Raw genomic sequence first — 259,947 nt, 5'->3', positions numbered from 1 at the left:
CCAACAGTCAGTAGCGTAAAAACAGGCAGATAGGTCCCCACCACCAAGGACACGAGAAGCAGTTGCCATGATGGCCGCTCAGCGCTCAGGGCTTTATCTCCACCTCTTGGAGCAGGGCCTCAGTAGCTTCCTCCTTCTGGGGTGCAGACTTTTTGTTCTGAGTGCTTTTTTCTCCCCCTTTAGCTCACCAGTTCCTGGAGATAGAGTTTGTCTGTCTGTCCATCTGTTTACCTGGGCACCTGTCATGTGCTGGGCCCCCGCCAGGCTTGAGGGCTGTGCTGGCCCTCACCTGCCCGGAGGATGGGCAGGACTCCAGGGTGTGTCCAGAGCTCCTTGGAGGCAGGGGTACATGCCTGCAAGTGCAGGATCTATTGGTCAAGCAGGACCTGGGTTCAAATCCTACTTCCAAAAACTTAGTAATAATGATCCAAGTAACCCAATTTTTAAAATGGGCAAAGGATCTGAATAGATATTTCTCCAAGGAAGACATTTAAACAGCCAACAAGCACATGAAAGACCCTCAACCTCATCAGCCATCAGAGATATGCAAATTCAAACCACAAGGGGTACCACCTTACACCCACTAGGATGGCTAGAATCAGAAAGACAGATAATAATATGTGCTGGTGAGGATGTAAAGAAACCGTGCCCTTATCTACTGCTGGTGGGGATGTAAAATGATGCAGTCATATTGGAGAACAGTCTGGCAGTTCCTCAAAAGGTTAACATGGAGTTACCCTATGACCCAGCAATTGCACTCTGAGGTATCTACCCAGGAGAATTAAAAACACATGTCCACACAAAAAATTACACAAACGGGGCTTCCCTGGTGGCGCAGTGGTTAAGAATCCGTCTGCCAATGCAGGGGACAAGGGTTCGAGCCCTGGTCCGGGAAGATCCCACATGCTGCAGAGCAACTAAGCCCGTGTGCCACAACTACTAAAGCCTGTGCTCTAGAGCTTGTGAGCCACAACTGCTGAGCCCACGTGCCACAACTACTGAAGCCTGTGCACCTAGAGCCCGTGCTCCGCAACAAGAGAAGCCACTGCAATGAGAAGCCCACGCATCACAACAAAGAGTAGCCCCCGCTCGCCGCAACTAGAGAAAGCCCGAGCGCAGCAACAAAGCCCCAACGCAGCCAAAAATAAATAAATTAATTAATTTTTAAAAATTACACAAATGTTAATAGCAAGCATTATTCATAATAGCCAAAAGGTAGAAATAATCTAAATGCCTTTTGACTGGTGAATTAATAAATATAATGTGGAATATTATTTAGCCATAAAAATGAATGACGCTACAACATGGGTGAAACTTGAAGACATACTGGGTGAAAGAAGCCAGTCGCAAAGACCACGTGGATGAATCCTTTTGTATGAGTTGTCCAGAACAGGCAAGTCTATGGAGGAGGTTTGGGGAAGTGGGGAGTGACAGCTAATGGGTAGGGGTTTTCTGGGAAGGGACTATGATAATACTAGAAAACCGTGATGGTTGCGTGACTCTGACTACATTAAAAGCCATTGAATTGGACACTAAATGGGTGAATTGTATGCTATGTGAATTATAGCTCCATAAAGCTGCTATAAAAAATTAGGAAATACACATAAGCAGAAGAAAAAAGAAAAATATTGTTAAGGTCCGTAATCCTATCACCGAGAGACAACCACTGTTACGTTTTTTTTTTTTTTTTGGTGCCAAAACCCGGGATTGAACCAGGGACACTGTTACGTTTTAATGATACTCTCCCAAATTATACTCTGTTGTCCTATGTGCTGCTTTTTCATTTAATAATATATTGTAAACGTCTTTCCATGTCAATAAATATACCTCTACACGAAAACAAATTCTACTTCCACCACTCGCTGGCTGTGGGCCTTGGGGAAGCAACCTCACCACTTGGAGCCTTGGTCTCTCCATCTGTAAGGTGGGTTAACTAAGGACCCTCTGTGGAGGAAGCTGTGGGGAGGAAGGAAGGAGACCGCACGCCTCTGGCACCTGGTATAGCCCCTGGCCCGAGGAAGACACTCTGGAAGCGGAAGCCCTGTCATGATTACATTTGTGCCAGCCTGGAGTGCTCCAACCAGGGGGCAGCTCATTTCTGTGTGTTCTGTAACTTTTCGCACATACCATGACTCAAAACATCCATACTTTGGGACTCCCCTGGTGGTCCATTGGGTACGACTCCATGCTCCCAATGCAGGGGGACCTGGGTTCAATCCCTGGTCAGGGAACTAGATCCCACATGCCGCAACCAAGAAGTCTGCATGCTGCAAATTAGAAGTCTGCATGCCACAACTTAGAAGTCTGCATGCCGCAAGTGCCGCAACGAAGATCTCACATGCCACAACTAAGATCTGCCTCAGCCGAAAACAAGAAAACAAAAAGAAATCCGTACTTTAAAAGTAGGGGGGGGGGGCTTCCCTGGTGGTGCAGTGGTTGGGAGTCCGCCTGCCGATGCGGGGGTCACGGGTTCGTGCCCTGGTCCGGGGGAATCCCACATGCCGCGGAGCGGCTGGGCCCGTGAGCCATGGCCGCCGGGCCTGTGCGTCCGGAGCCTGTGCTCCGCGGCGGGAGGGGCCGCGGCGGTGGGAGGCCCGCATACCAGAAAAAAAAAAAAAAAAAAAAAAAAGTAGGGGGGGGCGCTTCCCTGGTGGTGCAGTGGTTGAGAGTCCGCCTGCCGATGCAGGGGACACGGGTTCGTGCCCCGGTCTGGGAGGATCCCACGTGCCGCGGGGCGGCTGAGCCCGTGAGCCATGGCCGCTGAGCATGCGCGTCCAGAGCCTGTGCTCCGCAATGGGAGAGGCCACAGCGGTGAGAGGCCCGCTTACCACAAAAAAAAAAAAAAAAAAAAAAGAAAGTGGGGGGGGCAGGTCAGGGTCAGACCCTGGGAGAGCCCTGGAGGTTGGAGAATGGAGAAAATCACCCTTCGGAGCACCTACTGTGTGCCTGGCCCTGGCTCGTGGTGTCTCCTTTAATCCTCGCAATGACTGTTGTCCACCCCGTACGACAGAGAGGGAAATCCAGGCTTGGGGAGGGGCAGCCACTTAACCTTTTCAAACAGCTGAGGGTGGATCTGGGGGTCATTTCCAGGCTGGCTGGTTGAAAGCCTGTGTTCTTGCTGCTTCTTTGACCTCTGATGAAGGGATGTCTTTGAAAAGGCTGAGTTGTTTGAATGAGGGAGTGTTATTACTCCCCAGACCTGGAGGGGGGCATGCAGATGGGGAAGTCGCTGCTGCAAGACGTAAATCACAAGGATGTGCTGGTGTGTGCCTACTGTGCGCTGAGGCCTCCGCTGGGCCGTGGGGACACGGTGGGGCCTTGAATACAGTGTCTGCTGGAATGCGCAGGCTGGCAGGGTGGGTGGCAGGGTGGGAGCCAGGGTGGGCCGGGGCCCCAGGTCTGGGTAGGGGTTTGGGGCACAGGCTTTGGAGCCAGACAGTTGAGGTTGGAATCCCCCCTCTGCTGGTGACTTGGGCGGCTTCCTCACTGTGTGAACTTGGTTTCCCTGTCTGTATTAGGTGGGTGGAAGAATTAGATATGTCAGAGAACCTTGAGTCACTCAGCCGCCTCCTGACATGGAACGAGCTTTGGTACCACCAAAGCAAAGGTGTGTCAGGTGGATGGATGCTGGGAGCCCAGGAGGAGTGGCCGGGAGAGGGGCTGCTGCCCGGCCCAGCCTTTTCACACTGCTCTCAGGCCCACACGAAGGGTGAGAGACAGTTGCCCACTGCTTCTGTACTCATTTCCCAGGAGAGGAGAGGAAGCAGGGACACCTCCACCGAGAAGTCTGGCCCCATCTCCCCAGCCAGGCCTGGTCCCTCTTGTCCCCCAGTCCTGGGCAGCTGCTCTGCACCTCTGGAACGTGGATCCCAAACCACCTGGCGTGGGGTCTCTGTATTCCTCCCCTGCCTCCTGTCCCCCTCCTTTTGGTCACCCTCTGCACCACCCCAGGCCGGCCACCAAGTGGGACTCCACCTCTCTGAGCCTTATTCCTTCTCGAGGGCACTGGGGTCAGCAGAGGGCTCTGGAGTGTTATTCTGACTCCCCACTTACTCACTGTGGCCCCCTGAGAAAGTTACTCGGCTTCCCCAGCCTCAGTCTCCTTATCTGCAAAGTGGGGACGACAACGGCCCCTCAGAGACTTGAGAATTAACTGAGAAAAAACACATAAAGAGCCCAGAACCATGCTTGGGCCATAGCAAGTGTTCAACGTATGTTGGCCACGGTTACCGTGATCGTGGCCTTTTAGGGCTGTCACAAAGTGCAGGGGGTCCTGCCCCAGAGGCCCCATCCCCAAATGCCGGGTCTCTGGCCTCACATACAGCCAGGCGTGATGGTTCTTTGGGTTCTTTTTTTTTTTTTTTGCGGTACACGGGCCTCTCACTGTTGCGGCCTCTCCCGTTGCAGAGCACAGGCTCCGGACGCACAGGCTCAGCAGCCATGGCTCACGGGCCCAGCCGCTCCACGGCACGTGGGATCTTCCCGGACCGGGGCACAAACCCGTGTCCCCTGTATCGGCAGGCGGACTCTCAACCACTGCGCCACCAGGGAAGCCTTCTCTGGGTTCTTACCTTGGCCTCTGCCCCTCCTCTATGAGGCCATCAGCTTGGGCACCCTGCTTTGTACACCCCACCCCCCACCCGCTGACGCAGTGCGTGCTGATGTCTGTTGAACAAATTGCACAGAAGCCCAAATGTGTGAGAAGGCCACAAGGCTCCACCTTTTGCAGGAAAATGCCAATTCACTCATTCATGCATTCATTCAACTAATACCTGATGAACACCTACTATTCTAGGCTCTGGGGATACGGCAGCCAACAAGACAGACGAAACTCCTGTCCTGGTAGAACTGACGCTCTAGTGGGAGAGACAGACCCCAGAGAAAATGAACAGTGACATATGGAGAATGTCACTTGGTGATACAGACTCTGAGGAAACTCATACAACAGGTAGGGGGAGGGGGGCCCGGGGGGTTGTCATGTGAGACAGCGCAACCAGGGAAGGCCCCACGGAGAAGGTGACATTTGAGCAAAGATTCAAAGGAGGTGACGTTATCATTTGTTCATCCGTCCACTCATTGGTATTCACTCGTTTGTTCGTTCGTTCGTTCATTCCTCCAGGCAGTCAGCCAGCATGAGCAAACATTGCCTTGGGCCTGTTCGGTGGCCTTGACAGGGCGTGGGGACGTGGGCTCACTCCGAGCAGCTTACAGACGTTTTCGCCCAGCAGTGGGGTCCGACCCACCCTGTAAGAGCCATCGTGGTCTGCCAGGGACTAAGGGATCCTCAGGACACAGGACTTTCAGGGCTAAACTGGAAAGTCCTGGGCAAACCAGCACAAGCGGTCACCCTCACAGAGGCTGCCCTCGTCCCAAGAGGCTGAGGAAAGGCCAGCAAAGGCTTCTGCTTCTCTGAAGATGTGGAAGGAGAGGCCATGTGTCCATGCCAGGTAAGCGAGGAGGGCAGAGGCTCCAAGAGCCAAATGCCACAGAGTGTGGGGTGCAGGCTGGCGTGGCGACCAGGCTGCCTCCCGGGGATCAGTGATGATGAGGCCGGAAGGGACGGTGAGGCCTTGGGCGTCCGCGAAGGGGCTGCACTGACTGCGGGCAGTCGGCCTCCAAACAGGTGGGCAGCTCGGCTTCGGCCTTTTAGGAAGAGCAATGCTTCGCTGTGCAAGGCTCTGCGCTGGGGCAGAGGATAGAGAGGGGAGCAATGCCGTGGCCGCGTTCCTTCTTTCCTTCATTCCAGTGGCCACTGAGCAACTTCCCATCCCCAGCTGAGATGTCTGCACTAGATCAGCAAGACCAGGCAAGGGAGGGAAGAAGCAAATAGTGAAGAATCTAAGTGAAGGGCATGTGGGTGTTCCTCTTATTGTTTCTTGTACGTTTAGACACTTTCAAAATAAAGTGTTGGGGGGAATAAATACAAATAAATCTGGGCCCCAAATGAAGCATCTGTGGGGGTGGAGATAAAGCAGGTCCTTCCCTCTAGCAGCTCAGGGTCCACTGAGGGATCTGGGTGCGTTAACCCCGCCTTCAATGGCATGGGTGCTCCGCGTGTGCCAGCTCCTCGGAGGAAGGAGCCTGGGAGGCAGGCTTGGGAGGCTGGGGATGTTTCACCAGAGGGAGAGGGAAAGGGAAGGCAGGCAGAGGAACGGCAGGGGCAGAAGCACGGAGGCTGATGTACAGGGATGTTGGGGAACAGTGGTCTGTGCGGCTCAGTGGAGGGTTCCTGGTGGGCCGGGAGGTACGGTTCAGAGGAGGCTGGAAAGGGAAGTCGTGGCCTCAGAGAGCTTGTCTCCTAGAATCAGTCTCTGAAAATAAAAGTGAGTCTGGCCCTCTGTTGCAAAATCAGAGAACACAGGAAATTATTTTTGAAAAGGAAATACAACCCCTAGGTTAGCCCATCACCAGAAATAACCACTGTGAAGCATTCGATACGTTTCTTCCTAATATCTTCCCACATGTATGTGTGTGTGTATATATGTATATGTGTGTGTGTATATATATATATGTATATATATATACATCCTAATTTAAAGTAATAAAATAGTTTGCAGCTTGCTGTTTGTTTTTTGTTGTTGTTTTGGTTTTTTATAAATTTATTTATTTTTGGCTGCGTTGGGTCTTCATTGTTGCGCGAGGGCTTACTCTAGTTGCAGTGAGTGGGGGCTACTCTTTGTTGCAGTGTGTGGGCTTCTCATTGCGGTGGCTTCTCTTGTTGCGGAGCACGGGCTCTAGGCGTGTGGGCTTCAGTCATTGTGGCACGCGGGCTCAGTAGTTGTGGTGCACAGGCTTATTTGCTCTGCAGCATGTGTGGGATCTTCCCGGACCAGGAATTGAACCTGTGTCCCCTACATTGGCAGGCGGATTCTTAACCACTGCGCCACCAGGGAAGCCCCAGCTTGCTGTTTTTTGCTTAAAATTACATCAGACTCATTTTCCAGTGCCATTAAATAATCTCTGAAAACCTGACTTCTAAGCCCTTCAGAGGACTCCAGCCAGTGGTGGACTCCGGCTAGGAGGCGATTTCTCAGGGCTGGATACTGAGGCTGTTTCCACTTGTTTGCTGTAAGAAAGAACACCGTGATAAACAGCCTCCATACGTACATAATTCCGTGTCCACATTGCTGATTATTTTGTTTTTTCCTGATGAATTCTTAGACATGAGATTCTTGGAAGCCCCGCTGGGAGCAGAGCTGGCTGGATAACCAGGAGAGGGGGTGGGTTTCCCAGAGCTACTTGTCCCCACCAGAGGACAGCCTGGGGCCCAGCTGGAAGGAACACCTTGCACTTTATGAATGCCTTATGCTCTCTCCTACCTCCCAGCCACTTTGTCCAAGCTGTTACAGCCCCCCAACCCCCAACTCTCTCTCCCCGCTTCCCTGTCTTGCTAACTCTTCATTTTTCCAGACGCCGGCATAACCTTCTCCAGGAAGCTCTTCCAGAGCCTGGACTGGGAGCCCCCATGCCCACCCGCTCTGCAGCTGTGCCTGGGCTACCTCCATCAGAGCTGCTATGTCACTGGGTTACGAGTGCCGTTTCTTTGTCTGGTTTTCTTTGTCCCCTGAGGACAAGGCCCAGGCTGGTTTCATCTTTGAATTTCCAGCACTAGGGGTTGAGCTGGCTCATTTCAGTTTCACTAAATGTTTGTTGAGCAAAGGAGTGATGGGTCAGATAAGTGAATGAACAAATGAAACAAAGTCTGTAGGGGAAGGCTGAAGCTCACTGGGCTCTGGACGAGCATCCAGTCCAGGGGGACAGAGGGAGGTGCAGAGCAGGGCCCCCGAGCCCAGAGTGGGGAGCTGGAGGCAAGACTCCTGCGAAAGGAGGCTGGGACCAGGGGCCCGGGCAGTGCAGTGCAGGGATGGAGGGGCTAGCTGGGGGGACCATTCAGAGTAGTCAGAGGCAGGGGGCACCAATAGGTCATGCGGGTAAGAATATTCCAGAAGAGGGCAAAGTTTCATGGATTCTGGAGCCTACCTGGGTTCAAATCCTGACCCTTCTGCTTATGAGCTGTGTGACTTCAAGCCAGTGACTTAACTTCTCTGTGCCTCAGTTTTTCCGACTATAAAATGAGAATAATAAATGTTAGCACTTCATTCATTCATTTGCTTTTTTTTTTTTTTTCCACTTAACAAACACTGTTGAGTGCCTGTTCTGGGCCCAGGACTGGAGGCTGAGAGGGAGCTGACCACCACGGTCACATGTGCAGCAAGCCCTGTAGCTGAGATCAAACCCAGGCTTGTCGGCCACAGATTCTGTGCGTGGTGCCCTGCAGTCTACCCCTCGGGGCCATTGTGAGGACCGGGTGAGGTGCTGGCACGATGAAGCACTTACTAAGCAGGCGCTGCTATCATGGTCCTCCTATGGTGCCGTCATTGCCAAGTGGACTCTACTTGCAGTGTCAGGCGTGCGCTGACCACCCACAAGGTCGTGGAGAAGGTCCCTACCCTTCCCAGCCTCACTTTCCCTTAGGGCAACCAACCACCCTGGTTGCGCTGGGAATGAGGGTTTTCCCGGGATGTGGGACTCTCAGGACTAAAACTGAGACAGCCCCCAGGCAAGCAGGGATGGGTGGTCACCCTCGTTTCTTCATCTGTAACAAAGGGAACGGTATGCCTCCCAGGGCTGTTGTGCAGAACAGAAGTAAGCACGCAGGGAAGGCACGAAACCATGGGGCCAGAATTCTAGACTTGTTACATATAAAGAATTCTGTATGCCATGGAAATCCATGCATGAAAGAGGATGAGCCGGCTCGCATGAACTGCCATGAAGAAGCTCTAAGATACATATTTTAGGTGAACAAGGCAAGGTACAAAATGCTTTGTGCGGTGTGCTTCTGTTAGTATTGGCGTGGGGGGCGGTCTAAATAAACACATCGACTCCTGCATCCATGGATTCTCCCGGGAGGGAGCCCGGGAGCTGGGAGAAAGGATAGGGGAAACACTTGCTTGTCACTATGTATCCTTTTGCATTGTTGGAATTATTTTAACTCTTTGTTTTCATTATCTGGCCAAAACAACTCCCCAGCTCTGTGTGTCAAAAACCAAAGAACAAAAAAATGCACCCTGAACAAAAGTAAAAGGCCAAAGTTACAGAGTAGGAAAAGCACCTAGTTCAGGGCCCAGCACCAGATTTGCTCCAAGAATGGCCTTCTCCCCGCTCCCACCCATGACCTCATCAACCTGCGGGCTGAGTGTTCAGGGGGCACAGGTGGGCTGCTGCCTTCTCTAATGCAGTGTTCGTCAGGTTCAGGTGCAAACACAGTCTGGGCAGACAGCTTCAGGCTCTGCACGGCATCCCGCGTGCAGGTCTGGGGGCTCCTGGGGTCCCTCGCCCACTTCTCTGCCCTCATGTCTGAGGTCGCCCTCTGCCAGGTTCTGGGGGCTGCCCAGCCTCGAGGGGAGGAGGTGGGCCCATCTCACAGAGTAAGTGGTTCCAGTTTCCTTTACCTCCAGACCAGGGGGCCTGCATGTGCCGCTGCCGCTGCCAAAGCCAGTTCTCTCTGCCTCTGGCCTCCGGGAGAAGGAGCCACAGCTGGTTTAGGAAGAGGCTCCAGGTGCAGCCTGAGACGACCCAGCAGGCCTGACCCCCACAGACCTGCCTCCCACGAGCCCCTGACCCAGCCCTGCCTCGAGCGCCCAGCCACGTGGCCAGGCTCCTTCTGAATTTTTAGCATCACATACATATTTTAGGAAAATATTCTCATTGTAATATCTCAAACATTAATAAAATGTAGCCAATAAAACCCAAGTAATTTCCCTGCACTTCCCAAGTCCCATTTTCCTGAAACATTACTGTCAATTGGTAGGCATCCTTTCGAAAGTTTTACTCTCCTGTATATATATCTATACCTCTAATAACTGTATCTAAATCTTTTTTTTTTTTTGGCTGCATTGGGTCTTTGTTGCTGTGCACGGCCTTTCTCTAGTTGTGGCGAGCGGGGGCTACTCTTCGTTGTGGTGTGCAGGCTTCTCATTGCAGTGGCTTCTCTTGTTGTGGAGCACAGGCTCTAGGGGTGCGGGCTTCAGTAGTTGTGGCACATGGGCTCTGTAGTTGTGGCTCACAGGCTGTAGAGCACAGGCTCAGTAGTTGTGGGGCACCAGCTTAGTTGCTCCGCAGCAAGTGGGATCTTCCTGGACCAGGGCTTGAACCCATGTCCCCTGCGTTGGCAGGCGGATTCTTAACCACTGCACCACCAGGAAAGCCCTGTATCTGTATCCTGATTTATATCTATACCTATATCTCCTATACCATTATCTATATCCATATCTGTATCATCTATAACTATTGACTTAGATGTGTCTGTAGTGTTTGTGTGCTTCTCACATAAATGGTAACATTCTGTATGTTTTCTTCTGCAAGTTGCCTTATTTTTACTGAACGTGTTCTGGACATTGTTTGTGCCAGTACATGTACAGCCACCTCCCTCTTTTTAACAGCTGCACACGCAGTATTCCATGATGTGAGCTGGCCCATCATTTCTTTGTCCGGTCCCCTGCTGATGGACATTGAAATCGTTTTGCTTCCACAAACAGCCCTGGCCTCATTGTGCACTCGAGCGATTTCGCGGGGATAGGTACCTGGCTAGCCCCTGGCACCACTGAAGGGCTGGGTAGAATGTGGGCCAGCTACTCACAAACTGTGCTCTGGGAAGTCTGAGCTGAGCCACACTCCAACCCAAGTGTGTAGACCGCCTGTGTCCATCCGTGCTCATCACCAGCACCGCACTGTCTAGTGGGTCACGTTTTTGCATCAGGCCACCTCTCCTGGCATAATCCTTCCTCCTTAAGCCTCCAATCACTCCCCTGGGGTGGCTTTGAAACCTGGGCCACAGAGAACTCTTCAGCCGTCTTGGCTTACCCTGCTGGTGAGTAGCCTGCTGCCTGGGGTGATTACAGGGAGAAGGGGGGGGAACCCCACATCCCCAGATTTCTCCCCCTTCTAAAGTCCACCCCTCCTGAAATTCCTCCATGAAGGGGGAGGTTTGGTGAAGGCCCTGCCCCCTTTGGGAGTCCTTTTACCTGAGGCTTCCCACCACATGGGCAGCGTGGGGCAAAGAAAGGCGGGCACCGGAGGTGGAAAGCACAGGGGCACCAAAGAAACAGAACCATCCTAAGGGCCTATTCCTCATAAAGTGCCTCCTGCATGCCTTGTGCCACCCCCAGCCTGAGGCACACACCCTGCGGTGGGTGCTATCACTGTCCCCACCCTGCAAGTGAGGAGGCGGAGGCCTGGAGGGTGGAGGAGTCAGGATTTGAACTCAGGCCTCTACAGCCCCAGAGCCCAGGCCCTGAACCCACAAGGAGCTAAAATGTGTGTAGGAGGTGGTGCTGACTCCCCAGAGAGTCTGAGATCAATGAAGGGCGAAGGACAGAGAAGGGGTGTGTGTGTGTGTGTGTGTGTGTGTGTGTGTGTGTGTGTGTGTGTGTGTGTGTGTGTTTGAGGAGGGAGCATTTGGAGAGACCGGTGGGGTTGGGGAGGAAGGGAAGGGCCTTCCAGGTGGGTGGAAGGGCCTGAACGAAAGCCCGAGGTTGGCGTGAACCTGGCATTTTTGTTTGTTTGTTGTTTTTATTTTTCTTTCTTGTAAAAGTTTTAAATTTTTATTTTGGCCACACCACGAGGCTTGTGGGATCTTAGTTCCCCAACCAGGGATCGAATCCCGGCTCCCAGCAGTGAGAGTGCTGAGTCCTAACCCCTGGACCGCCAGGGAATTCCCAACCTGGCATGTTGATGGTGGAAAAGCCTGGTCTGGGTCATGGTGCCACGTGCAGAGCTGGCAGCTGTGGGAGACCAGGCCTGCCCTGTGGGCTGTGGATGCCAGGCCAGGGATTGGCTTGCAACTCATCACCACCCTCATTATCAACTGCAGCCAATGACATCTGCGTTACTAAAACAGCTGCTGGCTCTCTGGCCTTCCAAACACGCGAGCATACTCTCCCAACAACTCCAGGAGATGGACACCATGATGTCTATTTTACAGATTAGGAAACTGTCTAGTCTGGAAGCCCCATGAGGGCGGGGTAAGGGCCACTGACTCACCCCTGTAGGCCTGTACCCAGCACTGGGTCTCTGCTATAGGAGGAATGGATGGGAGGAAAGAAAGAAGGAAGGAAGTTGGATGGATGAATGGATGGATAATGGATGGATGGATGGGTGGATGGATGGATGGATGGATGGATGGATATCTTTGAGCCTCCATTTTTTAGTCTCTAAAATGGAGATAATACTAGCGCCTCACCACAGAGTCACGCTGAGGATGAAGTGAGAAAAGCCGGACAGAGACCTGGTGTAGAGGGATAAGAACAATAATAACAATCGTGGCGAGTGTATCTTGCAGGCTTCTCACATACGGCACTGGACGTGCGCCGTCACTGTCGCTTGCACTATTGAGATGCCTGCAGATGGCGGGGGCTGGCTGGGGCTGGCCCCTCCTCATCCTTCCTGATCCAAGTCGCTTTAACCCAGTGACCTGCGAGTCCCCAGGGCTGACGTTAGCTGCAGGGCTGGCCCAGAACTGTCTCTCCTGAAGTTGCATCTGGAGTTCTTTCTCCCACATTCCAGGTGAAAACCCCACATGCTATGTGAACAGCTGGACCCAATAGGACTCTGGGGATAATGGGACTTACCCACCCAGTCTGGGCTACTCCAAAATCTGGAAAACAGCAGGTTCTTTGGATCTGGGCCTGGCCAGAGCCTCAGTTTCCCCATCTGTAAGATAGAAATGGTCACAGTCAGATTGGGTGATTCCTAAGGGCATTTCTGTTTGTCTTGGCCACCCTGCCTTCTGGCTTCTAGTCTCAGGAAACATGCTGTTAGAGGGAGTGGAGCCTGGCCTGGCCTGGCCTCTGCTTCCTGCCAGCCTCTGTCTCAGGAGGCGGGTGAGGGGACCCCTGGACCAGGGGATCAGCTGTGAGTTCAAGTTCTGCTCCTGGACACTTTCTAGCCGTAGCCCCGAGTTACGTGTGCAAGTTTCCCGCCACTTAGCGGGTACTTGACATCATGACCCGTCTCCCCCCGGTCCCTGCCGGGGCAAGTCAGCTCACTTCTCTGAGCCTCAGTTTCCTCACGTCTGCGGTGCTGTTTCTCCCTGGAGCCAAGCACCAGGACTGTTTGAAGATAGTGTAAGATGCTGGATGGGAAAGAGCTTTGCAGTTGGAAAACCTTGGCCCACTGGGAAGATTTATTGCTGTGACTGTAAGTGTGAGGTCCGAAGGCCATCAGGACCGGATGGTCCCTACCCAGAAGGCTATGCTGAAGCCCAGGCCACTCTCCCTCCATCACCGATGGAAGAGAAGACAGCCTTCTCCCGAGGCCCTGACATCTGGGGGCATGCTGGGGCTGGGCTCTCTTTCAGCATTTTCCCTTTTATTTTCGCACGTTCATCCCATGCAGGGCCCTGGTCAGCGCCTAGATGACTGAGGTCTGGGGAGGGGACACAAGTAGTGGGAGAGGCGTGCCCTCCCTCTTTCTCAGCCCCACGTCCTGTCTGTTCTTCCCTTTCCCCTCTAACCTGCTGTCCCAGGGGGCCTTGCCTTACCCACAGCCCTTGCCCCTGCCAGCTTCCCCACCTCCCTCATGCCCCCTCCATTTCCACCTTGGCCCCCAGGGATCTTTAGAAATCAAGGATCCTAGCAGGGTACCTCCTGCTGAGTGCCCTTCAGATGCCCTCCACGAAGGCGTGGGCTGTGCAGAGCCCCAAGGGGCGGCAGGGGCCAGAGGAGAGAAAAGAGTGGCCCTGTGCCCTGCGGCCTGCTGACCCCTGGACTACAGGAGCGGCCTCCCACTGCTCCTGGCCCCACGTCCTGCCTGGGGTGCACCCCACACTCCTACCCCCCAGAGGCTGTCCCAGGCTCGGCCTGCCTGCTCCCTCGCCCCTCGGCTGGACCCACCCCTTCCCTCAGTGCTGCATCTCCTCACTCACTCCGGTCCACGTGAGGGGCCCCTTTCTCATGGCCCCCCACGGAGTGAGCTCCTGTGTCACAGCTGTGCGTCTCTCTAAGGGGGTCATGAGCCCTGGAAGGCAGAGGCAGGCCTGCTTCGTGGCTGGGGCTCTGGGCCCCATATGGTGCCCGGCACGGACAAAGGCTCCTGAGATGCTCGTCAGACGCCCAGACAAATGGACATCGCCCGCTGCCCCCTGCGTGGCCATCCCGGGGCACTTGGGAGAGTGTGTGACCTCCAGCTCAGCCAGGCTGAGCTATATTTAGACACCAGGGCCAGGGCGAGCTTCTGGGTCTGAGGAGGTGGTGGGGCCCACGGTGGGGCCCCAGGGGGACCTCCTCGTCCAGGGCGACAGTCCTTGTGTGACAGGCCCGAGCCCAGACCAGGCACTGTGGCCTCCCACTCCCCCAAAAAAGGCCGAGGAAAGACTCCGTTTGAACAAAAGAGCCTCTCTGGCAGGTTTTGTGCACGGCGTGTACGTTGATATCTAGAAAAAATAAGTTCGGGGCTGGCTGGCCAGCTCCAGCACGGGGCTGGGGTGGGGGGCCGGGGCGGAAGCGCAGTTGGCCGGCCCCGCGGGAGCCCGACTGCCCGCTGCCCGCGCTCCCTGCGTGGCTCTCCTCCGCTCCGTACCTCGGGCGGGCGCCGTGCCAGGGATGGGTGCGGCCACCCGGCAGCCAGTGAGGAGGGGCTGCCCTGGCCCCGGCTGCTCGCTACCCTGCTCTCCGGGGCGGGCAGGAGGCAGGATGGATGTTCGCAATAATTACCCAGCTGCAGCTTCCCCAGAGCTGCCGCCATAGCAACGGTGCCGGGCGCCCCAGCCAAGCGGCCGAGTGGCAGGAGGGGGTGCTGGCGCTCTGGGCAGGTCTGGGAGGGGGTGGCACGAGACCCGGGTGCAGCCCCACTGGCTCCCTTTGTCAGCTCCTTCGCCCACCCGCCCCCCTCCCCGGAGGCCAGGGGGAGGGGGCTTTGTCTGGGCACCGGCAGGCTGGCACGGCCCGGGGGAGGCTCCCCCAGATGCCCCCTTGGGGCGAGCAGGTTTCAGGAGGGCTGGGGGTGCTCGGGGTCCCCGTGGCTCAGGGCTCAACTCGGGACTGCTGCTGCCACCTGGGTGCCCACAGCACACCCCAGGACCCCTGGGTCTCACCACCCATAGTGGGATCCCTGGGCATTCCTAGGGAAGGGTGTTTACGACCCATTCACTTGCCCTGCTGGGGTCCTGGTGGAGCCAGGCCCGGAGCAGCCTTGGTCAAGACTGGCTTTGTGGGGAGTTTGCTGTGGGAAAGGCCTTGAACCTGGGGCCGTGTTTGGGGACTCCCAGAATCCTGCCCTCATGGCACCCATTCCCCTCCACTCTGTAGTAGAGGCTCTGTCATTCTCCCTCCTGTGAACATTCAGTCTGATGAAGGGGACTGTGTTTATTTCCATTTTATTGGTGGGGAAACGGAGGCCAGAGAGGTTATGTGACCTAAGGTCACACAACTAAAAATGTGGAGCCTCAACCCACTTCAGTCTTGCAACTGCCCTGCCATTGCTGTGGTGTTCATTGTAGCTATTCTCTGTCTCCCTGTCACCTGGCAGTGTTGCCCAGAGGTTAGCTAAGAGTACAGGCTCTGTGGCCCGGGTTGAGGATGTGAGTCCACCTCTCCTAGCCTCTGTTTTCCCCTCTGTAAAATGGGAGTATAATTGAACCTCCCCTTATGGGGCTGTTGTTCAGATTAAAGAAAACAGTGAGTGGAAAGTGCACGGCCTGGCACATGGGCAGCATTAGCTGTTGTTATAGTTGGAAATATGATTATTTTTATTATTGTCGTTACAACATAAGGAGGCGGACCTAGATGCTCACCGAGGCCTCTGTTGGCTCCAGCCTCCCTGGGCTCTCCAGGTGGCTTTCTGAAGACGTGACCTCTCATTAAGGCTCCAGTCGGGACAGTGAGCTGGGACATGGGGAGCTCACAGCCCGGCGAGGAGGCGGTGTTAATCGCCTAATCCCACAAGTGTGTCTGGGGTGTGGGTTGTGATGGTGAGGAAGGAGACAAACCCGGGCTGAGATGGAGCCAGTGGTGGGTGGGCTGAGATCCCAGTTACACAGAGTGATCAGGGAGGGCCACTCCAGGGGGCCAGCCTGGAAAGGTCAGGAGAAGGACGTTCTAGAATGTGGCCTTGCTTGAGGAGCCAAAGGGAGCCAGTTCCCTCTGGAGCACAGAAGGACAGGGAGACTGAGGTGGCCTGGGGTTGGATCTCAGGGCTTCGTGGGCCATGGAGGAGAGTTTCTGGACGTGATTCTAAAAGCTGTGGAAAGTTAGCAAGTGGCTTTAGGTAGAAAAAGAGGTCAAAAGACATTTGTTGGATGAATGAGTGAATGAATAAATGATTGAATGAATGGAAGTTTTATTCTGCAGTGCCCAACCACAGAGCCCCTCTCCCCCGACCTTTCCCTCCTTCCTCTCTCCACCCCCTCCCCCATCACACCATCCCTCCCTGACTGGTTCAATTCAGTCATTTGTCAGCTGCTGCCCTGGGAGCCCACAGTCATATGGTGGAGGATCAACAAGTAAATAGAAAAATTCCAGATCAGCTGTTTGGCCAGTACAGAAGAGTGTCCTGAGGAAGGAGAGTTGACACAGTTCAGGGCACTGCCTGAGAGGGGCATTGAAGCATCAATAGGAGTTCACCGGGCTGTCAAGGCAGAGAACATAGCAGTTGCACAGGATCAGAGATAGGAAACAGTATAATACGGTGGGGGATTGTTTTTTCATTGTTTTTTTAGGGCCAGTGATAAATAAGGATAGCTAGCTTTATTGAGCACTTGACTGTATGCCCAGCCCAGTGCTACAGGTGGGAGCTCATTGGAATCACGCAATTTAAACACTGCTCCCTTTGCAGCAAAGGCCTGTTTCACTTTCATGAATGAGGAATCAAGATTCAGATAAGTTAAATCACTTGCTCAAGGTCACACAGCAACCACAGAGCCCGTGCTCTCAAACGCCCAGAGGTGGAGTTGGATAGACAGTTCGAGTTGGGCCACGAAAGTCCTGAAGTCCAAGCTAAGGTGACAGGACCCACTCCTGGGTCTTCTGGAGAGCCCTAGTAGGGTTTTGAGTGGGAGAGGGGGAGGGTCAGGGCTGTGTTTGAGAGAGAAGACTCCGTGGCCTCTGTGGAGTGTAGATGGAGTGGCTGTGACCGGCTGCAAGGATACTGCAACAGTCCACGTGAAGGATAAGGAGGCCTTGACTCCATGGGAGTGCCTGGGGAAGGAGAGGAAGGAATGCCTTTGAGGGGGACCGAAAGACAGATGTGAGGTTGGGGGAGCAGAGAGAGGCCACTGGCGTGGAGGCTTGGATCACGATTTGAGTTCAAGTCTGATGAGTCTAACAGGAAGCTGATGCTCTTTCCTCCCCCTGCAGCCAGTTATTTTTATTTATTTATTTATTACTTTACATTTATTTTTTTCTTGGCTGCGCCACGCAGCTTATGAGATCTTAGTTCCCCGAACAGGGCTCAAACCCAGGCCCTGGGCAATGGAAGTTCAGAGTTCTAACCACTGGACCACCAGGGAATTCCCTATTTCACTGATATGTTAAAGACTTGTCATTTTCTCCCTCATGAGATTATAGGCATATTTTTTAAAAAGGTAGCTGGGACAAGGCAATTCTTAACCCAAAATGATGCTGGCTGGTGGTGGATTTCAGGCATGGTGGCACCTCTGTGAGTTTTCCCCAGAATATTCAAAGTCCCTGACAAGCCAAGGGCAGAAGGCATCACTCTTGCTGGCAGTGTGTGTGTGCATGTAGGAGGTGGCACTTGTGAGGACGTCTGGGCTGGGCTGGGGGGTCAGGCTGCCCTGGATCCATTCCAGAAGTTGCTGGGGCTGCAGAAATTGGAGAAGCTTCTGGAAGCCTGGCAGTGGCGTTCCTGACCTCCCTTCTTGGGCTTCCCAAGGCCAGGCCAGTGGACTGAGGCTCCCAGCCTGCCTACCCGTTGCTCTGGGGATATTGTAGCTGGCTCGAGCTGCAGGTGCTGTGTCACCTGAGCCCAGGTCATGGCTGCCCCAGGGGGAGGAGGGAGCTGTGTTCACACAACTGGCTGGCCAGCTCACCTCCTCACTACCATGGAGGAACCGTGGGCTTCCCTGAACCTGGGATGAAGGTGTGGCTTTGTCAACCCCTGACCGCCCCACCGCCAAGCCCCTTCCAGGCATCAGCTGCCAGCAGAATTGGGATTTGGAATCTGACATTCCCAGGTTTAATCCTGGCTTTGCTTCTTAACACAGCTGGCCACCATTTTCTCTGAGCCTCAGTTTACACACCTGCAAATTGCGGGGGAGGTTATAGGAGGGAATGAGGTAATGGGTGTGAGGCCAGCCCAGCTCCTGCACAGAGTAGGCAGGCAGTGTGAGCTCCTGTCTCCCCTCCCCTTCCCTTTCAGTGCAACTGGGAGAGGAGATGGGCCAAAAAACCAAAATAAAATCGCTAGAAGCCTGATGAATCTGTGAATGATTGCTTGTAAGATGCTCTGCTTGAGCCGGATGTGCTGTCAGCTTGACGTCCAGATGGGCACCCCAGAGCTGGGCACGCCTGGCCAGACGTGGATCACAGATGGTGAAAGCACAGGAGGCCAAACCCAGGTCTCCAGAGCCAGAGCCCAGACTGTGGTAGGACAGGCGATGGCGGCGGCAGGGGCTCCATCGGCCTCCAGACCCTCCCTTCCTCACGGTGGGCCTCAGCTGCCCGGGTGAGTCTCTACCGGTGGCGGGTGCACCGCTGATCTTGGTGTTAAGTGTTGCCAGCCTTCGGGAGCTCTTCTCCATCTGTGACCTTGTCCCTCTATGACAAAGCAGACAGCTGAGGCCTGGGAATGGACACCAGCTTCTGTCTACACGGCCAAGTCCTCTCCAGCACACCCCAGGAGCCTCAAAAGATGGGACAGTCCCTTCTGGCCTCAGCACTCTGGGATTTTCCGCCTGGCCGACTCCCTCCTTGAGTGCTCTGCTCCATCCTACACATTTACTGTTCTCTCTGCCTACATGCTCTTCCCCCAGATCCCCGTGGGGCAAACTCCTACACTTCCCTGAAGCCTCTGCTTTAATGCCCCCTTCCTCAGACGAGCCATCGCTGATCGTCTAAAGGCACCTCCCTTCTCACTTGTTACCCCCCGGCTTTGCTTTAGTTTTCCTCCTGGCCCTTATATTATACATATTTCAGGTCACGTCTAATCGTCTGCCTCCCCACATCCTCCCCCCAGCCTACCCTGAGAACATGAGCTCCACAAAGGAGGGGGCTTTGTCTTGTTCCTGGCTGAATCCTGGGGCCGGGGGCCTGGCCCAGAGAAGGCACCCGATATCATCGTTCAATGAATGAACAAGTGAACGAATTCATCATTCAGCAAACATTTATGAGCACTTACTGTAGGCAAGATCTACTGTTGGTACGGGGCCTGGGAACCAAACCCCGCACACCCAGGCCTTGAGGAGGAATTCACCAGGCAGGTGATCCAAGGACACAGAGCAGAGAGTGGAAGGGAGATAGCAAGGAACCCAGCAGACCTCGATTCCCCCCTGAGCCCATCCTTCGTTTCCTAGCTGTGTGGTTTGGGGCTCAGCGCTAGCCCTCTCTGAGCCCTACAGTCCTCATCTGTAAAGTGGTGCTAAATATACCCACGGAGGGGCCTCAGCATCCTCCGCCTCTCCCTCCCCACTGCCACCCTGGGGCACTATAATCCATTATCCACACGGTAGCCAGAGGGGCCTTTTTCTTTCTTTTGCTTTTTCTTTTGCTTCCAAAAATGTATTTACCTATTTTTTGAATAGGTAACAAATTTACACAACTCAGAATTCAAAAGGTGCAAGAGAAAATAAAGAAAAAAGTATCCCTCCCACCCAGTCCCAGCCTGGCAGAACTCCTCCCCAGAGGCAAGCACTGTTTCCTCCTATTTTCATCTATCATGCTAGAGATAATTTTATGCATATAGAAGCCAATGCATACCTTTATCTCCTTTTTTTAAAGCAGACAGTAGCATACCATGCACGTGGTTCTGCCCGTGCTTTTTTCACTTGACAGTCTAGTCTGAAGAATTTTCAGGGGGTCTTTTTAAAACATGCACTATAGCTGGTCCTTCCCTTGCAAACCAGCCCTCTGGTGGGTCCCCAGAATAAAACCCAAACTTCTACAGGGTCCTCCATGATCTGGCCCCTGCAGGCATCTCTGACCTCACCTCCCACCTCTCTCCACCCAGCTCCCTCCACTCCAGGTACGATGGCCTCCTCTATGCTCCTCTAGTACAGCAGCAAAGGCCCCCACCCCAGGGCCTTTGCACTTGCTGTTCCCTCTGCCTTGTTATTCCAGAAATCCTCTCAGCTCCCTCTTTTTCAGATCTCCACTCAACTATCACCTGCCCAGAGAGGATCTCCCTGATTCTCCTAACTCAAGTATCTACCCTCCCACCCAGCCTGTCCCTTTATTGTCTTTTTTTTTTTAAGATTTTTTTTTTATGTGGACCATTTCTAAAATCTTTATTGAATTTGTTACAATATTGCTTCTGGGGTTTTTAAAAAATGTTTTTTGGGGGGTTTGTTTTGGCCCCGAGGCATGTGGGATCTTAGCTCCCCGACCAGGGATCAAACCCGCACCCCCTGCACTGGAAGGTGAAGTCTTAGCTACTGGACTGCCAGGGAAGTCCCTTTATTTTTCTTGATAGTATTGATTACCATATGTGACTCTTCCACCAGACGGAGCTCCATGGAAGCGAGCACTGGGTCTGCCTTGGTCACACTCCATCCCAACACCCGGATTTTAACAAGTACTCCATAAATACTTGTTGAAGCAAATAAACAGATCCCCAGTTTACAGATGAGGAAACTGAAGCACAGAAGAGGGGAATCGCTTGCCCAAAGTCAGGGTGGGGTCGTTGCAATTCAACCACTGCAACCAGGGTTCTCATCCGACCCCAGTCCTCCATTTCCTAGCTGTGTGGTCTGGGGCTGTGCTCTTGCCCTCTCTGAGCCCCAAGGTCCTCACCTCGCATCCTGGGGACTGTGAGGAGGATGGGATGGGTGTTATGGTGCTTTCTTGGGGAACAGAGCTTCACTCACACACCACAGTGGGTCACTGTGTCACTGCCCTTTGCCTTCCACCAGAGGCCCCACCTGGCTGGCCCACTATGGCCATCTAATGAGATAAGAGGGTGCCCGCCATTAACAGTAGTTTTAAACAACAGTCCCAAGGAAATGTTTTTTAAATCCCACATCGTGCTGGGGAATAGCTCTGAATTATTAACTATCTGTCAGCCCTGCAATATTTCTTGACAGAGTTTATTGCGACACATACAATTTTCCTCCTGGTAATTTATGAAAAGCATATTCTCTTCTTCAGGAAATCACACCCCTTTCTCCTGAGCACTGCCTCCCCCGACCCCAGGTGGAATGTCTACTGGGTAAATTCACCAAACTTTATCATAAAGAGTGTCTGCTTGCTTGCCTGATATTAGAGGACATTTCCCGGGGAGACACTGCAAGTGTGTTTTCCAAAATGCCCAGCCCAGGGCTTGTCAAGAATTCAGTAAAACACCATCAATTAAGATGAATTAATCATTGGATGATTTTTGCTCGCATCCCCCAGCAATGCCCCTCTCCCTCAGCCCCACAATGTGACACCTGGTGACATACCTGCTTCACATCCAGGTGGTCATGGGTTCGAGCCCCAGTGGAATCCTGTTTCCTGGGATCCAGCTACTCTGGTCTCCCTCTGCATTGCCCACCCTGTCCCAGGCCTTGGCTGTCGAGGGCACAGATGGAGTTAAATGAACCCAGGTTTAGAGTCAGAGGCCCTAGTTCTAGTCTTGCTGGTGCCACAGACTTCGCTGAGTGACCTTGGGTAAGTCACCAAACCTCTCTGATCCAGTTTTTCCCTTCCTGATCCAGTTTTCTCATCCATAAAAGAGGGTGTGATGATCCAAACTCAGGCATCTGCTCATCAAATGCATAGAGTGCCCTGGGCTGGGCACCGGGGATCCAAGCTGGTGCCCACCTTCGTAGAATTCATTGCAAGTGGGGAGTCAGACCAGCTAAACCCACAAAGGAACTAAAGAAACGTCAGATGTTGGTAAGATCTATGAGGAAGATTAAGCTGGGACTGGGCTGGGAAATGGAAGTGGGTTATTTTCAGGGACAGAGGTGGGATGGGGGGACGGTACAGATCTGGTAGGGCAGTGGTTTTTGTTTCCCTGCCCCCATCAGGGAAGATTTTGCCCCCCGGAGACAGTGTCTGGAGAGTTTTGTTTGTCATAACTGGGGGTGGGGTGCTGCTGGCATCCATCAGGCAGGTCCCAGAGCTGCTGCTGCCACCATCCTGCAGGGCACGGGACAGCCCCGCAGCAGGGGCTCACAGCCCTGAATGTCACTAGTGCAGTGGCGGGGAGGACCTGCTCTAGGGGCTCAGGGCTGTCACGAAGCCTCTGGCTTTTACTCCAAGTGATCCGGAAGCCACAGGAGGGCTGTAAGCAGAGGGGTGCCTGTGCAAGGACCACTAGGCAGCCTCCCAAACCCGTACTTACTACTGTGAGCCAACAGGGCAGAGCAGGGCCTGCCCTCACTGAGCAAATATTCCACTCCAGGGGGAGAAAGGGACGAAGGCCACGCCTCTGCTCAGAGCCCTCGAAAGGCTCCTCTCGCCTCCCTTGGGACAAGCTTCAGGGTTCACACGCCTGCTGGACCCCTCTGCCTTCTCTGGCTCCACTCTCTCCCATGTCCTTTGGACATGCGTTCTGGCCTCCCGTCGGGTCTTTGCAATGCTCTTTCCTCCGCCTGGAGGCCCACAGCCTGCCCCCTGCCATCTTCATGACTCTTCCCAAATGTCACCTCCTAACTGAGGCTTCCAGCCCCCAACCACCCTGTCTAAACAGCCATCACCTCATCCTTTACCTTCTACTCGGCTTCCATCTGTCTATCCATCACCTTCCCATTCATCCATCCTTCCATCTGTTCATTCACTCATTGAACAAACACTCAGTGAGCCCCAACTATGTGCCAGACCCTGTCCTGGGTGCAGGTGAGCCAGTAGGGAACGAGACAGGTGGGGCTCTGGCCTGTACAGGTCCACGTCGCTGGGAGAACAGATGCTGTTAGTCAGACAAGCACGAGCTTGCGGCGGCAAGAAGAGCTATAAGATAGAGGTCTGGGAGTGCCTGGTACGGGCTGGGGATCAGGGCGGGCTTCTATTAGGAGGCGGCCACTGAACTGAGATCTGAGGGAGAGCGGAGGTAAGTGGGTACGGGGGGTGCACTGGTTACAGGGGGTGGTGGGGTGGTGGAGGAAGAGTATCCCCAGCCTGTGAGGTGGGCGGGAGAAGGGTGCATGCGAGGAGAGCAGTCAGTGTGAAGGCACACGGAGAGATCAGGGTGGGGTGGGGCCGTGGGGGGCAGGAGGTGAGGCCCAGTGGTAACTGGGGGCGCGATTATGTGAGGCCTGTGGACGAGGGTAAGGAGGACGGCAGCGGGGTGGGGGGAGATTTGAGGCAGGAGGCAGTGGGGGCTAATTTACATGCTCACCCCTTCTTCTCTTGGAGAATGATCTGAAGGGGGTGGGGAGGCAGCGCGGAGCCCAGTGAGAAGGCTGTTATGGTGTCTGGGCTTAAGAGCGTAGTGGCCTCAGCCAGAAGGTAGCTGGGGGGATGGAGAGGAAGTCAGAGGTAAGATAGGTGGCCCTGAGGGTGGAGTGGATGTGAGGCTAAGAGCAAGGGAGGAGTCTAGGACTCACTCCCACCCCCACCCCAGTCGTCCCTTACCCAAGCGGAGCCAGGCAGTGCCCTCACTGAGCACTAGGGGTCCACTGGCCCAGAGGTCCCCCTCTCAATCCATCCATCCATCCATAGATCCAGCTTCCCAACCAATCTCCCATCATCCAGGCAGCCATCTTTCAATTCTGCCGTTCTCAGCACCTACCGTGTATCGGACTGAGTATTGAGACCCAGGGAGCGGAAGGCCCAGGATTCAGCCAGTGTCACTGGGTATCCAGAAGTCCGGTTTCGGTTAGAGGACCTTAGGAAGGCTGGAAGGGGCCAGAGAGGTCACAGAGGCCAGATGCTATTGTTCTAGGGACACTGAGGCCCAGAGAAGCTCAGGTCCCCAGGCAAGTTTACATGGCCAGGAAGCAGGAGGGTCACGCTTGGTACCAGAGTCCCTCCCGCCCTCCATGCCTCCCACTGCAGCCCTGTCTGCAGGTCTCCTGGAAGCCCTGCCTGGGACCTGTCAAGCCCCCAGGAGGCCCTGCAGCTGGGAGGGGAGCAGCCTTCTGGGGCCCACAGGCCCCTCCTTGCAGACCTCCTTGGCCCACCGCGCATCCACCCCCATGGCTGCAGGACAGGCCTGGCTGGGAAAATGCGTCTGGTGCTGCCCAGAGGGCCCCTGGGATGCTGATTCATGGCTCACAGGAGCTGCCTGTTAAATAAGAGCGTGGCTGTGGCCGGTGCCTGTCTCTTTAAGGCAGGCTTGGGCCTCCCTGCCCAGCCAGCGTTCCCTGAGGAACAGGAACTGGGTAGGTCTGGTGCAGAACTAGCGACTCCAACCTGTTAAGGCAGCCTGGGGCGGGGCTGCAGGTTCCTGGGCAGGGCAGGGAGGAACTGGCACAGAGGGGCTCTCTCCTTTCCAGGACCACACCCCCCAGGAAGGGAAGGAGCCTGGATCCCAGACCAGGCAGCTGGACTCAAAGCCTGGATCTGTGGCACCTGAGCTTGGGTCTGTGGAGGTCCTGAGGGAGGGTCACCAATCGTCCAGGTTGCCTGAGTCTGAGGAAGGCAAACCAGGACCAGTTGGTAGCTCTACTGTATGCACTCCAAGATCAAAGCCATCCCCATCCTGACAGCTCCCTAGGGTGTGACGTTCCTGGGTCCCAGGGGCTGCCCCTCTTGAGACATAGCTGTGTCTCTTCGGGCAGGGCCCCTAATCTCGTGAACTTCGGTAACCTGAGGGCAGGGCCACTGCCCTGCCCACCTCAGGCCAATGGGAGCATCCAGATTGCCAGAGTGACTCTGAGCCTTCATTTGAATCAACCTCTGTGCACTGGGCTCAGATATCCTCAGGGACCTCTAGACAGGCCGACGTGGGGAAGGGGATCATTGCTTCACCCAGCCCAGGACCTGGCGCATTAAATGTGCTCCACACGGGATTTCCCTGGTGGCGCAGTGGTTGAGGGTCTGCCTGCCAGTGCGGGGGGACACGGGTTCTGGCTCTGGTGCGGGAGGATCCCATATGCCGCAGAGCAACTAACCCTGTGCGCCACAACTGCTGAGCCTGTGCTCTGGAGCCCGCGAGCCACAACTGCTGAAGCCTGCGCGCCTGGAGCCCGTGCTCCGCAACGAGAGAAGCCACCGCAATGAGAAGCACGCGCACGGCAACGAAGAGTGGCCCCAGCTCTCCGCAACTGGAGAGGGGCCACGCGCAGCAGTGGGAACCCAATGCAGCCGAAAATAAATAAATAAGTAAATAATAAGTTAATTAAAAAAAAAAAAAAAGATGTGCTCCGCACTTGTTGAATGAACGAATGTAAGCGTGAATGAATGAGCAGAAAGTTAACTGTGTGTCTGTGCCTCCTGTGTGCACAGAGCTGGTGAAACAGAAGTAGACCCATCTCTGACACCGAGGAGGTCATCCTCAGAGGGAAGGGAGACAGAAGAGGAGTCGGTGCCCAGAGTGGCCCCGTTCTGAGCTTCGGGTTTATACTACCTACCAGGGGAACTTGGGAAGATCTCTTTACTGCTCCATGACTCAATACTCCTCATCCAAAAACAGCATTAGAAACACCTTCTGCATAGGTTGTTGAAAGAAGTAAATGAGCTGATGCTCGTAGAGCTTGGCACCTGCACAACGTCTGTTATTATTATTGCAATTGTTATGTGAGGGAAGCAGAAGCGGGGAGAGGAGAGAAGTCGCTGGGAGGAGGGGGCAGTGGCTTGGGGAGAGCCAGGAACCTGTAAGGGTGGCCTTGGGGAAGGTGCCAGGCTCCATCTCCCACCCACTTCCCGCTGTTGCAGAGGGAACTCTCAGGCCTCTGGGGTCTGCCAGTGGGTCTGCACAGAGCTTTCCGGAAGCTGAGAGGGGCGGTGGGGTGGGAAATGACCCTCCCTGGTGCAAGCCCCTCCCCCCTGCCCATAACTCAGCGGGGCAGGGGTTGGATCCAAAGACAAATCGTGATTGGCCACAGCGCTGAGCCGCATCCAGCCCTTCCGTGGGACCACACTTTGCAGGTTAGAATCCATATCCATGGCCGCTTGAGTGAGGTTCACCAGCGGCCTGGTGAGCCAGAGCGGGGCAGCCATTTCCTGCCCCAGAGCCACCTCTGCCCTGCCCAGGCCCACGTAGAGCTCCTTCAGCTCTGCCACCACGGGCCGATGAGGACACTGAGGCTCAGGGGGCCAGTGGGCCACCTGCATTGCCCAGAGAGTGGGCAGAGCAGACAGGCCGGGCCTGAGGCCACCAGTCTCCACTTGCCACATCCTGGGCTCCATGGGACCCACGGGGACAGGGACAGATGACAGGGCTTCTCCCCCCGGGGGAGGACACAGAGGCACTGGGACACCCTCAGAGCCTACCCCCTGTCCCAGCCAGCCCACTGCCCTCAGGCTCCAGTGCCCAAGGCTGCAGTGTCTGCCCTGTTCCAGGCTTCCCAGGAGCCCTGTGGCCAGGCCCATTCATTGTGCAAAAGTCAAGTTGGCTCTGGCTGACTCCCCTCCACCTGGCCCAGGACGTGAAACCTGGGGACAAGGCCCACAGTGAACTGGCCAGGCAAAGGGCCTGTGGCCTCCACTGCACTGGGTGGGCAGGGGTCCTGAGCCACTTCTGGGCACCCGCTCACTTGCTCAGCAGCATTTGCCATAATTATCCAGCCATCCCCTTCAAGTGTACGGCAACCATAGCAACAGACAGATGTTCTGTCCCAGCCACGGTCCACAGCGAGCCATGAGCCAAGCACAAAATTTAACCCCTTGCAGCTCAGGCAGGCAAGGGCAAGACTGGACTGGGGGCCCAGAAGCCCCAGGCCAGGCACCCAAACTCTCTGGGCCTGGTCAGATGGGACTAGGTGACTCCTGAGGACCTATTTACCTCTGACACTCACTCTTCCCTGTTTGCTCCCTTCCCTGCTTTCTACCCACTTCTTCCTTCTCCCCAGAACTAAAAGATAGTAGCGAGGGGTAGAGGTCCTACCTGAAAGGCTGGAGTGGGACTGGCTGAATCCTCAGTGCTAGTTATGACTAAGGCAGAAGAGTGCCTGACACAGAGTCAGGTGGGCTGAGTTGGGCCATTGCCTTGGGTCCGCTTCTGCTTTGCTGTGTGACCTTTGGCAAGTGACTCACCTTCTCTGAACCTCAATTGCTGCCTCTGTACAATGAGGGGGGTAGACTCTCATGCCCTCATTCCACAAATATTTATTGATCATCTAATGTGAACCAGGCCCTGGGGAAGGCCCTAAGGAGACTCCAGGGAACAAGATACATGAGAAGATCACATCCCAATGTGGGGATGGGGGACACTGACAATAAACAGCATATGGGATGACTGTCATTTTTGTTGTCATGAAAGACCTCAAAATGTTCTCTGATGGAGAGTAAGAGGTGGTGGGGCTGACCTGCTTTGGACAGGTGGTCAGGGAAGGCCTCTGAGGAGGGGACGTTGAGGCCTGAGGCTGAGCTGGAACCAGCCAGGCAGCACTGTGGGAGGAGAGTCCCTGGCAGAGAGACAGGCAAGGGCAGAAGCATGGCCCGCCACAGCCTGGGAGCAGCAAGGAAGCCCAGTGGCCCATAGGGCATGAACACAGGGCCCAGGAGAGGGGAAGAAGTTGGAGTCCCAGCTGCAGGCAGGCCACAGCGCATCGCGGGCCCACCTGCCCTAGGAAGGTTCGGGGCGGGGTGGGCAGGGGCCACCTGCCTGAGTTTTGCACAGTCTCCAAGCTCCTGGCTGTGATGTCTCCTGCCCCAGCCAGTCAGCTTGAACTCCAGCAAATAGAGCCTTCCCTGAGTGGCGATGGTTTGGCTGGCGGCGGGGGCAGGGGACAACAGCAGCTCCCCAGTGGGCCCCTTGCTCACTCACTCACTTGCTGGGCTTTGCCCCAGAGGCTGCTGGGCTGAGCCAATACCTGGAGGCTCCTGAGCCAGCAGGGCCCCACCTGGGTTAGCTATTAATGAGCAGAGCGTAGGTGAGTGCCAGAGAGCCACAGGGAGGGGCCCCACCTGATGAGGCGAGGCCCGGTCTCTGGCCTCACATCCCACCAGCAGGCCCACCTCTCCCCCTTCCTTGTTTTGTGGCCTTGGACAAGTCGTTTAGCTTCCCTGAGCCGCATGGACCCTCTTGGAAAAGCGTTAGGAAGACTCTTCCTGCCCCCCACCCCAGCTCTCCTCTGGTTCACTCAACTCCAGCCTCCCTTGCTGTTCTGTAACACCCTGCCTCAGGGCCTTGCAATTTACTGCTTCCTCAGGCTCAGTCTTTACGACCTTGAGTCTCTGCTCAACGCGGCTTCCTCCGTGAGGCCTCCTAGACCACCCAGTCAGGAGAGAGCCACTCCACACCTCTGTACCCGTCCTGTGCTTTATGTGTTCATGGTCCTTCTAGACTGCATTCCTTTATTCAGCACACAGCTCCTCTGTGCCTGGCACTGTCCTAGGTGCTGGGGACAAGCAGAGAACAGAACAGACACCCCCTGCCGGCTTTTCCGCAGGAGATACATACGCTAAGACAAAGAAAGCAGGAGGGGGTGTGGGACTCGGGGGGGGGGGGACTGTGGTCGTGGGGGAGAGCTCACAAAGAGTTGCATTGGAGCAGGAGGCTCCGAAGAAGCAGAGGAAGAGTTCGGGGCTCTGTGGGGAAGGGGTCCGGGGCGGAGGCCCTCAGGAGGCACTTTTGCCTCCCTCTCTAGAATGTGCCTCCAGAGGGAGAGGACAAGGAGTGTCTTGGCTATTGCTCCATTCTGGGCAGCCAGCACATGGTAGGTACTTAAGAAAAGCTGGCACTGCTGTCACGGTGGGTGGTGGGAGGATTATGGACCGCGCGGGGCCTCTTGTCCAGGGCTGCACACCGAGGCCTTCAGGACACCCGCCGTCCCGGGGTCCCGGGTGTGTGAGGGAGCTGGGACCACCCCACAGGAGGAGCCTCCCGAGGGCGCAGCAGGGGAGGAGGGCACAGCGGCGGTGGCTGGGCCAGCCTTCAGGGGACTCCGGCGCCAGGCAGGGAATCGGCATGTCATCCTGCGGGCCAAGGGCAGTCGTTGGAGGGCTTGGGCGCGCGGATGACACGATTGGATCCAGGCTTTTAACAACTCTTCCGGCGTCCACTGTGGAGAACGGAGTGGATCTCAGCGGGGCCAGGGGATGGACGGGAGGCAGTGTGAAGACGGAAAGGGCCCTGGGAGAGCAGGATGCCCTGAGTAGCCCCGCACAGCTGGGGGCGGGAGGGGGCCGCGTTCATCCCAGGCTCAGTGAGCTCTCACCCAGCGTCCCTACAGCGCCGTCCCCACGAAGCCCCCCACTGCCGGCCAGACCCTGCTCTAGGCGGGGGGGGGGGGGGGGAGGCGCGGGACAGAAAGCCCCGCCCTCCTGGGAGAGACCAACAATAAACATGAAAAGCAAGTAAACTGTATGGTATGTGAGATCGGTGTAAGTGCTAAGGGGAAAGAAGGAAGTGGTGAGGGGACGAGGGGTGGCAGTGGCAGGTTGAACTTGTGGATAGGGCACCTGGGAAGGCCTCCCTAGGAGGAGCCTTCTGCACACGTGCTGCTGGGGGAACATTCCAGAAAGCCAGCTCCCTGAGGCAGGAGCTGGAGCAGGGTGAACCTGGGGAGGGGAGGCAGGAGGGAGGGGGCCGTAGGGTGGGGAGCATGCAGGGTTTCGGAAGTCTTTATCAGGACTAGGCCTTCTCTGAGTGAGGGGCCACTGCAGGGTGGAGCACAGGAGGCTGCGTCCGAGTCCACCGGGGATAGGGTCCCTCCGGCTGCCATGTGGAGAACAGACTACAGGCAGCAGGGGCCGCAGCCAGGAGAGCAGGAGGCCGCTGTGGTGAAGATCCAGGAGGGAGATGATGGAGGCTGGTCCGGGGAGGCTGACAAGTGCTGGAAACTGAGATGGATTTAGAAGTTAGGGCAGCAGGACTTGCGGATGCATCTCATGTGGGACGTGAGAGAGAGTCAGAGAGAGGAAATGCAGGATGGCAGCTAGTGTTTTGGCCTGGGCCGTGGGAAGGACGGAGTTGCCCTTCATTGGGATGAGGAAGGTTGAGGGTGGAACAGATCGATGTGCAGGTATCAGGAGGTCAGATTGGAATAAGGTAAAGCGGGGAAGTGGGAGGCACTGCGGAGGAGGAAGGCGGATGCTGGCCTTGGAGCTCAGGGGAGAGTCCAGGTTGGCAAGAGCAGTGCGGGGGACCCTCAGGGAAGCCTTCTCTAAAATCCACCAAGGAGGAAGGCAGATGGAGAGAGACAGAGGACTGGGGACCGAGCCTGGGGCCCCTAACCTTGAGAGGTGAGGGCGAGATGGAGGAAGAAGCAGAAGAGAGGCTGAGAAGGGGCAGCCAGGAAGTCAGAGGAAACCAGAACGTTCTGACAGCCAGTAAAGAAGGCATTGAAGAGGCAGGGAGAGTTACTGCGTCAAGGCTGCTGTGGGACCAGAAGGACAAGGGCTAGAGATGGCACTGGTTTAGCCCTGTGGCGGTCCTTGGTGCCCTGGGGGGGGTGTGGTGGTGGTGTGAAAACCCAAGGGGAGCGTGTTCAAGGGAGGAGTGGGGACAGCGAGGATAGACACGCTTTCAGGGAGCTCCCGTGCAGGGCGGGAGAGAAGCCGGGCAGCAGGCGGGGGGATGTGGGCTCAGAGAAACAAATCAGCCGTTTGTACATTGTTCAGGTTGATCCGGTAGAGAGGGAAAGGCTGAGGAGTTCTAACAGGAGGGGACAGTGGCTGGAGCAATGTCTCAGGGAGGACGGAGGGGAGGGGCCACTGAATCATCCCCATGAGCCTAGGAGGTGAGCCACGTTAGCATTTCCACTTCGTAGATGTGGAAACCGCAGCCCAGAGAGGTTGGTGCTCCGGCCCCAGGTCACACAGCTGGGCAGTGATGGCGAATCTCCGCAACTCTGCCATCCCCTTCACGGGCCTAGGCTGTTTTGCTAGTTGACAGATGAGGCCCAGAGAGGTTCAGTTCCTTGGCTCAGTTCCAGGGCCCAGGTTAGGAGTTTGACTTGACGGGATGCCGGGGGAGAGGCAGAGTTGGGGGTCAGGAGTGACCCCTGTTCTCAGTGGTTCCCTAGGGCCTTCAGGAACCACTTCCTGGGCTGGGAACTAGGAGAGGAGCGGCTTTGCAGAAGACGTTGAGCTCAGTCTGGGACGTGCATGAGTCTTCCTCTGTGTAAAATGGGGCCAGTCATGGGGTTGACCTCACTGGGTCCTTCTGAGTCTCAAATGAGTTGATGTAGTAAAGCCCTTAGAACAGGGCGCAGCATCCAGGAAATGCCATGTGGGCCTCATTATTCTGAGTCTGCCTGGTCGGATGCACAGTGGGGCTTCCAACTGTGCAGCCGTAGCTGGCTCATGGGTGAGGCTGGCAGGAGGGATGGGCTGACGGGAAACTTAGGACCACACAGACCCTTTAGGGTCCTTCCTGGAGGAGCCTCAGCTCTGAGTTTAGTCCCTGGGTTTGAAGGCCCAGCCTTCAAGGGACCCCAAGAGCCCTTTAGAAGCTCCAAGAGTGGGGCCTCTGGGGGATGGTCCTGGGAAAGGTCCTTCCCTTCTAGAAGCCTGAGGTCTTCATCTGTAGAAAGGGTGTCTGAGTCTCACTTTGTGCAGACATGGTGATTGTAAGACATGCTAAGTGAGTCCCAGGACCGAGAGTTAGAGGAGGACTGGACACCCTACCTGCTCTGCCCTGATTTGCTGTGTCACCTTGAACAAGTAGCCTGACTTCTCTGGGCTTTATCTGTAAAACCTGGGTGATGTGAGGGCCTCTGCAAAGACTGTTGACTCTATTGTTATTTAGCGATTCCTGATTTCAGTAGGTGGCAAGTCCTCAGCTATACCTGGGGCTTTTTTCAGCTTCAAAGGCTTGCTTATCACTGGATCAGGATGGGGACAGGAGCAAGCAGAGAGCAGGGCCACCTCGGTCTGAAGGGTCCCACCCTGGGGCAGCCCTGTCCCCAGGCACATTCTGAGGTGCCTGGGTGGCATCTTGGGTGGCCCGTGTTTCTTTGATTTGGGACAAAGGAACCGTGGCTCCCGTTTTCCAATTGTCCCCATTTTACAACATGAGCCAGTTGGCTCAGAGGAAACAGCTCACCTACTTACCTCTTGCTGCAGCTCCAGGCCAGCCCTGAGGAGCTGGCTATCAGGATGCAGACATCAGACCCTCAAGGGCACACAGCAGCATCTGCCCTTCGTTCCCCCATTCAGCCCCACTTTGTGGCATCTCCCATGTGTCGGACCCTATCCTGGGCGCTAGAGACATTGAGAGGACACAGATGAGGTCCCGGCCTCCTCTAGTGGAAAAGACACATGCGAAGAGAAACAAAGAGAAGTTAAGAGGGACTAGGACACCTGGGACAAGAGATGCATTCTGACCTAAGGTCCTGGGGAGGCTTCCTGGAGGAGGAGTCACCAGAGATGGATCTGGAACACCAGTACGGTAGTAACTATTACCATCTCTTGAGCAACAGCCTCAGGCTTCAGGGTGTGGTCTCATCTCACCTTCCCAGTCCCCAGTGAGGTAGGTCCTTCCCTTAGTCCCATTTTACAGATGAGAACACTGAGGGTCAGAGAACTAGAATGACACGTCCAGGGTCCCATGGCTTGTGAGAGGGGCCTGAGCCCATTCCCAAGACCCACTCTCCCCAGGCTGAGGAGGCAGGGGAAGACCCCCCCCAAGCTTGACAGCCTCAACCCAGGAGGCCCAGGTCTTCCTCTGGCCGAGTGTCCCCAGCACCCGGTTTCACTTCCCAAAACTCAGACCTATTTTGGATCCTGCTGACTTCCTTTCTCAGCCATGGCTGTTCAGGCTCTGAGGACTGGGCAACCGTAGAATGGACCTGGTGCCCCGGGCCTTTCCCAATGCCCCTCTTACACCACCACCCTGGAGCTTTCTCCCTGCCCGGCTGCCGTGGCCCCTCGGGGAGGGCACTGACCGCAGGGGGCTGGTAGGAGCTGCGGCCCTGCAGCCTCCTCCCCAAGAGCTAGCTCAGCGGTCCTGTTCCCAGCCCACACTCAGCCTGAGCTGGTCAGGGTGGGAGGTTTGGGCAGGGTCCAAGTCCCAGCTCCACTGTGTCCTGGCCTTGTGACCCCCAGCAAACTGTTTCCCTCCCTGGACCTCGGTTTCCTTCTCTGTGACAGGACACTAAGGCAGCCTCCCCTCCCACCCAGAGTTAGAACTACATGAGAGTGAATCAGGTTTAACAGCTCTGCACAGACGCCGTTCTTGGCACTGGTGAGCCAAAGAGTCTTGCCCTCAGGAAGCTGAAATCCTACTGTGGGTGAGAGGGGTGCCAAGGGAGCTGAGAAAAAGCAATGCAAATAGGGCGATTGAATAGTATATTAGAAAATGATGCAAATTGTGGAGAAAATGAAGCTGACAAACGACGTGTGTGTGTGTGTGTGTGTGTGTGTGTGTGTGTGTGTGTGTGTGTGATGGGAGAAGGGCTTTGCCATTTTAAGTCAGGTGGTCACGGGAGGCCTCCTGGGAACGTGACATCTGATGACTTGAAGGAGGTGAGGCAGCCGGCCCTGCAGACATCTGGGAAGGGCATTGCAGGCAAAGGGCACAGCACATGCAAATGCCTTGAGGTACGAATACAAACATGGCAAGCATGGAGTTGCTGCCACAGAGACTGGGGGACAGAGACTGGGGACAGAGGTCCAGACAGGGACAGGGAGGCCGCAGCTTGAGGGCATCAAAGGCCAAGTTAGGACTTCACTCTGAGAGAGGTGGGAGCCACAAGATGCTTTGGAGCAGCGGAGGGACGTGATCTGATTTGTGTTGGAGCTGCCTGATGGAAGGGACACCACGGGGCTGGGAGAGGCTGGTGCAACTATCCCCCGGGGGACGGGAGAGCAGCAAGCAGCGCGGTGATGAGAAGTGCTCAGATTCCGGTTATATTTTGAAGGTGGAGCCAAAGGGATTTGCTGACGGATCAGGTGTAGCGGGTGAGAGAAAGGAGGGGCAGGATGATTCCTAGGTTTGGGGGAAGAATGGAGTTTGTGTTTACTGAGATGGGAAGACAGTGGAGGGACAGATCTGGGGGTGGAAATCAGGGGCTCGGGCTTGGACGCGTGCTGCTAGGATGCCCTCAGCCCTCTGAGCGGTGAGGCTGAGTCGGCAGGCCGGCAGGCAGGTCTGGAGGGCAGGGGAGAGGAGCAGGCCGGGCTCGGTGTCAGCCCCACTCCCGGGTCTCCTGTTCCCATCCCGCCCTCCTGCAGGCCGGTCAGTCCCTGGCCACCAGATGGGTTTCTAAAGCACCAAAGCCAGGAGGTGGACAGACCTTTCCAATTCAATGACTTCTCACTGCTCTGACCAGAGACCATACTCCTTGCCCGGCCTGGCCCCAGCCCACCTCTCCAGCCTCATCTCTCTTCAGCCTGCTGGCCTTAGTTCATACTTTGTGTCAACCTCAGGGCCTTTGTACTTGCTCTGCTAGCTTCTGGTCTGTTCCTTACCTGCCTGATGGCCCTGGATGTGGCTTATCCTTTATCTGGGCCTCTGTTTCTCCATCTGTGAAAGGGGAAGCTTGAACTCCTTGAGCCCTAAAGACAGTCCTTACATTTCCACGTTTTGAGGGCTTTGGGAGCCATGGAGAAGCTGCCCTTCTTTGATCTGTTCATGCCTCGTCAGACCTTGGGAAGATGCTTCATGCTCCCCATCCCTTCAGGCTTACCTGTCTTCCAGGGTCTGTCATGGGCACTGACTGCTGGAGGTGGGGAGACATGGTCGCTGGGCTCACGTCCCTGGAGGAGAGTAAAGATTTGGACAGAAGTGTGTGGCTTAGGACACGCCGTTTCCCCTCTCTGAGCCTTGGTTTCCTCACCTGGAGAATGGGGCTCATGATTGTCGAGAGGTCTGGCCACAGTGGGTAGGGTGTCTGGCGCACTCCTCATCCAACAAGCACTCATAGCACCTGCCTGGGGCTGGGCTGGGTGCCCAATGGTGGGTATGAGAGACTTAGCCCTGCCCTCACAGAGCTTGCCCAGCAGGCACTTGGCAAATGGCGTGTTTACCAAGCAGGGCCCATGGAGGATCCCACCCCAGGGGGGATGGGGGCTCTAGCTGCAGCTTCCGCCAGCCCCCAACTGCCCAGGTCTCCTAAGCGTGCGACGCCCGACCAGGACCTCCTCTAGGACCCCACTCCCTTGGCCAACACATCTCTCTTCATCCTTTGACCTCTGGACATGAGCCCCGCTTCCACGGGTCACAAACTGTGGGACTTGGACAGGTGACTTGCCTGGACCTTGGTTTTCACATCTATAAAATGGGATAATGACAGAGCCTGCTTCTTGGGGTGGTTTTGAGGATTCAGTGGGTTGTAAAGTACCGGAGGGCTCAAAAAAGGTCGCTATGATGATTGAAACCCTTCTGGTACATTTTATCCTGCGGACCTGGGGGCGAGAAGCAGGCTGATACCAGTCCCTTGGTACCCAGAGAGAATGAATCACTTCCTCCTGCTTCTGGCCAGGTCAGCTCTGCAGCTCACGTGTATTAGACGTTGTCCCAGACCACTTCCTGCTCTCAGTGCTTTGTTCTATTTATGTATTAACCCAGATTTCCTCCATTTTACACATGAGGAAACTGAGGCACAGAGAGGTAAAGTGACCCAAGCAAGGTCATTCACAGTTGGTGAGTGGTAGAGCCGGCATTCAAACCCAGGCAGCCTGGTTCTCCCCCAAAGCCTTAGGGGGCTTTTTGCCAGCACTGTCTACTCCCAGAGACTGTCGTGTGGTGTTATCAGTCACCTGAAGCCTCCGGGTCATCCCGGGGTCAAGCCCACGGATCTTCTTCCTCAGACCTGCAGGAGAAAGTTCTCCAAATTCAAGAACCACAGATTCCCATGCCTACCTTGCTGCTGCCTGGCCAGGAAAACCTTGGGCCATCCCTTCCCCTTTCATGCCTCAGTTTCCACCTCTGTCAAAAAGAGACTAGAAAACCCTTCCAGCTTTGTTAATCCTGGGATCCTACCCCAACCCTGTCATGTATTTGCTAGGTGACCTCCCTCAAGCCAACTTGCCTTTGGGGCTGCTTTCCTTGTCTGAAAAATGGAGCTGATGCTTCATATCTGCCTTTCCCGAGGTCTCAGGTCAGCTGGGAGAGCCTCACAGGAAAGCCTGGGTGTGGATGTGAGGGGCTCCCCATATGCCCCCAGCCCATCTTCTGCAGGTAGGGCCTGTCAGCAGCTTAGCTCCTGACCAAAAATGGGGAGGCCGTCCATCCATTCATTCAATAGCTATGCATTGAGCATCTATTCTGTGCTGGGCACCCGGACATGGTGGGGACCGAGATCCAACCAGTCCCTGTCCTCATAGAATTCACAGTCTGGGGAAGGACAGATATCAATAAAGAAACCAGGGCTTCCCTGGTGGCGCAGTGGTTGAGAATCCGCCTGCCGATGCAGGAGACACGGGTTCGTGCCCTGGTCCGGGAAGATCCCACATGCCGCGGAGCAACTAAGCCCGTGAGCCATGGCCGCTAGGCCTGCGCGTCCGGAGCCTGTGCTCCGCAACGGGAGAGGCCACAACAGTGAGAGGCCCTCATACCGCAAAAAAAAAAAAATAAATAAAGAAACCACATAAACGTGAGATGCACAGGTGGTTAGGTGTTACAAAGAAGGGGTGCAGGGGAGCCCCCCATGAGAGTGAATTGTGGAGGAGGATCTTAGGGAGGGAGGGGTTTTCAGGAAGTGATGATTGAGCTGAGAGCTGTAAAGATGAGTTGGAGTTAATTAGGTGAATTTGTGGCAAGAGGCACTCGGCTTGGGGGGAGAGAAACGTCCAGGGTCATATGGCTTGTGAGAGGGGCCTGAGACCATTCCCGAGGCCCTGGCAAATTCAAGGAAGCATAGGAAGGTCAGTGTATCTGAAACCTCCTGTAATGGCTGGTGGGAGACAAGGGAGCAGGGGGTCAGACCTCACTGGGTCAGTCGTGGGTTTCACAGTTTCAGGAGAGAAGTGGTCTTGGAAACCATCCAAACTCCTGGTACAGATGGGGAAATCGAGACTCAGTTGGGTAAGGGACATGGCAAGGTAAAATCAATTTGGGGCAGACCCAGGGTTAGAATCCAGGCTTTTTGACATCTCCCCAGGGCTCTTTCTGCATGTGGAGAGCGGCCCAAGAGAAGTGAGAGGAAACCAAACGTTAACTTAGCACCTACTATGTGACCCAGAGTCCTGTGCATGCACACACAGGCACACACACACTTCACCACTGGGTCCCTGGGCCTATTGCCAGGGTCATGGCCCTGGGAATTCCTTCCAAAAAAGAGAAGAAGAGGAACCTATGGAGGTCATTTGATCCAGCCCCACCAGGCACTGCCCTCAACGCATTATTCCACTGTCTTATTTGAAGACACGGAGGCATGGTGAATAGAAATTCTAATCCCCATTTTGTAGATGAGCAAACCGAGGGAAGGAGAAAATGAGACACTGACCTAAAGTCCCACAGTAATCATCAGTCAAAGGTGCCTTGGCTCCTAGTTTAGTGCACTTTCCAAGGTCATGCATAGCTCAAGTTTGAGCCATCTGGAAGGGAGGAAGTTCTTCCCGCTGTCTAACTGAAATCTCTCCTGTTTTACTATGTCAGTTTCCCCTTGTTTGGGTGGCTGAAGATGTGGAAAAGCACTGTGATCCTTCTCATGATCCTTGACTATCATCTCGGGAGGACTGAACTGGGGTAGGAGACTCAGGGACAGTCCCTGGCCACCATGAATCTGAATCCAGTGTGCTGGTTTGCTGGAGGAGGATAGGTAGGCAGATCCATATGCCATAGGGGCCTTTCCTCTAAGGGAAGCTTCTGGGAAACCTCTGGAAAGAATTCCTGGGGAAGAAGTCCTTCTGGATCACCCCCAAGGACACACACTCTCCTTAGGATGTGGCTGCCCAGGGGCTGAGCTCACAGCCAGCGACCAGCAGAACTCAAGGCCTCAGATCCACCCCCGTGGCCAGAGGCAGCCTTGCATTTCCTCCATACACACGCCTGTTCAACTTGCTTGTCAGAAACCAGTCAACAAAATCCAATTTATAGAGCCAGTATGAAATGGGGGAAAATTCCTCTAAACAAAAAATGCCTCTTTTCAAATCAGGAAGGAGGCAGTCCTGACAGCTGGGCATCCAGACGAGCAGGCCCCTGCTGAGACCCAGATTTGAACCCTGTGGAAGTAAGCCCAGCCCGGACCTAGCATTTAGTTGGCATCTCTCCCCAGAAAGACCCACATCCCCCCAAAGATGTCAGGGCTCAGTGTGCCCAGTATTTCCTGAGAAAGCTAAGGCCATAGAGATGCTGGCAGTGATTTGTTGAGGGCCTACTGTGTGCTGGGTGCTGTACTATGTGCTCCTCCATGGAGTTGAACCCTCACAGCAACATCATGAGGTAAGGTGCCTTCTCACCTTACAGGTGAGAAAATTGAAACTCAGAGAGGTTAAGACATTTGGCCAAGGCCACACAGCTGGCAAAAGGGGGTGCAAGGCTCAGAGCCCTTGCTTTTAACATTTTGCTACAGAGGAGACTTGTGCCTAGAAGGGGCCTGAGGTGTAGGGGGGAGAACACTGGGTGAGGCAGGGCAGGGGCCTGGACCCCAGGCCTGGTTCTGCTGTCAACTGCCTGAATGAATCCTTGTCCCTCTCTGGGTCTCAATTTCCCCACTCCTGAAATGGAGCAAGCTGGTGCACAGGTTTACAGTGCCCATTCACAAATTAAAGGCACTGAGAAGTCCTGAAGTTAAAAAAAAAAAAAAAGTGAGTGGTTGACTTGAAGAGTTGACCAGCAAAAATAGTTACTTAATGGTTCACAAGGCCTCAAGGAGTATGACTTTGCTTCAGCCCCCTGTTAGTAAGTTAGTTAGTTGACAGCTATTAACGGGCCCTTTGGGAGATAAGAAGTGAATAAGACATGTCCCTATCTTTGAGGAGCTCCTCATCTGGGGAGAAGGTAGCCAAATAGATGATAATAAGCAAATTATGTGGTCATTGACCTGAACGAGACCAGCTGGGGAGCTTGAGGTGCCCGGGGTGGCAGGGAGAGACGTCTCACCCTGCCTGGGGCATTCAAGGAAAATATGGCAGATAGGGTGACAGTCAAATGGGGTTTTGAAAGGTGAGTAGGAGTTCGCCAGAAAGAATAGTGAGGGCAGGGGGTTTAAGGAAGTCCCAGTGAGGGGAGCAGCATCTATAAATTATAGTCACATAAAGGGTGTGTTGTTCAGAGGAATGGAGAGCTCAGTGTGGCTGGCACAGAGAGGGATAGACCAGAACAGGATGGTGAAAGGCCTTGAATGCTGAGCTGAGGACTTCGACTTTATTCTGGGGAATGACAGAGGTCATAATTAAGAGAAGAGACCCTTTGGGTCTGAGTGGAGGGGAAGACATACAGACCAGGAGTCCAGTGAGGAGGTTGGTATAGCTGTCTGGGCCAGACCAGCGGAGGCCCAAACTGCATTGCACAGATGGTACATCTGACAAGGATCTTTGGGTTGCAAGAAATCCAGCACAAAGATACCTAAGTGAAAATAAAAAGGGCCTCCAGGCACGACTGAATCAAGGGGCTCAAATAACTTTGTCAGAAATCTGGCCACCATCACAGTGGTCAAGGGGATGGGATGTTTGCGATGGCCAGGGTTCAGGTCTGTCCTGTTCCAGCTACACGCTCTAAAGAAGGGGAAGGGGCAACTTCTCAAAGGCATTTCAGATTACCAGGAGAAGAATGTTGCTAGGCAGGTGAAAGCAACAGCCGACCACCGTGGATGGCGAGTGCTTGTGGCTTTTACTGGGATGAGCCCTTGCCCAGCCCGGGTCTCTGAGGCTGAGGCATATAAGTGAGGCTTGGTGTGGTCAGGGCAGGCTTCGTGGAGGAAACAGGTCTAGGAGTGAGGCCTGAGCAGTGGGTAGGATGCAGGAGTTGGGATCTGGGAGAACAGAGGTATGGAGGTGAGAGCAAGCAGGTTGTGTTTCAGAGCCAGTGAGCATGCCAGGCCCAGAGGGCTGGTGGAGGGAGTGGAGGCAGGTGAGGCTGGAATTAGATGTGAGAGGCCCTTGAATGCCAGTCCTCCTCTGGCCTAACTGGCCAGCCTCTTAGAATATACAGGTCAGGGGGAAATGGTGGCTTCATCACTCAGCAACACCCCCCCGCCCTGCCACCCACCCACTCCCCATGGCCCACCCAGGGAGGCCCAGAGCTGGCCAGGCATTCAAAGCCCCCCCCTGCCCCCCCGCATGCTTACTGCCCCCTACTGGGCCCCTCTGCTCTCCCAGGTGGGCCTGCGCGCCACACACACACAAAACCCACCTTCAAACCTTTGCTCTGGCTCTTTCCCTGCCCTAAGATATACCTCCCTTTGGTGTTTCCACACATCCTCTGAAAGGCAGTTAAAGGCCTTGGTCTCCAGGAAGATTCAGTGGAATGGGTCTCTGCTCACTTTGACCTTGAAGTGCTCCTTATTTAGGGTATTTACATGCCCCTTAGGCCAGACAGCCTGATGGGGGCAGGGTGGCGGTGGCGGTAACATATGAGTGGGCTTTGGAGCCAGTCAGATCTGGGTTCAGACTGCCACTCACTAGCCATGTGACCTTGAGCACATCATCTGATGTCTCCTTGGTGACATTTTCTGACCTATAGAATATGAACAAGGCCTATTCATATGAGGCTTAAATGTGGTTATATGTACAAAGTTCCTGGCACACAGTAGGCCCACATGCAGCTGTCACTATTTCTGTAGGTGTTCAAATGATGAATTATGTCTCTCTCACCCTCTGTCAGCTCTGGTCAGCAAGGAACTCACCTGGTTTTTTCCCAGTCCCCCAGCGCCTGGCACATAGTAGGGGATTTGTAAGGGCTGACCTATCAGTTTTCCTGGGCTGTGCAGACCCACCCGCTCCTCCTGGGTGAGACTGGGGGTAGGCCCCGATGGCCCCACACCTGCTCCCTGAGGCTGACCCGGCAAGCTGCTAGGTGCCAGCATCCAGCATCAATAAATTACTGGCGAGTTCAGGTGACGGGACAGATCCAGTGTCAGCTGCCTCTCTGTCCTACAGGAAGGCTCAGGCCCTGGGTATCCCCCTCTGTGAGCCTCCCCAACTAAGGGCTCCATCAGAATAGCAGAGTTGCCCACAGGGCACCTACTGTGTGCCAGGCCCCATCTGGGCATTTTGCACCACATTGATGTCCCACAATGATGCTGCAAAGTAGATACTAGCTCCATTTTACAGATGAGGAAACTGAGGCTCAATGAAGGGAAGTGATTTGCAGTAGACAAAATTAATAACAGAAAGAAAACCCTCCTTCCTTTTCAATTCAACATAAATCTTTGTGGATATCATTGCAACTTTTAGTTATAATGCATGTGCATGCAAACACACACACACACACACACACACACACACGGGTTTCTTCATTCACTCATTTATTCAACAAATATGTATTGAACACCTACTATGTGCCAGGGTGTTCTCAGTGTTGGAGATACTACAGTCAACAAGACAAAATCCCCGCCTTTTTGACACATTGCAGTGCATGAGATGAACAGAAACAAGAAACAAATAAATACACATTATAACAGAAGGTGGTGCTGAGTCTATGAAGATGAATAAAGTAGGGCAGGAGATAGAGACACGGGATTATTTTTGAAAGGGTGATCAAGGAGGGCTCGGCTGGGGCAGTGACATTTGAAGGAAACCCTTATCTCTTTACTCTTTAGTTTTGGGAAAGGGAGATGCTGGACTCAAGGGCTTCCTAAACTCTGCGGGAAGGTGGGTTGATGTTTCCCACTCGGCTGTGGTTCCATGGCCAGGGCCACTGTAGGCGTGGAGACATTTTTCTCCTTCCCCTTGTCTTCGCCCTGAGTGCCTCCATCCAGGGAGCTCTTAAGGCAGGGTTTCTCAGAAGATGCTCATCTGAGCCCCCTTCATGTGTTCTCATGGCAGCTTTTTATCTTCTAATTCTCAACACATTTGTCATGATCTTTTCAAAGTCAGCTGGTCCCTGAGTGTCATGAGGGCTGGGGCCAGGTCCATCTTGTTTATGGCTGTGATCCCGACACCAGGCACAGCATCTGACACACAGAGGCCACTCAAACAGCCGCCAGAATGAATGGCAGATGGACACGGTGATACCTGGAGCTAACATTTATTGAGTGCTTATTCTCACAACAGCACTGTGAGTTAGGTATAATTATTATCCCCATTTTATCGTTTATGAAAACTGAGGCTTCGAGAAATCAAGGCACCCATGGCAGGTCACTCAATGGCAGAGCCTTCTAAGGAGTAGCACATAAATGCTCACAAACTGATTGATTACGGGGGAGGCAGAGCAGTGTGGTGGGAAATGCTGTAGTTGTCAGTCTGAGATGCGCATTTTGAGAACGAAACCATTCATTCATTCCTTCGTTCACTCATTTATTTAATAATTATTAAACCTCAGCCCGTGTGCTGGGCACTGGTGGGTACAGGTAACCAGACAATCATGATATTGTGTGGTCAAAGCCAGGATGGGGAAAGCCCAGGGGTCTGTGAGCAGCCGTGGAAGCCCCTGAACCACACTGTGTGAGGTGGACCTGAAGCAGCAGGTCACGGAGGCCGAGCAGACCACAGGGGGAGATGCTTGTGGGGCGGGGGGGTGGGGGTGGGGGTGGGGGAACGGCTGCATAGTCCTCGATGGAAGTGGCACAAGTGCCTGACTGTGGAAACCACCCTCCCCCAGCTGCCCCAAGGCTCCGGGACCTCTCTGCCTCCTCCCAGCCTTTGGTGGACGGGCCTCCGTGGGGGCCTGAGTCACTCTACCCCACCCCAGGCCTGGAACTCTGCCCCACCCCAGGCTGGGTCGGGGCCACCTCACCTCCGAGTTGCAGGCATTCCCATTCGTCTGGGCCCAGGGTCAGAGCTCAGTGATCTGGGCCAAACCAGTCAAAGGCCAGGTGCCCCGCTCTGCTAGCCCTGAGCCTCTTCCCTTCTGTGGGACTCAGTTTACCCATCTGTAAAGGGCAGAGTTTAGACGGTATGATTTCTACAGACCCTTTCTCACTTAACCTCCTGTGACCCAGTACATTACTGTCAGTATTGGAAGTGGACATGAGCCCTGGTGGTCTGGACTCCTTGTGGACAACTGGACTCCCAGCCTCCCCTGGACATCTGGATTAAGGGTAAAAAAAAAATCCAGGGATCCAATAACCCACGATTAATGGAGCAGCCTACTTTGTTCTTTTGGCAGCTGTCTGGAATGAGAAGAAAGGAGGAGCAGTTTCCCTCTAGGACCATGATTGTCCATCCACTGCCCTGCTCTTGCCCACTAGCTGGGCATTGTGAGCAACTTACCTTCCACCTAGCATGCTCTGGGGCAGGAGCCTTGCTAAAGGATGCCATTGACACGAACAAGCCAGAGGTGCAGGGAACTGCTTCCGCAGAAGTGGAGATGGGTTGCAGCAGGCCATTCTCATCCTTGACTCAGCCCCCTCCAATCTTTTCCTAGCACCCCTTGGAGCAAGAGGCTGAGATGTGCCTGGGGTACAGTGAACTGACACATGGGAGGAGAAATCAAGGCCCCTGACCCTCCAAGCCCCTAGATCACAGACCCCTGGGCTACTCTAGCTGCCCTCCAGTCCTCTCTACTCCTCAATCTCTCCCCTGTTTAAAACTCACCAAAGGCCTCCCAGCACATCTAGACTGAAATCCAAGGTTTCTCCCATGGTCTCCTGCCCTCTAAGCCCTCCTCACTTACTGCACTCTAGCCACACTGGCCTCCTTCCAACTTCTGGAAAATACCAATCTCTTTCCCACCTCAGGGCCTTTACACATGCTGTTCCCTCTGCCTGGAATGCTCTTCCCTCAGAACATAGCATGGCTGGCTCCTTGTCACTTACATCGCTGCTCAAATCTACCTTCTCAGAGGAGACTTTCCTGATCCCCCTAAGAACAGCAGTCACTCTTGTCCATTATTTGCTATCGCAGCTCCCTATTTCCATCATGGCCCTTTCCCTAAGCTGTAATTATTGATAGTTGGTTTGTTCAATGGCCCTCTTCCCCACCCATCGGTAAGCTCTAAGAGGGCAAGGATCTTGGGGATCCCATGGCTATATTCCAAGCACCTAGTGTATAATGGCTTCTCAAGAAGTGTTTGTTGATGGAATGAAACACAAAAAGTATTAACAAAGTTCATCTTCCTCCTTGAATATTTTGCAACTTCTATGGAGGTGAAAATGGCATTTATTGGGTACCTGTTAAATATGCCAGCCTCTCTCACATACATTATTCTGCTGAACCTTTACAGTCTGTCCATTATACAGATGATGAAGTTGGGGTTCAGTGACCTGTCAGAGGTCACCCAGCAAAGGGTGGGTTGATGGGTTCATTTAGTTGGGAAGCAGTCAACTGGGATCTCTGGGCATGAAGAATGCCATGGCAAATGGTAGTCAGGATTCAACCTCAAGTCTGTTTGACTCTACACGAAGCCTACATTCTTTTTTTTTTTTAAACTTTTTATTTTCTATTGGAGTATAGCCGATTAACACTGTTGTGATAGTTTCAGGTGCACAGCTAAGGGACTCAGCCATACATATACATGTATCCATTCTCCCCCAAACTCCCCTCCCATCCAGGCTGCCACATAACACTGAGCAGAGTTCCCTGTGCTCTACAGTAGGTCCTTGTCGAAGCCTACATTCTTTTCATCGTACTACACCTTCTGTCACACTAGAACTCAGCTCAAGATTAACAACAGATTTTTAGGTTCTGGAAGGCAGGCAAAGACCCAGATTGCATGGAGGGGTGGTCTGGCTAAGTGGTTATTGGTGTGTCTTGGAACTGGATAGAGACCCGGGCTCAAACGGGGGGGCCCCACCACCTAGGCACCAGGGCACCCTTGCTGAAAGTAATCATTAGCGTTGCTAGGCTAGAGCACCTTTGTTCTCAGGAAGAAAGTCAACTGTGGGGTTATGTGTCAAGGGCTGTATTGGAAAAGTCAGGGAGCGGGCTTCTAAATCATGCAGAAGCCCCTCCTCCCCCACCCCCAGGGGAGGGGGCTGTATGGCCTTTCGGTAGTGCCTTGCCCTCTCTGAGCCCCAGGGGTCATCTCTGAAAAATGGGCATGGCAGCATGGAACCAAATAGAGCTCTTAGGAAGATAAAGAGGAAAAATGAGTGTGGAGTTGTTGGTATATATAAAGTAACATAGAAATGTAAATTATCTAAAAATAAATCTATGTGAAATGCAGAGAGAGGTTGGGACTTGGAAGACCTCTGGGGTTCTTTTGGCAGTTATAGGCACCTACTGTGTGCCAGGTGCTGTGCTAGGGCCTGGGGTATAGGGATGAGTCAGACACGAACCCTGAGCATCTGGAGCTCCCAGTCTATGGGGGGACGTGAGCCAGCCACATACAGTGTGGGTATCCCTCCCAGCGGGATGTCAGGAGGAGTCTTCACGTGTGATGCGGTAGCAGGAGCCAGACCGACCTGACCCAGAACCCTCCTGTCCTCCCTGCGTGACCTTGACCAGGTCAGGCCACCTCTCCAAGCCCCAGGCCTTCATCTGTAAAATGGGCCAGTCTCCTTTGCTGCTCAGAGTTGCCAGGACCTGGCACTCTGTAGGTACCAGGGTGGGGCACCTTAGAATGAGGGTAGCCAGTAGTTCCTGGGCAAAAAAATGGTCCTGCTCTGGGCAAGATCTGGGACTCAGGCGTGGGTGGTGACTTGCTTGCAGGAGTGGCCTGGGGACATTGAGGGTGGAAGAGAAGCATCAGGAAGAGAAGCTCAGCAATTTCTCAAACCTGTTAAGCAAAGAAGGGCAGCTATCCCGGGGAATTGGCCTGTGCCTTTATTTATGTTAGTAATCTCATTAAGGGGAAGGGGACTGGCTCTACCCAAGGTCAGTCCTGCCCAGGGAGGAGGGGGATGGCATATCCACTTGAGTTTACTCAGCCAGTGATTCTAGGCCAAGGTGCACCCAGGAAGGCAGGGTGTCTCGGGATGAATTTGTGGGTGTGTTGAGCGTTGCTCCAAGCCTCGGTGGGGCTGGCCTGAGTGAGGCCACCGATCAATGTTGACGACTTCTCCGGGGCCTGGCGCTGTCCCAGAGCAGTGGCGTTAGCAGAACCGAGACCGGCCAAACTTCGGGGAATTCAGGTGAGGCGAGATGGGAGGAAGTTTGGGGGCCTCCGAAGGGCGGCGCTTTGGGGTTCCCCAGGGGAACACTGCTCCTCTGGCGCCGGGCTCGCACCGGAGAGGTCAGGCCAGTCGCCGAGAGGAAGGGAAGGGGCCCTGCCCTGTACCACCAGCGCCAGGCAAAAATCGGGCGGGGCCGCCCGGGACGCCTGCGGCCGGCCGGGCGGGGTCTGCGCCCTACTCCCTGCGAGGCCGCCGGGTCCGGGCTGAGAGCGGCCTGCGAGGCTCGGGGCCAGGCCCGGCCAGAGGGAACTCGGTCCCTGGGCTGGGCACTGCGCGTCTGCGGCTCTTGCCCTACCGGCGGCTGCGGGAGCGGCGGCCCCCGCGCCCCCAGGGGCCGGGCCAGGGCGGGGGCTGGGCCCCGCGGGCGGGCGCGGGAAGGGGGGCGGCGGCGAAGGCTGCGACGCTCTAACAGGTGGGATCCCGCGGCGTGGTGGAGGCGGGCGCGGGAGGAGGAGGAGGAGGAGGAAGAGCAGCGGCAGCCGGAGCCTGAGCAGGAGCAGGATGAGCCGCGCGAGCTGACAGCCGCCGCCGCCGCCGCCCGCGCCCAGGCTCGGTCTCGCTCTCCGCGCCCGGGGCCGCTCCCCGCCTCCCGCCTCCCCCGGCCGCCCGCGGGGCGGCCCGCCCCCTCTGCACCTCCGGGCCCGGAGCTGCCTCCATCGCTCCTGCATCCCGGCCGGGGGGGAGGAGGAGGCGGAGCAGGAGGCGAGCCGGAGCCGCCGCCGCCAACGCCGCCGCCGCCGCCGCCGCCGCCCGAGCAGGACAGAGCGCGCCGCAGCCCCGCGCGTCCGGCCGCCGCCCGTGCCCATCAAGCAGCCGCGCCGGAGCTACACCGCGGGACAGCCCGGGCCGCGGCGCACCCCGGCTCGGCCCAGCCCAGCCCAGTCCCGGCACCGGGCGGCCCGGCGGCCGGCCCGCCCCCGAGGGCGCCGGGCGCGCCGGGAGGATGCCGAAACCGACGCTGCTGCTGCGCGGGGGCTGGGAGCGCGAGCGCAGCCCCGGGGACTCGGAGCTGGGCCGCCAGTTCCGGGACTGGTGCCTGCGCACCTACGGCGACTCGGCCAAAACCAAGACGGTGACACGCAGCAAATACCAGCGGATCGCCGAGGTCCTGCAGGGCGGCGGCGGGACCGGCGCGGGCAGCGGCCCGGCAGCCGGCGAGAAAGGCAAGTTCCAGTTCTGGGTGCGCTCCAAGGGCTTCCGCCTGGGCAGCGGCCGGGAACCCAAGATGGGCCAAGTGGTGTATGTGCCGGTCAAGACGGGCTCGGTGAGTGCGCGCGCGGCGGCCGCGGGCCGGTCCCGCTGCGGGGCTCGGGGCGGGCGGGGGCGGGGTGGGGGTGTGAATGTGTGTCCGAACGTGTGTCCCTGAGGTTGTCCCTGGGTCTGGCCCGCCCGAGGCGCACGCGTCCCTGTTCACCCGCCAGCCCCAGCCAGACCGGGCAGCGCTCCGGGTTCGGGGCGTCCCTGCCCCCCTCTGCGCTGCTGCCCGGGCCGTGCCGGGCGGGCTGTCCCGGGCTGCTCACCCCAGCATGTTCCGTTCTCCCGTCCCCTCCCCCCGCCAGCAGGCGGCTGCTCAGAAGCCCGAGCCTCCCCCCGCCCGCCCCGGGGCTGCCTGTCCCGGGCGCCTCGCGCTCCCGCCCCCGGGCCGGCTGGGCGGTGTGGTGTGTGTGTGTGTATGTCTGTGTGTGTGTGTGTGTGTGTGTGTGTGTGTGTGTGTGCGTGCGTGTGTGTGTGTGTGTGGAGGGTGGTGCCGCGAGGGCGGGGGGGCAGGGGCAGCCACGGGACGGGGAGTCAGCTCGGCTTCCCAGCGCCAGGGGAGGGGGCCCGCCCGGGCACTGTCTACCCGACCCCACCCGGGGCTGGCCCGGGGAGGGGCAGCCCGAGCCGCAGCCTGGCGCAGGAGCAGCCTCCCGCGGGTGGGTGGGGCGCCCCCTCAGCCCCCCGGGCCCCTCGCTCCCCCCTCCCTGGGACGGGGGCGGCCTGACCTATCCATCCCCTCCCCTCCCCCGTCCCCGGGGCCGGCCCGGTCCGGGCGGGGTGGCGTGGGGGAGGGGACGGGGAACCGCAGCCGCCGACAGGGAGGAGGCGGGCGGCCGGGCGGGGGCGTCCCCTCCGGCCCGGGGCGCCCTGGAGAGGGCGTGCGGCGTGGGCCCCGCGGCTCCCCCGCCGGGACCTCATTGTTCTGCAGCGGGTGGGGGCTGGGGGGGCGGCTGCTCCCGGGGTGCTGCTGAGCTTTGAACTTTCCGTCGCAGAGACCCTCCTCCATTAGTGCGTTCAGCCCCTGGCCCGGCCGGGCCAGGCCAGCCTCCCTCCCTGCCCCCCTCGTTCCCTCCCCGGCCTCGCCCGGCCCGAGCGAGCGAGCGAGCGGGGCCGCCCCGCGCCGGCCTCCCTCCCTCCCTCGCTCCCCCGCTCCCCGCTCCGTGCTCCTCCCCCGTCCGGCCCGCCCGCCCCGCGCTCAGCCCAGTCCCCGGCCGGAGCGGGCTCTTCACACACAATTGATTCGGTCGTTACGAAAAGTGCACTTGTCCCCTCCCCCTCCCCCTCCGGCAGCCGCCCGGGCCCGGCCCACGGGGTGAGGGGGCCGCGAGGGAGGGAGGCGGGAGCCGGGGAGCGGATCCGGAGGCGCCTCCCCCCTCGCCCAGGGGACGGGGCTGCAGGCCGCGGGGAGTGGGGAGCCGTGAGCGCAGAGGGCGGGCGGCCCATCTGCGAGGAGCGCTGATAACCGCGCCGCTGCCGCTGCGGCCGCCAGCGGCCCATCTGCGCCGCTGCCGCCTCCGGCCGGACACAGAGCAGGGGGCCGGGCCGAGGGGCGCGCTGGGGCCGGATTCCCCGGGGGAAGGCTGGGGTAGTGTCCCACCCTGAGCGAGTCGGGGACCTTCCAGCCTAAATCAGTGCTCTCCGCCAAACGGGGGGAGTCTGGGTCATTGTACCCCCCCTCCCCCGATCGAGTCGGGGACCCCTCCCCGAGCCCAAATTGGTGCCCACTCTCCCACACGGGGAGTAGGGGTCATTGCCTCTCCCCAGCCTAGGTCAGCCCTCCCCACTCTGCCCTCCCCTCGGTTCTCCTCCATCTTGGGCTAGTGCCCCTAGCCTAAGTGTGGTTTTTCGAGGTCAGTGACCCAGCAGATGGTTGGCTGGGTCCACACCCCCTACCCTGGGTCATTGCCCTCAGCCATCTAGGCTTCCCAGGTCAGTTAGTGCCCCTCACCCCCATCCCATCCTGGTTATCCCTCCCCAGGGAGCTGGGAGTCTTGGCCCAACCTCCTTCTTGCCTGAGGCAGGAGCCCCCACTCCACCCGCTCCTGGAGTTGGGAGGGCAGGTGACCCTCAGACAGGGAAGCTAGATCACCCGTTCTCTGAGCTGGTCGACCTCTCCCCTAGGGAGTGGGCATCATGGGGCCGTCAGTCCCCCTACCCCCTTAGCCACAGAGCTGTCAAGGCGGAGCAAGTGCACACACACCCATCCAGGCCACATGCAGAAATTAGGTGCTAGACCTGGGCCCCAGGTCCTTCCAGCCTTCGGATCCTCCGTGAGGCCCAGGCCGACCCGCTTTGCCTGGCAACAGGGGCCTTGAAAGACTCCACCCTAGCTCCCAGACCAATAATAAGCCCTCCCAAGGGACCACCTGCCTGGGAGGCAGAGAAAGGGAACCCAGGCCTCTCTGCCCAGGCTGCCAGGGGGACGACAAACACAACAGACGTGCCCTCCTGCAACAGCCCGCCCCTCAGGCTACCCACGCCCACCTGCCTGGCCTGTTGGTCCCCAGGGAGCCTGTTAGTTACCTGCACTCGCCCAGTCAACCGGAGCCAGCCCGCAGGAGATGCCCTTAGTCCTGCCACCCCCAGCTCCAAGCACCTTCCTGGGGCTCAGTTATTATTTTTACATTTTCATTTTCCTTTTCACTGATCTAAGAGGAACAAATCCTGCTGGGAATTCTGGGGCAGCCATGGACTCTTCCTGGGAGGAGCTGAATGGGACCTCCTTTGAAAGGTGCAAAGGATATCCCCTACCTTCACTGGCTTTTACACACACACACAGAGTAAAGTTATCATTGCCTCTGGTGGCAGATGGGAGATATCCTGTAGTTTTGTCCTGGGTGGGTTTTTGTGAAGGTCATTGGCCCACAAACCTTTGTCTGAGACATTTGTTTGACATCCACAGGCCTTGTGGGGGCACTGGGGCATTGGAGTGGGCTGGACTCAGAGCCTGCTCCCTGGGCACCCAGCTGCTGGGGGTGGGGTTGGGCATAGCTCAGGATCTGATCAAGAAGCCCATGAAGGCTCCAAGGGAGGTCAGGCGGGCAGGCAGAGCAATTTCGGCCAAGAGGGGTATGGGAGTTGTGTCATGCAGCCGCAGAACAAGGGCCCCCTGCGCCCCTGCGTGGGCTCAGGTCCCCAGGGTGGCCATGGTATGTCATCTCCCTTCCATGTTGCTCTCTGGCTGCCCCCTGCGTGGGCCCCCTTTCCTCTTCCCACAGCCATATGTGGTGCTGCGGTTGGGGCCCTTCCGAGTCCCGGCCGTGGAGGGTCGATGATCTGACACCACTTGTCCCGTCCCATCTGGCCCTGAGCTTTTCTGGGTGTGTGTGACAAAGGCTTAATCTGTCCGGACGGGCCCAGGGCGGAGAGGAGGGCGCCGGGAATTACACTCTGCGGGGCCTCCTGCAGCTGGGGCCCACTTGGGGGGCGGGGCGGGGCGGGGCGGGGGTCGAGCAGAAGCCAGGGCATGGTGGTGGGGGGAGGCAAGTTGGTCTTCGGTTTGCAGGTTGTCACAGGAAATAGATGTGGAGGCGGAGGGCTGAGGGGAGGTGGGCGGAGTCCTCCACCGGGCAGCACGGGGCGCTCCTGGGGACAAGATCTTTCTGTGACAAGAGCCAGCCGGGCCTCCTGACTGGGCAAAGACTGGTTAGGATTTATTATTTCTTGCATTTGGCCTGTTCCAGCCACTGTGGCTGCCAAGCCCGGGGGTGGGGGCAGGTGGGAAGCAAACCCTTTGCCAACGAGACCCTCCGATTCCATTCCAGCCTCAGCCCAAAAGTGAACCAACCCCTTTCCTTTTCGTCTGGTCTCTTGGAACGAGGCTGTCCCGATGCCTGCAAGGGCCACAGGTTATGTCTGGGGTGGGGCCCCAGGCCATCTGTCAACTCCCAGGACCAGAGAGCCCTCAGGCTCCTTGGAGATAGATGTTCTCAGCCCAGCTCTACCATCTTCCGGATGGGAAAACTGAGGCCCTGAGAGGGGCAGTTTCCATTGGTGGGGAGCTGGAACGCAGATCTCTGTGTTCCACTGAGGCTTCTCCGTGGGCCCATCACATGCCAGGAATCCCCCCATTAGAGCCCCTTCCCCCAAGGGGGAAATGCCAGATTGCCAAACCCCACACTCAGCACTGGGCTTTTGCGAGCCAGACCCCAGGTGTTCCGCTGGCCAAATTGACTAATGGTGGTCTTTTCCCAGTTTGCAGACAATGTTCATTTAGTGGAGAGCATTTTCACAGTCTTCAAGCCTTTCTCCCCAGAGCTTTTGTGTAAACCTTTGGCACCTGCGGCCGCTGGTCTGGGCAGGAAATGGCCTCTGACTTAGCACAACATAATATATGCTGTGACCTTCGGTTGAATACCTCAGTATTTCCTACTTTTCTCTAAATTGTCACCATAGTGACCCTTTCTGAGTCACCTACCGTGTGCCTGTCCCTGTGCGTCAGGTTCTCACAGCGGCCCAGAGGTCACTGCCATCCTTCAGATGAATAAACTGAGGCTTAGGGAGGTTTAGAACTTCCCTAAGGCCTCACTGCTGACAGGGCACGCTGAGCTTGGGTGCCGTCTGTACACCCCTCTATTCTGACCCACCCTGGATGTCTTAGAGCCTGATCTGCTTCATAGGGCTTTTCGTGACAAGCTTTCAGTCCATTACACCCTAATCTGAATTAGTGTAGAAGAATCCTCTAGTCAAGATGTCTGTAATCACAGGCTGGTGCTTGAGGCAGGATTGGCTCAGTGTATGGTGTCTGGGACTTGCCTGGGGCGCGCGAGGATGGGTATGGGGTGAGGAGAAGGGAAGAGGCCTCTGTTGTCCTGGGTCCTGGGGCTTTCAGGGAGAAGGTTGCGGGCCCTGTTTGGATTTCTCATGAATGGCAGAAGTGGGCTATTTTGTTAATTAAGCCTCAGTGATTTGGGTGAATGTGGTCTTGGGGTCTCTGGGAGGGGGCTGCAGTTTGGAGCCTGCGTGATTGCTGGTGGATCAGGCTCTGCCTTCCCGGGGCCTCTCCTCTGAATCCTGGGTCACTTTCTGCTGGTGGTGGGGGCAGCGTGCCCTGCTTGTCCTTGGGCGAGGCCTGGCATGAACATTCTCTCCTTCACTACAGGCTGCCTTCCCATCCCTGAGCATCTGGGAGTCAGGAGGTCCAATTGGGACCCTAAAAACCCTGCTGGGAGGATGGGAGGTGGGGGGCCTGTGTCTGGGGCTGCCCAGGGACAAAGGTCAAGGGTCCAACCCAGCCTCAGGCAAACCTGGGCTTCTCCAAGCCAGTTCTTAACTTAGAGGTTGTGGGACTGATTGAGTACCATGCACATGCACGTGCACTCTTGGGCTAGAGCATGTGTGTGCATGTGGGTGTGCCTGCAGGAGTGTGGCTGTGTGGGCCTGAGTGTGCCTGTGCCTGTCCATGTGCAGACTGGGGATGCTTGTGGGCCCAGGGCAGTGTGTGTGTGTGTGTGTGTGTGTGTGTGTGTGTGTGTGTGTGTGTGTGTGTGTGTACAGGTGGAGGGGGACTGCATGCTTGTGATTGTGTGTGATTGTGAGCGGCTGTGTTGGCAGATGTGCAAGCACCTGGGGTGTGGGCATCGGCAGACCACGAGTGTGACTGCGTGTGCATGCCACATGTTTAGGATCCTGTTGAAAAACATCCTGTCCTTTGGCAGTGAGGAGCTGATGGGGCGTCCTTCATTATAACCAAGTCAGCCGGAGCTGCTGGCCTGGCCTCTTGCTGCTCCTGGGGTCTCAGTAGCTGCTGAAGCATAGTGGGAGGGAGGCAGTGGACACAAGAGGTGGTGCCATGTCCCTGTCCCCATGATAGTGGCCAAAGCACCTCCTTGTTTCCAGCAGCCTTCCTCCTCTTTCCCCCACCCCACTCTCTGCTCCACAAGGGCAGCAGGTAAAACTTGTGACCTTTGCCGTGGTGGCACTTACCGAGCCCACAGCTAAGCCCCATGGGGGCAGGGTGGGAGAGAGGCTTCTGAACTAGAAGTGAGGGGGCCAGGACCGAACCTAATGCACCCACTTTCTTGCCGTGTGACCTCAGGCAAATAGCTAGCTTGAGCTCTCCAAGTCTCAGTTTACTCATCTGGAGAATAGGCTCCAAGGCCCCACTTCCAAGAGGCTTGGCAAACTGGAAAAGGCTCTGTTGTCATTTCAGGAGGTCACTCTGCCAATCTCTGTCAAAACCAGGCCTGGGCCCTAGGCCCCCAAACAGGAGAAGGAGCCAAAGGCAGCTGGGAGAGGGCCCACCATGGCAGGTGGCTTGTTAGAACAAGGACTTCTGAGTCCACTTTCTGCCCCTGGCCAACCCTGACATAGAGAATACGTGAAGGGCTTGGGGTGTCAAGCCACAGGGTCCTGGGTACAAATCCCAGCTCTGCTTTTCCACTCGTTTGGCCTTAAGATTATCAGCTTCATTTTACAGATGAGAAAACTACCTTCCTCCTAAGACTGGCATAAAGATGAATGCATTAATGCATATAGAGCCTTAAGAAGGTAACAAGTCTTACAAAATGTTAGTTGCTATGTGATCTCACTGAGCCTCAGTTTCCTCATCTGGATTATGGGGATGGAGATGAAATGCCATGGATATTAAGTGGGATAATGGAAATAAAGCCCCCAGCCAAATCCCTGGCATGTAGTTGGTGGGAAGCAACTATTGGTTCCCTAGAGATTGTGTCTGGGTTATTTCTGTGTCTCCAGTGCCACTGGGGGCCTGGTTAATGTTGTACTGAAGTACACAGAACACCAGCAGAGTCCTGGTGAGGGCCATAGGTGTGGCATGAGCCCCCAGGGCTGGGAACTTGAAGGCCCCGGCTGGTTCCTGCGCTGCTCTGAGCCTCAGTTTCCCTAGTCATTGCACAGCGAGGCCTCCTGTGGCCCCTCCTGCCTTTGAATCCCTTCCTGGTGCTGGGGTTGCCCAATCCCAGAGCTTAAGGAGGGGTGCTGGAGAGGTGAGAGTGGGGGCTTTACCCAGACCTGGAGGCACTCGCCAGGTGGGAAAGTGGAAGGGTGAGCCGCCCAGAGGCTTCTCACTACCTGACGCCCCCCCACATACCCCTGCCCCAGTCCCTGGCCGGGAGCCTGAGCTCCGGGCTCTGGGCTCTTCCAGAGAACACAGTGAGGCTGGTGTAATGACTGCCCCGCTGGGGCAGGGGTCTGAGCATATCTCTCATGTTCTCAAGCCCCTGCCATGTGCCAGACACTCTATTTCATTTAATCTCCCCTGGATTCTGGGAGGTAGATGAGAACTTGGCATCAGAGAGGCCAGGGAACCTCCCCGAGCGCCACAGTAAGCAAGTGGCAGGGCCTGGGTTCCCTGGCTCTTTGACCCTCAGCCCGGGGGCACGGAGGTAGGGGGCCACAGGTGCCCTGGCTCTCCCCACCTCCCCACCCCAGGCTCACGGTGGCCCTCATCTGAGGACACCCTCCAAAAGCTTCCCAGAGCTCGAGGTAGCCCTCTTACCTGTCCGGACCCAGCCTGGTGGGAGACAGATGCCACCCCTCCCCGTCGCCCACACCTTTTCCCTCTCACCTCAGCTGCAGCTACAGGCCTAGCCTGGCCTGGGCAGGCTGCAGGGGGCAGGGAGAGAGAGCAGTTGTCCTCTCCCCACAAGGTCAACGACTCCCGCAGCATCCAGTCCTCTCGGGCACCCTGGTACTCCAGGTTCCTCAGCCTCAGATGGAGGGACTAAGGCCAAATGCGAAGGAGGGAGCTCCAGGTCCCACAGAGCACCAGGGCTGAGGGTGAGCCCATCTGGTTCCAAAGCCAGGGGTCATTCATTCATTCATTCATTCGCTTACTCACTTGTTTGCTCCTTTCACCACCCTCTGCATCATAGTGGCTCCATCCTTCTCTGGCTCAGGCCACACCTGGGCATCATTTTGGACTCTTTTCTCTTAACCACCCCTACCCCCCCATCCAACCATTTGCAAATTCTGTTGGTTCTACCTTCAAAATGCAACTCACATTTTACCTTCTCACCACCTCCACTGCCTCCAGCCTCGTCCAAGCCTGGAGATGCACCAGCCTCCCCACTGGGCTCCCTGTGTCCATGCTGCCCCCCTGTAATCCCCTGTGGCTCACACAACCAGCAAATCAGCAAAAGCAAAAAGCAAATCAAATTCTCTCCCTACCCTGCTCAGAACCCTCTAAGATTCCCATCTCACTCAAAGCAAGAGCCAGAGTCTTTCCTGAAACCTACAGGCCCTGCATGATCTGGCCCAGCTGCCTGTTGCCCTCACCACCCTCCCCCCTCCCCTTGTTCATTCAGTGTCAGCCACACTGGCCTCCTTGCTAGTCTAAAAACTAGCAGACACGATCCTGCCCCAGGGCCCTTGCACTGACTGTTTCCCCAGCCTGGAACACTCTTCCCCCCAGATCTCTACATGGCTGCTCCCCTCCTCTTTCAGATCTTTGCTCAAATGTCACCTCCTCAGAGAAGCCCTCCCTGATCGCCCAGCCAGGACCACCTTAGGTTCCTTGGACCCTCTCTCTTTCTACTTAATTTTCTCTATAGCCCTTACCACCCTCTGACATTGTGTATGTATTTTACTAGTTTATATATTTAGTATCTTTCTCCCCCCAAGGCTATGATCTCTGCCAGGGTAGACCAGCCTGCTTGGTTCACTGCTCTATCCCCAGGGCCCAGAATAGCCCCTGCTCCTAAGGGACTCCCCACTGTGGGGGCAGCAAATGCCTTAGAGCAGGAGTCTGAGAGTCGCCCATGCCTTCTGCACTCAGAGGGCCTCAGGAGCCCCAAGGCCCAGACCCATCTTCCTGCCTGAGGGCGTCCAAGGAGTCCTCAGGGAGGCGACATTTGAGCTGGACCTTGAGGGCCAAAACAAATTGTTCAGCAAGAACAGAACAGGGGAAAGCTCACTCCAGGGGGTCGGAATGTGAGCAAGAGCTAGGGGTGGGACAGGTTTTGGGGGGTCAGTGCAGGCTGTGTATGATGGTGACCGGGGCCACCTTCCTGGAGAAGCGGGTTCTACAGAGCATTTCAGATGTGGTGGGGGGTGGGTGAATGGTCAGATCAGCTTGAGAACCACTTGGGGATCCTGAGGGGGATGAGCTAGTGAAATCACTTGGGGCCAAATGGAAGAGAAAGATCTGGAAAGCCACTCAGAGGAGCTGGTACGTCAGAATCAAGGAAGGCTGGGAGTTCGCAGGAGGGTTTTTAAGTAGAGGGGAGAGAAGGTTAGATTCATGTTTTAGAAGGAGTCTCGGAATGTGAGATGTGGCAAGAGGGAGATGTGTTACAGAGAAGGAAAAACAGGAGGCTGGGAAATAGGCGCAGAGAGAGAAGGCAGGCCTGGGGCGAAGAGGAGGGGCTGGTTCCTTGGTAGGACAAGAGGTTGAGTGTCCAGGGCTGGATGACATGGGGAGGGGAGAGGGGGGCAAGGGAAGCTTGATGGTTGACAGTCACAGTTGACCCAGTATTCTTGGGTGGAAAGAGAGGCGTTTAGGAAACCAGGAACGCAGGCAAACACACACATCTGGGGTGATGGCCCAGGGGCAGGGTCCAGTGGGCGGAGCCCAAGAGCTGTCCCCAAGGCTGGTAGCATGTGGCAGTGAGAGGCCATGGAGGAGACCTGGTGACTCAGGTCTCAGTGGGGCCAGCTCGGGAGTCATCATGTTCACGGGGCCCCCTTCCCAGCTTGGAACCCTCCCCGCCCCGGCTGGGACCTGATGTAGGCTCCTGGGAGGCCTGTGCTTGGTGGATGACTCATCGTTTTCTCGGCATCCCCAGGCTGAGGAAATGTTCAAGGAGACATGGGGCCCTTCCTTTGGCAGGCCAGGCCCTGACTGGATGCTGGCGGTTCGAGAAAAACACACTCGGCCTCAGGCCTTGTCTGAGAGCATCCTGAGTGCGTGTCTCCAAGAGCCCCTGGCTTCCACAATCACACACATCCTCAACTGCCCTGGGAGGCTGTCATGACCCCATTCTACAGGTCAGTGAACCAAGGCACAGCCTCTGCTGGGCACCCAGCTAAGTCACCACTTGGTACTTCAGTTTCTTCATCTGAAAAATGGGTCTGATGATTGTCCCTCCCCTATAGGGTTGTTGGGAAAAACTGAAGGAGGGAATCATGTGATGCTCAAGTAGTGGGATTGTCTTTTTTTTTTTTTTTTTTTTTTGCGGTACGCGGGCCTCTCACTGTTTTGGCCTCTCCCATTGCGGAGCACAGGCTCCAGACACGCAGCCTCAGCGGCCATGGCTGACGGGCCCAGCCGCTCCGAGGCATGTGGGATCTTCCCGGACCCGGGCACGAACCCGTGTCCCCTGCATCTGTAGGCAGACTCTCAACCACTGCGCCACCAGGGAAGCCCGGGATTGTCATTTTCATGAGGATGTGGAGAGGGGTCCGCCCAGGCTACAGGAGCTCTCTACTGGATAGAGCAGCCATAGGGAAGGCCAGAGGGTAACATAGCCAACAACAGACCTGCAGTTGGATCCCAGCTCTGCCACCAGCTCCTGGTTCTGTGCAAATGGCTTGCCTGCTCTGATCCCCTGACCGTATATAAGTGGGTGATGACACACACCCTGGAGGGTAGTTGGGAAGATGATATAACACCAAGCCTGACAAACTGGCCACCAAATAGGGGCTGTGGCTCCATCTCAGGGTCCCTCAGAGGATTCCCCCCACCCCAGTGTGAAGATCCCCAAACCAGACAGCTGTTAACCTCCCAAGGGTGCTTCAAGCCCGAACCAAGAGGGAGAGGGGTGGGGAGGCAGCTCAGAGAGTTCAGGCTAGGAAACTCCCTGGGGGATGGGGTCTCTCTGGGAGATCTGGGGGCTGGGACAGGAGCAGAGCGAGGGACAAAGGATTTTGTGTTGAATGTAAGGCCCCTATAGGTCAGCAGAGGAGTACGGAGTATGGAGATAGGGGCTGGGTCCAGGCTCTGCCATTTACTGCTGTGCAGTCTTGGGCAGGTCAGTTCCCCTCTCTGAGCCTCAGTTTCCTCATCAGTAAAATGGGGTGATAATAGCTATGGCTTCACTTATATCCTCCTTCTATACTGTGTTCTATAGTATGTATATACACTGTACTATATACTATATTTTATAATCTAGAAGCATCTGTACAGGGCGTGGCCATAATAAAGCCCTCAATAAAAGGGAGCTATAATTAGGATTATGATTGTGAGCCAATCAATAACCCGTGAATCTGTGACAGGGCTATTCAAGCCGTGCTGCTGAGTTGGGCTTCGGAGCTCAGACTGGCCCCAGGTTTGCATTGAGCTGTGACTTACTAGCTGGATGACCTTGAAACAAGTTGCTCTCTGAACCTCACTTTCCTCCTCTGTAAAATTGGCCCAGTAGTATTCCCCATCTCACAGGGTTGCTGTGGGGAGGTGAAGAGAGACTCCATGTCAAGTGCTCAGCACAGGAAGCAGGAGCTTTTCTGTACTTGCCCCTGTGACGTGGCCAGTGGCAATTAGAGCTAGGGATTGGGGTCTGGGGCAGGGCCAGTGGATGCTGGAGCAGAGAGGTACAGAAGAGGGAGAGGACAGAGGCAGAAAGGAATGTGCAGGGAACTGGAGGGGAGGACTTCTAGGAGGAGGGCTGGTCAGCTGGGTCTGCCCCGAGGATTAACAACCCCCCCCCACCTCCAGATCTGAATGAGAGAAGGCTTTGATGGAAGCCAGAGGGCAGAGGGAAGGTGCTGAGCCAAAGCAGGTGGGAAGGAGAGACCAGAAGTCTTGCCGGTCCAATCAGCAGTTGGCTGTCAGGGGGTGAGGGTGAGAGGGGCCGTGGGCTTCCCCGAGTCCAGGCTGCCTATTATGGGACTAATAGGCAGCCTATTAGTGGTGTGCTCCCCAGGGTAGAGAACCCTGGGTTCAGATCCTGTCTTACCAACCAGCTGTGCAACTTGGACGCATCTCAACTTCTCTGAGCCTCCATTTCCACATCTGTAAAATGGGGATAGTGATACCAACTACCTTTTAGGGTTGTTGTGGTGATCATTTGAGATACATTCTCAGTCAGTGCCTGCTGCTGAGCAGAAACAATGACAGTCATGACACAGCTAGTATTTGTTGAGTGCTTGCGAAATGCCAGGCGCTCTACTAAACACATTATGCACGTGCCTCCATGTTCTTGTCCAAACATGGCTACCATTATGATCCTCATCTTTTAAAAAATTAATTAATTAATTAATTTTTGGCTGGGTTGGGTCTTTGTTGCTGTGCACGGGCTTTCTCTAGTTACTGCGAGAGGCGGACTACTCTTAGTTGTGGTGCGCAGGCTTCTCACTGAGGTGGCTTCTCTTATTGCGGAGCACGGGCTCTAGGTGCACAGGCTTCAGTAGTTGTGGCTCGCGGGCTCTAGAGCGCAGACTCAGTAGTTGTGGTGCATGGGCTTAGTTGCTCCGCGGCATGTGGGATCTTCCCGGACCAGGAATTGAACCCCTGTCCCCTGCATTGGCAGGTGGATTCCTTTTTTTTTTTTTTTTATAAATTTATTTTATTTTTATTTATTTATTATTTTTGGCTGTGTTGGGTCTTCGTTGTTGTGCACAGGCTTTCTCTAGTTGCGGCGAGCTGGGGCTACTCTTCATTGCGGTGTGCGGGCTTCTCATTGCGGTGGCTTCTCTTGTTGTGTAGCATGGTCTCTAGAGTGCGTGGGCTTCAGTAGATGCGGCGCATGAGCTCAGTAGTTGTGGCTCCTGGGCTCTAGAATGCAGGCTTAGTAGTTGTGGCGCATGGACTTATTTGCTCCGTGGCATGTGGGATCTTCCTGGATAAGGGCTCAAACCCGTGTCCCCTGCATTGGCAGGCAGGTTTTTAACCACTGCACCACCAGGGAAGTCCCATGATCCTCATCTTGCTGATGAGGATGTTGAGGCTCAGAGAGGTTAAGTAACATGCCTAAGCCACACAGCTGGTAAGAGGCTGAGCATGGACTTGAGCCCTTGCGGTGGAAAGTGTCGTGTCCTTTACTCCCTAAATCACCCATCCTCTTTGACGGTAAGATGAGGATCATGGGGTCCCCTGTGGTATTACAGGGGCTTGGACAGTGGCTCTTCCCAGGATGGGGAGGCAGGCGTGAGTCTGTCTGGCAGAGTGTGCTGACTCTGGAACACACAGCTTAGGCGCAAATGGGATCTACTAGTAGAGTTGACCCTCGGGGGTCACCGAGGGATTCTGTGGTTTGGGAGGGCCAAGTTGCGGCATGGAACCCCATGGCTGGCCAGCCAGCTAGCATGCTGCACCCAGCTCAGGCTGGGGAGCTTTGTGCTCACCAGCATGGCACAAAGTGTGGCTCAACGACCAGGTCACAGGCAGCTGCCAGCAGCCCCGAGAGGGTATGGGTGGCCAGTGCCTGGCCTGGACGTCACCCACAGAGGCTGGGGAGGAACTCGGGAGGGCTTTTACGAGGAGGTAAGCCATGAAACAGCAGGGGAGGATAGGGCCTCCCAGGATGGGGAAGGGGCGCTGTGGACTAAGGAGCACGAGAGAAGTTTGTTTTTAAGGTAACACACACACCTGACTTAACGCAACAGCCACCAAACAGCAGCCTCCAAACAGCGAGAAGTGCCCAGCCCACCCCTCCACCTAGTTCCCCTGCCCAGAGGGATCCAGTCCCTTATGTGTGTCTTCCCTGATATACTTGGCTCTGGAGCTGGCCTACCTGGCTTTGAATCCTGAACCTGCCATATACTCACTTGCTGTGTGACTTGGGCAAGTTACTCCACCTCTCTGTGCCTCGGTTTCTACATCTAAAAAGTGGGGGTAATAGGTAATAGGAACTGCTTCTCTGGACTGTTGTGAGGACCAGGGCTCCTAAAGCCTAGCAGAGGGCAGGGCCCATGGCTGAGTGCTCCGGAAGCACGGGCTGTCTCTGCTGCTGTTGCTGTTACTATTACTGCTGTGATTACTGTTGTGCAAGTGTCGTTATGCACACTGGGTGTGCAGTTTAAATACCCAGCTCCCCTGGCAGGTCCTGAAGGTCAGTTTTCATCACTTCTGCCCATTTAGGAAGAGGCAGAGGTGAGAGATCAGCCCAGAGGTCATCCCAATGGTCCCGGATATTGAGACAGGACTCTGATGTGGAGGGACTTTACATCATCGGCTGGACCCCCGGAACTAGCCACCGACCCATGCAGGGCTTGTGGTTCGGGGACTCCATCTCCTGCCCGTGTGCTGGGGACATGAGGTGGTGGCGGGGACAGGAAGGATGAAGGGGCTGTGGAGAGAGCCGTGGGCCAGGCTCCAGAAGATGGGGATTCTGCCACTTCTCACCCCTAAGTTTCTTGAAAATGTTCCCAGCTCCAAGCCTTGGTTTCCTTATCAGGAAGGTGGTACCAGGCTGTGGTGAGGAGCCAGGGCAACGCCTCCGATGTGATGGACCATTGGGCTGTTGATAAGAACCCCACCTTCGGGTTTCTGCCCGCAGGGGATTTACAAGTGAGTAGATGGTATCATTGATAAGATCCCAATTTGGGAGGTATTAAAGTGCTGCTTAGTAGCTGAGTGACCTAGGGGAAATTAATTAACTCTCTGGGCCTCAGTTTCCTCCTCTGTAAAATGGGCATAGCAATAGAACCTGCTCTGTGGGGTTGTTGGTAAGAAACGGAGGCAGGGGCCTGGCTCACAATAAGACTCTGTGATTGGCAGAGCCTTGCAGTTATTTTAAGGAACTCAGACAAAGGTGAGAATCCACCAGCAAACAATACAGGGCTGCAGGCAATCCTTTCACTTATTCATTCATCAAACTTTGATTGGCACCTGCTGTGTACAAGTTCCTGTTCATTCATTCCACAAAGATTTACTGAGCACCTACTATGTGTCAGGAGTGGTGAATAGGACAGATTTGATCTCTGCCCTCCCAGAGCTGGGAGTTGCAGGTACCTCTACTAGCTGGTGGTCAGGGGGCACCTAGGGCCTGATGTGCCATCCAGCTGGTTGGCTCAGGCAGCTGGGCCCCTGTCCCCATTGTGGTGGACTTGCTGAGCTCAAGGGGGCCACTTCTGCCTGGTGTCCCCAAGCTAGCCCTGCTGCCCCCACGTCTGGCTCCTCTGACTCCCCCTTTCCCAGAGAAGTAGAACTTGGGGGGGGTGGGGGAGTGTGCAGGGCCTTTTTCATCAGCCCCTCCCACCCCACTTCTTGTCACCCTCTCCTCAGCAACAACACTCATTGTCCTTCCTATTTTCTCCTCTTTACACAGTGGCCAAAGTGCAGTATTAAAAATGTAAACCTGACCATGTTCCTTCTCTGCTCAAACCCTTCTGTGGGTCCCAATCACTGTCTGAGCAAAAGCCGCCAAGACCCACAAGCCCCAGCTCTGCCCCTCTCCACCTTCTGGGCTTCTGCTCACTGCTCTTCGGCCACACTAGCCTCCAGGCTGTCCCCCAGCCCTCACTGGGCCCTGCTGACATGTCACCTCCTCAGTGAGGCCTTCCCTGACTGCTTTTCCAAAACGCCCTTTATTCCCTATCACTCTCAAGCCCCTTGCTCCAACTATGAAGTGCTTATCAATAACTGACTAATGCTGTATTTTGTGTGTGTTCCTCTGGGCTCCATGAGGACAGGGGTATGTGCTCTCTTGCTCCCTGCTGCATTCCCTGGTGCATTCATTCACTGATTTACCAAGCACACTTTGATTGGCACCTGCCGTGTACCAGGTCCTGTTCATTCATTCCACAAAGATTTACTGAGCACCTACTATGTACTGGGAGTGGCGAATAGGACAGACTTGATCTCTGCAGGTCCCAGGGACCCCCTGCTAGCACCTGGTGCCTGGTATGCACTCAAAAAAATATTTGTTAAATGAATGCCTCTAACCTTTTCATTCTCCTCTTTGTGCCTCAGTTTCCTCCTCTGCAAAATGGAGGACCAGGGCTGTTATGGGGCCTACATGAGGGCTGGCTTGCTGGCCAGGATCCCATCAAGGGCTGTCTGACCCACCCAACAAGCAGGCTTCTCCAGTCCTAGGGCTGAGAGAGCCAGAGGAAGGCTGACAGGGTCAGCAGGTGGTCAGGGAAGGCTCCAAGCCCCACGTGGAGGACTTGTCCTGGCCATGCTGGGAAGCCTAGGTGGGGCAGGGACACAGCTGTGGGAAGAAGGGAAGAGAAGCTGGTCTCAAGGGAGGTCTGGGGCTGAGGAGATGTGGCTGGGTGGTCCCTTAATGGGGCCCCAGAATGCCAGCTCTCAGGCGGTGGGAGTGACTGAGTATTACAGAGCAGGGGAACATGGGGAGGGAGGCTCTTAGGGAACCGAGTCCGGTCCAGTGTGAGCAGAGACTGGAGTCTGAGGCCCAGGGCAGCTCTGGGTTCTAGGGCACAACAGCCCAAATGGGAGCAGCAGCTACAGAAATGAGGTGGAGGGAGCTGGTGGGGGCTGGAGGAATGGATGCAACAGTCTCCTCCTTGTATTAGCTGCTTTGTTCTCCATAAAAGCCTCTTCATCATTCATTTATCCATTCACTCATTTACTCATTGACAACTTGGAGAGAGCCTCCTGGGGTGCAGTGGTGAGCCTCACAGATGTGGCTCTTGCCCTGGCAGAGCTCAGGATGCATTGTGGGAGACAGATGCTACAGGACATGGTGATAGCAGTGGTTGTGATGATGATGATGATGATGACGGTGATGGTGGTGGTGGTGGTGGTAGTGATGGTGGTGGTAGCGGTGGTGAGGATGGTTGTGGTGATGGTGATGGTGGTGGTCATGGTGATGGTGGTGACGATGCTGGTGGTGATAATGGTGATAGTGATGGTGAGGTTGGTGGTATGTCAGCTACCATTTATTGAGCGCTCACTGGATGCTGGGCTGCTCTGAATGCTTCCTGTGTGTTTGTGCTCTGGGCTCCTGCAACCACCCCGTGAGGCACTGAGATCTTACTCAACTTGCCTGAGGCCCCCTGTGAACCAAGGGCGGCACCGGATGTGAACCCAGGCAGGCAGGTTGACCAGCAGCTGCTCCTAGCCGTGGCCACCTGCCACTTCCAGCAGGCAGCCCCCCCCCCCACCACTGTGATCACTGTCAGGTCCCTTTCTTGCCTCCTGAACCCAGCACCTAGCACGGGGCCCAGTGCTGGGGAGAGTGCATGAGTCGGACTTCCCTGAACAAGGTTGGAGGTCAGGCTTTGCCCCAGCAAGCTTGGGCAAATGATGCCCTGGCTCCTCTGCCCTCAGCACCTCCTTTGTGAAAGGGAAGAACCTCCAGGGAGGCCGCCAGAAGGTCAAGGAACTCCGACCCTCACTGGAGCAGTTGATGTTTCCAGGGGGGAGACCCCATTCCCTAATCAGGAGGCAAGAGAGAAAGACTCAGTTTGGAGTCTGCCTTCAGGTGTGGGATGGGGAGGGCCACGCGGGGAGGCAGGGGCCCCTCGATGGATGAACACTCTGTACACACACCCCCACTTGTTGCTTCCCCTATGCAGGCCCCAGGGGAGGGGCTGTTCTTCTCCCACCCACTGCTGACTCCCCTGCCTCTGGGACCCAGGCTCCTACACCCCCAGTTCTAGCAAACCCAAGTAATCCCATGACAGTGAAGAGAGGGGACAGAAGGTGGGGTGCTGGGAGCAGAAGGCCTGGACAGATGCTGCCTCTGCACTCCCTGTGTAGCCTAGGGCCCACCACTGTCCCTCTCTGGGCCTCAGTTTTATGCATTTGTTCAAATATTTACAGAGCAAGTGCTCTGTGCCAGGCAACGTGCCAGGCTCTGGAGACACAAATGAAAAACTCTGCCCTCGGAGAGCTGACATTCTAGTGGAGCCTGACACTACGTAATAAACAAGGAAAGCTCCCAGCTTGTCACATGCTGGCAAATGCTTTGGAGAAAAATCAAGCAGAGTGGGGCGAATCAGAGGTGCTAGAGTGGGAGATAATGGAATTTTAATCAGAGAGGGCCTCGCTGGGAAGGTGACATTTGGAGCAAAGCCCTGAAGGAGGTGCAGGAGCAAGTTAGGCAGGTATCTGATGGAAAAGCATTCCAGGTAGAGGGAACAGTAAGTGCAAAGGCCCTGAGGCAGGAGTATGTCTGGAGGATTTGAGGAAGAGTGAGGAGGCCAGTGTCCACAGCTCCCCACACCCCCTGTATTTGGGAATCAAAAGACAACATTTTACCTCTCAGGAGCTTAGGCCCCAGAACACAATTATTTCTGAGCCCCCACAGCCCATCCTGGGGAGTGCTGGTGATGCCCTTGCTGCCTGTTTCTTCAACCCAAAGGGTGAATTTTATGGCCTGTGAGGGCTTACAAAAGAGAACACTATGCTCCTCGTTGCTCCACATGACTGACAATCAGACGGCCCTGGGTTCAAATCCTGGGTCCGCTGCTTTGCGGCTCTGTGACCTTAGGCAAATCCTTCTCTGCGCCTCAGTGTCTTCATCTGCAGAATGAGGCTACAGTGTCTGTCTGTCAGGGTTGATGGGATGGGACTTGCAGGAAACACACCTGGAAGCACGTGTATAAGTGCCCAGCCTTGGGCCTTCCTGGAGGAGGTGCTCAGTATATGTTTAAAGCCAGAACCTAACATTTATATGACTTCAAACTGTTTTCACAGTCGTTGGGAATTTGTCGTATTACTTTAGTCTTCTGAGAACTCTATGAGGAAACGGGGGCAGGAAATAATAGCCCCGACTTAGAGAGGGGTAGACTGAAGCCTGAAGAGGGTGACTTGCCCAAGGTCACAGTGAGGCAGGGCTGATGGAGGGCTAAGACATGAGTCTCCTGGCTCAGGGAAGCCTGGGAGCCAAGGGAATGGAGATTGTGCAGAGCCCGCCCATCCCACCCCCCACCACACCACGAGCGTGTGTGTGTGTGTGTGTGTGTGTGTGTGTGTGTGTGTGTGTGTGCGCGCACATACACGTGCACACATCACCCGCACCAAGCAACAATAGCGACTTTCAGATTTGTGGTCCCCGAGCAGGTTTTGTAAGGCATGGCTTGGTGGGTCGGAAGGTCTGTTGTAAGGATGTTGAAAGGCCCAGAGCATGGGGAAGCTCAGGCCACAGGCGGGCGGAGTCGGGCAGGTCCTTGAGAAGAGGAAGAGGTCTGGGCTCATGTGATTGTCCACTCGGCCTGTCTGTCCATCCGGTGTCTGGCCTTCCTGGGCAGAGCTGGCTGGGTCTCCAGGTTGCACTCTGAGCAGCCTGGCCCCCAGTGCTTTGTTGTCCAGATGCCCGACCTGATCAGCTTCTGAGCCTCAGGACTGCCTGGGGAGGGAGGAACGGGGTTGGGGGGTTGCTTCAGGGAGGGGTGTGCTCAGCTGGTGGGGGGAGCCGGGGTTTGGACCCAGGTGTGCCTGACCTAGCCCCAGTGCTGGCTATTCCTGGTCATAGCTCAGGCAGGGAATGGCAGGCAGGCTTTGTGCAGGAGGACCCCTTCCTCCCTTGGCCCACCTTCTTGGCCACAATCTAGCCTCCTAACCCTTGATGGAGGGAGCTGCAGACCGGTCGTTCTCTGCTCTTTAGTTGCTGCAGCCTCAACCTTCATCTCATGGGGCTCAAGGCCGCGGGTTCTAGCCCACCCTGCATCAGCTCACTGTGGGCACTGGACTTACCATCTGACCCTTTGCAGGGGACGTCAGGGAGCCCATCCTTATTTAGTGCCTTTAAGGCCCCAGACAGCCTTTGCCCAGTGCCCACACAGCTTAGGGGTTCCTAGGCCCATTTTTTAAAAAAATTTATTTATTTTTTGTTTATTTATTTTTGGCTGCGTTGGGTCTTCATTGCGGTGCGTGGGCTTTCTCTAGTTGCAGGGAGAAGTGCGCGGGCTTCTCATGGCAGTGGCTTATCTTGTTGCAGAGCACGGGCTCTAGGCACGCAGGCTCAGTAGTTGTGGCACACGGGCTCAGTAGTTGTGGCTCGCGGGCTCTAGAGCGCAGGGTCAGTAGTTGTGGTGCATGGGCTTAGTTGCTCCGTGGCATGTGGGATCTTCCCGGTCCAGGGCTCAAACCCGTGTCCCCTGTATTGGCAGGTGGATTCTTAACCACTGCGCCACCAGGGAAGCCCCCCTATGCCCATTTTCTAGATGAAGAAACCGAGGCACAAAGAGGAAAGTTTATGTCCTAAAACACACAGGCCATGAGAGCAGAGCTGGGACTCCAAAGCCCATGCTTTTTCTACAATGTAGCCTCCTGCCCTCTGTTTCTTCAGTGGCAAAATGGGAGACTGGAACTGGACGACCTCAATTTAGAGCAGGGTGGAAACAGCACAAACTCTAGTGTGAGACAGGCTGAATGTGAATCCTGGCCCCTTCACTTCTTAGCGGGGTGGCCTTGGATAGTCACTTCCTCTCCCCATGCCTCAGTTTTCTCACCTATAAATGGGGCTGAGAGCAGTATCACCCCTTGAGCTGCCGTGAGGTCCAAGGAGCAGCCGTGCCGATTGCCCAGAGAGTGAGAGACACGCACAGGGGTGGCAGGTTTTGAAATTGCTGAGCTTCCTGTCCACCCCTCCCGGCAGTGCTTGAAAGGATGGCTGGGGCCGTGTTAATGCTCACTTTTGCTCTTCCTGGGGGGTGGCCGGGTGACCCAGACTGGATGGGGACCATCCAGTGTGTGGATGTGTCCTGCTGACAGCAGACATCCAGGGAGCCTGCTGTGGTGGTGGCGAGTGGCGGGTAGTCCTGGGACATGGATGTGAGGCCAGCTTAGGCTGCGCCGGGCAGCCAAGGATGCCTTTGTGCCCTTTGTCGCCTCTTGTGCAGATTACGAGTACCTTTCCTGCTCCTGCAAGCTCGGCCTTTCCTGGGAGAATTGCTCCAAAGCAGCCACAGAGCAAACAGAAGCCGCCTGGCTAATTAGCGGGTGGCCACTGGGGACAGGCTCAGGACCTGGTGGCTGGAATTGGGGCTACAGCTGCCTGAGGCTAGTGTCAGCTCGGCTGGGAGGCCAGGCAATGTCCTGGGCTCTGGGACATCATGGCGTTTAGATCATGGGGTTCAGATCCTGGCTCTGTGGCTTTTTGGCTGGGTGACCTGCGTAAGGCGCTTTGCCTCTCTGGGTGGCAGTTTCCTCATCTTGAACTTTCGATTGTGTGAGTTTGGGGCCCAGAACCTCAGTGTAGTCAGCGAGTCATTTTACTACTGCCACTGCCTTGGGCCTGTGCTGGCCCAGGTGGCGAATACAAGGAGTGCAAGCCCAGCCATAACCCTTGGGGACAATGTAGTGCCACCTCAGTGTCACAGGTGGCTGGAGAAGCCCAGCTAGGCCTTAGGCCTTTAGCGAGAGAGAAGCTTAATCTCTCAGAGCCTGAGCCTCTTTTTGTTCCCTTAAGCGATGGGATAATTGAGATACTGTGTGGTCATGTGCCTAGAACAGGGCCTAACAAAGGTGGAGCTCCTCCCCCCCCCCTTCCTCCTCCCTCCCCTTCCCCTTTCTCCCCCTCCCCCATCTCTCACTCCCCCCCACCCCTTCCCTTTCTCCCTCCCCCATCTCTCCCTCCCTCCCCAGGCCTCAGGAACACACAGGAGGGGGGCAGCTGCAACTCCTAAGGGAAAATTGGGTTGAAGGGCTGCCTGTCTTGGGGTGGTCAGAAAAAGGCTCCAGACGATGGAGGGTCTGAACGGAGGGTCTGAATGGGACTCAGCGGGCCAGGGGGCTGCTGAGCAGCCTGGAGACAGTGCGGTGGGGGTTCTGTGTGAGCAGAGGAGTGGAACGCAGATGGATAGACAGTCTGCTCTGGGGCCATGAGGCTGTAAGGCTGGTGGCCCAGGACATAGGCTGCAGCCGGGCACTGTGGCAGGTTGAGGCGAGGCAGAGGTTCGGGAGATGGATAGGGTGTGACTGTGTGGCCTGGGGTGCCAGGCCAGGTGCGTTCTCCCCTCGGGGCCCAGATTCCACGGAGGAGATCTTCCGGGCCTATGGGACAGAGGGGTGTTGGTGAACAGAGCATTGGAGCACAGGAGAAGGGGTCCCTGGCTTGGCCTGGGGAGTGCTGGGCTGGGAAGCCTTTCTGGAAGAGCATACCTTAGGGCCAAGACTCAGCAAGGAGCCGAGTGGAGGGTGGGCATCCCAGGCAGAAGAGACAGCCTTGCAGAGGCACGAAGCACACTTCAAAGCTGGGGTGAGTAGGGCCACATCACAGAGATCTCAGATGCCTGGCGAACGGGCCTGGGTTTTATCCAGGCCCTGGAGAGACAAGGAAGGTTTGAGGCAGGCAGCCTTGAGATCTGATTTTCAAAGTCAAAGTGCAGCCCCATTAGTCAGGGAGGTTTAGATAGTGGTTGTTCAAACTGGAAACCTGACAGGGGTGGAAGTCAGCCTGGCCTCTTACCTTCCGGGGTGTCCTACCTGGGCAAACCCCATCCCTTCGGGAACCTCAGCTTCTGCGTGTGTCCGAGCGGTCTGTAGACCTCTTGCCTCCCTGAGTGCTTGGGATGAGCATGAAATCGTCCTTATGGTACGCCTGGGGCCGGGCACCCTGAGGCATCTCAGCAAAGAGTTCCCTGTGATCTTTCATCGAGCACTCGCTATGTGCTAGGTATTTTATAGAGGTTATATATCATTGCATTCTCACAACTGCCCTTTTAGGCAGCCCCTCCCCATTCATCGAGGAGGAAACTGAGGCACAGAGAAGAGAAATGATTTGCCCAATGGGCAGAACTGGAATTGAGCCCAGGCTGATCTGGCCCCAGAGTCCTTGCTCTTAGCTCCTCCACACCCGTCCCCAAGTGGGGCCCTGGCTGGGGCATGGTCCAGTCCCCAGCCGGTTCCCCCAGCGCCCAGTTAATCCCCTGTCAGGGCCCACCAGCACGAGAGCCAATTAGCGCCTGCTGTGCGGGGGCACCACACCTGTCCCCCTGCCCTGGGCCCCACAGAGGCCCAGCCCTGCCCGGATCTTTTCGGGCACCACCCTCAGCTCTAGAAGCTGATGCTTTCAGTATTGCACCATTTAGAAGAAGGACTGAGAATCATTTTTTTTGTCAGAGAAGCTGGGAGAAATAAAGCCAGTGAGAGAAGCATCCCGGCATCAGGATTTTTCCATGCCTTGGCTGGGCCGCCCACAGAGCTCGGTCTCCCCCGCCACAGGCTCTCCTGTCTCTCCCGCATCTGCCTCCCTCTCCCCAACCTGGGGCCCTGGCCCCCCCGTGGGTCCCCCATGATGGGGGCTGCCGGTGGCATTGGCTGCAGCTTCTCACCTGCGTGCCGGGTCTGGCTCCAGCGAGAAAGGAGGAGGAAAGAAAGGTCCTTGAGATGGTGACAAAGGTCTGAGTGTGGGCCGCCAGAGCAGCCTGTTTCCAGGCAACTGCTCTACCCCGGGCTCCCCGCAGTGGCAGGCACATCCGTCATGCCGCTGGCTGCTCGGCTCAGCGAGGGAGCTTGGGCGGCCCCAGCAGCCCGGGCACGCAGCCCACGGCCCCCAAGCTCCAGCCCTGCTGGGGACATGAGGCCCCTCTGGCAGGGGCTGCAGGAGAAAGTACAGCGTTGTCACGGCTACTGCTAGCCAAGCACCTACTGGGTGCCCAGCCGTAGGCCTGGCGCACACAGGGCAGAGCTCCCACTCATTAGTCTGTCCATCCCACCGTCCATCCATCCGTCCCTCTATCCATCCATTTGGGGTAGAACCGTGGTGTATTGTGCAGGCTTCGGATGGCTGGGTTGAAACCCGACTTGCTGTTTGATCTTGGTCACGTTACTCCACTTTGCCAGGCCTCGTTTTTTTCGTCTGTAAAATGGTCACAATAATAGTTCTTACTTCATAGTGTTGTTGTGAGGATTAAATGACTTTGACAGACAATGCCTTAGGCACAGCGCCTGGCACACGTTAAATGCTCAATAAAGACGAGTTGTTGTGTCCACTTTTATTATTAATTAATTATTTGTAAAGAGACAGGGCAGTGGGAATCGTGTGGGCTTTTGCAGTCAGATAGGTCTGGGTAGGGTTCGTTTGCCGCACTTCCAACTGTACGACCTTAGACAAGTCGTTTTGCCTCTCAGAACCTCGGTTGCCTCTTGGCTAAATTGGGGAGATAATTAATAGCTATCTCCATACCTGTTCTCTTCCGGGCAGGTTCGAAGCCCTGTCTCTTATGGGGAGGATCAGTGATGCGTGTGCCCAGGGCCCCACCCTGACAGCACTCAGTACCGAGAGTGGTCATTATTCAACAGACCTGGATTGGCGCCTGCTGGGTGCCTGCGTGGGGGCAGGGAGAGGTGCCAGACCTGCCAGGCTGTGCCCTCTCACCAGCCCCCCACCCACCTGATTTCTGGGCTGCTCGGCCCTGCAGGACTGCCCTGCTTCCCGCCCATCATTCTAATTGCTCCAGCTTCTGCCCTTGGGGCTCCTCATCCTTTCCTTCCACCTCCTTTTTGAAAACAACCTCTGCCAGTGCCCCCCGCCTGGGCCCTGGAGGGAGAGGAGGAGGAGGAGGAGGAGGAGGAGGAGGAGGAGGAGGAGGCGGCAGCAGCCCAAGTGCCAGGGGATCGGGCACGCTGCCGGCCTTTGTCTGGGCTGCCCGGCGGCCGAGGCTCAGTCCCTCGGGGCCGGCCACGTTGCCCGCCGGCTGGCGGCTCAGGGAAGGCTGTGTGGGCGGTGGGCCTGGGCAGGCCTGGGCTGGCAGCGGCCCCCTGGGACAGCCTGGCCCACTCAGGCGGGAGGGAGCCCCAAGCCTGGGAGGACAGTGGAAGGCTGGTGCTCCCCGGGGCAGCCAGGTTGGGGGTAACCGTCCTTCTGGGGCCCCCCACTACAGAAAGGTCTCTGCACCTCCTATGTGCCAGAAACAGTGGTGGTAGCAGCTGGGCCCTGAGAACAAGGCCACACAGTCCAGTGCTGGATCCTGACAGCCTGAGTTCAAATCCCTGTTCTGCTATATGACAGCCGGCTGGCCCCGGCAAATACCCAGACCTTTCTAGGCCTCCAAAGTAAACATGACGGTGGCCCCCGCTCGCCGCCACTAGAGAAAGCCCTCGCACAGAAACGAAGACCCAACACGGCCCAAAATAAATAAATAAATTAATTTAAAAAAAAAAAAAAAGAAAATAAACATGACAGTAGTCCTAACCTCAAGTTCTTAGAGTGGTCGAAAAAAGCACCCAGCAAGTGTTACTGCACTGTTGTTGACTACGCTGTTGAGAGGAAGGGCTGAACATGTGCTGAACTCCTACTGTGTGTTAGATCCACTGGAGAGACGATCCATTTCAAGAACCATTTACTGAGTACCTACTCTGTGCCAGTATCTGGGCTGGGCATTGGCGATACACAGATGAAAGACCTGGGAGAAGGGGTGCTGGGGATAGAAGGATAAGGAAGGAAGGGGAAGTGATGTATGAGGTCCTACTGCGAGCCAGGCTCTTTGCTGAGTGCTGGGAATCCAGAGAGGAGCAGAGTGGCCCCTGCCCTTGTGGCAGGGAAGGGCATGGAAATCTGGAAACCGATGATTATGACCTGGGATCAGTGCTGTGATGTGGGATGCCCTGGGGGCTGCCAACCCAGCCTTGGGAGTCCGGGAAGGCTTCCTGGAGGAGGTCACCAAGAACCTTGGCCTTGTGGTCCACCTTATCAAGTCCCCTCTGTAACAGCCCTGTCATGTTGTGGTCTGGGCTCGGTTTAAACATGTCCAGGGACAGGGGACTCACTACCCAAGGAGGAATATACTTTTTCCATTTGCAATCAGCTGACCTTCCCTTGGACCCATTCACAGCTCTCCCGCCGCTCCCCCTCTGGTCTAGGCTGCAGCGGCTTCTGCGTCAGTCTCCTGCTCCCCCTCTCGCCCCTCCGGTCCATTCTCCACCCAGCAGCCAGAACAATCTTCTGAAACATAAATCAGACAACATCACTCCTAGCCTAAAACCCTTCAGTGGCTCCCCAGGGGCTCTTAGGACAAAGACCAGACTCCATACCGCCGCCTGAAAGGCTCAGGCGGGCCAGCGCAGCTGACCTTCCAGCTTCCCCAGGCTGTGGACAGGGCCACGTCCAGGCCAGATCCTCCACCTGCCCATGCATCCTCTTGAGGGTGCATGGGTGAAGTTAATGCAGACGGAGCCCCCCGATTGTGGCTGTCAGGTACAGGCCAGTGGGGTGGTGACGTGACCAGCCTGGCAGTGCCATCTCAGCACGCATTCCCTTTCCAGCTCCGTGCCTCGGTTTCTCCATCAGCAAAACAAGGGGACTGCCTGGGTGGTGCCCTGGAGAGTCTCATTCAAAGCGCTGGGCCACTGGGGCTCTCATGAGCTCACCCCCCACCCCTCACTGTATGGCTCCCATGATGGACTATTTTCTGCCCTCCCCAGATCTGATCCAAAGAAGAGAGTAGCAAATCGGGCTTAGGTTAAGACATGGATTTCAATAGCTCACTTGATCCCGAAGAGACACTGAGGCCCATAAGGTAAAAGGACTTTTACTCAGCTCACCCTGTAGTAACCAAGCCTCTCTGGCCAGTGTCAGTTATCTGCAGTCATGGCAGAAGGGTCAGGCTAACTCGGGGAGCTGAGGTGTTTTTTTGTTTTGTTTGTTTTTATTATTTATTTTTGGCTACGTTGAGTCTTCGTTGCTGAGTGCGGGCTTTCTCTAGTTGCGGCGAGCGGGGGCTACTCTTCGTTGCGGTGCGCAGGCTTCTCATTGCGGTGGCTTCTCTTTGTGTGGAGCACGGGCTCTGGGTGCGTGGGCTTCATTAGCTGTGGCATGCGGGCTCGGTGGTTGTGGCTTGCGGGCTCTAGAGCGCAGTAACTCAGTAGTTAGTTGCTCGAACTAACCTGGTTAGTTCGAGCAGCTAACCAGGGCTCGAACCCGTGTCCCCTGCAATGGCAGGCAGATTCTTAACCACTGTGCCACCAGGGAAGTCCCAAGCCAGGGGTTTTAATCCTTCCAACCCAGAATCCTAGGTTCTGTTACTATTGTTAATTTTAATTTTGCTTAAATACACAATGCATTCACATGATTCGAAATTTGAAAGTTTAGAAAGATATGGTAAAAATCCTCCATTCTTTGCCCCAGCTGCTCAGTCCTACTCTCAGAAGGCACCGCTGCAAACAGCTTCTTGTCTGTCCTTCCAGGGATATTTGATGTGCACGAAGGCAAGTGCTAGCGTACAAAACCTGCTTTTAGAACTAGAAAGAACTGATCAGTGTCAGAGTTTGCCCCCGTCCACCTTAAGGGATTGCCAGAGGTCGCAGAGCTTGGTGGGGGGTAGAGTACCCACCAGCCTCCCCCTGCCCAAGCACTGGGCATGCCCACATGGGGAGATTCGGGAAGCTGGCTGGGTTGTTCCTGACTCCCCTGCGGAGAGGATCCTGCTTTCAGAGTGTGTCTCTGAACAAGTAGTAGCGACCAAGGAGATGTTAAGAACATTGTAACTACCCTGAGCGCCTTAGGGCACCATCTGCAACGCAAATGGTGGCGAGAGGCAGTGCTGTGACTCAGCAGACAGGACCCCAGCACGAGCGTAGCAGCGAGGGGCCCCTTCATGGGGGCGGGATGGGAGGGTGGACCCCGCTTTATGGAATGGGCTTAGCAGGTAGACTTGCTCTATGTAGTGGACAGGCTCTTTGTTGATGGTTTCACCCCCTTAACATAGTTAAGGAATCGAACGTTAACCTTAACATTGTTTCCTTGAACCCGCACCCTATCCCCACCACGTGAACTCCCTTAACTGCCTGTTACAATTGAGGAAGCATCCCAGAGAGATGGAGTCCCTTGTCTGAGGTCACGTGGTGATTTTACTTGAACTCAAGTCTGTCCGATTCCTAAGATTCCCCACCCACCCTGCAGCAGGAGCTCGATCAGCATCACATAACCCAGCTCCGGCAGGCCACCAGGAAGGTCAGGGTGGCCGAATGGTTGGCAGCTTGAGCTCCGGGACTTCCAGCTCTGGCTCCACTGTTTCCCAGCTGTGTGGCCTTGGGCAGGTCACTAGCTCATCCTCTTTGAGCCCCAGGACCTCTGCTGAACCTGAGGTCAGAGAAGTAGGGCAGTTTCCCCGGGGCTGATGACATTTATGTGGGGAGATGCCATAGCTGATGCCCCAAGGGATGGACTGGGCCCAGAGCTGAGGTTCACAGATGCACCAGCCTCTGCTTGGCTGTGTGACTTTGGGCCACTCTCTTTCCCTTTCTGAGCCTCCACTTCATGTCTCTAGGTTCCCCAGGGTGAGCTCTTTGGGAAGGAAGATTTTGGATGTAGCCCCAGGGAGACGGCAGGATTTGGGCAGGGCTGGAACTGGGGAGCAGGAAGAATAGGGTTCAGGGAGGCATGGCACAGGTAGCCAAGGTCGAGGTACCTTTTCCTTTGTTGCCTCCAGGAATGAATTTTACATTTTTTAGCAAGGATTGGATTTAAAGTTGCTGGGCAAACCTGAGCCTGACAGACCTGAAGCCTCCCATAAAAAGAAATATTTGCTTCAGAAGAGGAATGAAGTTTAAGAGTTCCAGAAGCCTAGGGCTTCCCTGGTGGCGCAGTGGTTGAGAGTCTGCCTGCCGATGCAGGGGACACGGGTTCGTGCCCCAGTCCGGGAAGATCCCACATGCCGCGGGGAGGCTGGTCCCGTGAGCCGTGGCCGCTGAGCCTGCACGTCCGGAGCCTGTGCTCCGCAACGGGAGAGGCCACAATGGTGAGAGGCCCGGGTACCGCAAAAAAAAAAAGAGTTCCAGAAGCCTTCCATTGGCTGTTTTGTGGTCAGGGACAGAGGCACGAAGGGAGACAAGGCCATGGGGATTTGCTTGTCCTTTACTCCTTCATGGCTTCGTGCAGTGCTCGTTTATGGAGCACCTACTATGTGCGGGCACTGTGCTAGGCCCTGGCAGAGACCATGGCAGTCCTCGTCTGTGCCCTCATGATGCGCACCGTCTGCTGGGGGCAATAGCTGTTAACCAGACAGTCACACAAATAAATAGAGTATCATCGTCGTGAGAGGTGCCGTGAAGGAATGGGGCTCACAAGGTCCTGACCTGGGCGTGGGGCTCAGGGAGGGTTCTCTGGGGCAGTCTGTTCACTTGCTGGGGCTGCCCAAGCGAAGTACCACAGACTGGGGCTCTTAAACAGCAGAAATTAATTTTCTCACGATTCTGGAGGCTACAAGCCCGAGATCAAGGTGTCGGCAGCGTTGGTTTCTTGAGGCCTCTTCCTTGGCTCACAGTGGGCCGTCTTCTCCCTGTGTCTTCACACAGTTTCTCCTCTGTGTGTCTCTGTGTCCTAATTTCCTCTTTTTATAAGGACACCAGTCATGTTGGACTAGGGCCCACCCTAATAACCTCATTTAACTTATTTACTTCTTTTAAGACCCTATCTCCAAATACAGTCACTTTCTGAGGTACAGGAGTTAAGACCTCAACATAGGAATTTGCAGTGGGAAGGAGTTGGGGGGGACACAGTTCAGCCCATAACAGGCAGTAATACTTGAGCTGAGACCTGAAGGTCGAGTAGAAGTTAGCTTAGTAATAAGGAAGAAAGGGTGTTTCGGGCAGAGGGTACAGCATGGGCAAAGGCCAGGTGACAAATGTGGTTCTGAGAGCAGCCAGCGTCACTAGAGGGCAGGAAGGGTGTGGAGAGAAGTTCAAGATGAGGCCCAAGAGATCAAACCCCAGTGTGTCTGCTTCATCACCCTGTAACTGCATCCTTTTCTCATCGGTTTCCTCATCAGGGAAACAGGAATAACCAAATGAGCCTGTTGGGCTGGGAGCCTGGAATGAGGTCACACAGGCCTAAAATGCCTTGGCCAGTGCCACCTCCTCATAGATGCTCAAGAAGAGTTGTCCCTTTTCTCTTCCTTTCCTAGACCACCCTTTGTCTCCCCTAGCCCCTCTCCTTGTCCCCTAACCTGGTTTGTATGACCCGGCTTGAGATCTTGAGCCACAGGGCCAAGAACCTTTGGCAAACAATATCATGACTTGGAGAGGCCCTTTGGGCCTCCTGGGAGCCAAGGAGAAAAGGACAATTTCCTGGGGAGTTGCTGGGAGAGCATGCCTGTCTTCTGAGCTCTACAGGACCAGACGAGGATTCTCAGTAAAATGTCCGAGTCTCCTGTGATGTTTGGAATACAGAAAAAAGGAAAAGAAGATAGGGAGGTCTGGGAAGGCCTCTTTATGAGGAAACATTGGAGCAGAGAACTGTCCAGAGGTGAGGGAGCCTTCAGGTGGATATCTGGTGGGAAAGTATTCTAGGTAGAGAGCAGAGCAAGTGCAAAGGCCCTGAGGAAGGAAGTGCCTGGTAAGTCTGAGGAACCGTGAGGAGGCCAGTGGGCTGGAGCCCAGGCTGTGGGGGCGATTGGTGGGAACCAACGGCAGATCCGTGTGGAGTACAGACTGGAGAGAGTGGAAGCTGGGAGAAGGCCAGTGCCTTGATCCAGGTCAGCCAGGTGGAAGGGGATGGTGGCCTGAGCCAGAAGGGTGCCTGCAGAGGGTGAGAAATGGACAAATTCTATGCTTTTTTGAAGGAAGACCCACAGGATTTGCTGTTGGAAACAGGGCTTGTGCTGAAAGCCTCTGACAGGGCTTGCGTGAGGAATAAAAGAGACCATGGATGTTAGCAAGGCTTGGAAAACTGTAAAGTTGGGTTTCTCTCGCCACCTCCTGTGTTTCAGAGCTGCCTCGCCCAAGCCACCCACTGGCTGAGGGCCAATTTAAACCACTGGTTTGGTTTTTTTTAAGTATAACATTTTGAAATGGTAATAAAACCTCATTATTATTAAAAGAAAATTCATCAGGTACCAGTGTACAGTGAAAAAAAAATTCTCCCTCCTAGCCACCCAGTTCCCCTCCCCAGGGGCAGCCACTATTATTTCTCTGGTTTCCTTCCAGAGATGTTTTATACATATGTATAAGCACATATGCACAAGTATTTCTGGGGTTTGTTTCTATTTTTACACAAAATATGTTGTACGCTGTTCTGTAGGTTGCTTTTTGTTCTTATAATAGCTTTATTGAGATATACTTCACATACCATACAATTCACCCATTTAAAATACAACTCAGTGGTTTTTTGGTATATTCAGAATTGTGCAAGCGTCACCACAATCAATTTTAGAACATTTTCATCACCCCCAAAAGAAACCCCACACCCAAGAGCAGTCACTCTCCACTCCCCTAGACCTCCTTCCTCAGCCATAGGAAACTACTTCTTTCGCTGTAGATTTGCCTTCTCTGGACATTTCCTATAAATGGAATCATACGATATGTGCCTGACTTTTGTGCCTGACTTCTTTCACTTAGTATAATTTTTTCAAGGTTTGTCCATGCTGTAGCATGTACTTCTTTCCTTTTTATTACTGAATAATATTCCATTGTATGGATATACCACATTTTATTTGTCTATTCAACATTTCATGGACATTTGGGTTGTTTCCGGGTTTTAGCTATTATGAATAATGCTTCTATGAACAGTCAGGTGCAAGTTTTTGTGTGGACATATGTTTTCAATTCTCTTCTACCTAGGAATGGAATTGCTGGATCATAGGGTAATTCTATGTTTAACCTTTTGAGAAACTGCCAAACTGTTTTCCAAAATCATTGTACCATTTTACAATCCTACCAGCAGTGTAGGAGGCTTCCAATTTTCCCACATCCTCATCAACACTTATTATTATCTGTCGTTTTGATTCGAGTCATCCTAGTGGATGTGAAATAGTATCTGATTGTGGGTTGTTTTTCTTTTTTCTTTTTTTTTTTTTTTTTGCAGTATGCGGGCCTCTCACTGCTGTGGCCTCTCCCGTTGTGGAGCACAGGCTCTGGACGCGCAGGCCCAGCAGCCATGGCTCACGGGCCCAGCCGCTCCGCGGCATGTGGGATCTTCCCAGACCAGGGCACAAACCCGTGTCCCCTGCATCGGCAGGCGGACTCTCAACCACTGCGCCACCAGGGAAGCCTGGTTGTTTTTCTTTGCTTTTTTTTTTTTTGGCTGTGTCAGGTCTTAGTTGCAGCACGTGGGATCTTTCATTGTGACAGACAGGCTCTTTGTTGCAGCATACGGGCTTCTTTGTAGTTGTGGCCTGTGGGCTTTCTCTCTCTAGTTGTGGGTTCCAGAGCACATGGGCTCTGTAGTTTGCGGCACGTAGGCTCTCTAGTTGAGGCACGCAAGCTCAGTAGTTGTGGCGCTCGGGCTTAGTTGCTCCGTGGCATGTGGGATCTTCCCAGACCAGGGATCGAACCTGCCTCCCCTGCATTGGAAGGTGGATTCTTTACCACTGGACCACCAGGGGAGTCCCCTGATTGTGTTGTGTTTTTTTTAAAATTTTATTTATTTATTTATTAGTTTATTTATTTATTTTGGGCTGTGTTGGGTCTTCGTTTCTGTGCGAGGGCTTTCTTTAGTTGCAGCGAGCGGGGGCCACTCTTCATCGCGGTGCGCAGGCCTCTCACTGTCGCGGCCTCTCTTGTTGCGGAGCACAAGCTCCAGACGCACAGGCTCAGTAGTTGTGGCGCACAGGCTTAGTTGCTCCGCGGCATGTGGGATCTTCCCAGACCAGGGCTCTAACCCATGTCCCCTGCGTTGGCAGGCAGATTCTCAACCACTGCGCCACCAGGGAAGCCCTGATTGTGGTTTTGATTTGCATTTCCCTGATGGCTAATGATGTTTAGCATCTTTTCATTTGCTTATTGGCTGTTTGTATAGCTTCTTTGGAAAAATGTCTATTCAGATTCTTCGACTGATTTTTAATTGCATTATTTGTTTTATTATTGAGTTATGAGTTATTTCTATATTCTAGATACAAGTCCCTTATCAGATATATGATTTGCAAATATTTACTTCCAGCCTGTGGGTTGTCTTTTCACTTTCTTGATGGTGTCCACTGAAGGACAAAAGTTTTTAATTTTGATGAGGTCCAGTTTGTCTAATTTTTTTTTTTTTTTTTTTTTTTGCGGTACGTGGTTCTCTCACTGTTGTGGCCTCTCACGTTGTGGAGCACAGGCTCCGGACGCGTAGGCTCAGCGGCCACGGCTCACGGGCCCAGCTGCTCTGCGGCATGTGGGATCTTCCCGGACCGGGGCATGAACCCATGTCCCCTGCATTGGCAGGCGGACTCTCAACCACTGCACCACCAGGGAAGCCCTGTCTAATTTTTTTTTGCTTGTGTTATAGTGTCATCTTCATTGCCTAATCCAAGGTCACAAAGATTTATCCTTATGCTTTCTTCTCAGAGTTTTATAGTTTTAGCTCTTACATTCTTCAGGTTGTTTTCTCATGAAACAGTAGCTCTATGTGCTGTCAGTGCATAAGTATGTCAGAACGTAAAGAACTTTCTCATTCTTTTTTATAGCTGCGTGGTATTCAATTTTATGGATGTACCACAATTTATTTACCTAGTCCTCTGTCGATGGACATTTAAGTTGTTTCCAGCATTATGTTCTCACAACAAGACCTCAGTGAACCTCCTTGAACGCAGATGGCCATTTCAGACACATGTGAGTTTTTACCAAGGAGTAGAATTGCTGGGTCCACAGGCATGTGCTTTTGGTCCTTGGTAGATGATGCCAGATTGCCTTCCACTCCTGGCAGCAATGTCTAGAATATGAATTGTTAATTAATAATCATGATTGCTATGTATTGAACGCTCACTATATACTGGCACTATGTATACGCTCACAATGACCCTGAAGTTCAGAATTAAAATCCCCACTCTACAGTGATCTAAGGTCACATGGTCTGTCTGACTTCTGACCCTGACTCACTTTCCACCATCCTATCCAGCTCCTATACCTTCACAGTGCCTCAAACGCCTTCCGAAATAACTGCCAGAAGAACACAAATTCAGCATGTGGTGCCTGGAAAATCCGTTTCTAAGACCACATTTACTCATGCAGAAGGCAAACACTGTTCAGTCACTAGGGAATCTTGAATGAGCACCTACTGTATGCCTGGCACTGTCCTAGGAGCCAGGGGTGCCAAAATGGGTGAGAAGTAGCCTCTGCCCTCAGGCTGTATACCTCCTGGTAAAGCAGCTAAGACTCAAAGACAGACTTCAGGAAATGTGGTCTGACTCAGGGCTTGGCGATCTAGCTTTGGGTCAGGCCAGTGTTGGTTCAATATTGACTCCATCCCATGTTACTTTGGGCAACTTACTTCTCCTCTCTGTGCCTCGATTTTCTCATCTGTAAAGTGGCATTGTTAATAGTACGTACTAGCATATGGAGATGCATTAACTATGTTATCTTTGCTGGCAAAGTGCTTTAGGAAATCGAAGATAACAAATATGGCTGGGGGTCAGGGAAGTCTTCGAAGGGAGGAAGGAGAGAGAAGGACATTTGAATGAAACTTGGAGGAAGGACGGCCCAGGAGCCAGGGGGTGGCATTCTACATAGAGGGGACAGGGTGTGTCCAGGCACAGAGGCAGGACAGCCCCTGGCTGATGGGAAAGAGAAGCAGCCAGCATGGCTGGAGTATCACGTTTGCGCTGGCGCCGACCTATGGAAGGAAAAGATGCAGCTGGAGCTCCTTCCAGGGGCCTTGAGTCCAGATGTGGGTATTTGGGTTTTATTTGACTGGTATTAAGTGGGAGCCATGGAAGGACTGTTGAGTTGGCAGCCCTGCTCAGCATATCCCCATCTGTAAAGTTGTGGGCTGCCTCCTTGGCGTAGGCTTCCCAGACCTCATTTCTTCTTGAAGGGTAGCCTGGAACAGTGTTTAAGAATGAGAGTTCTAGGTAATTCCCTGGTGGTCCAGGGGTTAGGACTCCGTGCTTTCACTGCCAAGGGCGCAGGTTCAATCCCTGGTTGGGGAACTAAGATCCTGCAAGCTGCTTGCAGTGCGGCCAAAAAAAAAAAAAAAGAGAGTTCTAGGTCCAGGCTGCCTGGAATGGCCTCTGGCTCAGCCACTTATGCACTGTGTGACTTTGGTCATGTCACTTAACCTCTCTGGGCCTCAGTTTCGTCAATCATAAAAGGGAGCTGTTCCTACTTCTTGGGATTACAGTGAAGCATAAATGAGTTAATATGTGCGTGGCACACAGCAGGCGCTCAGTACATGTTAGTTGTTGTACAGAAGGAAGGCGGTGGCATTAGGTTACTCTACCTATTTCTCAGATGGGAAAATCAAGGCCCTCTGAAATTGAGTGAATGCCCAGGGTGCCTTTGGAGGGCCAGGAAGGTTCATTCATTCATTTATTCATTCAACAAATGTTTCCTGAGCACCTACTCGGTGCTAGGCTCCAGCAGATACTGGGGACTGGTCAGTGGTGAGCAAGACGTCCTCCACTCCAGGGGGCTCCTAACCCACCCCAGGGTGTTGAAAGTCAAGACTGTCATTGTCTCAGACACTCACACTCTATTCCTTTGTCCCACCTGTGTCATGCCCAGGCCAGAAAGGAATTAGGAGTTTAACATGAAGTGTCTTATGAACCAGGCTCTTCCCGGCTCCAAAATCTGGACAAAAGGATAACGGGAGTCAAAATGACCTGCTGTATCCCACCCTTCCTACAGATGAAGAGACTGAGACCCAGTGGGGAGGGCCCCAGGGATCTCCAGTGCCAGCACGTGCTTCTCCCTGAAGCCCCACAGGTCCCGGGACAGGAAGTCAGGAGCAGGGAAGGTGGTGGAATGCAGTTGGATCCTGGTTAAAGTTTAAGGTGGAGCCAACAGGATTTGCTGTTGGGTGAGATGGGTATGGGGGGGGTGTGAGAGAAAGAGGGAGGAATCAAGGATGACTCCTGGGTATTTGGCCTGAGTAAGTGGAGATGGAGAAGGCTTCTGGTGGAGGAGATTTGATGGTGATGGCCGGGCATTGGAGGGGGTGGCGGTGGTCCAAATGCTTGAATGAATGAATGGATGCATGAATGGATAGGTGCCTTTCCCTGGCCCTCTACAGGGGCCCTAGACACGCACTTGCTTTCAGACATGTCCAATCGGCTGAATGGATGCAGAGCAGAGGCCCAGGCTGGAGGTGTAAACCTGGGAGCCGCTAGATGGACGAGGTTCAAGGACTGGGTCCTGGGGCTGTCAACATCAGGAGGTTCTGTACAAAGTTCAGGTTTTCTTTTTCCATGAGATTTCCCAACTTTTAAGTATTAGCCATAAATTCAAAATTGTAATAAACCTCTGCCCCCCAAATACAGGTTAGGACCTCTGGTGTATGGGTCTGAAGTCAGACTGCCTGGGTCTGAGCCTGGATCTCAGTTCCTAGCTCTGTCTCCTTAGATGAGTGACTCAGCCTCTCAGAGTCTTGGTTTCCTCATCTGCAGAATGGGAATGATAATAAAGGGGAACAGCCCTGGGGTCGGATCCCAACTCTGCGTTGACCGCTCTGTGACCCAGGACTAGATTGTAGACCTTGCTGAAGAGGAAGTTTGTTGCTCTTGGAGTTGAGGGATGGCTAGGATGCCTGTTGAGGCCTCTGAGCCCTCACCAATCCCTCTCCCTCCCTGCCTTCTTCCCTCCAGCCTCGCCCACCCACCACCTCCCACCCTTCCACCCTGCAGCAGAATGATCTTTCCAAAGCACAGATCACAGCGTGGTCTTTCTCTGCCTGGAGAAAAACCCGTATTGGCTCCCCTGCTGCCTTCAGGAAAAAGCCCCAGAGCCTTAGCCTTGCAAGGGGAGGTGGGAGGAGGCCCTTACCTCTCTTCTCTCATCTCCTTTCACCAACCCTGCTTATGTGCCAGCTGCACCCAGCCCCTCACCATGCTCTGCTTGCCCACCATCCAGCCAACAGTTACCGAGCGCCGGCTATTTTGTGGATCCAACCACTTCCCTCCCTCCGGTGACTCACCCGCTTCTCCAAGGTCTCCCTCTTACCCCTTCCTCTCTGCAGCCCATTTTCCACAAGCAGCTGGAGGGATCCTTTAAAAATGTAATGTGGATGGTGTTACCCGCCTGCTTAAAATCCCTCTGTGGCTGCCTACTTCACTGTGAGTAAACCCACAGCCCCTGTCCAGTCCCTCCAGCCGTGTTTTGCAGTTTCCCCACTGTCCACTCACCAAAGCCTAAGACGCCAGCCGCCTTCCCATCTGAGGGCCTTTGCACAGGCTGTTTTCCTTCCTACGCGCTCTCAGCATCTCTCCTTCAGGAGGGTCTCCCTGACCGCCTGCCTTTTAATCTCCCCCCCTCAGCCACTCCCACAGGTACGAAACACGTGCTCAGGAGGCAGGGCTACAGGGTCTGCCTGTGACTCTGTAGCCACGGGGCCTGGCACTGGGATCTGTCCTATGTTGGCAAAACCCCGCCACTCATCCTTCAAGGCCCAGCTCAAATGTCACCTCCTCTGTGAAGCCTTCCTTCCTTAACACAGCCTGCAGCCCCACCCTGTTCCCGAGTCCCCTCCAGATCATTCCCTCCCAGTGCAGCCCCTGCCAGCAGAGACAGCTCTGTCCTGGCTTCCTGTGAGCTTTCTCTCTTTCCCTTTCTGTCTCCCACACCCAACAGTATAATTATCACGGAATGGCAAGCTCCTCAAGGCCAAAAAGCATCACTGCAAGTGAGAGCTAACGTTCACTGAGCCAAGCACTTCCTGCATCCTCTCCCCACCACCCTGTGGGGTTGGCTCTCCTAAAAGCCCCACCTTAAAGAGAAGCCGATGGAGGTTTAAAGAGGTTAAGTCACAAGCTCACGGTCACACACACACACACACACACACACCCACACCCCCCGGCAAGTCTGACACCAGAGCAGGAGTTTTAACCAACAAGGCACAAGGCGGTAACTTACCGACAGCCCCTTCCACCTGCCAGGCGCTGTGCTGAGCCCTTGATAGGTGTTTCATCCTCACAGGGACTTTGCAACTGTATTTTATGGCTGGCGGAACGGAGGCACAGAGAGGTTAAGTAACTTGCCAAAGCCCAGGAAACTAGTAAGGAGCGCGGTAGGATTTGAACCCGTGCCATCTGGCTCTGGGTCATGCTCTCCGTCCAGCCTCATGTTGTGCTAGCTAGCCACTGTTCCCTCCTGCCTCTGACCTGCCGGGGAGGGTTCTCTGGCTCTCGGCACCCCCAGAACCTGGAATAGCAGCCAGCCCTTAGGCGGCACTAGTCAGTGGTTGTGTGAGGAGTGTGGAGCAGGGAAGCCGGTGGACATGCGCCCCTGCCCCGGCTGCCCCAGATCCTTTATGTCTGGAGTAGCCCCTCTCCCGGCTCCGTGCCCCCCACTACCCGGTTGTCCAGACAGCCCCAGGGAAGGACCAGATCCATAAACATGAGGCTCCACTTGGGCCCAGGAGGGGCTCTGGGCACTGTACAAGTCCTCAATATTATTGCTTTATTGTCATTTAAATGGAGCCTGCCTCAAACAGGCCACCCAGTTCTAGCCACCAGCACTGGACAAAACCCCCATTGAAAAGCCAATTACAATCACTCCATCTAAATTGTCATGGATTTGTATAGAAAATTACATCTCCATTTAGTCCTGAAGCGACATCCTGGGCCCGGACAGAGGGGAGGCTGGCCCATTTACCCCGCCAGCTCAGTGCGGGTGCCGCAGGCAGAGAGAAAGCCCAGGCTGCTGGGTCTTGGCCGGCCTGGGAAACAAAGGCCAGTTTGTGGGGGCCTGGAGAGAAGCTGGGCCTCTCAGGGCGGCTCAGATTCCAGGCCTGGGCCGATGGACCCTGCACCGCCAGCTGGTCTTCCCTGCTGGCGGCTGTGGCCAGACGAGCTCCTGACAGCCGGCTTCAGGCGGCCCGTCAGCCCCGCCACCATCCGAAGCGGCTGGAGCTTGGCTCCTGTCCACGCTGCCAGGAAGTGAAGGAGGTTTTGCCCAGAGAGCACTGGACCGGGATCCCGAAATCTTGGTTTCATTCATTCATGCATTCATTCATTGACACGCTATGAAGTGCTGGTGGTGTGAGAAGCAAGATAGCACGGGAGTGAGCTCCAGCTTCAGGTGTCCTGGCGTGGTTCCAGACTCTGTCCTCAGTAGCTGTGAGGAGCAGGCCACTTCGTTTATTCATTTAGTTCTGAAGTTGTTGAGCACCTACTACGTGCCAGAGGATGGACAAAATGGTTCTGACTCTTGGTCCTTAAAGGCCAGTGGGGGGGGGGGTTCCAGTGCTCCACAGGTGATGAGTGTTCTGAGGGAAGTGAACGGGGGCTGCCTGGGCTTTGGGAAGGAGCTGGGGAAGTAGGCAGGTCAGAAGGAGCCGGTCACACCAAGAGCAAGTGGCAAGGCTGTTCCAGGCAGAGGCAACAGTGCCTGTGTGGCGAGGCAGGTGGTGAGGCAGGCTGGGGCAGCAGAGCGATGTGGCAGGAGAGGAGGTCATGGGGGCACCCTGAGGACCTGTGGGCCTCTTCCCTGAGCTTCAGCTTCCTCATCTGTGGAAATGGGAATGAGGACCTGAGCCGGGGGGGGGGGGGGGGCTTGGGCCAGGACTCAGGGCGATAAGGTATGTAAGATCTCAGCGGAGCTGGGCACAGGAAGCTCCTGGCTAACTAAGATAGCCTAACTTAGACGGTGCTGTCTACGGGCCAGATGGGGACCAGGGCCTTGCACGAATTAGCTCATTAATCCTCCCAACAGACCTATGGGGCAGGGCTGTTCTCCCCATTTCACAGGTAAGGAAACTGAGGCAACAGCACAGGTCAGCTACTTATGTGTTACTATTCCAGCAGCTTTTACTCTGGGTTAGCCCAGGGCTTGGCACAGAGCAGGCCCTCTGAGAGTGTTTGTTGAATTAGTGAATAACATCTGGAAGGGGGACGCTGGGCAAGTGTGGGGAGCTCCGCGTGCATGTGTGTGAGTGACTGAGACTGGGTGTACTGTCTCCACGTGCGCTTGTCTGTGACTCTGAGTGTGTGTGACTGCTGTCTGACAGGGTCACACACTTGTCTCCCAGAGTCTTCACCCAAACACCCGGTGGCTCTGAGGACTGTCAGACCGGCTGTGTGTGTGGCTGTGTCAGACTGTGTATGGCTGCCTACACGTGTCTGTCTGGGCCCAAAGGGCCACTTGGCACCCTTCCTGGGCTGGCTGGCAGGACCGGAGGCTATGGCGGGGCAGGACGGGCAGGTTCAGAGGTGAGGAGGGCAGAGTCCCCATCCTCCCCCGCCCAGCCCCACCAGGCAGACCTGCAGATGGAAAAAATGTTCACACCCGGGGCAGGCGGGTGGCTGCCCCAGCGGGACTGCTCTGTGCACAGAAAACAAGTTCTTCTGGTATCAGCTCGAGTTTGGCAGGAAGTGGCTTTTGGGTGGCAGGAAGTTGGATTCAGCTCATATCAGCCCTGGCCGAGGGGCAGGAGAGCAGTTATCTGGGGTTAAACAGAGTTACCGAGAAGTGGGGCCCCAACACCCCATACCTGATAGAGCTGGGGGCACAGCCCACCCCTCCTGGTCATTTGGGATGTAAATGGGCCTTATGAAGTGCTGCTGCCCATCAAGTTCCTCCTGGGCCCTAGACCCCAGACAGAGCTCATCATCCACCACCCATTACCCCCATGCAGCAGATGTGCAGACAGACTGGGAGAGGCAGTGGCTTCCCTGAGGTCACCAAGACAAGTGCAGAGAACGGGAGGGGAGAGACTGCAAGAAATCTACAAGACAAGAGAAAAACCAAGACAGCGAGCAAAGAGGAGAGGGGAGATGGGACCGGGACAGAGAAGGTAGTTGAATGAATGCAGAGAGCAGTGAGACCACACTGGTGAGAAGACTTCTGGAGTGTCCAGGCCCTCACGTGGACATCACAGCTGAGCTTGAGTTCCTGAACCCATTTCCCAGAGGAGGGCGTGAGACCCACAGAGCCTCACTGGCTAAGCCAGACCTGGAATCCAGGTCTGATTCCAAAGCCCATGTTCTTTTGGGCCATGCCCCTGTGCCCACCTTCTAGGGAAGGGAAGTCCTAAAACGGATGCCCATTACATGAGCTGTTTGCCTGGGTACGCTGTTGATGAATTCACCGAGTTGGCCAGTAGAGACCCGAGGTTCAAACCTAGACAGGGTGGCTACAAACTCATGTGCTTAACCATGTAACAGGGTATGCCAAGCGCTGTGCCAGAGCAGGCAGAGAAAGCCATGGCCCTGCCCTCAGGCTGGGACTCAGAGCATCCAGCCACTGATCTAAAGCCCTGAAGCTCCACCCAGCAAGAAACGGAGTCTCCCAGCTCCCAGCCCTGGACACCCTGTACCCACCCTCAGCCCCCACTGGAGCCCTGGGGAGTGGGCCACTGGTCCTTCTGTTCTCATCCCAAAAGCAGCACCCAAGCTGTTCCCTGGCTGAGATGCTGATTTGAAGCTTGGTTTGCATGTCGTTTGCACATTACTCAGTTCATGTCAGAAGGTACGAACATCTCCCTTTCCCGGAGAGGGCTGCTGGGCCCCCCTGCCCTCCTCCAGACAGCAAAAATGCCAGCCGGCTAGACAGGGAGCTGCGCCCTGGCCTCTGACAGCACCCGCCTGCTGCCACCTCCCCCATTCCCTCCTGGAGCCAAATTTAGGCAGCTCTGCTACTGAGAGATGCGGAGAGCGGAGGCAGGAAATGGTGAGGTTGGAGACAGCCCGGCCTTGGCCCAGGCAGGGTGGGGCAGCCCCAGGGGTGCCCCGTCCCTAAAGCCCTTGGCCCAATGCCCCCCCCCCACTCCTCCTCCCACAGGAATGTGGGCCGGGTTGGGGAACGCTGGGTTCTCAGCTGCAGCCCAGGGTGCTGGCTCCCCTGGCCATGAGGGAGGAGGGAGAGATGGAGGGAGGGAGGAGGTCATGGCCGGGGCAGTGGGGAAGGGATCAGATAGCCTCCTCCTGCCCCAGACACCCGCCGCCACTGGGGACAGGAGCCCGCTCTGCTTCTCAGCACTTCCTGCCCCTCCTTGGCGCGCCCCCCCAGACCTGACTGTGGGGTGGGGGGGGGCAGGAGGCATAGCTGGGCCTGCGGGGACTGAACTCCCCCCAAAAGGCTCCACGAGGCCATCTCCTCCTTGGGCTAGCCTTTCACCTTGGTGGTCTTCGTTCCCCTACCTGGGAAATGGGGAGGCTGGCCTACAATGATTTCTGAGTGGCTACCCTCATTGAGAGCCAGGGTTTCTGTGCAGTCTGGCAGAAATTAGGGACGTGGCAGTGGCTTTAGGCCTAGGAACTTCTTCTATTTCTCAGGTATGGCTAAGAGAGGCAGTTCCTCACAGATGCTGGGACAGGATGTGGGTAGGCTGAAGGGTGAAAGGAGAGGGCCTGGACTGGATTACAGACACCAGGAGCCTGCGGGTGGAGTTAATAGTGCCGGTAGCTGACAGCATGGATCCTGGGATCTGAGCGCCTGGGTTTGAATCCATCTCTTCCACTCTGTTCTCCACGCCTGTGGACAAGTCACTTCCACTTTCTGTGCCTCAGTTTCCTCATCTGTAAGATGGGGGTAATAATCCTCCCAGGGCTGCTGGGAAAGTGAAATGAGGCAGTGAATGCTTGGCACACATTAAGTGCACCACGATGCCAGTACCAGCGTGATTGTTTTGTCTCCCTGGGCGGTTGGGAGGCCCCTGGAGCTATAACGGATGTGGACGCGATGGGGAGGCGCTGCAGCTTGGTGGTTAAATGGGCATCGGGATGGGAGTTCAAGTCTGCGTGACCCTGGGCAAATGGCCACACCCCGCTGCGCCCTGGGCGGGGAACAGCAGAGGCGCCTACCGCAGAGGGTCTGTGAGGATTACACAGATCAGGCTTGGCACGGCGCCTGGCACATAGCGGGCGCTCCCTGAAGGAGAGCTGGCCAGATCGAATGGTACCGCCCCGCACAAAGGACAGGTGGGCAGCGTCCCAGGAGGGCGGAGAGCGGAGCAGGTGCGCGGAGAGTGGGGAGGCGGGGTCGAAAGAGGGGGAACGTAGGGGCCGGCGGGCGGGCGCGCGCGCGCAGCAGGTGCGTGTCGAGTGGGCGGGGCCCCGCGCGGGCGGGGTCTCCAGGTGAGCGAGAGCGCGCCTCGAGGCCGGAGACTGGTGGAGGCGCGCCGCCCCGGCCCACCCGCCGGAAAGCGTCCCTGTGTCTTTAACGCCCTCCTCCCCGCGTTCCTCCCCCCCCCCCCCAAGCCCCCTTTGTGCACCCCCCCAGCCGGGCTGCAGCCGCGGAGCCGTCCCCCCTGCACTGACAGCTGGTATCTAATTACTGTGTGAGAATGGAAAGTCAGGCTGTCCCAGCTCCGGGGAGAGGGGATTAACGTCTCCTGCAGAATACACTTCCTCTGGTGGGTTGCCATGGTTACTCTCATTACCTGCCTGCCCGCGAGGAGCCCGCGCGAGCCGCTCCAGCAGGCCCTCCGAACCCGGGCCCGGCGCGCGCGCTCCTCCTGGCCCCTCCTCGCCGAGGCGCACGCGCGTGCGCCGTGGGGGGAGCGCGAGCAGCCTCACCCCCGTCTCCCCGCTCCCCGCCGGAGCAGCTGTCAGTGGCGCGCGCGGCTCGGCCAGTCCCAGCGCGCGCTGTCAACAGTCATTAGCGCGGGCCTTTCCCCTCCCCCTCCAGTCCCTCCTCCCCCCCAAGTCTGGGGTGGGGCCCGCACCTGGGGCCCCGCTCGTTAGCGCGCCCCGGCCGCCCGCCGCGGCCCCCGAAGGGACCCGCCCGCTGGGTCTGCTTGGCTCAGGGACGCCCCCTTCCGCCTAGCACCCCCACCTCAGCGACCCCACTCCCCTGCCCTTGGCCGCGGCGCTCGAGGGAGGCGGGTGCCCAGAATCCTGGAGCGCGCCCCTCCATAGTAGCGGTGACCGCGGTTATTTATGGATATCTCGCCCAGGGTGGGGGCTATTTGTGCATCCTTTGGGTTCCCACAGCCTTCCTGTGAGGTGGCGAAAGGCACTGCGCATATCATGTCATCTCTGCACAGGAGGAAACTGAGGCCCAGGGTCAGGGCTCATTGTCCTCAGGCCTGTGACTTCACCTAGAGCACCTGCGCCCTCCTGGCACACCCAGGCCAGAATTCCTATCCCCCAGGCCCTACCCTATCTTGCTTGAGAGTGCCTTAGCTACTCCCTCCCTCCATCCCTTAAACCAGGGTCATTGCCCCTCTCCTGCCAAGAGGGGGACACTTTGGCCCACTACACCCCTTTCTCTTCCCACTCCTTCCCCGTTCACCCTTTCCAGACATCCCACAATTAACAAAACCAAAAAGAAAAAAAAAAGGAAAAAGAAAAACATTCAGAGCTGCTTGAAGGATATGGCATCCCTCAAAGGTAGTGAGTGCTGTTGTTTGGGGGCTGATCCCCAGCACCTTGCCCTGTGGCCCCGGGGTGTGCATGTCGGTCCCCGGCGTGATTTGAAAGAAGATGGAGGTTCAGCGAAGCAGAAAGGAGGCCTTGGAATATATGAGGCCTGTTCCAGATGGCAGGTGCGATGCGGTGGCGGCTCTGCACTAACAGTTGGAGATTGTGCACAGGGGTGGAGAAGAGGCAACATTAAGTCCTCCACGCCTTGTTTTTGTATTTATTTATTTATGGGGGGGTGGTCTCATCCCTCCACCCCATCCAGGCCTACAGAGCTCAGGGCAACCATGGGTCCGAAAATTCTGCTGTGAATCTTTATCTTGGAGTTTTCTGCTTTTGGTTTTGGTTTCCAGTCTGCAGTAAGTAGTGTTCATAATGGAGAGAAATTCAAATACTGTCCTTGTCCCATTAAGATAACGGCCCCTCTCAGTCATCTGAATGCCCTTTACAAAGTGTGACCGGCTTCTCTTGGGGATTCTGAGGAAAGAATTTCTGGGTATTTGGGTGAAGGTCTTCATTCTGGTTTTCTGTTCTTTTCGTTCTCCCCATTTAGTTTGCTTTTTAAATTTCATCTCCACCATTTTCCTTTCCCTCTGAGGACCCTTTGCAGGAAGCTGACTTCTCCCCTTGGGTCTTCTTTCAGCCCTACCAGTAGTTGGAATGAGACTTTGTGGGAACCCCCCAAAACTGCTACCCCCATTTCCAAAACCTTGGTGGTCCTGCCTGAATTTATTAATGTGTGGTTTGGGGCATGGGAGGAATAGCCACAGTTGCAGAAGTTGGGAGGAACATGCAGCTAATAGCGTTTGCAGTAGCTTTTGCCTGTAATCTGGCTGGCCCTGATGGGATGGAGAAGCATCTTGACACTTGCCTGTGCAATCAACCCCCTGAAGTCCTGGGCTCCCAAACAAGTGGTAGCCAAATGTGTGTTTCCCCAGGGGTGGGTTCTGCTCACTGACTTTCTCCTCTGACAGCAATCTCGTTGATTTTTTTTTTTTAAATAAATAAATTTATTTATTTATTTTTGGCTGCATTGGGTCTTTGTTGCCACGCGTGGGCTTTCTCTAGTTGCGGCGAGCGGGGGTGCTACTCTTTGTTGCGGTGCGTGTGCTTCTCATTGCGGTGGGCTCTCTCGTTGCGGAGCACAGGCTCCAGGCACACGGGCTTCAGTAGTTGCAGCACGTGGGCTCACTAGTTGTGGCACACGGGCTCAGTAGTTGTGGCTCATGGGCTCCAGAGCACAGGCTCAGTAGTTGTGGCACACGGGCTTTGCTGCTCCAAGGCATGTGGGATCCTCCCAGACCAGGGCTCGAACCCGTGTCTCCTGCATTGGCAGGCGGACTCTTAGCCACTGTGCCACCAGGGAAGCCCAGTCTCGTTCATTTTTACTCTTTGTTGAGAACTGCACCAAAAGGGCTCATCCTAAGGACTGTTTGCATGGTTTCTTCCTCTACCTTAGGAACCCAATTGAGAAATGTCCCCACTGTTTAGCCTCATTCTCTTAATCATGGACACTCCGTTGCTGGAAGGCATATGCCACTACTATAGTGATGGTGGTGCACTAAACGGCACCTCGGTGGCCTGAAACGGTGAGCCCACTTTGATAAGTGTATAACTTATTACCAGTAAGTGACTTTGAAGTTCCAGTGGAGATGATAGAACTGCGATCCATTAGCAGTTGGACCTCACCTGCCATCAAGGGCAAGAGTCCGTTTAATTGGCTTAGTGGGAAGACAGGCAAGACTCAGTCAGATTCAGGAGCTCACCTGAGGGATGACTCCCAACAACAGCCCACGAGGCCACCCAGGCAGGGGCCTGGGAAGATATGCTCATCTCTCTCCTAGGTTTGCAGCCCTGGGCACAGCAGTCCTCTCTGTGCCCAGCATTCAGATCATCTGAGGAAACCGAGGAAGCCAGAAAAAGACCCATCAAGGGATGACCTGCTTAAATATTAATTAATTTTGCCAGGGAGGACTTAAAAATCAGATGTCAGGATGCTGGGCACTCCCGCTCTTTCTATCCATAATCCACATTAAGTCTCTGGGTAGGTGTTTAGAATTCTTACTAATGTTGTCCTATAAGATTCTTTTCTTTCCACCAGTAGGAAAATGGGCCTTCACTGGAGAAGAAAATATTAATATATTAGGCCTGGCAGCACGGAACATGTTTATTCTTTTTTTAAAAAAAATATTTATTTATTTATTTGGCTGTGCCGCCTGCGGGATCTTCGTTGTGGCATGTGGAATTTTTAGTTGAGGCATGTGGGATCTAGTTCCCTGACCAGGGATCGAACTTGGGCCCCCTGCATTGGGAGTGTGGAGTCTTAACCACTGGACCACCAGGGAAGTCCCAGAACATGTTTATATTCGTTATCCAATGCCAGTTTCCTTACTAGTTACCTCCCTGTCTCAATCACACAGACATTCTAATCAGCAGTTCCCCAAATCTGTCATGCATTAGAATCATCTGGGGGAGTCTATTAAAATCCTCAGAGTGTCAGATTTGGTAGGTCCAAGGTGGAACCTGAGAATTGCATTTCTAACAAGTTCCCAGGTGATGCCTAGGGACCACACTTTGTGAACCATTGTTATAAATATTCTGAAATACCAGCCTTGCTTAAGTAGACATTTGGTGGTTTCCTCAATGACTTGCAACCTGGCCTTTAGTTTGGAACCCAGATGGGCTGGTTTTAAGGAAGATGGTAATATCCAAGAAAGTTTGTAGCTCCATGAATTTATTTATTTATTTATTTATTTATTTATTTTTGGCCGTGTTGGGTCTGTTGCTGCGCGTTGACTTTCTTTAGTTGTGGCGAGCAGGGGCTACTCTTCGTTGCGGTGTGTGGACTTCTCATTGCTGTGACTTCTCTTGTCGCAGAGCACGGGCTGTAGGCTAGCGGGCTGTGGAGCACAGGCTCAGTAGTTGTGGCGCACGGGCTTAGTTGCTCCGCAGCACGTGGGATCTTCCCAGACCAGGGCTCGAACCTGTATCCCCTGCACTGACAGGCAGAATCTTAACCTCTGCACCACCAGGGAAGTCCCGCTCCATGAATTTTTAACAACTATTGCCATGTCTGGTTTTGTTGGCCCAAGTCTGGCTGGCTGTTTTGGAGTTAGCTGTTTCAAGAGGATGTAGTAAGTTACCATGGCAATATTCTTCCCCGCAAAGGAAGGCCTCAGAGGTCGCTCCTGCACAACTGGCCATGTGTTTTTCCTGGCTTTTCCCATGGGGTGCTGCAGGGTTCCATTCCATCACTCCTGGTTGGCGTTCCCAGGAAGTGGGGAATAGCCAAGAGGCTCCAGCCCCACTCTTTATCCAGCCTGTAAATGAAGTGAGCTTCCTTTGTCAACCCAGGGCCCAGCTTGCTTAGGGCTGTGGATCAGACTAAGCTAACTTGGGTACAAAGCAGAGGTGGTTGGCAGAGGCATCCCAAGGCTATGCGGAAGGTGCTGTCCGCTCCCTAATGAGCAGCTCAAGCCTTGTAGTACTGCGTCTGGATTCTTGGCTAGGAAAGGCATGCCTCTCCTGCAGCATTTAGCATGAAAGTTGTTACCTCTGTGGATGCAGGGCATGGCAGAGATGTCTGCGGCATGTGACTGCCGTGTGATCCCTTTGTTCTCTTCCCAGGGTTCTCCTTGAAAGCCACACAGATATCCTGGTGTTCCACCCTCAGGGTGTAGTACACATGGTGTCCAGGTGGCCACAGCTCACCAGAGGACAGTTCAAGGTGTGGCTCTGCAGACCTTGTGTGGTTTGAATTCTGGTTGCTATGGGCCCTCTCCTTTCCTGTGTACATCTCTGCAGTGGAGACAGACCTATTACAGGACCCAGGTTGGAACAGCACAGGATAGCACAATCCATTTTTAAAGAGGGAGCCTCCCTGAAGAGTTTCTCTGGGTTAATTTTATGGTCACGTTGGGCCAGGTACAAAGCTGTTGGTTACCCGTGTCTGCCTGTGAATGGAGGTGGAAGGCTGGGACCGAGGCAGGCCAGGCACCGGGCAGTGTGTTTTGCTATTTAATCTGAGTTCGTTAGTTATACCTTGACTTTAGGAAAGCTTATTCCAAGTTTGTGTGACAGCCTTAGCATGTTATTTTGCATAAGATTCTGCATCTCTTCTGATGGTGTATATTACCTCGGGGGACCCCTTCTGTAACCTCAATGGATCAGAGGGACAGGAGATAAGAACAGATTCCTAAACACAAAATGTCCAAACGCAGTGGGTCTAAAGGGAAGAGATGAACATTTACAAGCCTCTATGTGGCAGATGCCTGACTTACATTCTTACCTGAGCCTTGGAACATCCAACTAGGACTTTTTATGCTCATTTTACAGGTGAGATGAAACTGAGTTCTTTTTTTTAAAATTAATTAATTTATTTATTTTTGGCTGCATTGTGTCTTCGTTGCTGTGCACGGGCTTTCTCTAGTTGCAGTGAGCGGGGGCTACTCTTAGTTGTGGCACACGGGCTTCTCACTGCGGTGGCTTCTCTCATTGCGGAGCATGGGCTCTAGGTGTGCAGTCTTCAGTAGTTGTGGCATGCAGGCTTCAGTAGTTGTGGCTTGCGGGCTCTAGAGTGCAGGCTCAGTAGTTGTGGTGCACGGGCGTAGTTGCTCCGTGGCATGTGGGATCTTCCTGGACCAGGGCTCGAACCCACGTCCCCTGCATTGGCAGGTGGATTCTTAACCACTGCGCCACCAGGGAAGCCCAGGAAACTGACTTTTAAGTGGTAAAGAAGTGACCTGCCCAAGGTCAACAAGCTGGTTAGGGGGCACTTTCCATCTCACCAAACTAAAATATTATCTTTCATCAGATTGTCTTCTTTCTCTCTTCCTTCTCATCAAATTTTATCAACTTTTTCCAGAAGTATCTGTGTTCTGGCCAGAAACAATTTTATGAGCAGAGAGGTCTATTCACTTGTAGGCAGCGAAACCCATCATTATGCCTCTGGGACTCAGATTATTGAAATCTGGAACTACCCACCCCATTATACTTTTAAAAAATATACCTTTTAAAAGTAAGTTTAACAGACACACAGAAAAGTACACAAATTGTAAGTGTTCAGATCAATGGCTTTTTATAAACTGAACCCACCCTCGCTCAAGAAATAGAAAACCAGTTGTATTTTCATTCTTAAGTTTCTTTTGTTTGTTTTTGCCAATGTGAACCTCTGGTTAGAAGTGTATTGTAACTGACCTGTCATAATATTTGTCCCATGCAGCTCTCTCACGGCAATATTTGAAGATCTCCAAAATGCTCGTAGTTACAAGTCAGCTAATGAATTAGTCACTGATGAGCCCAGGACTTCAGAGGGGGACTTCAGATACCCTCAAGACAGAGATAACAGTAACTTCTGAGAGGGTTTAAGAATAGCAGTCATGGAATTTTACAGCTCATCTCATAAGTGAAGCTCAGGGAGGTTGAAGAGTTTGCCTACAATCTCACAGCAAGCAGTCAGGACCAGAAAGCTGCTCTTCCTACGTGGGCGCGCGCGTACGCGCGTACACGCACACACTCTCACACACACACAGGTACCTGCTGAGAAGTCCCCATTGCAATGGATCGTGACTTGGAAGAAAGCCACTGGCAAGAGGGCCTGTGCAGGGCCAGTGAGGTCCCCACCCAGGGTCACTCTGCCCCTGACCCACTGCCCAGCCACAGCCCCCTAGTGGACGCTGCCCACTAGCCCTAGAGTTTGGTCCCTATGCCCCAGATACCCTTCCTTTCCCACCTGCTCTCAAGTGGGCCACTGGCAAAGAGATAGCCCTGCTATCCTATCATGGCACGTTGAGAAAGTTGCTCGGTAAAATCAAACCCTGCCTGTGCCCAGAATGTATTGTGAGTGAGTGTCCCATTCAGCGTGCCCTCGATTCTCCTCGGACGACAAAGACCAAAGTCCTGAGCCAGCTCTGACCCTCTTACGAGCCACCATCCCACAGGCGGGTCCTGACCCTAATGGTCTCCTAGGCTTGTCGCGATGTTCAGCCCCGTCCTGGCTGGGGGAAGCTTGGCAATCGGCAAAGCACCTCTTAATGACAGTATTTATCCAGCAGTTTCTGTGGCCAGGCTTGGTGCTAAGTGCCCCACACACATTTCATTTACTCCTCTCTGCAGCTCATGGGAAAGGTGCTTCTGTTATGCCCATCTTCTAGGTAAAGGACCTGAGGCTCAGAAAAGCAAAATACCTGCTCAGGGTCACACAGCCACTTAAATGATGGGGCCCCACTGAAATTGGAGAAGTGTGTGTCTAAACTACCCTTCCTGGCTACCGCTTATAACCACCGAGTCATTCAGCAGCTGTTTATTGAGCCTACTATGTGCCAGGCATTGTGCTTGGTGCTGGGGAGACAGCTGTGAGCCTCCAGAAGAACACCCCTTTTCCCCCTCCAAAGAGCCAACATTCTTGAGTGGGATCCTTTGGGGAGGAATTCTCTTGGAGATTTGTGTTTTGAGCACTTTTAGAGAAGAGCCTGCCTCCTTTTTCCCAAATCCCCCCCTCCCAAACACTGCTTGCTCTTCCTCTTTGAGACCCCCAGAGCCCTCCAAGTCTCCACTTAGGGAGGTGATGGCTGAAAGCCCAGTGTCCCTGAGATCCTGGCACATCTTTTGGGGGCCAGCTGACAGCACTCGTGCCAGCCCAATAAGAGGCTCGGGGGGTCCACGGCCACCCCACTCATGTGGCCCTGCCACCTCCACGTGGCCTTATGTCTGTTATTCTCTACATCTCCACACACAAAGAGCCCGGATGCTGTTGCTGGCGCTCAGGTGCTGGAGTGGGGAGGTGGGCAGCGGTGAAAAGCTTTTCTGAAAGGCCAGGGTGAGGCAGGAGTCACCCAGGTGATCCAAGCCGTTCCCCTGGGACCCTAGCCCAGGACCACAGCGGAAGGTTACTGCTAATTGGGGAGCTCTTGATGGGGCCGCATCTATTTAGCACCGCCCCCCTCCCCAGAGACTTCCAGGATGGTCTTGGCACAGTGTGTGATTCGAAAGCTCCCTTCTGAGTCTGGCACAATCTGTCTGAAATTGTGAACATGGTGGCTCTTGGTTTTTTAATTTGTTGTTTTTCTCTGCCCATTGTTTCTGGCAGATTTAGTAGCAGCAGCCACCCTTGCCTCTGGAAGCCCCCTCCCTGCGGCCCTCTCAGCAGGCTCCCGTCCCCCGGCCCCCCAGACCTACCATCGGAGGCCTTACGGGGTCAGCGAACAGCGGTGTCCCTGCCCCTGACCCACTGCCCAGCCACAGGGCCCAGCTCTCACCCTGCCATCATCCCTGACACTAACACAGCTTGTCCACCCTGTCGCAGGGGGCAGATGGCCTGTCGGAGCCGGAGGGCATCTCTCTGAAGCGGGTCGCTGTGGTGGAAGATTTCTTTGACATCATCTACTCGATGCATGTGGAGAGCTCAGCAGAGCCAGGCAAAGCCCCCAAGCACGCTGGGCAGAAGAAAACCTACCGAGCGGTGAGATTTCTGTCTCTTTGCCTCTGCTGGCAGCCCCAGGCCTTGGCAGGAGGCCATGGGCTCCGCACATGTTGGGCAGGGGGGTGGGGCAGGGAGCTGAGGCGTGATGAAACAGCCTTTGGGGACCCAGGGGGGCACAGGGCAAGGGCATGGCAGCCAGAGATGGCTCATGGGGCGAGGGGGCGGGCTCTGTGGTCTGAGCACAAAGGAGAAGCAGGTTGAAGGGAGTGAGAGGGAGGGAAGGAGAGGGATGAGGGAAGGAGGAAAGCCCTCCTCTTCCTGGTTTCTGCTTCACTCCATCCCCCCAGCCCCAGCCTGGGGCCGCAGTTGGGGGTGGGGTGGCTAGATAATAATAATCATCAGAGCAAATGCTTCCATGGCATTTACTGTGTGCCAGGCCTGTCCTGAATACTCCCTGTGTGTGAGTTCATTCAGTCCCCTACGACCCTGTGAAGTCAGTGCTGGAAGTTCCCCAGGGGAAGTCTGAGGACCTGGGCCCCACCCTCTAGGAAAGCACAGTTCGATTTGGGGTGGGGAGTCTGAGAGCAAAACCAAGATACGAGAAACAGAAATGTGTCCAAGACTAGCTTCAGGGGAACAAGAACCCAGGTACACCTGGTCGTTCAGCAAAGGCCCCTCCAGACACCAGCTCTCAATGCTAAACCAGGGGGACTTCATGGAGAAGGTGGCAGGTGAGCTAGCAGTCTAAACTTTGGGTAGGCAGAAGAGAGCAGAGGCGGCAACCTAGGGTGGGAAACATCACACATGGGGCAGTGGAGGGGATGGTGGCCAGAGCAGGAGGGGCCTGCCTGGGTTCTGGTCCTGCGCCCCCATTGACCCCCATTGCCATGGCTCATGCACAGCTCTGAACCACTTGTCTGGCACCCACCACTAAAGCAGTAAAGCCAAGCACTTTATGTTCATTCAAGCCTCACAGCAGTCCCATGACAGAGGTGCTGTGGCCCATTTCACAGTTGAGGAAACTGAGACCCAGAGAGTTAAGCTACCGCTCTAAGGTCACACAGCACTGAAGTGGCAGTCAGCTCTGTGTGGACTTTCTCTCTGGTTTCCTAGAGACCTGCCCCTCTGTGATGGGGCTACTTCACCCAAAGCGGATGTGAACCCTCTTTTATAAATAGCCTTGGAGTGCAGCGGAGGTGGCCTGTATAAGTCTATAATTTCCCCATATGGCCTGATTTTTTGTGTGTGTTTTTTTTTTTTTCTCGATACGCTGGCCTCTCACTGTTGTGGCCTCTCCCGTCGCGGAGCACAGGCTCCGGACGCGCAGGCTCAGCAGCCATGGCTCACAGGCCCAGCCGCTCCGCGGCATGTGGGATCCTCCCAGACCGGGGCCTGAACCCATGTCCCCTGCATTGGCAGACGGACTCTCAACCACTGCGCCACCAGGGAAGCCCTGGCCTGATTTAAAAAAAAAAAAAAAAAAAAATCCAATAATCTGGTTTGTCCTTGTCCTCAGAAGATGGCCTTTGCTCTAAATGAGTCTTAAGGATGACCCACACGACACGGACCTCAGAGAGATGAGGGGTCGGGCTGAGGGAAACAGGAGATGATTGAACTATCTGCCCCGACCTGTCCTGCTTCTCAGCACTTGTGCGTTGGGCAACGGCTTGTGGGAAGGGATTTCTGAGGGTATTTCCACCGGAGGGTCATAAATGAAGGGAGGGGTACCCGAGCTGGGGCCTGTGTGGGCCCCTTGGTACTGATGCAACCCCGCACACTTTCTCAGCATTGAATTTGCCTTGCTGGGAGCCAGCATGTGCCAGGCTGTGCGCTCAGCACGTCCCCTGCACCAGTTCTCTGAGCCATCACACAGATGAAGCAGGTGCTGCTGTTACCCCCATTTTACAGATGAGGAAAACGAGGCTCAGAGAGATGATTAAACCTGCCTTGAGGTCACCCAGCTGATGTTCCGAGCCAGGCAGCTGGCCCAGAGCCCACACCCTACACCCTGACCACCACTCATGCCACCTCTCTACAAACCTCCTATGGCCAGCTAGTGGGGTCCACTGACTTGCCTGTCAAAGTAGACAGTCTTGGACCAACGAGACCTCATGATTTCCCTGGTCCCCTGGGTGCCCAGCCCCAAGTCTCACCCTCAGGCACTTCCTGGGTGTTCATGAAGGCTGGGGTCTTCGAGCTCTGTGCTGCGGAGAGGGCGGGGCTGGCTGCACCCGCCAGGCTCTGCATCTCTGGGCCAAGCGGATGTCCAGCCCTTGGCTCTGCGCTTCCTGGCTTCTCGTCCATATGCCCGCCGCGTGCCCCACTTCCCGCTGCCCAGCCTGGAGCTGGCACATGACTGGCAGCGAGCCAGCTGGGCTGCGTGCAGAGCTGGAATTTCAGCAGCAGGGCCAAGGCTGAGGGAGCAGGCCAGGCCCTCCTGCAGTGGGTGTGAGGCCAGGGGGGCCGCCATACCCCCTTCCTCCCCTGTGTGCCTCCTCTCCCTTCCCCCCTCTTCTCCATCTGTCACCCTTCTCATTGCCACCCTTTTCCTTTTGGGGGGATGGGGTGGTGCCCACATGCTTTTGTCCTCCTCTTTTCACCTGCTCCCATTTTCCTCAACCTAAGCCTAGCTCTTCAGCCCCATCCATGCCTGTGGAAAGAGACCCCCCCCAACCCTCCGCAAGGAAACTCCGTGCTGATGGGTGCAGAGAGGCACAGCCTGGCGCTGCGGGCTTTGCATCAGGCCCTTAGGAGGGGTTTTTGGACCTGCCTGTGTGTGCTTTACCAAACGTGAATCCTGGGACTGCCTTGCTGTCTCTGGGGACACCTGGGACCTTCCGGATTCTTAGAGGCCTGGGGTGCCTGAGGGAGCAGGAGACCGGAAGGGAGATGGGCAGGCTTGTTCAGGGCATTAAAGGAGGCACATTCTTCAGTGGGAAAAGAACTTTCTAGGGATCAGAGAGGGCAGGTAATGAGCTTTCTGAAACTGGAGGTCTCTGAGCCAGGGGTAGATGGCCATTTACGACGGACAATACAGGGGAGTCCCATCTTGGGCAAGAAGCCCCTACCTTACTTTGCCTCGGACGTAGCGTGACCTGAGGTCCAGAGGATCCCAGGGAGTCTTGCCAAGGCAGGGGTGTGGGTTCTACAAAGTTCCCTGAAGCCGCATAGAGGACTGGTCCTTTTTCAAGGGGCGTTTCTAGTGTCTGCACCCATCTGAATTAGGGTGATCCCCTTTGCTTCCTTCCTCTTCCCCGGGGTGCTAGTAGGCTAGATGGGGTCCTGGAGTCCTGATCTGGCTGCCCAGACCACTTTGGAGTTGGGGCCAGATGTGGTCAGCAGCTGCTCCAGGCCCACCACGTGCTCAGCCACCCGCAGGGCGGAAGGAGGATCTTGTAAAGTGGTGCAAGTCCCCCCAATTGGCCTCATCTGCCTTCGTTGACCTCTGAGTTGGGGACCGAAAATGGGGCCTTGCAAGTCAGCAACTCTACAAATAGCTTCTGCTCTCCCTGCCAGCGAAATCTCACTCAGTTTTTACTACTAAGAAAAACGTAAAAGGCAGATTCATGTATGGATCTCAATGTCTAGGCAGGAGGCCTGAGAGCAAGGCAACAGACAGTCCAGGGCCTCCCAGGGCAGCTGGTTGGGGACAGGGGTCCTGGAGCTTCCCCTCTTAAATGCAAACAGCTCCATCTTATCTGTGTCATGTTTTGGGCTTCAGGATAAGAGTCTATTTCCAGAACATTGTCTGTAGCTCTAAAACTATCTGAAAACCACCATCCTACTGACTAGGGCATCAGCTGGGATGATCTTCCTTGTTTCAACTCATCCTGTGGGTCCTGTGGCCTTGGGCATCTGTGCAGTCAAACAGAAATGGAGGTCCCATTTCTCATGTGGGCAAGGCAGGAGCATGAACCAAAAGATGCCCACAGGAGATTGAAGGCCCCAGTGGGGGAAGGCATCGTCTTCCATTCGGGTCCAGCGTGGAGCTGGACTCTGCACTTTACTGGCTCCCCGGGGAGTCCTTAGTGAGGCTGCAGACATTCCAGCCACACAGGGCAGGGCTTCCCTCCCGGGCCCTCAGAGAGCTCCAAGGACTTCTCACCCACCCGCCTTTGGTCCAGCCCACCTGCCCATCCATGGGACCCAGGGCCAGAAGGCGTGTGCCCAGCGCGCCACCTCCCTGTGGCACTCCGGCCAGCCTTTGCATACTGCTGGGTCCCGGCCAAGGCCCGGAGAGCTGGGGCTGCCACTCCAGCCCCTGGGCAGGATGCTCTCTCGTAACTGTCCCTGTGCCCGCAGTGGGCCAGGCAGCAAGCAGGGCCTCTGCCTATGCCACAGGCAGCCCTCAGCAGAGCAGCCCACCCAGGAAGGCTCTCCCTGAGCCCTGCAGAAACTCTGTCTCTGCCAGCGGCGGGTGAGCTCCGGGCAGTACAGCAGGGCTTCTTTCCCCATGATGTCAACCTTCCTTTCCCAGCAGACTGCAACCCTCCTCCTTCACGTCCTCACCTCAGCTCTTCTGAGGCCTGACCAGAGATGCCACACCTCGGGCACCTAGGAGGTCATCTGCTGGCCCAGCTGAGCTTTGGCCTTCTGCTTGGCACAGCAGGCATCCTCCCCTCTTGCCCGTTGACTCAGCCCCTCAGCAGGACCCATCCCTCCCAACCCCACAGGCCCAAGAGGGACCTGCCACCCCTAAGACTGCCAGGCAGCCCCTGGCTGGGGATGAAGATGTCTGCGTGCGTGGCAGGAGAGGCCCCGTGCCTCGGCCCTCACGGCCTCCCATCCACCGGCTCCAATCAGAGAGCAGGGGTTTGCCCTTGTCCCTGACCTCCAGAGGAAGGCAATCAGACAGGGAATTTGGAAGGGAGATAACTCATCAAGGAGCCTGGCTGCTCCGCAGAGCATCAAATCAGCTGAGAAATAACAATTGTGTCACCAAAATTAACTCTGCATTTGCAGCCGGCCACCAGGCAGGAGCAGCCCCTGGAGCTCCTCAGGCAGCACAGCCTAAGCCGGTCCTCTGAGGGCCTGGCTGCAGCCTGGGGGGGGGCCCTGGCACCCCCGCAACCCCATCCACTCTGCCTCACCCTGCCCTGCTTCCTAGCCACCACAGAGATGGGGCTGGGCACGTGTCCACCCCGCAGGAGCAGACCAGGTGCGTCCTGGAGAGCAGCCCCTCCTACTGTGGGCTGACCAGCACCCTTGGCCAACTTTCCCGGCTGGGCTGCGGCGAGAACAGTGGAATGCTAGGGTGGTGCTGCCCCCTAGTGGAGAGGAGCGGGAGGGCCTGGGCTCTGGGAAACGTGAAAACCAACAACTGGGCAGCCACTGGCCTCAGCCAGGAAACCCGGGTCCAAGAGGTCCCTCTGGCCCCCTCAGGCAGCCAAACCAGGACCAGTGGGTTTCCCAAAACCCAGAGCAAGAGGAGAGGACTGAGCTTCTGGGCCCACACCCCACTCTTCCCCACTCCCCCACCCAGTCTCTTTCTTGTGTCACCTCCCATCTCTTTCCCCTTCCCTTCCACACTGCTTTACTCTTTCTCCCTAGCTAGGGGAGGCCCCCTGGAGACAGCTATGGGGCATGACCTGGAGCTTGGGTTCTAGTCTGGCATTGCTCTAAGGAGCTGTGTGACCTTGGGCAAATTGGTTCACCTCTCTGGGCCTCACAAACTCACCTGGAACATGGGGGTCCCTAAGAGTCTGTCCAATTTGAAAAATCGGACCGCTTGGCATCAGCCTTTCACAGCTCTCTTGATCCGTGAGTAGATCAAGGAATAGCTTGTAGAGCTTTGGGTTCCGTTTATAGGCCCGGAGTCGGTCGCTTTATAAGTGAGGCTCAGTTTCTTCATCTCGAATTGTGGAAGTTGTCTCCTCCTACCCTAGAGCAATGTTTATCAAGTCATTTTTCAGTAGTAGCAATGATATGTTGAGAGGAATATTCTCAATTTGTGAGAACATAGGTTAAAGACTAGATGATGTTTCAATGTTTTGCTTTTTCAATTTTTAAGCTTCTTTAATTTAAAATTTTAAAACTGCTGGTATTCAGCAAAAGTACTGACTCATTTCCATGGCTGAGACTCTAAGACATCTGCTCCTTGCTCCTCAAATCCCTGCCCTTCCTGGCAAGGGCAAAGTGCCTGCCACCAAAGCACAGCCCTTGGTGAACCGGTGACCAAGCCGCCTCCCCACAGATCCATGTAACAGCGAACCTCCTCTCTCCCCCAGATCGCCGAGACCTACGCCTTCCTTCCACGAGAGGCTGTGACCCGGTTCCTGATGAGCTGCACAGAGTGTCAGAAGAGGATGCACTTTAATTCCAACGGCCTGGAGCCCAAAGGTAGGGGAGGGGGTGGGCGTGCTGGAGGCTCAGGGGAGGCTCTGTGGGGAGGGGCTCTCCCCCAGAAGGGCCTGCCCTTTGCTGGCACGGACAGAAAAGTTCATGGCCAGCAGATGTCACAATTCCCAGAGGCCAGTGTGGGTCCATGGAGCTGCCCAGAGAGCCTCATTTTAGGTTTGTTTTTTTTTTAAACTTTTTTTAAATGTCAAGTTTCACTTAAAAACCAATAGCGCATTCCTACTGCCCTTCAAGACTCTCCTCTCCCACCGAGGTTCCAGGTGGAAATGGCCACCTCGCCCCATTCCCTGAGCTCTGCAATACTCGCCACCCAGATGTCACCCCAGGCGGTGTGCACATGGATCTGGTCTCACTGACCCGACTGTACATTCTCTGAGGACAGGAGCACACCCCCCACTGCGTGCACCCTCCTACCCTATAGCCACCCACCTGCCATTAGCAGGGCTCCCTAAATATTTGTCCCCTGCCCCCCACCCCCAGTACACACCCAGGAGATCTGTGGGGATTGGTTAGAATTGAAAATGCCCAGAGTACTTGCGATGAGCCGAAGGTGGTCCCTTAGACCGACAGCCAAGCTCTCCAGCTCTACCCTGCCCAGTGAGACGCAGCAAGGACCCCCGCTTCAGTCTCCCACAGCCTCTACCTGAACACCCCAGAGGCCTCCAGTAAGTCTGGGCCAACTGTTCGCAGGTGGCTTTGGCATAGTGAGACAGGCCGTTATGTTTGGCTGGTGTGACCATAACTCAGCGCTGAGAAATGACGCCCCGGTGGGTGACTTGTCAGGGCTTCTAGGCATCAGGCCCTCAAAGGTTGCTGAGGTCGGTGGGCATTTGCCTGAGGATGGGGACAGACTCGGAATGAAGGGTGAGCCATTTACTCAGGTGGTGCCCAAGTGGCGTCCACCAAATACGTGGAGAAACCAACAGCGAGGCCCGACGACAGCAGAGGAATTGGAGCATAGGTGTCGAGTGAGGTTTTCCTCCTAGTTGGTAGAGTCCCCGATACGACTTCTGACAGCAGCCACCTCACCAAACCCAGAGGCTTTCCTGTCTTTGGGGGCCATTAGGCCATGGCCACTTCACTGAGCTCATTGGATGGCCACTAAAGTATGAAGGACAGGAATTAATCTAGTTGATCCCTCGTAAGTGCTGGCTTCCTGCTTTAAGAGCAGGGGCTCCAGGGCCACACTGGGTGGGTTCGGATCCCAGCTCTGCCGCTCAACAGCCGTGTGTTCTGAGCAAGTGACTTCACCTCTCTGAGCCTCAGTTTCCTCATCTGTGAAATGGAGTTAATAATGGCACCTACCTGGTGGCGGGGGTGGGGGGCGGGCAGGGTTCTGATGAAATCTGAGAGTTAATCCCTGTACCTGGCACAGGGCTACCATGCCGGGGGAGTGAGCCATGGCTGTGGCAGTTATTGTGATAACGTGTGGGGCCTGAGTGAGGCCCCTGCCCCACGTGGCCTGGCCCCCGCTGAGCAGCTGAAACCCCTGCACCAAGACAGCACTTGGTACCTGCCCATGGGCCAGGAGGCTTTCCCTGCTGCATTCCCCGCCCTGCCCGGGTCTGGGTCCCAGGGACGCGGGCCCTGGTGGTGGCTGCTTGGTCCCTGCCCGCTCCTCCGCCTGTCCCACCCCCAGGGGGAGGGAGGGGGGCCCAAGGGAGGTGGAGGGGCAGAGAGCACACGCGCCAGCTTTATGGGTTCTGTGCTGGAGCCTCTCTGTCCAGGGGCTCGCTCCAGCAAGACAGAGGGCAGGCAGAGTAATCCTGCACTGTGCCCATCCTTGCCTGTCCTCGGGCAGAATGTCACTTCCCTGTCCCCAGGAGTGGAGCTTCTCGCGCAGGGAGAGGAGGAGATGCTGAGGGAGCAGGAGACCGTGTGGCCTCAGTGTCTCAGAACGTGGGCTTGGGGTCTGGCAGGCCTGGGTATGCCGCCCTGCTCCCTGCTGTGTGTCCCGCCCTGCTCCCTGCTGTGTGTCCCTCAGCAGGTTCAGGGATCTCTCTGAACATCAACTGCTCACAACAGCTCCTATGACCCTGTGAGGGCTCTGTCCCTGTTTACAGCTAAGGAAAGGAGGCACAGAGAGGTGGTAGGGTGAAATCACTTGTCCGAGGTCCCCAGAAGGCAGGGGAACTTACCTTCCCATCAACAAATGGGAGTAACGCTTCCCTCTCTTTTTTTAAAATTTTTCGTCCACGCCACGCAGCTTGCAGGATCTTAGTTCCCCGACCAGGGATTGAACCCAGACCCATGGCAATGAAAGCCCAAGTCCTAAACACTGGACCACCAGGGAATTCCCCCGTCTCAGGGTTTTCATGAGGATGCAATTGAATTAAACGAGCCCATTCTGCCAGGCGCCTGGTGTAGTGGGTGCCTAGGGAGCATCAGCCTGTCCCCCACCCTACCCCCGTGTTGTTGTACCACCCAGGCACAAGACTGCCAATGTCCAGGTGTCCCACGGGGAGATGCACGGTCAGTCACCCACCCAGGTGAGCACCCCGGGTCCACAACCTGGCCGCTGGGCAAAAGGGAAGGGTTTGGTTTCTGGAGGCTGCCAGTGGAGAGCCTTAGAGGCTGAAAGGCTCCCCTGTCTGCTTGATGGCCAGAGGCACTAGCGCCTGGACCACCCTCACCAGCTGGCCGGTTCTCCCTTCTCCTGCCCCAGCTGGGAGCCTGGAGATCCTGTCTCCGCCTGCCATGCTCCCTCGCCCACCCTCCGGGAAATCAGAGCCTGCCCCCAGGCCCAGGGGCAGGCCCCAGGTTCCTGTCCCAGGAAGGTGGGGCTGGAGGGGGACAGGGAACAGGATGGAGACTTCTCGAGGGGCTGCTGGGAGGACGCCTCGCTTCCTGGCCTCATGTTATAAAGAAAGAAAGGAAGCAAAGCAGCCTCCCCTGCTCAGTGGTTTGTCCCAGCACGGGGCGGAGGGGGGGGGGCTGGACAGTCCTGTGCCCTCCCCCAGCGCCAGAAGCACGAACAAAGGAGGCTGCCGAGGAAGTCCGAGGATGGGAGATTCCAGGGCCTGCCGGCTCCACTCTCCTCTTCCACCAGCCCCTGAGTCTGGACTGGAGGAGGCAGAGATGAGAACTGGGTGTTCCATGTGCCCAGCTCTGGCTGCAGGGGTGAGGGGCCTCGGGGGCACGTTTCACGTTTCTCTGATGTGATGAAATACTGTTTGCATGGCTGTAGACTAGGAGTTAGCAGTGGGCAACGCCAGTCACCTACGGAAGGGTCCCTTCCTCAGCGAGAGCCATCCACTCAGGTGGCAGCGCCTTTGCAGCCGGGCCCATATTCCTCTGTGGTTTCCAGCCCCCTCCCTGCCTGGCCCCTCCAGATCCCCGCTTCCTGTCCTGCCCCATGTGACCCCATCCCTGCTCATTCCCCTGCCCCCGCAGTCTCTCCTGTGCTGGCCTCTCCTCTCTCGGCTCTCATCCTCACTCGCTATATGACCTGGGGAGGTTGCATAGCCTCCCCACGTGTGGTTGCGTCATCTGTAAAATGGGGTTATTGACACGAGCACCCACCGCACGGAGTCCTTGGGAGCATCACACAGGAGGGTCTGCGTGGCGCTCTGGCAGGGCTCAGTAGCTGTCGTCTGAGTGATTGAACGGAAGTCCTGTTGAGATCCCCTCTCCACAAGGCTGCCTGGAGCTACTTCACGGCCCTCTGAGCTCTTCCTCCTTGGAGCGCTAATGGACTCGCCATCAGTCCTGCCCTGCTGAGCACAGACACTGTCCCTACGCCCTTCCCCCCACCGTCCCCACCCAGAATGCACACACATCGGTGCTCCTGGAAGACTTGCTGACCTATTGATTCGCTTCCCTGGGAGAGAGGTTTTTTCATCTGAGCCAGCCCCAGGCCTGGCTTCTCTAGTTCCAAATCTGAGCCCCTTGGCAGGCTGGCTGCTCTCGAGGCTCCTCTGTGCCAGGCCTTCATCATGCACACGTCCTTCAACCCCCAGCTCTGACCCTGAGAGGTCTCACCCTGGCATCCAGAAGCTACAGTTGTCTCTGGACGGAGGAGTTCTTCCATCCTATAGGTGGAAACTCATGAGAATTGCCCCCTTGTGTTTCACCTGGAGGGTCCGGGCCACCACCTCAGCTGGAATTGCATTGATTGGCAAATGTCACTGGAGCCCAGCTGTGATCAGCTCTCGGCTTGGCCCTGGGGGAACCTCTACATCCTGGTTATTTTTAAGGCCTGTAAAACTAGGACTAGTGCTTGGGCTGGTTTCAGTTTTTCTTGGCAAAAAGGTGTCGAAACATTTCTTTGTGTGGTTCCTCTGCTTCTCTCACTAGCAACCTACTGGGTTATTTCAGCTCCGTGACCCTTCCTAGCTCCTAACACACCCGTGGTCTCAGGTTACTTGTAGTGGCTCAGGCGTGGCTGCTGTATTTGTTGACCGCAGCGGGGACCTGGCCTGCCCATCAGAGCCCAGGGAAGCCACTTCTTCCTCGTTCGTGTGTCCACCTTTGCTCATCCCCCATCCCCCTACGAGCACCGGACTCCATGGAACCCCCACTGGCCCTGTTCCTTAGCGCTCTCCTAGTAAGCTGTTCATCTTCGTGTGTGGCACTTATCACCCCTGGCACCATTTGGCTTCCCACTGCCAAAAACCCTGCCTGCCTGTCTTCTTGCTGTGGTGTGGCCGAGCTCTGGCCTCCCATAGCCAGCTCCCTGGCACGTTCCCTCACCTGGAATGTGTCCCGCCCGCCAGGGTCCCACCTCCCCGACAGAACCCTCACTTCTGGAACTGCAGATGCAAGCATTTCACTGCACACCGATCTCGGATGGATTCGTGTGTGTGCCCGGGATGTCCCTGCTTCCCCAGGCGAGGGCATCCAGCCTCCTCTTCCCGAGCTCTCCTGGCTCACCTCTGAGCACTGGAAGCAGTTTCTGATCTGTGGACCTGCTGTGGAGGGAACAGGCCAAGGAAGACCCCTTCTCCCACCCCACAAGAGTGCCTTCCAGCCATTGTGTTTTTTCTCCTAAACCCAGCTATACCTGGCTTTCTTAAAGTTACCTTTTCATAAGTAGTCATGGCTTTCAGGCAGGACACAGGTGACCATCAAATAAAGGGACACAGTGTCCGGCCTCCATGGACAACAAAACACAGAGCGTCGCCATGGCAGCTGATGAAGTCTTCATTTGAGGCCCTTAGGGTGGGGGTCCCTTCTCACCTACCATGTTGTCTAACAGCTTTTCAGCAGACAACCACGCCTTTGAGGGAATGAAATGGAAATGGCAGAATCCTCCATCTGAAGACCCACATTCCAAAACAGGAACCACGGCTCTTTTGAGTGACATCATCTCAATGTGGCTGCAATGTCTGCCTCACATATTGTATCCAACCTCATGGAGCTGTGGAGGCCAGGTCCCAACACGCCCCTGGGTTGAAAGAGGTCACGTCTGGGTTGATCGTGGGGCGGCAAGAAGAAGAGGACCCAAGGTCACAAAAATGCATTTTAGTTTCCCCACAGCACTGGGCATCTGTGCCAGAGGGGCCAGTGTGCACTGGTGTTAGAGAACCCCTCTGCCACAGACCACGAGGAAATCCCGTAATAATAAGAAAGGTTTGGCCCATTCCAAGCCAGTTTCTGAGACATTCTATTAGTGACATTTACCTCCTCCTGGACAAACAGAATTCTGCATAAGACAACATAGCTTTAAAAAGCAAAACAAGGAATTCCCTGGTGGTCCAGTGGTTAAGACTCACCACTTTTATTGAGGGGGACTGGGTTTGATCCCTGGTCAGGGAGCTAAAATCCCACACGTCGCATGGCGTGGCCCAAAGGAAAAAAAAAAAAAAGTAAAACAAAGCTCTGCATTTTTATGAAACTTGATAAGAAATGTTATTCAAGCTGTACAGTCACCAGAAGGACACCACCGCAAGACGCATGGACCCTGTTTTCTGCGGGGCTGATCCTATCTGCGCCAAGTAGGAACTGCCCGGTGCCCTTTGGGTAGTTTCTCCTCCTTGTTTGCAGGGGTTTCTTTTCTTTCCTTTTTTTTTTTTTTTTTTTTTTTTTTTTTTTTTGTGGTATGTGGGCCTCTCACTGTTGTGGCCTCTCCCATTGCGGAGCGCAGGCTCCGGACGCACAGGCTCAGCGGCCATGGCTCACGGGCCCAGCCGCTCTGCGGCATGTGGGATCTTCCCGGACCGGGGCACGAACCCGTGTCCCCTGCATCGGCAGGCGGATTCTCAACCACTGCGCCACCAGGGAAGCCCCTTTTTTTTTTTTTATGTACATCTTTATTGGTTTTTTTTTAAAAAATACACCTTTATTGGTTTTTAAAAAATACATCTTTATTGGGTTTTTTGTGCCTTTTTTCTTTTTTGTGACAAAATATTTACAACACAAAACATGCCATTTTAATAATTTTTAAGTGTACAACTCAGTGTTAGTTACAGTCACACCACTGGGCAATCATCACCGCTGTCTGTTTCCAAAACTTTTTCGTCACACCAAACAGAAACTGCGGACCCGTGAAGCAGTAACTTCCCATTCCCAGACACCCATCCCTGGTAACCTCTCTTCAACTTTCTTTCTTTTTAAAAAATTTATGTATTTATTTATTTCTGGCTGCATTGTGTCTTCATTGCTGCGAACTGGCTTTCTCTAGTTGTGGCAAGCGGGGGCTACTCTTCGTTGCGGTGCACGGGCTTCTCATTGCGGTGGCTTCTCTTGTTGTGGAGCACGGGCTCTAGGCACGTGGGCTTTGGTAGTTGTGGCTCGCGGGCTCTAGAGCACAGGCTCAGTAGTTGCGGTGCACAGGCTTATTTGCTCCGCGGCGTGTGGGATCTTCCCGGACCAGGGAACGAACCCATGTCCCCTGCATTGGCAGGCGGATTCTCAGCCACTGCGCCACCAGGGAAGCCCTCTTCTACTTTCTGTCTCTGTGAATGTGCCTGTTCTAGATGTTCCATCCACGTGGAATCACACAGTATTTGTCCTGTGGCATCTGGCTTCTCTCCCTCATCAGAGCGTTTTCAAGGTTGCAGGGGCCTGTCTGGCCTGGGCTCTGGTTCTGGAGCGGCAGATTCTGCAAATCCCTGCCTCTCAGCCCTGTCACCCGCTCCCGTCCAGCACATCTCCTGGGCGTGGTGCTTGTGGTGACATGCAGGCTTTGGCCCTTCCGGAAGTCGTTCCCACTTCTCTCACCACTCAAACCCCAGCCCATGAACAGAACTAGGCACCAGGGGGAACATGGGCCAAAGGCCTGGCACCCTTGGAGGCAGGGGGAAGAGGCAGCCAGAGAACAGGTAACCACGACTATTCCCTGGGTGAAGCCAGGTCAAGCGACTAAATGACGAAATGAGGCCCCGCTTCATGTGACGGGTCCCAGCAGGTGACTCCAGGGTTTTGAGCTTGGTCACAGCAGGAGACATCTGAAGGGGAAGCTAGACTGGAGAGAGACGTGATGGGCTCCCTTCGAATCGTGTTTCTCGTCTCCTTGACTTATTCCTGTGCCATTGCAGTCTCTCCTAAATGGCACCCGTGGTGGCACCCAAGATGCAGAACACAATGGCTGGGCAGTGTCCACTGCAGGAGGCTTTGCAGAAGGCAGCATGGCCAGACATTTCAAGAGTTTCCAAGTACTCCTACCCTTTGACCCACAAATTCTATGTCTTAGAGTCTGGTCTAAAAAGGAAACGATCATAAATACAGACCAATATTCCTGCACAAGCATGTTCCCTGCAGTGTTTATAGTAACCTCCAATAGCAAACAACCTAAGTAATCAATCGTAAGGGAATGACTTAAGGAAACTATGAGAAAATAGTACAGGGCTATAAAAATTATATTTGCCAAGCAAAACGAGATTTTTGATGGTGGGGGAAATGCCTATGAGAAAATGTTAAGCAAAAGAAAAAATTTTTAAGCAGACTGTAATTCTCTGTATGCATTGTGATATCAAGTATGTAAAAAAGAGAAATCACAGGGAAAAAATAAACAAGCATATGCCAAGCTTCTTGGTGCAATTATGGTTTTTAAAATTCTTCTTTACATCTTTCCACACTTTGCAAATACTCTACAAAAGGGATATGCATTACTCTGATGTTCAGGACAAGAAAACAATAAATGGGAGGAACAATACTCCTCTCTGTGTGATGAAAGAGGAACTAGAATTTGGGCAAACTGGAGGCCTGGCCCAGACATGCGAGCAATGTGGTCCCTGATGGTGCTTTGGGGGAGATACCGTGGGGGTTGGGGGACGGGGTGGGACAGTGTGGCACGTGAGCTGGCTTAGGCCAGCATTGGAAACTTAAATGACTTCAGGGGCCTGGCAGGCATCATCGTTGAGTGAAAGTGTGCAGTGCAATAGGGAGGGGTGGGGACTGTGGCAAAATGGGGCCCTCACACCCTGTCTAAAAGGAGCGGCTGCTGCTCAGCTGCAGTGGGTGTCTGCCACGTGGGACCTTCCATTTCTCAAAGGGGTCAGAAATCCCTGGTTGTCAAAGGCGAACTCTCTCACTAAACACTGGCACTTAAGCGTCATGCAGTCCACATCCACGGGCCAGGCACAGTGGGCAAGTCCCCCCGTCAGTGACCTCCGGCCTCCCCTCCCTCCTCTTCAGTCCCTGTGTTGGGTCCCCCATGTGGGTGCCAGGCTGCTGGTGGCCCACAGCACAGGCTGAAAGGGGCTTCCTTTTCTTCTTTCCGCCAGAAAACGAGCCTCCCTCTCCTCTGGTCTCCGGGATTATCGATTACAACATGCCCCTCACCTCTACGTACCTGAAGCAGATGAAGTTGCGCGTGATGAATTCCCAGGAGCAGGTAAGGCGTCCGCCCCCCTCAACCCCACCTGGAGGCGCCCTGACTTGCCTGGATGTGGTTGATCCTTTCCGAGACGTAGGGCCACAGCCTGTGTAAACACACTGGAAATCAAAGAGGCCCTTATCTGGTTATCTGGGCCATGCAGTCCAGGCTGAGAGGGGAGGGAAGGAATGTGTTCCTAGTTAGAGGGTCTGCTGGGTCTTCAGTGAAACTTTCCTTCAGCGCAGGGGTGAGGGAGGGGGTGGGTAAGAGCTGCCCACCTTGGCTCTTAGGTTGTTCTCTCTCTGCTCTGCCCTTTGTCTGCTACATCACTCGGCTCCTTTCCCCCGAGAGAGGGGGGCCCTTGCTGCCTGCCTGTGGCTTCTGTCACCCTTGGGGCCCAGACAGGCCAGGAAGCTGGGCCTTGGAGGGTGGCCTGGGTGACATAAGGCCCTGGGCTCCCCCTTCCCGGCTGTCCAAGACTCCCCAGCTGTGGATTGCCCAGGGCTGTAAGGCACCATGGAAACAGTTTATGAAAAGAAAACCCCTCCTGCCTGCCTCCCTACACAGCCCACCTTCTAGCCCTTTGCAAGGCAAGTAGCCTGACTGTCTTTCAGAGAAGGACTAGTTGAGTGCCACCCCCTCCCTCTGCCACTGCCCCAAAACTAGAGTAATAATGTCTTAAACTCTCGCTTCAAGTTTTTTCATCTGTTGTGACATACGAACCTACTGGATCTTTGAGGCCTGCCTAGGGGAACGGATTCTTTCTCCTCCGTTGAAAGTCTGACTTCCAGCCCTGGGTGCATTCCGTCCTGGGTATGGCTGGTCTCCTTGACAACCTGAGCGTGTGTCCGCCCGGGGGGGTGATGGCTGTGCAGTCAGCTCCGAGGTGATGTTACAGGACGTGCTCAGGTGGCATCTGGGGCTGTGGCACCCAGTTTGAGGATCTGAGCTGGTTGGCTTGAGTTCTGCACTCCCCTGAGGAGGAGGCATGGTGTGCCCTCCCATCCTTACAGCCTCCAAGGGTCAAATGAAGTAAGCTTGGCTCTGGGTAGTAGAGCTGTCTGCGTTTCTTGCGTCTTTTCATCTGAGATGGTCTATTCTATGATGGTTGCATCCCTAAGAAACTTCATGTACTCATAAACAATGTCAGTGGGGAAAATGGTGTTGGGTTTTCAACTCACAATGGCAAAGTTGCTTTTGTGCTGGAATGCCAGTTGTAAGAGTGTTGCTTTTGTTAATAGTTATAAAATCTAAATACCACCACGCAGGGTGAAAAGCAGGGGCACTCAAACAGCCAAACAGCTGGAGTACAGCCCCATGGCTCTTTCTTTTCTACAAAATGGCGCTCCATCCAGCTCCACCAGAACCAGTAGGGGTCAGTGTAGCCCAGTCTGTGATCCCTCATTAATGGATTCTGTTATGTTTCATTTGGTATACAAATTCCTACTGTCTGTGGGGCGTTAAGACTGTAGGTTAGGTACATTAGCAAGGATTCAGTCATTCAACAAATATTTATGAAGCCCCACTCCGTGAGCCAGGCTCTGGGGATGAGCAAAGACAGTACCATTCCTAGCTCTTCTTATGATCTAGGGGGAGACAGACACTAATGAAAAAATTACACACAAATGGTAATAAGCCATCATGGTGCAGCTGTGACAAGTGCCAGGAAGGAGACTCATGGTGCCATGAGTACTTAGATGGACACGGTGCAGGGACTGAGGCAGGGGTCAGGAACGTTTGCCTCAGAAGGGTGTGCTTGAGCTGAGATCAAGATCTGAAGGGAAGAGAGCTCCAGGCTGAGGAAACAGCTTGTGCAAAGGCCCTGTGGCTTGAGGGAGGACAGCACCAGTGAGAATTTGTGAGGCTGGTGTGGCTGGTGCGGAGAATGTGAGGAGTTCTGTAGCTAAAGAAAAGTGGGAGAAGCACAGTGTTGGGCATATAAGCACTTGATGCACGTCTGTGAATGAACGGAAATTCATGTAACCAGATGGATAAGTTGCCCTGGTGAGGTTCAGGCTACTCCCAAAGGGAGGAAGAATTGTGGGAGGTGTTTGTCCCCAGGATGCTGCGGCTGGGGCTGAGGCTGAGATCGTGGTGGCCTCAGTGGACAGTGGAGTTGACTGTGTCTTCCTTGCCTCCATTTCTGGTTTCCCAGATGGGGATCATCTGAACATTCCCGTGGTAGGGGATAAAGGCTCCGACCCTCCTTGCGCACACCTGGCAGGAGAAGTGGCACCCCACCTCGTGCCTGGGGCCCTTCAGCTGTCAGTCTCCCACATGCCGCGCACTGCAGTGAGCGCTCAAGGCCTCAGCCTCTCAGCCAGCACCGTTAGCCCGATTCTACAGCCAGGCACGTGGCAAACAAGAAGTCGCATTGCTCATTAGTTTATTTATCTGCAGCAGCAAGGAAGGGCCAAGGACCCAGATGTCTTTGATTCTTCAGCTTAAGTTGGAACTGAAAATACATATACTTGAATTGGCAACTTCTTTCCTGTAGTGAAGTCAGAGCAGGACTGGGTGAATGGCTCCCTATCCCAACGCAGCCACAGGACTACCTCTGCTGCTGTCAAACCCCGTGTCCCAAGACAAGGCTCTGAAAGTAGTTTCATTCCCTGCAGCATCCCTGCGACCCCGAAAGGCCTGCCGACAGAAGACACCTGTAGTGTCTACAAATCACTCATGCAGGCTACGTGGAAAACAAACCCAAATCAAAAGTATCTGGAGCTGGGATAAATGATATTTTATTAATGCTGAGCAAAGCTCTACATCTAAAACTCTGGGTGGGAAAAATCTAAGAATTCATTTTTTTTCCAGCATTAGCTATCCAGGAGACACTGTAAGTGAGGCAAGTAGAACATGTTCCCCTCACTTGGCTTTGAACAGACAACGAACAGGTGGTGGAGTGTGCTTGTGAACTGGACGGAATCATGTTACCTTTTGTCCAGTTGTGTTGGATTAATGTGCTGAGAAATGGGTCTTTCTCCACAGAAGACATTAGGTAATATGAAAATCTAATAATAATATTCACACGGGGGGCTTCCCTGGTGGCGCAGTGGTTGAGAGTCCGCCTGCTGATGCAGGGGACACGGGTTCGTGCCCTGGTCCGGGAGGATCCCACATGCCGCGGAGCGGCTGGGCCCTTGAGCTATGGCCGCTGGGCCTGCGCGTCCGGAGCCTGTGCTCCGCGACGGGAGAGGCCACAACAGTGAGAGGCCCGCGTACTGCAAAAAATAAAAATAAAAAATTCACACGACCAAAAAAGATTCTTGACATCTCATCCAGTGCAGCAAATATTTATGGTGTCCTCAACATGCAAGACACGTAGGGGTCAGACTCCACCCTCCCGGGAGCTCCATCCTAAGACACAAGACCCCCCAGGAGCTGTCAATGCGGTGGCCACATTGAGCTGAAAATAGGCGAGGGTAGCCTGATAAAATTGGTTTTTTTCCCCCTTACTTGGGAAAACAGTCATAAAGATATAAAACTGAAATCACATTTAGTTGTACTGATGATTAATACATTTTCTTGTAGGGGGGAGGGTGTGAAGATTTCATGAGATGTGGACTGTCTCGGAGAATGTTCCAAAGCATTCTCTGATAAGATGGGGTCCTAGGGAGGGGTGCAGGCCGAGCTCATAGGGCCAGAGGCAGCCAGCAAGTGCACCCCCAGCCGCTGATGTTTCAAATCCCCTCTCAGGGCTGTGTGCAAGATGCACCAAGAGGAATGTTAGGGTCTCATCTTCACGCAGCCACCGATTTGTTTTCTGTCTCATTTTATTTTCTTTCATACTTTTTATTTAGTTACACAAATACACATGGCCTCAGTTGCCAAAAAGCAAAAGCATGGTGACAAAAATCACCATCCTCTCACCACACAGATCACTGTGAATATTTTGGTGTCCTCCCTTCCAGACTATTGAATAGAAAAGGGAATTATCCTGTATGCACCATTTTACAACCTGCTTTGCTTTTCTGATGCTGATTTTCCATCCTATTCAGTCTCCTTACCCTCTGGGCCCTGACGTTTCCACCTACCACTCCTTTCTCACCCATACCTACCCATCCACCCATCCATCCATCCATCCATCCTGCATTTGAACTGGCATGGTTCCAGGCGCTGAGGAGACTGGTGAACAGAGTCTCTGCCCTGCCTGCTCTCAGAGTTCGGTGAGAGAGACAAGGAAAACGGAAATCAACGCTGTGGGGTCTGTAGGAAGAGCTTAGAGGAGGAACAGAGGAGGGACGGGGAGTGAGCACGGTGGATGCTGTTTCAGCACTTTACACACTTCACCCCTCAGCCTCACAGCTCAGCAGGGCCACGTTGTCATCCTTGCCTTACAGGTTCGTAGCTGAGGCTCAGAAATGTTCTGTAACTTGCTCAAGGTCACACGGCCACTAACATGAGCTGAAACTCAGACCCCTTCCATCCAAACCTGTGCACTTGCCATGGCCGCAAGCCCTACTTCTCCCTGTACTTCCTGGATGAGGGTGTGCTCTTTAGAATCAGAGGCGGTGTGCCACCTGGGTACTGAATGTCAGATCGCCGGCACGGCTAGTGGAGAGGAAATGTCCTTGGCAGAGACACTGGCAGAGCAGGCAGAGAGCTTTGTTTGGCTTGGGAACTGGGAGCCGCCTTAAATATATAATGCTTAAGGAAGTACGGGAGAAGGGATTTGGTAGGGGGCTGGGGTGGGGTAGAGGTCTCCCCCTACCTCGTGAACGCTCAGTTACCTTCAGGGGTGCGTGTATAAGTTGATATCCACGTTATGGGTGATGTGATCCTGATCTTTCCTGAGATCGCAGTGTTTGAACCAAGACCCTGTTGTTGTAGAAATCAGATCCAGATCCGAAGGAGGAAGACAAATCATCTGTGTTCCTTCCCTGACACATACTTGCATTTTATAGTAGCGGAGGCTGAGACCCAGGGCGGCTCAGCAACTTTCCCAGGGCAACCCCTGGCTCGGGCTTTTTCGGTGCCCACCGCCCCTGCAACCCCTTGCTCTTTCCAGAGCGGGAGGGCTGTCAGCACCTTCCTTCGCCTCCTGCCTCCCGTGTCTCCAGTTCTTGGAGCAGCACTAATGTCCCGCTAATGGTTTTAATGGTTCTCCCAGCAGCGTGTGAAGTGGTGCGCTGCTCCATTGTTTAAACCCACGTGATGGAGGCTCTGACTTGACTCCTTAACGCCTGCCTCCCTCTCCTCTGCAGCTCTCGCCTGGCCCTGAGTTTTCCTTGGATCCTGGAGGTTGCGGGAGGAGGGCAGGCTTCCCCCTCCCCCACACACAAGTGGGGCCTGCAGGGTAGCCCCTGCCCAGAGGCTGGGGCGGACGGGGCGGGGGTGGTGTCTCCAAAGTATGGGCCCTCCTGCTCCTTTCAGCAGGCCAGCATGGAGCACCACTGTTCTCAACCAAGACTTCAGCCCACCCACCAAAGACCCTGGAGTCCGGCTGACGGTACCAGTTCTGGCGCCTACCAGCTGTGTGACTCTGGGCAAACCATTTCACCCCTCCACGCTCCGTTTTCCTCACGTTACTTGAGAATAATAACAATATAGCTACCTCACTGAGTTATTCCGAGAGTTAAATGACCCAAAGCAGGCCTAATGCTTAGCACTGTGCTGGACACCTCAGAAGCACAGAGGAAATCTCAGTAACCTCTGCTACTGTTGATGGTAATGTTATTATGCAGCCTCGGTTTAATAGACACAGTGAATGACCTTGTCCGAGAGACCAGCGCCACAAAGATGAGTAAGACAGCGTAGCTGGTCTCAAGGAGCTCTTCTTAGTAGAGGGGACAAGACAGCAGCCAGGGAACTGTAATCCAGGACAAGAAAACAGAAACAAGAAGGGACCAGGAACCTGCCAGGCGGTTCAGGGGACACTCACTTATTTTAAAATGAGATTTGGACCAGCAAAGAGGGCCCAGGTGAGAGAAGCTGAGGGGTAATAGCTCTAGGAGGACCTGGGCTGGGGAAGAACAGAGCCAGTTTGGGAAAAGGAGGAGAAGGAAGAAGAGGAGCCAGAGGGGACTCAGAGCATGCACCTCGTGCAAGCAAGGCCACGAGAGAGCCCTTTCCTCAGCCAGAACTCGGGAGCCAGGCAAGGATTTGGGGCAGGAAATGAGCACATTCCAAGTGTGAAACTTTCTCAGGCTTGCGTCTCCCTTAGGGGAGAAGGAAACAAGTCCACTCTGAAAAGCTCTCCACATTCACTTTTTTCTTAACTGTGGTAAAATATATGTAAAATTTGCCATTTTAATCATTTTTAAGTGTACAGTTCAGTGACATTAAGGACATTCACAGTGTTGTGCAATCATTACCACTATTTCCAAAAGTTTTTCATCACCTCAAACAGAAACTTTGTAACCATTAAGCAATAATTCCCCATTCCCCCCACCTCCAGCCCCTGGTAACCACTGTTTTACTTTCTGTCTCTATAAATTTGCCCATCTAGGTACCTCATATAAGTGGAATCACGTATTTGTCCTTCTGTGTCTGGCTTATTTCACTTAGCACGTTTCCAAGGTTCATCCATGTTGTAGCATGTGTCAAAACTGCATTCCTTTTTATGGCTGGATAATATTCCATTGTATGGATGGACCACATTGTTTTCATCCATTCATCTGTTGATGGACATTTGGGTTGTTTCCACTTTTTGGCTAGCCACTTTCACTTTTCAATATTTTACTTTTTTTTTTGCGGTACGCGGGCCTCTCACTCTTGTGGCCTCTCCCGTTGCAGAGCACAGGCTCTGCGGCCATGGCCCACGGGCCCAGCCGCTCCACGGCATGTGGGACCTTCCCGGACCGGGGCACGAACCCGTATCCCCTGCATCGGCAGGCGGACTCTCAACCACTGCGCCACCAGGGAAGCCACTTTTCAATATTTTAGACCAGGTTATGGGATAGGGAGGGATTAAAACAGGGATCTGCTCCTTCTCTCTCTGAGTCCTTACCCCTCTTTGTGGCTTGCTTTTCTCATGGACATTCTCAACCTCCTTCCTGCTCAAAAGGGCCCCCCAAAATGGGCAGACCTAAAGAAGCACAGTTGATGGGTTACAGTGAGAGCCTGTCACTTACTTAAACAGTGCCTGACTCACAAGACTTTTACCTGTGGAGAACCTGTGAGTACTGACTCTGATACCCAGATTTAAGAGCTTGATAGCAATGGTAATCTCCTCCTTCCTCTTCCTCAGGCTGCCCTGAAGCCCAGGCAGGGTGTGAGCTCAGGGGAGAAATAGCAGAATGGAAACTTTGCCATGTCCAAGGATTTAATGGTCTCTTAAGGAAGCAGCAGTTCTGATGTGTGTGTGTGTGTGTGTGTGTGTGTGTGTTTAATAGTGAAAACCTTTTATATTCAGAATTAACCAGCTGGACTCAGTTTAGATGATCCCAATTTTGTTGGCAACATCCAAAGCATCATAGTCGGGGCCAGTTGAACACAGGGCTTCTCTCCATCAGGCCTGATCAGGGTGTTGACCTTGGCCACACCAGTGTCATAGAGCTTCTTCACAGCCTGTTTAATCTGGTGCTTATTGGCCTTGACATCCACAATGAGCACAAGTGTGTTGTTGTCCTCTGTCTTCTTTGTGGCTGACTTGGTGGTGAGGGGAAACTTGATGATGGCATAGTGGTCAAGCTTTTTTCTCCTAGGGGTGCTCTTCTTAGGTTATTTGGGCTGCCTCCTGAGCTGCCGTATTTTGGGCCGTCAGAAGGTGGGTGATGTCCAGATCTTCTTTTTTCTGTGACTGTGGACGACTTTCAACACTGCTTTCTTGGCCTTCAAAGCCTTTCCCTTGGCTTTGGCTTTGGGAGGGGCAGGGGCTTCCTTCTTTGCCTTTGGTGCCATCATCGTGAAAAAGCTAATGTGTTCTTGAAAATTAAACAGTAATCTTCATGGAATAGAAATAAAATGTAGAACTTCTAAATGACTAGAGAAAAATAAAAGAACCAAAGAAAACTTGATCAGTCCAGCAAGAGTAATTAAATGAGGGAATAAAAGAAGAAGCAACCAAAAAGAGATATAGTAAATGGAAAAGATAGGTAAACTAACAGGAACAAGATGAAACACTAGCAAATCACAATAAATGTAAATGGGTTAAATTCCACTACAAAGGGTCAAAAAGGCTCAGATGAGGTTTTGTAATGATAAAATCCATTTGGTATTTATAAAAGACTTTTCAAATGACACAAAAAGGAATATTAAAACATAAGAAAGAGAGGGCAGCGCTATTAGTGTCAAACAAGTAAGTTCAAGACAAAAAAAGCATTAAAAAAATAGGGCAAAGTGAGGTATTTTATGTTGATCAAAAGCACAGTTTCCCAGTAAGATTTCAGAGCCTCTTGACTTTGGAGGTCTGCCCTTGGGGAGGTTGAGGGCTCTTGACCTCAGCAGTCTTCCCTGAGGGGAGGTCAAGGAGGGCAGTAGTTCTTATGAACATAAAGAGTAACTTGGGCTTCACTGTGAGAGGCAGCATCTTTCTTTCTTCCCTCCTTCCTTCCTTCCTTCCTTCCTTCCTTCCTTCCTTCCTTCCTTCCTTCCTTCCTTCCTTCCTTCCTTCCTTCCTTTCCGTCTTTCTTTCTTTCCCAAACATTCATGTTTTATCCCTTTTTCTTGTGAGGATCTTTTATAATCCCAGCATGTAAGCAAAACGTAAATATACTCTGGACCTTTACTGGTCCCTGGACGTATCAGGGGAGTAGAATGGGAAAGGGTGGAGGCAGCACCATTCTTTGACATCCCTCAGCATCTACCCATCATCAGTCTCTTCACCTTTGCAGTTTTTGCTACTGTCTTGCTGTAGCTACTTCTCTAAACCAGTATTTGTATTTGAGCATCAGCGTTTGCTCTCTGGAAATGTGCATGGAGCAATATGAGAGGCAGACCCTGTGGAACTTGTGAGAATGTGCGGTCTGCTGCCTTAGCTGCCTGAATTTTAGTCCCTCTCCTCCTCTCCCCACTGGGCTCACCCACTGAGGTATGCTGGGGCCACTTTCTCAGTTCCCAGCCTCCTTCCCATCTTCCCAACTCCAGGCCTTCCTGGTCCACTGCTGGCTTCCTTCTCATGTTCCATTTCTTGCCTCCCTCCACTCAGACACCCCCCACAGGCCTCTGGGATCAGCCCACCTTATGTAGCTGAGTGAAGGGGACCCAGCTTGCCTCCATGAGAGCCCAAGAAAGGCCTGAAATGCCACTGGCCCCATTATCAAGATCTTAGAAGCTGTAGCAAAAACCTTTTCCCATCTCAGTAAATCCCTGGCACTGTAGAAGGTTTGTACTGTGGCACGAAAAACAAAAAGCCACTGAAATGCTGACCTTGACCAAGGCTGCTGTTTGGATTTCTCCAGGCAAAGAATGATCCTTGGCACATTTCTGCTGTGAGAAGATGTGCAGGTGGGGTAGCTGATCTCAGGTCCTGCCCTGTGCCCCTCAGGGCCTCCCGCATCACCCCAGCGCAGCTAACCCTCAAAAACAGCTTCTCAGGTGTTCATCTTTTTTGTTTATTTGTATTCATTTTTATTTTTATCAATAAAAAATACATATCTTGAAAATCATATAGAAAAACAGCAGATCCTGTCCCAGCCTCCCCACTTCAATTTCTACCCTTCAGAGACAGCCTCCTTTCTTTCTTATCTTTTAGCTGTCTCTTCTGGTATTTATCTCCTATTTCTAAATAACATGTGCTCATGCTGCTAGTGCTTGATTTTTCAGTTTGGGCTATTTTGGTTATTGTTGTTTAATTTCCTGCTGGAGGAGGTAAGTATGTACACTATTACACCCACTCATAAACACATGTATTATTTCTCCTTCTTCCATCCTTCAGTATTATTTATACCTCCCTATTTAGGTAAATTATTATATTTCTTTTATAATGGCTGTATAGGTTATTCATAGCTGAGCCAATTATCACACTGTGATTACATTTTCTTTCTTTTGATTCTCCAGAGTTAGCCATTGCCTCTTTTTTTTCCAGCCTTAGCCCTCTATCTTTTGAGCTTGCTTATGGTGTGTGTGTGTGATTTTTATTTTTATGTACTCAAATTTATCAGTTTTTTTCTTTAATAGCTTCTGCATTTGAGTCTTAAAAAAAACCTAACTCCACTCTGCCTCCGTGTTCTCTTTTAGTATTTTCATGTTTTTAGAACAGTTTTAGATTTAGAGAAAAATTGAGAAGCTAGTGCAGAATTCCCACATTATCCCCCCACACACAGAGTTTCCCCTATTATTAATATCTTACATTAGTATGATACATTTGTTACAAGTAATGAACCAATACTGATACATTATTAACTAAAGTTTATATGTTATTTAGATTTCCTTAGTTTTTACCTAATGTCCTTTTTCTGTTCCACAGTCCTATCTGGGATACACTATTACATATACTTGTCACATCTCCTTAGGCTCCTCTTGGCTGTGATAGTTTCTCAGCCTTTTCTTGGTTTCAACGACCTTGACAGTTTTAAAGCATACTGGTCAAGTATTTTGTAGAATTTTGGAATTTGTCTGATGTTTTTCTCAATATAAAACTGGGGTTGGGCTTCCCTGGTGGCGCAGTGGTTGAGAATCCGCCTGCCGATGCAGGAGACATGGGTTCGTGCCCTGGTCCGGGAGGGTCCCACGTGCTGCGGAGCGACTAAGCCCGTGAGCCATGGCCGCTAGGCCTGTGCGTCCGGAGCCTGTGCTCCACAACGGGAGAGGCCACAACAGTGAGAGGCCCTCATACCGCAAAAAAAAAAAAAAAAAAAAAAAAAAAAAAACTGGGGTTATGGGTTATTAGGAGGAAGACCACAGACACAGAGTGCCATTTAAAAAAATTTTTATTGAAGTATAGTTGGTTTACAATGTTGTGTTTAATTTCAGCAAAGAGAGTCAGTTATACACACACACACACACACACACACACACACACACACACACACACATATTCTTTTCATATTCTTTTCCATTATGTTTTGTCACAGGATATTGAATATAGTGCCCTGTGCTATACAGTAGGACCTTGTTGTTTATCCATCCTATATATAATAGTTTGCCTCTGCCAATCCCAAACTCAGAGTGCCATTTTTACCACATCATATCAAGTGTACCTACTGTCACCATGACTCATGACCGTTGATGTTGCCTTGGCCACACTGGCTGACATAATGTTTGTCAGGTGTCATCACTGTAAAGTTATTCTTTTACACCCCTCCGTACTGTATGCTTTGGAAGGAAGTTGCCATGTGCAGCCCACACCTAAGGAGTGGGGTTTATCATTTCCCTCCTTGAGGGTAAGGTGTCTACATACATTATTTGGAATTCTTTTGCTTGGGAGGTTTGTTTCTCCTTCCTCATTTATAAATCTATTCAATCATTTACTTGTATGGCTGTTTATTCTATACTTGGGGTTATAACTCAGTACTGCTGTCTCTATTTTGATACTCAAACTGTTCCAGCTTTGGCCACTGGGAGCTCTTTCAGTTGACTCCTGTGCTCTTTTGACATACCCCCACTGAAGTTTTTTGTTGGTTTGTTTTTTGAAGGATTTTATTTTGTTTTAATGTTTCTTTACTTTCTGGTACTACAAGATGCTCCAGGCTCATCTTGTATATATTCTACCCCAATCCTAGAATCAGCCATATCTTCCTTATATTATAGAATCATATTAAAAACCAAGATCTGGGCAATAAGTGTACTTATTGCTACTGGGGTGTCCTTTCTTTTAGACCCTCTCAGCTAACAGAGCAAAAAAATATACATGTTGTCATTTTTCATATTTGATCTTTGATCCATTTGAAGCTCATCCTTGTATATTCTGAGATACAGGTCCTGCTTTACCCTTTTGTGTCAACATCATTTATTAAGGAATCTATTTTCTTCCCACTGATTTGAGATGCCACCTTTATAATTTACTAAATTTCCATCTGAAACAGAATGTACTTCTATTCAGTCCTCCAGTTTCTTTGTCTGTTCATGTACTAGCCACACACTGTTTTAAGTATTATTGAGGCTAATATGTCTTAATATCTAATACATCTAATTAATATATCTTACTATGTAGCAGGAATGGTTCCCCTTCTTGTTGTCCTTATTTTTTAAAGTTTCCTTGGCTTGAAAAAAGAAGTATTTGAAAAAAAAAATGTTTAATGCCTTAAAAAATTTCATACTCCGTTCTTGGTGAGGGAAAGATATTGAGGCACCGTTGATCCATCCACATAAACGTGAAGCTGAAACACTTTGACTGCAGGCCTTTCTGTTCACCCAGCAGACCGGATGGGCTGTGAGCCAGGAGCATCACAGTTCCGTGCTGGAATCTGGGGGCTATAAATATTGACAGCCCAGCGTTCCCATCCTCCTAAGGATGGTGACAGGCAAAATAGGGCATAGCTAAAACTTGAGAGGGAACGTTTTCTGGGAAACCTCTTTTTTGAGAGGACAAAAAGGGAAGTGAAAAACCCATTGTCAAACATCTTTGTTACAGGGCATTGTTTTAGTGATCAATATATTTCGCTGACAATCCTTGGGTGCTCTGAAGAAACTTGCTGCAGTTTCCAAATACTTGAAGAAAATGAGCATTACGGCTGTTTCGCCAGGGCAGCCTGGGTTCAGAGACGTCCGTGTCTCTCTTCTTTCCTCCTGCTTCCCTGAAGCTGTGTGGGAAAGAAGCAGCAAACGACCAACATCCGGGCTTCCCTGGTGGCGCGTGGGTTGAGAATCCGCCTGCCGATGTAGGGGACACGGGTTCGTGCCCCGGTCTGGGAGGATCCCACATGCCGCGGAGCGGCTGGGCCCGTGAGCCATGGCCACTGAGCCCGCGCGTCCGGAGCCTGTGCTCCGCAACGGGAGAGGCCACAACGGTGAGAGGCCCGCGTACCGCAAAAACAAACAAACAAACAAACAAACAAACAAAATGACCAACATCCCGTCTCCAAAGCCAGTTGCCTGATGCAGTTAGTCGATACCCCAAACCTGAACAGATCGTTGTCCCTGTCCGCTTCAAAAGTCTCAGTCCCCTTCCAGGCTCCCAGATCCACCCCCATGCTTGCAAGGATGCTGACGCAGCCTTTCAACTTCATTATGGGGGGGGGGGGCGGGAAATGCATGCAGTGCCCATAACTTACTGGTGCAGGCAGGAGAGCTGCCTGGTGCCGGGAGCAGAATCCTGCATGTGGGGCTGGCCTGGAGATGCTTTATCTGTGTCGAGGGAAAAGGCAGGAGCAAGGTCAGGAGCCGCTAAGTGGGCCTCCGTCCACGAGAGCAGCTCTGTCTTCTCAGACCTCTGACTGGGAACCACCCCTCAGGGCACCCAGGTAGCTGACTCCCTGCTCTGTCTCGAAGGACCCAACAAGAAAGGAGGTGTCTCTCCCCAGCTGGGCCAGGAAGGAGCAGCTCAAAACGTCCAGATGGTCACTGAACCAATGGCCGACCTTGTGACCCACCCCCCTCCAACGCTGGGTCCAGCCTGACTGAGACCCAGAGGGGCCTTGCTGTCTCATGGCCACACCCTATTGTTCTTGTTATTGCTGTTGTTGTTTTTAACAATGGAACTCCTGACCCCAGTTCTTGGATATCCCCCAGTTCAAGGGGGATATCTTGGGCAGGGCGCTTTCTCCAGCCCTCCCTGTTTTTTGTCACAATTTTTTGAGGGCAAAACCCCCGGTGGCTTTGTGGAGGCTTCTGCTTAAGGCACCGTAATGCAGGCTGCTTGGCTGTGGGGGCGCCGAGCATTTATGGGTTGTGGCTTTTCCACAGCTTCTCGACCTCCCGACCTTGGCATCCTGATGGCTCCTTCTTCTCAGGTGGGGCCCAGACAGGCTCCAGCCCCCAGCAAAGAGCTGCTGCAGGAGACCTGGCCCCACTTGGTGGCTGGGTGGGCCAGGGCTTTGTAACCAGACCTGGAAAATGCAGGAGGGGGTTCAGACGCTTCAGCAGCTGATGTCTGGAGATCAATTAGAGATAATGGCTCTGGGTGGACTCGAAGAAGCATGGCCAAGATTCTTCCTGGTTGTGATTGTGTTTGCTTCATTAACGGGCCTTTTTCTTTTTCTTTTCTTTTTTTTTTTTTAACATCTTTATTGGAGTATAATTATCTTTTTCTTTTTTTTTTTTTTTTTTTGAGGGTGGCACAGCAGTGTCACACTGTTTGTGCTGGCTGCCTTGTTTTACTCATAGGGTGACCAGGCATCGACCCACGGCAGGCTGAGGGCTCCCCAACCTCCACTCGGACAGAGGAGGCAAAGGCCCACGCTTCTCCTCGAAGCCCTCCAGACCCTTGCCCTCCCTGCGACCCTCTGTGTGTATAGTTTTTAAAAAATCTCCTCCTTCATTCATTCAATGATCATTTAAGTTCCTTCAACGTCCCAGACACTGTTCTGAGACAGACAAGGAGCCCACTCTCGGGGAGTTCACGGGCCATAGAGATGATAAACAAGACAAGAAAGAAAAAAAGATATGCAAAAGTGAGATGTTTAGGGCAGAGAATTAAAATAGAGACCATTGATAGACTGGGCCTCTGGGTGAGAAGGCCTCTCTGAAAAGATGGCATCCAAGCCGAGACCCAATTGATAGGAGGTGGCCCGCCCTATAGAGGAAAGGCTTTCCAGGTGGAGCAGACAGTGAGTGCAAAGGCCCTAGGTTGGGAACAGCAAGGGGACTAGGACAGGGGAGTGAGGGGCAGACGTGCTTGGGAGAAGCCCGAGCAGCCTGCAGAGGACAGTTCTCTCTGGCCCACCTGTCGTGTGCATGTGGAACCTCAAGGCGCACCTTCCTTTTCCAGAGGAGGGCAGGGGCTTAACTGGAGGTGACAGCAAGTGGAGATGAGCGGCCAAGAGAGCCCATCGACTCTGACCCTAGGTGTGGCCCTACCCCGCACCAGCTGCCTAACTTTCACTTCTCCATGCTGCAGCTTCCCTGTTACTGGAACAGCAGGTTTGGGCCAGACTTCAGTGGTTTTCAAAATTTGCTTTTGGACAGAGGAACCCCTTTCTTCAAGGAAACTCTTCTGGGGAGGAAGTTAGTATGTCAAGGGTCAGCAGGAGGCAGGCATGTTGCTGGGAAAGGGGCCCAGAGCTCTACCCACCTGCCCTTCCTGCCCCCAGCCAGCCCACCTCCAGCCTTCAGCAGTAAATCACAGGGCCTGGATAGCCCTGAGCTTTGGGCTGGGGTGCTGCAGACAGGCGGGAGAGGGGCTCAGCCCAGCACGACTACAAGCAGCCTGGCCCCAGGCTGGCCTCTCCTCTCTCTCCTGCAGCTTCCTCCTCAGTAGATGTGAGTGACAGAGTCTAGGCCTTGCCAGCCCCATGGTTGCTGGGAGGCTTGGATGTTTGGAACAGCTCCAAGTGCCTCAAGAAAAACTAGGATAGAAACAGAAGATCCTCTTTACCTGGAACACTGCTGTGGCTCGGGAAGTGCCCGGGCACACCTGTGCAGAGCCTGGCACCTTTCCCTCTGCAGAGTCCACCCCACCCTGCACCGCAGTAGCCACAGCAGGTGCTCTGACACAGCCCCCCTCCTCAGTCTCTTTAAGGAGTTGACACTCTAGGGAAAAGGCCACATGGGTCTGGGGTCCTTACTGTCCAGTCCATCCATAAACAGGAGCCCTGTGAATCAGACAGGGATGTTTTTGACTACAGGTCCAAAAACCCAGCTGGCTCTATAACAAAACATGAAGGTTTTTTACACCTGAAATAGGAAGAGTGGTGGCACAAATGTTGGTGTTGATGTCAGCCATGTTGGGTTGGTGTCTCTGTGATGTTATTGACCTTTTCCTCACACTTGCAAGTTGGCTGCTATTGCTCCAGCCATCTTGTCCACATTCAGGGTGAGAGGAAGATGGGAAGGAGTGGCGTAAGCTTAGTCCAGCAAAGCAAAAGCTTTCCCAGAGAGTTGCCAATAGACTTTTGTTAACATCTCATTGGCCAGGGTCACCTGGCCACTTCCAGCTGCGGGGGTGCAGGTGGGGGGCAGGGGCTGGGAAAGAAAAAATTTCACTTCCCACCTTCTGTAGTTCAGACAAGGGAGAGAGAAATGTTGAGTCTAGCTATCAGGTAAGTTAGTCCACAGTATCTGCCATGGCCTGGGCACCATCAGCTGAGCTTGACAATGCCTTTGGGTGTTAAGTTGCCAGAGGCTTGGGCAGGGGGAAGCATAGTAAGGGAGGGACTTCCCTGGCGGTCCAGTGGTTAAAAGTTCACCTTCCAATGCAGGGGCTGCAGGTCTGAGCCCTGGTCGGGGAGCTAAGATCTCATATGCCTCACAACCAAAAAACCAAAATGTAAAACAGAAGCAATATTGTAACAAGTTCAATAAAGACTTAAAAAAATGGTCCATATCAAAAGAAAAAAAAGAATGGTAAAGGAAGGAAACAGAGCGGAAGCAGGGAGGAAGGGAAGAGAGGAGGGGGTGGCAGGGAGGGGAGCAGGAGCCATCTCTTGAGGCCTTCTGTATTGTCCCTTACAGACAACATGGGGCAACTGGGACTCGGTGTCAGAGAGCTCAGGTAACTCACCCAAAGTGAGTGAGAGGTAGAGTCTGTTCCCTCCCACATTAATGCTGCTATTTCCCAAGGGATGGGTGGGGAGGTGGGGGGGAGAAGGGAAAGGAGAAAGAAAGTGATGGTGAGGGTAGGGCCAGGCCAAGGCCCCCTGCACCAGCAGCTTCATGGGCATAGGCCTGGGTCTGCTTATCTCACAACCACAGTCCGTCACCTGGGTCAGGCCTTGGCACACAGTAGGGGCTCAATAAATGTTTGTTGACTTAAATGCAGGCATCCCTACATTTAAGCGCACGGCAGCCTTCAGAAACAAGCTCCTGTAATTGTGCCCCCATTTCAGAGATGAAAAAACTGAGGCTTGGAGAAGTTAAGTCTCCTGCCTGAGATCACACCGAGGAAGGGCCTGAATGCAAGCAAAACATGTCCCCTGCTCTACCCCCACCCTAGATGCTGACTGCCAAACACAGGACGCCCGCCACCAGCAAGGCCTCTGTGCAGCATCTCTGGCCCCAAAGCCTTGGCTGCTACCCATCCCCCCACACAACCCCCACCTGCAGCCTCCGTCACGGAGGGACCACCTGCCCCAATTTCCCAGCGTCTCGCTCAGCTCGCAGAGGGGCCCCGCCTCTCCTCCAATCACCTGCTGAGGAGCAGCCAGAGTTGCCTCCCAGGAGACTCCCAGGCTCAGCCACCCTCAGGGGCTGCACGGAGAAGCTGGGGGTCCACGCAGGGGCTGACCACCTCGGAGCAGCCTCAACCCCGGGGGAAACCTCTGCCCACCCAGCCCCAGACTCGCTCTAGAGGGTTCCTCTCTCTGCTCTGCTGGAGGTCGGTGAAGCACAGTGCTCCGCGGTAGGGCTCAGTGGTCCCACCTGGGCAGGGCCCACCATGCACCCTGGAGACCAGCGCTCCCTGCTTCAAACCCCAGCACGGCCACTAGCTTTTAACTCTGTGACTATGGGCATGTCCCCTGGTCTCAGAGCTATTGGGGGACTCGATGTGTCATTTAATCTCCCTCCCACAGCCACTATCTTCGTGTGCAAAATGGCAGTTAATAATCACCCTTGTTATTTGGCTGGTCAAATAAGGTAACATATCCTACCACCCAGCACGGGTGCCTGGTATTGTATGGGTCGCCATAATGGATTACACCAAGCTCTAAGCTGCTCAGCTATGGTAACTGGCCTCAGCTTTTTTCCCCTTTTTCATACTTTTATGGAAGTATAACATGCATACAGAAAAGAACACATATCATTAAGTGGACAGCTCAGTAAATTTTTACAGACTGAATCCACCTCTTGTGACCAGTTCTCACATCAAAAAACAGAACTTTGTCAGCACCACAAAGACCCTTTGAGCCCTGCTCTGGTCACTAACCTTTGGCAAGGGTGACCACTCTCCTGACCTCTGATACCACAGATTGCTTCTGCCTGTTCTACCATGGCATGTGTGGGCTCTTTTGCCCACAAGCATGAGTTCATGAGAGTCCTTGTGTTGGGGCCTGCACCACTAGTTTGTTCCTTTCCATTGCTGAGCAGTATTCCACAGTGTAGATGTACCACCATCATCCATTCTCCGCTGATGGACACTTGGTAGTTTCCAGGCTGGGGCTGCTGAGAATAGTGCTGCTAAGACCATCCTGGTGTGTTCTTTGGGGACCATCCATACTCGTTTTTGTTGTGTGCGCACCCAGGAGCAGTAGTGCCAGGTTGCAGCTGGCCTTGGCTTTTTGGCCGAGCCTCTCCAAAGGTGCTAGGAAAGAAGGGAGAGAGGAGGTAGGTGCCCTCTCTGGGGAGCTGCAAAGTGTGGTCTGCATTAAGGGGAGTGCGCTTAATTCAGAGCTCTGTTGCAGACATCAGGGCTGTGCCGGGCAGTGGGCAGGATGGGGTCCTGAGTGATGCAGTGGTAGGTCCCTACTGTGCACAGGATGCTTCCAGGGACTCTGCCACCTAAGAGCCTGTCCCAGCCCCTGAGAGCTCATGGTCCAGTTGGGGAGATGAGGTATAGCCGAGGAAATGGGAAGTACCACAGGTGCATTAAGTGATATAAGACTGATGGAGACCTGCCACCAGAGCCAGCTGGGTGGTCTGTGAAATTGACGCTCTGAGTTCAGAGGGGCCTAGATCTGCCAGGGGTGGAGGATGTCTTTGTTAACGGCCCAGAGTATCTTTCGACCTAGTGAACGCCCATGCATTCTTCAATGCCCAACTTAAATGTCACCTCCTCAGTGGAGCCCTCCAGGATCCACTATGTCCTCACATAACTAGGCAGTTCCTTCCTAGCAGGTCCCACAACTGTCAAGTACAAACCGAATATATATCCTATGACTAAAAACTTTGTGGTCATTTGATTAATCTCTCTCTCTCCTGCTGGCCTGCAGGCTACAATTGGGAAGACCTGTATCTGTGTTGTTCATTGTTGTGTCACCCATACTAATCATGGTCCCTGGCATGCGGTAGGGGGGTCTGTACATATTTGTGGAAAAAAACGTGTGTCTGGAAGCATGCATGATCAAAGGCTTGAAGGGGGTCACACATGGGCAATTGAGGGACAGAAGATGTGAGTCTGAAGCAGAGTTCACAGTTTGGAACAGAAGGCTGTAAGGCCAGAAGGGCTGTGGAAGCCCTTAAACACCAGGCCAGAGAGCTCTAACTTGATTCTGCCAGTGACCGGGAGCCATTGAAGGTTTTGGAGTAGGAGAGATTAATTGATGACATTTTAAAGCAACACATTTCTGAAAAGGCAATTGATGAAATTGTAATTTTTACCTTTTGTCATGGTTGTTAGGAAAGTGTATTTCAACAAGTCAGACTCTTAGTGATACACATCATGGGAAATTTATCTGAATAGAGAAGGAGTGAGGAAACGGGACAGTTTCTCCTAGATTTCAACAAAGGTGTCAAACCAACTATGAGGTTGCAGCCAGCTGGGCAAAAATCAGCGAATGTGAAGAATAAATGGATAAGCTGAGTTACTACCCAAGCTGCAGATCAGGTATTTTGAATCCAGGCATGTGTGAAGCCCTGGAGCTTCTATCCACGCTCCTCTTCCTACTGAGATGCCCTCTCCACTTGCCACCTGTCACATTCCTCCCGCCTTCTTTGGTTCAGAGTAGATGTCACCTCTTCCTGGAACCACCCCCCAACAGCCCCTCAGTCAGAAATGCGCCCCCCCCCCTCGCCGTTTGCCATAATTGTGCTGTACCTAGAGCCTTCCCTGCTGTGGTAAGGGTTTGTCTTTATTATGCTGGGGGCAGGGACAGTTCATGGCAGGTAGAGGTGAGTGCTGGCCCTACCAGATATTAAAATATATTCCAGAGCTATGGTATTGGGACAGGAATTGACAGATCAATGGAATAGGCAATTCCAAAAATAAGGGGAAATTAGTATACTATAAAGATGGCACTTCCAATCAGTGAATAAAGATGAGTTATTTAAAAGATGGTATTGGGGGCTTCCCTGGTGGCTCAGTGGTTAAAAGAATTCGCCTGCCAATGCAGGGGACACGGGTTTGAGCCTTGGTCCGGGAAGATCCCACGTGCCGCGGAGCAGCTAAGCCCGTGCGCCACAACTACTGAGCCTGTGCCCTAGAGCCCACAAGCCACAACTGCTGAGCCTGTGTGCCACAACTACCGAAGCCTGCACACCTAGAGCCCGTGCTCCACAACAAGAGAAGCCACCGCAATGAGAAGCCCGCACACCATAATGAAGAGCAGCCCCCGTGAGTAGCAACGAAGACCCAACGCAGCCAAAAAAAAAAAAAAGATGGTATTGGGACAGCTAGGATAGCCATTAAAAAACAAAATAAGGGGCTTCCCTGGTGGCGCAGTGGCTGAGAGTCCACCTGCTGATGCAGGGGACACGGGTCCGTGCCCCGGTTCCGGGAAGATCCCAATGCTGCGAAGTGGCTGGGCCCGTGAGCCATGGCTGCTGAGTCTGCACGTATGGAGCCTGTGCTCCCAACGGGAGAGGCCACAACAGTGAGAGGCCCGCGTACCGCAAAACAAAACCAACAACAACAAAAAAAGTTAAGATCTTCACCTCACTTCTTATATGTAGAGGAATTATAGATTAAAGATTTAACTCTAATGAAGCTATAAATGCTCTAGAAGAAAATATGGGTGAATTACATTTATAATTTTAGAGTGGAAAAAGAAAAACCTTTGTTTTGATGTGAAATCCTAAAGCCCTAAGGGAAAAAAAAACCGTAATGAGACAATATAAAAAAAAGAAGTAAATTTTTCATATGGCAAAAAATCCCATCATAAATAGAAAGACAACAAAAGGAAAACATGTTTGCAAAATATATGACAAAAGATTAATTCCCTTCATTTCTAAACAGTTCTTACACACACAGAAAAACAAACCACCAACTCAAGTAAAGGGCAAAGAATATGAACAGATTGTTTAAAAAAAAGAAATTACAAGTGACCAATAAACACATGATACACATAAATATAGGCTCACATTCCCAAATGAAGAGGGCAGAGAGAGACACCATTTTTCACTTCTCAGATTGACAAAGATAAAAGGTTGCTAATACTAAGCGCTGACAAGTGTGTAGTGAAGTGAGAACTGCCAGATGCTGCTGGCTGCTGAGGAAACTGGTACAGCGTTTGTGGAGAGGGTTCTGACCAGCACTGTGAAAATGTAGACTCCTGATGATGACGATAAAAACTACCATTTACCGAGTACTCCCTCTGGGGAAAAGAGCAAGCTGTATTTTATGACCTACCCTCAGAAGTCATAGACCCTCATTTCCACAACCCTATCCATTGTGCCAGGGGACCAAGGGTGTGATACCAGGAGCGGGGAGGATCATTGGGAGAGCTGGGAGGCCGGATACCACAGTTTCTAATGTCAAAGGGGAAATTTTGGTGTCAAATACATTAAACATACTCTTAGTATCTGCTTTGTAGATGAGGAAACTGGTGCCCAAGGACACTTGTTTGGTGTCAGAGCCAGAATTGGAACCAGTTCCATTTGACTAGACTCTTTCTATTCCACCTCCTCAATGGTCTCCCGGATGCCACTCCTGCTTCCTTATAATCTCATCTCCTCTGATCTAAAAACATAATTTAGATGGCATGATTTCCTTGCTTTTAGAATAAAATCCACACACCTCACGGTGGTGTCCAAGGCTCTGAGTGCTTGGCCCTGCATGCCCTCTCACCCTTACCTCCTCCCACCCTCCCCCACGCTCTAAATACACTGGTAGCTTTCAGGTCCTCAAACGTGTCAAGTCCCTTCTCACCTCAGGGCCTTTGCACCAGCTGTTTCCTCTGCCTGCAAGACTCTGCCCCCAAGTCTTCACCCAGCTGTCAGCTTCCAGCATCCTGGGGTCAGAGCACATGTGGACTTACTCCTGAGAGGGGCCTTCCCTGACCACTCAGCCCAGAGGAGCCCACTTTATCTCCACCCTCAACGCCTGTCTCCCCTCCACCCCTCACCGCCCCCATCTTCTGCGTCTCCTTCACCCCATCACCACCTCACTCCTTGTCTCTGGGATCCAACCAAGATTCAAACTTTGCATTTCATTGTTTTTTTCTCATTAGTCTCATGATTAAGAACAGTCAAACTAATGACAGTGAATCTTTTGAAGTGTCCAGGATACTTGTGTTATGGAGTCTCTCTTTCAGTATTTCTTGTCTGGTTGTTTCTTCATGATCAGATTCAGGTTAAGCATTTTGGAGGGGAGGACTTGACATGGGGAGAACATAACATAGGTAATGCTATGTTCTCTCATTGCATCCCTTCAGAAAGTAAGCACATCATGTCAGGTGGTTCCACTTCGGGGTCTGCTGAATTTGATCCCTTGATTGGGGGGTGTCTACCAGTCTCTCCATTGTGCAGGTACATGTGCCTTTTATCATTAATAAGTAATTTGTAGGGATAATTTTTTTTTTTTTTTAATGCTTTGAGATGCTTGAATAGCATCCGTTCTGGTCACACTAAGATCCTGTTATTCCTAATCACAACCTCTGGTTCCCATGGCCAGGTCCCTGCTCACGGAGTGTGCTCATTTCATATGGGAATCTGCCTGGAGGGGTTTGCTGCTTAAGAAGCGCCACAGAGCAAATGCCCTGCCAATTTTGCCATTTACAAAGGCACCCACTGTTTGCAGAGCCTGGAGGGGACATGAAGGCAGTACCGCCCCCTTAAGCAGACTAGAGCAGCCCTTCTCTGTCATGGTCTCCCACCAGACTGGGGCTGGAAGAAGAGACACATCACTGGGTGAATCAGTGGTCAAGAAACTAGGTTATGCCATTCCTCGTTGGGACCCATGCTGGCCACTTTAAGGAGATGCGCAAAGACACAGAGAGCAACCTACACAAGGTTACTCAAGGAGTGGCAGCTCCTGCAGGAATTAAGGAGCTGGGAGATTTCTGCAGGCTTCAGCACACATGAAAACTCACCTAATTCGCCGTGCTACTAAATAGCCAGGCTTCTCCAGGGCTCCCAACCGCTTCCTGTGTATCGAGTGAGGCTGGGGCTGTTTTATCTCAGGGATGGTAAATGAGTTCACATTTCATGCCTAGAGAAAATCACTGCTCTGCCCTCCTGGCGTACTAGCTCTTTCTCTTATTAGTCAGAGAAGAGGTGGCTTATCTGGGTTCAATTCCACCTTTGAACGTCAGCTGGATCTGACTTTATATTTCAAGCCCAGATGTCCACCACCGCTGTGAAATAGTGACTCAGGCCAGGAGAAGTCAAAGGTCTCTAGAAATGTGGTGGGAAGAGATGGGAAATCCTGGGCCTGAATTATCTCATTTTCAGAGTGAGGAAGGACAGTTCCCATGTTGGAAACACCCACATTTCCCTGTATGAACTGAAGATTCAAGGCCACTAATTAATTCTAAAAATCATTATTGGTGTGTGGACGTTCAGACAATGAAGTTTCCAAACTGTCCCCCACCACAAAGGATGAGAAGTAAAGATCTCATAGAGAAAAGTGGGAAGAGTGAATTGTTTTGAAAACAGATTTGATTTTAGGGATAAAAGGTGCTAATGAGTAACATGCTTAGAGCCTCTTTTAAAAACAAAGTGTGAGTTTTATATTGACAGTAAAATCTTTAGCGTGTGCAGAAGGAAGTCGGTGTGCTGTTAATCTGATGTGTTGTCATTTTATTTTTCTAATGGGTGAATACTGAGCCCTGAACCTGCGGTGTTGTATTTCCAACTAGTACCTGTAGAGGGAGCCTTGTTTACCTCGGATTGTTCACAATGCAAAGCTTTCAGTGGAAGAAAGAAAAAGGCTTTTTACAGAAAAAAAAGTTGGAGGGTTAAAGGCAGTCTGTTTCAAAATTGCAAACAATCGCGGTGGCTGTCTCGTTTTCTCTTCTTTGCTGGTTTCACTGTGAATGAACTGTAGCGTAAAGTCAGTAGAAATCGCCCCTCCTCTTTGGATGCGACCAGAGGAACCAGGTGGTGGGATCGTTATTGGTTTGTTTTGTCTTGTTTTTTGGCCATTTCCTCACAGAATTCCACGAGGGCAGCTCTCCATCCCCGTTAAAGCACAAGATTTTTCTGAAGGCTGATCTGTTGGAGGGTGTGGATTTGGGGAGGGGAGAATCCGCCCTGACCCATCTTCTCTGTCGGGGTCTAATTCTGCTGTCGGGGTACGAGCGTATTATGTTTCAGGCTGAGTCTGAGGCTGCTCAGAGGTCCAGGGTCCCCCACCCCCGCGACGCCCTGTGCGGTCTTCTCCTGCACCCTAGGTGGATGAGGTCTGTCTGCGCGGAGCACTGCGTCTCTGATCCGCGTGGGTCTTTCCCCTACTGCGATTCTGTGTCTGTGGACAGTGCGCGCCCGGGTCTGGGATGGAGCAGCATTTCTTGATGTTATCTTATTACTTTACAACTGTATCTTGCGCGTCTTAGGGAGCCCGAACTGTGTGGTCTAAAAGAGCACAATGTCCGGCGGGAGGTGGGGAGGGGAGAGAACCGGGAGCAGGCCGGCGGCGGGCGCTGGAGATGGTTGAAATGTTTGGGTCTGACAGGTGAGCGCAGCCGGACTCTTCGGCGCCCGCCAGTGGGAAGAAGGGGAGCAGGAGAGGGTGTAAACTAAGTGGTGGGAAAGAGACAAAGGAAGAGTGAAGAGGCGAGATGGTGCGGAATAGAGGAGGGGGAGGGGAGGGGGCAGCGAATGGGCAGCAAGCCGAGGAGCCCGAGCTTGAACTTGATCGAGAAAAGGGGGGGGCCCAGAGTGGGGGGGCAGCACGGAGCCGACCACGTGCCTGTCTTTCCCAGATCTGGGTCTCGCTCTGACCGCCGCGGGGCCCAGCCCTCTGGCCCAGCAGCCCCGCCCAGCGAGGACCCGCGTCCCTGGGGAACCAGAAGACGCGCAGGGGTCGAGGGCTGTCCGAAGGCCCCAGGGTGCCGGGAGTTCCTAATGGTGCCCGAGTCACTTTCTTTGGGCCAAGTGTCTCCTCTTCTGGTCTGAACGCGGAGAGCCGACCGGGCGCCCCCCCACCCCACCCCGGACTCGAAGACTGAGTCCTCCGCGAGCAAGGGGCGGGCACAGACCCCACCGCCTTCGTTCCCGGGCTCAGACCCCGGCAAGAATCTTCCTCCAAGCGCTTCCCCCTTAAGAGAGCTCTCCCCACCAAGCGCACGGCGGCGCGTCCAGCGCGCCCTCATCCCTCCCCCCCGTACCTGGCCCAGCACCCGCTCCTTCCTCCTCCTCTCCCCACCCCCCGCCTCTCCCTCCTTTCTCCTCTCTCTGGGTGCCTCCTTTTCCTCTCTCCCCCCTCCCCCAGTGCCCACTCCTCCCTCTCGCCCGCCCCTCCACCTCCTCCTCCTGCTGCTCCTCCTACTCCCCCAGCGTGCGCCCTCCCAGTGCTCCCCTCCCCCCGGCCCCCGCCCCGTGCCGGGTCCCGCCCCCCTCCCCCGCCTCCCCGTGCCCGGTGCCCCCCTCCCCCTTCCTCCCTCCCGGCCGCGGCGCCGCCGCCGCCGCCGCCGCCGCCGCCGCCGCTCGCCTGGGCCCTCCCCCTGGCCACCCCCGCCCCCGGGCCGGGCAGTGACGCGCCGCGGCGGTGCCAGTCCCTCTCCCCGGGCGGCCGCGGCGGCAGCAGCAGCAGCAGCTGGAGCTGTAGGGCTGTCACCGCCGCCCGCCCCGCTCACTCGCCGAGCCCGACCGTCTGTCTCCGCCTCGCCTCCCGCCCAGGTACGGAGTCCGGCCCGGATCCCCGCGATCGGGCCGTTTCCGGGCCCCCGGCCGCCGCCCCCCTTCTCTCGCCGCTGCCGCCGGCCGTTGAGCTGCGGTTAGGGGGGCGGGAAGCTGGGGGGGTTCCGGGGAGGGGGACGCGGGGGAGCTTCCTGCGCCGGGGCTGAGGAGGGGGGCGCGCGGAAGCGGCTGCGCCCTAGGCGGAGTGGGCTGGGGCGGGGGGCGGGTGAGTGTGACCGAATGGGGTGGGGGCCGTGAAGCCTGCACTCTGGGGGCCGCGGGGTGCTCGAGAGGTGTGCCCGGCCCCGAGTGCCGGGGGCCGCCGGGCGCACCCCACTCCCGCGCTGTGCGCGCCGCCGGTCCTGGGGGGCGGTGATTGTGTGCGCCGCGCCGCGGTATTGTGCTGCGGCCACACGGTTTGCAGCGGGCTCGGCACCGCGTCCCGGTGAGGAAGGCGTTCGCAGGCGGCGGGGTGGGGGTCAGGCTCGGGTTGCCGCCACCGCGGCCGCAGCGGGAAGGGAAGTGGACTGTTTGGAGATGTGAGGACGGGAAGCGTAGAGTGGCAGGGAGGGGCTCCCTGCCTCGGCGCGGGGAGTTGAGACGAGGTTTGCAGAGTTGAGCCCACTTCGGCAGGCCCCCGCCCCTCCCCGGAGCGGACCTGATGCCCCTGGCAAGTGTTCGGTCGGAGCGGAAGCTGGAGGCGTCGGCGGCCCCTGTCGGAGGGGCATTCCTTACTGACGGGGGCACATGGGGCGGGGGCAGCTGGCCAGAGTGAGGGCGCGCGCCCGCGTTAAGTTGGATTTACACCTCCGTCCGCCGCTCTCCGCTTCTCCAAGGCTGGACACTTTTTCCGGCGGCGGGGTGGGGGAGTGCCATTCGCGTTCTTATTACAGACGCTCAGGTTCAGAAGTGACCCCCCCTCCCCACCCCCCAATCCCACTTGGAGCTCCGTTTGCCCGAGTCCGGTCGTCCCTAGCGGGCCGCGCTTCCTGGGGGAAGTTCTCACTAAGCCTAGCTAATTAGCATTATTCCTGGAGAAAGGTTAAGGTTAGAGCGTCCTTTTCCTTATCGGGAGGCCCACCCCCCTCCTCCCTATTCCCTTCTTCCTCCCTCCTCCCCAAGAGCACAAAAGCACAAAAAGAAAGTGTGAGGAGGCACTGATCAATGGAGAAGCCACAAACCCATTAATTCAAATGGAACCTTTTTTTCCCCTTCTAAAACATTGATTTTTCTTTCTGTCTGCTCTGAGGGGAGATTAATAACCTCCTGATTTCACCTGAAATGGTGTTTGGACTCTGTGATTTCCTCCTCTTTCTGAGAAGGATTGTGGCTTGAAATAGATCCTCCCTTGAGATAAAGCCCTACTTATCCCAGAATCAGCTGGAAACCCCAGCCTGGGCCCCTGTCCTACGAGGTAGGGGGTACGGGGAGAGGGCTGTGGGGCTCTCACAGCTCCTCAGGAGAGAGTCCTGACCAGGGGCCCTTTCTTGCCTTGCCCCCTGCTTCTGGATTTCAGGTCATTCTGGGAGAAAGACCCATTTAGGGCCCAAGCCCCAGTGGTAGTTTAGCCCCCAGGTAGTAAATTACCCCTATATTGGAAAACCATTAGGGCCTCATTGTGTCCGTGAATGAATAAGATCAAGCTTAATTTAATCTCATCTCAAGGTGGGCTTGTTCTGGAGAGTCAGGGTTTGAGACAGCACCTCCTCCCACACCCTTGCACCATGGCTGGGTGCCAAGACCCCATTCAGCACCTTGCTGAGGAACAGCGGGAGCAGAGCACCCAGGGCCCTCCTCCCAGCTGGAAAGGTTGATTTGGGGAAACTTATGTGGCGTCAGTCACCCTGGGGCCGTGTGGAGCTGAACTGCCCCTGAGTTGCTCAAGAACTTTTTTGTCTTGTCTGGGCCCTTTTCTTGGAAGGAAACTCCTGCAGGGGATTAGTGCAGAGTGATTTCTCTCCAGCCCTCTTTCTGGCTGGAAGAACCCTGTCTACTGAAGCTCATCTCTCCAGCCTCCCTTTTAAAGAGACCCCTGTTCAAGGCAGGGCCTGGGGTATCAGTGAGGCCCTCGTGGTGAGGAGTGCTGGGAAAACAGCCAGTTGCCTTTGCTTGGGAAACAAAAGCCCATTTTACACTCAATACACTAGTAGGAAGGTGTTGAAAATGCTCACCCCAGCATCCAGGCACCCATGACAGCAAAGACAACAGAGCCGCCCCGTGTAGATGCGAACATGTTTCTGACAGACTCTGTGTGCATGTGTGTGAGAGGGGCGGGGTACCTAGAATGTGCTAGGTGATTAGCTGTATCAGCCCTCCCCACTTTCCATTTCCCAGATGAGCCTGTATGCCGGTATGACTAGGAAGCAGGGGAGGTGTGCTGGCAGGAAGGAGGGGAATTGCGCGGGGCCGGGAGGCTGGCCTCCTCCCCTGGTGGCCAGGTGGGCTTAAGTTAGATCATGAGCAGCAGCCTTGGGGCCCCGCGGCTCCTCGGAGCTGCAGCTCACACCACCCTAAGGTTTCATTTGTGCTGTTCCTTCCCAACAGGGATTTGAACCCTTGTTGCCTTGGATCCTGGAGGGTTTTCGTCTTCCATTAATAAGCCATCTGATGAACTGAAGTGGTTAAGTTGGGGTCAAATGCGGTTCAGTACCTCCTTGGCATGCTCAGAAGGCTGTGTGTGTAATGCTCGCTGACATGGAGACCGGGGGCGGGGGGGTGGGGAATTGCCTCGCACTGAAGAATTTCCTGGGCCTGGAAGGGGCCTGCAGGTGTTCCAGAAGGAGATGCTCACTTTCTCCATCTTGGTGCCTGCCTGCTTGGGTTAGAGCCAGTGCCAGGGCAACTGCCTTGAGCCTGGTGGTCTTTCTGGCGGGAGCTTCAGCCTCTCACCAAACAGACCCCAAGGGCTGGACAGAGAGGAGCTCTGTTTCCTGCCTGGCCCATGCCTGCCTTCCACCCCTCCTCTGAAACACACACCCAAGGCTCCTGGTCAGGGTTTACGGCTCACAACTGCACTAAATTCACAGCAAATCCTCCTCCTTTTCTGTCTCAAAGCAAGTGGTAGAGATAGAGTTACAGCTCTGAGGAAAGGCCTGGAAAATGTTGTGGAGGCAAAGCCCAGGATCCCTGTCCTGGAGGATGCAAATGGCTCAACTTCAGAGGCACCAGGAACCCAGTTCCCGAGAAAGTGACCCCAGTTGTAAAATAATCAGGTTACTGATAGCACCTGCCCCTGGTTACACGCCATGGATACAGGCGCGTTTCCACCATTTCCCCTCTGGTCTCCCATTTTCTCCTCCTGGGCTGGGCAGCGCTTGGTGCTATTGCTTGCAGAGGAGGAAGGGCCTCAGAACCTGGGTGGAGAGAAACTGAACCTGCCCGTGAATTTTGGACTACAGATAAGAGCAGGGAGGGTTTGGTCAGCTCCTCTCCTGCCCAGAGTCAGGGCTGCCAGATTGGGGTGTGTCCCAGGGGCTGTCTGGCTGCTGTCTGCCTGCCCCTTCTCCCCGCCCCAACTCTTGTGTTCCCTTTTCAGAAGGGCATTTGACCTGATCGCCCTGTGACCCGCAAGTGGCTCAAGTCCTTTGGTGCCTAATAAATGATGGACTTTTGTCAACAGGTGGGCAAGGCTGCAGGCTTCAGGGTGTCCGAAGGTAGAGGTAAGAGGAGCCGGGGGTACTGGCTGGCCAGTCACGTGGGGTCTAGGGAGAGGGGACCTGGAAGTAATGGATTGTACACACTCTTATTTTCTAATGAAAGTTTCATTGAAGTTTGTTTAAAGGAAGAGAAATTAGTAGGCTGAGTTCCCTTGAGATTCCAAAGGGAAAAGCAAGAAGTGCCCGACTTGTGACCTCCGGGCCTGGCCCCTCGTAGCCTGCGCTGGCATCTCCCACAGGTCCCTCAGGCCCGGCTGTGCCCCCCTCTACTCATCGTCCATGGGCTCTGAACTGTGTACTGGTAATTGCCTGTGTAATTGGGCTGCTCCTGGAGCCTGGGCTCAGTGTGAGCTGGTGAGGTTACAGTCTGCCCTCTGCAGCTGGGGGCTCTGCTGTAGCAGGTGGGTGGCAAAGGGGGCTTGGGAAGCCTCTCCCAGGTCAGCCCTGGAAGTGAGGGTGTGGGAGCTAATTCTGATTGGAACTTAAGAGTTTGGCGGGTTTTTTAAGTTAGGTTTAATAAGCTTGATTTCTCACTTAAAAAATTGCTGTATCAGTGGTGTCAGAAGCTTAGCTAGAACCATCACCCACAAAACAGGGATTCATGTGGCAGAGCCTTGGGGGTTGTAGCAACACTCGCTGGGGAGAGCTTGATGGTCACTAGATAACTGGAGAGCGGGTTCCCCAGCCCCCTTCTCTCTCTGCGCTTACAAGTGGGTCAGAATTTTTCTCTGTCCTTCCCTAAATAACAGGGCCCTGCAGGAAAGGAGCCCCGTCACGGTCTCGGTGCCCCTAACATAACACCAGCACATCGTAGTTGCTCCGTAAGTGCGCGTCGACTCATTGACGAGAGTGAGCTGGGTGTGGGGTATGGGTGTAAATATAGCTTCGTCTCCCATGGAGTTTCCTTTGGGTCTCGTTCTGAGACACTTTGTTGTTATTAAGGAGTCTGATTCTTTCGGTTGAAGGGAGGAAGTGTGGTGAGGGGGCCCCTCGGTGTGGTGGACTGTGATGTGGGCTCTGGGCACAGACTGCCTGGGTTCCAGATCCCAGCTCTGCCACTAGCTGCAGTGCCCTTGGGCAGCTGAGGCAGGTCTCCAAGGGGCGGGCACCTGATCTGGAGATAGGCCTGACACGGGTGCCTGCTTTCTCTATGGGGCTGTCGCGAGGAAATCTCCTAACACCCCTGCCGCAGGGCCCCTCGTGTGTGGGCGCTGGGTGCCCTTCGTTATCGGGTGATTGCAACTCAATGTAAAATTTAGCCCACCTCTGCCCAGTTTGACCTGTCAGGGCAGGGAGAAGTGGAGGGGGGCCATTTTGGTGGATAGTTAAGTGATCTGAGCCAGAGAAACCTGAGGCTCTGCATGGGGGCGCCTGGCAGCTGCAGGAGGGGGATGCTGCACGGCAGCAGCCAGGGTCCAGGTTTCATATGGTCTCCATTCAGGAGCTGTGTTCAGTGGGTCCGAGTCCCTGATTGTCAAACTGTTGCCGCGTCCACATTAAACACTGATTATCACGCCAGGCAATTCGGCCAATTTGACTGGTCTCGCTGGCCTTGTCCAGAGAGCATAGAGCCGGGTCCCCGCTCTTGGGAGGACTTAAGGTTTTCTTGGGGAAAGAGAGGCCAGAGAGCCACGGTGCTGCCTGCTGCAGCTGAGTTCTGTGCCTGCCTAAGTGCCAGGGCTGATGGTACAGGCAGGCAGAGGGTGTAAGGAAAGGAACGATGGAGACTGAGCTGGAGTTGATGGAGCCAGGGGGACAGACGTGCGTTCGGAGTTTGGGTTGTGGGACACCGAGGCAGTGCAGGCTTCCAGGTGAGGGGCAGGAAGGAGGGTGCGTCTGGGCCTTCAGGACTGCCCACCTGTGGCTCTGCCACTTGTTAGCTCGTGACCTTGGGCAGGTGCCTTCACCCCTTGGAGCCTCAGCTTCCTCATCTGTAGAATGGGGCTGGTAACTACACCTACCCAGTGGGCCTGTGGTGCACTTGGTACCTGATAAACATTGGCTTCTGTTGTTACTGATTTAAACACTTGCCAAGTGGGGCTAGAATGCGGGAGCCTTCAGTGCTGCACCCAACAGTTCTGACTTTTTCTTGCCCCTCAGTGAGAACCTGTGTGTTTAGTGGAACACTCCTTTCTCTGAGCTGAAGATGGTTGCCCAAGATTATGTGCCCCTTAGGAGGGGACACCCCCGTATGGCTCCACTGCCCACCGCTCACCCATCCCCCGGCCACTGTGGCCTCCGGGCTGCTTGCTGGAACCCACCAGCACGTACGTGCCGGTGTGTGGTGCACTCCCCATGTGGACGCCCCCCAGCAACCTCCCTCACTTCTGCAGGCCTCTGCTCTGTTTGTCCCCTGACCAGTGAGGCTCTTCTTGGCCACCCTGGCAAACACAGTCCTGCAGGTCCCTCTCCCCTCTTATTCTACTTTATTCTGCTTTATTTTGTAGCCCTCATTGCCCCCAATATTATGAGTTTTTCTGCTGATTGTCCATCTCCCCCACTGGACAGTGAGCACCAGGAAGGCCAGGAGTTGTCCACAGCTGAATTTTCCAGCATCTAGAAAGGTGTTGGGCACATAGTAGGTGTTCAGTAAATACTTGTTGAGTAAATGGACGGAGCATTTTGAGTAAGTGTTACTCCCAGATGTGAACAGAATACTTGGTCCTTTAAACCATGAGTGTTTCGTCAATACCCAAGGGCCAGGAGAGGGCCTTCCTGTTTCAGCAGGGACTTCAGGTCATACCCTGAGCACAGTGACCCCTGGGCAGCCAGGAAGGAGCCAGGGCCCCAAGCGAGGATGGCCCAGTTCCTGGCTCCCAGAACCTCTGTGGCCCTCTCTACCCCTCCAGGGGTCCTTCTCCCCACCTGCCTGCCACCCCTCACTCTGGGTCCTGTCCTGTTAGCGTAGGGAGAGTCCGTGTTGCCCTTTGTGCAGAGAGAAGCTTTTGAACGTGTGTCTCTCCCTCCGGGTGTGAGAACACAGTCGGAGTGAGTGTGTGAGTGAGCGTGCTTGTGTATGAGGAGCAGGGCGGCCTGTGGGAGGGAAGCAGAGTGCGTGCGTGTGTGGGGAGAGGGCACGAGAGCACATGTGGTCCCCGTCCCCTGAGGCTCTGGCCATGCTGCGTGGGGACCCCTGAGCTGGGCGGAGCTGGTGTTCTGGCCCGGCTTGCGTCCTCGTCCTCCTGATTCAGCCGCAGAGGGTGCACACTCGTGCTGCACAGAAGCTGTAAATTCCAGGAAACTCCCTGCCAGCCGCGCTGGTGGGGGAGGGAGTGAGGATAATCCACGCTGGTTCCTTAGCACTTGGAGAGCAGATGTGTCTGCCTCGGACAGCAGCAGAAGAAAGTTCAAACCAAAGTGTGTTTGCTCTCTGTAAAAGAGACCTCTGTGAGGGGCCCCTGGAGGGAGGCCTTTGGGGGGTAGTGCTCTGCCAGAGGTCCTTACTGGGGGCCCACAGAGGCCATTGTATCTTGCTGGGGGAGGGGAAGGGGCAAAGCCAGAGCTCCAGGGTGTGGGAGCCGCTGGGTCATCTTTCTTGCGTTTTACCGCCAGCTCCCAAACACAGTTGCTTGCTGCCCCTGAAAGAGGCTGGGCCAGGAGGAGGTGGGGTCCCTTCCCACTGGAGGGCTGGGTTGAAGGGGCCCCGCCCCGGGGGTTCCCGGATGACTGGCCAAGGGCTCACTGAAGCCAGCGAGGGGAGAGGAGGCAGGCGTGGTCCTCTCCAGCAGGCCCTCCGGCTGTTTGGAAGGCCCTGGCGGTCCCCCAGGCCCTTGAGCCGAACCCCCTTTGCGGTCTGAGCCGAACCCTCGCCTGCCCCACCCCCTTTCTTCTCTATACTTCTGGGGCTGGGCTTTTCAGCTCTGGAAGCCGCCCAAGAGCATATCTTTGAAGCACAGCAAAGGTTAGGAAGGAGGAAGACAGAAATGTCCTCTGGGCTGGGGGAGTGGGAGAAAGGAATTCCATGCATGCTCCACGGGAGTCGGGCAGCAGGCGTGGTGGGCGTGATCAGCCTGGCCTCCGTGGTGCCCGGCGTGTCCTGCTGCCCACTTCTGCTCGCCTGGCCCTGCGTGGAGTGAGCCCTCGTCCCTGGACTGTGGGCAGGGAGTGGGGAGCAGTGGCCCTTGTTTACGGTGGTTGCTTCAGCCTTGGCTCACAGGGGTAAGAGCCAGGCCCTGCTATCCGCCCCTACAGGATGCGAAACCTCGTAATTGTCTTCAATCACAGACAGCGCCGGCCCTCAGACAGGAACCAGAGCCCGAGCCACTTCCATGGGAGGGTAGGGGGAGCAACCCAGCCCCCACTGCAAGGTTTGGGGGTGCCCTACAGCCTTTGGGGGCACCTCCAAACGCCCACGGGCCCTGGGGTTCACCCAGAATGCTGCCGAGGGGCTGCAGAGAGCCCGTCCCTGTTGAACGCCCACCTTCTTTGTCCCTGATCAGGATGAAACTTCTGTGAGCAGTGAAGATTTTGATATGAACGACTCCACATGGATGTCAGCTGACCCACACCTGGCCTCCAGCCTGAGTCCCAGCCAGGAGGAGAGGATGCGGAGCCCGCAGAACCTCCACAGCCAAGAGGACGGTGAGTGTCCCTTTGTGGCCGGTGGGGGAGGGGCTGTGTCCCCGCCTGCAGGGTCCTAGGAATCCCTGGGGGTAGGGGTAGGGGTAGAATCCGGGCTGGAGCCTCTGGGGGCGGCCGGGCCCAGGCTGACAGCTGCCCCCAGTGTTCTCAGCGTCTCCACAGGCCTCACTGCCCCAGCCCCTAGTTCCAGGGAGGGCAGTTGTTCCTCCCGAAGGTGAAGGGCTCAGAGCTCTTTGGGGATTGGCAGCCTGATGGTGTCCTGCCTGTTTGCTCTGATGCTCACGGGCTGGTGGGATATGGATTTCGAAGTCATCACGGTTCAGGTCTGGGAAGGTTAACAGTGTGCCTGACCCGGAACAGTCCAGCTGCCCAGTAACGAAAACAAGAGCTGGGCTTCTGTGGCCTGGATGTGCGGCTACAGGACCAGGGTCCCTGCCTTTTCCCTGGTGAGCGAGCAGGCAGTATGCTTGTCCACGTGTGTGCCCAGCCCCTTGGGATGAGAGGTGGTCTGGTGAGGAGCTGTCCAGACTCTGCCCTGACCCTGGCCCCCATCACCCGCCAGGGCCTGCCAGCCAGTCTTCTCTTGCCTCCCTTGGAACACAGGCTCCTTTCTTGGGGTGGGAGCGCTGGGGTCAGAGTCACACCCCAGGGGTCCACTCTGGCGCTCCCACGCTGAGCCCCGGGGCTGGGCTCTGGGACTCCGGTGCCTGCCTCAGTTAGATGCGGTTGTGGGCGTGGGGTGGCACCTGTAGTCACAGCATCCCAGAAGGGCCGGGCTCTGCTCTCCCAGAGGAGGTGCTTGGGGGTGGGGGATGAGCTGGAGAGAACTGGGGTGTACAGCTGCAATTAGGAGGGGTCGAAGGTCGGGGCCTGGAATGTGGGCGGGAGGTGCAGGGTTAAAAAGGGGTGTAATGTTAACTCTGTGAAACGGTTTAGCCTTAAAGAGTAAATAAGGGGTAGGAGCCTTGCAGTTTGGGTCAAAGTTCGTCTCCATGGCGGAACCCGCGTGCCTGCCTCCCCACAGCCCTCCCAGGCCTGAATCCGGCTTTGTCTGGGAGGAGACCCAGCCGGGAGGCCGCTGGGGTGGCTGCGCCTGCCTGGGGCTGGGGAGCCCAGGGTGTGGTTCTGTGAGGAGTGGGGTGCGAGGCTGCTGGGAAAGAAAAGGTTTTTGTCCCTTGACGCCGCATGAGGTCAGCACGACCCCCTCGTGCTGCGAGCCTCCCAGACCCTCCCAGACTGATACCGCCTTCCAGCTCCAGCGTTCCCGCAGGTGGGGAGCTGGGTGGGGGCAGCGCATGCTCTCGGGGGGCTCTGGGGCCGGGACGTGCCCAGCAGCTGCCCTTCTGCCTCATCTGAGCTGACTGAGGGCCACAGCCAAAGGCCACACCGAGGGCCACACCAGCAAAGCTCAGCCCAAGGCTGTCATTTACACCTTCCCAGGAAGGATCCAGAGCATTTATTTTTAAAAACCCCAGAGTAGGGCTTCCTTGGTGGCGCAGTGGTTGAGAGTCCGCCTGCCGATGCAGGGGACACGGGTTCGTGTCCCGGTCCGGGAAGATCCCACATGCCTCGGAGCGGCTGGGCCCATGAGCCATGGCCGCTGAGCATGCGCGTCTGGAGCCTGTGCTCCGCAACGGGAGAGGCCATGACAGTGAGGGGCCTGCGTACCGCAAAAACAAACAAACAAACAAAACCACCCAGAGTGGTAGGACTGAATGGGGGCCATAGTCCCCCAACTTATTCTCAAAAAACTTGTGTTATTGTTGCTTACAACCACCCTTTGGCTGGGGGTGGGGTGGGGGTGTGTCTCAGCTCTGTCAGAGACACTTTCCAGGGAGATATGGTGATTTGGGGGGGCCTCCAGGATCAGGTAGCAGAAGGGGGTGTTTCTGTGGGGTTTACAGGGCTTCCTCAGCCACGGAGGCTAATGGGGTCAGTGTGTCCTGCAGCCGGTCCCGCAGGAGCCAGGTGGGGGCGCCAACCCCGGTGTGTGTCGTCACAGGTGTCCCCCACCCCTCCGGCCACCCAGGTCCCTCCTGACTGGGTGCTGGGGCCGGGGAAGGCTGGCCCGCTGACAGGACGAGGGTGTTTATCAGGGCAGGCAGCCAGAGCTGGAGACAGGGAGGATGGTGTTGACCACGATACCATCGATTTAATTATTTCATCAGAGGCTGTGTCTGGAGGCTGTGGGTTGACGTGCTGGCCAGAGGCCGACCCAGACCCAGTGCAGGGGGTCGCAGGCTTTGAGAGACCGGCTGGCTTGGTCTCTGCCACCCTTCTGGTCCTAGATCTGGTGGTGACTCCTGTGTCTGTCCAGACCAGTGGGCTCCCAAAGCTGGGCGCAGACCCGGCCTGGAGTCCTTGGCCAGCCCTCCAGCCCTCCCTCTGAAGGTGTCTGCAGTGTAGACGTGAGCTGAGATCCCGCTCCCATCAGTGAATCGGTGGGAGACCGTTGGGTGCTTCAGGGTATTCTCATGTCCCCTGTTGTTAAAGAAGGACTGGGCAGGGACAGGCCAAGCAGGGGCTCTGTGTGCATCCAGGCACAGTGCTCCATGGTCTCTACTCCCTTCTCATGTGCCTTCATCCAGAAGCTTCCCCAACACCCCCGACCCCCAGGATGGCTTGGTGCTCGGTCTCTGGCCCTCAGTCCTCCATCTGGGGTCCTCAGTCTGAGGCCCCCACTGTGAGCTCTGCAAGGGGCAGACCACGTGGATCTTGCTCTCTGCTCTGTCCCCCGTGACTCTGGCTGCATGCCTGGCATGTCATAGGGGCCTGCTGCATGTTTGTTGCCCGAATGAATAAAGGAACAAACATTTATTGAGGCCTACCCCCGAGCACACCATCCAGAGGGGATAGAGGTCTGCCCTCGCCAAGTCGGGTTCTTTGTTTCTGAGGATACCCCCCAGTCTGAGCACCTGGGTCTTTTCCTTTAGCCAGAAAGTGTGGGGACTCCCAAGGCCGTGCCAGGGGGGCAGCATCCCACCCCTGCTGGTCAGGGATACAGCCAGAGCGTTTCAAGAAACCAGGCAGTTTGCACAGACTCACAGCTGTTGGTGGATGTGTTGGGGCCCTCCTCTTCCTCCAACGCCTCCTCCTCCCCCTTTTTCACATTTTAGCAAAGGCAGATAAGGGCTGGGCCTTGGCAGGGCAGGTCCCATGGCCGAGACCCGGAATGAATCAGGCCAGTTCTCACTCCTGGGAGCTTGTCTGAGGTTCAGCAGGTGTGGGAGTGTGCTGGCCACGAACACAAACACGGTTGTGCTTTTGTCCCCAAGGCTGCCACTGCCTGCGAGGCCTCACTTCACAGATCTCTTTCACGGGTCCCGTTCCTGGCTTCTTGAAATCACAGCATCGGGTGCTTTGGCCGGGGAACCCCATGGTGTTTCCTCATTGGCGGCTGGAGCTGCTGTGGGTGAGCACAGGGCTCTTGTCCCGTCTCAGGGGAGGGAACTGTTGATCAGTGAGAGAACTTGGGTGATCTGGCCAGAGTCGGGAGGGGTTGCCAAGGCTGCTCCCCTCCTCTTTCCTCTTTGGCAGACGTCGAGGTCGTGTGTGAGGTTCCCCAGAAGATGGGACTGAGAGCCTGGGAACCAGAGGAGGCTGTCCTTCCAAACTCAGAGCACTACCTTCTCTGAGTCGTGATCCAGGGCTGCGTGATCCAGGCTGTTCCCACCAATGCCTGCGGCCCACGTACAGCCAGGTCCCCTCCAGACCCGCCACTAAACCCCAGCTGAGGCTTTGGGCTTGCTTTTGAGTCCACACAGAGCCCTGGTCTCATCATAGGTGCCTGGAAAAACACCCAGGAGCTGCATTTGGGGGGTGGAAAGGAGGACAGTTGGAAGAAGCCAACTGTTGAGACTCTTGTCCAGAGACACGGTGGTCTGGCATTGACTTAGGACCAAACAGCACATCCATCTGTAGTTATGCTCCGTCAGTGGGATTATCTGTTTGATGACCGTCTCTTCCCCAGATACCGACTAAGCACCCTGGGAGCCAGTTCCCTGGTGCCCAGCATATCACCTGGCACAGAGCAAATGAGGGAGAGTGTCTGTTAAATGAATGAGTGAAAGCGGGCCCAGGCCGGGCAGGTGAGCCATCAGGCTGCTGGACGTCCGATGCATGGCCAGGCCAGGGCCCTCTCCTTCCATTTCCCCTTGATGTGCTTCACCAGGCCTCTTGCTCTGCCTCTTCCTGAGCGGAAAATGTGAGGCCTGGCCTCCAGAAGGGATGCGGGGGGTGGGGAGTGGACATTACTCACCTTCCGGGCAGACAGGAAGTCACCGCCAGGGCAGAACCGAGGGTCCTGCTTCTGTCTTCCTTCAGGGTCATTGGGGTTTGCTGGGCAGGAGCTGTGGGGCATCTGGGGGGCCTCTTGTTTGTGCCTCTCACATGAGAGGCTCCTCCAGCCTTGGGTCTCTGGGACCCACTGAACCTGGGAGCTTCCCTCCCTCCAGGGACATGGTGCCAGCGCTTTCTGCCTGCAGACCGGACGTCTGGAGTCTCTCCTCCAGTGGCCATCACCACGTCTTGAGGCTGGACCAAGGCTCTGAGGGTCCTGGCTTAAGCCTTTGGTTCTTTCAGGGCTCTCCACCAGTTTTGTCACATGAATATCAAGCCCTGTGGCCTGGGAGGCTGATAACCCCTCGCCCCTTCAAGGAACCTGCAGGAGAGGGACAGGCATACAGAACGTGGGATCCCTGCCAGGTTATAAGCTTTCTGAGGGCAGGAGATGTGTCTTTGAAGAAACGTATCTTATTTTTTACCTTATTTCACAAGTATTGCATTCATTGTAGAAAACAGAAAAAAAAAAAAAAAAAAACAGGAGCAAAAGAAAAAAAAATGACAGTTACCGATGTTACCAGTGCTATTTTTCTTAGTCTTTTCTGTGTATATAATCGAAGTCATTTCCTTTAACAAAAAAAGAAAAAAAAGTGGGGGGAGGGATCGTGTCATGTTGGACCCACGTTTTTTTCCACGTGGTGCCTCGTCTCTCCCCATCGATGATATGGCTTTTTTTTTTTTTTTTTTTTTTTTTTTTGGCGGTACGCGGGCCTCTCACTGTTGTGGCCTCTCCTGTTGCGGAGCACAGGCTCCGGACGCACAGGCTCAGCGGCCATGGCTCACGGGCCCAGCTGTTCCGCGGCATGCGGGATCTTCCCGGACCAGGGCACGAACCCGTGTTCCCTGGACTGTCAACCACTGCGCCACCAGGGAAGCCCTGATATGGCATTTTTAAAGGTTGTCTGATCATCCCAGTGACTGGAGGTCCCATTCCTGAGGCCACTGTTTGCTCAGCTCTGCGCTGGTGGCAGGTTGGCTGCGACCCTGTGAGCTCAGAGCTGTGACTAGGCCTGACCTGCAGAGGGAGAGGTAACTTGCCCAGAGACTCCAAGTGGCCACAAGGGTATCTCTGACTCCAGAGCCTATGTTTGGGCCACTCATGGGGAAGGACATCCCAGCCCCCCTTTTCTGTTGTCACAAACAGTGCGGCACGGAGCAGCCTCAGGGCCGAGTGTCCTCTTGTGGGCTTTATCCCCAGCCCTCAGCTCAGAGCAGGTGCCCAGCAAATGGCTCTTGAGAAGCTAGTGGCAGAGATGGGGACCAGCGGAAGCCTCTCGGAGGAGGCTGCATTGTGATGTCGAAGGCAGGTGTTCAACAGCCTGGGAAGCTTGGGCAGCCTCCTCCTGAGGAGGAGGCTGAGAAGGGAGGAAGATGCTACATGCCAGAGTTGGGGATTTCCTGGGTCACATGTCTCCAGAAGCTCCCTGTGGCCCCAAGCTTCAGCCAGGAGAGAGGGCCCAGGCCAGGCGAGGTGCTGGTGTGCGAGGGATCCGGGAGGAAGGAGAGAGGTGAAGCCGCCTCTGTGGGCCCAGGGTCTCTCCCGGACACGGCCCCCTGCCGGCAGCCCCTGGTACCTTGCCGTGGCTCTCCCGAGCAGGTCCTGGCCTACCCTGGTCCTGCAGTGCGGTCTTAAGCAAGTTGTTCACCTCTGATCCCTGGCTGCCGTCTGTAGCGTGGCCTGCGTGACTGCAGCCATTAATCCTGGTGTGTCTCAGGAGCCCTTTGTGAGAAGACCAAGGCTTCCTGCCTCCTGGCTCTTGCTGCCCTTGGGTGTGGCACTCCACTACCCAGACACACAAACTGGGCAGCAGCAGGGCCGGTCACCTGGGGAGCAGGTGTGCGACTTGCTTGCCCAGGGCTCGGTATTTACAGCAGTGCCGCCTCCCCTGTCCTCACCCACCTGGGCCTCCCTCCCCTGTCTCCACGGAGGGTGGGTCTGCACGGGGAGTGTGCCCTAACCCCAGCCACGGTGAGCCAGCGCAGGCTAGATTCTGCCTCTGCTCCCTGTCTGCTGTGTGGCCTGGGGCCAATCCCTCCCCATCACTGGATGGCGGGGTGAGGACTGGACAGTGTGTGGACAGGGAAGTCTGGGTGAACGGAGATGGAATCGTTTCCTCTCAGGTGGCCAAGCAGCTGCTGGAGGCTCTGCTGCAGAGCCGGAGGCTGGGGTCCGTGGCCAACTGGCACTGACAGGCTGAGGGGGGCTGTAGGTGGGTCAGGAGTCCGCCTCACTTTACCCCATCCACCCGACCCTTCACTGCCCCACGCGCTCCAGTCCTGTCTCCTCATCCGTCCAGGTCTTTCTTGATCCCTTCTGCCCACTGCGCCCTGTGGGGTTCTGACCACGGCTTTCTTTACAAGCTCGCGGCTTGGGCACCCACAGCTTGCTCTAGCATCTCCTGAGTTCCTGTCCCACTCACCACCCACATGGGCCAGGGCCCGCTGGGGGACCTTACGTCTCCCAGGATCCTGCTCCCTGATCTGCAAACCCCAGACCCGTCCCAAGCTCCCTCACTGATGGGCAGCCCCACGGGCAGCTGCAAGTTAGCTCTTCTGTCCCAGGAGAAGGCTCCCGGGCAGCAGCTTAGCTCCTGTGTGCTGGCCACTGTGCCGGGCGCTGAGGATGCCACGGGAGTGTTTCCTGCCGGGGGTGGAAGCTGCTTGTGCAAGGGAAGAGGCAAGAGGCTGTACTGCGAGTGGGGTTGGGGCCAGGCCAGGCAGGCTCGGAGACAGTCACCCGCAGTTACCCCTGAGCCTCAGCCACTTCTCGTGTTCTCTGCGCATGGTACCCACCCTCCCACGGGCCCACCCCTGCGGTTGGAGCAGCTGTCTCCCCAGCCGGGACCCCAGGGCTTCACAGCCTGCTGCAGCCTGCTCACCGTGGACCCAGCCCTCGTTGCTGGGCATCCTCCCTGGTCACTGCCACATGGTGGTGGGGGACTGTGGCCCCTTCACAGTGGCCTCCCTGGGATGGCTTCCTGCAGTGGGCTTTTAAACTGAGCCTCCTCCCCCCCACACCTGATCTTGGTCCTGACTCCACCTCTCTCAGGTGAGACTGGAAGCTGTGTCTGGGCCTTATTTTCTGGCTACAGGTCACATACTCCCTCCTTCTAGAGCAGTAGCTCTTTGCTCCTATTCAAGGCTCCAAACATCCACACCGGATGGAGAGAGGCAGTGGCGGTGGCGGCCTCCTGCCCCCGCCCCCTAACCCCAGAACTAGGGCCCAAGCCCTTCCGGGATTGGCCGTGGGCCACCCTGCCAGGCCCGGGTCACAGGAAAGTGTCCATCATCAGCTGGGCTGCAGGCGGCACAGACAATGCTGGGCTGTCCTGGCCTCCTGCCGCTGCGGGGTAAGGGAGGCTGGGAGACAGCACCGAGAGATCCCTTTATCCCCGGAGCAGGCCAGGGCTGCGCAGGCCTGGCCTTGTGCAGGCTGCCGGGGTCTTAGGCCCTCACAGGCCCCCAGACGCCTGGAGGGGGCATAGGGCAGGACACGCTCCAGGGCCCTAGAGGTAAAGTTCACCTGCTGAGAAAGGGAGAGGGAGATTCCCCTGACACCTGGAAGGTTCGCCTAGGCCTGCTGAGCCATCGGGGTGTCAGAGCCCTGCTCCCCGCTTCCCCCCTCCCCAGCCCAGGACACGTGGAAACCCAACTGCCTCTTGCCCCTCTGTGGAGGCAGGCCTGCTGTTCTGGAGAGGAGGCCGGGGGAGGGGTGTGTCGGAGAGACATCGCCACCCGAGCCTGTCCACAGGCGACGTTCCCAGGAACCAGGAAGTGACCGGGGCCGCGCTGGCGTGATCACTCTGACCTAAGGGCTGGGATGCACCGAACCCAGACGGGCTTCCTGGCCGGCTGGCAGAAGGCCTGCCAGGCCCTCAGAAGCCACCCACAAGCACACAGGCTCTGGGGCTAGGGCCCTGCCCCATGAATCATTCACACATGGTTGCCCGAAGTGGCTCTCTTTGCTCTCAGAACACATCGTTTGTTTTGGGGTTGGGGTGAGGGGGTACAGGGGACATCTCAGCCAGAGATTTGCATTGAATTAGCATTGAAGGCTCACTGCCTGTGTTTGGCCTTGAGGGTGGGGCCAGGGAGACTGTCGGGCCTGGGAAGACCCAGGCAGTCCATATTGGGAGTGTTTTCCCCCGGGGCACATTGGGCCAGGATATGTTGGGGAGGACTGCCAGAAAGTGGGACAGTGGCAGGGGTGGGGGCTGTCCCATAGTACAGATGGGCAAATCGAGGCCAAGAGAAGAAAGAGCATGAGGGGTGGGTGCTTCGGGGAATCAGGCAGCACTGGGGCTCATCTGTGCTCTTCCATTCACACTGTGTGACAGCCGATGACTTCCCCCTGGGATCCTCTGGTTCCTTCCTGATGTCTGTTCGGGGGGTGGTTGTGCAAATCAGGCACGATGAGTCTGCCCGGCGCCTGCCACATACTTGGCGTCCACCCCCACCGAAGGCGGCGCCTGCCCCCCAGTGCCCCGCCCCCAGCCCTGCTCAGGCCACCTGCCCCAAGACCCCAACTCTCATCTGCAACTTGGACACCTCTCTAGGGGCTGAGACCCCAGGGTCCCTGCACTGAGCGAAATGATTTCAGTTTTAGGGGGAAATCACCAAAATCTGGGTCTGCGCTAACATGGGAGCCACAGACCGCTATCTGAAAGGGCTCGTGCAAATTGAGGTGTACCGTGTAAAATACACACTGAGTTTCAAAGACTTTGTATGAAAAAAGGATGTAAGGTATCTCAGATTGAACACGGTATTCATTGAAATGATAATATTTTGGATATATTGGGTTAAATAAAGTAGTTTATTAAAATTCATTCCACTTGTTTTTTTTTTTTTACATTTTTTAATGTGGCTACTAGAAAACGGACAATTCCGCAGGTGGCTCGCATTACGTTTCTGTTGGACAGCGCCGCTCCGGACTCCGAGGGCCTCAGGTGTTGATACCAGCTTCAGGAATGAGTCATAAAAGGGCAGGAAGGTAGATGCTGTGGAATAGAGGTGCTGGGGGTGTTAGGGGGCAGGAGTGCAGGGGATGGGGAGCAGGGGCTGGACCAGGCCTTTGGAACCACAGGGATGGAGCGCGGTAGCACTCAGGAGAGGCAGCTAGGTGGGCACCGGGGTCCGAAGGCAGGCTGTGGGGCAGATGCCCGGCGTGGCCCCACCGCCCAGGATGGTGGAGTCCCAGTGACACTGCCTCACCCAACTCCTCGGTGTCCCCCGTTTGACCCCAGGGCCCTCTTCCGGGAGGAAGAGCTGGGTAAGCCTGCCAGGAGCCAGGTGCTCCTGGGAACTATGCATCATGTCAACACAGCCTGGCCACTGGCCTTTGTCAGAGCGGAGGCCGGCCCTGGCGAGGCGTGCACCCCAAATTCGGAGCAGAGTCAGGGCCCCCGGACTGCAGCCCGAAGCCACGTGGCAGGGGGGAGGCGGGGCTGGCTCTTCCACATCCTGGGGGCCGCCAGGCCGCGGTGGGGCTATAGCTCCAGCACTCTCCCCTCCCTGCCTCCTCTGGGCCCGTGTCCTGTGTGTGTGAATTATCGACGCCCCCTCCTCTCCCCTGCCTGGAAGCCCGCCGAGGAGGGGGTGCTTCCTGCGGCAGCCCAGCCGCACCTCTGGCCACAGCGGGCAGCCTGCAGCGGGCACTCTGGGCTGGCGGGGCCGTGCGCCCGGCCCGTGGTCCCAGGGCCGGCGGACCTTCACGCTCTTGCCCAGCCCTCCTCGCGAGCCTGCGAGGGTCGCCTCTGGGAGAGGGCACCACTGGCTGTGGCCCCAGAGCCTGGTGTGGCGATTGGCGGCTCGCACAGAGCCGGGCTTGTGCGGACTGCGGGGCGCTGGCGCCCACATAAGGGCATTGTTTGCCGAGGTAAAAGGGGTTTTTGTCTCCTTCTGGAGACTGGACAGAAGGAGGAACAATTTCCCCCATTCATCACTAATTCCCCCATTTGAATAGCAGCGCATTGCCCCACGTTACATAGATGGGCACGCAGTCCTCCCCTGCCCATAGGCATTCCGGGCACAGGTGGTGGGCCCTGTGTCCTGCCCAGACCGGGGAGCTGCCCTTCGCCGGAGCCAGGGAGGCCTGGTTTTGTGGAAATGCTCGGGAGGGGTGCATTCCCGCCGCTTCCCTGTGGCCCCGCACTGCCCTTTTCCCTGTCACTGCAGTCACAGGCTGGGGGCAGTCCTGTCCTGCTGGCATTGTTCGGGGCTCCGGCTGGCCGGCCGTGGGTGGGGTGCCCACCCTGGAGGGGCCTCCTGGCACGGCTGCACACATAGGGACCAGGTGGAGACAAGAGGGTCACTTCCAGCTCCGTGTCCCGTGCCTGGAGGCCTGCACCCCCCGGAAGGCCCGACTCCCGCACTCCGTGTACTGGGCCCTTGGTGCCCATGGGGCCATCTGGGTTCTTTCACAGGGTCATAAAGTGTCAGAGCCCAAGAGGGCGTCAGCGGCAACTCCCTAGACTGCAGATAAGAGGAGCCAGGGAGGCGGGCTGTGCCCAAGGTCGGGAGGCAGCGAGGGCCCGCACCTGCTCCCCCGGCCCTGCTCCTCGGGCATGGGTTTGCGTGCGTGACTCCCTTAAATCACATTTTTTTGGAGAGGGTTGAGAGGAGGAGAGAACTAGGGATGGATCAGAACCCAGCTTGCCCCAGCGTGGGATGCTGATGTTTCTCCCTCTTCCTTCTTTCCCCACACAGTGGCAGGCAGGTCTCTGGGCCAGGGCTGTGCCCGTCGCTTGGGGAGGGCGGGCCCTGCAGCCAGCCCCTCCTGGGGTTGGGGTGGCCCACAGTGAGGAGAGGGCCAGTGGAGGCTCCGTTCCCTCGGGCCCTCCCAGGGGCAGGACCGTGGATTACTCAGAGACCAAACGAGGCACACGTGATGCAACCTGCCTCTGGCCAGCTTTAGCAGTTAAGGAAATCATTGGCTCCTATAACCAGAAAGTCTAGGGCCTTCTTTGGCTTTGGGCACGGACGGATTTAGGGGGGATTTGTCTGTGCCAGCTTGTCAGCCCTTTCTTCCGGGTGAGGGCCTCCCTGCTGAGTGGGCTCAGCAGCCCCTGTGGTTAGGGGAGGGTACTTCTCCCCAGTCGTTTCTGCAAAAGCCCCTGGACTGACTTTTCATGGGTCGAGCTTGGTCACATGCCCGTCACGGATCGCTGTGATGGGCTGTGCTGACTGGCCGGGCCTGGGGCACATGCTCACCCTGGAAGACTTGGGGTGCCCTCACCAGAGGAAGGGGTGTGGTTTCTGGAGAGGCAGGAACGATCTGGGGCAACTTACAGGGGCCCTGGGCACAGACCATAGACATAATATGTAAGAAGATGATAAACACCTGAAAAAAATGGGTAAAGGGGTCAGCGTGTCAGAGTCGGGGCAGGGAGGTCTTACTGAGAAGGTGACCTTTCGGCAAAGCCCTGGGGGGAAGGGAACTCGGAGTGTCCCAAGAAGAGGGAACAAGGGCAGAGGCCAGGGCACACAGCTGGATGGGGTGACAGTGGGGTTGGGGGGCTGCCATCAGGGCCCAGCGGGCCTGGGGAGAGTTTGGCTTCAGCTTGGGAGTTTGAACTCAGCCCGTGGACTGCGGCCGGGTCATCACCACTGCCTCGGGGACCTCTGGACAGATACAGCCACTGCCTCAGGGACTCTGGACAGACACAGCCGCTTTTCTTGTCCTCAGCAGCCCTCTGCCCTGCTTTGGTCAGGGGGCTTCAGCCCTTGCCCCAGGGCTTTCTCAGCATTGTCCTTGGAGGCTTCTCCCAGAAAGCCTGCCCTGCCTCCCTCCCTCCCTCCTGCCCAGCACCCACCCTAGTTCCACCCTCCCTGGGGTGAGATCCGCAGCGGGTGGTCCAGAACTGGGGCCTCGAAGGGCGTGCTGCAATCAGAGAGGGCTTCCCAGAGGAGGAAGGGGTTGCAGGGGGTGGTGCGGGGACAGGAAGGGCGAGAAACTCCAAGCCTCTCTCCAGAGCCCAGTGTCATCCTAGAACCTTATGTTTGCTTTCTTGCTTCCTAGAGCATTAGCCCCAGGACAGTGACCACCCCCATCTTTTCACCTCAGAGTCCCCAGTGCCCCACACAGGCCTGACACCCAGTAAGTATTCGAGAAAGGAAGGGACGAGGCAGGAGCAGCATCTTCCCGGCCCTGTCCCTCTCCCGCCTCCCCTTACCGTGCCCACCTCAGACTTGGCACCAAGCTGGGCTCCAAGGGGCCCCCGGAAGCCCACAGTCCAGTCTGGAAAAGCCATGCTCAGGAAGCAAGCGCATTATGAAGTGAGAAGGCCTGGGCGGGGGCAGGGAATCGGGTTTTTTTTTAAGCACCGATTCTTTGTGCCGGGGATTGTCTACACCTTATAAATCCTATTTTACTGACATGGCACCCATTTTGAAAGGAGGGGAAGGGGTGTCTTCAAGGATACACAGCCCCTCTGCATCCTGCCTAAAGCCCATGGCCTCCCTCATCGGCAGGAAGTGGACCCCGGGTTGCAGGCAGCCCATGAGCAGGTTAAGGGTGGCATGTTGGGGGGTGGGGGGAGGCACTTGTGACTCACCTATGCCCCAGAGGAGGGCTCTGTGTGTGTCGCTGGGTTTCCCTGACCCCAGATGCAGAGTAGAGGCGGAAGAGGCTTGGCCCGTGGATACGTGCGGTGTCAGCAAATGGAGCTTGTAAACTGGAGCCCACTTGGCCTACTCAAGGATTTTTGGTTTTTTGTTTTGGGGGAATTTTTTTTGTGGTGAAAAATTTTGTAAAACATAAAATTTGCCATTTAACCATTTCTAAGTGTACAATGCAGCAGCGTTAAGTACATTGACAATGTTGACCAACCAGCACACGTTATTTCCAAAACAGAGTTTTCATTACTCTAAACAGAAACTCTGTAACCATTAAGCAATAACTCCCCATTCCACCCTCCCCCAGTCCCTGGTGTCCCCTCATATACTTTCAGTCTCTATGAATATGACTATTCTAGATATTGCATGTAAGTGTCCTCATTCAATATCCGTCCTGTTGCTTCTGACTTATTTCACTTAGGGTAACGTTTCCACAGTCCATCCATGTTATAGCATGTATCAGAGTTTCATTACTTTTTATGGCTGAATAGTATTTCATTGCATAGATAGACCACGTTTTGTTTGTCCGTTTGTCCAGTAAGGTTTTTCAAAATGTGAACAATGTAAGTCAGTCACCAGTATTTAAAACTCTGGATATTTACATAATGGTGCATATTTCCAGTTTCTTCTAAAAACTTGGAATGCATAGCTACGTGAGGTCCGGGCTCTTGGCCTCATGGGTCTCATCTGCCCAGCCACTTCCCCTATCAGACTGAGGCGGCATCTGCCTACTTGGAGGGGCCGTGCCACCGTTGGAGCCAGCGCCTGAGGTGCACAGCCCTGGGGTGAGGGTGTTGGCAGCTCAAGAGCCCGGGCCAGCACCCTGGGCTCCTGAGCTGGAGGGCCCTGGGAACACACACACACACGTGTGCAAACACACACACACACACACACACACACACACACGTGCGTGTGTCCTCACAGCACCCGAGCCTCCTTCATGCTCATGCCTGGAGATGCAGAGGGCAAGAGGGTCCATCCTCCCTGGAGGGAATCTGGCCGGGAGGCAGGCAGTCGGGGTGCTACCTCTGGGCCCGTTCCTGGTGTGATGCTGCAGGAGGCCGTCGGCCTGACATCCATGCTGAGCGTAGTGACAGTTGGCTCCCTCTGTGCTTGGTGTGGTGCCCATTGACCCTGCTAGCGACCCCTCCTTCCAGAGGAGGAAGACAAGGCCCTCTGAGGTCAAGCAAGTGGCCTTTTGGGGGTGGTGCCAGGATGTGAAGTCACACCTGCAAGGTGAGCTAAGAATGGGCACCGGCCAGAGCTCAGAGGAGCTCAGATAGTTGGCCAGGATGGGTGTCAATCCTTGCCCTCCAGCTCCTTGACCCTGGCAGAGACTTCTGAATCCCGGGTGCTGGGGCTTCTCTGGCAACGGGCCCAGCCCTGGTGGGGAGGTAGGCAGCTCTCAGGACTGACCGTGAACCTCTGAAGGAGCCATGAAGTATCCCTCCGAAGGATGGGCACCAGGCTAGGCTCGGGGCTCTGAGTACCTCCTTCCTAGGGACAGCGGAGGAAGGAGGCCTGCTCTGAGAAGGTAGCGTTGAGCCAGGTCTTGAAGGTGGACTGACATTTACTGAGCTGGAAGCAACATGGCAGGCAGGCAGCAGAGCCCAAGCAGAGGCCTGGAGGTGTGAGGCTTCAGAAGTGGCCCAGTATAGAGGGACCTGGGCAGGGGGAGGCTGCAGAGATCATGGGACCAAGAACACACCGGGCAAGAGTGCTGACTCTTCTTGGGCAGGCTTGGGGAGCAGGAAGTTTAGGGAACAGGGGAGTGATAATCAGACTGGTTCTGGGAAAGGGTGGGGTGACCGAGGGGAGCTGGGGTGCTGAAGGGGGAGGTTGGCCAAGGAGGCTGGATGGGGTGGGGGTGGGGTGGATGTGGCTTGGCAAGTTGGTGGCGCATTCACTCTCTGTGTGTTTCAGTAATGTGCATCTGCCCCCCCAGGAGCCCTGGCATCTTGGTCGTAGTCACTACTTTGTTTCTCAGCCTGGGACACAGCCAGCACGCAGTAGGTGCTCAGTAAATACTACTCATTCCACAAATATCTAGGTTGGTCGCTGGAGACACTGCCAGAAGAAAACCAGACCCATCTGTGATTGAGGAGGAGGGGATGGGCGGGTGAGGTTCCAGAGGTAGCAGGGAGGCTAGCCTGGGGACTGTGGGATGTAGCTGAGCTAGGCGGGAGGTGGGGAGGATCTTTGGGGTGGCTTTGAGTAGAGCCTGGAGCTGCCCTGCAGGAGGATGGAGAGAGCAGTGACTGCCCAGAGGAAGAGGGGGAGAAGGAGGGGCATCCTGGCCCAGGGGACCTGCGGCAGCCGAGGGGGAGGGGTGCCATGGCGCAGAGGCCTTTCCCATCCCCCTCTGCCCTGGGCCCTGGCTGCTTGATGGGCAGCCTGGCCCCGCCCCTGGGCAGCCGGGAGGCCAGTGGTTGGTTGGCGAGCTAGAGCCGCTTGGTCACCATGGGGACGCTCCGGAGGTGTGCGTGCCCAGTGCCCAGCACCAGGAACTAAATCTTCATAATCTGCCGGCTGGGAGGGTGGGGGTGGGGTCGTGCGCGACCCTGGCCTGGGGGAGGGGGTGGCCTGGGAGGCGGTCAGGGCTCACAGTGGCCGCCCCTCCCCCACCACTCTGGTTGCAGGTGCAGAGCCGCTTGGGCACCTGGGCGCCACCAGGAACCACGTGGTCCTCACCTGACAGTGACCCCGGGAGCTTGAGCGTAGCTTGGGCCTCTGCCTTCTCAGCTGATCAAGCAGGAGGCTGGGACAGGGTGGGGAAAAGGGGCCTGGAATTTATCTGAAGTGTCTAGCTCCCTAGTTAAAAGTTTGTCCTCGTAGATCCCCTAGCAATGCCGTGCTGTCTGCAGCAGGGGGCGCCCTCCACAGAGCTTTGTTGGGCTGTCACTTCAGGAAAGCAGGGATGGCCCATGAGGTGCTAGGGATGCACCCGCAGCCCTGGTTCTGGGTGTTCGGTGCCATGTGGCCGTGCACCAAGGGCAGATCTCTGTCTGCACAGGCTGCCAGGATTGGCCTGGGCCTGCTTGCTGGAGGGAGTGACTGACTGGGGCAGGGGTGTCACAGTGGAGCCATCCTTCTTCAGGCAGAGGATGGAGAAGTTCGAGGGTCTGCTGTGGGGAAGGGGTCCTGTGGGGAGAGGGTGTAAAGGGGCAAGGCAGTGGTGAGCTGGAGGAAGAGGGGGGCACTGGCCAGGTCCCATGCAGCCCCTGGCGTGTCCGAGCACCTCTGGACCTGCGGCAGGCAGGTCAGACTTGAGGCTGCAGCCTCTCACTCCGGGGCCCTCCAAGCTGGATATGGCTTTTGTGGGGTGGAGGGCAGGAGGCACGCTCCATGGCCGCTCCGCTCCCGATGGCTCCAGTTTCTGGCAGAGGGACCCCTGCCCCACCTCAGACTGGAGCAAGGCTAGCCTCTTGGCGCCCCCAGAGGGGATGGCAGTGCTCACCTCCCGCCCAGGGATGCTCGTGAGGACAGCACAGGGCAAGTACCCCCTGTGGCTGCCGTGACCACGTACCTGGGAGGAGGGGGGTCTTAGGGGACAGCGGGTGCTGAAGGTGGAGCCTCACACCCAGGCCTCTCCTTTCAGACGACTCCTCCTCCGAGAGCGGCAGCGGCAATGGCTCCTCCACCCTGAACCCGTCCACCTCGAGCAGCACACAGGGAGACCCCGCCTTCCCCGAGATGAATGGCAACGGCACCGTGGCCCCCGTGGACTTCACCGCCACCGCCGAGGATCAGCCCATCAACCTGTGCGACAAGCTCCCGCAGGGCTCAGCGCTCGGCACGCCCTCCTACCCCTCCGACGCCGATGGACTGCGGAGCCGCGTCAAGTACGGGGTGAAGACCACCCCCGAGGTGTGTGGGGCTGCGGGCTGCTGGCCCGCCGGAGCTGTGAGCCTCTGCCGCGCCCATACACGGCAGGCTTGTGCGGGGCTGACGTGAAATCATGCCTACCGTCCCGGGGTTGTGACACCGAGTCAGGGTGGTGGCCGTGGCTGCTCTGCCGTCGTTTTCCCAGGGAGGCTCTGGAATGGGAGACCGCTCAGTTGACCTCGACTGAGGCCCTCACTTCTCTCAGCCTGCACCCCCCCCCCATCTGTGAAGTGGGGTTGTTGGCCTCTGCCTTGGTGGACGTGGTGGGTGACGTGTGGCCTGGCCCCCTCTGCCTCCAAAACAGAGTCTGCTGTGAGGAACAGCAGCAAGTGGGCTACATTCAGCACAGAGGCCCAAGGCCTCATGTTTCCTGGCCACTCTGCATGCCTGTCCCCATTCTACAGATGGTACAGAAAAAAGGTGAGGCCTTTGTTTGTGGCCCCAGGAATGTGGATGTGTGAAACTCAATAGACCAGGCTAATGGGGGGCAAACAGGTGCCCCACCATTTGGCGCTCCCCTCCCCCTCCCCTGTCGCTTCTGAAAGCCATCTCCGGGCCACGGAGGTCTCCTGCAGCAGTGCAGTGCGGCACCGGGGGCGGGAGCTCTCCTGGGGGGTGTTTTCTTCTGCCCGGACTAGGGGTGCCAGAGGTGCCTTCTCAGAGCCCTACACTCCTAGGCTGCAGCTGCGGGCCCCTGCACGGGTTCCTTCCCCTCCCAGGGCCTGTTTTCTCTTCTGCAGAGGGTGTGGGGTGGGTGCCAGTGTTGGCTTCCAATGACGTGTCTCGCGGGAAGGTTCTGTACGAATGAACGGGTGTTCAGTCGTCGCTGTGTGTCTGAGCCCAGGCTGCGGGGCAGGTACTGGCCAGAGCACTGTCTTCCCTTCTTTGACTGGGCCCCAGGGGCAGGCACAGCTGCTGCCTTGGCAGGCAGAGAGCTAGAGGGGGTGAGTTTGCCACCGTGGCCTCAGGCCCTGTGTGTGGACCATGGAAGTGAGATGGGAGCATGAGTGCCACCAGCGGTTCTTCTGTCTCCTCTGACGCTGGCAGAGGATTGGCCAAAGAGCACCTGGGAATGTGACTTGCCCAAGGCGCCTTTGACCCTCTGTTGTGAGTCTGACACAGCCCAGTGGGAGGCCAGAGGACCTGGGTGTCCTTTCCCCTTCGGAGTCTGTGTGTGGAGCAAGAGATGGGCACGAGGCCAGGGACCCTGGGAGGGCCGACGCCGGTGGGTGTGGCCACATGGAGGCTGGTGGTGGCAGCTACCGTGGGACAGGGTCTGTTTTTATACGTTCGTCAGCAAGAGCTGTATGCCGTCTGGGCCGCTATGTGGCCGCGTTGCAAGGCGTGATCTGCGGCTGTTTGTCTCCTGGGCCTGACTGCCTCCTAGATGCCCACCTCCTTGAGGGCAGGGGCCGTGCCTCCAGGACCCTGCTAGTCAGGGTACCACTGAGTGAAGTCAGGACTCACCAAAGCCATAAGCTTTCTAAAAGGCAAATGACAGTGGTCCTCGGGGAGCCTTCCCAGAGCACGTGTGGCAGGGGGCAGGAGACCGGGTGGGAACTGAGCAGTAAAGGATGAAGAAGATGGAAAAAGCAGAGAGGAGAAGTGGGGAAGTGCGTTCCCAGGAGAGCTGGGGAAGGGTCTTGTTCCAGGAGGGGCTCGGGGTGGGTCCCTTCTCTACTGCAGGACAAGGCAACTGCCCAGTGGGCTGTTCCTGGTTCCCTCTCTCCTTTCTACACACGCTCTGCGTCGGGGCTCACGGTGACTTCCAGGGGTGGCGGCAGACGGGAGAAGCCCCGCCCGGGAGCTGCGGGGATGCCCTTTGGCCTGATGGGCCTGTCTCTTTGGCTGGTTCTCTCCCAGCCCATCTGTTCCTTATCCCCGACAGACAGCACACTCACTGCTTTTGTGACAGCTTGGTTGTCAACTCAGGGTTGCAGCCCCTTGGGGACCGGGGAGGAAAACCCCGAAGCCAGAACAGATCTTGGCAAAAGCAGGAGAGGCTGGCTGGTGGCGGGAAGGAGCCCTTTCTGTGTTGGCCTTTCCCTCGTGTGATGAGGCACGTCCTGGCGTGGGCACTGCTGCCGAGTAAACCACTATCCCCTCCACTGCACTCCTCCAGGGCTCCAGGCCTCTGCGTGTGTGGTTGTGGGCAGTCCTTCCTATAGCCGCCCAGGGAGGGGCGGCAGCATCGCTGTCCCCGTGTCACAGGGGACAGGAGCAGAAGGAAAGTGACTTGCTCAGGGCCTTGCAGCGTGGCTCACATGGCAGCTGGGTGTGCTCGCCGCACCTGCCCCCACGCTCACCGTGGCCTGACCCTCTGCCCCCCCCGCCCTCTCTCAGTCCCCCCCCTACAGCTCGGGGAGCTACGACTCCATCAAAACCGAGGTCAGTGGCTGCCCAGAGGACCTGACGGTGGGCCGGGCCCCCACAGCAGATGACGACGACGATGACCACGACGACCATGAGGACAATGACAAGATGAATGACTCCGAGGGCATGGACCCTGAGCGCCTCAAGGCCTTCAACGTGAGCGCCCGCCCGGGACGGCCGGCCGGGGCGGGGGCTCAGCCGCGCCAGCCCTTCCCACAGCCTGTGTCTCCTGCAGATGTTCGTGCGTCTCTTCGTGGACGAGAACCTGGACCGCATGGTGCCCATCTCCAAGCAGCCCAAGGAGAAGATCCAGGCCATCATCGAGTCCTGCAGCCGGCAGTTCCCCGAGTTCCAGGAGCGGGCCCGCAAGCGCATCCGCACGTACCTCAAGTCCTGCCGGCGCATGAAGAAGAACGGCATGGAGATGGTGAGCCCCGGGCCCACCGGTCTCAGGCTCCCCGCACCTTCCTGGCCGCCCGGGCGCTTTTCCCACAGCCCTCCCAAGACCCGTGGAAGCAGGCATTGTGGCCCCTGGTTCACAGAGGAACCCAAAGCCCGGTGCTGCCCTGCCCACCTCTGGGGCAGGGTCTCTGCGCCCTAACACCGGCTCCATCCCCATTCTGCCTGCAGACCAGACCCACACCTCCCCACCTGACCTCGGCCATGGCAGAAAACATCCTGGCAGCTGCCTGTGAGAGCGAGACGAGAAAAGCAGCCAAAAGGATGCGCCTGGAGATCTACCAGTCCTCTCAGGTGCCTGCTCGCTGCCAGCCGCTGGGAGGGTGTCCTCAGATGGGAGATGGAGATGCTGGGGGGAGGGGGCGGTTGCGGGAGAGTCAGAGGAGCCTAGACGCAAAGGCCTTGCGGACCTAGGAAGGGAATCTGGACTTCATCCTGAGCCCTGAGAGTGTCTCCGGCTGGGCAGGAACAGATTAAATCTGCCCTGAAGCTAGATGAGCAGATGTGGGGCTGGGGGAGGCCCTGGGCAAGGCAGCCAGGGGGAGAGGCAGAGTCCTGCAGGTCCCGCGCCGGGTCCCGGCAAATCTGGGGCCACCACCCACCCCCGTCCAGGAACCGTGGTCAGGGCTTGCTGCCCCTGTGGTTCCCCAGCACCTCCCTCCCGCTCTGCAGGACGAGCCCATAGCCTTGGACAAGCAACACTCCCGGGACTCCGCAGCCATCACCCACTCCACCTACTCACTGCCAGCCTCCTCCTACTCCCAGGACCCTGTGTATGTCAACGGTGGCCTGAACTACAGTTACCGTGGTTACGGGGCCTTGGGCAGCAACCTGCAGCCCCCTGCCTCCCTCCAAACAGGAAATCACAGTAATGGTGAGTGCGGGACACCAGGCTCTGCGGCTCCCTGACCAGCCGCCTTGGGAAGGGGGCGGGGCAGGTGGGGAAGCAGCAGAGGCAGGCCGGAAAAGTGACTCCTTCTTGGCACAGGGACCCTCCCCATCTCATAGTCTTAGCCAGTCCTCAGCTTGGAAGGCAAGTTTAACACGAACAGCGTTCCACTCCTTTCTTGGCTCCCCGGAGGCTTGCTGGGCCTCTCCCTGGTCCCCTGCCGCTGCCCCACCCCCCCTCCACGGGCCACTGTGAGCAGAGTCCCAGCCAAGGCCCTGCTCTTCACTTGAGTTGAGCCCCTCCACACCCTCGTCTCACCCAAAAGGACCAAGTCGCAGTGAGACGGTCACTGGCCCAGGTCTTGCAGAGTTGATGGCAGAGCCAGGATTTGGTCCCAGGCAGGTCACCTCCCTCTCCAGGCCACTGCTTAGGAACCTCACTTGTGAGATGAAGGTTCTTCTTTTTAAAAGCATTTCTTAATTTTAAAAAAATTTATTTATTTGATTTATTTTTGGCTGCATTGGGTCTTTGTTGCTGTGCGCGGGCTTTCTCTAGTTGCGGTGAGCGGGAGCTACTCTTCGTTGCGGTGCAGTGCACGGGCTTCTCATTGCAGTGGCTTCTCTTGTTGCAGAGTACGGGCTCTAGGCGTGTGGGCTCAGTAGTTGTGGCTCACGGCTCTAGAGCGCAGGCTCAGTAGTTGTGGTACACAGGCTTAGTTGGTTTGCAGCATGTGGGATCTTCTCGGACCAGGGCTCGAACCTGTGTCCCCTGCATTGGCAGGCGGATTCTTAACCACTGCGCCACCAGGGAAGCCCCGAGATGAAGGTTCTTTCACCTGGGAGCAGGGCCCCAGCCCTTTCTGCTGCACTGTGGGGCTCCATCTAGGTCACCTGGGGCAGTGGTTAGCCGTCTGTCCCCCGACTCTAACCCCAGGAGCTGGTGATTCCCTGGGTGCCCCCTGTAACTCTGCCCAGGTGACTCTGATGCAGACAGAACACAGGCCAATATTGGAGAAACAGTCCCCAAAAGATACAAACCTCCCCATGGAGCTAGGTGCTGCCATGAGTGCGGACCTCAGGCCGTTTCACACTGAGGCCTGGGTGGCAGGTGCGGCAGGGGAAGAGCGGGTTCCCCCGGTAGAGGGCAGCCTGGCAGCCTCCGGGAGCTGGCGCGGTCAGGTAGGGGTGATCCCAGGGCCTCTTGGGCCACGCATCTGGATTTAGTTCTGTGTGCGGTGGGAGAGCCACAGATAGGCTTTAACCAAAGGAGGCTATGCTGTCTGCCCTTGTGGTGAGATCTTAATGGGGAGGACAGGAGGCAGAAGCAGTGTGCTTTGGGGGTCATTCAGAGGCAAGAGGAAAGGCTGGGGGTGACAGCAAGTTGCTGCTTGACGAGTAGGTTAGAGGAAGGTGCCGCCCACAGGCCAGGGAATTCTGGTTCTAAGTCTTGGCCGAACGTGCCTGACAATTCCTCTCAGGCCCTTGTCCTTGGCCGTGGGAGACCCCTTACTGTTCCTGGGCAGCAATGGAGGCGGCTGGTCCCTACCCATCGCAGAAAGCCCAGACACCCTCGCTCACCTTGCTCCCCACCACCGGCAAGTACGTGCGGGTCCCTGGAAGATTCCTGCCTGGGCTTAACTTCTCATCCTTTCCTAATGCCTCTTAACCTAAAATAAGAGGCTGCCTGGCCCTAATCCCTGAGGCTGAGGCCATAGTGGCCAGCTGCAGCAGGGGTGAAATGGCTGTCCCAGGCAAGCTGCTTTCCTTCCAGGAAGGAGCACTGTCTGACAGCCCTGCTGACTGGGGACCCTGGTAGAGTGTGTCTGGAGACAGGTGCAGGGCGGGAAGTTAGAGCCACCCCTGTTGCGCATGGGGAGAGTCCTTCCCAGGGGGCAGGCGATGGTGATAGGCCCCCACCTGGCACCACACAGCAGGGCCTGTCTCGGGCCGCAGCTGCCAGGGCTGCTCCGGCCTCTCTTGAGGGCCAGGCCTGCCGCCCTCCCGCCCTGTTCACACTTGCCGGAGAGGCTTCAAGAAAGGCCACTAGTGGGCTTCCCTGGTGGCGCAGTGGTTGAGAGTACGCCTGCCAATGCAGGGGACACGGGTTCGTACCCTGGTCCGGGAAGATCCCACATGGTGTGGAGCGGCTGGGCCCGTGAGCCATGGCCGCTGAGCCTGCGCGTCCGGAGCCTCAGCTCCGCAACGGGAGAGGCCACAGCAGTGAGAGGCCCGCGTACTGCAAAAAAAACAAAAACAAACAAACAAAAAAAGAAAGGCCACTAGCTCTGCCCCTGTACCTCAGTCTCCCTGGTTCCTTAGAAGAGGGTGGTGAGGTCACGGAGGCCGAGATCTGCTTGCTGACCTCCTGCCTGGGGCAGTGGCGTCCTGTGAGCACTGGGTTTGGGTCCAGCAGTTGGAAGAACACCACGGGCAGTCATGTTGGTGGCTCAGAGCTCCTCACGTAGATCATGGGTGGATCTGGAAATCCACATCAGCCCAGATAGACTCAGGCTCTGCCTGTCTTACCTGGGGTGCTGGGCAACTTGCACCCGCTCCGGCCCCTCTAGCAACCACCTGGCCACCTGAGTGTCTGCCTGTAACCAGAGCCCTGGGGGAAGAGACGGAAGGCCTGCTCTGAGCATAGGAGTGAAGAGGACAAGGCTTGGGGGTGGAGGGAGGAAAGAGAGGAAGCCCAGGGCCAGCTCACACCCATGTGGCAGGCAGCTCCGGCCTTCCTCTGCCATCCGCAGCCAGTGTCTGGAGGGAACCAAACCCTGAAGCAGCCGGGAGCCAGCGCAGGCACCCCTGCCTGCTCCCAGACTATCGCAGCAGCCACCCATGTGGGAGTCAGCCCCCTGCTTGGCTGCTGTTCCCAGCAGTTCACAGCCCCAGTCCTTCCTCCTGTGTCTCATTTTAACGGACTTCCCTCGACCCTCAATTCCAAGGATGTTCCTTAGCAGGCCAGTTCCCAGGACCTCCTGCTTGACGTCCCTGTTCTCTGATTAGAGGAGAAATAACCCCATGTGACAGACTGTCCCATCTTAGATTCCAACTTCCTTCCCCATTTGGGGGCTGCACCAGCTTCCTCTCAGCAGTAGTCGAGTTTCCATAATTTCTCCCAAGATGTTACTTCTGGTCTATATGTATCCAGTGACAAGGGCTTGTCCAGCTCTGTAGCAGCATAAAAACTGCCACTATAGGGAGTTCCCTGGTGGCCTAGTGGTTAGGATTCCGGGCTCTCACTGCCGTGGCCCAGGTTCAGCGCCTGGTCAGGGAACTGAGATCCTGCAAGACTCATGGCGCGGCCAAAAAAAGAAAAGAAAGAAAGAAGGCTGCCACTGTAGGTGCAATAATGATTCAGACTGGCTATCAGAACCAGTGGGGAGCTGGGTGGTAACTGAGAACTGCCTCACACACCCGTGTACGATGATCTCTGCTTATGGGGGTTGGGGGCTGGGCAGGGCACAGGGAGATGGACCTAGCTGGGTCACAGAAGGCCTCCCAAGCAAGCTTCCACTCCCACACCGCCAGATCCTCTCCTTTGGCGGTATTCTTGCTGAACACCTCAAAAGAATGCTCAAATCCCAGGAGCTTCTGTGTCTCCTGGAAGCCCTTTCCCAGTGGGCCTCCCGTAGGCTGAGCATCCCGAGCCGCACCGAGGGGTTCACCGGCGTGGCTCAGCCCCAGAACAGTCTCCTCGTGCTGTAGCTGAGGGCCGGGGGCCCAGGGAAGTTAGGAATCGCCCATGGCGGGGCCGAGCAGGCCGCCAGTCCAGGCTCGCTGACTCCAGAGCCACGGCGCACCCCACAGAGCCATTTGGGAAAGGTGGAGAGGAGACCAGGCCTGGTGGCCCCAGCACACACCCCCAGTGTGTTTCGGTAAGACTGCAGGCTCCCTCTTCGTTGCCACCGTTCAAGAGCAAAGGGGAGGTGATTTCTCTAGAGGGCCCCTCTGGGTCCTGTCTGACCTTCCGACCTTCACACACCCACCCCACGCTCTCCGGTCCCAGCAGCATTAATCTTCCACCTCGCTTGGGCACAAGATAACTTCTCAAAGGCAAGGGGCTTCGAGGTGCTGCAGCCCATCAGGAGGAGGCTCAGCCCCCAGCTCCTCTCTCCACCTGTCCCTCTAGCTGCTCCCGGCAGGGCGCGCTCCGTCTGGCCGCTCCAGCCCCGGCCTCTTTCCCAGGCCCAAGCAGGAGGGCAGCCAGCCTCTTTCTTGCTCTTCCCTGGCAGCAGTGGCGGTTGAGAAGCCCCTTCCTTGTCTCATGAGGCGCACACATGGGTGCTTCTTTTCCTGGCCTTCTGGGGCTCCACTCTGGACTCTGTCCAGGGCTTTCCACACCCTGTCCCCCTCGGGGGCGTCGGACCCCCACCTACCGGCCGTGTCTTAGCCGCCCCCTCTCCCGCCAGCTCGAGGCCGCCAGAGCCCAGAGCGTGGAGGCCTGCCTGACAGTCCTCAGAGAGCAGCCGAGGTGCGACGAGTGCCAGGGAGCTGGTGTCAGAGTCCTGCCCGCCCCAAGGCCAAAGCCTCCCCCCCCCCCCGCCCCCGACCCCAACGCAGGATCACCCTCGGGCTTAACAGAGAAGCCCACGTCTTGTCTGCAGGCCCCCTTCTAAGCACTAGGGGTACAACCGTGGAGACGGACAAGGGCCTCGGGCCCCCAGGATAGGGGAAAGGGTGCCCCTCCTCACCCTGGCTCCCCTCCTCGCAGGGCCCACGGACCTCAGCATGAAAGGCGGGGCCTCCACCACCTCCACCACGCCCACGCCCACGCCCTCCAGCAACAGCACCAGCCGGACCATGCCCACCGCCCAGCTCAGCCCCACCGAGATCAGTGCCGTGCGGCAGCTCATTGCCGGCTACCGGGAGTCCGCCGCCTTCCTGCTGCGCTCAGCAGATGAACTGGAAAACCTCATTTTACAGCAGAACTGACCCAGCAGCACGTGGGGTGCACTACCCTAGGGAAGGAGGCTCTCCCAGCCCCGGACCGGCTTCCCGCCTCACCAATTGGTACCTTTTGTTTTTTGAAAGAGGTGGATGCAGAAGAGCTGCTTCTAGCCACACTCCAAGCGCCTGAGACTCTGGGCACAAGGACACTTTGTTTTGGAACCTCACCACACGGGTGCTCCGACCTGCTTGGAAGAGGCCAGCGGGGCAGCTTTGCAAGGGCTGGGGCTCCCCCGGACAAGGCGCTGGGGCCGCAGCTCTATTTAGAATCATCTTCGTGGACCCTGATGTTAGAATCCCACCCCCAGATAATTACCTTTCAAGTCTTAGGTGAGCAGAATTGCATATTTATTGAGAAAAACAAAGTGGACCCTTTCTTCCTCTCCCCTTAGTAATTTATTTTTCTGAAAATGGATTCTTTTGTGTTTGTACAGATTGCCAGTCTGTGTCTGTCTGATCAGAAGGATGTATCCCTGTGACCTAACATTCCATATCACTACACTGGCGCGGGCTGGGGGCCGGCAGGGCTGGGGGCAGCGGGGGCGCCGGGCTGGCTGTCCCTCTGAGCCCCCAGCCCCGCCAAGCAGGAGGACCTCACCCACACCCACTGCAGAGCAAAGACAAACAAAAGCGGCTCCCCCTCCCCCATCCCACAGACGCCCCAGTCACACGGTCACCCGGTCACCCGTATTCTACCTCACACTCCAGCATGGGCTTTTCCAGGATGTGCCCTGAGCCTGTTCTGAATGGCTGTCTCCCACCTCCCCCACCCAGTGTGTCTGCCTGGGAGGTAAGTCCAGAGGGGAGGCCAGGAGCTGGAGCCCAGGGAGGAGCCCCTGGCCCCGGCGCTTGATAGGACAGAGTGCTGGGGCACGGGTAGCCGGTCAGCTGGGCCCTTGCGCTCACCCTGCCCCCAGGGAGCCAGGTCTGAACACTTCTCCGCACAGGCCCTGGCCCCTCGGACACCAAGGGCCCCTGACCCCACCCCCACCGCCTCGTTGCTGCGGGGTTTGCCCCTGGCTGTCAGGAAAGGCAGCTTCGAGCTCCCGGGTGGACCGCAGCTCCTGTCCCCTGCCCCCGTGGCTGGAGTAAAGGGACCATCAGCAGAAGTGGAGAAGCCACCTGGGTTCTCCTAGGACCAGCCCTTCTGCAGGGGCCAGTCCTGGAAGAAACCCATAATCCCTGGAGTGTGAAAAAGGGCAAAAAGAAAAGGCTGGACTGGTTTCCTTCCTCCCCGATAGGCACTTCCTCTTGCTCAGTGCAATACCTACCAGTGCTGCTAAAACCAGGGATTTGCCCAGACCTCACAAGGCCCACAGGGCCTCTCCATGCAACACTCCGTAGCCATGACAGCAGCCCTCTGCTGCCTGGAGCTGGCAGAAGCCCTCTGTTGCCTTTCCGCCCTCAGAGCAAAGAGGTCCCAGGGGAGCCGGGGCCGAGGGGACCCTAGGGTCGAGAGCCACTCGACCCCAAAGCAGGCACCCCCTTCCCAAACCAGCTTTTCTGCAGCCAACTGCCTCCCGGCACTGTGGCAGACCACCCTCAAGAGGGGTGGTGAGGGGGCTCCAGTGTGGATGCCTCCTCCTCCTCGGATCCGCAACTGAGCTACGGGCCCCGGATCCAGAAAGTCGGAAGGGCAGGGGGTCCTGCCCCCTGCTTGCTTCCAGCCCCGAGAGGTTGAGGGTGGCCTTTGCTCTCCCAAGTGGCCTCCAGCACCCCAGCAGCCACACCACCTCTGCCTTCCATCTGACCCGTCCCCAGGCTCCAGCCAGGGCTGGGACGCTGAGACCCGCCGTCAGCACAGCACAAGCTCCAGTGCCCGAGGCCGCTCCCCCCGCCACCCCCAACCCCCAGCGTCCACACATCCCGCCCCCACCTGCTCAGTACTACTCACGGACATTTGAATTGGTGTAAATATTTATTTTTGTGTGTGAACAATACTACAGAAAGTAATCAGTAGATCTTTTGCAAAATGTTACCCCAGGCAATTTGTGAAAATCTAATGTTGAAAACTGGCACAGACAATCGCCGCCTTAGAATTCTTGACATCAACTGCTTCACATGTCATTTCTCCTCCGGGAGGCAGTACCCAAGCCAGGCACAAACGGTTAGCTTTTCTGAACACACAGGAGTGAGAAAGACTGGGGAAGGGGCTTCCGCCACTACCCGCACAAGGGATTAGATCTGAAGCTCAGTATAAGCTACAGTGTGAAGTCGTGTTTTTCTGAGTCAAGCTTGTCCTAACTGACCACCTTCAGCGGCCTTAGTACCGCGATAAGAGTGTAGGTTCAGTGTGCTTCAAAGAGAAAGGAAGCAAATGATGATAGTGGTCAAGGTCCACTGGGGCTCCCAGAGCCCCTCCAGGACAGTGGATCCCGTCACGTTGACCCCACCTCTTGGGTGGGCTCCTTCCTAGTGAAGCTGCACGTGAAGCCCTCGTGACGGCAGTAATCAGGAGCAAGTTACTGTGTGGAAACAGGATTCCATTAGCTAGTCCAGTCAGGGAACTTGTTCAGTTTTGCTTTTGTTTTAAAAGATGCAGCGTCAACCCCATCCCTCTCCTCCTTACTTGGCGACGCACCAAAGAGCTGGCTCTGCTGAACCCAGCTCACTGCTGTCCCCCCTCACCCCAGGGACTGCCTTCTCCTAAAGGGAGCGTCTAAAGCCCTGCCCCACAGCCAGTTCTTACGGAGGGCCTCAGGGCACAAATTGATCCTTTGGGATCCTACGTTTAAGAGGTAATGCAAGAATAGAATATACCAGTTCCAGAGTCTTTGCAGGGGGCTAATCCCACAAGGTTGAAATCAGAGGAGAAATGGGAATTTGGTCTTAGTGGTGGGTCATCTGGTAGACCAGTGAGAGTACAACCCATCTAAAACTCATTTTACCATCACCACTCAGTTTATACCCAAGGACAGTGTTGAGGGGGAGGGGGACCGGCAGGGGGTTGGAAAGGTTTTAGAAGATTTCAAACAAACAGGTGGAACCCAGCCATCCCTATTCCCAAGGGCCACTTATGACTCCAGGGGTGGTTATAGGATTAATTACCAGTTCATTTTCAAAATGCTGCTTTGAACTCAGAGGGTTGATACTTTTAATTTGTAATTTTTTGTAAAACTTTTTACAAGATAGTAAAGTATTTCACCAGAATACCAGTTTCAATCCGTCCATGGTCTGATTTTTATATAATTTAGTGGTGCTTTAGAAACTTTGTTTTTGTTGTTTATGAGCTAAACAGCTCAGTCCTTTTTCGCCTGTATCTACCTAAGACCAATGTGAACCTTTGTATTTTTGCTCCTAATTTTGGACTCAGTGAAAGTGTACTGTTTACATGTACAGATGCCCCGGTCCCTGTGTGTCCTGCAAGACTCGCTCCTGAGGAGGAAGGTGCACCTCAAAGCTCATCTGCTTAGCAAAGCCACAAAACAAAAACCTCTCACTTTTTACCTATGTCTCCACCTAAAAACAAAAACAAAAAACCTACACCACACAGAACTCAGATTTGCTGAAAAATACTTTTCTAAGCTCAGAAAAATCTCCATGCGGCAGATGGCCCATATGCCTCTGTCATATGGTCCATTTAGGAGCAGGGCTCAGAAGGGAGACTTCCTACCGGCTGCAGGTGGGACACTGTGTGGACTCATGAAAAGTGAAAGTAGGACTTGGCTGCAGAGCCCAGAGCCGGGGGTGGATATAGCTCTTCTCTTGACACCCTGGGAATGGGAAGGTCACGTTGACTCATGGGAGCTTCAGGGTCAAGCCACCCAAGATTCTGGAACAACCCAAGAGGTTTCCAATACCCTGGCATAATTTAGACGCGTTGGAGAAGAGCGCAAGTTCCCTACCTGAGTTTTGAGACTTTCCAATGCAGATGGTATAAGCAGTTCTTCAGGGTCCCCTGGAGGCAGCTCATTCATGAGGCATCACCTCTGGGGAGGGGCAGGGGGCTCCAGACAGTAAGCATATGGCACTTAAGACAAACAGCAGATGGCACCAACTTTTAAAGATGACTCTTTATTACTTAATCAATGGCTTCACCTCTAAATTATATTTTTACAGATATGCACCTATGCAACTTAACGTGGCTCTTCTAAGCAGGTGAGGACTTCCTCCTCAATGCTCTATAAAAATTATTTGTGTTCTATATAGTGAGTTTTTCCAGTAAATGTGGCTTAATATTTTAATTCTTAGAATGTGTCTTCTCTATGTGATGCAACTAAATTCTGTTTTGTTTGTGGAATGACTAGCACAGGCCAACTCCCTCTCCCCTCACTTAACAAAAGACCAATGAGCTGTTAATCGAGCTGTTATCTCCATGGTATTACTTGCTAAATGCACTGATTTCATAAGTATGTGGAATCCTTTTTCTTTTGAATCTGTATATCATATATAAGACTGAATCTACTTAATAAACACTGAATAACAAACTGAATGCTTTCTTTCCACTGTGTCCTCTCAACAGCAGCACTGCCAGTCAGTTCTGTTCCCTCCAACTCTAGTTTGGCACTGAAACACCATTCTACCAGTAGATTCCACCTTTAAAAAAAAAAAATTATTTATTTATATACTTACTATTTTTGGCTGCGTTGGGTCTTTGTTGCTGCGCACGGGCTTTCTCTGGTTGCGGCGAGCGGGGGCTGCTCTTCGTTGTGGTGCACGGGCTTCTCACTGTGGTGGCTTCTCTTGTCGCGGAGCACGGGCTCTAGGCACGCGGGCTTCAGTAGTTGTGGCTCGCCGGCTCTAGAGCACAGTCTCAGTAGTCGTGGCGCATGGGCTTAGCTGCTCTGTGGCATGTGGGATCTTCCCGGACCAGGGATCGAACCCCATGTCCCCTGCATTGGCAGGCAGATTCTTAACCACTGTGCCACCAGGGAAGTCCCAGATTCCACCTTTTCCTAGCCAATAAGCTAGCACACAGAAGGTCCTTGGTAGATTTTCTTGAACAAATGAACTTGTTACTTTTTTTGGCACCTCACCCTTCAGAAAGGGAAGGAAATGGACCTTTCCTGGTCCTTCCTCATCAGGTGCCCAGCACAGGTGCACATCATTTTGAAATCTCACCGTTGCCTTCCCAGGGAGGTGCTCTAGCCCCGCTTACAGATGAGAAAGAGGGCACGCCTGGTGCACGCCTCGCCTGGATTCAGCCAGCGCCCAAGCAAGGTCTTGAATGCAGCTGTTTCCCTGCAAATCGCCCTCTTTCCACTCCCGTCCGCCCAGGGCGCAGCTCTTCTGAGACTGAAACCAAACTCAGGCGGCTGGGAAAACCGAGGAAACCATCCCTGGTCCTGAACCATCAGGACTTGACACTCCATTCGACCCAACACCTGGGATCCCCTTGAAGGAAACAAAAGGGCTGCTTTTTCCTTTTTCAAAGACGTTTACTTGTGTGCAGACTTTTTTTCATCCTGCATTCAATTTAGGTTAACCTTTGAGGAAAACTTTCAGGAATGTGACTGGGGCCAAACCTGATTATCAGGAGTTTAAAAACAATTCTGTGTGAGTTAAAAGCATAAATGTAACTGTTAACAATTGATTGTATATGCACACCCCCCACACACACACTATGTGGCAGTCATTAAACGTTTTATTTTTTTTGTAATGGCAGAAGAATCTCTTTCTTTTTAAAATGAAATTCTGTGCAGTAGCCAAATATATAAAACAGGTAAAGGGAGAGGGGCCAACAGTTTGAAAGTGCTGCCCCGAGGGAGTCTGTATACCCTGGGGCTGAGATTCGTAAGAAGAGGAGCAGGTACCTTCAAAGCAGAAGGTGGCACTTCATCTCAGATGCAGGTAGGGACCCAGAGCAGCAAATCCTCAGTGATGCCATGACAGTGCCTGTCCCACCAAAACTACCACTGCTGAGAACCACCAAGGGACCACGAACTGCTCCACCTGGGACAACACAGCCAGAGCCCGGGCCCACGGCACATGGTCCGCGCTGGCCCAATGGAAAGCACTCACCTCCAGCTGAAGCTGCAGCCAGCCGCGGGGACACTGGGATCCAAGGAGGAAGCGCTTGTGGACAGAGAAGGGCTGCTTGGTACCAGGCCGGCTTCTTTAAATGGAGCTCCAGACCACCGGTGTTAAGTGTAGAGGATGACATCAAAGGGGACGCCCCCATGGAACAGTGAGATCAAGGTTACTCAGTGACCGAGCTGGTGAAGCTCAGCTTACTTGGTGAGGAGGAGGGGAGACCATGCCTGTAACGCACTTTTAAATCTAAATGCACTAGTGAAGGTCAGTAGCTACAGGCTGTAGGATAATCCTTTGCGAAGTCTTCTCTCCCCTCTTTTGTATAAACCCAGATTTTATTAGGTTTTTTATCAGTCAGGGGGTTCTTCAGTGAGGGGCTCCAGCTGCCGGCGAGGCAGAGGGGAGGCTCTTAAACCGTCTGAAATAATACAACTTTGTGTGTTGTGTGCACGTTCCTGCGGGGAGAGGGTCCAGAGCTCCCACTGGACTCTCAAAGGAGGCCGTGTTCCCAGAAAAGTTAAGAATCACTGCACTGACAGCTGTATTTTTGTTACTGTCATCCTTACTTACCGAGCTTCCATCTACACCTTTTGGTTGTCAGAGATGTTCATTCCAGGCTTGCACAAAGAGGAAGCACAGGGTGCTGTCACCATTTGGTTTCAAGTAGAGCCTACCCTCTCCATCACTTTACATGGCACACACACACACACACACACACACACACACACACACACACACACACGGGCAACATGGCCCGTGCAGCCTCCTCTCAGGGCACAGGGCAGGCAGACGCTTTGGGCTTTGGTCCCCGAGGCCGGAGGGATGTGGTTACTCTGTTGAGTGTAAACACACACACACACGCACACACACACGCACACACCCTCTCAAGCAGGGTCTGACTTCCTCATGAGCAGGTCGGACATGAAACAAACGGGTGACACTGTGCCTGGCCAGTAAGACAGCACTCTTTCCAGATTCTGAAACAGTAGATTTCCTTGTCCTTTGGACCATGAGTAAAATAAGCCTCTCCTGCCAAGTACTCAGTCTCTAAACCCAGGACTATGCACTCAACTGTAGTGAGATGCTGAAAGTCAGACATCCACTCAGCTCGCACCAGCCCTCAGCGTGCCACATGGGCCCCCCTTCTCCATGGCTCCTCCATGGAGCGAGGGTCAAGCAGACAACGGGAGCCATGATCTCTCCTGTCTCGGTCCCACACGAGCTAACAGGATGGGGTACTTCCTATGCGCCACACACTATGACTTTATGCAGTAGCAACTCTCAGCCCAAATGAGCGATGAGAAAGTTGCCAGGGGCTTAGTGACTTACCCCAACCACTGAGCTGGCAAGTAGCCAGGCCCCCACTCTAACCCAGCGCACGTTCCACCTCCCTGCTGAGATGCAGTTGGCAACATCAGGCCCCAGCCCTGGCTTCCAACGCATTGCAAGCTCCTGCAGAAGTAACTGGGCAAGCAGATTCCATGACATGAAGGCACATGTGCACATCACCACCACCAGGCAGTTACCCAGGCACCACAAAGCCACCCGACTACGACTTCTCTACCCGCACCTCGATCAAATCGCAGCACCGCAAAACTACAGCTTGCGCTGCCCCCAAAACATGTTCCGACGCGCGTAAAATCTACGTTCTCCAGTTCATGGGGAACAAATTAATGGATACGTACTTTAATTAATCTTTAAAGTCAACTCCTGTAGTCTGCCATCCACTCAGGCTTGTCAACCAGCGTCAGACCCCATTTCGGGCCGGCCCCTCCCTCACTGCTGCTGGTCACCCTCCCCCAAGATCATCCACCAGGAGGAATCTCTCAGGCAACCTCCGTCTCAGCAAGGAGGTTGGGGTGAGCGGCTGTGGAGGGACGTCCCAGTTCACGGCTTCGATCCACAGGGGAAAAGGACCCCCATCAGTTTCATTCGATTTTGCTTCCAGTCCACACGGTGGATAAATGGGTAAGTCCGCCATGTCATGCTCAGTCTGATGAAGACCAGCAACACTGACAAGTCGCACCTTTGGGACCAACGTCTCAAAAGAACTCCACACACGAGGGACTTCCCTGGCAGTGCAGTGGTTAAGACCCCAGGGGGTGTGGGTTTGATCCCTGGTCAGGGAGTTAGGGTCCATATGCCTTGTGGCCAAAAAACCAAAACATGAAACAGAAGCAATACTGTAACAAAATTCAATAAAGACTTTTAACAATGGTCCGTATCAAACAAAACAAAAAACTCCACACACTAGAAAATCAGCTCCAGCACCGAGGTGAAGTGAGCCGGGGTCTGCCTCCCAACCCAACCTTCCTCCCTCCCAGCCCAGCAGGGCGGTCGCAGAAGATGACCGAGACCACACGTGCAGGTTGTACAGGTTTATTTTTCCAAGACCACAGAGACATACAAGAGCAGTGCTTTCCCTGGCGGACCAGTATCCAACTGTCCCCTAGGGTGGCCCCAAAGGTCACAGCAGAAGGAAGTGAAAGATCCAACATGCTTGTGTCTCTGCTCCCTGTCTTTGGTAAACAGACTCTTGAAGTTGACAACCTGGACTTGGCCAATACTGCATTTAAATCACCACCACTTCTTTGCCAACTTCCCACTCATGCTTCAGATGACAGAAATGCCACAATGGATGAAAAGTGGGGGAAAGAAAAGACCTTTCAGATGAAATGAGACTTGTTGAGGTCATACCAATTTTACAGCTCACACAGACGCACTCACACAGGGAAACCTAACTTCAACAAGGAAGATGCTCAACTCACAAGCCGAGGTACAAGAAATAAGGCAGGAAGCAGGGTGAGGTGACACAGCTATGGAGACATCTACTTGCTGGAAACGTGCTGGGAGAGAGGCTGGCAAGTCGAGGTACAAGAAATAAGGCAGGAAGCAGGGTGAGGTGATACAGCTCTGGAGACATCTACTTGCTGGGAGAGAGGCTGGCAGCTGGCATAGCTGTTTCTTCCTTAACCTGCTGTCAAAAGTATGTCCAGTGGAGCCCTGTGGCCCCAGGAAAGTGTGGTGCCAGGTACTGCTGACAGGTGGGGAGCCCAGAGCCAGGTCCAGAAGGCCTACCTGGCGGCTGCCCAGGGCACTCACCCTTGAATCCAGAAGCACTCGACACTGGTGGTGGTGATGTCACACATGGCAGCAAGCCGCTAGTGAAGGTCGGAGAAGAGATGAGGAACAAGACGCATTCGCCCAGCAGCGAGCAGCCGGGCTGCCCGTGGCTCTGCAACCGTAGCAGGTCCACCGGCTGACCGGTGACAGGGCACCGGGCCAGCTGGCAGGTCCCAAGTCAATCACTCCACCCCTCACGTCGGGCAGCACAGCACGCAGTGGCTCTGACACAGGTGGAGAGAAGTCAATTACACCACTTTAATGCAATGATGCCGAAGACGTAAAATAAGGGAGAGTCGTTCGTGTTCTCTGTACAATACATCCATTTACAGAATCGGCCAGTACTGTGTACAACATATAAATACATGATAAAACATTAGAGGTGCAGAGAGCATACTTACAGAAGCCAGAAGTTCACTTTATACATCCAAGGATAAAGAGTTAAAAATATAAAAATAAGAAAAACACACTGCTTTGAAATGTAAAATGACTTTCACATACACAGGTGCGTGGAGATGCCCACTCCCACAGAGTCCAAAGTGACGGAGAGGGTGTCAAGCAGACAAATTCACCTGCCAAACGTCTGGACACCTGACTTACAAGGAAGAAAGACAATCCTATGCCCGACCCATTGTCCAAGCAGGTCTATTCAAGGTTCCGAAAGCTCCTGTGGGCCAGTGGATTTATTCGGAGACAGGTAAGTCCCAAACTGGTTTCAGCAACAGAACCAAAGGTCAAACTGGCTCCATCAACTGGCAAATGACTGTGACCCTGAGGTCAGCAGGTTCTTAAGCCCCCTGGTGGGCACTGCTGGGAGTTGCTTTAACCCTGTGCTGGCTCCTTCCCCATCAACGCCCAGAGCAGCAGGCCGGAGGAAAGACGGCAGGGAGGGGGCAGTGGAAGACTGACATTTCTACTCAGTTCGGGTAGGTTAGTCCCCTTGGTGGAGAACACAACCTTCTTGCTTCAGCTTCAAGTCCCTCTGAGTCTCAAGGAGGCTGCCCATGCCGCACCAGGCTCTGTCTGTACGACAAGAGCTCGGGCTGGCCGGCCAGCCTTGGGCAGCCCAGCAACCTGCCCTGCAGGAAACCCTTCCAGCAAAACCAGAAGGCCGACAAGTGGCCGAGGGGCTTTAGCACTACAGATTTTAGGAAGAGGCAAGAGGACTCTTGCCTAGAGAGACAGTCTATTTTATCAATGATATTCTGTATACAGATTTAAGATCCGTCATTATCAAAATACACACACTAAATATACAACTTTTCCCATGGCCATAATTTATTATCTCACCACAAGGCACAATACACAGAGCTTTGAAGGTCCAATACAGTCATCGTGACAGAACGCACCACAGCCCTGGCACATGATCATGGCTTTCAGGCTGCACGCACACTGGAGTGAGATGCTTTCCACTGTGCTGCTGTCGGTGAACATCTGCAAGGAAAGTGATGCGCTGTGGCTTGCACCAAAGTTTGCTTTGTGGCTCAGCTGCACCACACTTCCGGCAAGGCCTTTGGCAAAGGTGGGGGAGCCGGAGGAATAATTAAAGCTGGTGGAACTTAGTTGGAGTTTGGAAAGCTTCCCATAAAATGCCTGCTTGATGTTGAGCTGGGAGGGGATGGAAGAAGGCTCCAGAGGCTGACTGAGCCCTTTCCCAGGCTCTCGGGGTAATTTCCAGAAGGGCAAATCAAGGACAAAGGGCATCCCTTGCAAGTGATCCACCAGCTCCCGAGGACTAGGCCCCGCTACATTTCTGTTCTCTGCATTCGCCTTGAGAGGCCCCCCATCAAAAGTCTTCTCGCTCTTGATGCTGCCAACAGACGCAGGCGGTGGCTTTGGGGCCCAGTCTTCCCTGGCAGTCTGTACCCCACCAGACACAGAGTTTTTGCTTGGCCCCGACTTCCTGCTGGGAAAATTGGGAGGGGCATCAGCAGGCAGAGGTGTTGGCTCCACAGGCCGGGGGCACTGAAGGGCTGCAGCCTCGTTTTTGGAGCCAAAGAGCTTCTTCCCTTGGCCTCCAGCACTGTTCTGAACACCCAGGGCCCGACATGCCTGATCGGGACCCGAGGAGACCACATTTGGAGATGAGAAACAAGGGGCTCTCGAGGTAGTGAGATTTCCCGGACTCGCGCCTGGGGCAGCACTTGAATTACTGCACTGGGACAGGTCACCAGCTTCCTCCTGATCTTCAAAACTAAAGGGAGAGAACTGCTCTTTGGAATCCACTTCTTCTACTTTCCCAGAGGCAGCCATTGGATTTGTCACTGGATACAGGGAGTCTAAACTCAGGGCGTGTTTGGAAATCTTTGGGGGCGCTCCAGGAGTCTGGGCAGCCTCCAGCCTGGTGAGGCCGGTGCCTGCTTCACGGCTCTCAGGTAGAAGAGACTCCTTCGAAGCTCTTAAAGAACTGGGACTGCTACTGCCAACCTCACAACCGCTTTCCCCAGGGTCTTGCAAAGATCCCATACGCAGGGAGCCGCCACGGCTCTGCTCTGTTGTAAGTGGGAGTCGTGGGGATTCGGGTTTGCTGCCACTGTGGGCTGGACGAAGAACCTTCTCTAGGGGCAAGCTGCCCTGCAGCAACTGCATCACGAGGGGGTTAGTGGCCTCCACCGAGGACGCGAGCCTGCCCAGGGACACAGGCCTCGGTTGGTACTCGGTACTGGCCAGTAACAGGGAGTCCGAGATCTTTTGCGGAACTGCACATACTCGAGATACCCAGCTCTGTGGAGCAACCATCCCGTCTGTCCTTGTGACCAGAGTCAGGTCACCATTCACCTTGGAGAGTGAGGTGGAGCGGTTCCAAATGTGTTTCTCACGCTGCTCCACCGCTGAGGACCTCTTCGGCACTGCAGCTTCACTAGGCTCAGTCTCAATGCTGTCCTCAGAGAAGTGGCCTTCAAAGTCAGAGGCTGTGTCTGTGGACTCGCTGTGAGGACTCAGTGCTTCAGAGCCTCCACTGATTTTCAGCTTTTCACCTTCCAGCTGTCTGCAGTCAAGGCCTGTGCTGGCAACGCACCCTGGAGATGGCACTGTCCAGAGGGAAGCCAAGTTGTCGGGGGGATCCAGACCCTCTTCAGCTGTCAACCCCCCAGGTGACGCTGGAATGAGGTGAGCAGCTTTCTCCCACTCCTCTCCAACCTGCGGCTTAACAGATGGGACGTCTTCTCTGGAGTCGGGTTCAGGCTGTCCCACTGCCTTGTCATTTGACAGGCCAGGCATCCAAGGAGCAGCACCAGTGGAGACGGGAGCCTCGGTTTTCAAGTTTTCTTGTCTAGTAGCACTTTCCCTCGTGGGTGGGCCCGAGTCACCAAGTCCTGATTCGTCATCAAATGGTCTGTCCTGCAGGGAACCGGCCAATGATGGTTCAGGGATGGGGCTGGGGGTCACATTCACAGGATCCTTCACGGTGGTAATACTGTCACTGTCTAGAGCCTGGCCAGTTCCTTCTTCCAATCCAACATCCCCTGCTAGAGCCTGAACAGGACTTTTCTCCAGGGGGATGGTGGGTCCTCGCTCCTCATTTCCCCTTTCCCAGGAAGTGGTACCAGACCCATATTCAGTTCTACCTCCCAGATACAACGCAGGCTGCTCAACTAATCGCTCAGGTGCTGGGATTTTGGAGGGCAGTGGGGGTAAAGCCTGGCATGGCTGGTCCCCAGTGGGAGCAATGGGGAGTCGGGAAGCATCTTCCAGCCCGCTTCTGAGGCCATCTGGAACTCTCTGTCGTGGGTAGCTCTTCTCCTTTCTGGGAGAAGCCAGGTTCTCTCTCCTGGCTCTGTACACGGCAGTTCCAGGACGGACATGCTCCCCATTTAGAGGACAAGGCGGCAGTAGTTGTGTTCGCTGTAGATCTGACGCACATTCTCCAGGGGTACCTGGGGCTCCCCTGGGCTCAGGGTGGCCACAGGCCTCACCACCATCACCACTGCCGATGCCTCTGCCACCTCCCTCATCGGTGGCCCCGCCGCCACCTCCACCCGGGCCACCCCCCCCTCCGATGGCAGTGGTGGCCGCCTCTCGATGGCAGTGGTGGCCTCTCGCCCCTCGGACCTGCAGAGCACGGGCTTTAATGTCTGCAAGGGTCCTGGTGCCAGTCCAGCCCCGGCAGGAGGACTCCGTGATGGGGACGATGCGGGGGCATATCTGGTAAGTGGGCTGACCTTTAACCACCCAGGGTGGTTTGATACGTGAAAGTTGAATCTGCAAGAGAAAAATAAGAAAACAGTTTTAATTGACTGAGCACTCTGACCTAGGAACTGTAAAGCTAAATTGTGACCCTAGTAGCTTAGAGGTCATGGCCTAGAGAATCAAATCATTTTCCTTAAAAATGAAATAACCATGGTAAAATGGCTGTCCAAGACATCACACCATTCTGAGAAGATTTTGCTCAAGGACTGTTATATGCCACACTTCTAAATTTAATTTCTGGTGGGACTGTGTGAGTCACTACACAAAAAATCTAACACCACCTAATAAAAGATTTTAAAACCCCAAAGGATTCTGACCTCTAGAGATTAACTTCAACAGAGTGAACAACCAAGTGAGAAAGAAAAGAACCTTATCCCCTCCCCCTGATACTCAAGTCAGTCTCAAGAACGCCTCTCGTACAGAGAGCTCTACACTCCCACATAATTAACACAAGGGCCCAGGGGGCCTTCTGTCCCTGCAAAGGAGCCCCACTAATCTCCCATTGCTCAAAGGGGCCTGGGCTTAGGGCAGCCAGGATCAAACAGCCTCCTACCCGGATGGGCGGGACTTTGGGCTCCTCTTTGGTGGGCTGTGGCTTTTCGGTGTGAACACTTTCAATTGTGTTACGAAAGGACTGACGATCTTCAAGCCGGGGCTTCTTTTCGGGAAAGGATGCAGAGGCCGCCTGCTCAAAGGATTTCCTCTTCTGATCCTTGGGTTCCTGATCCACGGTCTCCTGAGGCAAGCTGGGAATTCTGTCTGGAGACGTGGAGACACGTGCCAGGTCATCTGGATCGGGCTGGATCCGGGAAGCCACAGTTTCCACCGGGAATTCGGAACTTTCTGGGTTGGGTGCTGCGGAGGATGTGCCAGGCAGGTGGGAACCACCCACCCCTGCTGCATCGGTCTTAGCCTCCCCATCCTTGTACAGGGGGATGTCTGGTGCCACAGACTGTGTGTCTTTAGCAACCTCTGCTTGTTCTGGCTCCTGTTTTTTGTACAGATTCCTTCGGGCTCTGGTTCGGAGATCTGGCCGAGAGCGTTTCTTGAAATGCCCATCTCGCTGCCGGGTGGCTGGGCCACGCTGCGGTCGTGTTGATTCTCCCGACACACGCAAGTCACTCTTGATTTCAACCTCCTCCTGGCCCACATTCTGCTGCAATGACTCTTCTTTGCTTAAACCCAATCTGCAAACCAAACTCACATTATCAGTTACAGGGCAGAGAGGGTACATCCACTATGAATAATATACACCCAAATATTAGATCTCTCAGAACAAAATAAATCTGCATGGTATGTAACACTAACCACAGAAAAACCTATGTCAGCTTCCCCACAAATGGCATTAAGCTAAATGCGAGTCACTGCAATCTCCACATTCCTGGGTGACGTAGCAGTATGCATGGCTTTGAGAACACCTGCCTCTGTCCCCCCAGAAACCACACTAGGACTCACAGGACCAAGGGCCTTACTTCTGTCCATAGTAGTCTTCGAAGAACTTTTCTTTCCATTGTTCCACCTTCTTTTCCTTCTCCATTTCCTGTCGTATCCTGACTTGCATCTCATGAGTGAATTCGCCTAGAGAGAAACAAAACTCTTCAAGTGGTGCATTAAGGATATTAAGGTCTGTCTTAGGAAAAGCCAAATCTTGCAGCTCTACCATGTCAGGAGTTTTCAAAATAACATGTAACTTTGGTGAGCTTGGAAATCATTTTTTTAACCCTATCTTCCTCACGCTGGCTCCCCTCTCCCTCAGAGGATCTCTCACATCGTGCTCTTATTCAGGACAGAACCAACACACCTATTATAAGGGAAATTTACCCTTCCCTTGGGCAATCAGTCCTTCAACAGCAAACAACACATTGATCAAAAAAGCAGAACAAAAACAAACAAGAGAATGTTCTTACTCCAAGCACAGAAAAAAGTTAACATAGCAGGCTCAGACAGGCCTGCTGACAAGGTGGGCCTCTGGCTGACATCTGGGACCTTGGATTTCAGGAGGGTCCCCACCCCATAACTGACAGGGAATGGCTCACTGTGCCTGAACAGTTGAAGCAAACCAGATGGTTTATGGTGAGCACTTGCTTTCCTTTGGGGAATCTGGCTTTTGGGTTTGGGTCACAGAGGCTTCCTACATGATCAGCTCCCAATAAAATCCATAGGCAGCAAGTCCTTGATGAGCTTCCCAGAAGACTACACTTGTGACTACGTGTGGTCACAACTCCTTGCTGAGGAAACTGAGCACATCCTGTGGGACGCCACCGGGAGAGGATCTCGGAAGTGTGCACCTGGTCTCCCTGGACTACACCCCAGACATATTTTCACTTTTTGCCAATTTTGCTCTGTATTCTTTCACTGAAATAAACTACAGCCATGAGTACAACTACATGCTGAGTCCTGTGAGTCCTCCTAGCAAATCATCGAACCTGGAGGGGAGTCTGGGGACCTCCCAGTGCACTTCCCACATAGCTTCCCCACAAAATTGAATTACGAGAAGCTAACAATCACTCCAGGTGGCAACATCTAAAAAGACAGAGCACCTGGTGGAACTTACCGAGTAGGTCAATGCCATGCTTACTGGAAAGAATAGGAGTTTATAGTTTTAATGATGAAGAGGCAATGCAGATGAATATATACACACAAAATAGTGAAAGCCCAAATACTCCTGTACCTTCTTTAGCGCTATGGGGCACATTAACATCCACCACGTCTATTAGAGGAAAGCCTGCCTTATACTAAATAATACCCCTTGGAAAAAAAAGAAAAAGACTTGAAAAGTGAGTATTTGGGTTTTGGGTTTTAAATACCAGGAGACAAGTGACACCACACATGGCAGGCACCTTTCAAGCCGCTGGGACGAGAATGTTTACTCACCATCAGCCAGGCGTTCCCGCCAGCTCTGAGCCGCGTGGGTGAAAAACTCATTGTTCAGTGCACTGCTGCTGAGACGCAACAGGCCATCAGTCCCCACCTGGAAGGATCAAGGCAAAAAAAAAAAACAATAAAGAAACTTAGAAAGAGAACAGAAGCTAGCCCAGAGAGAGCAAAGAGGAAGCCACCCATATGTACCTGTCTGTCCACTTCGGGCAGGAGGAAGAGGAGCTGCTGCTGGAAGTGGGACGGCAGGGCATGGAAGGTCCGAGAGTTGATCAGGGCCCGGAGGTTGGTGTTGACGAGAATGGACCCAGGCGTCTCAAAATCTATCTCTTCCCCTCTGTTGCGCTTCATTTGACCTGTGATTTTTCAAGCAGCAGGAAGCAAAATGTAGATTTTTCAGCTTCTTAAACCAAAAAAGCAAATGCCAACTGAGGGAGAACTTTGGTGGCAGCACCCAAGTTACCCAAAACTTATCTGCACACAATGAGCTCAATCATCCAGTCTACCCTAACCTATCGGCTACCATCAAACCTAAGAGAACACTTGGGCTTGCATCGTCTCAGACAAGACTCAGTAGCACGCTGTGTCACAGCCTGAAGGGACACTCTTCCCACAGAAAACCAGGCAAGGGGCAGGCTCTGAGCTTCCCTCCAAAGCTGGAGAACACGCTCCAAAAAGCCAATGGGAGAAACGATGGAAGTCTAAAAGTAAATCCGGTCAGCGTCCTACAGAAAAATCCGCAGAAGTCTTCTGTGAATGGGCTGGAGAGGTCTGACCTCCAGGCAGAAAGGTGCTAAGGGTTGTTTCAAGCCCACTGAAATGTCAATACCTCTCACAAAAGCCTCAGCAAATGGAATAGAGAGACCTGTGAGGCTTTATGATTGAGCAAGGCTGATGAGCTGGAGAGGCTACAAGACAGCAAACCTAGTTGCCACTTGGGTGATGGTTTATTCTAATTTTCAGAAGCCAAAGTTAGTCTTCTTAATGATTTCATGTGGCCCATCTACAAAACCCAGCATGGGGGCTTTGAGAAACAAATCCGGAAATAGCAAATGGCATACTAGCCTTGCAAATAGCCCTACTGCGGGTGGGAGGTGCACACTACTGAACTTGTCTGCATAGCCCAAATTCAACATAGGCTTCCACCCCATATACTAACTAAGTTATAAAAAAGGGCATCTGACAGAGACTGCAGACATTGAGAACTTGGCAGGATGCTACCGAAGAAAGAAAACAAATGTTGGAATTCTTCACTGAGACACTCAGAAGCAATTTTCACTCACTTGAGCACTCACTAAGCAGTATCAAGGCAGGCACAGGCTACGCCCTTACAGGGACATACAAGGAGCAATGTGGCACCATCTCTGCCCACAGGGAGTTCTCTCAGTCTAGCAGAGAAAAATCTATATGTGACATAACCAAAATACAAGGTAAAAACCAACAAAAAGTAGAGGGCCACCTGAGAAGTAAAAATACACTGTAAAGGAGTGGAGTAGAAGACATTATCTTCTCTCTAGGCCTGCAGGGGCCCCCTTACAGGCAGAGAAATGAGTGCCAAGCCACCTACCTGTGGCCGGCTTCCGGAAGCCTCTCAGGAGCGGGGCAGGGTCCCGGGCGACCTCGGCCTGGCCACGAATAGCAGCGCTGCCCAGGGCCAGAGAGCCACTGCTGCTGCTGGACGGGCTGCCGCTCTCGCCATCGGCGTGGCGGCCTGAGAACCCTGAAGGCACAGCATTCCACCAGTCAAAAGCAACACACGCCGCGCCCACGGCTCTCAGACAAGCTTACTTCTCCCAGCTCTCCCTGAGATGCTGCCAGCAATACCGGTGCTTCCATGGCCCAACCTTGGGCCATCAGAGATCACCACCTCCTGGTCTGGCTTTAAATTATCACGTAAGAATGCCAAACCGCCATCTTAGTTTGCACTGTATCTTTTACAAAGCACCTGCACACGCCTTCATGGGACGCTCACAACTGCCTGGTGTGGCCAGGGGAAGGGCGCCCAGCAGAGCCCATGCCGGAAGCTAGGTCGGGTCTCACCGCCACGGCGTGCTGCCTGCCAGAGGAGGGCTCCTGACTCTACTGGCATGGCACTACCTAGGCCAAGAGCTGCTGCCAGAGGGAGGCAGATCCCCAGGACCTGAGGAAGAAGCATCACAATCACGGGTTTACACATACCTGATGCAGATTCCACGTGGGCCCCGTTTACCTTCAGAGGAGTCAGGACAACTCGAGGCAGCATCACCCCGGTCTTCTTCTTCTGCTTGTTTGCCTATTTTCCCAGAGGGGATACAAAAGGAGCCTAAGTCACCCGCACGCCACAACAGCTGTCCCTCTCCACCACGTCTCCCTCGCTGTCTTGTAAAACAGAGTGAGTGTTCAACCAGCACGGGCAGGTAATGCCAATAACAGCAATGACTCATTCTACTGAGCCAGGTGCCGGCCACTGTGCCAAGCATCACCCCACACTGAAAAGAATGCGTTGCTCTCCCCACCTTGCAGGTAAGGAATTTGCCCAAAGCTAGTGAGTGGTGGGGCTGCAATTCAAACTGATGACTCCCAAGCTCATGTTCTCCCCACTCTGTGATACTCCTCCCTGAATGTTCCCAGGTTTTTCATAAATACAAACAAAAGTATCCACCCATGGTAAAGAGAAAAAACAAACTGCTCTGCTCTCAGATCTACTACCCACTTTTCCTATGGCCCACTTTTAAATGGTACTAACAGGTAGAGACCAAAGTGATTTTCTCCACTCTTCAACACGCTCAGTTAACTACAGGAGAAAGAGTCCTGTCTTGTGCCTGCCTCAATTATCCATCCAGCCTAGTCACCGACTCTCCCCCCACCTGTGAGGAAGCTCTGTAGCCGTCCCTGGGATTGGAATGAGGCCGACTCTGAGATTCGGTAGAACAGGAAGCATTAGAAGATGTTTCATCGAGAGAAACTGGAAGAGAGGGAAATACAAGTTAGACCCTAGTGACTGCTTGTGGCTCTTCACCCATCTTGTCAAGGGCACTTACCATCATTTTCACCACTCACAGTGCTGGCTTCATTAGACCCACAGCTCTCCACATCAGCTGTGTCCTCTGGCTCCTCTCCCTCCACTGCAGCCGGACTGCGAGACCACTGCAGGGCATCCTTCTGTGACAGCAAGGCACAACTCAGGTGAGCAAAACCCTACAAATCCTACAAGCACAGCAGTCATTCCTAAATGTGTATTGCTTTTGGAGAAGAGGGATTTAGAATATTGATTAAATTCCTATCCCTTTCTAATTGACCTCGTTTTCTCAGAAAGTTCTTCTCATACGTACATTAAGAAAGTTAGAGGGACTTCCCTGGTGGTGCAGTGGTTCAGAATCCACCTGCCAATGCGGGGGACACGGGTTTGATCCCTGGTCCAGGAGGACCCCGCATGCCGCGAAGTGACTGAGCCCGTGTGCCACAACTACTGAGCCCACGTGCCTAGAGCCTGTGTTCCACAAGAGAAGGCACCACAAAATGAGAAGCCTGTGCACCACAATGAAGAGTAGCCTCCGCTCGCCGCAACTAGAGAAAGCCCATGTGTAGCAATGAAGACTCAATGCAGCCCAAAATAAATTTTAAAAAAGTCAGATATAATTTTGCATCTAATCATTCATTAAACATTTATGGGGTGCCTCCTATAAACTACACCATGCTAGTTCCAGGCGCTGGGTGGGGTGGGAATAAGGAGGGGAATCAGGGCCCTGCCTTCAAGGAGCTCAAATGAGTAGAGGACAAAGTCAAATCTATAACAATACAAAGCACAGTGATAGAAGGATACAGAGAGAACTGTAGCAGCCCAGAACAGGGAACATCTAACTCACTGAGCTGGAGGGGAGTGCATGGAGGTACAGAAGGGAAATAAAGATCAGGGAGGTAAGGTTTCCAAGGAGATGTGCTGCTTGAGCTCAGTTTTAAAAGAAGTCAGTTAATAGATGGGTTGCCAGTGGGGAGGGAGAGGGAGTCCTAGGTAATGTGATGAGCCAATGTGGAAGAACATTCCAAATTCAAAGAAACCACAGACTTCAGTAGGTGTGTGGGAAACTGGATACGTGAGGAGGATAAAGAGACAGCAAGAGGGCTGATGATAATCATGGCACTGTGCTGAGGGATTAAGACTGATTTTTTTGAGTCTGAAGTATATTAATCAGGAGAATGGTCTGAGTTTTAGGAATTTCATTCTGTTAACCATGGGAAGTCTAGAGGCAGAAGAAGAGTTAGATTATGACAGAAATCTATTGAAAAGGATAAAGATCTAAACTAAAGTAAGATAGTGGGAACAAGGCTAGAGTGTAGAGGAGAGTTCCACTCCAAATTTCATCTCCTAACAAATACTTCTTCCAACAGTCTCTGTCGTGGAGTCTCAAAATGAAACTCTACCCATCCCCAAGGAAAACTTAGGAGCTACCTCGAAACCAGGAAGGAGTATGAATGAATATTGGAGGATGGAGAGAGGAGGAGCAGATATAGATTGGGGTGGGGATGTCTTCTTTGAGTAAAAGTGTGTGAAAAAGAGTAGGTAAAATCATGATTCCATCACTTAAAAATATGCCAGAAATTTACAAGGAAAATCCACAAAATTCTAACTCATCAATTCCATGGATTCCTTGATCCACCACATAATAGCCTCCCCTTATCTGAGGGGTTTTTTTCACTTTCCACAATCAACCATGATTGAAAAATATTAAATGAAAAGTAGCAGAAATAAACAACCCATTGGTTTCAAATTGCACGCTGTTCTGAGTAGTGTGCTAGAATCTCACACTGTCCAGCTCCGACCTACCTGGGATGTGGATCATTTGTCTAGCATAGCCCACCCATTCGTCACTAGGTGGCCATCTCAGTTATCAGATCGACTGTCATGGTATCACAGCACTTGTGTTCAAGAAACTCTTCACTTTACTTAATAATGGCCCCAAAGGCAAGTGTAGTGTGCTGGCACTTATTGCTCTGCCTGATTTATACTTTCTTAGTGTACCTAATATATAAATTAAACTTTATCATAGGTATGTATGTATAGGTAAAAACATAGTATATATAGAGTTAGGTACTATCCACAGTTTCAGGCATCCACTTGGGGTCCTGGAACATATTCCCCCACAGACAACGGGGGACTACTGTATTAAGTCTTCATCAGTTTATTTGCATTAATTTAAGCCAACATCAGGCTGACTTAAGTTAATAAAAAAGAAAATGGCTTTTTATATCTTTCTCTCTTTTCCCTACCAACCATAAATGCTCCTCACAGGATCAAAAGCTAAAGAATATTTTTAGTATTAATCTTGCAATTAGGCTTACTGACTGCCATGTTCTTGGAATGATGCAACAAATTTATTCCCTGAATCATACAGGCAAACTAAGACAAAATACTCATTTAATGAAGAAAAGAGGTCTATTACATTGTCAAAACTGACCCCAAAACTCCAGTTCTGGCAAGAGTGTGGGAAAATCACATATACACTGTTGGTGAGAGTGAAAATGGTATAAAAAGGTTTATACACAGCCAGTGGGAAAGTAAACTGTAAGCAAAAATCTAAAAACTGTATATACCTTTTAACCCAACACTTGTAAGACTCACCCAGGACATTATCTTAAAAAGGAGAAAATCAATCGATTGAACTACATTAAAATTAATATCCTCTGTTCAGCAAATGATACCATTAATAGAGTAAAAAGGGCAAGCTACCTACAGAGTTGAAGAATGGATCTGCAATTCATATAACCAATAAAGAACTTGTATCTAGACTGCGTAAGTCAATAAGAAAAAGGCAACCCAGGGACTTCCCTGGCAGTCCAGTGGTTAGGACTCTGCTTCCACTGAAGGGGGCACGGGTTTGATCCCTAGCCCAGGAACTAAGATCCCGCATGCCACGCGGCACGCTCCCCCTCCCCCCCAAAAAAAAGAAAAGAGAGAGAGAAAAAGGCAACCAGTAAGAAAAATAGGCAGACCTGTATTAGGCACTGTACCAAAGAGGATATCCAAATGGCCAACATTCACACGGAAAGGTATTTAACCTCAATAAAGTAAGGAAGACACAAAACAATGCAAATTAAAACCACAATGAGATGACATCACATCCACAAGAATGGCTAAAATTGAAGTTTAACAATACCAAGCAGTGCTAATGAGGATGTGGAACAGGGAACAGGTACACTGAAAATGGATCCAGGCATTTAAGAATGTGGTTTGGCATTATCTGCTACACTTGAAGATACGAACATCCTATAACCCAGCAATGTCAGTCCTAGGTTTGGATTCCCTAGGGAAATACATGCATGTACACATCCAGATGTTCATGACAGCGTCATTTGTAACTTCGGTTATAAACAAAGAGCCCATCAGTAGAATCATTACATGGATTAATTGATGTATTGATTAATACTCAATAAATGGATATTACACAATAAAAAAAGAACGAACTACAGCTACTCACAACAACATGGATGAACTGTATTGTGCTCATGCAGGAGAATGTCCTTGGAGCAATGTATACCCCTTGTGTCCTTTCCCTTATTTTTTAAAACTGAGGTACAATTTACAAAGAGTGAAATGTATAGTATCTGATTAGTTTTGACAAATGTGTATCAAGGGACTTCCCTGGTGGTGCAGTGGTTAAGAATCCGCCTGTCAACTCATGGGACATGGGTTCGAGCCCTGGTCCAGGAAGATCCCACATGCCGCAGAGCAACTAAGCCCGTGTGCCACAACTACTGAGCCTGTGCTCTAGAGTCCGCAAGTCACAACTACTGAAGCCCACGCGCCTTGAGCCCGTGCTCCACAACAAGAGAAGCCACCGCAATGAGAAGCCCGTGTACCGCAACAAAGAGTAGCCCCCACTCGCTGCAACTAGAGAAAGCCCACACACAACAACAAAGATCCAACGCAGTCAAAAATAAATAAATAAATTTATTTTATTTTATTTTTAAATTTAATTTTTTTATTTATTTTTGGCTGCATTGGGTCTTCGTTGCTACGCACAGGTTTTCCCTAGTTGTGGCGAGTGGGGGCTACTCTGTTGCAGTGTGCGTGGGCTTCTCGTTGCAGTGGCTTCTCTTGTTGCGGAGCATGGGCTGTACGTATGTGGGCTTCAGTAGTTGTGGCGTGCGGGCTCAGTAGCTGTGGCTTGTGGGCTCTAGAGTGTAGGCTCAGTACTGTGGCACACAGGCTTAGTTGCTCCGCAGCATGTGGGATCTTCCCAGACGAGGTTAAACCTGTGTCCCCTGCATTGGCAGGCAGATTCTTAATCACTGCACCACCAGGGAAGCCCAATAAATTTATTTCTAAACATGCATACCAAGATACAGAACACACCCAACACTCCTAAAAGTTCCCTTGTGCCCCTTTCTCGTCAATCCCCACTCTACAGTGCCCCTCCCACCCCACAGAGACAATGGTTGTTCCAATTTCTACCACCAAAAATTAGTTTTGCCTATTTTTGTTCTACATGTAAATGCAATCATACAGTAGGTACTCTCTTTTGTCTGGCTTCTTTCACTCAGTCTCATGTCTATGAGAGTCATCCATGCTGCTGCATACATCAGTAGTTCATTACTTGTTATTACAGAGTAGCATTCATATGCAACCATTTGTTTATCTATTCTCCTGTTGAAGGCATTTGGGTTATTTCCAAATTTGGGTTATTATGAACAAAGCGACTCTGAACATTCTTGTACACAGCTTTTATCGACATGTTTTCATTTTTCCTGAGTAAATATCTAAGAATAGAATAGTGGGGGTATAGGATGGATGAATGTTCAACTTTATTTAAAAAAAAAAAAAAAAGCCAAAGATTTACACTCCCAACAACACTGTATGCGAGTTCCAGGTGCTCCACATCCTCACCAACATTTGGTGGTATCAGTCTTATTTTAGCCATTCTAATGTAGTGAGTACCTCACTGTGGCTTTAATTTTCATTTTCCTCATGACTAAAGATATTGAGTGCATTTTTATGTGCTTACTGGCCATTCTCATATCTTCCTTTTTGAAGTTGGTTGTTCAAGTGTTTTTATTTGTTAAAAAAAAAAGGGGGGGGGAATTCCCTGGCAGTCCAGTGGTTAGGACTTGCCACTCTACTGCAGGGGTCACAGATTAGATCCCTGGTTGGAGAACTAAGATTCTGAAAGCTGCATGGCCAAAACAACCCCCCAAAAACAAAAAGAGTTACTTGTCTTTTTTTATTATAGCTATTCTGAATCATTTTTTAATTTTGATAATGGGCATGTATTTCCTTTACAAATAGATTTTGAACACCTTTATTTGGAAATAATTTCAAATTTAAAGAAAAGCTGTAAGAATAAAAATAGTACAAAGAACACCTGCCATATAATTTTTACCTGTGCTCACCTATTAACACAAATAAATGTTTTTAAAATACATAAAATATATTAGTTTGGCAAGGCAACTGGCAAAGAGGCTAGAGATGGGGGAAAAAGCAACCAGCATTAATAAATAAACCCAGATACAATATTTTCCCATAAGTCAAATGTTTTAAAAAATAAAATGCACTGTAAATACCAGAAGCCCCAAACATGAATAAAATGGAATGCTAAAATTTAAACCGATGAAGTTTTAAACCACTCAGGATTAGGTTCACAACTAAAAAAATGATAAGCAAATTTCAGGTATGCCTTTGTTTTCTTTATGGGTCTGACAAACCTGTCCTCAACAAGAAATCTGTACTCTCTCTTAGAGAAGACTGATCTGAGGGTTGTTTAATGTATATTATTAAAAACTAAGGTACTGACCATTCAACAGTATATTAGAGTTCCTAACCAATGCATAAGAAAAAGAAACAAGAAGGAATTAGAAGAAACCATTATCCACACTGAAGATGCAAGGGATTCCTACCTAGCAAGAAATTCAGCAATGCTGTAAGATTCAAAATCACATTAAAAACACAAGCGATCCTAACATCAGCAATAATACCAGCAATTAGAAAATGTAATTTATAACAAAGAATATGTTACTCTGAGATAAAGCTCACAAAAGAAACAATCATTTTATGAAGAAAACAAAATTTTATCAAGAAAGGTTTAAAACTTAGTAAACAGAGAGCTACACCACGTTCTTGATTAAGAAGACTCAACACTATAAAGATGTCAACTCTTCTCAAATTGACTTGTAGGTTCAATGAAATTGCAATAAAACTCTCAACCAGATTTTTTTTTTTTTTGGTAGAACTTGACTGTACAGGGACAAGCAATGGGCCACAAATAAGCCAAGACACTCCTGAAGAACAAGATGAGAGGCTCTGCTTTTTTAATTTTAATTTTTATTTTTTTAATAAAGCTCTAGTAATGAAGTGAGTAGATTAGCAGTTGCTAGGGGCTAGGGGGAAGGGAGAATAGGAAATGACTGCTAAAGGGTATGGGGTTTCTTTTAAGGGTAATGAAAATGTTCTGGAATTATATAATGGTGATAATTGCATACGTTTATGAATATACTAAAAGCCACTGAATTGTACACTTTAAATGGGTAAACTATATGGTCTGTGAGTTACATCCCAAAAAACCTGTATAAAAATTTGCTTACTAAATTTGACAGCTCTGAAAACATGAAAGAATCTAATCAAAATTTATAAAAACCACATTAAAAACATTAAAGTGTATAGAAAGTTTATAGATCGAAAGTTAAAATTCATTTTTAGACAATGGTCCGTTATTATGTTTTAACTTTGTTATGTGAATCCTAAAGAAAGATTAAAACTTGTAAAGCAACCTCTGTGTATGCTTGAGAAAAGGCTTTATCCTTTTTAAAAATACTTAATGTAAAAAAGTTCTTTGAATTTGAAATCCATTTGCATTATCAGAAGCAATTTCAATATTACAGCTGTCAAAGAAAAGAACTGTTATTTAAGAAATGAACACATTCTTGGAATACAGTTTAAAGACAAGAAATTGTCTGAGATCTCATTAATGACAAAAAAGTAGATTTCATCAACCAGAAAAATTCTCATTTGTGATGTGCCACCCACATCTGCAAACAAAGTTCCTAGCTGATGGTGACCATAGGCCCATGATTACTCCTCTGAAACCCCTGGGTCTAGATGTGTTTTCGAACTTAGGATTTCTTGAATTTTACAATGGCAATATATCATATTAACACCACCAGCAACCCATAATCAAACACAGTAATATTTTTTGAATTAACATATATGCACATACTAGGTGAAATAAATAGGTTTAAAGTGTCCTTGTCAGTCTAGATCAGAGATTTGCCACCAAATGAGTTTAAGCAAGTCAGGTTTTACTGCCAAGTGAGTTAGAAATAAATTTTGTCAGTTCTCAAAATATTTCAGATTTCCGTATTGTTAATAAGGGGTTACTGGACGATTAAAAAAGCACATGCTTCTTGATAAAATTTTTGAAAAGATTTGGAAGTTTTATAATTCAACTTTTCTCATCACAAGTGTAACACATAAAGAAAATGTAGTAAAATATTTTTGAGCCCCACACAGCACCTCCAAATCACCTCCATTTTTCCCATTAAAAGATAGGGAAGTATCTCCTAGAAAAATTTCACACATTTGCATATGAAGACTACTAAAGTAAAAGGATGATTATTGCAGCAATTTTACTATTATAGTTTGTAACAATGAAAAACTGGAAAAATTGTGAAAAACCTAAATGTCCACAATAGGGGACTGGATAAATAAAAAGATATATTGATATGATGCACTATTAAATGGTAGGTAAAAGGAATAAAAAAATACATCTATATAAACAAACCACACATTTTCCATGGACACGTATGAGTAAGAAGGATACACATTAAATTGGTGACAGTAGTTGGTTGCTATTGGGAAGGAACAAGGGCCATAGGCCTGGATGGCATATACAAGGGTTGGGTTTGGTGTAGAAGTCAAAGGCATTTCTCACTTTCTCTGCACAAAGGCTGCAGCTTCCATTTAAACACGGCGAAATGAACACACACAGCTCTCTGCAAACTCCTGAAGCCTCATTTAGAATGGCTGCATTTTAAAAAGTACAAATGCACAAAGAGAAAGAGGGAAGAAAAGGCAGTAGATGAGAACTATCAATAAAATTCTAGAAGATGAGTAACAGGAAGACAAGAAGTGATGACTCAGCAGGGGAAAGAAAACCGAAGTCTAAGACTGCAGAGGGAAAAGCCACAAAGAGCAAGCCAGTTCTACTGTAAAAACCCCCAAGGGGGCAGGGATTAAGAGGTACCAGGAACCACTACAGACAGAGGTGAGGCATGGGGATGAAAATAGGAGAAGTGGTTCTAAGTCCAAAGAAGAAGTCAGACCCCTCAGATCTCCTCTCTGTCCCCAAACAGTCAAGCAATACCCTTCTCCAGCTCCAGAAGAAAACAGATTTATATTCTGACTGGACTAAACCAGAAAGGTTCTGGAATAGAAGACGCCAGTTCAAGGAGTGGGGAGAGACTGAGGTGCCACACTCCATAAACGGAAGCATTAAGTCAAAAGACCATATACAAAATGGTGACATCATTAGCTCTCTCCCCCAACTACGGCTCCCAAAGCTCCCCAAATAGTGGCAGCCCTACAGCCCCAGCCTACTCTTGGCTACCTGGCAAGAGATGGGAGGATCTCTCCTCTTGCAAAAAGTGCCCAGCCTGAAAAAGTACACCTTCAAAGTACAGATAATTGGGGGATTCCAAAAAAACATCCAGATCCTCACTCTACCACAGTCAACAAGCAGTGCCCACAAGCACAGAATCTGTCAGTTCTCAGTGTAAATGACCTATCAACAACTACCAGATAAGTAAGCACTACTGTTATACGAAGGATAGCAACCAAAATAAACAAAGGAGGAACCGAGATAATGAAGATCTCACAGCAAATGTCCTCTAAGAGATAGTCCAAAAACAAGTACAAAATGCTATTTTTAAAAAATAAAGGAACATCAGAGAACATGAGCAATGTGCTAGTAATTTAAAATAATACCCCCCCAAATCAGCAATAACAACCAATAGGCTATTTCTCAGAGAACTGACTCGAAAGAAAAAGAGAACAGGCTGCTGCATCAAGAAAAATCCCACATGCAACAAACGAAGGTTCCAGAAAGAGAAAACCGAAAAAGACATGAAGTTTTCCCAAAATTAAAAGACCTGAGTTTCCAGGTTTAATAAGGCAAAATATAATGCCCAGCACAATGAATGAAGACCCATTCCGCAACACCTCACCATGAAATTTGAGAATACAGGATTGAAAAAGAGATCCTAAAATCTTCTAATCAGAGAGAACACATTACACAACAAAGAAGTCAGAATGGCATCACGTGTCTCAAGAGCAGTTTTAGAGAATGTAATAGAATAACATCTTTTGGAATTCTGAGTCAAACCCATAATCCAGTATGGAACACAGAACAAAGACATGTAAGGTCTCAAATAATTTACCTCCTATGCACCTGTTCTCAGGAAGCAACTGGAGAATGTGCTACATAAATAAACAACAAAAACAACACCTGCATGAGGTATAGGAAACAGAGGCTATAACTCAGGAGAAAGGTGATGAGAATTCCTAAGATGAGAATGAAAGGAACTCCCAGGGAAACAGCTATATGCATGTCAGACAGGGTAACCAACTTGCCTCAGGTGTGTCTGGGACTTTGCTCATTTTAGCACTGAAAGTCCTGCACCCCAGGAAATTCCTCAATCCTGGGCAAACCAGGATGGCTGCCCACCCGATAAAAAGTCCACACTGGGAACCGGAATAAAGACAGCAACAGGACCAACCTTTAGAAAGAACAACAAAACCACTGTGTCTGACCATATCAAGAGGACTTTTATAGCATTAGGCTTCATCTTTTCTGTTTGTAATCCACACTGTTTTTTTATTCCTCATCTTTATCATTTTACTTTTGAAGTAAATGTGAACTATAACATGGTTATAAAAGTCACAATTATCTAAAGGGTTACACTCAGAGAATCGACAGTGCCCCCCTTTATCCCTTTCTTCCTCCCCCAACTCCCCAGCTTTCCAATCCATTCCTACCCATCCCCTGGTTAGGTAACCAATCTCATTAGTTTCCAGCTTATTTCTCTTGTGTTTCTTTTTACACAAATGATAATATATACACCTAATTTCCCCTTCATCCTTGGACAAAAAAATGGCATGCTATATATAGCAAAGTGCAAAATACTTTCTTCACTTAACAATGTATCCTGGGACTTTCCTGACAGTCCAGCAGTTAAGACTCCACACTTCCAATGCAGGGGGCGCGGGTTCGATCTCAGGTAGGAGAACCAAGATCCCACATGCCGTGAGGCGCAGCCAAAAAAAAAAAAGTATCCTGGAAATGACTCTTTCATTTTATAGATATTCTTCCTCGTTCTCTTCTCAGCTGCATAATACTCCACAATGCAGACATACCAAACTTTCTTTATGCAATTACTTCCCCACATGCTGGCTGGCATTTAGATGTCTTCTTAATATTTTACAAATAGAAATGCCACTGCCTTGAATAACCTTGTGAATCTGTGCTTTTATATTACTGAAGGTGTATCTTCAGGATAAATTCTTAAAGTGGAAATGATGGGTCAAAAGGTAGATGTAAATGTAATTTTGTTAACAGCCAAATTCCCCTCAAAAAAAGTTGTTCTGACTTGTGTTCCTAACAGCAAAGTATGACATGCCTGTTTTCCCACAGGCTTGAAAAGAGAAAATATACTGTGATACTTAAAAAATTTTTTGCTTTATGTATTTAAATAACACAACCACACTGAAAGGGGGGAAGGGGTGGATCTAACCCAAGTAGCAATTCCATTTTTAAATTTCTTTTAAAAATATTTATTTATTTATTTGGCTGCACTGGGTCTTAGTTGTGGCATGTGAACTCTTAGTTGCGGCATGCGTGCAGGATCTAGTTCCCTGACTAGGGATCGAACCTGGGTCCCCTGCATTGAGAGTGCAGAGTCTTAGCCACTGGATCACCAGGGAAGTCCCTCAAGTAGCAATTCTTAAACACAGTATTTTAACTATGTACACTTGGGCTAAAGAAATAAATGAACTATAAACAAATATTGAGCTCTAGTTAGATTTTTCATAGGAGAATAGGTTGGCAATTCTGAAAGTATTAAATGTTTATTCTAGACCTGAGCAAATAACTAGATACAAAGTAGATAGAGTAGGGAGCCAAACCTAAACGTAAGAGCCAAATATATACAGCGTCTATAGAAGAAAATGTAATAAAATATTCATTGGAAAGGAAAGATTTCTAACAACACTAACTATATACGTTCATTAAATTTTTAAAATGGACTTTCTCAAAATTGAAAATTTCTACTCAAAGACAGCTTAATAAAAATGAAAAGGCGGGGACTTCCCTGGCAGTCCAGTGGTTAGGACTTGGTGCTTTCACTGCTGTGGCCCTGAGTTTGATCCCTGTTAGGGGAACTAAAGAAAGATCTTAAAAAAACAAAAAAATTGAAAAGGCAGCCTACAGATTGGTAAAAATATCCGCAATACACATACCTGACAAAGGACTTGTATCCAGGGTATATATATTTTTTAAATCTACAAATGGAAACCAAAATGACTATACTTCAATTTAAAAATAAAAGGGGAAGGGCTGTTATTTTCTTCCTCCCATTAGGTGTGTATACAAGAAATGTGAGGAAAGGAGCCCCAGTGGCCAAGAGTAGGATGTTAGAGCCTGAGTGGGGAACAGAAGGTATTCACATTTGAGGGCAGCATGGTATGGGAATGAGAGCTAAAAAAGGGTGAAATTCCCAAACAAGGAATGACAAGGGGCAGAGTATCAAAGCCCAAGTTGGGTGAGGAGGGTGCTTATATGAGACAGCAGCCTGATGTAGGGGATCAGAGTCTGAGCAGGCAAGGCCATCATCCATGGGGGCCAACCTAGCAGAGGGTGTTGGAATTCAAGAGGCGTCAAGAGGGCATCTTCATGAGGGAAAGGCAGCAACACTGATGGGAGAGATTAGTTATATAAGAGAGTGGGAAAATTAAACAATATATTAAGAGATATACTAGATATATACAGATAACAGGAAAAATAGGAGTTGGATTTCTTACTGCTGGAGAAGTGAGTTACAAATATGGAAAGGGAGGGACTTCGTCCAGTGGGTAAGACTCTGTGTTCCCAATGCAGGGAGCCCGGGTTTGATACCCAGTCGGGAAACTAGATCCCGCATGCATGATGCAACTAACAGTTCGCATGCTGCAACTAAGAAGTCCTCACGGCACAACTAAAAATCCCGCATGCCTCAATGAAGATCCCTTGTGCCACAACTAAGACCCAGCGCAGCCAAAATAAATAAATAAAAATAAATGAATGAATGTTAAAAATAATATGGAGGACTTCCCTGGTGGCGCAGTGGTTAAGAATCCGCCTGCCAATGCAGGGGACACGGGTTTGAGCCCTGGTCCAGGAAGATCCCACATGCCGCAGAGCAACTAAGCCTGCGAGCCACAACTACTGAAGCCCGCTCGCCTAGAGCCCGTGCTTTGCAACAAGAGAAGCCACCGCAATGAGAAGCCTGCGCACTGCAACAAAGAGTAGCCCCCGCTCACTGCAACTAGAGAAAGCCTGTGTGCAGCAACGAAGACCCAATGCAGCCAAAAATAAATAAATAAATAGGTTTATTTTTTTTAATGTTTAATTTAAAAAAAAATTTTTTTTAAATATGAAAGGAAAGGCAGAAAAGTAGAATGAACCCTCTGGGCTTGCATTAGAATTTGTGTTATTAGTGTAAACTTACGGTTTTCAATATATTTAGATAAAACTACACATAAATATAGATATAAGGGCATATATGTATATAAGTGCATATTTGTATATGTATGTAAATACACTCAAATATTCCTTAGCTGCTTTTCACTGAGCGGAACTGGGATCAGCAACACCCCAATAACATCAAGCATATTTAAAACCTACATCTTGGCTTCTAAATGCCACTACACATTAAAAGAACCAGGGCTCTGTGGAGAAATGCTAATAATAAGGGCTAAGGCAGGGAAAGTACACAGTGAGCCTAGATCATCTTTTGCCAGAAAGAAGACAGCACTCCAGGAATGATGGGAATATGTCAAAGGGACAGAAGCCATACTGACAAAATTCCCACCAGCCAAATCAGGGACAATTTGAACATCTAAATAAGTAATAATAACAGATTATAACACACTGAATAAAATAGAAAACCATGATTTCATACCAACATAAACAAACCAAAATTTGGAAGAATGGGATATCACAGAGCTTAAAAGCCCCTCCCACAAAATAGTTATTAAAAGGGGAAAAAAGAGGAGTTTTACAGTGATGAAGTCTGGCAGATGCTCCTTAACCAAGTGATAAAAGTAGACATCATTAGTAATAGGACAAGTAGAAATAATGAGCCAACTGACAAGATGCACTAAGAAGCATCACTTCTCTGATAATACCTGACACAGATGCATAACTTGAATCGAATCATGAGAAAACCTAAGATGAACCTAAGAAAACCCAAAATGAACATTTTATGAAAAAACTATGAAATAATCTTCAAAACAGTCAAGGTTGTGAAAGACAAGGAAAGATGAAGGAACTGTTCTGGACTGAAGGAGACCAAATCCTTATACCAACTACATACAACATGTAATTTCGCTTTTTTTTTTTTTTTTTTTTCTTTCTTTCTTGGCCACATCGCACAGCATGTGGGCTCTTAGTTCCCCCACCAGGGATCGAACCCACGCCTCCTGCACTGGAAGCACAGTCTTAACCACTAACCACCAGGGAAGTCCCACAACATGTAATTCTGAACCAGATCCTTTAGGCATAAAGGATATTACAGGGACAATTAACAAAACTTAAACGGAATCAGAAGATTAGATGGCAAAAATGGCTCAATGTAATTTTCTGAATTTGATACATGTATTATGGAAATGTAGATGTCCTTAATTGTAACACATATACACTAAAGTATTAAGGTATTGTAACAAGGCCCTAAAATGGTTCAGGAAAAGAGATCTTTTTTACATTGTACTTAAGACTTTTCTGAAAGTTTAATCACTGTTAAAAAATCAAAAATTATTTTTTAAATGGGCAAAACACTTTAATAGACAATTCACATATGAAAATGATACAAATGGCCAATAAGTACATGAGAAGGTACTCATCATCATTTATCACGAGAAATATCAATTAAAACAATGAGATATGTATAAAAAAAACAACCATGTATTTATTAAAGCTGGATAATTTTTGACAAAATTCAATACACATTCATGATAAGAACTTTCAGCAAACTAGGACTAGAACTTCCTCAACTCAATGAAGAGCATCTACAAAATATCTATAGCTAACATCATACCAATGGTAAAAGACTGAATGCTTTTCCACTAAGACTGAGAAGAAGGCAAGGATGTCCACACTCACCTCTCCTATTCAACACAACCCCTGAAATCCTAGCCAGTGAAATCAGTCAAGAAAAGGATATAAAAGGCACATACAACAGAAAGAATATATGGAATTGGCCCTATTCACGGATAACATGATAACCTACATAGAAAATCCCAAGTAATCTAAAGGAAAAACTCCTAGAACAAGTGAGTTTATCACATTCACAGGACAGAGGTCAACATAAAAAAAAAAAACAAAAACCAGTACTATCTATATGCTAGCAATCAACAATTAGAAACCAAAAGTAAAAACACAATACCATTTACAATAGCTTCTCTACAAATTAAATATTAAAGGTGTAGATCTAACAAAACATGTATAGACTCTGTATGCTAAAAACCAAAAACTGCTGATGAAAATACCAAAAACAATCTAAGTAAATGAAAAGTCATACCATCCATAAACTGGAAGACTCAACATAGTTAAGATGTCAATTCTCCCCAAACTGATCTATTGGTTTAATGTATTTACTACTAAAATCTCAACAAAGTATTTTGCAGATATAGTTAGGACAGTTCTATATGGAAAGGCAAAGATACTATAATAGGTAAAACAATCCTGAAAAAGAATGAAGTTGAAGGAAGCACATCACCTAATTTTACAACTTATCATATGGGCATACAACAGTAATCAAGATAACATGGTACTGACAGAGGAAAACCCATACAGGTTAATGGAAGAGAGACCAAAAGCAGAACCTTTTAAAAATATGGCAAACTGATTTTTTACAGAGGTGTAAAAGCAATTTAAATGGTGTTGGAACAACTGGCCATCCAGAGGCAAAAAACCCCCAAAACCTTAACACAACCTTATACCTAATTAAAAAATTAACTCAAAAGAAATTGTAGACCTAAATGTAAAATATTAAACTTTTAGAAGAAAATATAAGGAAAAAATTTTCTATCATCTAGAGTTAGGCAAAGAGTTCTTAAGACATGATGCACACAAACACAAAAACAAACCTATAAATTTTAAAAACTGATAAATTAGACTTCATCAAGATTCAAAACCTTTCCTCTGTAAAAGACACTCCTAAAAACATGAGAAGATAAGCCACACACTGGGAGAAAATATTTGCAAGTCACATATCCAACAAATAACTTCTATCTAGAACACTTTACAGTCAACAATAAGAAAACAATCCAATTAGAAACTGGACAAAAGACATGAACATAAACTGCACCCAAAAAAAGATATTCAGATGGAACATAAGGGAAGATATTCAAGATAATGAGCCATAAGGGAAATGCAAATTAAAGGCCATATGAGATTCTACTATGAATGGATAAAAGGAAAAATACCAACAATATCAAGTGCTAATGAGAAAGCAGAACAACTCACACACATACATTGCTAGTGAGAACAAAAAATGGTACTACCAATCTGGAAAATAGTGTGGCAGTTTCCCATAGAGTTAAACACATACATAGCAGCACAGGGAGCTCAGCTCAGTGCTCTGTGATGACCTAGATGGGTGGGATGGGGTAGGGGAGGTCCCAGAGGGAGGAGAGGTACATATACATATAGCTGATTCACTCCATTGTACAGCAGAAACTAACACAACATTGTAAAGCAATTTTACTCCAATTTAAAAAAAATAATAAAATAAACTGAGGAGAACAGTGAAAACACACACACACACACACACACACACACACACACACACACACACACAAACACACACAGCATATGACCCGGCAATTCCACTCGTAGATTTATCCCAAAGAAATAAAAACGTTTTCACACTGCAACCTGCATGCAAATGTCACAATAGTTTTATTTGTAACAGCCCCAAACTGGTAACAATCCAAATGTTCTTCAGTATAAGAATGACTAACAACCTATGACATGTCCATAAAGTGGAATACTATCAAACAATAAAATGGAAGTGTCGATATACATAACAACTTCGATAAACCTCAGGTGTTATGCTGAGTGAAAAAAGCCAATCTCAAAAGGCTTTCTGTATGATTCTATTCCATTCTGGAAAAGATAAAATTATACTAAGGCCATCCTAGACATCAAGTATACTAGTTTTCTACTGTTGTATAACAAACTGTCACAAACTTAGTAGCTTAAAACAACATACATTTATTATCTCAATTTTCAGGGGTGAGGAATCTGGGCATGGTTTAGCTGGATTCTCTGCTCAAGGGCTCATAAGTTTCAAATTGAGGTGTCAACAAAACTGCTTTCTTTTCTGGAGCTCAGTGTCCTTTTCCAAGATCATGTGGTTATTGGCACAAAATTTCTTGTGGTGCAGAGTTAAGGTCACCTTCTTGCTGGCTGTCATCTGGATCTTTCACTCAGCTCCTAGGGACCTCTGTAGTTTTTGCCGTGTGGCCCTCTCACAATATAGCAGCTTACTTCTCCCATCTCTGACCTCCAGGTGCTCTTTTAAAGGGCTTCCCTGATTGGGTCAGGCCAACTCAAGATAACAGCTCTTTGAGGTAACTGACTAGAGATCTTAAATACATCTGTAAACTCTCTTCACCTTTGCCATATTCTATTGGTGAGAAGCCAATTGCAAATCTCACTCCCATGCCCAAGAAAGAGATTAAAGAAAGGCATCAATTATTAGGATCTTTTTTTGCTCCGTGGTATGTGGGATCTTCCCGGACCGGGGCACGAACCCGTGTCCCCCGCATCGGCAGGCGGACTCCCAACCACTGTGCCACCAGGGAAGCCTCCTACATATATTTTTAATCCAAAGACAGAATACGAAATTAAGCTTTACCCATTTAGTATATGGAATGACCCAGCTGCCCTTTCTCAATTCCTACATCACATTCAGTATTCTGAAATTCTTTTCAGCATGTTTCATATGCATAGTTAGGTAGATTAACAGACTTTATCTAATTTTAACCAGGCTTACTAACATTACCATAAAGAAAAGGCAGTTTTGAGGTAATACTGCTAATGCAAGTACAAGGGACACTAAGAAAACAGAGGAGCTGACAATTTTATAGCAAGTATATAAACTCTTCATCAGGTATGTTACACGATAAAGTCAACAACGAGTAAATCATGCTCCAAAAGATGTTAGCCCAAACATTCAAAATGAGATAAGACTAGTTGAAACACACCTTCTGCCATTTAATAATTTCACTCTAATGTTAACTATTTATTTTCAAAATATAGCGTAATTTTAAAATACTTTAAAATTTGTTTTAGGGTGTATTTCACAATGGACTTATTATAAAAGAACATATGCTTATGTCTAATAGTACATATATATGATGTATAAATAAACCAATATATACATACACACAATGAGGATGTGAACACAGTATTTTTTTTTTATTACCATTGGGGAAATAATAAAAATGTGAATCCCACTGCTGTAGGCACTGAAAAGCAGTGCAGTAGCATTATCAGAGTTGTACTTTAGAATCATTCCGACAGCAACTGGAACACCACATTAGAAATGGAAAGAGTCTGAAAACTAGAGCACTAATTAAGAGACGAATGCAATAGTTAGGCCAGGGGTAATTACTGTCTGACTAAGAATATTAGAACTGTAAGGAAAAAGACAGTTATGAGCATGAAGGAAGAATGAATGAAAAGAACACATATAGGCCATTTCTGTAAAAGAAAGAAAAGGAAATCAGAAAACATATATCTGTGTATCTTTATAAAAATAAACACAGGAAGGATAAACTCCATCTAACACAGCTTAAAAGCAAGACCCAAAAGGATATATTTCCAAGTAACTTTACGGGCATTTCAGAACAAAGCTCAAAAATATTAACATGGGGACTACCCTGGTGGAGCAGTGGTTAAGAATCTGCCTGCCAATGCAGGGGTCACGGGTTCGAGCCGTGGTCCGGGAAGATTCCACATGCCGCAGAGCAACTAAGCCCATGCACCCCAACTACTGAGCCTGTGCTCTAGAGCCCATGAGCCACAACTACTGAAGCCTGTGCGGCTAGAGCCCATGTTCCACAACAAGAGAAGCCACCACAATGAGAAGCCCGTGCACTGCAAGGAAGAGTAGCCCCTGCTCACCGCAACTGGAGAAAGCCTGTGTGCAGCAACGAAGACCCAATGCAGCCAAAACGAAATAAAACGTAAAAATATATATTAACATGAATACAAAAATATCCAGGACCCAAAGTTAAATTCACGTCTGGTATCCAATAAAAAAATTATTAAGAATACAAACCAGAGAAATTTAACCCATAATGACAAGAAAAATAAATACAAACAGACCCAAAAATGACACATGGTAGGACTACTGAAGACTCTACAAAAAGTTATTACATGCAAACCTTGGAGATACTGTGAGTTTGGGTTCAGTTCCAGACCACTGCAATAAAGTGATTATCGCAATAAAGCAAATCACACCAAGTTTTTGGTTTCCCAATGCAAGTAAGTTATGTTTACACTACACTGTAGTCTATTAAGTGCATGATAGCGTTATGTCTAAAATAACAATGTGCATACCTTAATTTTAGAAAGCTTTACTGTACTTCCCTGGTGGCACAGTAGTTAAGAATCCACCTACCAATGCAGGGGGACATGGGCTCGATCCCTGGTCCGGAAGGATACCGCATGCCTCAGAGCAACTGAGCCCATGTGCCACAGCTGCTGAGCCTGTGGTCTGGAGCCCGCAAGCCACAACTGCTGAGGCCTGCACGGCATGCTCCGCAATGGGAGCGGGCCATTGCGGTAAGAGGCTCACGCACCGCGGCGTGGAGTGGCCCCCGCTTGCCAAAACTGGAGAGGGCCCACGCACAGCAGTGAAGACCCAGCGCAGCCAAAAATAAAGTAATTAATTTAAGAAAATTGTTTAAAAATAAATAAATAAAAATTGAAAAGCTTTATTGCTAAAAATTGCTAACCATCACCTAAGCCTTCATCGAGTCATGATCTTTTTGCTGGTGGAGGGTCTCACCTCAATGCTGATGGCTACTGACTGGTCAGGATGGTGGCTGTTGAAGACTGGGGTGGCCATTGCAATTTCTTAAAATAAGACAATAAAATAAAATATGCCACACCGAATGACTCTTTCATGAATAATTTCTCCATAGCAGGTAACGCTATTTGACAGCATTTTACCCACAGTAGAACTTCCTTCAAAATTGGAGCGCCTCCCTGGTGGCGCAGTGGTTGAGAGTCCGCCTGCCGATGCGGGGGACACGGGTTCGTGCCCCAGTCTGGGAAGATCCCACATGCCGCAGAGCGGCTGGGCCCGTGAGCCATGGCCACTGAGCCTGCGCATCTGGAGCCTGTGCTCCACAATGGGAGAGGCCTTAACAGTGAGAGGCCCGCATACCGCAAAAAAAAAAAAAAAAAAAAAAAAGTTTCTGGTTTTCTAACTGTATTATTCATTCTACAATAAATTATTGTCTAACTTAAAAAAGGGAAAAAACATATACTGTGCAAACACTAATCAAAAGAAAGCAGGATTGACTATATATTATTATGAGATAAAGTAGATTTGGGGGCAGAGAATATTAGCAGGGATAAAGATGATCATTTCAAAATGACAGTCAGTTATCAAGAGGAACCTAAATGTTTCTGTACCTTTTAAAGTGAATTTTTAAATACATGAAGTAAAAACTGATAAAACTAAAAGAAACACACAAATCCACAATTAGAGATTTCAACATCCCCTCCCTATATACAGTTATAACTGCTAGAATAAGTTGATAGAAAATCAGTAAGAATATATGTAGATTTGAAAAATGCTATCCACCAACAAGCTAAATCCACATTTACAGAACACACCACCTCACAACAGCAGAATACACATTGTTTTCAAGTACACATGGAACATTTATCCAGACAGACTGTACTCTGGGCCAAAAAACAAGCCTCCATAAATTTAAAAGGGTTCAAATCATGTAAGGTATGTTCTCTTATCTCAACAGAATTACATTAAAAAACAAAACCAGAGGGCTTCCCTGGTGGCGCAGTGGTTGAGAATCCGCCTGCCGATGCGGGAGACACGGGTTCGTGCCCTGGTCCGGGAAGATCCCACATGCCGCGGAGCAACTAAGCCCGTGAGCCATGGCTGCTGGGCCTGCGCGTCCGGAGCCTGTGCTCCGCAACGGGAGAGGCCACAACAGTGAGAGGCCCGCATACCGCAAAAAAAAAAAAAAAAAAAAAAAAACCAGAAAGATCTCTGGATATTCCCCAAATACACAGAAACTAAATATCAACTTCCAAATAACCAAAAATTTAAAGAAGCAACAGAAAAATTAGAAAGATATTTTGAACTGAATAAAAACAAAAACACATCCAATTTTGTTGTATAGATTAAATGCTTAACTTGGAAAAGAGGAAAGGTCTCAAATAAATACCTCAGCTTCCCTCATGAGAAAAATGGAAGAAGGGAGCAAATTAAACCCAAATCAAGGGTAAGAAAGAAAATAATAAAAACAAGAGCAGAGATCAACAAAACACAAACCAGAAAAACAAAAGAGTCAAAGAAACCAAAACCTGATTTTTGAGATAATTACTAAAACTGATGAAACACTAGCCAGACTTATTAATAAGGTAAAGACAGAAAACACAAACTACCAATATCAGGAAGAGATCAGTGACATTATTACAGACTCTACAAATATTAAACGGATAATAAAGAAATATTATGAATATCCTTATGAAAATAATTGACAATTTGGATGAAATGGACACAAACTACTAAAACTCACCCAGGAAGAAATAGATAAGCTTAACAGCTCTGTATCTATAGAAGAAATTGAATTTATAATTAAAAATCTCCAAGTTCAGATGGCTCCATAGGTGAATTCTATTTAAGGAAGAAATAATACCAATTCTATAAAAACTCTTTCAGAAAAATCTAAAAGGAAAAGATAGCTCCCAATTGCTATAGTCAGAATGTGTCCCCCGCAACCCCATCCAAATTCAAACGTTGGAATCCTTACGCCCAATGTAATAGTGTTAGAAGGTGGGACTTTGAGTGGTAATTAGGTCATGAGGTGGATGATTAGTGGCCTCATGAATGGGGTTAGCACTCTTATAAAAGAGATCCCACAGAGCTCCCTAGCCCCTTCAACCATGTGAGGGTACAATAAGAAGTCTGCAACTCGGGGGATTTCCCAGTGGTTAAGACTCTGTGCTTCCAGTGCAGCAGGGCACAGGTTCAATCCCTGGTTGGAGAACTAAGATCCCGCAAGCTGTGTGGCATGGTCAAAAAGAAAAAAAGAAGTCTGCAACTCAGAAGAGGGCCCTCACCCTACCATGCTGGCACCCTCATCTTCTAGCTTCTAAAAAGGTGAGAAATAAATTTCTGTTGTTTATAAACTACCCAGTATGTGGTATTTTGTTATAACAACCCAAACAAATTAAGACACTAATTCATTCTGAAAGAACAGCACTACTCTCATGTGAAAAGAAAACTACAGTCCAATACACTTCATGAACATAGATGCAAATATTTCCATTGCTAACAAATATTAAATGTTAACAATAGATGAATCTGGGTATATGGAATAAGGATGTTTTTGTTCTATTTATTTTATCCTTGCAACTTTTCTGTGAGTTGAGAATTATTTCCAAATAAAAAGTTTTTTTAAAATAACAACACATGAAAATACTGTTAACCCAGTTCCTGGAACATTAAGAGCTCAATAAATGCTGACTATAATATAATCACCTAATTCAACCCCTCATATTATATTTTTAATTTTTTTCTAAATTTATTTGTTTTATTTTTGGCTGCATTGGGCCTTCGTTGCTGTGTGCGGGCTTTCTCTATAGTTGCAGCGAGCGGGGGCTACTCTTTGTTGCGGTGCACGGGTTTCTCACTGCGGTGGCTTCTCTTGTTGCGGAGCACAGGCTCTAGGTATGAGCACTTCAGTAGTTGTGGCACGTGGGCTCAGTCGTTGTGGCGCACGGGCTTAGTTGCTCCGCGGCATGTGGGATCTTCCCAGACCAGGTACTGAACCTGAGTCCCCTGCATTGGCAGGCGGGTTCTTAACCACTGTGCCACCAGGGAAGTCCCCAACCCTCATATTATAGATGATGAAACTGAGGCTCAAAGAATATAAGTAATTTATTCTACGTCATCCTATTAGTTAATGACTGAAAGTCCAGTCTCTAGAATCAGCCTTTCCCCTACTCCCTGACCACCACAGACACAATTTCCTAATGACTCACTAACTTGTTTAAAACAGAACAAAAACGGGAAATACATTTCTGGTTCTTTTCCTAGTTATGTCCTAATATGCCTAAAGGGAAAATATCCCCACCACACACAAAGAGCCACAAACAGGACATTTTGTGGAACTTCACCAAAAGTTTAGGATGAGAAAGGAGGATAACGTGAGAGACTGGTCTGAGCTAAAGATAAGATAAACAGACTGATCAGAGAGGAATATTAGGAGAGATAATGAGAGACTGTGATCTAGAATATATACCTTGATTCTGTCGTGGCAGGAGAAAAGACAGGATTACTATAAGAAAGTGGTAACGTGATCTAGCAGCTGACTGCATGTAGAAGAAGAAAAAGAAGTCAGGAGTAACTCAGGTTTTGAGTCTGGGTTACTAAGAAGACAGTGAGGGTATAGACAGAAACAGGAAACATAACAGGAAGGATGACTTGGGATGTCAGTAAGAGGACACTAGATGAAAAGAAAGGTGAATCTGTGATACCAGTGGAATCTTTGCATGGAAATGTCCTTTTGGGTGTGCAGATCTGGAGTTCTTGAATTACAGACAGAAACCTGGGCATCTGCCCATTCAGCTGTGATAGCTGGAGATTAGATCACTAGGGACTTCCCTGGCAGACCAGTGTTAAGACTCCGTGCTTCTCTTGCAGGGAGCGTGGGTTCTATCCCTGGTTGGGGAACTAAGATCCCACATGCTGCATGGCACGGAGTAGATCACTAAAAGAAAAGTTGAGGTCTATCCCAAGATATATCTATATTCAGAAAACAACACTGGGCCACTGCAGCAACTCTTCCATAAGAATGGCTGATGAGAAAGAACTGCGTTGCAACACAAGGCAATCAAAAGCACTCTGATCAATCAAACTATAAAGGGCCCATTAATGATGTCAACTGATATATCCTTGCAGTCTGACACAGTGCTTTGTGAGCGAGGTAAAATAATCTCAGTGACACCACAGCTGCATCACTAGTAGCACCATTCTGACAGAATTCAGAAACTTCTATGTTTTAGTGAGTTACACCTGTTTTACAGGATGTAACTGCAAGTGAGCAAATGTGTCACTGATCTTCCAGTTAATACGGCAGACAGGCCTGACACAGCAACACTCGTTTCCCAATCCAAATACACAGAAAAACTGTGCAAAATATAACACATACACATAGGCAGGCCCAAAAGCAAGAAAGGGAAATTCCCTGATGCTAGAAACAAGCTACAAAGCCAAATAACTCATAGGGCTACTAAAACCAGACACAGGGCTTAGGGCTTGGGACAGGTGTTTCAATGCCTGAAAGAAACTAAGAGACAAGAAATTGAAAATGAGTCAAATGCATCAAATACCAAAAGCCACAAAAGAACTACACAGGAATAACATGAACTCCCATTTCCAGTCCATGAAAAAGAAGTATGCCATATGCCAGAAGTCAAGAGGTGAAAAAGTCACCTGAGAAAATGAAACCCCATTATCACAAGTATGAGTTCCAAAAATCACTGTACCCAAGCAGTCCAGGAACGCCAAGCCAAGAAATTAGCCTAACCACAGGAATCACACTACAGACACCTGCCAGGTTCAGCAGAAGCCCCAAACTTTCTTACAGGGACACCTCCACAACTTGACTCACATAAAAATACAAATCCCACAGATGATAAACCTTTAAGTCAAAATTAAAAACTACATAAAGAAATGAGCCCTCAAAGACAGGAAGGATTTTCAGCAGACACAACAAATAGGCAAACTCAGGCCTCCAGATCTAAGTAAAATAGAATAAAGAGGCTTTTAAATAATTATTTTAAAAATGTACAGAAAGAAAAACCGCAAGACAAGAACAGGATAGAATGAGAATACACAAATTTCAAAAAGAATCAGGTAAGAAATCTAGATATAAAAATGTGACTATAAAGCTGAATGCTCAGTCAAAACTAAAGAATTAGTAAACCATATTCTTGATCTGAAATAATCTCACAGAATGTAGCACAAAAAGATAGAGATGGAAAATATGAAAGTATGGAAGACAGAATGAGAAGTTTTAACATGGTGAAATATCAATAAATATCAACAACAGAAGAGGAAGCAAGAAAGATTATATTCAAAGACATACTGACCAAAATAGAACATACGAGTTTTCAGATTGCCAGGGTAATTTACTCAAATATACACTATAGCAAAACTGCAGAACAATAAGGACAAGCAAAAAGTAGTAAAAGCAACCAAAAGAAAAGAATGATTATAAACTAGCAGTGGACACCAGACTTCTCAAATGCAACAACAGATGCCAGAAAACAAGGGAATGACATCTTCCTATGAGGGAAAATAACAGTTAACTACAAATCATTACACAAGTAAAATGCCATCTAAGAGTAAAAACAAATAGGCCTTAAGATACAGAAAGGTCGTTTATTACTTACAGATCCAAATTGGAAGTGCTAGATAAATGATGTACATTAATACAAAAGAAAGGAAACACAGAATGAAGGAATGGGATGCAAGAAGCAATGGTAATCCAATAAATTTGGAATATCTCAACATAAATACTAACTTTTAAACATTTTTTAATGCCTGTCTTTGAGAGAGCTAAAAGTAAGGTGGAACTAGAGAAGAGCATGGGAGAGATGAAACATTGAGAATCAAAACACTTGACAATGCAATTATCGTTTATGAGGAAAGATAGATATTCAGTTTAGGCTGAAGTATTCATGGTGAAAAACATAAAGGTAACCTATATGATAGAAAAAGAATAAATAACTTTTTTAGTTATTTAGAGGGTAAAAAAGAGGAATTTTAAAAGCGAGTTCACACTGCAACATGGATGAACCCTGAAGACATTATGCTAAGTGAAATAAGCCAGTCACAAAAGGATAAATACTGTATGATTCCATTTATATGAGGTACTAGAGTAGTCAAAGTCATAGAGACAGAAAGTAAATAGAATACTAATACAGAAAATAGGTAAGTAAAAAAATATACACTGTTAAAGCACAGCTGAAACACTTAAAAAACTGACCATAATATTAAGCCAGAAGTCTCAACAGAATCCAAAACACACATACCACTTCTCTGACACTGATTTAATAAAATGGGAGGAGGGAAACACAATAAATATATTTGTAAACTTATAAAAAACCACTTTAATTCATGAATTAAGTAAGATTTCATAATAGAAATCTCAAAATATTTAGAACTGAAGAAATATTTTAAAAGTACACATGTCAAAACCTGTGGTGCCAGGTATACCAAAAGGGTACACAGAGTAGATACACTCCTTCTCAATCTATCTGGGTTAAAGGACCAGTTTTGGTTTTTTTCCCCCAACCCATCAAAGACCAATATGTGGTCCTACTGTACAGGACTAGTCCACGTGACTCACTGTGCAAGCCTGAAAACACCCAAGCTGATCTATACACTGTTCTAGAGTGGGGATGAGTCCACCAATCATATTCAGGTGTTGTGGCAATGTCAAATTGCAATAAAAGTTTCTAAACATTCCAAATTTCTGTACTTAGCTCATCACAGATAGGAACGATAGTTCACAAACTGAGAGCAGTCTGTGGATCACACTTCAATTATTATTGACAATGGTAAATCCACAAAATACAGTGCTAAACGTCTGTCAAGAGGAACAATGAATAGCTCTATAATATGGCCATGTGATCTCCTGGACATACTGTCAAGTAAAAAAAATAAAGTGCAGAAAAGTGTGTAATGATGCCATTCTAAAAAAGGAGGATACAAATACAAATATATTGTTTATACTTCTGAAAAGGAAGGAAAATAACAAAAAATAAATAAAATAAAATGCTTACCCACAGGGAAAAGCAGCAGGTAAAGGAGAATGGAAAGGAGACAGAATTCATTAAATGAACACTGTGCTGTGTATTTAACCATACATAAATATTTTACATCATTATAAAGCAAAATTAAAATTTATATATGCTATCTCTAAAAGCAGGTAAAACTAATAAACCAAACTGTGTATCAAGCTGATGGCATAACCACACACAAATGAATTATTTCAAGTGATTTTTAAATCGCAGTGATGTGTTAAATCCCTAGTAAGATATACCTAAGATATACCAAAAACCCTTTATTCATATTGGTGGTGGTAGTGCTGGTATTGTTATTCTGAGATTATTGGAAAAAGCAAATGAGTAATTATGTGGTTTCACTGGGAACCAGAATTTCCACGTAAGGAGGTATACATGTAAAACCGAAACAGGTCAAGCAAAAAAACCTAGTCTTGAATTTGAATTGGAATTATCAACAAGAACTCATAAAACAGTTTATCTTACACACACACACACACACACACACACACACACACACACACACACACACACACACACACACACACACGGCATCTCAAGCAGAGCACAGCAGTTTCCTGAGCTGAGACAGGAATCAAAGTTCTGGTTCGCTAAAATGGCTTGAGGTTGCACAACAGAATTCCAGAGAGAAGGAAGCTTTGCAGAAAAATCTGCATAGGGTCTCTGCATATGTATACGGTGAAATTCCATTAGGCTGGGCAATGAATGGCTGAGTAATTCCCAGAGGTAATTCCGCCAAACAGAAGGCGTAGAGACTTAGGAGTTAACAACTAGTCAGAGTGGAGGGACATTGTTAACCATTGGAGGCATTTGGTAGAGACCCCAGAGGGAAGTATCTTAGTAGAAGAGTTAAATCATCCTTAGAGAAAAGGCTACTCTGACCTGCCCTAACAAAGCTTAAAAACAAGCCTCAAAGGGAGTAAACTAATCCAAAGAGAGTAACCTAACGACTTGCCAAAATAAAGCCCAACACTCTTGAAAGGAAGATAGACTGTAGCACTGACCATTGTAAAATTCACATTGTCAGCATCCAAACAAAAACTATTAGATATGCCAAGAAGCAGGAAAACATGACTCACAAGCAGAAGAGTCAACAGCAAAAGACCCAGAAATGACAGAGATGGAATTAGTAGACAAAGACTTAAAACAGCTACTATAAATGCATGCAGTATGATCAAGGATTAAAAGAATGAACACAATGAGAAAAAAGGAAGATATAAAATAAGAAAAAAATGGAATTTCTAATGATGAAAAATACTTTATCTGTAATGAAAAATTCACTGGATCAGATTTAAAGCAAATTAGATACTGCAGGAGAAAAGATCAGCAGCAACAGAAAGTATTCAAAATGAAGCACAGAAACAAAAGATTGGAAAAAATTATCAGAGCATCAGTGACCTGTGGTATAATATAAAGTGGTCAAACACACATGTCATTCCAGAAGAAAGAGGATGATAAGAAAAAAAAATTAAAGAAAACATGGCTGAAAATATTTCAAATTTGACCCACAGATCTGAGAAGTTCACCATGGTACCTCATAATCAAATTGTCAAAACCTATAATACAGAGAAAAATCTTCAAACCTGCAACAGAAAAAAGAGGGACACATATAAGAATTACCACAAACTTTTCATCAGAAACTATACAAACCAGAAAACAAAGGATTGGCATCTTTAAAATGCTGGGTGGGGTGGGGTGACCTTTCAATGTATCTAGATAAAATAGCCTTCAAGGCAAAATAAAGACATTGTCAAACAAGGAAAAGCTGAGAGAATCTGTCACAGCATATCTGCACCACAGTACTGTTAAAGAAAGTTCTTCAGAAGGAAGGAAAACAGTAACAAATGGAAACCTGGACCTCCACAAAGAAATGAAGAATACTAGAAATGGTAAATATGTGGGCAAAATATGACTTTTCCCCCCATTTTAAAATTTCTCTACAAGAACTGTTTAAAGCAAAAGTAGTAATGCTTTGTGAAATGTATATAACCTATATAGAAGTAGAAGGTATGAAAAGAACAGCACAAAGACTAGGAGGGGGTAAATGGAAGAACAGCATCACAAGGATGCTACATTTTATGTGAAATGTATAATACTATTTAAAGGTAGTCTGTGAGAAGTTAAAGATGCATTTTGTAAATAATAAAGCAACCTCTGGGGAAAAACAGACACAGTTAATAAGCTAACAGTGATGATAAAAGGGAATATTAAAAATACTCAATCCAGGGGTAAGGTGTGGGGGGGGATAAATTAGGAATTTGGGATTAACAGATACACACTACTATATATAAGATAGATAAACAAGGGCCTACTGCATAGCACAGGGAACTATATTCAATATCCTGTAATAACCTATAATGGAAAAGAATCTGAAAAAGAATAGATATACATGTATATATATAGCCGAATCACTTTGCTGTATACCTGAAACACTGTAAATCAACTATACTTCAATTTAAAAAATTTTAATAAATAAATGCCTCAAAGAAATATGAATAAAAAATAAAATACTCAATCCAAAAGAAGGCAGGAAAAGAAAAAAAGGAAAATAGGACAAAGAGAAAACAAAGAGCTAGATGGAAGGCTTAATCCAAACTTATTAGTAATTACACTAAATGTACATGGTCCAAGCATCCTAATTAAAAGGTAGAAATTATTAGACTGGATAAAAATAAATAAATCTGACTAAAAATATGAAGAAACCTTAAACATGAAAGACACAGGTTAACAGCAAAAGGATGGAAAAAATATACCATGCAAAAACTAATTATAAGATAGTTGGATGGACTATATCAATAACAAAATAGACTTCAGGGAAAAAATAATATTGCCGGGGGAAAAAAGAAAAAAATTTACTAAAGAACAAAAAACTTGAATGTAAGATTATATAGCCACTTTGGAAAACAGGTTGGCTGTTTCTTAGAAAAGTAAACAGTAATTACAACACAACTCAGCAATTCCACTCCTAGGCATCTACCCAAGAGGAATTAAAACGTTTATCACAAGACTTGTCTACAAATATTCATAGCACTACTCTTAGTAGTCCAAAGAAGAAAACAATCCAAACGTCCATCAGCTGAGGAATTGATAAGCAAAACATGGTAGATCCATACAATGGGATATTATTCAGCACTAAAAAGGAACAAATTATTGATATACAGTAGTCCCCCCTTATCCATGGGGAATACGTTCCAAGACCCCCAGTGGAAGCCTGAAACCGAGATAGTACCGGACTCTATATATATACTATGTTTTTTCCTATACATACACACCAATGATAAAGTTTATAAGTTAGGCACAGTAAGAGATTAACAACAACAATAATAAAATAGAACTATAGTTAAGAGTTATGTAGATGTGGTCTCTGTCTAAAAATTATCTTACTGAACTGTACTCACCCTTCTTCCTGTGATTATATGAGGTGAAAAAAGCTTACATGATGAGATGAAGTGAGGTGAATGATGTAGGCATTGTGACGTAGTGTTAGGCTACTACTGACCTTCTTCAAGAGGAAGATCATCTGCTTCAGGTAATCCTAGATCACTGAGCCATGACATCATCAGTGGCTGGATGCCAGGAGGAGATGATGTCGATGGTTGGTGATCATGGGCGGGAGAGCACAGGATGGCTCAAGATTTCATCACACTACTCAGTACAGTGTGCAATTTAATACTTATGAATTGTTGACTTCTGGAATTTTCCATTTAATAATTTCAGACTGCAGTTGACCACCAGTTACTGAAACTGCAGAAAGTGAAACCTCGGGTAAGGGGGAACTATACTGTACATTACAAGATAGCTAAATCTCAGATACCTCACACTAAGCGAAGGAAGCCAGACTCAAAAGGCTACATAATGTATAAATCCATTTACATGACATTCTGGAAAAGGCATAACTGCAAGGATAGAAAACAAATCAATGGCTGGCCAGGAGCTGAGGTCGGGAGAGGTACTGACTACAAAAAAGCAAGGGGGTAGTTTCTGGGGTGATGGAACTGTTCTATATCTTAATTATGGTGGCAGTTACACATCTGTGTCTGTCAAAACTCAAAGGACTATAACCGGAAAAGGGTGAATTTTACTGTACATAAATGTAAAACTGAATTTTTAGGGGAGGGAGAAGCATGTTTTAGCAAAAGCATTTACTGGAGCAACTGCATTCAAGACATGTATGGCATACCTTAAAATAGCACTGTTAAAATGCCAAATAAAATGTGAACTTAGAAAAAAAATTTTAAAAAAAACTCAGAACTGTACACTAGTACACTGTACACTAGTACATCAAAATGGGTGAATTTTACTGTAGGTAAATGATACCATAATTTAAAAACAGAACAAAAATACTAATTTACACCCACAATACTCAGGCTGTGGAACAACAGGAATTCTCATGTACTATGAAAGCAATGTAAATTCATACAATTACTTTACAAATTCATACGATTACATACGAAAAACAGCTGTACTACCTAGTCATGATGATTAGCTGCAAAACCTCCTGGTCAGTCCCATTCCTAGCAATGTATACACCCTAGGGAAGCTATCGCACACATGCACCAAGAGACGTACAAGAGTATTCAATGCAGCAGTGATTGTTACAGCGAGAACTAGAAACAACCCAAATGCACACCAAGAGCAGAATGGACAAGGAAATCACAGAATATTCAAACCATAAGATAGCATATAGCAGAAAATATGATGTATTTCAATTAAATGCACCAACACACATCAAGCTCAAAATGATAAGCACAAAAGCAGCAAGTGAGAGAAAAATACATACAATGTGATTCCATTCACATAAAGGTATTTTTAAAGCATGTTCAGCGATACATACACATGTGGGTAAACCTGGAAATAAAAGCAAGGTAATGATTAATATGAAAATTAGAATAGTGGTTATCTTCCACAGGGAGAGAAAGGGATATGCGCAGAGGTTTCAAAGAGTGCAGAGGATGTTCTGTTCTTGAGCTGGCTGGTGGATACAGGAGTGTGCAGTTTATTTCTTAGTTATTATTATCTAAAATAACAAAATTTGCATATATCCTCTTTTGTATAGTTTATATATTTCACAATTTTAAAAAGTTAAAAACAACATATTCTCAAAGTAAGACACATCACACCTAGGAGGCTTCATAGGCATGTTCTACCAAAAAAACCAAATAATCTCCGCCTTAAAGAGACTACTGCAAAGAATCAACAGGGCTTCCCTGGTGGCACAGTGGTTGAGAGTCCGCCTGCCGATGCAGGGGACGCGAGTTCGTGCCCCGGTCTGGGAAGATCCCACATGCCGCGGAGCGGCTGGGCCCGTGAGCCATGGCCGCTGAGCCTGTGCATCCGGAGCCTGTGCTCCGCAACGGGAGAGGCCACAACAGTGAGAGGCCCGCATACCGCAAGAATCAACGGAGGGAAAACAGAAAAGCTTGTTTTAATACCAAAACACTGCAAGGTTTGAAATCAAAATATCAGATCGGTCACTTATGAATATAGATGTAAGAATCCTAAATAAATTATTCATACTCTAAATCCAATGACGTGTTAGTTAAAAGAAAACCATGTCAAAGTGACATTTATCCTAGGAATACAAGGATGCTTGAGCACTGGGAAAAATTCTACTGAATTAATTCACTATATTACCAAATTAAAAGAAATAAACTATGATTTACTCACACAAATACTTCCTGAGTACCTACTTTATTCCTAGGGGCTGAAGAGACGGCATTAACTAAAATTAAAAACTCCTCACCTAGAGGACTAGTTCTAGTCAAAGAAGACATACAATAACAATAAACAAAACATATATGGTATATCACACAGTGATAAATACCAAGAAAAAAAACAAGGCAGAGAACAGGGGGACTGGGAGAGCTATGCGGTGTGGAGGCATCAGGGTGCAATTCGAGCACAGACTTGAAGGAGGTGGGGGGAGCGAGGCATGAAGGTGTTTGGGGGAAAGCACTGCAGACAGCTGAAGCAGCACGGGCAAAATCCCGGAGACGAATAGCGACAGCATGTTAAAGGATCACCAAAGAAGCCACTGTGTTTGTCAAGCAGAGTGAACAAGGGGAGAGAGTAAGAGGAAGAGAGACGGGAGTGAGGGTGGGAGGGGCGCTGCAAGCAACTCTAAGGATTTTGGCCTTTACCCTGAGTGAAGTGGGGTGGGAGGAATGACACAGTCTGACTGAACTTTTTTTTTTTTTTTCTTTTTTTTGCGGTACACGGGCCTCCCACCGCTGTGGCCTCTCCAGTTGCGGAGCACAGGCTCCGGACACATAGGCTCAGCAGCCATGGCTCACGGGCCCAGCCACTCCGCGACATGCGGGATCCTCCCAGACCGGGGCACGAACACACAGTCCCCTGCACCGGCAGGCAGACTCCCAACCACTGTGCCACCAGCGAAGCCCCTGACTGAACTTTTAAGAAAATTTCCTGGCTCCAGTGTTGAGGAGGGTGACAAGAGCAAAATAAGGAGACCAGTTAGGAAGCTACTACAGTAATCTAGGAGATACTGAAAAGACCCAAGCAGATTCATCCCCTAAATTCCAGACAGGCTCAGAACTTAAACCAGGTACATGGCAGACAAGGATGAGGTATGGAATTGAGAACCTGGGAATTGCTAAGTCTACATTAGGAGGAGATGGACACCCCTACTCCAGTACCATACATCTAAGTGACAACCACTACCTAATGCTGCAGGAGACAAGTGAAGCCACAAAACCACAATACACTGAATTTCCTGCTAATATTTAAAAGTCAAGAATAGCCCTCAACCAAAAATCATCAGACATTTGAATAAGACATGCGGACTTAAAAATGACCCACACTAAAGCATATAATCATGGAAGTAAGATCCTAAACGTTTTCAGGGAGAGGCAATAGAAAAAAGAAGGCAGGCAAACACAGAATATCAGGAATCAATACGGCACTAGATTTCAAAGGCAAAACTGGACATTACTTTTTCTTCCTTTTGAGAAAACTAAGCAGCTTACACTTTGGAGGTTTTCAAACACCCCATTCCCTGAAAAAGAGATCCTGATAAACATTCTGTACTACATGTTCCAATTTTAATACTAACAATTACTATTCTGAACCAATTCTACTGTTTGGCACAGAGAACTGCTACCAATCAAGTCATAACAACCTCCTTCTATGCTTTTTCCACTGCATTTATCTAACAAACATTTTTAAGCACCTACTATGATAGATGCTGAGGATATAGCCCAGAACAAAATAATACAGATTCTCTGCGCTAAGACCTGGTCAGGAGAGACATCAAACCATCACCCAAATAATTATATAATTATAAAGTTGTAAGTGAAAAGAAGTAAAGTTCAGGGCACAACAGGAAAACCCAATTTAGAGAGAAGGCTCCTCTAAGGGACTGAGATTTAAGTTGATACCCATTAAGTTGAGCCAGGCAGAAGTGGAGAGAAGAGAGTTCCAAATAGGAGACCCTAAAACTGGAAAGAGCTTAAGGAATTCAAAGAACTGAAAGAAGGGCAGTGTGGCTGAGCAAGGTTTGGATTTTTTGGTAAACACCATAGGAAACCACAGACTTGAACCAAATAGAAATGTGTCATGATCAAATTGTTTTTTAAAAAACCCCTCTGGCTGCTTTGTGGATTACAAAAGAGCAAACTGGATTCTAAGGAGGCAAAAGTGAAAGCAAGTAGACCAGGCAGGAGCTATTTCAGTAGGTAGCATACAAGGATAACTTAAAAGGTGGCAGTGGAAATGCAGACCTCCCCCCAAAAAAGTAGTTTTAGAAGAATTGTCAGGAGTTAATTTACCAAAGAAAAGCTGGCATAAAGAGCCAAAGAGAAAACTAAAACAAAAGGATTACCTGACTGAAAGGCACACATTTCAAAGCCCATCTAGTACAACTGAATCGAAGAAGACAGCATCTTCCAGAAGAAAACAGACATCTTTTTTGGCTCCCTATTCTTCTCCTGCCTCATGATGCACAGAGAATTTGAAGTTATTCTTTCAGAAGCTTGAGTATGCATCTCACATATTTGAGAGCCAACTCATTTGGTAGAAACTTAGAATAATATCCTGACCTGTCCTCCGTGAGTTAAATACCAAACTCTCAAATAACCAAAAACGTGACTTCATACCATTTACTTAAACTTGCTCAGGCTGTTTCCCCCATTAGTACAGGAGTAGGAAACATATTTATGTTTCAAAAGACCAATGTGAGCAGTATGATGCCTGTCTGGAATATAGTTAGCACTCAATTAAGCATTAGTTTCCATCTTTTCTACCAGATTATCTAAACTAGAATAAGAAGCAACTTTCTTACACTAAACAAGTTCCTCAAACAACCCTCCCAAAAAGTCTGATATGAAGGATTGAGAAGAGATCAAACGCAGTTTTCATACTGGCTGACCACAGAAAAGTTTAAGCATTTTTTCACACAGTCCCAAGAAGCCTGAAGCACATACAAGCTCCTCATTTTCCTAGAAACCTGATGCTTTAAAATCACACTTAAAAAATGTTTATAACCTTTTTGTTAAAAATATATATACTGCTTTAGAAACCTTGAAATGATCACCCTGCCCACTCCTCTGAGCTACAAAAAATAATTCCAGTGGTAGTGCTTTCCAAACCTCTGTTCCCTGACCTTTATCATTTACCACTTCATTCTTACAGGGCTTTGAACTTCAGGAGGTAGCAGGACAAAAGGCTGCTCACCTCTTAGGCAAACCAGAGTCTGACCAGGGCTCCATTAACAATCAAGTTCTCTTTTCTCCCTGAGCTTGCTGAATATCCTGTCAGACAACAGAATACTCCATTTTTCAAAGGTGGATCCAGGAGGCCCTTGAGAATTACTCCAATAAGGAAACTTTTACCAACTGATGGGTCAAAGCCTCCATCAAGACCAAACTACTGCTACCATTAACCAGAGTAAATGGTACTGCTCTACTAAGTAGGTCTTCTATGCAGTACAGAGGGGGAAAGGGTTTGTAATAAAACAGTCAGCCTCCAGTAAGTACCAAATGCATCACAAAAGAACAGGAAAGAAAAATATCCAGGGCCGACTTACTTTTCACACAAAATAGTCTAGATGCTAAAATGTGAGCACTGGAAGGATCTTCACTGAATTTTCACTCTAGGAGGTTTTCAACAGAGCTCCTGGGTCTGGGAAAGATGCCTTGGGTGCGGAAAGGCAGATTCCACGAGAGATGGAGAAGCGGGGTCTTCATGCTTGTTTCAACCAGAGCAGTTTCACAGTCATCTACATCATGCAGCTCCATTTCATGATATAAACGGTTTTACGTCTGAAGTATTTAAACGACCAATCTATTTCAACTTCTCAGTGTTAGAGACAAAGAAGTATAAATGGAGATATTCCATAGGACCTGAGGCACTATACTATGCTGGACCCCAGACCTCAAGCTGACTCCAGTGCTCTTACTACCACCATATACCACTCACTCTGGTACAGAAAAGAACAACCACGATCAGAAATGCCAAAATGATTAATACAGAGGGCAGAAATTCAAACCAACCGCCCATAACTGAAGAGTACACATATAAGGATATGACAAGCTACTTTTGCCTAACAATTATAAGAATTTTCATTACGAGAATAAAACTAACATTCTGAGATATATCAAGAAACTCATAAGATGCTTCAAAAAGATGAAGTAACCAAAGATCCTAAAACCTGAAGAAAAACTCTTTATTCTGAATTGGCATAATGAAAAGAAACCAAACTCAAAAGGTAGGGCCGTGGGTTCTAGTCCCAACTTGGCCAAATGCATCTGTTGCAAGGACACATGGTCATGGGTAAACCTAATCTGTTAGAAGTTCAGTTTTCTACCTGCAAAATGCAAATGAACCGGATGATATGAGAGCCCCTTCCACACTAAAATTCTAGGATTCTACGCACTAAAAAGATCATATATTTGATAAAGCTAACACGGACTATAAAAGACATCATCTAAAAACGTCACTACCATTTTATATGAAAGAAGAAATTCTTTTTTCTAACAAAGATGATGACCAAAGTTCAAAACTAAAAAGAATAACATGATACCTAAAAGATACCTAAAACATTCAAACTGTTTCGAATGGCTCAGTTTCTGCCTTCAGCAATTAGAAGAACCACATTATGGCCACACCCTGGGAAAGATTTCTTTTTTTCTTTTTTGCTACACCACGCATGGCATGTGAGATCGTAGTTCCCCAACTAGGGATCAAACCCAAGCTCCCTGCACTGGAAGCGTGGAGTTTCAACCACTGGACCACTGGGGAAGTTCCAAGGTTTATTTCTAGTGTCAGCAGATTCTTTCACAGATTAACGTAGAATTGCTCTAAAGAGAGCAAGAAAAAAAAAAAAGGGTTCTTAGAAGTTGCCTTGCTGAGAAGAAAAAAATAACCCAGAATATGCATATTCTATAATAAAACATATAAAAGAAAGGTAGACTACAAGGCGAACTAGTTAGTTTAAGATATTGATGATGCTATCTTCTACTTTCCATTCAGCCAATATTTATTACATTATGCACTATTTGCCAGACACAGGAGATACAGTGAAAACCAAGTCCCTGCACTGACATTCAAGTGGAGGGAGGCTAATGATAACCAAGTAACCAAACAAACAAGGTAGGACTGTGAAACAACCAAAACCTTCATAATGTTGTGGAACTGGAACTACCGTTAGAGAAAGCCTCACTGAGAAGATACTTTTGGACTAACAACCAAATGACAAGAAGTTACCCCAGAGCTTTCCAGACAGAGGGGCTAGCAAGTGCAAGGGCTCTGAGGTGGACATAAGTTTGGGGCCTTTGAGAAACAGAGTGAATGAAGGCCAGGGTGGCTGAAGTATAATGACCAAGGAGAAGGTGCCAGGAGAGATCAGAGAGGTAGGCAAGGGCCAAGCAGGATAGTGGCTGATATGACTTGCATTTTTAGAAGCCCACTTTGCTTAATGCGCACCTATCAAAAATCAAAATGGATTCTGGTACTGCCTTGCAAATGACAGACTCTATGATTTGACTGTATGGAAGTCTCCTCAGTATTCAATGGTAATATAAATAGTTCTGGAATCACTGCAAGTGTGGAGTTGTATGTGAAAAATTTAATTGTAGATCTATAAATAACATTGTGAAACTGCAAAAATTACCTCCCTCTCTTCCTCCATTTGCTTTTCTTTTATTTGCAAACAGTGAATTTTAATGGATGGATACTTTAAGTGTAGTCATTTATTTTTTTACCAAGAAGATTTTTTAATACTTTAAAAATATATATTCTACATATTAAAAAGATTCAACTGGACTTGTTAACTGAATTAAAGGATCCCCTAAGGCTGAGCCCTATATCACTACATGAGGTATAATAAAGTGCAAATGGCCACGACACCTTGACTTGAGCATCATTCCACAATAAAACTGAACAATGTTCAGATGACTGCAGTCATGACTGACAGTGAGTGCTGCCATGACCACTCACAACCCAGGTTAAACTCAACAATGACACAAACACCTAGTCACAAAAGCAAAGTAGTTCAGCATGAATGTCATAAAAATGTAGAACAGGGCTTCCCTGGTGGCGCAGTGGTTGAGAATCCGTCTGCCGATGCAGGGGTCACGGGTTCGTGCCCTGGTCCGGGAAGATCCCACATGCCGCAGAGCGACTAGGCCCGTGAGCCATGGCCGCTGAGCCTGCGCGTCCGGAGCCTGTGCTCCGCAACGGGAGAGGCCACAGCAGTGAGAGGCCCGCGTACAGAAAAAAAAAAAAAAAAAAAAAAAAAAAAATGTAGAACACTACAAAGGAGCTCTCACTGGTTTTACAAGGATGGGAAATTCCAAGTGTAAAAAACAATATAAATCCCACCTCTAACCAGGCAATGATGGTCACTGACAGCTGACTTCAGGAAAAGCTTAAGAAAAGCAATTCAAAACAAGAATTCAAAGCATGGATAGATTTCATCTAACCCACACATCCCTGAGGACTAATTCTAAGGCCCGATGCAAGCACCTATATATAAAGTGTCAAATGTACCATCTCATTACCCAGAACAACTTTTATCAGAAAAGGAACCCTGTGGCATGCCCCTAAAGATTCCAGCATATCAGTAAAGCTTTGGTAACCATAGATAAGGCCACACAAATGTATTCAGAACTGAAAAAATTCCTATTTTCAACTAAGTAGTGAAACCACATGGTTTCTGACCTTGATGGCCCACTAGAAGAGATTTCCAAGCAGTGGAGAGAAAAATACCAAGCCATTCTGCACATGCTTCTCCTTAACACATGAGAAAAACAGACTGAAAAAATGCTACAGGACTTCCCTGGTGGCACAGTGGTTAAGAACCCACCTGCCAATGCAGGGGACGAGGGTTCGAGCCCTGGTCTGGGAAGATCCCACACGCTGCAGAGCAACTAAGCCCATGCACCACAACTACTGAAGCCCGCGCACCTAGAGCCCACGAGCCACAACTACTGAGCCTGCATGCTAGAGCCCATGAGCCACAACTACTGAGCCCACGTGCCACAACTACTGAAGCCTGCGTGCCGAGAGCCCGTGCTCCACAACGAGAAGCCACCACAATGAGAAGCCCGCACACCACAACGAAGAGTAGCCCCCGCTCGCTCACCACAACTAGAGAAAGCCTGCGCGCAGCAATGAAGACCCAACGCAGCCAAAAATAAATAAATAAATAAAGCCATAAAGAATATTTTTAGAACTAGAAAAAAACTAAATATGGACTATATATTATATACTACTGTATCATTAAGTTTCTTGACTATAACAATGGTATTGTGGTTATGTAGGATAATGTCCTTGCTCCTAAGACATACATTCTAAGGTATGTAAGGATGAAGTACTAGTTGAACACTTTTAAATGGTCCTGGGGAAAAAAGCATACATATGTAGAGAGGGATAAAGCAAATGTGGCAAACTTGTAACAATTAGGAAGAAAGCAAGATAGGTGGGGTGGTCAGTGTAGTACTCCAATTTTTCTGTAGGTTTGAAATTTCTTCAAATGAGGATAAAAAAGGAAAAACTGCACCACCTTGCACTTTATTCAGCAGACCTGGGTCCTCGGGTGATGAGGGTGGTAATCAGCTGGTTCAGATTTTTGGTATCCTTTCTTATCCATTCCCAAATAATAAACTAAATAAACTAATAAACTAAATAAACTAATAAACTAAACTAATAAAATAAACTAAATGCCTGCACAACTTCTGGAAGATAGTGTGGTGATAATGAGGCAATTAATAAGACTAATCGACACTTCAGACTCTCAAGGAGTCCCGGGAGGGGTGGGGGCAGTGGTGGAGAATAAAGTGTGCCTGTATGTATCAATACCATCATGGCAAATATATTAACTGAATACAACAAGCAGCAAAGCTACAAAGAAATTATAATCCAATTTTTTCAAATATTATTAATATAAATTATCATTTAGGTTACAAATCACAGAATTTATGGGCTACCTTCACTTTCCCTGTTGCATTTTACTTTCTGTTGCATTTGCACATACCTCTGTCTAACAGGTCAAAATGTTAAAAGAGACACGCACGGATAATCAACCAAGCTACAAGCCTACCAGGGACTTCCCTGGTAACGCAATGGTTAAGAATCTGCCTGCCAATGCAGGAGACATGGGTTCGAGCCCTGGTCCGGGAAGATCCCACATGCTGCGGAGCAACTAAGCCTGTGTGCCACAACTACTGAACCTGCGCTCTAGAACACGCAAGCCACAACTACTGAGCCCACGTGCCACAACTACTGAAGCCCATGTGCCCAGAGCCCATGCTTTGCAACAAGAGAAGCCACCAAAATGAGAAGCCTGTGCACCACAACAAAGAGTAGCCCCCACTCACCGCAACTAGAGAAAGCCCGCATGCAGCAACGAAGACCCAATGCAGCTAAAGTAATAAATAAATAAACTTATTTTTTTAAAAAAGAATTATTAAGCATGGACTATGCCAAGAATTCTGCCCAGAGCCAAATTACAAGGACAAATGAAACTCAATTCTTATCCTTAAGGTATCCATAAAAATAGGTATTTCTTCTCCCTCTTAAAAGAGAAATGTTCCATTAACAGGCACATTTGTAACACATATAATACACACAACTATAACTATACATAATTACCTATAATTACAATATATATAATATATAATAGAAAAATGCCATTAACAAGCAATTAAGGATAAGGAACCTAAAGGAATATCATAAATGGTACCATTTATTAAGGACTGACTGTGTCAGGGATGCATACACCACCATAAAGAGGGGTTAAATCTGTCCCAGGTGACAAAGCTAAATTTTGAACTCAGGGCTCAGTTTCTGACATTACATTATGCTGCCTTTTAAAGTCTGAAATACTACAAATAAAAACAATATAGAAAACAGCACAGATATCTGAACATAAGATACATCTGGGGCTTCCCTGGTGGCGCAGTGGTTGAGAGTCCGCCTGCCGATGCAGGGGACGCAGGTTCGTGCCCCGGTCCGGGAAGATCCCACATGCCGCGGAGCGGCTGGGCCCGTGAGCCATGGCCACTGAGCCTGCGCGTCCGGAGCCTGTGCTCCGCTACGGGAGAGGCCACAGCGGTGAGAGGCCCGTGTACCACAAACAAACAAACAAACAAACAAACAAAAAAAAGATACATCTGATGTGTACCTAAAGATCAAATTTTATGACCACAGGTTATATAGTTGGTATTTGTTCAAGTGTTTAATTTTTAATTAATTAAAGAAAACAAGTCTATCAAAACAAAACTAAAAGAGAAAAGTCTGTTTATGGACTACTGCAATTTATAACTACATTATGGAAGATTATAAGGATCAGCATCAAATTTTCAGTTTCTCACCATCAACAGGTCAACTATGTCTAAATTAGGAGTCAGCAAACTACAACCCCAGGCCAAATCTAGCTCACTGCTTGTTTTTATAAATAAAGTTTTATTGGAACACACCCATGCCCATTTGTTTGTGCATTCTCTGTGGCTGCTTTCCTGCTTCAATGGCAGAGTTGAATAGTAACCATAGAGACAGTGTGGCCCACAAAACCTACAATATTTATTTTCTGGTCCTTTACAGAAAAAAATCTGCCAATCCCTGGTTTAAATGATGTATATCACAAATGGTAGAAAAATAATTAGCTTGTTCATTTCAGCTCTATTTAAGCTTATGAACTGAACCTGATTTAAGTTCTCTTCCTTTGTAATTAGTGTCACTTGGTAAATGCTGAGTTTTTTAATTTCCACAAGTATTTTCACATTTCAGTTATTTTCCATAGAGTAGGTCTTACTTGGCTGTCCAGTAATTTATCCTTCACACATTATTACAAACAAAACTATAATTAAGGCACATTTGCAATTACCCCCACACATCCTTATCCCTCTATTGCATACAATCTGCAAAGATATAAACAAGGAAAAACTGAATACAGACACAATAGCTGATATGACTAAATAATTCCTAATACTCTGTTCACACTAGAACATCTCAATGCACCATTTCAGAAAAACAGCATCAGCATCACCTGCCTGCCTATTAGAAATGCAAATTCATGGGCCACATTCCAGACCTACCAGTGATTCTCATGAACACTAAAAGCTGAAGAACCACTGCACTAAAGTAGAGTTTATATTACTTACCTTGAGTGTAAAAAGGCTGATTCGGCCAGGTAGTTTATAAAATAACCCCTCTCCTCCTCTTGAATTGGAATGTAGCATGGCATTAAGACATGCAAGAGGGGATGTCCCACTGTAAAAACATATAAGGATAGAAGAAGGTCATACAAATCAATATGTCTACTTACTCAAAGCTCTAATACCCTTTAACTCACTCTTTTTTTTTTAACTCACTCTTAAATCAAGAAAAAGAGGAGGAAATATAAAAGAAAACATCCCATGACAAGAATTCTACTTTGAAAGTGGCAAAAGAGCAACAAATGAAATTCACATAAATCACACCCAGAGAGCTCTGGGATAAGGCATGCTATCTGATATCTCCACTCCATACCTGACAAATCTTTAGTTCCTTTTGACAATATGAACCAAACTCTCAAGAAATTGAGAAACACTACACAATGATTTTTCAGGTACACTCAGGAGTTTTGAAAAAAAAAATTACCCAGTATTTTTATTTACCCAAAATATTTAAATTAAATTTTCATGTTAATTAAAAACAAAACCGAGAGTTTCCTAACATCTATATTCCAACCTGCATATCATGCTCAGAAACTGCCACATAACATTTTCAACACAAAAACCACAGAATCACTGGTGCTGTCCCAAGAAAATAAGCACACTTTTTTTTTTCCAGTTAACATTTTCTACTAAACACACAACAGGAACAGTATTTCATTTGCTTCTTCTCAGTTGGAAAGGGGGAAAGATGTGTTTGTTTTATTTTATATCTACCCAGGAGCAATAATTTAAATTTGAATTATAAAAAGTCAAATGGATTTAGTACCCAATAATGCTCAAACATTAAACCAAAAAAAGATATAGCATATTAAGTTATATCATGGTCTCTGCTACAACAGTAGGTCACAAAACAATGACAACTCATGTGAGTTAGCGACTACTTACTAAATCTTAAAATAGAAAAGCTGTCAAAAATACCGACAAATGTCCATTATTAATATTAACTGAGTTTGGCGCTAGCATGTTAGTGCTAGGGTTCACCTGTGCACCTTCTCTTCCCTCTCCCCAGCATGTTAAATAAATATAAATATATCAAGTAAAGCCTCTCAGCATTTTTCAGAGTTAGAGGCCCTAATTTATGCAGAGTGTTAAAAATAAATTCTGAGTCTAAAAAAGCCATTTAAAAAAACCCTATTACTTATTCGGCTTTGGAACACACTGGATGCTAAGAAAAAAAATTTTTTTTCACCAAGAACCAATCTCTAAAAGAAACCTTGTGCAAAATCTGGAGTATCAAGTGGGTGTGCTAATGTCTCTGCTACAGTGGGGAAAGGCATGCTGGCAGAGTCTTTCTTGAAACAGCGTGACTCCTACACACTATACCTCTGTCTACAAATCACAGAGCTGCTCACTCATCACGAGCCACCATGACTACTTCATAATTCCTGTAAGAGCTAGAAGCAGAAACAAGTTAGGTTCTCAACTCCATCTGTCCCAAAGGGACTAATTTACCTTCTATAGGCACAGTGGTCCAACAGCAGTGCAGACAGCAGCATGATGGGAAATAGCCCATAAAAACAAAACAAAACAAAACAATTATAACACTACACAGTGCATAGGTAGTATTTAAATGAATGTTTCTAGACAATCCTGATCTTCCCTCCCCACAAAACGTCAGCTAGAGAATGTTTGAACTGACAACTGGAAAGTGAGGATCTTTTGATCCTAAAAGATCAATTTCAAGCAGCTAAAGCTTAACCAGCAAAATATATGCTGTCTGTTCTGAATCCCAAGAAGGAACTGTGTTGTGTTCTCCTCTTTCATTTTAATTTTAAAAAAGGTTGGGGTGAGGAGAGAAAGGATTCAGGACAGGCACTGATTTTTGTTTGTGCCTGCAATTCTTTCCGTGTTTCCAATTTGTTGCTTCTCTAGGAAAAATATATCATAGGATAAGAAAATCAAGGTCACCTCCAAATTCAGTATGCTCATATCATGAATGCCGAGAAGCAGTAGGGGGAAAAAAAGCCAGTGGGTTTTATGGTGATTACACCACCCTTCTTTGATCCTAAAACAAAGGACTTCAAAGATATGGTATAGAGAGAAGGGAAGTTTTAGACACGATGGAGCCTATCAGTCTGTCCCTTCTGTATCACTGAAACTTGCAAAACAGAGTACAGGAGAAAATGTGCTGACTCCTTACACAAAAAACAAGCTCCATGTCGAAATTTATGGGAAAACAAGGATAGGGAAAGCCACTGCACCTCTGATGAAAACAAATGAATGTTGAGCCACTCCCACCTTCCACCCAGAGGACACACAACATGGGAGATACTTCCATACCACCACCAGATGTGTGTGTGTGTGTACACATATATGCACATGAGGACTTTCTCATATCACTGCCTGAGTGCAGGAAGACACGTGTCCTATGAAACCCTCACATTAAACAACAAGAGCCATACAAACCTCATTTCCTTTAGTCCTTCTGCCTCTATGACCTGCAGAATCTGTTTTGGTGTCATTGGAGCGTCTGAGTAGTTTTCTAGTACCTGAAGAGACATAAGTGTTCTGATTTCAGTGTGCAACTTCCATTTACATCCATCACTATATAACATGGGCTACCGTTCTGCTACAAGGTACCGCTGCTGTCAATTTAGTCTTTCCACAGACAAAATTACTTCCGAAACCAAATTACACATATATCTAGCTAGTTGCTGAAAGTGACTGCAATTAGATGAAATATTCTAATTCTCAATTCTGAAAGCACACAACCTCTTAGCATACATGTTATGATACGTGGGGCCTTAGCAACCTTGATTACCGCTTAACTTGATGCTGGTAATACTGCTAAACCACAGAACACATAGTTTTCTACACAATAAATTATAAGACAGAAATGCATGCAGATTTTCTTTCCCAAGGAACTTTGATTAGTACCCATATTTTAAAATCTTTTTTTTTGGGGGGGGGCACACTTGCAGGATCTTAGTTCCCCAAACAGGGACTGAACCTGTGCCCCTGGCAGTGAAAGCACAGAGTCCTAACCACCGGACCACCAGGGAATTCCCAGTACCCATATATTTTAAATGATGGCTTTTGTGCCACCGGGTTGTGAAATTCTGTTGTTAACTGCCACAGTACATCTTGCCATTTGGCAACATGATGCTGTGATCCTATATGATTGGTGCAAGCAAACAATGAGAAATGGAACATCCCACTTATGTTAGCGACATCTATATCTAAGTCCTGGCAGTAAGTTCATAGTGAGCAACCAGAGCCCTCTCACTTGAAGAAGCTGAGTTGTTTTAGAAACGTTAATCTTCTCAGGGAGGAAAAAAGAGAGGCTGTCAATATCTCTGTATCATCTCTACCAGTGCAGCTGCTGAGGTTACTCCAAACCACACCAACATTTTGCAGTCATTTAACAACCGTAACAATGAAGTACTGTACTGCTCTGTCACAAGTAAAATGTACAGCCAGAAGCCTGACATGACTACTGCGAAGGTTCTCTCTGTGGAAGAACATGAACCCTGAGCACTAAAGGAAGTCAAGTTTTGGAGGAGTAGCTGCTGAAATAAAACCTCTGTCTACCATGGTCCCATTCTTAGCCTCTCTTTGTTCAGTTTTTACATTCTCCTTGGGTGTCATTATCATCTCTCACAGTTTCAACTACTACCAAAATTCTGATAACTCCCAAATCTCTACCTCTAGCCTGGACTGCGGACTGCTCCCCAAGCTTCAGACTCCAAATACTCAGTTCTGTACTGGACGTCCCACACGCTCACCTACTCTAATTCATCCCCCGCTTCTAACATTCCTCTCACTGGTCGGCAGCCTGTCTCATCACCTAACTCAGAAACCCAGGCATCACCCCTCACTCTCACCTGTCTCCCAGTTCCCACAACCAGTGTCTGACCCGACCTGACACAACAGCCTTTTCGCTAATACCCCTGCAGCCAGCTCTGCTTTCCTCAAATTCATTTGTACTCCGCTGCCATCCTTCATTCAACAAATACGTAAAATACTCACTTTGTGCTAGGGACAATTCTAAAAATTCACCAGTAAAAAAAGACCAAATCCCCGTTTTTGCAGAACTTACCCTGCTATAGCCCCAGTCAGTCCAACAAAATAAACCTGCCCTCATCACTTTCCCACTTTAAAGTCCTTCAACAGCAACCTAATTATATACAGCAAAAGCTGAAGCTTCCAGAGAGACCACTAGTCCACTGGCAAAGCACAGGCTTTATAACCAGACAGACCTGGTTCTAAGGAATTCAAATTCTGGTCTTCTAAACTTGGGCAAGTTACCTACCCACCCTAAGCCTAGGTTCCTAGGTTTGTGAAGGAAGGATACTGAGATCTCCCTGTCAGAGTTGTTGTTAGAGATTAGAGATAATGTACTGAGTGTCTACAGTGCCTGGCACAAAGTAGGTGTGTGCTGGCCTGGTGTACAAGGCCCTCACAATCTGATCTCTGCCTGTCTCTCCACAAACTTTATGTTCCAATAACTATGTGTAGTTCTACCCAGTTCCCACACTCTCCACCCTGCACATAAACACACACACTCCTATTTTTTGTTACCAGCTCCTGCTTACATCCTCTGTGACAGGCCTAACTCCTACTCACCCTTCAAGATTCAGCTCAGAAAGCACCTTCCTCCAGGAAGCCTTCTCTGCTCTCTGCCAGACAGTTCAATGTCTCTTTTCAGTGCCCCATAGTTGCACAACACTGATAATTTATCTTCCAAAGCAGGACACTTGAGTAAAAGGAGGAGCTATTCATAATTACGCTTAGACAATAAGCAGGAACCAGGATGTCTATTACCATTTATACATCTATGATGGCACTTACCATGCTTGTAATGAAATTCTATTCACCTGTCTGCACCTTCTCCATCTCCAGAAAAACCATAAGCTCCTCAAGGCCAAACCTTATCCATCTTTGTATTCCAAGAACCTAAGTGCCAAGTTAAGCAGTGTTGACTTGAACAAACCCACAATACAAGCTACTAATGTTCACTGCCACAGATATAACTTCTTTGATACTAATTGTGAGCTAAGCTAGTGAATTTCTGTATGGTTAATTTTTTTTTTAAAGAAGCATGACTGAAAAATTAGCTACCAATTATTTAAACAGCAGTCAGGAAGAGCCTGAGAATCTAAGAGAGAGGAAACAAAATCTCTAAAGGGAAGTTACATCAAAAGATACAAAGTTTTCACTTTTATTAAAACTGTACATGCCTCTGGCTTTCAGTATAAGAACAATTCAGCAGTGTTCTATCCCTAGTCTGTCTTTCTAAAGCATATTTAAAAAAAAAAGTATCTCTTCTCCAACTTCAAAGGGAAAAAAATGTTTGATGTAAGAATGGTCAGTCATGAATCAAAGTGAAAGATAAAGCATGCAATGAAGAGTTTCTCAAAGCCAGGGAGAATCCATTTAAGGGCATTCAATCTAAAGGGAAATCCACTCAGCTATTTCTCCCAAACAAATTGTTCCTAACAAGTAGGAGGATTTATACCCACCCAACCCCCTAAAGTCTACCTCCTACATCTAGGAAAAACAAGAGTACAAAATGTTTGAAAGAAGAATATCTACTTCTCAACAACATAATTAACAGCTGCAAAAATCAACCTCCTGGGGCTTACTACACTACTGAAATTGTCCAGAAGTCTCTTCTTTCCTACCAAAATAGTTTTAAAAAGGTTCCTGGTATCACTTTAGCCACCAATGTGAGCAAGGTCGGGAACAATATGAAACTGCCCCCAAGCCAGTGCATCTGATCGCCACTGCAAGCACTCCAAATTCACCTGTCCAAAGAGTAATTAGATCTAATCTACTGCCCTACCATTAGAGCTCACTGGAGTCAAGCTTTTCTCTAGCCAGTGTAAGCGCTCACAAACTCTCCAGCACTTGGTTACAATTTTTTTCCCCCAAATGAGGAGAGAACTCTAAAAGTTCCCCCTCGCTCACCAACTAGTCCCATCCAAAGGGACAGAAAATTCTAAACAAAAAAAAAAACAATAAGACAGGCAAAACTACACACCATATTCCCACAAGTCATCTTTCATGTGTTTAAGAGCACCACAGGTAATTCCAAGTAGGACTTACTATTTTTGAATGAAGAACCATAGAAGTAAAAGAAGAGAAAGAACTTACTGGGATAATAATCTACCATGAGTTGAGCCAATGATAAAACAGAAATAGCAACCTAGATACTGGAGTGCAGATCACAGTAAATTCAAGAACCTAAAGAGGCTTAAGAGTGGACCCCAAATTCCTAGAGACTTTCAACTAGGAAGAGCCAACAAAGCTTTGAGATGAGCAGACTTTAGAATTCTGTCAAGACATAAATAACACAGGATTTAAAGGTACTTTCACCTACCTCTAACAAGTAAAACTCTGGCAAGCAAATTTCCTTTTGGTGCCCAGAGTCATAAACACCTGCAGAACAGAAACTCAGAGGAGAATTTCAATGAACAGACTCAACCTCCAGGAGAAAGAGAGCATGTCCTTTTGGCTCTCCTCTACTCTCCTTCAGGCCTAAATTTGTCTCCAGGTAAAGCAACAATGGAGAAATCCTCAAACTACCAAGAGATCCTGAAAGCTAACCAAAGCTTCCAAATCTGACTGAACCTGAAAAAAGTATTTAGAATCTTCAAATTAGAATCTTCAAATTTCATATGCCAAACCAAAACAAATTAACTGAAGCACGAAACTTCAGCATACAAACTAATTGCTACTTCTGTTTCTTGGGCAACAAATGCCTGGGGAAGATGATCAGGTACACCATCTTAATTTCCCCTATAAACCAAACAGTGTTCGTTCTTTTAAGTCAATAACTGCGTTTTACAGGCTCCAAGAATGAAAAAAGTGTAACAAAGATTTGTAAAAACCTCCAACACATATTTGTCTTTTTTTGCGCAACACCTTTGAGGCAGGAACCCTACTTCCCAATAAAATGAAAGATTAGAAGGTTGAGCTTCATTCATCATTAAAAGTGAATTACAGCAATTACATATAAACTACAGGGTGTCAAGAGACAAGTATACTATCTGCACTATAACCCTGCTTTGTGACAGTTATGAGGAAGTGACATCTCTGAGACAAGCATAACCTGCTACTATTGTCATCAGCAAGATTTTATAAGAACATGTCTCAAAGTGTCTTAGCTTTGTGGGTGCAAATCCAAAAGGAAGATATTTCACTTGCAAGTCCTGTGACACTTTGAGAACAGAAAATTCACAACCCCCTTTACCAGGCAGCTTCAAACACTCAAATTACTCTCTCCTTTGCTAAGTCCTCAGTGAGCATTATCTTCAGAGACACTTGGTCTTTGCCCAACACTTCATGTATACATACACCAGGACACTAAGGAATAGAGAACACACGCATACATTCTTTGCAAAGTGTAGTCAGTTCTCTGCAGAGTGCCTATTTCCAGTCTACTTGTGAAGTCCGGTCAGCAGAACCTCAGAAGTGTGGTACGTGGGCCACCTGCTTTACAACCAACCCGAGAAGCTGGTTAAAATAAAGATATTCAAGCTCTACTCCAGAATCTCAGACTCAGTAGGTCTTAAGTAGGGCCCTAGGTTGAGCATTCCTAACAACCTCCCCAGGTGTCCCCACAGGACCCTAAAGTTTGAGAACCAAGGCTAAGGGTTCAAGCTGGGAGTGAGCATTTGCTTTCCTCCACACACCTGGTTTAGATTGCGAAAGCTCAAAATGCCACTCGCGTCCTTGAAACTGGGGGCTCTTTCCAACCCCTGGAGTCAAACGCACCACCCCATTGCCCACCAGGAAGCGAGGGAGGAGCTTCCGACCCTTCCCGGAAACCTAACTCCCCCGAGTGCATAAACGAAGCTTCCCCAGACCCCCCAGAAGCTGCCAAATAGTGGGGGAGGGGAGGCGGGGGCCCCGCCGCCCGGAGAGGGAGGAGCCGGCCTGCCAGCTCGACCCCTCCGCAGGAATTTAGAGGGGGGGACGAGCAAAAAAGGCGCCACCTCCGACCCGGCGGGGGACCTCTCCCCACCCAACGCCTTGGGGGATTGTCCCTTTCCAGCAGGAAGGGTGGCCCGCCCCCTCCTACAGTGGGCAGGGCTTCGCCCCTCCCCCTCCCAGTGGGGGGTGCTCGGCGAGCCAACCCCCCCACGCCCCCCATCGAGGCCCCCTCGGCGGCCCGCCTCACCAGGCGCGCGGCCTCTGCCCACGTGCGCTCCTTCTTCCTCTTCTGTTTGTCCTTCATCCTCCTCCTCCCCGGCGGCGGCGACGGCGGCGGCGGCGGCGGCGGCTCCACGCGGGACCTCCGGGCGGGGCGGGCGGCGGCGCGGAGCTGGGGCGGCGGCGGCGGCGGCGGGGGGCGCGTGGCGGCGGCGGCGGCGCGCGAGAACTCGGGTGCGGCCGGGGAGAGGGGGCGGGCGCGCGGGGACCGGTTGGCGCTAGACCCGGCGCGAGGGCGGCGGTGGGGGAGGGGTGGCGGCTCCACGCGCCCGCGCTGCGTCAGTTGCCCGCGGCGGCGGCAGCAGCGGCGAAGGAGAAGGAGGTAGCCCCGCGATCGCTAAGGAATGCGGCGGCTCCGCATAACCACGGGGTCAGAGGTCACGGCTCCGGCCTCCGCTTTCCCGCTCTGCTGCGAGGCCAAGACCGGACTGGCGGCGGGGCGGGAAGGGGAGACGCGGCTTTCCCTTCGGCGCCCGGGTGTGTGCGTGTCTGCCGTGGGTGTGTGTGAGTGTGTGTGAAGAGTGAGGAGGGGGAGTGTGGGGTTTTTTTTTTTTGAACAAAAACAAACCGAAAGGGCGGCTGGGAGTCGTAGTCCCGGCTGCCTCTCTGGCCTCCCCCGCTCCGGAAGAATATGGCTGAGTGAAACTCTTGGACCACACTTCCCAGCGTGCCCCGCGGCCCGTCTTTTCCGCCCTCCCTTCCTCTGCCCAGCGCAGAGCTCGGTAAGGAAGGGGGCCGGACAGTCGTTCGGGAAAGGGGCTGGGCGGAGTCTCGCGAGGTGCGGGAACTGGCTGGGGGCCCGAGGCATTCTGGGAGGCGATGCTGGGAAGGGGCGGTGGCCCTGTGCCCCACTACCCTGAGCTGTGTTTAACCCTTTCGGCGTTTCTCGCCTTGGGGCCGCCACGCGGGTAAAGGCGGGGGATCGAGAACTGGTAGCTCGACTTCCAGCGCCCACTTTGTGCCTCTCTCCGCCTGAGCGGTTTTCACTGACACTTCTTGTAGGTAACAAGAGACAGGACTTTCCCTTTTGGTCCTCCCCTAAATGACTCACTGCCTCATAATAATGAGACAAAAAGATACTAATACCAGTAAAACGGTTATTTCACGATTGATGAACCTAGACAGTTCCCCATTTCCTCCTGTGCTTTCATGCCGCTATGTGTTTGCAGAAGCTGTATTTGCAGAAGCTGCACACGCAGCCTACAGCGTTTCATGCCACCTGGTGAACTTGGTGATACGATTACGGGTTGTGTGAAGAACTTGGACTTTGGGGACATACTTACCAGAATGCACCTGAGGCCTTTTTTAGAGGCAATACCCTGAAGGGAATACAGAACCTGGAGTCAAACGGACCTAGACCGGAATCCTGGCTAAGCCACTCCATGGCTATCAGCCTAATACCTCACAGCATTATTGAGATTAAAATCAACATAAAACACCTGGCCGGTTGGAAGAGGGTGTGAAGGGGGACCATGACATTAGGTCTATATAATTTGGCTCCTGACGTAAAGCAAGTGTTTAATAATTGGTACCAGCTGAGGGGCAATGGGCACTGTATTACCCTCTCTTGAGCCTTGGTTGCAGAGCATGAAATGAAATGATGTTCAGAGTACCCAACACATAGGTTTTCTGTGCCTATTTGTTGAATCAGTCAACGTCCAGAAACATTCCTAGAATCAGTCCTAAACTGGACAGTGGCCAGTTCTTTAAAATTAGGGATGAAGGGTCAATGGCCACATTTGAAAGTTATCCCAGGGTGAGGAAGCACACCCTCCACTCCCTGGTGTTAGCACAGTGCTTAGGGAAGATCAACACGTGCTGCCAAAGCCTAACATCACGGAGTTCAGTGCTCCTGCTTCTAATGCTCGTCACACAGAAGACTTTCACGTCCAATAAACAAAACACTGCAAAGTGAATAGACTGTAGAAGGTGAAATAGGCATGTTTTAAAATCTTCTGTCCCCTTCTAACTTCACCCCAATAGGGGGAAAGGAAGAACCTCACCTCCACGACCAAAAACTTGTTTGACCTGATTTTTCACAAAGGGGTGGTGGTGGTGGTGGTTTAATCTACAGCAGACACAGCGACCTCTGACAAGTCATTTGGCTTGTTTCAAATGTTTTCTTCTTGAGTAGCTTCACCTCCCTCTGACCTCCAAGGAGTCACTAGAGAAGATTCATTCTAAAATTTACATGTTTAGTACAGGCACTGTGGTTGGCAGAATAACATCCTCCTCGCCCCCCCCCCAAAAATGAAAACTATGCCCTAGTCCCTGGAACCTGTGAATATGTTACATGCCATGGCAAAAGCGACATTGCAGATGGAATTAAGGACCATAAAATAGGGAGATTATCCTGGATTATCAGGATGGACCCAGTGTAATCACATGGACCCTTAAAAAGCAGATGAGGAATGCAAAAGAGATGCTTTGGAGAGAAGAGGCAGAAGAAGAATCAGATTCGAAGCTTGAGAAGAACTCAACCCACTGTTGATGAAGGGGCCATGCGCCAGGGAATGTAGGCAGCCTTTAGAAGCTGAGAACAAGCCGTGTCAGCAAGTACTGGGACCTCAGTCCTGCGGCCTCATGGGACTGAGCTTTCACAAGCTGACTGAGCTTGGAAGCAGGTTCTCCCCACCCCAACCCCGGAATCTGCAGAGCTGTGTTGAGCTCCTCTCAACCCCATCTGCTAACACCTTGATTTTAGCCATATCCGAGAACCAGCTGAGCCACACAGTCCAGATTTCTGACCCATAGAAAGTGTGAGAAAGAAGGTTTTAAGCTACTAAATCTGGTAACTTTTTACAGTAGCAAAAGAAAGCTAATGCAGGCAGGCACCATGGAAACACCTTTTAAGTTTTTCAGCCAATTCTACCTGGCTGTCAGTTGGGTCAAGCCATGGGGGAATACAGATGGGAATGTTTCAAGGTCTCTGCCCTTGCAGAATCAAACGGAAACTAATGACAACATCATAGTTAAGTGTGAAAAGAGTATGTTCAGAGGACTATACAAGATGTGTGTTAGAAAATTGGCTTTAGTCACTAAACCTTAAATAGCTGTCATTTTTAAAGTTAATGACACTCATGAGTGTATTCTCTTGTCGCAAGCACCAAAAACAAACCTATACATTTTTTTGGTGGGTGTTTTTCTGTTTTTAATCACAGTGCTTTTATTACAAAATTTCTTTGAAGTCAACACAGGTGCAACAGGGCAGTATAAGATAAACGGGACTGATATCCAACCCTGCCCTGTTTGGGGGTGAGTCACTGTTTTCAAACTGCACAGTTATGAGCAAAGCACACACTCAGGAATCTGAATAACAAACACACCACCAGCAGACCCAAGCATTCCCCAAAGGACACATATACCCCTGGAACCTCACTATGAGATAATGCATTGCCACTGGCTTTGGACTTCAGCAGGCCTGAGTTTGAACCTTCTTGCAGTCATTCTCCAGCTGTGTGGTCTTGGTCAAGTTATGAAAACTCCCATTGACTCAGAGCCATCAATTTAGACAATGGGGTACATAAACTCAAAGGGTGGAATTGGGATTAAATGGGACCTTTGTAAAACACCTTGAACACAGTAGACTCACTAAAGGCCAGCTCTCTTTGCCACTGAGAAGGTTTAGAGTCTGAAGTGTAAGAAGTGCCTCATTTTTATACTTCAGTGAACCCTGAAACAGTTTGCCACACTAACGAATGTTCTCTCCCAGTGACTCTGTCCCCATTTTCAAATGAAGTTGAGGTTCAGAGAGGTCAAATTACCTCCCTCAGGTCCCAGTGAGATCACATCTGCTAAACTTCCAGCATAAACTGATGATCCACAAATGTGCACCTCTCCTGGTACCTCCCACATTTCATTTCCTTGTATGATTTCTGGTCTAATGTCTGTGCTCTTGTTAGCATCTTCTTGGGGTCATCATCACACCCCCAACATCTGGCACAGTCTTGGCACATGGTAGGCACTCAATCTGGATGACCTCACTCAATAATTTCTTTATTGGACAAAGTCCCTAACTACTAATTTCCCATGGAATGAGCCCTATCCAGTATTTGGAACCTGCCGAGGCAGAATTGGTAAACAGTGAGGCAGGATTCACCCAAACAGACCTATGCAAGTTGTAAAGATGCTTAGGGATGGAGACTTCTTCACCTCACTGTGGTCGTTAGGCACAGAATCTGCCCACATGATGGGCAGCCCTAACTCAGCTTACCTGCCACTCACCATCACTTAAATCCATTCCTGTTTTTCAGTCTCCCACGAGGCTGAAAAAGTGTTTAAATCCCATTTTACACCACCAAAATGTTAATAATGGTTACTTCTGGTTTGTGGGACTACAGCCAATTTGGGGGGAGGGTGTTTCCTACAAAGTATTACATTTTTTTAATTGAAAAAAATTATTTTTCAGCTAAACCACAAAACAAAGCGTTTAGATTAAGGTGGCAGATATAATGTTTTTCACTTCTTTACACTTGTCTGTAGTTTCCAAATCTTCTAGAATGAGTATGTGCTACGCATACTCATTTGAGTATGATGAAAAAAATACAGTTTTTAATGCTTAACAGTGTAAGAACACCTTTAATAATACTTCTTTTCATTCTACTTAAAAATATTTGTGGGATCCCCTCCCAAATGGCCTCAAAGGATGACCTGAGCTAGTTTTTACTAAAAGTATAGATAATAACAGCCCTCTGCCTGATTCTTTAAGGTTTTCAGGTGGAGATTTCAGGACCCCACTAAGGAGCCCATCCCAATTTTCAATCTCTCTTAATGCCAGAGAGATGTACTCATCTACCATAAATCTTTCTCGTCTCAATTGAAGACATTTCCTCTATTCCTTCTCTGTGAAGAAGGAAAATAAACTTTAAAGTGCATTTAAACACCAAAATTTTAAGTGGTGCTAATTTGATGAAATTGGGTTGTTTCTTCATTTTCAATTTTTTGTACTGAAAACATTAACTTACACACTGCCTCAAATGGCTTTTGTTCCCCCTCCTCTTTAATGATTGCTAATAACTGAATGTGAAGTTGAGGGTTTGGATAAATGGCTTTCACAGGCTTTAACTCTTGAATATCACAACCCACCACGTGAGCTGAGTAAGAAAAGGAGCTTTCCCCAAGATCGCACAATTAGTTGTTGTTGGAGTCGAGATTTAAACTTAAAACTCCTCATTCCAAATTTCTTCTAAGGCACTTTGTTAGCCAGCCTCCAAAATGCACCCCCCCAACCCCCGCCATGATTCCCTGCCCTGATATTCATATCCTTTTTAGTCCCCTCCCACTTTGAATAGGGCTGAACTATGGAAGCAATAGGATATTTTGCAAATGACCATGTGTGGCTTCTGGGGCTAGGTCATAAAAGACACTGCAACTTCTGCTTTGTTCTCTTAGATCACAGGCTCTGGGGGAGGCCAGGCACCCTGTCGTGAGGACACTCAAGAAGCCATATGGAGAGGTGACGTCTACCCAGCCAGTAGCCCCAGACAAGCTTTCAAATGACTTCAGCCCTGGCTAACATCTTGAGAGATCAACCTCATAAGAGATCCAGAGCCAGAATCACCCATATATGCCGCTCCTGGGAACTGTGTGAGATAATGTTTATTGTTTTAAGTCCCTAAGTTCTCAGGTAATCTGTTACACAGCACTAGACAAATGAGAAAGACAGTGCCTCCCTTCTGCTTAGTTTGTACATTCTGTGAAAGCTGCTGAAAATCAAGGGACCCTCTTTCTGGAAAAACTTTACTTACACCTATTTATACAAAAGTCTTTATAGCATTTCAGGGTGTGCCCAGACCCTCTGAAGCCAATATAGTAATGCTAGTAACAGCAGTACTCCCCCTTTTCTCAAAGGCTCAGAGAAATAAAACCACTTGTCCCAACTTGTGGAGCTACTATATGCCAGAGCCAGGATTGAAACCCAAGTAACCTAACTTTGCACATACCTCAAACTCTTTGCCACCTTGCTCCTATGATTCCGGAGCCCTAGGTTCAGAACCACTGCTCTAAGCTAAGTAATCCCATCCCTTCTCTAACTTCTGTACCCTTCCCCTTCAATTACAGAAGTTGCATTTCTCTAACCCAATTTTAATTGCAGTTCCTAAGTTATCCATTGCGTTCTGGTTCCCACCAAAGAGACAAAGTCAAGGTCACTAACTCTGAGGGCGCCCTGGTCTAACGGGATCACAGACATGGAAACAAATAACTATACACATTCTTAAGACCCACCATCAATTTTGGACAAGGATGAAGTAACAAACGCCCAGGAGGGCAGACTTCACAGATCTGGTGATTCCCTGGTTCTTGAAGGCCCAGAGGAAAAAGGAGTGGCTCAGGGGAGTTCTAGGTAGAAGTGACAGTGAGTATGATGGGGGAAGGGGGTGGCAGCCTCCACGTGTGTGTGAAAGTACAAGTGTGTTCATTTGGGGAAGGGTCAGCAGTCCAGTGGGGCAGGAGGACCCAAGGGCAGAAAGGTGGGCTGGGGCCTAGTAGGGGCATAAGGGAGGGACAGGAGGTAGATTCCCAGGCTGAGGAGTTTTGATTGCCTCCTGTAACTACCAGGAATCAACAGAACTCTGATTTGAACTCAGATACTGGCTCTTACCCAACCCTGTGGTCCCAGACCCAACAGCACAGGGCCTGACACAGAGCAGATTCTCTTTGTTTGCTGAATGGATACGTTCAAGCAGGACTGGGTGCTAACACTGGTCTGCAGTGGAGGGGGAGCAAGACGGGTGCAGAGTCCCCCCAGACTCCTCCTTGAATACTTCTTCGTCAAGGCTTTCTCTGCTGCCCTATACTCACTAAGTCCTTTACACTCCCATAGCATCCAAAGCTTCCTTCAAAATGTAATGAGGAAAAATATAATTCACTCTTGACATTAATAATGACTTCTTCAATGTCTGCTCCCCAGTTAGACTGTCAGCCAGATAAGGTCAGGGACTGTCGGCCTATTTACCATCCTGCCCTCTGTCCTAGAAGAGAGGCTCTTCTATCCCAGAAAACAGTAGTACAACATGGGGCACCTTCTTTAATTGGCACTGATAAGTTAGTACTGATACAAGCCCTGTGCTGAGCCCTGGGGACTAACAGTCCAATTAGACACAGTTCCCACATCATACAGATGGATTTCAAGTGATGGCAAGTCAATGTGGGAGGTGCCCTAGTGATAGAAACCTGGGATGCTCCTGGAGCTGAGGGAAGGGGATATCTCAAAGCTGACCCTAGAGAATAAATTATTTCCCAAATCAACAATTATAGCTACTCTGGGTGCAAAATAAACATTTAAAAATTAATGACTAGATACAGAGAACAGACTGGTGGTTGTCAGAGGCAGGGGTGTGGACAGGATGGGTAAAGGTGGTCAAAGGTACCAACTTCCAGTTATGAAATAAGTCCTGGGGATGTAATGTACAGCATGGTGACTGTAGTTAATAATACCGTATTGCATATTTGAAAGTTGCTAAGAGAATAGATCTTAAAAGTTCTCATCACAAGAAAAATAATATACAACTCCATATGGTGATAGATGTTAACTAGACTTATTGTGGTGATCATTTTACAATATACACAAATACAGAATCAATATGTTATACACCCTAAACTAATATAATGTTATATGTCAATTATATCTCAATTTTTAAAAATGAATAACTTTCTTATATACTAAGAAAGTCACATTCACAAAAACAACAACAACAAAACCTACACCATGTGGAAATAAAGTTAATATAAAATCACACATCTTATATGAAGAAAACTATAAACTCCACCAAACAGCATAAAGTCTTGGACCAATAAAGAGCACAGCTTGCCTCAGGCTGGAAGACCCTATAACATGTAGATATTCATTATCTCAAAATTAGCCTATCCAGTAAATGTCATCCCAATCAAGATCCCAGTGAGATTTTATTGTCAAAGTGATCCTAAAATTCAACTGGAAAAATAGATGCATCGTTTTCATAACAAAAAGAATGAACATTTACTGACAACTTGCCATGTGCCAGACTCTGGCCCAAGGACTTGCTATGCATCATTTCATCACACCTTCACAAAAACACTGTAAGGTAGATACGGTTACTATTAACTTTAGACAGATGAGGAAGCAGAGGTTCAGAGAGAAAAAAATAACTTGCCCAAGATTACACAGCTAACAGGTGGCTGACCTGGGATAATAGCTCAGGCTGGGGCTTCCTTGATGGCGCAGTGGTTGGGAGTCCGCCTGCCGATGCGGGGAGCGCAGGTTCGTGCCCCGGTCCAGGAGGATCCCGTGTGCTGCAGAGCGGCTGGGCCCGTGGGCCAGGGCCGCTGGGCCTGCGTGTCCAGAGCCTGTGCTCCGCAACGGGAGAGACCACAGCAGTGAGAGGCCCGCGTACCGCAAAAAAAAAAAAAAAAAAGCTCAGGCTGGCTGAACGAACCCTAACTCCGAATTTAACCACTCCGCCATACTGCCAAAAGAAGTTTGAAGATTAATGAGTTGGGACTTGTTCTACCAGATATTAAAATGCATTAGGTAGGTACACCAACTAAAACAGTACAGTTTTGACAAAGGAACTGACAGACCTATTAAACTGAACAGAGTACAGAAATAGAGCCAAGTGTATAAGGAGAACGGGACCACTGGGTAGCCATTTGGAGAAAAATTAAGTTGGAGCTCCATCTCCCTCCCTAAATCTAAATTCCACCTCTTAGATCAAAGATGTACATGTGATAAAAGAAACAATAAAAGCATTGGAAGAAAAAAACAAGGGAATGTTTTAATAATCCTGGAACTGGAAGACTTTCTAAGCATGTTATAAAAGTTTTTTAAAAATCCATCCAGTAAAATCAAGTCAAGATTTGACTTTTTAAAATTAAAACTTCGTATGTGGCAATAAAATACCACACACAAGGTTAAAGACAACCAATGAAGTGGACGAAGATACCTCATGACAGAGAGTTAAGATTCCTAATAAACAGGGACTTCCTTGGTGGCACAGTGGTTAAGACTCTGTGCTCCCAGTGCAGGGAGCCTGGGTTCAATCCCTGACCAGGGAACTAGATCCCACACGCGTGCCACAACTAAGGAGCCAGCGAGCTGCAACTAAGGAGCCTGCCTGCCTCAACTAAGACATGGTGCAACCAACCAAATAAATAAATATATTTTTAAAAAAGCTTCCTAATAAACAGAGTTTTAAAAAGTCAATAGGAAACACCTGAATTGGAAAAATAGTCAAATAACAGTGGCCTAAAAAGGCAATTAACAAAAGAAGAATCACAAACGGAAATAAATACTTGAAAATATTTTCCACCTCATTAGTAATCCTGGAACTACAGATAGAAACAAGACTGAGATACCATTTTTCTATAGAATTGAAAATTTTCAGACTGGCAAAGGTTAAAAAGATTGGCAGAACCTAGTGTTAACAAGGATATAGGGAAATGGGCATAATTTATGCACTGCCGGCGGGAGTGCAAATTCATATAGGCATTTGGGGAGGCAGTTTACCGATATGGGACAAAATTATAATGGGAAAACCCTTTGATCTCGTAATTCATTTATAGTGAGTTATCCCAGGAAGGAAATTAAACAAGTGAACAATGATCTATATATAAGGTTTCTTTATACAGTATTGTATAAAACAAAATAATCTGAAAATGACTTCAATGACTATCTATAGCGTTAAATAAATTCTGGTATTCCATACAATAGATTACTAGGAAGCCATTTAGAATAATAATATAAATCCATATTTATTAACTGGACATACGTCCATAACATATTATTGAGTGAAAACAGGACAGGTGTGTACTATGGACCCATTTATATTATGAAGGTCGAACTAAAAGAGTTTGCATAAAGAGATATCTAAAAAACTGGCTATCAGCTATAAGAAATAGAATTTCCAGTGATTTGTAATTACTTCTTTAAGTGTTTTTGTATTGTTTGAATGTTTTACCATCAGAATATATAATTTTAATAATCAGAATATTCAATAAAGCTTGCTATATCTTGATTTTGAAATAGCACTTAACACTTATTATACAACCTAGGAAATTTATATTATCACATTTATCATATATCAACATATACAACTCTACAAGGAAGGTATTATTCATTCATTTTACAGGAAGGGACACAATCCAAGGCTCAGAAAGGTTAAGCAACTTGCAATGGAAGTATCAGGATTTGAACACAGGTCTGGCTGACACAAGAGCACTTTCCATAATGCTGCACTGTTACTAATAATTAATACTGCTATTAATATTTAATAATATATGCCTCTTATTGTATGCCTATTAAGTGCCAGATCCTTGATGGATGTTTTCTTTAATCCTTCCAGCAACTCTTGAGAGCAGCAGGGTGGGTATTAACCCTCCTACCAAGGTGCAATAGCTTGCTTCGGGTAATAAGTGCTAACTCAGGTTTATCTAGCTCCAAAACCTCCCTGCTCCGTTTTGCCACATTTCCCGCTGATCTGGTAGAATACTGTCTTCACCTTGAGACATTGTTTGCCCTGAGGTCTTTGCTCTTCTACATGTGCTTACATCTCCATCTTGTAGCTCTTTGGATAGATTATAGTGCTTAAATAGAGATTATGTATTTGACCATCATGCAAATGTTTACTTTTACCATGCAGTATTTAAACAAGAATGTCTGTGAAGTCTTAGTTTATCTGCTAATTTTATCACTCGGCTCAGAAGCCTTGGGGTTTCCCTGGGCGGACTAAAACCAAGGCAGCCAGGCTCCTACACAGTCTAGCCCAGAGTGCCCTGGGCTCCCTCCATTCATACTCCTGACCACACCCCTCCTGGATTTTTCAACATAAAAGCCCCAGCATCCAGCAGCAGGACTGGCCCAAAGTGGCATTCAGTAGATGCCAGCTGAAGGGAGGAAAAAAGAAAACTCTACCATGAGAGACAAAGATTTCAACCAGGCAACTCGAAAGGGGCCTTGGAGGCTGAGTGAAATTTAATTGAGCGGAGATGAGGGTAGGCTTAGATGAAGGCAACATGCTCGCAAAGTCACCTGGAGACCCACCTCCATGCAGCGCTGTCCAGCTTTACAAAGTGCTTTCATATAATAATCATAACAGCTACTGTTGACAGAATGCTCGCCACATGCCAGGAGCCAGGTGCTTTACACATCTGCTTTCTTATTCATGTATTTTATTTGTTATGATTATTATTGTCTTTATGATTAATATTTACTTTCTGTCTCTCTCCACTACCTCCATACAAGCTCTAGGGGAGCAGGGATTTTCCTCCTGTTGTGTTCAAAACAGTCCTTACTACTGAATAGGTTACTGAATCCTCCACAGAGCTCCACAAGGTAAGGAGGACTTTTCATCCCCACTTTACAGTGAGCAACCTGAGGCTTAGAGGGGACAAGTGACTTTTTCAAAGGTAGAGATCCAACAAGAGGACAAGACTAAAAGTACATCCATGGTCTCTCTCTCTCTCTCTCTCTCTCTCTCTCTCTCTCTCTCTCTCTCTCATTACCGCTGCAACAGCCTGGATTCAGAAATGTCCATTTCTGGCCTTGACGTTGGGAGCCACCACCTGCCTGCTCCTTACTTGACTAATAATGATAACCACTCACTGAGCAACACTGACCACTGAGTACTTGCTACAGGCCAGGCACTGTTCCCAGTGCTTCACACATTTTGACTCAGAGCAACTTAGGAAGTACTTGCTATGATGCCTTTCTGGTAGTTGAGGAATCCAGCAGTCTGGGTCCAGTGCCCACACGTTTCACCACTGCCCACGCTGCCTTCGTAAGGTGGCAAAGCAGGAGTCAGAGCAGTCGGGGAGGGCTGGGATTTCCGGAGCACTTACTAAGGCCAAGGCCACTCGGCCTGGCCTGTTAGCCATGCTCTCCTGTATTCTTTTCACGTTCTCTTTTCAACCTCACAATCACCCTGTGAAGTTACAGATGAGGAAATGGGGAGTTCTGAGACCCTAAGAGCACCAGACAGGTGAGAGAGAGAGTAGACTAGTGGGTTGCCTAGGGCTGTGTGGTTGGGAGGAAATGGGAAGTGGCAGTGAATGGGTACTTTGGGGGGTGATGAAAATGTTTTAAAATTGGTAGTGGCGATGATTGCACAGCTAGGTGAATATACTAAAAGGCAATGAATTATACACTTTAATGGGCAAATTGTGTGGTAGGTGAATTATATCTTAATAAAGCCTTTTATCTTAAAAGCGGGCGGGGGGGGGCACATGGAAGGAAGTGGCAGAGGTGGAATTGTCACCAGCTTCAGATCAAAAACTTTGGAGCTACTGTTGCCTCTTCTTCTTCTCTCACCTCTCACATACAGTTATCAACAATCATCATGCATCTTAAGACATGTCACCACTTCTGTCCGCCGCTCCTGCTGCCTGGTCCTAGCCACCACCTCCCCTCGCAACCGCCGCACCCCTTCCAGGCGGCCTCCTTCCTCTCCCCTTGCTTCCTCTTTTCTGTTCTCCACAGAGCAGCCAGAGGGATCCTTTTAAGCATTCCTGTCGGATTTCCCTCTCTTGCTCTCCACCTCTTTTGCTTAAAAGCCTCCAATGGTCCAAAAATAAAATTCACTTTACAATTCAGCCTTGGTCTCTCACCACCTGTCGAACGCCACTGCCTACTAGCCACACTTTGCTGTCCCCAAACACAACCCCACCTCCAGGCCTCTGCCCTGTGGTTCCATTTCCCTGGAATACTCTTCCTCCCAGGACCAGATACCTACACGCTTGCTCCCGTTTCACTCAGGCCTCTGCTCGAATAGAACCTGTCACCACTGCAGAGAAGCCCCGGCCGACTTCCCACCCTCCCACCCTAACCCAGCCACCACCCCCAGCTCTTCACTCTCTAAGCCCTACCCTGCCTTGCTGTCCTTCAGGGCATCTCTGACCACCCGACAGTCCATTATATTTTGTTAACCATCTGTCTTCCCCACTAGAATGTGCCACCCCTGGGAGCGGGGGCTTCATCCTGGATCCCGAGGACTAGTACAATGCCCACAACATAGTAGGTACTCAAAAAAAATGAAGAAAGGAAATTGGTGCTAAAGCCCTGGCTCTTCTCACTGCCCCAGGACAACCAAGCAAAGAAGACAGATCACTGCGTTGAACACACCCCTCACGGAAATCTGCGCACCCCCCCCCCCAGCCCCGAAGCACGCTCTGAGCACCGGATCTGAGCCACTGATCACTCTGAATCTTATTTGTGAATGACGATACCTTCCTACCAGAATGGGAGCTCCGGAAGCCCTGAGCCATATGTAGCCCATGACATCTGGCACACAGTTTGAACAGCATTATGTAAATCTTTTGTTCACCGGCCAAAGAAGATAAATTTCAAAACCAATGGCAGAAGTTTAATTTCTCTGTTCCTAAACGTAGCAAAGGAACCACCTTCCATTCTGCTACCCTGAAAAATGCCTCAGCCTCATTCCTAGGGAACCAAGCCACAGTCAACCCTTGGAATGCCTTGGGTTCTGAGCTGTGCCAGGGAAAGCTCCTTGCAGAATGGAATTTGCCAAGAGAGCCCAGAAAACCTGTGTGAACAGCAGGCAAACTTAAAGCAGCACTTAGTGAAATTGCTTCCTGTTATCTCAGAGAGAAATAGTAGCATGAGAGGCTGGCTTAAGGAGAAAATGCTGGAGTGCAATAAATAGGGCTGGGCGTCACCCCCGCCCCAGACAAACACCCCCCAAATCCTCCGAGGGCTGCTCCTCTATCTACAGGCTGTGCCTTGGAGTTGAACCCCTTCTCACTCTGTACTCCCAGCACTCCAGGCCTCGCGTTCCCCAGCATGAGCCCCATGTCTCGTTCATGCTGTTGCCTTCATCTGGCATGTCCTTCCCTCCTCTCAGGCGGGTGAAAACCTAACCAATATTCAGGAGCACCGCTCAAATAATGTGGCCTCCTCTGTGAAGCCTTCCTCCACCTCTCCTGTCCTATCACTCCTTCCTCTCACAGAAAACACTCTGTCCTGAGCTGTGGGTGTCAGCACAGAAAACACTCTCACAGAAAACACTCTGTCCTGAGCTGTGGGTGTCAGCACCGACCCAACTAGCTGACCCATCTAAGTGTCAAACCTAAGAAGACAACAGGACATGCCCTCAGGGAGCTTATTGTCTAGTGGGGGAGACCAACGCAAAGAAATACATACATCGCAAGTTGGGGAAAGGGCTAAGCAGGAAGCACAGTTTATTTAGTGAGAGACACCACACAGCCATGGTTGGGGAAGGCTTCTTGGAAGAGATGACATTAAACTGGCACCTGATCAATGAGCACAAGTGAGTCAAGCAGAGTGTAGAGAGATTTCCAGAGAGAGGGCACAGCACATGTGAAGGTGTCACGGCATGAAAGCGCTTGGCATAACCCAGAACCAAAAGGAGGCCCGGGAAAGCAGCGGAAGAGAGGAGGCTGGCCTTCTCGGAGGTCCTAACCACTCTGGATGGTGTTTTTGTCTCTCCCCGCCTCAGAAGGGATGGAGAGCATTTCACTCCTCTCTGTCTCCAGTGCAGAGCAAGACACCTGGCACTCAACAAGCACTCAGCAAGTTCCTGGCGGCTGCACTGTCCCCAGCCATGCGGATGAGCCCCCTCTCTCTCTGCCCGTTGCCCCGCCCCAAAAGCCAGTCCCCAGTCACCTTGCCTAACCGAAGCACCCGGGGACGGTTTACCACAGGCTGCTGATAGAAACAGAGGATGAAACAGGAGCAGCTGTGAGAGCTACAGTTACGTCCTTGATAAATGCCACCGACAGCCCAGTTGGCAGATGTGACCACCGCATAGTCCTTGGAGACCAGATTCTCAGGGTAAAATTCAATCAGATGGCAACTCTAGTACAAAAGGACCTGCCAAAATCACGCACCCCGAGACAAAATACCAGTGTGAAGTTCAAAACAGTTTCCAAGGTCAACTGTTTTTATTCACAGTACTTCTGATGATGAAATGTATGGGTTTTTTTCCTCCACCCGATATTTAAGTCTCTGATTCTCCAGACACCAAGTGGGTGTCCTACAGTTCAATTCAGTACTGACACTAACTCCCAGTATTTCAGGACTCGGTCCCACAAGACTGCCCCCACTTCAGATGCTAGTCCAAAGTCCCAGGTTGCCACTTGTACCTCTGACCAGCCAGCTGTAACTGTCGAGGGTTTCCACAGTCCTGTCCTCAGGTTAAATAATTACTAGAATGAACGGCTCACGGAACTCAGGAAAGCACTGTAGCTACTCTTACCCGTTTACTATAAAGGATGCAGCTCAGGAACATCCAAATGGTAGAAATGCATAGTGCAAGGTTGGGGGAAGAGCGCGGAGCCGCCTTGCCCTTTTCGGGCATGCCATCCTCCCAGCACCTTCGTGCGTTCGCCAACCTGGAAGCACTCCAAACCCCCATCATTTAGGGGCTTTTATGGAGGTTCCATTAGGTAGGCACGATTGATTGAATCATTGACTATTGGTGATTAACTCAATCTACAGTTCCTCGCCCCTCCCCGGAGATCAGAAGGGGTGCTGAAAGTTCCGACACTAATCACATGATCGGTTCCTCTGGCAACGAGCCTCCATCCTGAAGTTATCCATGGGTCACTTTATTAGCATAAGCTCAGGTATGGTTGAAAGGGGCTTGTTAGGAATACCAAAAGATACTCTTATCACTCAGGAAATTTCAAGAGTTGTAGAAGTTTTGGGGGGATAAAGACCCTATATATTTCTTACTACATCACACAAGGTTTGAGCAGTTTCTTGATTTTTTTTTTGTTTTAAACAACCCGGAAGATGAGAAGACAACTTGGTGAGTCAGCAAGAATTTCCAAGTTGCCCAGCAACTCTGCCCTGTACCTCCCCTCACATTTAGCCCCTGACCCACCCAGATTTCTGCCACTTTCAAGAACACACTCATAATTCTTCAAATCACACTCTGAACCCTTGCTTTCTGGCTAATGAGTTTTGATCTGTTCTCAACCAATAATTATACAAGCTAAGCTAATCTAACTCATTTTGGAAAGAAAGGGGGCTATAGGGACATTACACATAGTTTGAGGCCATCTTATGAAGAGTTAAGAATCATTTGCCTAATCACATAGGCCACCGTCTTCTGTGTGCTCTTTACATTTCTTGTTGGTACATATATTTTTAAAGTCCTCTACCAAATTCTATTCTATAGTTCTCCATGCTTCCCCCTAGTGAGGGTAAAAAAGGACTGCAGATAACTTCCTGTGAAATTCTACTTGTCTGTTACACGAGGCCTTCACAAACGCAGTTCCCTCTTTAAACAAATTCCCTTCCTTACTTTCTTGTCCAGATAACTCCTTGTCCTCTGAATCTCACTTTATGCCATTTCTCCAGAAAGCCCTTCCCTTCTTTACTCGCCCAATCCAAATGAGGCCCCTATTTATTACTCTCTCATAATGTCTTATAATATCACCTCACGGCATTTGTCATTATTTGTAATTCTACTTTTGTGTGCATTAGGTTACCGTTTACCCTGCCTCCCTCCCCATTAAGGCACAAGCTCCATGCAGGCAGGGACCATGCTGCTCATATCTCTATATCCAGTGCCCAGAACAGCATGGCACATAGTATTTGTTAAGTGATTAGCAGCTTTTCTATAGAGGCCTGGGGTTTTCTAAACATAATATGCCCAGTACTAGCTTCTAGTTGCTTAGGATACAAATTGTTCATGGAGTCTTCTGAACACAGGGTCCTGTCACAGCAATAACCATATTTTATTATTTTTATTATTTTTTGGCCATACCACGCGGCTTGTGGGCTCTTAGTTCCCCGACCAGGGATTGAACCCGGACCACGGCAGTGAAAGCGTGGAGTCCTAATCACTGGACGGCCAGGGAATTCCTAATAACCACATTTTAAAATGTCTGCTCTCATCCACATACTTGAGTACTTGTTGCTTTAAATGTAATGCTAATCCTCCACAATGGCCCTGCCAGGTGGGGATTATTGGCCCTATTTTACAGACAAGGACCCCAAGGTTTAGAGAGGTAAACTACGTTCCTCATAGTCACACAACTAGTAAGCAGAGGTACAACCAGGATTCAAGCCCAGCTCAGAGTCCACAGTCTGAGCTCCTTCGACTGAGTCCCCACTCGGTACATGACCCACAGGGGGACACGCCAGCAGGCCTGAGCATATGAGAAACCATAAGACCAACAAGTGGCCCACTTCTGGTATTT

General features: G+C 51.3%; 2 protein-coding genes, 1 long non-coding RNA gene and 1 pseudogene across 6 annotated transcripts; 2 read left to right on the top strand and 2 right to left on the bottom strand.

The window, feature by feature from the left end:
• Nucleotides 1-47,228: 47,228 nt before the first annotated feature.
• NOL4L (nucleolar protein 4 like) lies at nucleotides 47,229-177,858 on the top strand. Of its 3 annotated transcripts, none has more exons than XM_059038243.2 (11): nucleotides 47,229-47,564; nucleotides 98,820-98,975; nucleotides 105,164-105,275; nucleotides 113,960-114,069; nucleotides 147,776-147,917; nucleotides 164,470-164,738; nucleotides 167,100-167,285; nucleotides 167,365-167,556; nucleotides 167,760-167,882; nucleotides 168,261-168,462; nucleotides 173,191-177,858. In XM_059038243.2, exons 1-11 carry the CDS (start codon nucleotides 47,244-47,246, stop codon nucleotides 173,409-173,411), a joined length of 2,034 nt encoding a protein of 677 aa, XP_058894226.1. In that variant the 5' UTR covers nucleotides 47,229-47,243; the 3' UTR covers nucleotides 173,412-177,858. The 3 variants fall into 3 exon arrangements, with proteins under 3 accessions (XP_058894226.1, XP_066868466.1, XP_058894227.1); XM_067012365.1 differs by having other exon boundaries at nucleotides 47,397-47,463; XM_059038244.2 differs by lacking the exons at nucleotides 47,229-47,564; nucleotides 98,820-98,975; nucleotides 105,164-105,275; nucleotides 113,960-114,069 and adding an exon at nucleotides 139,544-139,680.
• On the bottom strand, nucleotides 121,427-121,893 carry LOC131741387 (large ribosomal subunit protein uL23 pseudogene; annotated as a pseudogene).
• A 3,904-nt stretch (nucleotides 177,859-181,762) lies between the features above and the next one.
• On the bottom strand, nucleotides 181,763-242,846 carry ASXL1 (ASXL transcriptional regulator 1). Of its 2 annotated transcripts, XM_067012392.1 has the most exons (13): nucleotides 242,756-242,846; nucleotides 237,037-237,119; nucleotides 236,083-236,085; nucleotides 234,577-234,685; nucleotides 192,611-192,731; nucleotides 192,437-192,534; nucleotides 191,769-191,862; nucleotides 191,158-191,310; nucleotides 189,783-189,946; nucleotides 189,588-189,684; nucleotides 188,186-188,291; nucleotides 187,267-187,900; nucleotides 181,763-186,725 (listed from the first exon to the last, which is right to left on the bottom strand). In XM_067012392.1, the coding sequence occupies exons 1-13, from the start codon at nucleotides 242,810-242,812 to the stop codon at nucleotides 183,804-183,806; spliced, it is 4,641 nt and encodes a 1,546-aa protein (XP_066868493.1). In that variant the 5' UTR covers nucleotides 242,813-242,846; the 3' UTR covers nucleotides 181,763-183,803. The 2 variants fall into 2 exon arrangements, with proteins under 2 accessions (XP_066868493.1, XP_066868492.1); XM_067012391.1 differs by lacking the exons at nucleotides 191,158-191,310; nucleotides 236,083-236,085; nucleotides 237,037-237,119; nucleotides 242,756-242,846 and having other exon boundaries at nucleotides 234,577-234,681.
• A 10,049-nt stretch (nucleotides 242,847-252,895) lies between these two features.
• Nucleotides 252,896-256,077, top strand: LOC136792529 (uncharacterized). The gene is made up of 3 exons (XR_010836448.1): nucleotides 252,896-252,962; nucleotides 254,006-254,095; nucleotides 255,840-256,077. It is a non-coding gene; the product is annotated as an uncharacterized lncRNA (long non-coding RNA).
• Nucleotides 256,078-259,947: the final 3,870 nt, after the last annotated feature.

Source organism: Kogia breviceps, chromosome 14 (genome assembly GCF_026419965.1).
Source record: "Kogia breviceps isolate mKogBre1 chromosome 14, mKogBre1 haplotype 1, whole genome shotgun sequence".
Taxonomy (NCBI): Eukaryota; Metazoa; Chordata; class Mammalia; order Artiodactyla; family Physeteridae; genus Kogia; species Kogia breviceps.
This window is presented reverse-complemented; position numbering and strand designations above follow the sequence as displayed.

What these genes read in the sequence shown, in the direction of transcription:
- NOL4L (XM_059038243.2), top strand. Translation starts at nt 47,244, where the DNA reads ATGCCGAAACCGACGCTGCTGCTGCGCGGGGGCTGGGAGCGCGAGCGC. An exon ending in TGATGAATTCCCAGGAGCAG is followed by an intron (nt 114,070 to 147,775) that starts GTAAGGCGTCCG and finishes GTCCCTGATCAG; the next exon opens with GATGAAACTTCTGTGAGCAG. An exon ending in AGATCTACCAGTCCTCTCAG is followed by an intron (nt 167,883 to 168,260) that starts GTGCCTGCTCGC and finishes CCCGCTCTGCAG; the next exon opens with GACGAGCCCATAGCCTTGGA.
- ASXL1 (XM_067012392.1), bottom strand. Translation starts at nt 242,812, where the DNA reads ATGAAGGACAAACAGAAGAGGAAGAAGGAGCGCACGTGGGCAGAGGCC. An exon ending in GGGCAGAGGCCGCGCGCCTG is followed by an intron (nt 237,120 to 242,755) that starts GTGAGGCGGGCC and finishes ATGTCTCTTCAG; the next exon opens with GTACTAGAAAACTACTCAGA. An exon ending in TCAGCCTTTTTACACTCAAG is followed by an intron (nt 192,732 to 234,576) that starts GTAAGTAATATA and finishes TTGCTGTCACAG; the next exon opens with AAGGATGCCCTGCAGTGGTC.